The following is a 288,358-nucleotide window of genomic DNA, read 5'->3' as shown; positions in this document are numbered from 1 at the left end:
ACTAAATTCCCAGTGTTTGGAACATCCTAAGCTTAGCCCAGAGGATATAAAGGTGATCCTGAAAGTCCTGCAAAGAGCTCATAGCCTCACAGGGAAACAGACAGGGTGACAGTCAAGTCTGAAGCCAGTCCTGGAACCCCACCAACAAGTGGGGTGCTTTAGAATAGGGGAGGGTTGAGAACATAGGGATGAGTTCCAGAAAAGCTGCCCTGTCACGGAGTTTGGAAGGGTGTGACGAGGTGGGGAAGGGCATGACTGGTTGAGGGAATGAGGGGAATCAATAAGGGCCAGTAGCACAGGGCTGCTTAGGGTATGGGGAGCGGAGCTTCGAGCTGTGGGCTGGAGGCAAGGAGAATGGGCATGGGGCAGGGGGAAAGGTAGGTTGTGGGCTTGGCAGATGGCACAGGGGTCCAGGACCCCAGCTAGCCTGAAGCGCTTTGAAGCAGGGTGTGCCAAGTAATCTTTTTATTCTCCTACTACTCCTAGGGCTTTCACACCACAGAGCACCCCAAGGAATCTGGAGGGAGAGGCTCTGTGGGACCTTCTAAAGATTAGCAAGCAAGCCACCCTAGCGACACCCTCTGTTATGACTCATGTCTCCCAGACCCTCTCCCTTCCACCATCAAGGGTGGAGGTGGCCTGTTTTTGCCAGGGAGCTGGGTCCATCCATAATGTAATAGCACAAGTCAAAAGGAAAATAGGATCTTAGGGTTTCATTCTCAGCAAACTTTCTTGAAATGTTACAAAGCAAAGTACAGTCTGCCAGCCCAAATGCTTTTGGAGGGTGCGGGGAAATGATTCACTGTCTTTAAAGTCTTTGGGACAAGGCTGACACCATGTAGGTGTTAAAATAAACATTAACTTGTTGATTTGAAAACTCTAGTATTCAGGAGGCAGAGGCAGAAGGATCACAAGTTCAAGGCCAGCCTGGGTCACTTAGCTGAACCACTTATCGAGAGAGAGACTGTCACAAAATAGAAAATAAAGAGGGCTGGAGATTAGCTCAGTGTTAGAGAACTGGGTTCAATCCCAGTACTACCAAAACACACACGCACACACACACACAAAAAAAAAAAAAAGAAAGAAAGAAAGAAAAAAAAAAGAAATGGCCTCTAGGTTGCAGGACTGGAAATTGTCAGCAGTTGAGGATGAATGACCTTTTTCTCGTATGTAGAGACACGTATGTTTGAAAGAGAAGCAAAAGCTCTCCAAACACCCGGAATCCCATCAGGCCTGATACTGTTACTACCACCCTCTGAAGCAAGGTTTTGAAAATAAACACTTGAAAGTGTGCCCAAATTGTTGTAATCTTATTAATCTAACAAAGAGTCTCAGTGACTGCCTCAGCCAGGGGGAATCAGTGTTTGCCATGTAATTTGCAGCAAGCTGATAAACACACCCTCACCCCACTGGAAGAGAACTCCCATGCTCCCTGCGAGAAAGCAGTTGGCAGAAAGCAGAGATAGAGGATTAAGACCAAAAAGACGCTGTATATTTGGGTAAATATTTCCTCTTCTCTCCTACTCCCTGGTCCTTGCCATCTCCAAGTTCAGAGGTGTGTGTGTGGTCTCTCCCCTCTTGCCCTCCTGAGGCATCTGTTCCATGTCTCTGGCCACCCTGGGCTGTCCTGGGAGATCTCCTGAGGACTTTCTGCCTTGGCGTCTTGTTGGGTGGCTCTGAGGATATTCTGGATTCTGTGGCGGATTTTAGGCCTATCTTCTTAGCTGAGACCCTCTCACCAGTCTGGGGGATTCCAGAGGGATGAGCCCTCTCCTCCCTGGTCTCTAGGGGGGCAAGGCATTTGACAAGCTCACTGAGAGTGGCTCTGGGTGGAGCTCTTCAATACACACACGGGCAGCTTCTGGATCATACAGACAGCAGCTGGCAGGAGCCAGGGAGGTCAGGCATCCCAGGTTATGCCAAATGGCCACAGGACAGACTGGCCGCCCACTACCCTGTCCCACCACCCCTTCACCACAAAGCCTGCGGCTCTGCAAATCATATCCAAAAGTGAATCTGGCTCTTGTGTCTCTCTCCCCCAAGATTTAAATCCTAGGCTGCCTTCAGGCCCACTTACTGTCTCCTTTGGGCTGGGTAAGCTCTGCTTTCCACCAGGCTCAGTTCAAGCAGAAGGGATTCAGATGCTGTGTAGGTAGAAGATGAAAAATGCCCTCTAGACTTGTGATAACAATAGCTGGCACTGAGAGCTGTGCCAAGTGCTTCAATGGATTGATTCCTTGCATTATTTTTTGTTTGTTTATTTTGTTTTGGTACCAAGGCTCAAACCTAGAGATGTTTTACCACTGAGCCACATCTCCAGCCCTTTTTATTTTTTATTTTGAGACAGGGTCTCACTACATTGCTAAGGCTCGCCTCAAACTTGTGATCTTCCTGCCTCAACCTCTTGAGTCAATGGGATGATAGGTGTGTGCCACCACAACCAGCCCTAGAATTCTTATGACAAATTTGAGGCACACATAAACCAAGTGACATGCACAGGGTCACACAGCTATGAGTAAATTAAGCTTCCTGTAGGGATTTGAACAGAGGCCAGTCTGCTGCCTATGGGAGCTCTGGATGCTACATGGAAACCTTGCCTGGGTGGAGCCTCTCATTTCCAGCTCACTCTGCCATGTTCCCACCTCTAACCTCTAACTTTCTTGCATGCCTATTTGGGTTTGATTCCCAGACCACTGAGTCCCTCGCCCACCTCACCAATCCCAGCTTTTTACTGCTCCTACCCCTACTCGGCCTTCTCACCTGCCCAGTCTGTGCAGGCCTCCTCCCTCATTTAACCCTGGTTCTCAAGATCATCCAACACATGGTGGAAATGCACAGAATACAAGTGCTATGACTAATTTACACAATAATTCCCCCACCATAGGTTAAAACTGTCCTTGTCAGGGTCCATTCCAGGGTTTGAATCACTAAGTAAAATAAAAGCATTCTTATTTTTTTTTAGAGAGAGAGAGAGAATTTTAATATATATTTTTTTTTTTTTTAGTTTTTGGCGGACACAACATCTTTGTTTGTATGTGGTGCTGAGAATCAAACCCGGGCCGCATGCATGCCAGGCAAGCCGCTACCACTTGAGCCACATCCCCAGCCCTCATGCTTATTTTTTTACAAATCTGAAGTTTCTAATTTTTTTTTAATATTTATTTTTTAGTTTTTGGCGGACACAACATCTTTGTTTGTATGTGGTGCTGAGGATCGAACCCGGGGCGCACGCATACCAGGCGAGCGCGCTACCGCTTGAGCCACATCCCCAGCCCTGAAGTTTCTAATATTAAAAAATGGTCTTATCAGTGACTATAGCATGCACTGCAATAGAATTTGGTTTTAAATAATTTTTTATTGTTATTTAGAAAGATAGGTGTGCTTGGACACTGACACATGGTTGGCACTTGATCAGTATTTGCTGTGTCAAGGTATGAAAATCACAGGCCTGTCCTTCTGTCTGGTGCCGCATTTATTCAAAGATTCACATTCTTTCTGTGAGCATGTTATAAACAAAGCCTCAATTTCGGGTTCTTTTTTAGGTCCTTGCATTATTTATTTCCTCCTTTTACCTCCTTTTAGATTACTGACTATCTCCATTTGCACTTTTGGGTACAGAATTAGTTTTCGTGACAATCCCCGCCAACACACACAGCATAAGAGAATTCTCCATGTTCCATCCCACAATGGAAATCTGAGATTCTGACTCTACCGAGTGGGAGCTGCATATCAGTTTGTCTTCCTTCTCTGCATAGCCCATAACTCCACAGAGATTTCTTTGCAAGACATAATAATTACCCATAATTGCAGTGGGCACAACAATGAGAGAAAGTCTGAACATTAAACCTATCCTTTAAAAAAAACAAACAAACAAAACAATAGAATGCCATGCACCAGGTCCTCTGTGGTCTGGAGCTATGATGGAAGTTACCTGGAAAATGCCTTAAAACCAACTCTGAGTAAGTTTTACAATGGCAATGAGCCAATAGTTTGAAAATAAATCTGTTTTGAACAAAATTCAATATAAGATTTAAGACTCCAGGAGGAGCTGGGTGTAATGGTGCATGCCTGTAATCCGAGCTACTCCAGAGGCTGACGCAGGAGGATCATAAGTTCAAGGCCAGCCTGGGCAACTTAGGGAGACTCTATCTCAAAATTAAAATAGAATAAAATAAAATAAAAAGGGTTGGAGGTGTAGCTCAGTGGTAGAGCACAGTTGCCTGCAGAGCCCCTGGGTTCATCAAAACAAAACAAAACACTTCTAAGAGTGATGCAAAAAGGAAGAGAAAGTCTCAAGACACCTTTTCCTAAATCAGAATGACTGCATGGGTCCCCACCAGCTTGGTCCTTTCCTGAAGGCGTCCAGCCAGAGTGCGTCCAGCCACCCGCAAACATCTCATCAGTCTGTTGCCACAAAAATGAATGGGTATTTCGTCCAGACCCTGGTCCTCCTGCCCCCCAGCAAAAGCACCTGCCAGGCTGCATTAGAGAGGAGTGACGCCAACACAGATGGCAGCACACAAGCCCCAGTGCCGGGGTGGTGGGAGGAGAGGAGGCAGCCCCCGCGGCCGGCACCCGCCACCTCTCCTCCCAGACATGGGTGCTCCCTCCAGCCAATCTGTTCATCCACTGTCAGTAGCAGAGGTGACATGTGTGTGCAGTCAGGCGGCAGAGACGCTGCCAGAACACGGGCACCTGTCCTGTCCAGGCGTGTTTCTGCCTGATGAGGCGGGGCGGTGTTCTATCAGCATCAGGAAGACTGGCCCTGTGCTGCTTGTTTGGGGGACTCACTTCTTCCAAGGGTCTACACCCCATTAAAGCAGTTTTCTGAAGCCATCTCTGCCATCTCTAGGGACTTACAACATGAGAAGCATGTTGAGGGTAGCTAGGTGACCTGACCCTGAGACCACCTAGCACCTGGTACAGCAGGGCTGAATTACACATTGGTGCATCCATTGAAATCCTTGCTGGCCCAGTATCAGGGGTGAGTCAATGCCTCCTTGGGCCTCCTGAGAGTCTGCTGAGGTCCCTGGGTTCCCCGGTTCAGCACCAGAGATCCAGGAACTAACAGTCGTGAGTTCCTATTCCAGCCCAGGCACTTGGGCAATTTCCCTAATCCCTCCTAGCCTCCATCTACCCCAGTTGAGGTGGGCAACAGGACTCACCTGTAAAGGAAAGTGTGCTGTGCAGAGTGGAACCTGTGTAGCACCTGGAATGGCTCCTGGCACACTCTGGGTGTTCTGTTTATTGGACTCTGTTCATTGTCAAGGTCTTTTAAAAGTCCACCCATGTGGTATTGAAAAGACTGCTGAGATCAGAAACAGAGACAAGCCATCAAGAAGAGAGGACTTCCCCTAGTTCTCCTGTCTCCAAGCTCTCTGCAGGGTTTGAACCCCCAGCCAGGCTCTGCTCCCTCCTTCTGTTGCTTAGCTCACCCTGTGAGGGAACTCACGCCTACCCTCAGGACGGTATCTCTCCTCTGCCTCTGCTCCCTTCATATTAGCATTAATGATGTCAAAGAACCAGAAGGAACTGTAACAATCATCTGGCTAGACCCAGAGAAATTGAGGGCCACACAGAGCCATGAACTCTTGGCCCAGTACTCTTTCTACTGCCCTGGGGCCCGTGTGGCTGTGAGAGTGGCTGCCTCCAGGAAGAACTGTGTTCAGAGGCTCTTGCTCAGGAAGGGAGATGGACAGCCTCAGGTTGGGACACTCTCGCCAGCCCACAGATTCACAGCCTAGGACTTTAGAAAAGCTGCCCAATGCCTACCCAGCTGCTGAGCACAGCTGTGTCCTCAGCACTACTGGGCTACTCAGAATGATCATCTCTCTGTTTCCCCCAACCTCCAGTCAACCCCCACTGCTCTCCCAAAGCCTCTGCCCACTCCCCTCAGTTCCCAAGACTACAGAGGTCACATGACCTCCCCCCCATGCCTCTCCCAGCTGCACCCACTCCATCTTTATCCTTTTCACCCAGGCACACTGGGAGGGCCCTGGGGGACCCAGCCCCAGGAGCTTCTGCCCCTGTTTGTGTCCTCTGTCTTCCCCCGGCTCCTGCTCTCCCTAAGAAATCTCAGCCCCTGCTCGGCCCACCTCTGTATTCCTAGGCTAAGCTGCTGGCCCAGCAGCCACCGTCCTGTACCAGCATGAAAACAAGGTCTTCCTTCATTCTTCTTCTCCCTCCCCCCCTCCCTCCCTACAGGCTGCCCGTTCTCTATGAACAGGCTGCCCTTTCTATTCCCACCATCACATCACCCTGGTTCAGGCCACTGTCACCTTTAGTGTGGGTTCATATGTCAGCCTCCAAGGGCATCCCGCCCCTGTCACTTCCTGTCCAAGTCCTTCCTCCATTCTGAATTGGTTACCTCACCCACCCATGACCCTCAGGACTCCCCTCGCCTCCACAGTGGATTTTACTCCTGAATTTAGCAATACACCCAGAGCTCCCCTTGCTTTCCTGGGCCTTCTCCTGCTTCCCTGTCCCAAAACACTCAGGTCCCCCTGCCTGGAAGCTCTGTCTCCCCTTACTGTCCCCCTCTTCAGCTGGCAGTCTTCTCTATCCCTTCTGATTAGTTTTTGTACCTCCACTGCCCAGAGAGACTACCTCCAACTTCTAGGGTTAAGGTTATAGCCCCCCATGGTTCCCCTGTCAAGCCTGGACCATAAAGTGCTATTGTCTGTTGACACATCTGTCTCTTAGTTAGCTAGAGTGCTCCTCTAAGGCAGGGGCCCCGTGCATGATGGAGGGAACACAGCAGGAATGGTGTACCCACTGCCTACACTTCTGGCCTGACCTGTAGAACTTTTCCAGCTCTTGTGGAAGGATTATCTCTCCAACTCCATCGTCTACTCCTTCTCCAACTCGGAGGGCAGGAGCCTGGGTTGCAGGGTCAGACAGTTCCAGGTTCACATCCTGACTTGACCACTTACTGGTCATGGGCCTTTGGGGAAGGCGCTTAACCTCTCTGAGCCATGGGTACAAGGGGGACAATCATGCCTACCTCATATAAGGCTCTGGTAGAAATGAAATGAGGTGATACGGGTGGACCTGGTAGACGACCTGTACAGAGTGGAAACTTGAGTGGGAGCTGTTATCTCAGGGGGCTTCTTAGTAACATGTATTGCTGCAGTCTGGCTAGGCACAAAATCACGAGCCACTCAAGCAGGAACAAACTCTATTTCCAAAACTACCTGGAACGCCACGCACACGGCCTTCTCCTGGGACACACCACACCAACAGGAAATCCCTCCTCCGGAAATCCCTCCTACCGCACTTCCCCAACCAATGGGAACTCTCCGGGAGTCCCCGGAGAGCTCCAAAGTAGTAGGCCAGGGCGGACAGCAGGGGTCTAATATCCAATTGAATGGAGATCTTAACATAATCATTATCATCTCAATGGCTTGCTGGCATCACCTTCCAACCAAAAATGCCATGCGTCATTCCTACTCGGCTATGGCTCTTAGCAATGTATAGGATAGGACTGAGTCCAATAAGAATCAGGATTACATTAGCTACAAACCAGGGATCATGGACTGAGCACTGGGGGAAACCAGAAAGATCCAAGTTCAACCCTGCTCTCATTAGCCTAAAAAAAGACAAGGATTTGGTTAAAATGGTAGCTAAGTTCATTCCCAGCTCACTGATCCTCTGATTCTAAGATTCTTTGACTTTACAATTGCATGAATTATCATATGTAGCCTGGGGCTCTTCCGAGATTAATAAGAAATGCATCAAAAACCTAATTCTATCGAAGGGCAAGAGACCTGTGTTAGAAGGCACAAGTCTTTACCTGAAAAGATTTCCATCACACGACAAGGTGACCTTCCTTCTGAAGGGTTGAGGCAAAAGTGCTTACCACAGCTATTTCCTGAACCCCAACAATGCTCGGCATTCCAGCAGGCACCATGGCTGTCTGACAAGAGCTTATGTCTGCAAAATGTAGCCTTCTAGATGAAATTTGCGGGAAAATGGAGGCTTTAGACATTACAGAGTTTTCAAATATTATTACCGCTCTATAAATATCCCACGCCCACAGTGTATAAGGTGCCACATGGGAAATATTGGATTCGGCTGGAGATTTTCTTAAAAGACATATAACAGTACCATATGCCAGTCATCTTGGATAATATTTATATACATACTGCAGAAACAAAGATTAACTGTGTCAATATGTATAGAAAAATCCCATAAAAGAGAGTCTGTGGGATGCATATCAAGAGCATTTGCCTAATTTCTTCACTGAAGATCTCTTTCACCCATGAGCTATAGAAAGGTTAGAAGAGTGAGGAATTAATACAGCAATAATCAGGGGAAAATTATCAGAGATCCCAGGAGTCCCCTGCTGGGGAAGTTCAGATCCTCTGTGCTGAACAGAGCAGTGAAAGCAACAAACCCTTCTATTTATTTTAAACTAATGGGATTTAAACATAGCTCATTCGTTTTCAGTCGTCCTTACAAGCAAAACAAAGGGGTCGTTACTTGGAGGGGAAAAAATAAAGTTTCATGGCAGACATGCAAGAAGAAAAGCGATTGCACGAATATGATCCCAAGTGCAAGTTTATACACAAGTACTGTGCAAATAACGTCAGAGGGCTTAGGCAAATGGGGGCTGTGAATTAAACTGGGGCCCCGTTCCTGTGTTAAATCCCTAACTCCCAACCAGAGGGTGTTGGGAGAGGGGATCTTGGGGAAGGGACTGGGGTCAAAAGAGATCATGAGAGTGTGCACCTCCTGGTGGGATTTGTCCCCCTGTAAGAGGTGACACCAGAGAGCTTGCTCTCTCTGCCAGTGAGAACACAGCAAGCAAGCAGCCATTTGCAACCTGGAAGAGGACCCTCACCAGAACCCCATCATGCAGGCACCCTGATCTGGAACTTCCAGCCTTCTGAATAATGCCCACTGTGTAAGCCACCCAGTTTTTGTCATAACAGCCTGACCTGACTAATATAACAGAGCTCCTACACTGAGCTTTCATCTTAGTGACAAGATCAGAATTGGGGAGTACATTAAGCAGAGACACATTTCAAGTGGCTGATTCTTGGTAGAGTTGATCATTAAGGATGGAAAGGACATGTGAATCTCCGTCAGGGATCCTGCACTAAAAAGATGAAATTGTCCAATTATCTGGAGAACAGAATAGTACTAACCAGACTACTGCCAGCAAAACTGAAAATCAGTAGCACTATGGCAAAGTCCAGGTGGGTGGCAGGTGGAGAGAGAACAACTTAGTTTATTGTGAACTGCATTTCTCTTTACGGAGCAGTTTTATTTTTAATTGCTAAGTGTCTAGTTGAACAGTTATTACTGAAATTTATTTTTTGTAATAAAAGCTCTTTGTTAAATCACAGTTTTATTAACAGGGATGTGAACTTGATTTTTGCTATAATAAATAAGGTACTGAAGCACTTTTTAAATTTGAAGGGGGAAAAAAAAAACCTCCCACTCACTCATTGTATATGAACTCATGAGCTAATTAAAATGCACAATAAGTTTAAAAAAAAAAAAAAAAAAAGAACTCCTGAGGTCCTTGTGTTGAACATGCCGAAGGTTTGCACGGCTTCAGGAGCCTGGTGCTCTGAATTTAGTTTGATCTCCAAAGAGCCGTATGACTGGGGCAGATATCTTGCTCTCTCTGGCCTTTAGTTTTCCCATCTTTTAAAAACAAAACAAGCCAGGCCTGGTGGCGCAAGTCTGTAATACCAGTGGCTGAGGCAGGAGGATCGTGAGTTCAAAGCCAGCCTCAGCAAAAGCAAGGTGCTAAGCAACTCTAAATAAAATACAAAATAGGGCTGGGGATGTGGCTCAGTGGTTGAATGTCCCCCAAATTCAATCCCCAGTACCCAAAAAAACAAAACAAAACAAAAAACACCAAAACAACAACAAAACACACACAAGAAAGGTGAATTTCTCAGCTCTGACAGGAATTTAGCTCCACTCAATAACAGGTAGCTCTGAAAGATGAACTCCTGGACCTGGCAGACAATGAAGCCTCCGGGACAGAGCCACTGTGCGCAACACGGCAGGTGGACCTCAATCATTCTGCATGAAAGCAACCAGACTAGACAAGAGAACATGTACAACTCTACCAAGTGCACACTAATCTGTGGTGACAGAAAGCTGTGGTTGCCTGGAGGACAGGGTGCCAGAGGGGGCCACAAGGAAGCCATCACAGAGGGGCACAAGGAAGCTTTGGGGGATGACAGACAGGTTCACTCTCGATGGTGATAATGAATTCTCACATGTCAAAACACCAAATTAGATGCAAAAAAAGACCAAAAATTTTCCACAGTAAGAAATCTATTAACGTAGTAAAGTGAATTAAGATTTGGTAGAAGGGGTCAGGGTAAACAGTAGGACACCACGTGGCTGATGGTGAGACACAGTGATGACGCCTGCCATTTCATTCCCACTCAGCTTTACTTAGTGACCAACGATTATGAAGCCCAGAGTTCTTCCAAGTCCTGGCCTGCTTCCATCCGCCCTTCCCAATGGTGGAACTGGGCAGCCTGTGTTCCAGTTTTGGGCCCATCTTCTGGAAGATGAGGAGAGTAACCCAGATGCAGGGCTGTTGTAGGGTGAGAGGACACATCCATGAGGTGCTCATGAGAGCAGAGCCTCATAGATGGTGACATGGAGAAAAGAATTATCCCCTGCACCTGCTAGACCTTGTGTGTACTGCCTTCCCAGCAGCTGGGGGTCCTGAGAAGAAAAACAAAGATCCTGCAGGTAGGTCATTCTTAAGTCTTGCACACAGGAAAAAATGAGGCATCCACCAGGCCCAGGCATGGCCCCATCTCAGCCCCCAACACATCCATTTAAGGAGGTCTCTTACTCAGGAGTCCAGCTAAGACCATCCTCACCAGCTTTCCAGAAATTGTTTCAGGATCCCCAGGAGAGACAGGCCTTACTCAAAAACAAGTTTTAACCATCTGAAAAGTTCATTGAATCTATATTTTGAAAGCCAGGGAGTAACAATAAACACAGTATAATATAAATGCATTTGAAAGGAAACTCAGATATACATTTAAAAAGAAAGGAAGTCACAGTGCAGACCCAGGACAAAGGGGAGCTTGCCTTCGAGGGAGCAAAACATTCAGGAGGTTTTGTTAGCTGAGTTTTTAACGGAGAGTACAAAGTTCCTTTGATCTTGGAGGGGCTGCTTCCATCCTCCATGAGGCCTACCATTCCAGGGAGGCACAGACACAGGGAGGCCAGCTTGGGTGGGGAGGTGCCCTTGCAGCTACAGCTGCAAGGTGGACGGTGGATGGTGGATGGTGGATGGTGGGTGGTGGATGGTGGGCGGCCTGCAGCTCACATGGTAGCCCAGGTGGAAGGAGCTGCATGAGGAGGCCCTATCTCATTCCAGCAAGTGTCACATAGGTGCCTACCCTGTGTCAGGCACTGCTTGAAACCCTTTCCACCATTCTTCTGTATCTTGAATAATCCTGATAACCCTGTGAGGGCAGGTGCTATTATTCTCTCTCTTTTACAGAAGAGAAAACTGAGTCTTGGTCAAGGTCACACATGCAGGGTTGGGAGGAGGGCAGGGAGCTGAGACACAGACTAGAAGAATCATTACAAGGAACTTTTTTGTTAATAAAGCACTAATTTTAAGATGTGCCTTCAAGTGCATTGGTTCCCTAATCCCTAGAAAGATACAGGCATAAGGACACTCCATCAGTGTATGACAAATGATGATGACACATGAGGAGACAGTGCCATGACCCCTGACATCGGGGCAACCCCATACTTTACAGATGAGAAAACTGAGTCTGAAGGCTTAACAACTGAACAACCTGGCCGGGGCCCCTCTGTTAGTCCAGAGCTGGGATTTGAACTCAGGTTTCCAGGATAGTAGCTTTGCCCATAACACTTTTTTTTTTTTTTGTACTGGGGATTGAACCCAGGGAGTGCTAAGCCACATCCCCAGCATTTTATTATATTTTATTTTGAGAAAGGTTCTCACTAAGTTGCTTAGGGCCTTGATAAATTGCTGAGGCTGGCCCCCAAATTGCAGTCCTCCTACCTCAGCCTCCTAAGTTGCTGGGATTCTAGGTGTACATCACCACACCAGGCTTGCCCTCAATTCCTCAAGAACTATTAAGAGTACCTTTCACTCAGGCCTGGGAACCAAAGCCAGTGATATAGTTTGGATATGGGTTTTAATGTTCCGAGGTGAAATGATTGGCATTCTCGTAGCTATAACATAATCAGTGGATTAATCCTTTTGATGGATTAATAATTTGAAAGGACTACTGGGCATGCCCTTGGGGATTCTATCTGGCTCTGAGCACACGTTCTCCCCCCCCCCCCCCGCCACCATGAGCTGCCATGAGCTGACAGCTTTCTTCCACCAAGTCCTTCTGCCCTGATATTCCACCTCTCCTCTAGCCCAGAGCAATGGATTTGAACTGAACTTCTGAAATCATGAGCCCAAAATAAACTTTTCCTCCTTTAAGTTGTTTTTGTCAGGTATTTTGGTCACTGTCACACAAAACTGACAAACACCACCCGAGAGGCAGAGGCTCTTGTTGAGGGCGCAGCAAAGGCGAGATCCTTTCCGCTGCCTCCTGTCAGACACCCTAGGTGTCAGGCTCAGCAGACACCCGCTTTCTCTGCCCTGCTCAGCAGGGGCGGCATGACTCAGGAGAGTGAAAGCCCTTGACACCTGCCCATTGAGAAAAAAGCATCCAGGAGGGGGCTGTTAAAGGAATGTGCTATTCAAAAGATTTTGGGTGGGGAAGGCTCCTGATCAGATCTGGAAATGCAGCCAGAGTGATGGGGGTGGGAGTCAGGGGCGGGGGCAATCATCTGCACCATCCTGCCAGGAAACAGAAATAAGGATCCAGTCAGAGAAGCCCTCAGGAGAGGACTGTCCCAAGTGTCCCCCTGGGAAGGGCTCCTGCCACTCTTCTCTCTCAGAACCACATTATGCACCAGTTCTTTAGGACCTTTGTTCTCAAAAAGGAAGGACTGGCATCTACACTAGGGCAGGGATAAACTGGCATGTCCTTACCGTGAGCACTGCCCAGCAATGAAAAGCCACACTCGCAATACCCCATATCTCAAATCATTCATTATAGGGAGGAAGGTAGATGGTCTGATTCCATTTCTATGATATTCCAAAGAATTAAAAACTATAGCAGTAGAGAGACCAGTGGCCAGGGCCAGGGAAAGGGGACGAGATCGACTGCCCAGGATCCTAGTGGAACATTGACATTTTGTCAAGACTTCTCAGACTGTGTTAAATTGACAAGTTTTATTGTCTGTGGATTTTATCTCAATACAGCCGACTGAAAATCACTGGGGAACAAAGAAGGGTGACTTTGCTGTGGTGAGATCCCAGTCCCTGCCTTGATGGTTCCATGGGAAGGGCCCCTTTAAGGTCTTCTGGGGAGGCCCAGTGCCCACTGGTGCTCACACTTCTGTGTGAATGAATAAATCCAGAGACAGCTTCACTAGGTCACAGCTCCCACAGATGACATGATGGCAGGCTGGACAGCAGACACTCTCCTGGCTGAGTGCCAGAGGACTGCCTGCCTCCTGCACCCCAGCCCCACTGAGCCATCCTGAGCGTCAAGCCCTGGCCAGGCGCTGGGCACAGGGTCCTTCCCTGGGGGGCTCACATGGGGGTGGGGGTGGCAGAGCCAGCTGCAGACAGTCCCAAGGCAGAAGGCAAAGGGCATCCCGGACTGCAGACTTCCTGTGAGAGGTGACATTCTGGCTACCCTGGGACAGGGTTAAGGAGAAGTAGACCAGGGTCAGGGTGACACCATAGACCAGGGCAGACACAAGGCAGACTGGCATTGGGGCAGGGACACAAGCAATTCGCTCTTCCTGGAGAATAATGACGGTTAGCACCTCTTGGATCTTGAAAGCTCATGAGTCTCTTAGACTTTGGGCTTTCCTGAGGCAATGGAGGGGTGGGGGGGATCCCTGGGGAGCAATGTCATTTGTGTAACACATGCGCATGTATACATACACATACACATACCTCTTCCTGCAGTTGCCAAGCTGAGCAAGGAGAAGAGCTTGCTACAACACCTGTCCCCTTCCCAGCTGGTGCCACAGTGCACCTTCTCTGTGTGCCACAGGACAGTTAGCCCACAGGAATCCAAGGCTTTGCACATGCTAAGCACATGAGCAACCACTGGGCTACACCCCAGCCCCTCGAGGTAGACACCTACTACAGGGCACTGACCTTGTAAAAGGATGAACAGCCATGAAAACCCACTCAGAAACTCTGTGAAGTTGGAAAATGGCTCAATCCCATGTCACAGGACAGCAGTGTCTTGAAAGTGTGAAGAGATGTGTCTAGAGAGCCATTTTGTAGTGAGCCAAGGTAGTGGGCCAAGGCTGGAGCCGGCACATTCTCTCCATGCTGCAGAAGAGAGGGAAGAGAAGACATCATTTACACGTTTCTGTGGACAGAGGCCTAACCTCTCCCCTGGGCTGCCACTTGCCCATATCCAGGAGTACTGCCTGGTGGGTCAGGAAGTCCCAAGGTTTGAAGAGTAGAAAAGCCTGTAGCCTTCTGAAGCCTCCACCCATAGCTCAGACTTGAACTCTGGGGACGCCATTTGTGGCTATGGCCAGCAGGGGGTGCTCCAGGACAGATGACTTCTTTGGACTCTTGTCACTGTCATTCCCCCCAAAACTGTGTCCTTCATACACTCAAAGGAATGTCCCTGCTTTTCTTCCCAAAGCCCAGCTAAATGTCTTCCATGATGGTGTTCAGAGAAGCCCTTCTGCGCCTGGCACCTGTGACCAGGCCTGGTGCTTTGGAAAGTTCCTTGAAAAGCCCCAGCAGGAGAAACTTTTCCCCAGAGAACTGGCCAATCCATTTTTCAGGAAATGAGACAGACAATCTTGGGTGGGGACTGGGGAGATGCTGATTTGAAGGTGTTCCTAGAGAGCCCCAGTGAGCATTCACCAGGGTGGTGCCCGTTCAACCAACCCCACCCGTCCCCCAGCCCCTCACTCTCAGGGGATTTCATGGCAGAAGAGGTATGAGAACCTTGGGAAGCTTCTCCCACGATACCCACACTGAGGCCTTGGCCTCCCTAGAGCTAAGGTAGGGCTGGCTCTGATCCAAGGCCAAGAGCATGCGTCAGGTCCATCCTGAAATGAGTTCAAGGTTAGCTCAGAACTGCCCTGGGTGGGCAGAGGGCACAAGGGACCTGGAGGGAGGTCTCTGTAAGCAGTCCGCTTTGCTCAGGAGGGCTCACTACAGATACTTGTCACAGAAGCAGAGTTCAGGGCTGTAATTAGGTACTTCACACAACAAAATTAATCCCACGCCTACTTAAAGACGCGTGTGATGGCGATTCTGTGGCATGATAACTGGGCAGAAATCGAAAGCGTGGTGTAAATGATGTTAATGCTGCTTTGGCTCAGCAGGTCTCCTTCTCTACTAGTCCAGTGCCTCCGGGTCTCAGGCAGGCTGGGCTGTTTCTCCTGATACCAGTTTTGTGGTCATCCTGCCCACCCTGACAAGGGCATGGATTTCTTGGGGAACCATCTTTCCCTGAATCGCAGTACCCATGGTTTTGGTGGTACCCAGCCTCGGAGATGAGCACATGACACAAACGTGCCCTCTGGCATACTGCACACACCTGTGCCCTGGTGGTGACTGAGGAATGGGCATGCAAACCAGTCCCAGTCAATGGAACTCAACTCCTGGATTCTGATTAGATCTGACCAATGTAGGAAAACTGAACCAACATGTAGAGATAGTGTGCCTAAGAGTTGTGAAGACAGGAAAATAAATAAATAAAGCAGAGAGACTAGGTCCTTTCAATATTGCTTGATCTCCTGTTTCCGGCCATGTCTGAAGTAAGCCTCTGAACCTTTTAGTTATGTGAGCCAATCAATCATTTTTTAAATTAATTTTTAAATTTGTTTTAATTAGATATACATGACAGTAGAATGCATTTATGTTCTCAATTTTTTTCTTAAGCCAACTTTGAGTTAGGTTGATGTCACCTGCAACTAAAAATATCCCATCTTCTATATATTAGGGAAGTTTAAGTCCAAAGGAAGAGAGGTGGGGAGTAAGAGGGAACCAGTCAGACATGAGAGCCTGAACCTAGGAGAGAGAAAAGTGGACACACCTGAGAAGAATTTAGCAGGTACCATCAGTGTGATTCCCTGAGTGATTGGATTTGTTGAGAGAGGGAGAAAGGGAGAAAGGGGAGTGGGTATGGGGCAGAGGCTCTGAGGATTGTGGGCGTGCAAAGACACCAGCTTCCACTCTATGAGTGTGTGGTTTTTTTTTTGTTTTTTTTTTTTAAAGAGAGAGTAGGGGAGAGAGAGAGAGAGAATTTTTTAATATTTATTTATTTTTTTTTAGTTCTCGGGAGATACAACATCTTTGTTTGTATGTGGTGCTGAGGATCGAACCCGGGCTGCACGCATGCCAGGCGAGCGCGCTACCGCTTGAGCCACATCCCCAGCCCATGAGTGTGTGGTTTGTGTGCCCAAAGGCATTGTGGGTTACTGTACACTTGAAGATCAGAGAGCCACAGGGCTGAGCAAGCAGCATGGTGGTCATCAAGGAGGACGAAATCCTGGGAACAGAGGAGAAAAGGACTTAGAGATAATTCCAGAGTGTGCTTGGCTGGATTCATTGCTAGTCTCCTTTTCTTTTAAGATAAAAAATATATGTATATATATTTCCTCATTTTTATTGGTGCATTAGAATCGTACATATTGATGGGATTTGTTACATATTCATACATGCACACAATGTGACAATATAATTTGGCCAGTACGATTCCCAGCACTGCCCACTCCCTCCCTCCTTCTTCCCCTTGGTCCCTTTCCTCTACTGATCCTCTATAATGGGGCTGCCACCAGCCAGTGAGTCTGATAAGGGCAGGGCTGTGTCTGGTTCATTCCCTAGTGTATCTCAGCACCAGCCGATGCCCGGGGAGGGAAAGCTCAGAAACTGTTGGGCACATGAGTGAGATGAAAAGGAGAAAGAAGGGCTGGTGGGCTGCACATGTGAATTTGGCCCTGCTTTCTTTTTAAAAAATAAAACATCAGATTGGGACAATAGGAGACCAGGTTGGTTGGCCACTCAGAGTGGGCCCTTTCGTCTGGCACCTCTGTGAGGCCTGTCTCCTCCAGTCTCAGGGCCAGAGTCCTCCCCTTCTCCTCCTTATGTCGTCTCAAGTCACAGCCAGGAAGGAGCTGGCAGGGAAACGGGCTACTCCATTTCATTTTCCTCTTCAAGAGCCTGGTCCTCTCCTAATGTAGGCGCCCCGGGTCTCAGCCCGGCCCCCCTCTTCTCCCCCTCCCTCCCAATAGCAGTGTCTTTACTTTGGAGGCTTTTAGAAGCTTCCCTCCATGGACCTCTATGCTGCCTGCTCAGCCTGAGGCTCTCTGACCTCAACCTAGCTGAGGCCCACTGGACAGGGACAGGGTGCCCAGGGCCACCAAAGTGCACACTTATGAAATGCCAGCTGATGTCTCTCCATATACCCACTCCCTGTGCTCCCTGCCTTGGCAAGCACTGTGATCCCCAACCCCTGGTGGGGCTACTCATCTCTTTGCCCGCCCCTTGCCTCTCAGGGCCAATTACTCCTCAAGTCCCTTGATAGTACTTACTAAGTTCCTCACAGATCTGCTGCCTCACTCTTCCTCAGTACCTGTCCCTGTCTAGGTCCTTCTGAATGGAAAGCGAGGAAGTGGGAGACAAGTGAGTGAGAAATGAAAGACAGAGACCAGGCAGAGATACATATGCAAGTTTATTTGTCAGAGCTGACAAATAAAGGCCATCTCTCCATAGATGGAGAGAGACAAAACAGGCTTGGGGTTCAGGACTTTTATGGGGGCAGGCTTAGGAATTAGAGCCAGGTGGCTCCCAATGTGGGTGGTGAAGGGTGGGGTGGGTCTGAGGGAGTGATGAGCCTTTCTCAGAAACGCCCTTGGGCGGGAAAGTCAAACTTTTTCATAACATGGCGGCTGTCACTTAAGATGGCCACCCAGATGCTAAGCAAGGACCTTACACTGACTGCCTCTTGTTCTTTTATTATCCTTCTTTGGCCCCTGCTAAGGTCAAAATGCTGGTGGTGTCTCCCTCAAATTCACATGTTGGAGCCTCATTCCTGATGTGAGTCTCAAAAGGTGCCACATCTAGGGAGTAATTAAGTCATTCTACCCTCACTGAGGGGCGAATGTCCTTATGAGAGGTTTGAAGGAGCTCCCTGGGCCCTCCTGCCACATGAAGACTCAGCAAGAAACTGTGTCCATGAGGAACAGGCCCATAACACATCCGCTGTGCCTGGATCTTGGATGTCCTGGCCTCCAGAATTATGAGGGACCTGTGGTGTGGTTTAGAAATGATCCAGTCTCAGGTACGTTCTTCATAACAGCCAGAATGGCCTCTGGAACTCCTGAACTCACCTGCAGAAACCAGCCTCCTCTCTCACCTCATCCCCGGACCACAGCACGTGTGGCTGCTATTCGGCAAAGTCATCAGAGTCCTGCCTGGGCCCCAGACACTGTCCCTGTCCAAACAGGGTAAAGTGAGCTCCTAAATGTGGCAGGTGGGTGTCTGAGGTGCCAGGATGGGAGCCGCAGATGAAGAGAATCCAACAGCCTCCTTCAAACCCTGGGAGCAGGTGACCCACACAGGAAGCACCCCATGGAGAGGACATAATGGAGCACAAATTGGAGCTATCTCTGTGGGTAAGTGGTGGAGTCTGCTCATGGTGTTGGATTTTCTTGTCCCTAACGAGCAATGTTCTTGAGCAGCTTCCTGTGTGTTCATTTGTCTTCCTGTACCTTCTTTGGGGGAGAAGAAGGTATGTGTTCACACCTTTTGCTTAATGTTTAAAATTGAATTTATCATCTTATGGAGCTGTGAGAATGCTTTATATACTCTAGATACAAGTCCTTTGTCGGATAGGTTTTGTGTTTGTTTAAGGCTTTCTTGAGATGCAATTCAAATACCTTAAATTTCACCCTTTTAAAATCTATGTAATTCAGTGACTTTTATTATAGTCACCAATCAGTATATGCTTTGCAAAGATTTCCTTTCAGTCTGTGGCTGCTTTTCATTTTTCTAACAGATTCTTTTGAAGAACAAACCTTTATGATTTTGATAAAGTCCAATTTGTTGATTTTTCTTTTATAATTTGTAGTTTTTGTGTTCTACCGTAAGAAATCTTTGCCAAACCTAAAATCATTAAGGTTTTTGCCCATCGTTTCGTCTAAAAGTTTTAGTTTTAGCTCTTTCTTTTAGAATATGATCCTTTTCAAGTTAATTTTTGTCTATGGTGTGGGGTAAAGGTCAAGGTTCATTTTTTTGGTCAGATAATTGTCCAGTACCATTTATAGAAAAGAGTATCCTTTCACTTTTATCAAAAGTCGACCTCTTGTCTAGCACATGCAAGGCCCTAAGTTCAGACCTCAGCCCTAAAAAGAAAAAAAAAATCCATTGACCTCGTAATGCCTGGTCTCTTACTGGACTCTCTAGTCTGCTTCATTTATTTATTTGTCTATTTTTATGCCAATGCCACATTACCTCGTTTTCTTTGACCTTACAATAAGTCTTAAAACAAGGTAGTCTATGTCCTAAACTTTGTTCATTTTCAAAATTGTTTTGGCTATTTCAGATCTTTCACATTTACTTCCACACACATACAAAAAGCCTGTTGTGTGTGATTAGGGTTACATTGAATCCATATATTAAATTGAGAATATTTCTCCTATTATTTAGGTCTTAATTTCTCTTAGTAATATTTTATAATTTTCAAGGTTTGGGTCTTGAATATCTTTTGGAAAAACTTATCTTTAAGTATTTAATATTTTATATTATTATATATATTATGAATTTCTAATTATTTCTAGTATGTAGATATATAATTTCTGTATTTCTAGTACATAGAAATATAATTGATTCTTATACATTGATTTGGATCCGTGTTAAACTCCCTCATTATAACTAGCTGTTGTTTGATAGGATCTGTAAGATTTTCCTACATAAATAATCATGTCATCTGTCAATAAAGAAGTTTTACTTCTTCCTTTCTGATCTGTAAGCCTTAAATTTCTTTTTCTTGCTTTATTACACTGGCCAGAGTCTTCAGCATACTGTTGAATAGAAGTGATAAAGAGGACCTCCTTGCCTTGTTCTTGATCATAGAAGGAAAGCACTTAATCTTCCACCATCAAGTATAATATAAACTGAAAGATTTTTATAGATGCCTTTTATCAGGCTGAGAAAATTCTCTTCTATTCTTAGTTTGCTGGGATCAATTTTTATCATGCATAGAAACTAGATTTCATGTTAATAAAAAAAGTAGTAAGATGATGTATGCTTTTCTTTTTTTTCTAAGTCTATAAATATGGTTAATTTCATTGATGGGATTTTAAATATAAAACCAACCTTATATTCCTGGGATAGGCTCCCCTAGGTCTAAAGAATGCATTATCCTTTATACATTTTATAATTGTTAGATTCTTACTAAGAATTTGCAGCAATATTTTGTCTTTTTTTTTTTTTCCTGGAGATGAACCCAGGTCTCACACAGGCTTCGGAAGTGCTCTTTCACTGACCCACATCCCCAGCCCTGCAGCCATATTTTGAAAGAGCATTTTTTCACCTTCATCAAAACACAAAAGATTCTCTAACTTGTGTGTGCTCCATCCATCACCCCACTGCTCCTTTTGGGCAGCTCTTTCCCCATCAGTTCCCTGCATGTCACCACACTTTCTCCCAGGCCACTCCCTCTTCTTGGGCACTTTGCCTTCCTAATTCTAGCACCTGGGCTCCCTGGACTTCCTCTCTCTCTTGGGCTTCCCTCCCGGCCCTGCAACTGGAGGATCTCTCCAGGTCGGCCTCTGGGCAATCAAAGACCCTCTCCTGTGTGTCTCTCTTGGTCACCGTCTTGTGCTGCCTGTTATGCAAAACCTGGAATCCATCACTTGCCTATTTTTTTAAGAGAGAGAGAGAGAGAGAGAGAGAGAATTTTAATATTTATTTTTTAGTTTTTGGCGGACACAACATCTTTGTTTGTATGTGGTGCTGAGGATTGAACCCTGGCCACACGCATGCCAGGCGAGCGAGTTACCGCTTGAGCCACATCCCCAGCCCAAACACTTACCTATTTTTTCCGGAGTTTAAGGTGTTTCAGGTAGGAGGGTTCATCTGGTCCCTGCCATTACTCCATCTTGAATAGAAATGCAGTTCTAGTCTTTTCTGTGTGAGAAATCTTGCCCTAAATTTTTAGGCAGTTGGGATTATTTGGCCATATAATTTCTTTTCCTATTTTTCCCCTCAGCATTTCAACATAAGCATTTCCATGTGACTTAAAACTTTCCACAGATGTCACTTTGAGGGATGGGACACATCCGGTCAAGTCTGGGCCAAGTTTCGCAGCTCCTACCCTGGAGTCTGGCTGATCCCCAGCCAGAGTGGCCCTTGGGCGTCAGGGGCTCTGCCTCCCTCCTCACACTTCCCTGACCACCCTGATGCCCTTCCTTACAGGAGACTTTCTGTACCATAAACTTCAATGAGGTGGTGATTAAGGACTGCAGAAGAAGCATTTTCAATTTAAACCATTTTTTTTTTTTTTCCTGAATGGAGCAGGTGTCTGGAAGTCACAGTTACAGGAATGAAAGGGTAGCGTTATTCAAAATTTTCCTATAATTAAACTCATCCACTTTCTGAATGAGACTCTGTGCCCAAAATAACAATAACAATAACTGTAGCTCCCACTGGGGGAGCCCTCACAGAGAAAAGAGATGGGGCTGGATTTGAGCAGTCTGTGTACCAGGCTGCTTTGGCCCCTAGAGCTGGGCTGTGGTTTGCTCTGCACAATGGTGAACCCTAAGAAGGCCTTGGTCCTGAGCCCAGACTATACCAAGGCCTGTTGTTAGCTGTGCTCCTGCTCTGATAGAGGTTCCTGGTGTCTGTGGAGATCTGGGGGAGGAAGTAAAGGGACCATGCTAGGAAGGAATTGATAAAGTAAACTGAGCAATATAATACTAATTTGCACCATTATTAAGGTTTGGTATTAAATGTTTAATTCTCTCAAAAGCCTTGTGAAGACAGATTGGGAAATTATGGCCCAGAGAAATGGATTAAACTGCTGAAGGTCACAGAGCAAATTGGTAGTGTTGCTGGGATTCTAACCTGGACAGTCTGACTACCCAGAACCATTTCTCTTAACCACTAGGATTTGTTTAGCTAGTTGATGCCTATCTATCCTTTCCCATGCAAGAAGCCCAGGGGAGATGTATGAATGGAATAGCCAGAGAAATGCCAGTCCCCAAGGAAAACTTTATAGTCTTGGAACTGACCATTGAGTGGCCTGGGCACACTTGCAGCCAAGGCCCACACAGAGGCCACACTCCTATCCTGAAGGGACTCAAGTGAGCCCATTGTCCAGCACAGGTCTTGCCTGCTCCCATGCCCACATTATGCCCCCAAGTCCCAGAGCCCTCTTTCTGTCCTGTCCTATGAAAAAAACAGACAATTATTTCATGAGATCAGTCATTGTCCTGCCAACCAACACTGCCAATGTGGTACATTACAGTATTCTTTTTTTGGGGGGGATTGAAAACTAGCAATTGAAACCAGGGGCATTTAACCACTGAGCCACATCCCCAGCCCTTTTTATTTTTTATTTTGACAAGGTCTTGCTGAGTTGCTTAAGACCTTGCTAAGTTGCTGAGGCTGGCTTTGAACTTGTGATCCTCCTGCCTCAGCCTCCAGAGCCGTTGGGATTACAGGCTTGAGCCACCATTCCAGGCTACATTACAATATTCGGTTATAGAATTCTCTAGATATTATTCTTCCCATTCTCCAATAAAGACACAGAGACTGGACGGTAGGAAGTAATGTTTCCAGAGAAAAGAGATGGGGCTGGATTTGAGCTGAGGTCTGCTAAGAATTCCGCTGTGCTGTGTGAAATATGACCCCGTGTGGTGAGATCTCCTTACCTTACAAGTGCCCTCCTGTCTCTAGACTCATTTGTGAATCTGCAAGTACTTACGGAGCAGGGAAGCAGAGGGCGAGCTGTCCCTCCCTGGGGCCATGTGGAGGATCAGAAAGAGGACGGATATTGCATTCCTAATTCACAGCAGCCCTGACGGTGCAAATTGATTCTCAGGCTTCCTCTAAACCATTCTGTGGATTAATCACGGCATGCCTGGGTCGGGTCCTTGGCAAAGAGCAACAAAAAATAGGCCTGACTGACGTACTCAGAAAAGGGGCTGCTGGAGAGGATGTCATTTGAGTGAAGGGTATCAGTCTGCTTAAGGTATCTCTGCTTGGCACCCAGCACCCCAGCCTAGAGTCCTCTCAAAGACTTGCCTCCGCCCATGGGACTCTGCAGTTGTTACCGTAAAAAATATCGGCAGCTAAGCTTCACCGAGCCACCTATGGTCTAGTTCAATGATTTCCTGTATTGACTTACTTTATAGATGGGGAAATGAAGCAGAGAAAGACAAGTTGGCCAAGATTCACAGCCAGTAAATGCAGGGGCCAAGGTTCCCCAGGGCTGGCTACTTTCAGAGTCCCCTTCCCAACCACCACTATTGACTTTCCTGCCATCATCTCTGATGGTTTTTTGTCTGCCTGGCCCTGCATCTCAGCTCACTTGAGATGCCCCTACAGATGGGGGATTTAGACATGGGGCAAACCTCTAATGTCAAATGTCCCTGCTGGACTGAATTGACTCCCCTTGAGGGCTATTAGCCATGTCCAGACCTCAAAAACCTTAAGTTCCCAGGTGGGAATCAAAGATACACAGACCTTGGGTAAATAGGGTCCTTCCTAGATTTTCAGGCAACCTGTGGATTGGGTAACCTATGGGATGGGATGGATTCCCCAGATGCCTGTGGACCACAGTCTGGGAAGACCATCCCAAGATGGCAGCCTTCAACCCCAGAGTTGGAGTCTTTTACCCATTTCCTGAGAGACAGCCTCACCACCTCCCCACCCCCGGAGGCACATTCCAAGGAGAACAGAAATGCTATCTTTGTTTGGCATTTTTCAATGTCAGCAGTAGAGAAGCAAAAATCAGCCCAAAGGGCTGTTTAATTGCAATATAAAAAAATACGCTTTTTCAAGGGAAAAAAAAGGAGAGTTCTCTACCCTTTCAGTTTCCCGTGTGATACTGTATCTGCTGATTCTGTCTCATTCAAATCCAAACAAGCACATTCATCATTCCAAAAAGTGCCATTCAAGCGGCTGCTCTCCACAGGGCCAGACTTTGCCTCAAATGTTCCCAAGCCCAATTAAGCTTGGTGCAGCCTGAGGAACCCAGAGGCACCTGGGCTGAGAGAAGATGCTCCCAAGGCTCCCTGGAGGATGCTGTCCGGCTCCTTTGGCGCCCTCTACCGTCAGGGCAGAAGGAAAATGAGCAGAAGCCCTGGACCAAGTCAGAAGCCCAGTCAATGCCAGCTCTGGCCCAGGCCTGTCCCTTCCCTTCTCTGGGGCTTAGTTCCCCATCTGTAAAACCAGTTCCAGTTACAGCAGGAAAGCTGAGTAGATGAGTAGCACCCCTTCTTCCTTCCCATGACCATGACAGCATCCCCAATTACTCCAGGTTTTCTTTACTGGGCCCAGACATTATATCAGAGTCCTCAACTCAGTACTGCAGGCCACTAGAACTGGGTGTGAAGTGTGTTGCCACCATGGACTACAAGAGTCTCCTGGGTCTCTTCCAGGTCACACACTTGGACTTGGAGAGTATTAGTCACATTCAACAGACTCTTACTATGTGCTTTCTGTGGACCAGACAGCATTTTGAGTGTTCTGCCTCCCTGCATACCCTGCAACCTCGTGAGTATTACTAATGTCCCCATTTTATAAATGAGGCACAGACAGGGTAAGTAACTTGACCAAGGTCACATAGCTGGTAAGTAGAAGAGTTGGGATTCAGACTCGGACTGTCTAGTTCCAGATTTTGAGCTCTTAACCCCTCACTGGGATACATATAAGTTGGTCAACACAAAAACCAGCCTCTGGATAGAGAGAGCAGCCATACCTGGGTTACCTTTATGTCCCCATCACTATGCACTCATGTGTTGAATAAGCAAACGAATGAATGCATGAAGAGAAAACTAGAAAAACACTGGAGTACTCACCATACCAATGATGTTAATAATGACTGCGATTTATTAAGTGCTTACTGGGTACCGTCCATGATGCTTCCCATTTGAGAGGAACTCAATAACTATTTGTTAAAAAATGAACATAGAGGGGCTGGGGCTGGGTTCGATTCTCAGCACCACATAAAAATAAATTTAAAAAAGATATTGTGTCCAACTACATCTAAAAATATATATATTTTTAAATGAACATAGACATTTGCCCTCAGTGTCCCCTGCCTGTGCCCCACCTCCACTCCTGCTCCTGGCCCTCACCAAGAGCCAGGGAAGCAAACAGTTCGGTACACTCAGTTGAGGCCCATAGAAAATCTGTTTTATATACACATTCGGAAACACTCAGTCCCACAAAGCAATATTTACCCTTCCTGATCGTGAAGTATCATTCCTATCCTATCCTATCAGAAGAAAATGCTGGTAGTGACGCACTGCGTAGATTTCAGGCCCATTAGTGGGTCATGTCATTAGAAAACATCACATCACTGAAGGTTATGCATAAATAACATCCTAATGGTGTGCTCACCACCAGCTGTGCAGCTAGCAGCCCTCTGGACCCATGCAAGATCCCTCTCAGGCAGGGCGTTATTACTAACTCTGTTTTTCGGATGATGCAACTGAGTCACTTAACAATACATCCCTGGTGTATCAGTTGACTATCGCTGCAGAACAAGCAACCCGACAACCACATGGTGCAAAGCAGCCAACACCTATTTCTCAGGAATGTGGGTTGGTGGGAGGAAGGACTCTGCACCGTACATGTCTCTTGGTCATCCTGGGACAAAGGGCCAAGCATTTGCGTCCTTTTCCTGGCCATGGCGGTGGCACAAAGAACATGCAAATCATGTGTCCTTCCTCTGCATTCTTCACATCTGCCAACGCCCAAGTCAGAGGGATTCAGTGTGGCCCTTTCAGTTAAGGCTTTGGGCTTCAGTGGGAGGGAAACAGCACAGGGTTGTGCACACAGCACGACAGGATCATTCAACTCCTCTTGAGATGTGGAGTCAAACACACTTGTTTACATATTCTATGGGGAGACTTATAATTCTTCGTTTTTGTGATTCCAATTCTTTAAGAAAAAAAGAAGGAAGTTAGGGAGAGAGGCAGGGAGGGAGGAGGGGGAGGGAAGAGGGAGGACGGAGAGGAGAGGGAGCTCAGAAGGCAGACGTGGGCAAATGGCCTCACATCTCTGAGCTGAAATTTTTTCACCTGTAAAAGGATGTTACAGATGAATACATTTTAACACACTGTTGAGTGACAAAATTAGGTTACAGCACAGCATTCAGAGAGTGTGTCATTTTGTGGCTCTGCGTTTGTATTTGGTGTATGTGCTTGTGCGTAGAACTTAGGTGCGGGGGGGGGGGGGGGGGGGGGGGATGTCGTGAAGAGGCTCATCTAGATCTTACCAGTGCTTACCTCACTGTGGCGGATTTGGAGTGATTTCATTTCTCTGTGCTTGTGTTGTCCTGAGTCACTGTTGTTACCAGGAGGGTACATTATGCACGTCATCATAGAAAACAGCAAGGGCAGTCATATCTTGCTAACCCAAATCAAAACCACGAGTGCCTACTCCCTGTCCCCAGTGTCCTCTGATGGAGGCAACCTCACCCACTGGCTGGCCCCCTCCTGAAGCCCAGGCAGCCTATCTCCCAGACAGGGTGCAGGCCCAAGCACACTCCCTCCACATCCTAGTTTTGTGTCCTTGTCCCTCCTGCTCACCACCCCAAATGCTCTGGACATCTTATCTTTCACATTCCTCTTCCCTCCCCATTCCCATGACCTTTAACAATGTAGAGTTAATCTTCACTAACACCTTGTGAAGTTGAAGTGCATTCATTCATTCGTTTGCCCACACATCCACTATCTACCCATCCATTCATGAAATATTCACTGGAGCCCACTCTGCTCCAAGGTCTGTACTGGCTGCCAGGGACTCAGAGCGAAGTCTGATGCCAGCCCTCAAAATATCCCCAGCCTAAACAGTGGCCCAGACAGAATGCTACAGGAATACAGAGGGAGCCTTTGAGAATCCTGGTCTAACCATCAAGTTCACGAGCAGGGAAATGTTGATTATTACCTTATTGTACAAATGGGGCATAACAGAAGACACAATGTCAGAGCTGAAGGACTCCACAGGAATCCCTTAGCAGTAACAAATACATAGTTCATGTAGCATCACTCCCCCTACCACGTAACCTTGGGAGATGTTGCTAATCAGACAGGTATCTTTCCCCATGAATTTTTTTTTTTTTTTGGTACCAGCGATTGAACTCAGGGGCACTTTACCAGTGAGTCACTAAAAATATTTTATTTAGAGAGGGTCTCACTGAATTGCTTAGGGTCTCACTAAATCGCTGAGGCTGGCTTTGAACTCTCAATTCTCCTGTCTCAGCCTCCAGAGTCCCCATGAACTTTTGAATCAATCAATACAGTTATCCCTTGGCCTCCAAGAGACATTGAATTCCAAGACCCCCACACAGATACCAAAACCATAGGTGCTCAAATTCCTTATATAAAACAATGTAGTATTTGCATATAACCCATGCACATCTTCCTTATATACCTTAAATCATCTCTGGATTAATTATAATGACTAATACAATAGAATTGCTATACTGTGCTGTTTAGGGAATAATGATGTTTTAATCAGCTTTGTGTTGTTGTGACCAAAAGAACTGACAAAAATAATTTAGAGAAGAAAATGTTTATTTTGGCTCATAGTTTCAGCCCATGGTTGGCTGACTTCATAGCTTTAGGCCTAAAGTGATCATGGCAGAGGGATATGGTGAAGGAAAGCAGCTCAGGACATGACAGCCAGAGAGGAAAGAGAGGGAGAGAGAGAGAGAGAGAGAGAGATTTCCTCTTATCAGGGACAAAATATAAACCTCACGGGCATGCCCCCAGTGACCTACTTCCTCTAGTCACTCCCTACCTGTCTGCAGTTACTGCCCATTTAATCTATATCAGTGGATTAACCCACCGATTAGGGTAAACCTTCCTTAACCTAATCATTTCATCTCTGAATATTTTTTGCATTGTCTCACATATGAGTTTTGGGGGGATACTTCATACCTAAACCCTAACCTTCTTCCCCTGGCCCCCAAAAGCTCATGCCCATCTCACCATGCAAAATACTTTTAGTCCATTTCCAAGGGTCCCTGTAGTCTTAATTCCAGCATTTCCCAAAAGTCCAAGTTCAAAGTCTCCTCTAAGACTCCAGGCAAACTTTCACCATGAGCTCCTGTTAAGATCAAAAGCAAGTTACATACATCCAATATACAAAGGCTTACAGTAAACCTTCCCATTCCTCAAGGGAGACATAACGGCATCGAAAGAAGGGAAGGAATTGAAATCCAGGTAGGCAAACAAGTCCTGTAACTCCATGTCCAGTATGTGGGGCACATGCCTCATGGTGTTCTCTCCAAAGGGCTTACGTTGCTCCACCAATATGGCCTTGCTGGTTGCAGCCCACATGGCCTCTCTCCTGGCCTGTCTATTCAATTCCTGCAGCTTTCCTCAGTAGATGCTCCACATTGAGGGCATCTCTTAATCTCAGGGTCCTCCACTGCAGCTTCAGCTTCTTTCTCCCATAGTCACAATCACCCCTTCACGGGCAGCCTGCAGGGACTCTGACCCTGCTGCTCTTCGCTTGGCCTTCCAGGCCTTCCTTTGAAACATCACTGGAGGCCTCCATGGGCCCCTAACTCCAGCATCCTGCATTTCTGCAGAACCAGCCGCACATGGCTGACTCCATGGTCTGCCACTGTCTTGAGAAGTTGCCAAGCCTCCTGGAACCACAGCTGCTGTAGCTCTGAGTGCCCGGGCAGCTGAGCATGGTAAACCAACTTCCTAGGGCTCCTATACAAGCAGGGTGTCCCAGTGACCCCTTCTCAAAGGAACTTTGACTTTTACACCCTGAAGCCTATGATGGGTGTGGTCTCCCCAATTCCTAAGATGCCCACAAGCCATCTTTCCTATTATCTCTGAGAAAAGTATTTAGCATTTCTTTAGTGGCCCTAATATCTTTAACTACCTTAAACTTCCTTAGCTCCAGTTTTAATTGTCATTTTCTGGCCAAACTGCAGGTTTTTAAAATCTTCCTACTCCTGATTATCATAGTAAACTTGGCTAAAAGCTGCCAGCAATATCCATTCCACCACCTGAATTCTGCACTGCCTTGACATTTTCTCTGCCAGATTGATAATCTATCATCTTTAAATTCAGCCTCACACAAAGTCTCATGACATGGGCAAAATGTAGACAACTTCTTTGCCAGAATATAACATGAATGTCCTTAGTAAAATTTCCAATTGAGTCCTCCTCCTCTGAAACCTCGTGAACCCAGTCCTTGCTGTCCACGGTCCTAGCAGCATTCTGGCCTTCTGAACTCCCATCAGAATCACCCTTTAGACTCAACTCACAACGTTCTAAAGCTTTTCCACTTTGCAACTATAATCTTCAAATTTTCTTCCCCCTGCAAACTATCTCTGAACCATATGGTCAGGTTTGGACATAGCAATAGCCCCATTCCCAGTACCCATTTCTGACGCTTTGTGTCAGTATGACCAAAAGACCTGAAAAGAACAATTCAGAGGAGGAAAAGTTTATTTTGGCTCACAGTTTCAGAGGTTCAGTCTGTGGTTGGCTGACTTCGTAGCTCTGGGATCAAGGATGCAGAACAGCATAAGCAGCTGAGAAGGGGGGAAGATGGGGGGAGAGAGAGAGATTTCCACTCACGACAGATAAAATATAAACCTAAAGGCAGACCTCCAGTGACCTACTTCCTCCAGCCACACCCTACCTGGCTACAGTTACTACCCAGTTAATTCATATCAGTGGATTAATCCACTGATTAGGTTACATCTCTCATAATCGAATTATTTCACCTCTGAACATTCTTGTATTGTCTCACACGTGAGCTTTGTGTGAACACCTCATGCTACCACCAAAAACTTGGTCCTTGTTCCCAATGCTGATCCAATAACGAGGACACAGTTTTGAGAAAAAAGGAAAAAGAAGTTTTATCACTTTGTTAGCAAAGGAGAAACACAGGGGACTCCTGTCTCAGAGGCTGTGATTCTGCCCATCAGGGGGAGCAGGGGTTTTTCAAAGAGGTGATTCAAAGGCAACATTCCATGTGTTCTCTGTTGGAGTTATTATTCACTTGTTAATTTGGGAGATAGTCATGTCTTAGATCTTCCAGGTGCCACCCCCAATGTCTGGATTACTTGATTCAGTGGTGGGTGTGAGCTCAAGGACTGCTAACTCTGCCTAGGATGGGGAAGAAAGGTAATCCTGAAGAAAGGTAATAGGAGGGGGAGCAAGAGGAAGAGAAAGAAACATGTCCCTTTTTAAAATGCAGTGGCAGAGCAGCAGGGGCTATATTCAAGCCATAAAGTGGACCACTGTTACACTCATATCTAAAGCACAACAAATGGCAAGAAAAAAGTGTGTATGTGTTCAGTACAGGCAATATTCTCCATGTCCAGTCGATTGGACCTGCAGCTGCAGAACCTTTGGATACCGAGGGCTATTCCAGGCAGCCACCCTGGGCCACTGCAGCTGGTGTGTGTATCCTCAAATCCAGTCCCTGGTGGGGGAATGGAGATGCAGGAAGGCTCAGAGGCATGGTAAAGATGAATTCATCTTTCCACTCCTTGCTGTTAGAAGCAGAGGGAACAGACCCCCAGAGGGCTCATTTCAGTCTACTGTACATGGCTCCAACCTGCCTCCCTGAACATGGACAGGCCAGCTCTAGCTAGTGGGAAGGTGTCATGAGCAGTTATTATAGACTCAGTCTGAGGCGCAGTTAGATTCAATCAAATATATTTTATTAATGCTCATCACACTTCAGACACACATCCTGATTCTAAATCCTAACTGAGTCTACACCCAAGGGTCCCAGATGCTTACCTGTGACGTTTCTTAAGGCCAGGTTGCTGAAACTCTATCTGGGCCAGAGAAGTCTGGTGCAGGGGGGACAACAGCACGGAGGTCTTGGTCTCTCTGTCTGGGTCCTATTAGTCCCATCAACCCCCCAGAAGTCTGGGTTTTTAAGTTCTAGTTCAGTTGTGCTTGCAACTGATAACTGGGCGAGGTCTGGGGTATATGCCCCAGGTGTAGACTCTGATCACTAACTTAAGTCTAAGTTCTGCAGTTCACATTGCACCCCAGGCACATGGCTTATCGTCATTCACCATTCAATCAATACACATTCACTAATTAATATAGTCAACATTCAATAATCCTATATTTCTGGTACTCATATAAGAGGAGGAGGGGGATGACCCTCAGCTGAAGAAATCCAGGAGATATTGTGGCAGGTGGCTTTTTGGCAGGCTTCATAAATTGCCAAGAGGATTAGGAAGGATAAATAAGCCGGAAGACACCAGAGCCACACACCGTAAAGGCCCAGCTTGGACATATTTCATTTCTGATCACACCAGAACAGAGCAAGAATTATGGGCAAAGTGCATAAACCTAGGCAGCCACGCCTGATAATTTACACTGCTCACTGTCATTTTTAATGCCCCGTGTCTGCCTCTCTTCAACCTGGGAAACACTAAATCCAGCAGCTTGAAAAAACCACTTCAAACTACAATATGCCAGCAGTCTTTCTCAAGACCTGATTGTTCCTGTGGGAGCATTCACACACAGGGAGCCCTGGGCACTGTCCCTACTGAGGGGTCACAGGGCCTGTCTGTGACACATCAAACACACAAACACGTGCGTCCACTTCCATGTCCTTTCTCTCTAGAGGCCAGTCATATTTTCGGCACAGGCTTTGGAGTTACACAGACTTGGATTCAAGTTCTAACCCCACACTTATGAATGGTAGGAATTGGATGAGCATGTAATCTGTCTCGGCCTTGGCACCCTCATTTGTAAATGGACTAATGAGACCCACTTCCTGGGGCAGTCGTGGGTGTGCATGCTGGGAGTGTGGGTATGACCCACAGGGCAGCTTCTGGGCCCGTTAGTACTTCAACACGGAAGTTATTAACTTGGCTAATGTGCAGGCATAGGATGTTGACCAGCCCCCAGGGCCCAGGTGAGCCACCCTCAGGCCAAGGCTCACACAGTCCCAGCTGGACACAGAGGATGGACTCCATATGTATTGGATGGATGGGTGGATGCTTGGGTAGATGGGTAGGTGGAAGGATGTTTGAATGCATTCTACTTCTGGAACAGAGAACAGCAAAGCAGGGACTTGGGCAGGCTCAAGTTTGACTTTCTTGATGTCAACCTCAAAGGTCGCATTTTTGCTTCCTCAGTAACCCACCCCTCATTCACATGAGAGAATTTCCCAAAACCCCTCCCAAACCTGTCTAGATCCTCAGTAGGCCTACTTAGGCCTCCCCTGCCCTCTGCCTTGTTTGGCCACATCCAGTCTGAAGTCCTTACCTTAGCACCCAAGGTGACTATGCCAGGCCAAGTCACATATCCTCTGAGCTGGGCCCAGCAGGGTGCTCTGGAGTGGGCAGAGGTGCTCTTGCTTTGGCCTTTGTAGCCGAGGTGCCTGGGAAGGTGCCCTGGGGCAGGGGAGGGGGTTTGGCCCCTTTGAAGTCTCAGAGCTGTTGAGGGTCTTGGGTTCTCATCTTAGCCACGCTGGTGGGCACCATTGCTTCTAAGCAAGTTGCCCTGCTGGCAGTTGGCAGAGTGACATCTCAGTCAGATGCCCAAGGCATTTGGGGCAGGGCCTTCTTGCTATCTCCTAAAGCCAGCCACTTGACACACAGTAAATTGCTTTTCATGAATTCAGGCAGGAGGCAGTTCAGGGGAAGCCACTGCCTCAGGACGAGTGACATGTGTAAGGTGCAATCTTCATTCTGCGCAGCAAATGTTGGAAAGAGGAGCAGCCACAGTGGTAGCTCAAGGAACCATGGTACCATGGCACCCAGCCAGGCCAGGTCCCCTGAGTGAAGCCAAGTGAGTGCCCCTGGGGTGAGACATCACCAGAGATGTGGGTGGAGGTGGGCAGTGGCCCTAAAGGACCAAATGTCAGCTGGGCTATTAGTTCTGATACTTGGTTTCTTTTTTTCTAAAATGAGTGCAATGGCCTCCCCCACTTTACCACAGTATCCCAAGGATTAAACAAACAAAAGTAATAACAATTAAAACAATGCTTCCCTTGCTACCATATTCTACAGCTAACAAAGCACCTTTCTGTGACAGGAGTACAATGTAACATAACTCTCCCCTGTGAGCTGCCAACTGGAACCCCCACCCTGAGGGGCAGGGCTCTTATTGCTTCCCCATCTCTGAGCTTCCCAGAAGTACAGGGCTGTGTGAGATCCAGAGCAGAAAGCTGGTTGAGGGTAGGGTCAGAGAGGCAGTGAGGGGCTGGGTGTGCCCTAGAGGAAAGTGACTCTCCCAGCCTGGAGAGGAAGGCAGAGAAGGGAAATATCACACTCAGACCCTGGCTGGACACGTTGGAGTGTCCTGTAATGCTCCTAACACCAGTGCTAGGTGGACTAGCACATAAACCCTCATTGTGCAGAGGGTGAGACTGAGGTGCACAGAGGGCAAGAAGTCTATCCCAGCCCCAAGGCTAGGAGATGCAAAACTAGTATCCAGGGTCAGGTAGGTGGATGGGGAAGCAGATAGACAAGACCTGGTCTTGGGTATGTGTATGGACAGGTAAGGGCAGTGGATCAGTGTTAAATGGTGAGTGGATGAAGTTTGGAAGGTGCAGGTTAAATTAATGGCAAAACAAAAGATTGAACCAGACTTTACCCTTGAAGCCCACAGCTCCTCCCTGAACCCAGGGCTCCTCCCTGCCTGGCCCTCATCTGGGCTCCACTGGGCCCCCTAGCAAGGCAGGAGAAACTGTTGCCTGGACTCAGAGTCCCCAGAAAGCCTGAGTTGAGCGAGGGGTGGAAGGTGGACGCACAGCAGCAGAGGAGGATGACTTCCTACACCTCTATCACCCTGACCCATCATGAAAGGGCTCCTCCTCCTCCTGCCCCACACTGTTCTCCCTGACCCTGGAGATGTGAGGGAGCAGGCCGAGGGGCCGTCTAACAGGAAGGCTGTGAAGGAAGTCCTGCCTGCGTGGAATCTGCATTGGAGGGCTCCAGGCCCTCAGAGCGGGCATAGCCTTCCCCTCACTGGAGAAGAGAGGGAGGATGTCCCCTGGGTGTCCTGGAGAAGCCCAGCACAGCACATTTCCCCAGCTCTGCTGCCGGCAGCATCTCATCATCAAAGCTCAACCTCCTCCATTATTCACCAGGCCCAGGAGGCTCCCACCCCACGCACCAGGCCACTCCTCCCCTGGCTCCTCTCACCCCCAGAGCCTTGAACATCAAATGCTTCTCTCTCCATGTGCCTGTTTTATTTTTAAATATATTCATTTCCTTCCTCATCTCCCAGTCCATCTGCAGGAATAGCTGTTTCTTCCAGTGGCTCAGGCCAGCCACCTTGAGGTCATATCCACCCATCAGCTCTTCAGGCCCTCCTAAAGATAGCTCCTAGTGTCACCCCACCTCTCCCAACCTGGCCTGAGCCTCCACCGTCTCTGCCTATGGTCCCTGCAGTGTCCTCTCGGCTCAGCAGCTGGAGTTTGTCCAAACCCAAGTGATTACACTCCCCAGGCTCAGAACCCTGCCTGGCTCCCAGCTCACTGGGGCAAAAAGGAAAGCCCTGAGGCTCCATCTGACCTGGCCCTGGACCCTCTCTGAGGCCCACTCCTCCTCGATAACTCCACTTCCACCACTGGCCTCCTGGTTGTGCCCGGAACACCCAGGATGTGCTCCCACCTCAGGCTGACCCTGGGAACCCTGCGTGGCTACCAACGTGGCTCACCCATCGTCTTCCTTAACATTGCACCTACCCCCACGAGTCAGTACCTTCTAACATTTATGGCTTATTTGCTGTTTATTGTTCATCGTGCCCTGCTGAAGCTCAACAGAAGCGGATATTTCTGTCTTATCCACCTCTGAATCTCAAAGCCTGGAACAGCTTGGCACATTGTGCTCTGAATAAATATTTGTCAAATGCATAAAATAAAGGTTGTTAGAAGTGTCTTCACAGTAGACGTAATCTACCATGTTGTAAAAAAAAATAGGGAAAACAGAAAAGACAGAAGAAAATTAAAATTCCTCATAGTCTTATCACCTAAATGCAGCTTATCATCATCAGTTTTCAGGTGGTGTCTTCCAGTCTCTAGTGTTACATTTTACCTAACAAAATACTGTGGTTTGCTTGTCTGCTACACCATCCCAGACTTTTCAAAGAGCATCTTGTTCTTTTTCACAAGCCCTGTGGTAGGTATTGAGCCAGTTTTTCAGATGAGAAAACAGAGGTCCTGAGAGATGAAGAGATTTGCCCAAGTCTAAACAATTATCTCTATGATCATTTAAGAATTGGATATAACATTTTTTTTATTCAGCATTTTTCATTTAATCATATCATGTTAATGTCCACACATCATTAAAACTTTTTGTAAACATAATTTTTAATGACTGCATAATATTATTATTTTGTTTTTTTATTTTTGCTTCCTGGGATTGAGCCCAGAGGTACTCTACCACTGAGCTACATCCTCAGTCCTTTTTAAATTTTTTGTTTGTTTGTTTTGAGACCAGGCATAAGTTACTGAGGCTGGCCTTGAACTTGCAATCCTCTTGCTTCAGTCTCTTGAGTGGCCGCAATGACTGCATAATATTCTGCCAAGGGGATATGTTTTATTTTCCTAACCAATCCCTTATTGTTTAGAATTTTAGATATTTCTAACTTTTTATTATAAATAATAAATGAATATTCTTAAACACAAGCTTTTCCCATATTTCTCATTGTTTCTTTCCTCCATATGTCTAGAAAAGAAAACCCCAGGGATGAAGTTGTATGATCTTTAAAACAGTCTCTGGGTGCCTGTTACCAGGTGTGATGGACCAGTTTGGAGTGCATGTGCATTGGGCTGGGGAGGGGGGTTATGGGGCCTCTCAGATGTTTTCCTCTGGCATCTTTGTCCTACTCGTGGGCTAGAGCAGCTCCCGTTTCTCAGGCGGTGAGGCTCTCGTTCATTATTGAAGCTGCAGCCCTCAGCAAGGCTACAGCAAAGGTCTTTGGCCCATCACATTAATATTGCAGGCAAGCTCCTGAGGACCTAAATATTTGATCAGAGTGTGTGCCGAGCTGCTGGTGAGCTGTGTTCAAAGAAAATTAGGCCCTCCTCCCCTTCTGGTGTAACCTGGGCAGCATGCTTGAGGCCTGACCACCATCAGATGAGGTAGTCCATAGTCTGTGGAAAGCTAATCACTGTAGGGAACAGGTTAAAACAATAATGACACGTATTACAGCAGCCCCAAGCTTCATTCTTGATATTCCACCCCTGACAGCCTGCAAACAAATCCTGCCAGCCAAGTGAGAGGGGAGGGGGATCCACAACACCAGCCCAAACCTGACTCACAGTAGGCCCCCAAGTGGATGACTTGTCCTCAGAAACTGGGGGTGTTCATTCAATCCATTCAATTCAGCCACTCTGCATTTATTAAGCACCTAATGAGCACCAGCCCCATGCTATGCACTTTGCAGTCATTATTTCAATTGCCCTTAAACAGTGCCCAACATGTATTGTTTTAAAAGGCTTGGCTGTTACAATCATAATAAATGCTATTGTCTATTTATTATTATTCTTATCTCAATTCTGTGAGGGAGGTCTGATCAGTTTTTCCATTTTATAGGTAGAGAAAAAGAGGCTTACACTCATCTCAAGAGTCAAGAGGCTAGTGGTGCACTCCTGTAATCCTAGCAGCTCAGGAGGCTAAGACAAGAGGATAGTGAGTTCAAAACCAGCCTCAACGAGAACGAGATGCTAAGCAACTCAGTGAGACCCTGTCTCTAAATAAAATACAAAATAGGACTGGGGATGTGGCTCAGTGGTCAAGTGCCCCTGAGTTTAATACCTGGTACTTCCCCCACCAAAAAAGGGAGTCAAGAGGTTGACCACAGACCTTGATCATTTCAGGCCCAGAACTGGACATCAATGCCATGGCTCTGGCCCAGGCTCTGGGGCTGCCTGGGACTTTGTGCTCATCTATATGGGCTCCACCTGCCCCAAGTCCCAGCACCAATATCTTGCCTGGCTTCAGAAGAAGAAAGAGGATCAAAGTACAGAGGTCAGTAGATCTGTCTTACCTCCCCAGACAGGCTTAACCCTGCCTAAGGAGAGGAGACCCTGGTTCTCAAGTGGATTTCCAGCTTTTCACCCATGCTGGGGCTCCAAGTCTTGAGGGACAAGGGCCTGGAAGGGGAACAGGAACCCCCGTGGGGGTGACCTTGCCTCAACAAGAATGAGATGCTAAGCGGTGATGGAGGAGGCCCAAGACAGTCAGCAGGCCCTCAGGGACATTCCTATAGAGCTGGGACCCCAAAATGAGATCATCTGGAGTAGACTGTTCTAAGCCTTGGTGAAGAGGGAGGATCACCCTGTGCAGGGCCCGGGCCGGGCTTATCTGCTGGCTGAAGGGCCACCTGCGGCTCACTTGGGCAGCACTGCTTGCTGGCAGAAGAGTGCGATCCCCTCCCTCTCCCAGCCCTCTCTGTGACACTGCATGCTGTCTCAAGTCTCAAGAATCCTAATTATTACCATTTCTAGAAGGAGTGTGCTCTGTAATCAAGGAGGTGTGCAAAGATTTAGTCATGATGGTGTTCATCACAGTGGGGATAACAATGCTCTATCCTGCACTCAGTCACTCCTGCACGAACTCACTCCCTCCCTCCTTCCCTCCCTCCTTCATTTATCCACTCCTTCACTCCTCAGACCTGTCCAGAGGGGCGAGTGACATGCACCTGTGGTCCCAGCTACCTGGGAGGCCAAGACCGGAACATGAGACCTGAGCAACAGCAAGACCCCATGGAGAGAGAGAGAGAGAGAGAGAGAGAGAGAGAGACAGAGAGACAGAGAGAGAGAATATGTGCAGGATATCACTGCTCTGTCTCAAACCTCCAAATGACTCCCCATCACACTTCTTAGAGTAGAAATCAGACTCAGAGTACCCTTACTGCCCATTTCTTTGGGGACTTCGTTTCTTGATGGCATCTGTGCCTCCTCTGACACCCCGTCCCCACCTCTTCTCATTGTTTCAGCCTCACCTCTCTGGCAGGCCGCAGCAAAAGTGGCCTCCCAATCCTGGTCTCTACTCCATCACTCTGGCTGAGGCTCTTAATCTATTATCTTACTAAATTACTGTTTGTGGTCCAGTGGAGACTTCCAGGCCACACGAGGACGGGGACTTGTCTTGAGCATGGCTGTGCCTGGCGGTTGTACTCATACCTGGCGTTGTGGAAGGCAAGGCGGGGACAGGTGGGGGAGCAGGGGGACCCAGGAGGCTCTCTGAGCTGGGTTGGGGGCACAGCCAAGAGCAGAAGTAGGGGAAGACCCACTGGGTCCAGGGCCTGAGGGGTCTCTATCATTTTCCTCCTGGAGAGGGACAGGACAGGTTCTGTTCTGCCCACTTTACAGAGGAGTCCCAGTGCCTCTCCTCCCCAGTAGCCAGGTAAGGCCACCTGCCTTGCTTGTAATTCTGGCCATGACTTCCTTCCCTTACGCTTCCTACCATGCCAAGAGTGTGTTTGAGATAACATCCAAATACATTATTTTTTAAAAAAATTTTTTAGTTGTTGATGGACCTTTATTTTTATTTATTTATTTTTATGTGGTGCTGAGGATTGAACCCATTGCCTCACACATGCTAGGCAAGCGCTCTACCACTGTACTACAACCCCAGCTCCCGATAAATGGTTGAAGTGACTTTCTGTGAGGCTGGGATGAAATCCCAGGCCGATAGCCATTGTGGGGGTTGGGAGGAGGTCAGGGCTCCTACCCCTCTGGGACCCTCTCCTCCCAGATGCTGCCTGCAACCTTGGCGTCTGCAGGGGCTGGGGGCGGAGCCGTGTGTCATTGCCCTGGGTGGTGGAGGTGCCAAGTGTGGGATGCTTCTCACCTTCAGCTTAAAGAACTCACGAAGGAGGTCAGGCTGCAGTCACGGACTGGAGGGAACGGGAGAGAACCCTCACCCCTGCAGTCCCCCAAATGTAAGCAGTGCCTGGCCCCAAAGGATTGGAATGGGGAGCCCCTGAAGGCAGAGGGAGGACGCGGGGCACCCTGTGAGCAGTGGAGGACCCCAAGAGGGATGTAGCTATTGCCTGAGGACATACTAAGGGCAGAAATAGGGCCTGCTGGGTCCTGGTGTGGCCCACTGTGACCAGACATGCCTGTGCAGCCAGCAGATCCCTGTTCTCTGTGGAAGAATGGCTTGGCCCTCTCAGCAGTGAGGTGCAGCTGGGCTGGTGACTTCAGAGTGGGAGGGGTTGACTACACACCCAGGGTGAATTGTGCCTTCCTGTTTTTCCCAAGAATCAACTTGACCTGTCTAAGACGGGGACAGAAAGAGCCTGTGTCTTAGGCTTAGAGCCAGGGGAGGCCATGCCAGCGGCAGCTGCCCTACTGCCAGTGCCCCACACTAGCGTGACACTTATCTCTGAGGCTACGTGGGACCTCCAGCTAGGAACCCTGTGACCAGGTCTGCCTGAGGCCCATGATTTCAGAGCCCATGTAACCCCTACCCCCAGTGAAGGCTACTGTTGGTCTCCCTGGGGGAAATTCCTTCCTCCTCCCTCCCTAGGCCTTCTTCAAAGGTCCCCAAGAAATGTCTGAAACCCAAAACAGAGAAAAGTGTCTTCAGATGACCTCTGCTTTGGGCTCTGCCGCAGACCTCCCCTAAGCCAAGAGAACAGAATCCTGATTGAAAGAGGGACCATGGGGGAGCGATGCCACCAGAAAAACAAATTTGTGTCTCAAATGATCTCCCCGCCCCTCTAGCTGTCAGGAGCAGCTGCCAAAACATTCTTCCTGTGCACTAAGGTGAGTGACAGGGCAGCCCGCTGGCTGTGAGGAGCAGGGCAGGGCCTATGGGCCTCGGGCAGGAGTAATGGAGAAGGAGGGCAATTTCCAGCTGAGGAATGGGCACCTGAGTCTTCGGTCTCTGGGCTATGTTCACAGTGTCCTTGTGTTATGGCTTGGATATGAGGTGTCCCCCAAAAACTCATGTGTGAGACAATGCAAAAAGGATTAGAGGACAAATGATTGGGTTGTGAGAGCCTTAACCCAATCAGTGAATTAATTCCCCCATGAGATGAACTGAAGGCAGGTAGGATGTGGCTGGAGGAGATGGGCATTGGGATGTGGCTTTGGGTTATACATTTGTATCTGGCAAGTGGAGACCCCTCTCTTCCTGCTTTCTGATCACCATGTGAGCTGCTTCCCTCCACCACACTCTTCCACAATGGTGTTCTGCCTCACCTAGAGCCCCCAAGAACGCAGCCAGCCTTCTATGGATGAGAACTCTGAAACTGTGAGCCCCCAAATAAACATTTCATCCTCTGCAGTTGTTCTGGTCAAGTCTTTGGGTCACAGCAGTGAAAAAGCTAATTAAAACATCTTGAAACATGTATATTTGGGAGATAGTATGTGGCAAAGAACTCAAGCCAAGCAGGTTGAAGATGTGGCTGTTGTGTGCCAGCTGTGTGACCTAGAACAAGTGTCCTGACCTCCTGAGCTTCCATCTCTTTATCTATGATTTTAATGGAAAATACCCACCAATGGTGCAGCCTTGCTCATGGCCCTAGAGCTGTGGGCCTGAGTTCCTGTGAGTCCCTGCAGTACTCAGCACATAGAAGGTGCTAATGAACCTCAGAGGTCATCAAGGTAGAGAGCTGGTCTGGGTGATGTGCTCCTGGCCCAGGAAACGCAGTCACCAGGAGTTCATCCAGCCTCAGGACACAAGTGGTACTTGTGACCTTAGGAAGCCATGGACACTTCGCAGGCCTCAGTTTCCCTACTGTCAGTGAGGCTCATAGTCCCGGCCTGCCCCTACACAGGAGGCAGATGAGTTGGTGACAGCTAACCTTTGAGTAGTGCTTCCTGGAGGCTCTGCTGCCCCAAGAGCCACAGGCATGTGACCTCACTCTGTCCACTCAACAGCCTGCATGCAGAACAGCTCCTATTGCTCCCGTAGCTGATGAGGGCAGAGATAACTGAGGCCGGCTTCAGAGTCAGAGCTCCGAGCCATCCCACGGTGCAGGCGGGCAGGGGGTGGACTTGCTTCCCAAGGCCCTAGGTGTCAGAGCTGGCCTTGCCACCTTCTAAGACCTAGACCCACTGAGGATGTGGCTAGTGGTAGAGAGCTTGCCCAGCAAGCATGACAACCTAAGACCTAGACGTTGGCAGTCATGGTCAAGGCCACAGACCTTGGTGCCCTAGTTTCCTGGACTGGAGGTCCATACTCTGTCTCAAAGAGTGGAACTGGAGGGGCTGAACACCAGGTCTGACGCTGTGGATGGCACCTGGAGGAAGGAGGAGGGACCACTGGGGTGGATTTGGGACAGGGGGCAGACATCATAGGGAGCAGCAACCTCTCCCTCCAGTCGAGCTATATCTGCATCTCCAGTTCCACCTGCTGCTCCTGCCAGAACCCTGTTATGGCCCCAGAGGATGAAGAGCTGCTGTTTCCCTGGCCTGGGGTGGGGGGCTTGGGTGTCCTGGTGGTGGGAGACAGGTCACGGGACCACTCCCCTGCAGATAGTGAGGGATGACATATACAATTGAAATCCAAGCGACAGATAGCAAGGAAAGTTCAAGGCCTGGTGAGGCCCTGAAGGTAGATACAAAGTCACACCAAGCTAAGGCTGAGAGGCAGCACTCATGTGAACCACCTTTTCTGTGCCTAGCAACGTTTTGGGCTGTTAGTTCCATTTTACAGAGAAGGAAACCAAGATTCAGAAAAGAAGAAGTGGCCAACCCCCAGGTCCCATTGCTGGCTGAGTTCAAGTGACTAATTTGCAGTTCTCCTCCCTCCTGGAAGTTAGTCAACTGAGGAAATAGATTCTGACCAGGTCCAAGGCAACTCTGCCTGGTTGATTTAAGTCTCTAAGGGAAGGAGAATGCCAATCAAAAGGGTCTCACAGAGAAGGGAGGGTCTGATTAAGACACCTGGCCCACTGTACATTTCTTTTAAAAGACAAGGTGTTCCAGGAGCAGTGGCATGCACCTGTAGCCTCAGGAGGCTGAGGCATGATGTCACAGATCCCGGAAGTGGGAGGCCAGCTGGGCAACATAGTGAGATCCCATCTCAAATGAACAAATGAATGAAGAACATGATGAGGGAAGACATTCCAGGCATGAGAACAGCAGGGCATGGGACAGGGCCAGTTCGGGTGGTCTTGGAGAATCATTAGAGGTCCCTGGAGGCTGGAACCCTGGTCTGGAGAGGTGTGGGAAGCAAAGGAGGCCAGGCAGCCCTTTAGATAGTACAAAGTCTCTCCTAGGTTTGGAGTCTGGAAACTTGGGAAATGGCTGGGAAGATGAGTGGGGCCCAGTCAGAAAGCACAGGGAGGGGGCATCTCTTGGGCTCTGACCCCACAGTTGTCAGGGATTCAGATTCTGGCATTGGCACACCTGGTTTTAAGACCAGGCTCCTAGGCAGGCTCAGTGGTGCACACCTATAATCCCAGTGGCTCATGAGGCAGGAAGATTGTGAGTTCAAAGCCAGCCTCAGCAACTTAGTGAGGCCCTGAGCAACTTAGCGAGAACCTGTCTCTAAATTTAAAAAAAGGCTGGGGATGTGGCTCCATGTCAAGCACCCCTGGGTCTAATCCTTGGAACCAAACACAAAATAGTGAGACAGGAGACACCTGGAGAAGAAGGTGATATGAAGACAGAAGCTGGGAGTAATGTGGCCACAAGTCAGAGAAGCCGACAACCACCCAAAACTGAAAGAATAAGGGAAGGGAACCCCCTCCGAGCCTGTGGAGGCACCTGCTGGCACCTTGATTTCAGAATTCTGGCCTCCAGCACTGTGAGAGAATGTATTCTGTTGTTTTGAACGGTTTGTGGTGATTTACTGCAGCAGTCACAGGGGGGTAACATAGGCCCTGTTTCCAGTTTCCATATGGTGACCTTGGGAAGCAAAGGAGGCACTTCCTGAAGCCCCAGTGACCAACCCAAAGCAGCTAGGGCCAGGGTCAGAGGATGAGGGGGCTATCTAGAAGGAGGCCACTTTATTGGATTTTGACTTTGGGTAAGAAGTGTTCATCATTAGTGTGGGGAGAAGTCAAGCCAATGAGAGGAACTTAATTTTCAACACCCTGGAGAACTGAAAATCATGGTACTTTCTAGAAATTTTGACCTATAGATGGTGGGAGTGGTCTGCTCTAGAGGGAAACACAACTCAACAGGGTGCAGGGACAAGATCACTGCTGGATGCCCATGTGAGGCTTGCTCTAGATATGAGGGGTTTTTTTGTGTGTGTGTTTTTTTTTTTTTTTACTTTATATTTTAACATAGTTTTAAATTTCCAGAAAATTTGAACAGGTAGTACAGATGTTCCTTGACATATGATAGGGTTATACACCCTCAAACCATATTAAGTTAAATCATGGTAAGTTAAAAACACATTTACTGCTGGGCACAGTGGCGCATACCTGTAATCCCAACAGCTTGGAAGGCTGAGACCGGAGGATCACTAGTTCAAAGTCAGCCTCAGCAACTTAGCAAGGCCCTAAGCCACTTAGTGAGACTCTGTCTCTAAATAAAATATATAAAGGACTGGGGATTCATCTCAGTGGTTAAGACTTCTGGGTTAAATCCCTGGCACCAAAAAAAAAAGCATTTACTACATTTAAACCACTAAGCTCCTTAGCTTAGCTTATGGCCCAGCCCACCTTAAACCTGCTCAGAACACTAACATGAGCCTGCAGTTGGACAAGATGATCAAACGTAAAGCCTATTTGATAATATAGAATATCTTATGTAACTTATTGAGTATTGTTCTGAAGGTGAAAAAGAACGGTCATATGGGTACAGGAGATGCAGATGAGCATTTTGTAGACTCTATGGGACGAAAACACAGACCACAGTATCAAAAAAAAAAAAAAAAGAAAGAAAGAAAGAAAAGAAAAGAAAACACTAGCAACACAGCCCACCAGGGAGAACCAGTTGTTTCCCTTCATGATCACATGGCGACTGGAAGCTGTCACTCCCGGCAGCTGCCCACTGTCACCAGAGACAATGGTACCAAGTATCTCCAGCCTGGGAGAAGATCAAAAATCAAAATTACAAGTATGGTTTCTGCAATGCGTGTCACCACCACATTGTTGTAAAGTCAAAAAATTATAAGTCGAACCATTGTAAGTCAAGGACCATCTGCATAGAGTTCTCACATTCCCCATTTCCTCTGATTAACATCAGAGGAAACATCATTGGTATGGGGACATTTGTTACAATTAACAAACCAACAGGGATATATTATTATTATTATGGGGGGGGGGCAACTGGGGATTGAACTCAGGGGCACTCAACCACTTAGCCACATCCCCAGCCTTATTTTGTATTTTATTTAGAGATAGGGTCTCACTTTGTTGCTCAGGGCCTCGCTAAATTGCTGAGGCTGGCTTTAAACTCACGGTCCTCCTGTCTCAGCCTCCCGATGATACATTATTATTAACTATGGTCTATATTCATTCAGATTTTACTACTTATTACCCACTGTCCTTTTTCTGTTTCAGAATTCCACCCAGGACACCACATGGCACTCATTCATCTCATCTCCTTAGGCTACTCTTGGCTGTGACAACTTCTTGGGCTTTCTGTATTTTTGATGACCATGACAGTTTTGAGGGAAACTGGTCAGGTGTGATAGAATGTTCCCCAGATGGGATTTGTCTGATGCTTTTCTCACGATTAGGCTGGGGTTATGAGTTTTAGGAGGAAGACCAGATGAAAATCGTAATTTTTCTGATATGGGTAGGTCCTTCCAGCTTTGGGTGGTTTCCAGCTTATTTTTATGACTAAGGTAGGTACTGTCAACGTGACTTGTCAATATTGTTGTTGACCTTGATCGCTGGCTGAAGAGGGTCTCTTCTCTGTGATAGTGAAGTGGCTCCTTTTCCCTTCCTCTCCTGTCCTCTTTGGGAGAAACTCACAGGTACACTCTGCCCCTTAGGAAGGGAGGGATGTGCCACCCCCTGGGGAGGGGAGGGGCTTAACCAGGAAACTTCCATGGTCAGTTTTTCTTCTTAAAATCCAGTGCTGACAAAGATGAGGGAAACCAACACCCTTATATTCTGTTAGTAGATGGTAAATGATGAGAACAGTGCTTGTGGGAGATAGTTTGATATATTCATCCAGTGTTAAATGTTCTTGCCCTTTGACCCAAGATGGTCCTGTAGAAATGCCCACTTGGGCACAGTGATACCTGTAACAGTGGTCCACCTTATGCTTCAAATATTGCCCTTGCTGCTCTGCCGCTGGGACTTTTTAAAAGGATAGGTTTCTTTCTCTTCTCTCTCCCTGATCCTTCCTAATCTCTCCTCCTCCCTGATCTCTCCCCCTTCCTAATCTCAGGAGAAACAGATGGCCTTTCTTCCCCATCCTAGGTGGAGTTATCTTGCCTTGAGTATGCACCTACTATAGGAAGGAAGTAATTCACATTGGGGATGGCACCAGAAGATCTCAGAAATGGCTCTCTCCCAAATTAACAAGTAAATTACAACTCTGGACAGAAAATGTGGAATGCACCTTTGAACCGCCTCTTTATAAAAGCCCCCTGTTCCTGCTGCTGGGCAGAATCACAGCCTCTGGGACAGGAATCCCCTGCGTTTCTCCTTTGCTAGCAAAGCAATAAAACTTCTGTTTCCTTTTTCTTAAAACCGTGTCCTTGTTATTGGATTGGTATTGGGAACAAAGATGGAGCTTTTGGTAAAAAATTTGGCACCCCAGGTAGGACCCAAAAGCAGCCCCCGCTCCGGCTTTCTTAGGCAGGCCTGGGTCTCCAAGCAACCCCACTTCCACCCCAGGTGGCTGGAGAACTTGTTGAGAGCCAGCTGCAGGAGAATTAGGAGACAGGTGAGTTTGCCTTGGGTGGAACCAGAAGCTATTCCTGTGAGTAGAGGGAGGGACTAAGGGACTATCCCAGCAGCTGACAAAGCTCCTTTTGCTTCAGGGAACTTCTACTTTCTCTTCTTGAATGGTACAGGTTTTTTTCCATTTTGAAAAAAAGAAAACTGAACTCAGTCAAGTCCAGACACCCTTGGCAATCTGGTGAAGTTCTCCATGTGCAGGCCAAGACCCTTGGTTCCACATGTCTGTTTCCTCTTTGTGGGAACATCTGGTCCCTTTTAGTGGGGACATCTGCGGTACCACTGGTGGAGAAGACATGGTTAAAGGGGACTCGAGAATGTAGGGATATTTTCTCCCTTCTGATCTGTTCTGTTCTATGTTCTTATCTGTTTGTTAGCCTTGGGTTTGGGAATCACCTCTGGTTGTCTGTGTTTTGGTTTGTATCTATTACTGGCCATTTTAAGACACGGGCAATACTGCAACAATCCTATAGGGAGTCTCTTGGGAAAGATCTTAGCTGGTTTGTTTAAAAGGTTCTCATCTGTCAGCCATCGTTTTGGGAATCCTCTCTGATTGTCTGTCTCTGTTTGTTTTTTGTACATTCTTGCAGTTGGAGTTAGTCTATTAGAGGTAAAGTAAGTTGAAGAAAGGTCCACCTGTTTAAGATAATGTGTTTCTGTAACAATCCAGCTTTTGAATAGCTTTCTGAATTAGTATACACTCTCGAATTTGGAGTTGGTCTGTCAGAGATAAAGTAAGTGGAAGAAGTTTATTCCTGCAGGCCTGTCTGTTTTAAATGTTCCCATCTGTCAGCCATCGTTTCAGTGATCCTCTCTTGTCTGTCTCTGTATTTTTCGTATCTGTTAGTTTGTATTTGTATTTAGGACATGGGCCATGCTGCATTGATCTTACCAGTAGTCTCTTGAGAAGAAAGATCTTGGTTGAATGGGCCACCTATAGGTATGAGCCTGTCTAAGAAAAAGGTATTTTACTGTACAATAAGTTTGCCTTTGAATGTTTTTTTGAATTATTACACAATCTTGCAGTTGAAGTTGGTCTGCCAGAAGTCAAGTTTATGGAAGAGATTCTGCATGTGCAGGCATTTATGATATGGATGATAAGGACTCTGAACAGTCAGAAACCAGGTTAAAGGTGCAAAACGGCACTGCCTCTGGTGTGCAAGGATTATAAGAAACTAGAAGAAAGGGTTAAAAAAAAAGATTTAAATCTTTTAAATTCAGGGCTGGCACCCCCAGCACTGTTTCTCAGCCTGGCCTCAGGCAGCTGCAGATCGTCTCACTGTGGGTCAAGGACACCAGCCCACAGCTGGAAAAAGAATCACAGGAAACTTCCTGAACTGTAGGAAAATGAGCAAAGAGAACCTGGCCTCTGCCCTAGCCCCTTATGTCCATGGGGGGCAGGGTGAGGCTGCTGGCCAAAAGGACAAGGCAGTAGGTTCCAGCACTGTCAGTTTATAAGCTGGGGACAGGAATAGTCTCCCTTTTTAAAATCTGACAGGATACCCCATTTGGCCAGGGGATATCCATCACTGGGGCAAAGCAATTCTTATTATAACAGTATCTCATCAAACTAAGTGCCTGGGGAGACTGGCAAGGTAAACAATTGCACCCAGAAAAGGAAAAGGCAGAAATTAAGGCGCATCTGTGTTTTGTTGGCAGCCTCTGCAAAGGGATCTTCAAGGAAGCCTGAAGGAAAAGAGGGAAGGGCCTCCTCCGCTGCATGTCAATATGCCTAGTACCAGAAAAAGGCCCAGAGGAGCCTCGGGTACAACTGACAGTGCGGACTCACTTAAAGTTGATGGCATTGGGATAACGATAAGGGGGACAGGCCAGGCTCAAAAATATCCTGTGCTCCAACTCCTTTGACTGCCACCTTGCAGAAAAAAAGATTAAGGCACAATTTTTGTATATGCCAGAGTGTTCAACCCTCTCCTGGGATGAAATTTGTGTAAATTAAATGCACAGATAACATTCAAAAGAATTGTTTCAGAATATGAATTTAAGAAAGAGTCTGAAACTACAAAAAATATAGATAAGAAAGTTTTAAGTATGAAAATACATTTTAGTATGGAAAATCAAAAGGTGAAAGAAGTGTTTCTGGATGAGAAAGTATTTTGTCTTGTAAAGTAATATTCTCGTGTTAAAGTCCAAGGTGAAAGAGAGGAAAGACCTAGGGATGTAAACAAAGAGTAGAATGTCCATGTAAGCTGTAAAAGTTTTGTGGAAGGTAAACCTCAAAAAGTTTGTATTTGTGATTAAACTGGCTATAAACAGCACCATCGTTTAGAGTTATTTGGATTTTAATGTACTGATATAAAGCAAAGTCTGAAAAATTGATCTGCTCTTATCTGTCAAGATAATTTTCTTATATTTGTTAGATTTTACTATATAGGGAAACTAAGTCTTAAAGGAATTAGGGTTTGTACCTGTTTTAATTGATTACTTCATAACTGGTTAAATAAACAACTGTTATTTTAGGTTATAACAATAGAGTTGACATCCTAAATATTTGTGACTACATGTATGTTTATATATATATCTGTCTAAGCCTTGTCTGAGTGTTATATAAAAATTTCTAAAATGAACATTTATGTAAGTTTACTGCAAAGATTACCAATAAGTGCTTTCTTTTATACATTGTATCTGACATAGAAGGGCCACAATGTCATTTGAAGACCTGTCTTACATCTGAGTGCTTTGACTAAGTCTATTTTTGATCACTAACACTATTTTCGAAATGTATAATAGATTTAAGTCTATCCTTTGATTTTTGAAGACCTCTAATTACTGTTATCATACAATATGGATTCTAAATTTTACTTTAAAAGTGAAGCTTAGTTAAATGTAAAGCTTAGGAGCACACTTTACCAAGTTGGTGTTCGCCAAACTAAAATTGTCTGAAGCAATAGTCTTCTTCAGATTTATATAGAAATAACAAATGTGGTTGGTATTTATTTTGCCATTTAACGTTTTATAAGTTATATATGAAATTTTGTGTTACTTTTACATGGGGATGGAAATTTAAATGTATTTTTGGAAGGCAATAAGGAGAGCCTGATTTGTTCAAAGGTTGACAATGGGGAACATAAAAACATTCTGCCACCTTTTCCAATAAAGGGAAGTTCTCTTAACCTCTGTTTGATTATGTTTCAGATGTAGTGTTGTATTATATTAACTGATATTCAGATAGACTCAGGAAATAATACATGAGAACTTTGTAGAATTTTTTTCGGGGGGAGATACTGGGGATTGAACTCGGGGGCACTCGGCCACTGAGCCACATCCCCAGCCCTATTTCGTATTTTATTTACAGAGAGGGTCTCACTGTGCTGCTAAGCACCTCGCCATTGCTGAGACTGGCTTTGAACTCAGGATTCTCCTGTTTCAGCCTCTTGAACTGCTGGAATTACAGGCGTGCACCACCATACTGGCTTGTAGAATGATATTTTAAAAGGTAAGGATCAGATCCAGAAATAAAACACTTTTTAAGATTTGTCATGAGGCCAGCACCAACTGAGTTAAGGCTCTGCCTCTCATCCTTCTTCATGTTAGAATGGCCTTGAAGTAGGCTAGAATTAAGCTTATTAAGTTTTTATTCAAAAGATAGATTTTTTTGTTGTTGTAAAGATTACTGTGATCCCAAAGTAAACAGTAATATGAAACTTAAGTAAAGGCTTGGATAAATTGGAAAAGGAATTTAGGTTTGTAAAAGAGTTTTAAATAAGTAAAACTTGTATGTAATTGAGTTGATAAATATATGGGTCTTTGTAGAGGCTAAATAGACACCAAAGATACATTAGCATTCATTTTGTATTTTCCTTGTAAAACTTTATAACTGTTGCCTATTAGTGTTTTGCAGAACAACTGAATTAATTTGAGACAATAAGCCATCACCTATGAGACAAATAGGATATAATGCTGACTTGCAGGGCTAATACTGACCCCAATTTAAAAAAAAAGGGGTAATTGTAAAACTATAGATATTGAAGTTACAACTTGTTACTCCCACTTTAAAACTAGTGAAACTGTTCTTCTGGATGTTTAAAAACAAAATCTTGGAGAGTAAAGCCAAGAAAGGTCCAAAGAAAAAGCAGCCAACATTTTAGCCCTTGCCCTCAAAGATCAGCCAGGACCCAGAGAATGATGGGACTCCTCTCTGGGCCCTGAAACTCTGGTGAGTCACCCAGTACGCTGATCAGGGAGATCGAGAAAACCCTAAAGAACAGGAAGCCATATTCTTCAAAAAGGAGGGTCATTGGAGAGGGAAATATCCCTGATGCTTCCAAAAGAAGCCACAAATGGTCAGCCAGACCCTGACCCATCTTGGCAGATGTTACTACTGGTAGAGGAAATCTAAAGAAGCCAAGAGACTTCACACACGACCCCAAGGCTGATCTCTGAGGGAGCTCAGCTTACTCGTAACAGTAGATAGGAACAAGGTCAGTTTTGAACAACTTGGTCTTATACACCTGGCAGGAAAATATAACCAAAGCACAGTCCTATGTGGACATTTACAAAGAAAAAATGATGACTGTTAAGTGTAAATTAAGATGTACACTTGTGTCAGCCCCACTAAAAGTAAGGAAAGCTGGAGTCTATAAAGGAAGGGTTCTTGTGTTGAAGTGCCTAATCATGATGGTCACAAAGGACTCTACAGTCACAAGTTTGTCCTGAGTTAATTTGGACCTGATCTCATAGACTACAAATCTTCCTATCCTACTACATTGATAAACTTGATCTGTTTTTCACTGATAAGATTATGAGTTACTATTCTCATTGTTTTCAGAGACTGGCTGAAATACTAATTGCTTTTGTGCTAATTATTCACAAAAAAGTAATGCTTTGTTGTCTTGTTTATTGTTGTTTTAACATGATCCCTGCCCTATGTATGCCTTGTCCAGTCACCTGCCATATGCCACTGTGGACCTCTGGACTTCCCTGATGCTGAATACCCTTAACTGTCCATGCCCTACCTGATAGAGAACACAGACTTTGGGTTACTTCCTCCAATTTTTCCCTCTTTCATCAGGAAGCAGCTTGGAGATGTCATTGCCTGCGTCCCCATAGAAATTGAATATAGAGATCCAGGAGCCATCTTGGGACTATAGCAAGGCAGAACCAAAGGAAACTGGAAATCAAGATCTGTGAGTTTGCAGCTAGGTCTGTGTGGACCTGTCTGAGCCTAGCAAACCTGTGGAAAGTCAGAAACCAGATGCATTTCAGGGGAAACACATGTTAGAGATGCATGAGGGAGCAGGCTCTGCCTAGCTCCATGACCTCAGAGGCTCATGGGGATTGACGGGACTGGTTATAGCAGATCAGAGTTGGAAGGTTGGAAGAGGGTGTGAGGGCATTTTGCCCTCAGCTCACCTAGCCAGTCAGTTCAGCACCCATCAGGTTCTCTGAGCCTGCCTCAGCTCACACTTACCAAGTCCCAGCGCCAGCCTGGTCCCAGAGCCCCCTCCTTCCTAGTCCAGCATCCACGGTTGGTTTCCAAGCCCCGCCAGGTGTGGCATCAGTCCTGCACCAAACAGGGCCCTCTGGCTCCCTGGTCCCCAGTCTCCCAATCCCTCCCCAGCCCCCTACCCTGCTCATCACTCCCAGCTTTGTGGCAGGCCCACAGGTCCTAGCACCTGCACACAGGTTCTGCTGCCTGAACTTGATCAGCCTGACGCAGAACAGCTGGGCCCCCAGCACAGCCAGGCCCCAACTTGCACCACAGGCCACTAGCCACCAGACCCACCCAGTCTAGCGAGCAGCTTCCTGGCTGCCTGCAGATCCTGGCAGCTGCCTGCAGGTTCTGTTGCCTGTCTTTGATCTGCCCCACTCAGAACAGCTGACAACCCCACCTAACTGCCCAGAAGGGAAGTTGAGAAACTTCTGAACTCCAACAGAAACAATCATTCAGGTTTTTTTAAGTATGTATTTTTAGCTGTAGGTGGACACAATACGTTTATTTTATTTTTATGTGCTGCTGAGGATTGAACCCAATGCCTCATGCATGCTAGGTGAGTGCTCTACCACTGAGCCATACAACCCCTGCCCCGCAATCATTCAGTTTTTATTGAGATCTTTTTTCTTTTTCTGGTCTTTTTCTTTTTTTTCCCTCACATTTCTACCATTTTTGACACAAACTATTTTTCATGCATCAGTTTATTGAGGACTGGGATGTCTGAATAGTATGTTTCAGTATTGTTTTGCATTCATTTATTTATACCTTTTTCTTCTTATTTTTAAATTTTTTAAAAAAAATTTATCTTATATGTATATTTTTTCTTCTCACTTCTCTGTTTCCCTTGATTCTCTTTTTCTCTTTTCCTCTGCTAACAATATTTTTTATTTCCTCTTTCATGCTTCCTGTAATTTTTCACTTCTATCTTCTCTCCCCCTTCCTCATAAACATCACATCTTATACCACTCTTGTTCTCTTTGTCCACCATCTGAAATTGTAAACCTTTTGCAAACTTGCTGTTTTTCCTGTAGATAATAACTGAATATATCATTTCTGTTTATTGTGACAAAACTGTACACGTCATAGTAGGGACTAATTTGATTTAAGGCTGTATATTTTTTGCATTGGTTGCTATTATTTGTCTCCCCCTTAAAGGCAAGCTACTAGAAACCTTCAGGGACACTATAAGTCTACAGGGTAGAAACTATACCACCTCAGGTCCACACTGTTAGATAGGTAGACACAAAAACAGCATGAAAAAATAAGGGAATAAGTTGCCCCAAACAAACCAAGACACATCAATAGTAGAATCCAGTGACACCACAGTGGAAGAAATGTTAGAGAATGAGTTTAGAATATACACAGTTAAAACTGACCCATGAGGTAAAAGACAATGTAAGGAGTGAAATCAGAGATAAAATTCAGGAGGTAAAATATTTCTTCAATAAGGAGAAAAAGATTTTGAAAAGAAGTCAAGCAGAAATCCTTGAAATGAAGGAAACAATAAGCCAAATTAAAAATTCAATGGAAAGCATCACCAAAAGACTAGACCACTTGGAAGATAGAGTTTCAGGAAATGAAGACAAAATATATAATCTTGATAATAAAGCTGACCATGCAGAGGATATGTTACAAAATCATGAACACAATTTCCAAGAAGTATAGGATAACATGGACAGAAAAAATTTAAGATTTAATGGTATATTGAAGGTACAAAGATACAAACCAAAGGAATGCACAATCTTTCCAATGAAATAATATCAGAAATTTTCCCAAACCTAAAGAAATGAAATGGAAAATCAAATACAAGAGGATTATAAGACCCCAAATATACAAAATTACAACTGACCCACACCAAGTCACCTTATGATGAAAACACCTAACATACAGAATAAATATAGAATTTTAAAGGTTGCCAGAGAAAAACGACAGGTAAAATTTAGACAGAAATTAATCTGGGTTGCAGCTGATCTCAACCCAGACCTTCAAAGCTAAGAGATCTTGGAATAATGGCTCTGAAAGAAAGTGGATGCCAGCCAAGAATAATATACCCAGAAAAATTAAGGTTCAGATTTGAAGATAAAATAAGAACCTTCCATGACAAACATAAGTCAAAATAATTCACAACTAGAAAACCTGTACTACAGAAAATTCTCAACAAAATATTCCATGAGGATGAAATGAAAATAAAAGTGAAAAACAGTAAAGGGAGGAACTACACTAAAGAACTAGCCAATCAAAGGAGAAACTAATTAAAATTAAAAACCAGAAATAAACCAAAATGCCTGGGAATACAAATCATATCTCAATAATAACCTTGAATGTTAATGGCCTAAACTCTAAAATCAAAAGACATAGACTGTCAGATTAGATTAAAAAACAAGACCCAACAATATGCTGTTTCCAAGAACTCATATCATAGGCAAAAACATCCACAGACTGAAGATAAAAGGATGGGAAAAAACATATCACTCACATGGATTGTGTAAACAAGAAGGGTTTCTATCCTCATATCAGATAAAGTAGACTTCAAACCAAATTTAAGCAGAAGGGACAAAGAAAGACATTTCATACTGCTTAAGGAAATTATACAACAACAAGACATAACAATCATAAATATTTATGCCCCAAACAATAGTGTATATATGTACATCAAACAAGCCCTTCTCATTTTCAAGAATGAAATAGACCACAATACAATAATACTGAGTGATTTTAACACACTTCTCTCACTACAAAAACTAAACAAAGAAACTATAGAACTAAATAATACAATCAGTAATTTTGACTTAATAGGTATATATAAAATATTTCATCCATCAATGAGCAAATACACTTTCTTCTCAGCAGCACAGCGATCCTTCTCTAAAATAGACCATATCTTATGCCACAAAGCAACTCTCAGCAAACATATATATATATATATATATATATATATATATATATATATATATATATATATATATATTTAGAGAGAGAGAGAGAGAACCCTATATTCTATCAGATCATAATGGAATGAAATTAGAAATCAATAATAAAATAAAAAATAGTCATCTATTTTAACATCTAGAGATTAATAATATGCTATTGAATAATAATTAATAACACACTATTGAATGAATAGCAGAAGAAATCGGGATAAAACAACAACAACAACAAAAAAAAACCTTAGAGGTAAATAAGAATAGCAACACAACATGTCAAAAGCTCTGGGACACTATGAAGGCAGTGCTAAGAGGAAAGTTCATTTCATTGAGCTCTTTCATTAAAAGAATAGAAACTCAAAAAATAAATGACCTAACATTACATCTCAAAGTCCTAGAAAAAGAAGAACAAATCAATACCAAAAGTAGTAGAAGACAGGAAATAATTAAAATCAGAGCTGAAAGCAATGAAATTGAAACAAAAGAAATAATTCAAAGAATTGACAAAACAAAAAGTTGGTTCTTTGAAGAAATAAATAAAATTGACAAACCCTTAGCCTCGCTAATGAAGAGAAAGAGAGAGAAAACTCAAATTACTAAAACTCATGATGAAAAAGGAAATATCATGAGAGACACTACTGAAATACAGAAGATAATCAGAAAATTTATGCTCTAATAAACAGAAAATCTTGAAGACATCAACAAATTTCTAGACACATATGACCTACTCAAACTCAATTAGGAGGACATACACAATTTTAAAAAATCAATTTCAAACAAGGAAATAGAAGACACCATCAAAAGCCTACCAATAATTTAAAAAAAGCCCAGGACCAGTTAAAGTCTCAGCTGAGTTCTACCAGACCTTCAAAGAAGAATTAACACCAATACTCTTCAACTTATTCCATGAAATAGAAAAAGAGGGAACTTTTTCAAACTCTTTTTATGAAGCTAGTATCACCCTGATACCAAAACCAGATAAAAACACATCAAGGAAAGAAAACTTCAGATCAATATCCCTGATGAACATAGATGCAAAAATTCTCAATAAAATTCTGGTAAATTGCATCCAAAAACATATTAAAAAGATAGTGCACCATGATCAAGTGGGGTTCTTCACAGGAATGGAAGTTTGGTTCAACATACAGAAATCAATAAATGTAATTAATCACATCAATAGACTTAAAGACAAGAATCATATGATCACGTCCAGAGATGCAGAAAAAGCATTTGACAACATACAGTGCCTCTTCATACTCAAAACACTAGATAAACTAGGGATAATAGGAATATTCCTCAACATTATAAAAGCTATATATGCTAAACCCAAGGCCAACATCATTCTAAATGGAGAAAAATTGAAAGCATTACTACTAAAAACTGGAACAAAATAGGGATGCTCTATTTCACCACTTCTATTCAACATAGTCCTTGAGACTCTAGCTAAAGTAATCAGACAGATGAAAGAAATTAAAGGGATACACAGAGGAAAAGAAGAACTAAACTATCACTATTTGCTGATGACATAATTCTATATTTAGAAGATCCAAAAAATTCCCTAAAAAACTTCTAGAACTAATAAATAAATTCAGCACAGTAACAGGATATAAATTTAACACCCAGAAATCAAATGCATTCCTATATATCAGTGACAAATTCACTGAAAGAGAAATTAGGAAAACACCCAATTCACAATAGCCTCAAAAATATATATACTTTGGAATCAATCTAACAAAAGAGGTGAAAGACCTCTACAATAAAAACTATCAAACACTAATGAAAGAAATTAAAGAAGACCTTAGAAGATGAAAAGATCTCCCATACTCTTGGATAGGCAAAAATTAACATTGTCAAATTGACCATACTACCAAAAGCATCATACAGATTTAATGCAATTCCTATTAAAATTCCAATGACATTCTTCACAGAAATAGAAAAAGCAATCATAAAATTTATTTGGAAAAATAAGAGACACAGGATAGACAAAGCAATCCTTAGCAAGAAAAGTGAAACAGTAGGCGTCACAATACCAGAACTTAAATTATACTACAGAGCCACAGTAACAAAACCAGCATGGTATTGGCATCAAAACAGACATGAAAACCAATGGTACAGAATAGAAGACACAGACACAAACCCACATAAATATAGTTATTCTAGACAAAGGCTTTAAAAACATACATTGGAGAAAAAATAGCCTCTTAAACAAATGGTGCTGGGAAACTGGAAATCTATATGTAGTAAAATGAAATTAAATCTCTATCTCTCACCACGCACAAAACTCAACTGAAAGTGAATCAAAGACTTAGGCACTAGGGACTGAGGCTATAGCTCAGTGCAGAGCACTTGCCTAGAATGTTTGAGGCACTGGGCTCAATCCTTTGCATCACATAAAAATAAACAAATAAAGGCATTCTGTCCATATATAACTACCAAAAAAAAAAAAAAAAAAAAGATTTGGGCAATAGAACAGAGACCCTGTGCCTAATAGAAGGGAAAGTAGGTCCAAATCTTCATCATGTTGGCTTAGAAACTGGCTTCCTCCTAAAGCACAAGAAGTAAAACCAATAATAAATAAATGGAATGGAATTAAACTAAAGAGCAAAAGAAATGATTAGCATGAAGAGAGAGACTACAGAATGGAAGAAAATCTTTATCACATGCACCTCAGATACAGCATTAATCTCCAGGATATATAAAAAAACTCCCAAAATTTCATCCCAATTGGTTTAGCCTCTCTGGAAAGCAGTATGGTGATTCCTCTGAAAACTTGAAATGAAACTACCATTTGACCCAGTTACCCACTCCTTGGTTTATATACAAAGGACTTAAAATCAGCATACTACAGTGACGCAGCCACATCAATGTTTATAGCAGCTCAATTTACAATAGCTAAACTATGGTACCAACCTAGGTGCCCTTCAATAGATGAATGGGTAAAGAAAATGTGGTATATATACACAATAGAATATTACTAAGCCTTAAAGAAGAATGAAATTATGGCATTTACAGGTAAATGGATGGAACTAAAGAATAGCATGCTAAGTCAAATAAGCCAATCCCAAAGAACCAAAGGCCAAATGATATGCTGATGCTAATTCACAATAAAGGGGAGGGTCTAGGGAAGAATAGAGCTACTTTAGATTAGATGAAAGGGAGTGAAGGGAGGGGAGGGGAGAGGAATGATAGTAGAATGAATCAGACATTATTACCTTATGTGCATATATGATTACATGACTGGTGTGATTCTATATCATGTACATCCAGAAGAATGAGAAGTTATAGTCCATTTATGTATGATATGTCAAAATGCATTGTACTGTCATGTATAACTCATTAGAACAAATAAACAATAATTAAAAATTAATTAAAGAAATGGAATGTAGAAATTGACAGTGGGGAAATGTAACAGTGGTCCACTTTATGCTTTGAATATAGCTCTTGCTGCTCTGCTATTGTAACTTATTTTTTTTTAAAGGAACATCTTCTTTCTCTTCTTGTCTCCTTGCTCCTCCCTGATCTCTCCCCCTTCCTAATCTTGGGGAAAACAGGATGGCCTTTCTTCCCCATCCTAGGCAGGGATATTTTCCCTTGAGTACACACCCACCATAGGAACGAAGTAATTCACACTTTGGGGATGTCACCAGAAGATCTCAGAAATGACTCTCCCTCAAATTAACAAGTAAATTAACTCTGGATAGAAAATATGGAATGTAGCCTTTGAACCACCTCTTTAAAAGCCCCCTTTTCCTGCTGCTGGGCAGAATCACAACCTCTGGGACAGGAGTCTCCTGTGATTCTCCTTTCTAGCAAAGCAATACAACTTATTATTATCATTATTTTTATTGTTTTACTTTGTTGTACATGACAGCAGAATGCATTTCAATTCATCATACACAAATGGAGTGCAACATTTCAATTCTCTGGTTGTACACAGTGTAGAAAACTTAATTTTCTTCTTTTCAAAAGCATATCCTCACCATTGGATTGGCATTGGGGAACAAGGACCAAGCTTTTGGTAACAATACCCAGGCAAAAAAAAAAAAAGCCAGTGGTTGTGCTGCTGATAGCTACCGAAAGTGTAAACCAGCCTGATGCCCACGATGAGAGAATTGGTAGATTCATACCATCAAATACTAAGCAGCTGTCCCAAAGAAAGTGGGAAATCTACATGCAAAGTTCTCCAAGATACAAACACAAAAAGTCCTTGTGGTCTTATATGTATGATCGGAATTCATTTGTGTGAATAAAACACTGTACATTCACATCGGAATGCATGAGTAGAACAGGTGTAGAAGTACCCACCTGAAGCCGTTAACCGCTGTGGGTCTGGGGAAGGGGATGCTGGGTGGGGGGGCAGAGAAGACAGGAGTTTCTACTTTTCACTTTATATTTCTCTGTACTGTTTGACATTTTGCACAATAAGCAAGTCTTGCTTTGGGGATCAAACACTTTTAATATTAAAACTATATCTTTGAGGGCTGAAGCTATAAGTCAGCGGTAGAATGCTTGCCTGGCACGTGTCATGTGCTGGGTTCAATCATTAGCACCACATAAAAATAAGCAAATAAAATACAGGCATGCTGTCCATCTACAACGACACAATTTTTTAAAAAAAATATCTTTGAAAACTTGCATTTGAAGGAAACCACTGGGGCTATTGTGAAGCATGAGTTGGGGGTGGGGTGGGGACCCAGATGGAGTGAGTAGAACAGGTAGGCACTACCAGATTCTAGATGACAAGTGGGGTAGACAAGGAGAAGAGGGTGAGCTGGGAAGTTACTCGGGAGATTGAGAGGAATGGGTGATTTTGTTGGGATCAGGGGGTTCATGCAAGCCCTAGAAGAAAGCTGTTGTCGGTGTGGACACTGGAGAAGAAGGTGACAAGGAGACTGCTTACGAAGGTCTGCAGGAGAGATGGTGCGCGCTCAGGCTAGCCACTGGTGGGAGCTGTCATCACCCCCAGGCCTAGAGGCAGAGAGGACAAGGTCACTGGAACCAGACAGCATAGCTGCCACTCATCTGCCAAACCCAACTGGAAGCCAGAGGACAAGCCCATGCAGGGAGCTTCCTAGATGACAGCTGGGGTGAAAAGGGTGGGAGGTCTAGGTTGAGGTCCAGACTCCTGGCCTGGGTGACTGATAGATGGAGGGTCCTTTGGTGATGCAGGACAGGGGAGAAGCAGGTTTGAGAGAGGGTGAGGACTTCCATTTGGGGTGCGTGTTTCATTCAGGTAGGGTGAGCTACCTGCTTAATACACAGACAGAAAATCTGTTGGGGGTGGTGGTATTGAGATGGGATTAGAGCTTAGGTCCCAAATGGTGTAGCTTCTTATGGCAGACACCTGGCTCACCTGGTCACCCACCCTCCACTCCTACCCACCCAGGCACACAGCTCCCTCCCTGCCTGTGTGGAGGGGACCCTAGATGACTTCTAGAAGGGTACCAAGGGGATTGGGTGAGAACTCCCGAGGTCTTCAAGATTGCTAGGGTGGTTGATGTGGGACTTATGAAATCTGCAACATGGTTGGGCCCACGGGGGGCAACGTAGGGACCCAGGGCTTCTGGGGCAGGTTAAGCTGAGGGAAGGGTATTTTCCCCAGACTCATTCAGACCAGCCTTGGGCCACGCATACCACTGTGCCCAGGTAGGGAGATATTCGAAGAGTTGGGTTTTCTGTGGAGGGGTGGGCTGTGGGAGGGGCAGGCCAAGGGGCACTTTCCACGGGCTTGTGGGGACCTGGAGTCCCTCCAAGACAGAGACCCACTCCTCAGAAGATGAAGCCCCTGCATGTTTGCAGGGGGAGCAAGGAATCTGCTGGCACTCTCAGCACATTCCATGGGATTCTACCATCAGATTAGCTCTGGGGAGAGCCTGGCTAGGAGGGGATGATGGGGGTGGGAGAGAAAGCAGGCCAGGAAAAGGCCCTATGCTGAACCGCCTGGCTTTTGCCTTCCCCACCCTGTTCTGAGTCTTTGAATCTCCCCGTCTAAGCACCCCCAATCAGTAAGGGGACACAGCCCCCAAGGAGGAAAGGGACTTGTTGGGGCTGGGGATGTGGCTCAAGGGGTAACATGTTCACCTAGCATGCGTGAGGCACTGGGTTCGATTCTCAGCACCACATTAAAAACAAAATAAAGATATTGTATCCAAAAAGAAAAAAGAAAGGGACTTGTCTAGGGTCGTGCCATCAGGGATAGATCTTACTCCCTAAGCCCACCTTACCCCAGGCAACACTGGTGCATAATTTGCAGGAGCCAGTGCAAAACAAAAGTGTAGAGCCCCTCATTCAAAACTAGGGATTACCAAAGGGTGACCAGGAGCAGAAAGCCCTTCTGAACACGGGACCCGTGGAACTGCACAGCCTGAACAGCCCTGTGGGGCTGGCCCAAAGCCCAGCCCTCAATGCTGATTAGGGTGGTTATTCCCCTTTCCCTCCAGGTTGCCACCCTGTTCATCCCCTGGATCCCAGCCCCAGCCCTGCACCTTCCCTGGCTCCAGGTTGGGTCAGGGGCTCCTCTCAGCCTGCAGCCCCTGGTGTCTCTTGGTGGCATTGGAGGGGGCGTGATCTCTAGCAGCTTGTGGGCTTCCTGAGAGACACCCCCAGAGCCCAGTGCAGACCTCTGGGCATTTGTAAGTGACGGAGCACATTTCTCCTGGCTCCCTGGAGCATAGTTCTGGGTGGGAGGGTGATCTCACAGACTACCCCCTTCCCTCCAGGCTCACCCAGGCCTGCTAAGGACCTGAAGTCAGGCCTCCATCCCTGTCTGGTTCCCCAGAGCAGAGTGGGATGGTCCACACACTGATCCCTCTCTGGGAAAAGAACTGAAGGCCAGGGAAGATTAAGGGGATTTCACAGAGAGCAGCTGTAGAGCTCTGTGACCACGGTGGGAATTAAGAGATTACTGTTCAGGGCTGGTCTTTGGTCTCAGGTCTCAGCTCCAGCTTTGAGCCCATATCTCTGCTGATAATTGTCAGTGTGAGTTCAAGCAGTACAACAGCCTCCAGGCAGGCAGTCGCTAACAGACTATTGCTATTATTCCCATTGTTCAGATGAGAAACTGAGGCTCAGAAGTCAAAATGCCTGGAAGTGGCTGAGGTGCAACTTAAACCCAGTACTGACCCCAATTGCTACCCTGCACGCTGCCGAGTCAGGCTCTGTCCCACTCTCAGGGTCCCCACTGTCTAGTAACTGAGACACTAAGTGAACTCAGGAGGGAAAGGTCACTGTGCTGAGGGCAGTCAGAGGAGAGTTTCTAGAAGAGGTGAAGAGAAGCTCACAAGCTGCCTGAGAGTTAAAAGCCATTTCCTTCAGGAGAGGGCCAGGGCCAGGGGAGCTGTTGCAGGTGAGCAGACAGCCTGGGGGAAGGGTGGGGAAGGGCTGGACATGGTGGATCTGGGGTCTTCACACAAGGCCTGATGGAACTGAGGTCCTTGCAGGGAACCCTGAGTGGACAGCAGCCAGGTAAAGCGTTTGGCCTTGCTCCTCTGGGTCAGGGGAGCTCAGGAAAGGGCAGGCTGTAGATTCTGGGAAAACTGAGCCAGCAGGGGACTCTACCTGCTGCTGGAAAAAAAGCAGGGACCAGCAGCTGAAAGGCCGTGGAGTCTTGGGTCTCCGGGAACTGCCAAAAGTGAGAATAAAAAAACCTGCTTCTGCCGAGTTTGGCCTATACATTAACTCCTAGACCTTGGTCCCAGGATCTGCAGACATGTCCTTCCCAGCTGCATTGGTGACAGCAATTCCAGAAGTCTAAGCGGTGATAATGTCCACTTGGGTGCCTCATTCTGCCCAGGCATCAAGACAGAGAGTTATAAGAGAAGACAATGATGATCAAGCCCCCAGAAGTGCCTATTTGACAGATGGATACACTGAGGCTAGCTGTGGGAAAGGACTTAACCCCAGGCTAATGAAAGGATTTGCAGGCTGAGAACATGGATCTAGTAAGGGTCTTAATTTTTTCAGAGAGAGAATCAAACATCAGTGAGCACACTCAGGCCAGGGACCTGCCAGGTGTTTATTATTATTCATTTTGACTACGTAACGTGGCCTCCAAGCTCAGAGGGGCCTTAGTTGGCATGCATCTGTAATGTGTGCCAGAGACTTCTTTGCTGAGCCTCAATTTCCTCATCTGTGCAAAAGAATCCCAAGGAGGAAAGTAGAGGCCTGGGGACCTCACCACACTTGTTCATGTGGGTTCCAATGACACTAACTCCTAGCACCAGGTTAGAATCTCCCTGTCCCTGAAGAAGAGGGAGGGGACAGGGTGCCTACTTAAGGAAGGTCAAGAACAGCCTTTTCTTCCCAAAATACATACACGAATGTTCCTTAAATGTGCCTCCAAGCCCTGATGTCTGCCTGTGGCTCTGCAGTAGAATCTGTTTTACCACAAGCATGGTGGCCTCATGTGAAGACTGGCCAGTTCAACCATCCCTGCTTCCCTCTGTCACACACTCACTGGGCCCCAGAAATGGATAGATAAGTCCCTGGGTGTGGGGGAGGGGCAGGGAAGACCAAGCAAAGGAACAGATGGTGACTGCAGTGGTCATCTTCCTTATCCACAGGGATACCTTCCAAGATCCTCCGGGGGAACCTGAAACCCCAGATAGTACTGAAACTTACCTAGGCTATGTTTCTCCTACATCTACATAGTTTCATTTATAAATTAAACACAGTAAGAAATTACAATAGTAATAAAATAGAACAGTTATAAGAATGTACTATAATACAAGTTATACAAATATAGTTTCTCTCTCTCTCTCTCTCAAAATACCTTATTGTTCTGTACTTTAATTTCAGACCTTGGTTGACCAGGGGCAGCTGAAACTGGGAGAAGGACGCACTGCTATCCACAGATGGATTAAAGCCAGGACAGAAGGAGCCCAGGGCTTGTGGCAGCCCAGAAGAGAGAGTCTTCGCAGATTGAGATCAGAAATGACTTCCTAGAGGAGGTGACACTTTAGAAGAAGAAGAGCAGGAAGAACATGAGCAAAAGTGGAGAGACAGGACCAACCTGTCACATCTGGGGACCTACAGGGAGTTTGGTGGAAGCTGGAGGCTGATGGGGGAAGGGGCCATGGGGGTGCAGAGGTGGGATGACGGAGTACCTCGCCAGCATTTTGAATAGTAAGTGACTGAGAGTTATTGTTCTTAAAAAGTTTTATTTTAGAAAATTTCAAATATTTATATATAAAGTAAGTAGAATATAAATGAAGCCCCATGTACTCTTCTCCCGGCTTCAACAATTATCTGCCAAGGACCAACTTATTTTCACCTTTACCTCCTACTTCTGCCATCCTTCCCCCACCACTGGGATATTTAAAAACAAACCTCAGGTAACAAATCAGTTAATACAGTAAAGTTTCATTATAAAACTTCAAATGAAAAAATATAAAAAATAATAATAAATAAAACTTCAAATGATTTTTTTTCCCAAAAAAGCATTGAAGACCATAATCGCATGGGTTTGGGGCTGAATCATGCCTTCCCACCCCCACTACTCATTAGTTGAAGGCCGGACCCCCGGTACCTCAGATTGCTACTGCAACTGGAGGCGGGGTCTTCAAAGAGGCAATTATATTAAGATGAGGTCATTAGGGTGGGCTCTAATCCAGTACGATAGGTGTCCTTATAAGAGGAGACTAGAACCCAGGCCCACACAGAGGCAGAGGGAGGCCATCTGCAAGCCCAGGTCCTGCCGGCACCGGATCCCAGTTCTCTGGCTTCCAGAATTGTGAGACAATAGCTCTCTGGCGGTTAGGCTTTTTCACAGTTAGGGGCTTTCACAGCAGCCCTAGAAAACTAACAATGACAGTATTTTGGTAACACCTAAAATATTCATCAGAATTCCTTAATATTGTCAGATTTCCAGCCCAAAATTGTTTATTTTGGGTTTTTTTTTTTTGTTGTTGTTGTTGTTTTTTGCTTTGAATAATGACCTAAAGAAGGTCCAAACATGACATCAGATGGCCAGATCTCAAAAACCTAATCTAAAGGTTCCTCCCCTCCCAGCCCCAACGCACCTGTTTGGAGAAGCTGCACCATTGTCTGCCTGTCCACCTTCTGGATTGCCTTCACGGTTGCGTGCCTTCCACCGTGCTGACCATGTTCCTCCACCCTCTGTGCTTCCTATGATCTGGTGGGTAGCTCTAGAGGCTTGGTGGTATTCATGCAGCTTTCCTTGCAAAAACAACTGGTAGGTGATTGTGTGGACATCCCCCCAACCCCGAGAGGCATAAAATGTCTGCTTGTCCTCATTTTGTTTTCTGCTTTTTTTTTAATTACAAAATTTTAACTGGTACATAAAAACATGAAAATTGGACATACCAATAGGGTACCATGAGTCACAGCGCAGTTGTGCCAGGGAAGTGGGATAGGTTGGTTAAGAGGCCAAAGAAAATACCAGCGCACAGGGCATAAAGCTTTATTGAAAAATGCTTACAGGGAAGGTCCAGTGGTGACAGGCTGAACAGCTAGCACCTCTGTCCCCCACTGACCTTCTCCAAGCAGTGCCTTCTCTCCCTCAGAGTGTTTATCCAGTGGCCAGCCGGATGACTGACATGGAACCTTTCCACAGTGCCCTCAGTTCCACACCAGCCACAACTGAGAGAAGAGTTGTATGCCTTGGGCTGCAGAAGCAGTGACGCCATCAGCATTAGTTTGCTTGTATGTAGCGTCCCAAGGAGCAACGGGATGCAAATGCATAAAGCCACTTTCTAGGATTAACACTATCTTGTCCTAATTCCCAAAATACATGAGAAGAAGCCAGTGTCCTTCAGATAATAAGTATCTGAATATTTCCAGCCAAAGCTTGCTCTCATTGTTTCCTGAACTTGGCTAGGTTTGGGGGAAACAGAGAGGGGCATTTAGGGACATGGTGTTTTACAATCTGTTGTTTCTTAAAGATGACACACTGGGAAATGTTTTGACGTATGTATACATCATGCAATCAAGTTGAATATGTCTATCTCTTCAAACATTTATAATTTCTTCATGGTGAAAACTTTCAAAATCCTTTCTTGTAGCTTTTAGGACAATGTGCAGTGTGTTATCATTATCTACAAACATGCTGCTGTGTTACAGCACACCAGAACTCTTTCCTCCTAATTGTAACTTAGTACACATTGACCAACCTTGCCTACTCCCCCACCCCCAGCTTCTGGTAACCCCCGTTCTACTCTCAACTTCTATGAGATCAACTCTTTTAGATTCCACCTATGAGTGAGATCACGTGATACTTGTCTTTCTGTGTCTGACTTATTTCACGTAATGATCTCCATTTCCACCCAAGTTGCTTCAAATGACAGAATTTCATTCCATTTTATGGATGAATAGGATTCTATGTTGTATATGTACCACATTTTAAAATCCATTTATCAGTCGATGGACACTGAGATGGTTTCCACAATTGTCCTCATTTGTGATTAGCAGTCATTGAAGAACATTGATAAGAGCCATTCATTGTTTCATTAGGGCGTGCAAAACTATGACATTTGATTCAATTATTATTTTATAATATGTTACCTGGAATATTTCTATGCAGGTAAATGTCTCTTTCCAACTATTAGTTTACCTTGAGGTACAGTCATTGCAGGCATGAAGCTGGCGTGTGACAGTGTCAAATATGCCTTTTCTGAGCTGAATGAGGTGGCACATGATCATGATCTCTGTCACGAGCCGTCCATGGGCTGTGTGTGTGAACTATTGCGCATAGTAGCCAAATGAGGGGATAGGCCTGGCATTGCGGGCTCCCTGTCAGGAGTGATGGCTTGATGCAGGTGCATCTCCCCCTCTAGCTCTGCCTGAGATCCCACACAACACCTGAGATGGGTGTGACTTGCCATGATGTCAATCAATCTGTTCACCACAAAACATCATGAAGCAAGACTCCACCCTTGCAACCATATCTGATGTCCTCACTATAAAATAAAGGAAACACAGGCTCACACTCCCTCCTTCCTAGTGCTTTTTCCAACATGGAATCTGACCTTGAAGGTGGCAGAACCCTCGATTTGAAAAACTTATGTCTGTGTTGCATGATTTTTCACCACTTTCTTAGTTTAATGTTGTAGCCAGCACTTTTAAACTCAGTTTGTCTCGTCTGTGCAGATGGTTGGATGAGAGATCTCAGCTAATCAGGGGGCTGAGACAGGAGGATTGCAAGTATGAGGTTAGCCTGGGTAACTTAATGCAACTCTGTCTCAAAATTTTAAAAAAAAAAATAAATAAAAAGGCTGGGAGTGTAGCTCAATGATAGTGCCCCTGAGTTCAATCCCCAGTATGGGGTGGGGGGAGTGCTTTTTCGGAAAGAAAAACTAAAAGCACTAAGTACTATAGAAAAACCAAAGGACATAGTTAAAAAGATTCCCTCAAGCCATTATACTCTAAATATTCAGGTGTATCCTTCTAAGCCTTTGGGAACATATCTCCAATGCTGTTTAACTGCTCCAGAGCCTAGAGGAAGGAGTGCTCTTTTCATAAAGGCAGCTTAACTTTGACAGCAAAACACAAGAAAGCACAGAAAAATAAAATGATAAATCAACCTTTCATAAATATTTGGGGTTCAACTATCCCCAGTAAAGTAATACTCTTAGGAATAAAGTTTAGAATTCAGAAGCACATTAAGAAAATAGCATACTGCTGTAACTAATTATTGGAATTTATACCAGAAATGCAAGATTGTTCTATTTTAGGAAATCTCATATGTTAATATCAATAATGAAATAGTATGCCTTCATTAATAGATCAATAGAGGGAAAATTATGTTATTTTTCTGTATATATACTGAAAATACATTTGATCAATATTCTTTCCTAATTTTTAAAAACTTCCCACTAAAATAAAAATACGTGAATTCTTCCTTAATAGGCTATTACAGTTATTAATTTGAGTAGAGTCTATTTTATATAATTAGATGACCAACATTTGGGTACAAATATTTATATTTGTTTTATCTTTCATTGTACCTTCTTGTTGAATTGTTCCCTTTACCAGTATGAAGTGATCTTCTTTGTCTCTTCTGATTAAATTTGACTTAAAGTCTACTTTTTTGGATATAACAGTAGTTACTCCTGCTTCTTTCAGGCTCCACTTGCATGGTGGAGCATATTAATTTCCATCCTTCACTTTTAGCCTGTGACTCTAGCCTTTGCCTATAAGGTAAACCTCTTGCAAACAACATCTATTTGGGCCTTGTTTTCAGATAGATCATAATACAATAATTGTTGGTGATTTCAACACATCTCTCTCATCAACAGGTAGGTCATCCATATATAAACTCAGTAAGGACTCTTTGGACCTAAAAAAAATTATAAATCAAAAGGACTTAATAGACATCTATAGAATAGTCCATCCAACAACAGCAGAGTATACTTTCTCCTCAGTTGTTCATAGAATCCTCTCCAAAGAGATTATATTTCAGGCCACAAAACAACTCTTAGCAAATTTAAAAAATCAATATAATTCCTTGTATCTTATCTGATCAAGGAAATGAAATGAGAAGTCAACACACACAAAAAAAAGCCCTACAGAAACGATATAAAGCCCTACAGAAACTATATAAACACATGGAGATAAAGCTATACACTTCTGAACAACGATTAGATGATAGAAGAACTGGTGAAAGGAGTGAGAAAATTCTTAGAATTAAATGAGGATAGTGTCCACATATACTCTGGACGCTTTGAAGGCAGTTTTAAGAGGACAATTTATTGCTACAAGTGCCTACATAAGAAAATCAGAAAAATCCCAAATAAACAACCTAAAGATGCATCTCAAGTCTCTTGAAAAAAAAGAACAAATCAATTCCAAAGCCAGTAGAAGGAAGGAAACAATTAGGATCACAGCCAAAGTCAATGAAATAGAGATTTAAAAAAAAAAAAAAAGCATCAATGAAACAAAGAATTGGTTCTTTAAAAAGGTAAACAAGATTGACAAACCCTTAACCAAACTAATCAAAAGAAAAAAGAAAAGACCCAAATTAATATAATTAAAGTTGAAAAAGGAGAAATCACCACAGACATGACAGAAATTCAGAGGATCATAAGGGACTATTTTGAACACTTATACTCCAATAAACTGGAAAACGTAATAGAAATGGATACATTTCTAGACATATATGACCCGCCAAAGTTGAATCAAGAGGACAGATAACCCAAACAGATCAATAACTAGCAATGTGATAGAATCAGTAATAAAAAACAAACAGAAAACCTTCCAACAGAGAAAAGCCCAGGACCAGATGGATTCTCAGCTGAATTCTACCAGACCTTTAAAGAAGAGATAATGCCAATGCTTCTCAATTTCATGAAATATAAAGGGACAGAATACTTCCCAAATTTATTCTATGAAGCCAATATCACCCTGATACCAAAATAAGATAAGGACACATCCAGGAAAGAAAACTATGGGTTAATATCCCTGATGAACTTAGATGCAAAAATAATAAAATATTTAATATTTAATAAAATATTAGTAAATCATATTATTCAGCAACATATTAAGAAGCTTACATGTCATGATCAAATTAGTTTTATCCCAGAGTTTCAAGGATAGGTTAGCAGATGCAAATCAATGAATGTAATTCAACACATAAATAGAGTTAAGAACAAAAATCACAGTCATATTAATAAACACAGAGAAAGTCTTCAACAAAATCCAGCACCAGTTCATGATATAAAACAATGAAAAAATTGGGATAGAAGGAACTTACCTCAATATCATAAAGGCTATATACAACAAACCAAAAGCCAACATCAGAGTAAATGGGGGAAAACTGAAAACATCTCCTTTACAATCTGGAACAAGGATGTCTATTCTCACCACTTATATTCATTATAGTACTAGAAATTCTAGCCAGAGCAGTTAGATAAGAGAAGAAAATAAAAGAGATGAAAACAGGAAAGGGAGGAGTCAAATTATCACTGTTTGCAGATAATATAATCCTATACTTAGAAGATCTGAAAAGGGCCACCAGAAGACTGCTAGATCTAATACACAAATTTAGAAAAGTAAGCAGTTTACAAAATCAACATACCAAACCAATATCTTTTGGCCAGGTGTGGTGGTATATGACTGTAATCCAAGAAGCTTGGGAGGCTGAGGCAGGAGGATTGCAAATTCAAAGCCAGCATCAGCAACTTAGTGAGACCCTATCTCAAAATAAAAAATAAAAAGGACTAGGGATGTGACTCAGTGGTAAAGCACCCCTGGATTTAATCCCTAGTAACAACAACAAAAAAAAAATCAATAGCTTTCCTATATACCAAATACACCAATAATGAATCTGCTCATGAAGAAATCAGGAAAGCAATTTCATTCCCAATAGCCTGAAAAAAATAGCTATAGGAATAAATCTAACCAAGCAGGTGAAAGATCTCTATAATGAAAACTATAGAACATTGAAGAGAAAACAAAAGAAATTGGAAAATTCTCCCACATTCATGGATGGGCAGAATTAATATCGTTAAAATGGCCATACCACCAAAATCAATATACAGATTCAATGCAATCCCCATCAAAATATCAATGACCATCTTCACAGAACTGGAAAAACAGTCCTAAAATTCATTTGGAAGAATAAAAGATCCGCTGTGTATAACTATAATGTACCAATAAAAAAATAAAGAAAAAAAAAAGATCCAGAATAGCCAAAGCAATACTAAGCCAAAAAAGCAATGCTGGAGGCATCACAATACCTGATTTCAAATTATACTGCAGAGCTATAGTGACAAAAACTACATGGTAGTTCAAACAATAAACACATAGACCAATCAATAGTACAGAATAGAAGACACAGAAAAAAACCCACACAGATTCAGTCATCTGATCCTTGACAAAGGTGCCAAAAACATCCATTGGAAAAAAGATAGCCCTTTTAAACAAATGGTGCTGGGAAAACTGGTTATCCATTTACAAAAGAAACTAGACCTTTATCTCTCACCCTGTACAAAAGTCAACTCAAAATGGTTCAAAGACATAGGTAGGAATTAGACCAGAAACTATGCAACTCCTAGAAGAAAACAGGGTCAGCACTCCAACATATAAGCAAGGGCAATGACTTCTCAATAAGACCCTTAAAGCACAGGAAATAATGCCAAGAATTAATAAATGGATGGCATCAAATTAGAAAGCTTCTGCACAGCAAAGGAAACAAGACCATGAAAGGAGAACCTATAGAATGGGAGAAAATCTTTGCTAGTTACTCTTCTGACAAAGGATTAATATCCAGAATATAAAAGGAACTCAAGAAACTTAAAACCAAAACCCCAAATAACCCAATTAATAAATGAGCTGATGAACTAAACAGACACTTCTCACAAGAAAAAAATACAAATGACCAACAAAATATATGAAAAAAATGTTCACATGATTAGCAATTAGGGTAATGCAAATCACAACTATACCGAGATTTCATCTCACGCCAGTCAGAATGGCAGTCAGCAAGAACACAAACAATAAGAAGAGCTGGAGAGCATGGGGAGAAAAAGGAACGCTTTCACACTGTTGGTGGGGTTGTGAATTAGGACAACCATTATGGAAATCAGATGGAGGTTCCTCAAAAGATTAGGAATGAAACCAGCATGTGATTCATTTCAAAGTAGAATGAAAACCTATTCTACTTCCAGGTTTTCATCCTAAAGAATTAATATCAGCATATTATAGGAATACATGCAAGGCCATGTTTATGGCATCAGAATTCACAATAACCAAACCATGTCACCAGTCTCGATGTCCATTAATGGATGAATTGATAAAGAACATGTGGTATATATACACAATAAGTTTTACTCAGTCATAAAGAATAATGAAATTATGTCATTTTTAGGAAAGTGGATAGGACTTCAGAACATTAGGTTAAGTGGAATAAACTAAACTCAGAAAATCTAGGGTTATATATATATTTTTTTCACATGTGGAAGCTAGAGCGGGTCTCGTAAAAATTGAAGAGGTATCAGTAGAATAGAAGAAAGATACAAGGGAGAGGAGGGGAGGAAAAGGGTAAATACTGGAGAATTATATTGTCCAAATTATATTGTTATATTGTGTGCATGTATAATATGTAACAATGAATTTGACCATTATGCACAACTATAGTGCACCCATAAAATATGGAAAACATGACTCTGAGAAGAAAAGAAGGAGATGTCTCAGAAATACAAGGTTATCATAATATTCAGAAAGCAATCAATGCATTTTATTATACTTATAAAATAAAGGAGATAATGCACATGATTGTTTCCATAGATTCAGAAAAATCCACTTGACAAAACTCAAAATTTGTTTATGATAAAAACTGTCAGGAAATTAAAAATAGAAGGCAACATTCTCAATTTGATTAAAGGTATTTACAAACAATCTACAGCTAACATCACACTTTATTCTGATTTCAATAACAAGGCCATGATGTCTACTCTCACCATTTTTAATTCACATTGAACTGGAATTTTTAGTGCAATAAGGAAAAAAGAAGAAGGAAGGAAGGAAAAAAAGTGAAAAGAAAAGAAATAAACAGCATAAATATAGGAAAAGACTAAGTTAGTGATACACTGTTTAAATAAGAACACCCTATGGCTGAGCACTGTGGTGTACACCTGTAATCCCAGTGCTCCAGAGGCTGAGGCAGGATGATCACAAGTTCAATGCCAGACTCAGCAACTTAGAAAGGCTGTAAGCAACCTAGTGAGACCCATCTCAAAAAAAAAAAATGGCTGGGGTTGTGGCTCAGTGGTTAAGCACCCTTGGGTTCAATCCTGGTACCAAAAACAAACAAGCAAAAAAAAAAAACACACACACACACACACACACACACACCCTGTAGAATCTGGAAAGTATTCCTAGAACTAAAAAGTAAATTTAGCATGGTTGTAAGACATGAAGTGAGTTTATAAAAATCAATTTTATTTGTATCTAAAAACTACAGAGTATGGCTAAGATAAACTAAAGATCTAAATAAATGAAGTGATACACCCTGAAAGACTGGTCACAGCAGAGATGTCCATTCTCCCAGGGTGACCAGCGCTTCAGGGCAACCCCATCAGAATCACAGCAGACTTTTCTGAGGAAGCAGATGGTCGGGTCCTTGAATTACATGAGAATTTGAGTCTACAGTAGCCAAAACAATCTTGCAAACAGAGAACAAAGTTTGAGGAACAGACACTACCTGACTTCAGAACTTATTATAAAGCTACAGTAGTTAAGACAATTGGTATCTAAGTATAGACAAATGGATCAAAGGAACAGAACACAATATTCAGAAACAGACTCCACATCCATGGCCAATTGAGTTTCAACCAAGGCACCAAAACAATTCACTGGGGAAGTAATTTATTTTTTTAAACAAATGATAGATAAACAGCTGGATATTTATATAGGGAAAAATTAAATTTATCCCTTATATCACTCCAAAAAGAAACATTAGTGTGGTGCAAATTGCAGACCTAAATGAAAATGCCATAATCAAAAACTTCTACAAATATAACATAAGAGAATATGTTTGAGAATTTGAGATAAAAAGAGATTTCTTGGAGGACAGGATATAATCAAGAAAAAAAGAAAAAAGCTTGATAACTCAGACTTGGAAATTAAAAGCTTCTGCTATCAAAAGATATTACTGAGGTGGCAGAGCAAGGTGGCAGTTAAGATCCTGTGGTGATCGTCTCCCTGCACACTCCAATTTGAACAGCGATTCACACACCAAACTACCTTCACAAGTGCTACGGAAGGAGACGTGAGATTTGATCTGAGAAATTGAAGACACTTTAGTGTTCATTGCATTCAGCACCTACTCGGTGCAGAAAAGGCCAGTGTGACAGTTTTGACAGTTGTTGATCTAGCTTCAGCTTCGACTCTCAAATTCTCTTTAGCATTTTATGAATTCCTGCTCCCTGAAGATGTAGACAGCCTTGGGATGGAACTTAGATCAGAGAGAAAAGTTGTGCCGTTCTCTTCTTGTTTCACTTGTATTATGTGGATGAATACTTGTTTGAATTACCTGAAAACAGAATCCAGCATCAGAAGAACCAAGTTTTATTTGCATGATTACACACATCGGGACTGTCACGCAGGCTGAGTGAATAACATGAATGACAGGAATATGATTTTTCCAAACAATTGTGCACAAAGGACTGTAATAGATTATTTCCAACTTTTAATTTTTTTGAATAAAACTCTTTAATATCTTAAAACTTCCTGACCATAGATTGGGAGATACATCTTGTCATTAAAGATGCTATTTCTCCTTTTTTTTTTCTCATTTCCAACTCTTCCAAAAAACCTACATGAGCAAATAAATATAAAGTACACAGCAACAATTCCCCATACATAACAATACTGTTATCCATTACTTTTGTTGTTACTATACAAATAAAATGGTGATTTTGTTTTGGGGTACTGGGAATTGAATGGAGGGTGGGGGTGCTTTAGCATTGAGCTACACCTCCAGTCCCTTTTATTTTTTATTTTGAGCCAGAGTTTCACTAAGTTGCTGAGGGGCTTGTGAGTTGCTAGGATTACAGGTGTGAGCCACTGTGCCAGGCAAATGATTATGATTTAAAAATAAGACATCATTGAGAAAATGAATAGTTAGGCTATAGATTGGTTAAAAAATAACCTGCAAAACATATATATGAAACAAAGGATTAGAATCTAGAATAGGTAGAATTTCTATGACTCAATAATAAAAAAAAGATAAATAATCTAATTTTTAAAGTAGGTCCCTGCTATGAACAGATACTTCACAAAAGAAGTTCTGCAAATGACTAATAGGCAAATTAAGAAGTACTCAACACCGTTAGTCATCTTTTTAAATACAACACAAATTAAACCACAGTAAGATATAACCACACACCTGCCAGAATAGTTACAAGTGAAAAGATTGACAATACCAAATATTAATAAGGGCGATCACAATTGAATTTCTCACATGTTGATGGTGGGAATATAAAAAATTGTTCAACCATTTTTGAAAAAAATCTGATAGGTTTTTTGTTTTTTGTACTCAAGATTGTACCCAGGGTGCTTAAACCACTGAGCTACATCCTCAATCCATTTTATATTTTTATTTTTAGGCAGGATCTTGCTAAGTTACAAAGGCCGGCCTCGAACTTGCCATCCTCATGCCTCAGCCTCCTGAGTCACTGAGATTTTAGGCATGTGTCCCTACACCGAGATCTGATAGCTTTATTTTTTATTTTTAGTTGTGGATGGACACAATACCTTTATTTTGTTTATTTAGTTTTTTAATGCGGTACTGAGGATTGAACCCAGTGCCTCACATATGTTAAGCAAGCGCTCTACCGTGCGCCATAACCCCAGCCCCTCTGATCACTTTTTATAAAACTAACACACACCTACCCTCTGACCTAGCAATTTCACCCAAGAGAAATGGAAAAAATATATATTTTTTTAGATAGATTTTTACAAGAATGTTTGTAACTACTTTATTCATAGCTATCCACGCCTGGAAACCATCCAAATGTCTATTGATAGGAAATCAGCTAGACAAATTGTGGAATGGTGCATATAATGGAATACTACAGCAATAAAAGGAACATAGTGTTGATATGCATAATGACCTAGACGGAATTTTAGAACAACAAAAACAAATCTATGATGAAAAAAGCAGAGTTGTTGCCTCTGGGCTGGTGGGAGGGGAGACTGGCTGGGAATGGGCAGGAAGGAATCTTCTGGGATGATGGAAATGTTGTCTCTGGAGCGGTTACATGTGTACACAATTGCCAAAACTTATTGAATTAGACACTGAAAAATCTATGCATTTTGTTATACATAAATTATACCACAATAAAAACAAAAAGAATAGCTAGGAAGATGATAAAAGAATGAGTTCATAATTAGACACACACACACAGATGAAAATTTAGCTTCATTTCAAATGAGTCGATTAAAATGGGTTATTTAATAATGGTGTTGAGGTAACTGGGAAAAAGTAGGTTGGAACCACATACCACTTCTTATATCAACATTAACTTTGGGTGGATCAAAGATCTAAAGGTGATCAATGAAATCCTGAGAGCACTTAAGAAGCATGGGTAATTATTTTGTTGTTTTTAGTGTGGAAAGGAAAGGCCTTTCTCAAAATGATTCAAAACCAAAAGCCATATAGGAAGAGATGAATGGGACCACACTAAAATCAACTCCATCTGATTGAGAAAAAAAAAATACCATAACTAAAATTAAAAGAAAAATTTAAAAACGATTATGTAAAGAGAAACCACATTTTTAAAAGATTAATAACCTAAGAGAAAAAATGGGCCCAGGATATGGACAGATGGTTCACAGAAAATATATGCAAATGGCTTCTAAACATATGAAAAGACATCCATGCTCAATTATAGTAAGAGAAAGGCCAATAAAAATCTACATCGAGTTACCATTTTCCCCTATGAGAGAGCATAGATCAAAATTTTTTTATAATATCCTGTGTTGGTGGATGCTGGGCAATACACTTTCCTGCCTCGTTGATGGGAATATAAATTGATCGGCTCTTGTGAAGACAATCTGGTGATATCTATCAAATATAAAACTGCATTCACCCTGTGACCCAGGCATTCAGCTTCTAGGAATTAATTCAACAGATACACTTCCACATGTCCAGAAAGACAAACGACAGAGACATCTAGTGCAGCCTTGCTTGCAGAGGCAAATAATAGCCATCAAGAGGAGGCTGGCTCAATAAATGGCCATGCCTAGACATAATGGGATTGCTCGAGATTGCCTGAAGTACCCCGTGGTGCAGTGTGTTCCTCAGCACTCAGCCTCTCGGGCCGGGAGCCTGGATCCTAGCATCCGCTCTGCTACTTATTGACTGTTTGATGACACCAATTATAACCTAACCTCGCTAGGCCTCAATTTTCTTTTCTCTAAAATGGGATTGGTAATAATAACAACAATAATAATAATGTCACCTACCTCAAAACTGGAGCTTAAATGAGTAACTACACTTAAGGCATTTAGAGCAGGGCCTGGCATATGGTAAGTACTATTACACATAGGCTAGAATTATTGCTCATCTGAAACAATCTCCAAAGTATATTAAATACAAAAAAATCAAGATACAGTTCCAGTTGTATAAAATTGGGTTGTGGTATTGGAATGTTACATGGTACCCCATAAATATATACAATTACTACGTGTCAATTAAAAGTAAAAAATGTATTTTTAAAAAACTGGGTTTGGGGGCTGGGGTTGTGGCTTGGAGGTAGAGCGTTCTCCTAATGTGCGTGAGGCACTGGGTTTGATCCTCAGCACCACATAAAATAAAATAAAGATCTTGTGTCCACCTATAACTAAAATATAAATATTTTAAAAACTGGGGTTTGTGGAACAGTTATACATATTTGTGCTTGCATAAGCATAAAATAGCTGTAGAAGGATACATTAGAAACTGCAAATTGCATCTGAAGAATGAGTGATCAGGTGTGTGAGACAGTTCTTATTGAGTAACTTTTATGCTTATAGGTATTTTTTCCTACAAAGCATAGGTACTGTCTTTTCAAAAAATGCATATTTTGAAAAAAAAAAAAAGTCCCCTGGGGTGACAGAATTGTTCTATGTGGCATCCCAAATTTATCCATATGTTAGAATTCATAGAACATAAAGAGAAAAAAAGTAAATTTTACTGCATGATAATTTTTTTTTCATTTAAAAAAGAAAGTCTTTTTGGTCCCAATGCAGAATGTAGAGCAAGCCTGGAGGTCAGATAACTGGTGTGGAGGTAACTGCATTTTGCAGGAATGGAAAGCCCTAGAGCCAGAGAAGCAACTGCAGTGGGAACAGGAAAGGGAGGAGAGAGCTCAGCACTGCCTGGAGGAAAATGCCTGGTGCTTTGTGTCTTGAGTCACACAGGGGCTCCATGCCCACTCTGGCCAGGCACCGTCCTAATACTCTTTCCTCATAATAATCCCAAAGGATGGCAATTATTGTCACCCCATATTTCCAAATGAGATTAAAATGACTTGTTAAAGATCATTTTGTTCTCAGACTTTGGAGTAAGCCTGTCTGATTCTAAAACCTGTGCCCTTTTTTGGCATGGAAGGGTCCTTTCCTCCTAATAAATTAGGTCGAGAGGAATAAAGGAAGGCCTCATAGAGGAAGTGATGTCATTTGAACTGGAGCCTTAAGGAATTTATCCAGGGCTTCTGTCCTGAAAAATTCCAAGTGGTGCCATTCACTATGTGGTGTCTGAGACTGGCTCTCCTTACAGTTGTGAAGTGTACAACTTGCAGCAACTGGGCAGCAACTCTGAGTTTTCACACAGAGATGAGGAAGGTGTATCAGTTAGATATTGCTGTGTAACAAAACACCTTCCAAACACAGTAGTTTAAAACAATAAACATCTATAGGCCAGCGGAGTAGTTCTGATTTTAGAGCTGGGCTTATTCTTGCCTCTTAGTCTGCTGGTAAATGAACCACAGGGTGATCAAGCATCCTGGTTTACCTGGGACTATCCCCGTTATAGCACTGAAAGACCCATGTTCAGTGAACACCTCCATGCTGGAGGAAATTCAGGTCTAGGTCAGCCTGGGCTGAGTTGCTGAACCTCTGTCCATGGAGAGAGGTCTAGCAGCCTATCACAGGTCATCCTCATAACAGCAGCCACAGCACCCCAGGAGCAAACAGCAGCAAGGTCATGTCTGCTGCCACGTTCCACTGGTCACAACAAATCATAAAGCCAGCCCAGATGGAGTGGTTGCAAAGTAGCCTCCCTCTCTTGATGAGAGGAACTGTGAAGCCACATTGTAAGAAAAATTATACAGGCAGGGGAAAGAACCAGGGCAATTTTTTTTTTTTTAATCTTTGGTATTGGAAATTGAACCCAGGGTACTTAACCACTGAGCTACATCCCCAGCCCATAAGTTGTTTAGGAACTCACTAAGTTGTGAGGCTGGCCTCAAACTTGCTATCCTCCTGCCTCAGCCTCCTGAGTCACTGGGATTACAGGCATGAGCCATCACACCTGATTAGAGTCAATTTTGTAATCAATCAGGCACAAAAGGGAAGTTCTGACTCAGGTGCACCAATAAACCCAGGGGAATAAGAGCTGCCCCACTAGCCTGTAAATGCTTATTGTCCTAAATGAATGTCTATGCTGGGGAGGTAGTTTATTACACAGCACAATCTAATTGCTGCACCTTCCCTGTCTTATGTGAAGTATTTGGGAGTGACATGAAGTTCAATGTGGCTGGAGCATGGTGGGGTTGTAAGAAGATGGGGAGAAAGAGAAGAATGGCTGAGACCAGGCGTTTTCTCATCTTCTGGACTGGCAGGATGGGGAGAGCAGAGAGGAACCATTAATCCTTTATACAGGTGAGGAGACAGAGTGGGCGTGACCCAATAAAGCTAGATGGGAGCTGAAATCCTAGAACTCCCCAAGGCCTGGCTATGTTGCGGGGCTTTGTTATTTATTCCTTGAATTTGAATGATGTTTTTTTTTTTTTCCCTCTGAAAATCCCCTGGTGCTCCCATTGTATCATTAGGTAGCAAATGGATTTGCAGGTGTTCAATTAGGCTGGAAAATTATAGACAACTAGAAGCCTTGACCAGGATTCTCTCACCTCCTGGGGGGCCTTCAGGGCTGAAAATCAGGCCGGTTTCCAGAGAAAGGGCCTCTGTGCCAACACCCTGGGCAACCAGGCCCAGGTCAACCCCACTGAGTGACAGCTCACTTGTGGGGCTTTGGACTAGTGGCTCCCCTCCCTGGACCTTGGCTACTATTCTGTACCTTGAAAGGGCAGCTGCGATTTGAGACGGCAAGGAGCCACCTATAATCCCAAGCAGGAGGCCAGGTGGGGGCAATCTGGTGATAGGACCACAAGTGCTGGGGGCATTACTGCCCCCAAAGTGGCTGAGGAGAGAGGCGGTGGAAGGTGACAGCCCAAGATGGCCATGAGGAGTCGGAAGGGCCTCTGTCCTCTATCGGAAAGGACAGAGGGTACTGTTTGATACTAAAGCCTATTGTGTACCCAGGGCTCACAAAGCCTGCTGGAGTCTCTTCACTGCTCTGCCCACTCAGGAGAGAACACTGGCTGCCCCAGGGGGCAGATGAGGAAACCGAGGCTCAGGAGAGAAAGTGGCATACTGCACGGTAGGTATTACACAGGGAGAGGCGGGGAGGGGTGTGTGTGTGTGTGTGTGTGTGTGTGTCTCACAGGGGGAGGGGGGTGTATGCACAAGCGCATGTGGACACCTGCTCTTCCAGGTTCCTCCCACAAATATGCTGAGCTTCTGCAGAGAACCACCCGCAGAAGTTGCTGTTGCCCCTGCAACACCCTGTCCTTCTCTGTGCTCCAAGGACTGCATCACATGAACTCCTTGGCTGCTGGCTTCTGGATGGTGCTGCAGTTGGGGCAGCAGCAGGACTCAGAGAGAGGGGAGGCTGGGGGTTTGTCCCTGGCTCCAGCCTGGCTTCCTGGGGTCCAGCACCTCCGCCTGCCGGTGAAGCTTCCGCCTGCTGCTAGTCTGGCAGTTTGTTCCACTATCCCTCTATTTGTCATTGAACCCCACAAGGCTGTTCCCACCCTCAAAGGGGTAAGTCTCTGGACACAGTGGTGCACGCTTGTAATCCCAGTGGCGAGGGAGGCTGAGACAGGAGGATTGCAAGTTCAAAGCCAGCCTCAGCAAAAAGCAAGGCGCTAAGCGACTCAGTGAGATCCTGTCTCTAATAAAATACAAAAAAATAGGACTGGGGATGTGGCTCAGTAGTTGAGTGCCCGAGTTCAACCCCTGGTACCCGCCATAAAAGTGGGGATATGTCACCCCTAATTCCTCCTGCTCCTTTCCTGCCTCCCAGGGTATCCTGTGAACACGCTCCACCACGGTCCCCAAAAAGCAGTTTCCCCCCATTCATGCCTGCCATTGAGCACAGTCAGTATATATTTAATACTTTCCCCTTAATCAACTTGCTTTTTCTTTTCTTTCTCTTTTTCTATTCACACTTAAAAAAAAATGAGCCTAGGTTTCTTTTTTTTTTTAAATAAACTTTCTGTCTTAGAATAGTTTTAGATTTCAGAAACATGGCAAAGATATTTCAGAGATCTGCTTGCTTCTTAGACCTTGTTTTTTAAAGAAAGTGTTTTGTTATTTCTGAAAATGGAAAATCAGCATGACTTACCTCAAATGGACTTTAATCTTAAAAATGAACAGTGAAAACAAAACGATATTATTAAATTTTAAAAATTGAAATAAAAAAATGAACAGCTCAATACAAGTAGTAATAAATCTGATTGATTAACTAAAATGCAGTCTTTGTAGAGTTGCCTGGTGTGTGTGTGTGTGTTTGTGTAGGCAAAGAGGCAGGAGGCAAGCCCCTTCACAGTGCAAAGCCTTCCGTGGCTGCCATGTGGTTTTCTGCCATGGCCCACATCTATGACCCTGCTGCGAGTTCTCCAAGGATGGGCCAATCACAGCACAGTCTGAATTGTGGAGCACCTGCCTTGTATGGGGCACCATTCTGATGACTTCCTCGGGTCTCTCCCAACAACCTGCCAGGGTAGTGGAGACTGTCATCATCTCCAGTTTTTAGATGAAGAAATTGAAACAGGTTAGGGACGTGGTTCAAGGCTCAGCCAGGAGCCATATAAAAACTATCAGGCTCCAAAACGTGCACCTTTAACCACTGTGCTCTGCTACCAAGAGCAGAAAAAAGAAGTAGCCATTTTTAATTGGAGATCCAGTGGTAGAAAAAAAGAAAAGACAGTCATGGGGGGAGATCAATTGATTCAAGGGGGCATCTCCTCAGTTTTTATTTTCCCCAACCAACTTCATACCCTGAAATGTCTTAATTATGTAGAAAAATTGAAAGCATATAAAAATGAACACCCTACAGATAGCCTCCTCCAAGGTTCAACAATGGCCGACCTTCTGTATGTGTGTATATTCTATTTGAATTGAAATAAACAAAGCCTTTTCCCCACGTGTCCTTGACAATAGTACCAGGTTTGGTGTGCATGTTATTTTTTTTGCAATAAATTCATTTAAAAATGAATGCATTACTGTGAAAATAAGAAGATGTTTGTCTGCAACCCTCATCAAACCTCCCTGTTCACCCCTGGTGACGTGAGTGACACACACTAGGAAAATCAAGCCTCGAAGCAGGAGGGGGCTCCATGGAGAGCTGTAGATCTTTTCAACAGGCTTCCAGCTGCCCACGCGCTGTTCCCTCTGGTGATAGGGTTTCAGGGGTCAAGGTGGGGAGAGCAGGGGTTCCGTGTCCCAGGTGGAGGTGACCAATGTACTGACATGGGGCTTTGCACTGGCTGTCCCCTGTGCCTGGAAACTCTTCTTGGGCTCCCTCCCTCCACTCGGGCCTCTGTTCCCCTCTCAGAAAGCCTTGCTGACCATCCAGCATCAGTAACCCCACTCTACTTCATTTTTCTTCAAAGTACTTCAATCCACAACACTGTGTCTATGCTGGTCCAGAACCTCCATGATGACAGGGACACTCTCTTTACTCAGCACTACACCCCTGCCTGGCCCAGAGCCCAACACTAGCATGAGCTAAATGGGTGATTGTGGAACAAGCAGATGAATGAATGAATCAGTGGCCTAGGGTTCGGATTCAGACCCTACATGTGGGGCTGTCACCTGGGCTGTTCTAGCCTCTGATGGCCTGCCCACTGCAATGAAGAACTCAGTCTCTGCTCTGGAGAGGTGGTTGCATTTGGCTGTATTTCCCCAGAATTTTTCCACAAATGTGATTTTTTGTGTGTGTCCCTCTGAAACTAGATTCATGTTTATTTCACACAGTAATGTGACTTCCTGAGGAACTGTTGTTGGATATGGAATGCCCGACAAAGGCTCATATGACGAAGGCTTGGTTCTCGGTGCAGCAGGGCTTCTGGGAAGTGATTGGATCATGAGGGCTCTGACCTCATTAGTGGATTCCATGGATAGCTGAATGGACTACTTACTGGGAGGTGGAAACTGTAGGCAGGTGGGGCATGGGTAGAGGTGTGCCCTGGGGAACTTTATCTTTTTCTCTGTGACTGTCTCTCTGTCTCTCTCCCCTTCCCTGCTGCCAGGAGCTGAGAGCTTTCTTCCAAAGCACCCTTCCACCATGATGTTCTGCCTCATGTTGGACCCACAGCAATGGAATCAGAGACCTTGAAGCTTTGAAAACTTTGAAACCATGAGCCAAAATAAATCTTTCCTCCTTTAAGTTGTTATTGTCAGGAGTTTTGGTCACAGGAATGAGAATCTGACAATCACAGGAACTGAGAGGGAGTTTGTGCCCATCATGGAGTGCCTGCCAGGGACTCAATGAGGACAAGGACAACCACTCTCCCCCAGCCCCCAATATGCATATTTCTAAGTGAGAATCTACTTTCACATCAGGCTTTAGGAACTAGGGGGACCACATTCCTGACCCTTTTCACACTGCTGGGGAGTAGGGAACATCTTCTCTTGGTTAAGAGGCTGTGGACAAAATCCAGAGCTGGGTGAAATGCGGGAAATGGCCCCAGCTGAGACCCAGTAGTTCTGGGTTTTCCACAGACTCAACCTTGGACCTCTCCTTCCATACTTGGAAAATGGGAACTGTGCACTTGCTCTGAACCCAGGGACAAGGAACTACTCTAGGTCAAATTCCCAAGCTCCAGTGACCTCCTGCAAATAGCAGCTGAACCACCTTGTCCCCAGAAGCTGCAGGCACAAATCAGCAGTGAGATGCACCTCAGGGCCCAGTTCACCTAAGCACAGGCAGTGTACTATTATGGTGGAGCCAGGCAAGGGGCCCTGGGGCAGAATTCTGAGTTGTCAGTATGACGCATGGGATAAATTAAGTTCAGAAATAAAGTCAGAGTGCGAGGTGACAAGTTGGCCCCAAACCACACTCCCTGGCGAGAGATAACAGGGGAGCGCCAGGGGAAGCCTAGGCCAGCATCCTCCAGGTCCTCCCACCCTCCCCATAGGTCAGGCCCCCAGGCCTTTGTTTGGCCATACTCCTGCCTGGTGTGTTCTCTCTGAATGGCTCCAGACACAGTGACCCGCCACCTGCCTCACCCAGCAGGGCCTGATTCAAGTGAAGGGGGCCTTGTTGGAGGCAAGGGGCTCCTGGTGGTGAGGTGCTTGGGCCAGCAGTCTGTGTTCAAGGCTCAGTCTTAGGGTGAGGCTGTCTCCTGCAAAACCCCAGCTAGTGTCCGATGGGTCAGGACTGGATGACCTTCCAGCCTCCATGAGGAATCTGTTATTGAGACACTTACACCCTGTGTAGTAACTATCCTTTACCCATCCTTCATGGAGATAATGGACACCTCCTTCAGGAAGTCCAGATGGAGTGGCCCAGATTCAGCCCCTTGACACCCAGGTGCACAGGCTTCCCAGTTGCCCTGCTTAGAATTCCAGCCTCCTCCTTGATTTGTTTTGAGCATGTCCTCAACACTATCGGACATACTTTAATTTACTGATTAGTTGATTTTATGTCTCCCCCACTGAAATGCAAGCCCTAAGGTGGAAGGTCTTTGTCATCTTGTTTACTTTTGGGTCTCTGCATGTGGAGCAGGGCCTGGCACTCCGGGCCTCAAATGTTAAACAGGGGATGAACTGAAGGAAGGATACACGGCATGTGCAAAGACTCAGGGGTGGAAGGTTGTGGTGCAGAAGGTTGTGGTGCACAAGGAAGGGTGCAGAAAGTTGGAGTCACAGTGTGAGGTCCTCAGGAGGTGGGTCAAGGGAGGATAGCAAAGCACAAACTAAGGGTTCAGGAATGCCAGACCAAGGCTTAGAGGATGACAGGTGGCCACTGCAGGGTGTTAAACTGGAAGCGACAAGCTCATATATGAGTTTAGGACAATCCAGCTAGCTGAGTAGAGGAAGACTACAGGGGCAGAGAAACTAGCAAGGCAGCTGTGCAATGAGTCAGGTAAGGAAGAGTGGGCACCTGGGCAATGCAGGGGAAGGGGTGTCCATGGTAAAATCAGGAGAGTAAGCAGGAGGCTGGTTGGCAGTGAGTGGCCTTAGGAGTGGGGCAGGGATGAGCAGCCTCTCAGATGGGGTTCTTCCTGACCAGCCCCTAGGCCAGCCATTTGCATGGGAAGCTTCATCCCAAATGGCCACCCCAGGAGTTGGGGAGCAGGGGACCCAGCCCAGCTCTGCCTGTCAGGACTCCGTCAACACTTGCTATTAATGGCAGGAGCCAGCATTTGCCCATCCAGCACTGGCCATGCAAGTGTGGAAGAGGCAAGTGAACCCTGCGGGGAAATTCACCTAAGGCCAAGGCTGGGCTTGGGGTGTTCAGTCCCCCAGGAGAAGGCGACTGGCACTGGTCAACACCTATGGGCCGGGTGTGCAATGGATGTTTATATGTATTCAGTCCTCACAGTGAGGTGGGCATTTTTACTCCCACGGTGCTGCCTTCCATAAGGAGGCCAAGCCAAAGACATGTGCAGGCTGGGCCAGGCATCAGCCATCAGGAGTCATGTTTCTGCCCAACACAGAATAGAAGTTTGTGATTGTCACACAGCTTAGCAAAGGAACAGACTGGCTGAGGGGCATGCAAGTGGCCTCCCAGGACAGGCATTAGAGGCAACTGAATGCTTGTTGGCACCTGTGGAGGGAGTAGAGTCTACTTTGTCAGTCTAGGCAGAGCCATGGGCTGCCACTTCCCTCTCTATTGCTGGGACATCAACCTTATCACATGATGGGAAAGCTGAGGGCCAGAGACCAAATGGAAGTGGCCCCAGTCCTATTCATACCACTGGAGGTTTGAACTAGGTTGTTGTCCCACGGTGTCTATAGGCTCTGATCCAAGCCTGCCCTAGTCATGGAGATCACCTGACTCTTAGACACACACACATGGTGGTCAGAGATTCCCAGGGGAAAGGAAGGAGGAATTCCTGTAATTCCCTGTGGTGGTCCCCAGCTTGCTCTTGGGAACTCTGCAAAACACCAGCACAGGTGTGCAGACAAGAAGCATAGGTGGCATTGGCATCTCATTTCTCAGCATGGCTTGAGCAGGTGGAGAATGGAGCTGCCTGTCCTAAATTCCATCCTCTTTCCTTGGGCTTCCACCAATAAAGCAGTGTCCTTGGGGGTCTCCATGTGGCTTCCCAGGAGGTCGACCTCACTGTATAATTAATGACCTACATCTATCAATTCTTCATGTTCCAGACCTGGTGAGGGGGCACTGACTCAGGACTCCCGGCTCTGAATCCCAGCTCTGCCCCTGACCTTGAGCCTCATTCCCAGAGGGTTCAAACATTCCATGGGCAGGATGCAGCCATCACAGGAGTTTGTTTGTTTTAGTCAAGTTGGTTGCAAACATCTAAGAGATAAAAGATCAGGACATTTCAAAAAAAAAAAAAAATCTACATTTCCAGCTTTTCTCAAAAAATCAGAAGATCCGGTCTCACTGGGCCCCCAGTCCTGTCAGGCAACAATCCTCTGGCATGAGATACATTCTCCAGTCCCTCCAGGCCAGAAAACTTCTGGAGGCCAGTAAGTTTCCTACCCCACTCCAGCTGGGGGCCCCGTCCTCTTGTCTCAGGGTCACTGGTCATTGGATGGGTGCTATGTTGATGGTTGGAGGGACAGATGCACAAAATGATAACAATAATGCTTGCTCTCTGCCCCCAACTTTCTCAGAGGAGCATGAAGGGTCCTGGTGTTATGTAAACTTTGAGGTTCTAGAAATAATAATAGCAACGAACACTTACATAGTACTTACCATCTTACCATCTAAGATGCCTGACCCTGTTCAAAACAATTTCTTCCTTTACCTCATTCATCCTCACCATCTAAAGTGTCTAGAAAAGAGCCCAGCATATAGCAGGCACTCAGTAAATGTTAGCCATCCACACACTTGCCAAGCACTCTCACCAGCAATTAGCTCATGTGTGAATAGATGAGGCTACTAGGGCTGGAAAACCTTGAGAGAACCACCACCCAAGGTTATAGGAGATCAGCAGGGAACAGATGTCACACTCAGGGCAGCCCCAGGGAGCAGTTCTAAAGAGGGGTTGGACTCCTGAGAGAGCCTCTGGGAGAGCAGAGAGTGGGGCCATGGGAATGAGGAACGTGTTATGGTTTGGATGTCAGGTAGCCTCCTAAAGCTCACGTGTGAGACAGGGCAAGAAGGCTCAGAGGTGAAATGACTGGGTGGTGAGAGCCTTCACCCAATCAGTGAACTAATCCCCTGATGGGATTAACTGGGTGGTAACAGAAGGCAGGTAGGGTTTGACTGCGGAGGTAAATCATTGGGCCTGTGCCTTTCTGATCACGTCCTGAGCCACTTCCCTCCACCGAGCACTTCCGCCATGATGTTCTGCCCCACCTCAGGCCTCGAGAAATGGAGCTGGCCATCTATGAACTGAGACCTCTGAAACTGTGAGCCCCCATATAAATTTTCGCTCCTTAAAATTGTTATTGTCAAGTTCTTTGGTCACAGCAGGGAACAAGCTGACTAAAATAGAACTAATTCTGGTTCTGGCCGGGGCATGGCACTTCCCCCACCCTTCCAGCCCTGCCACCTGTCATCACCATGACCCAGCTACCTGAACCCAGCAGGCCCTCTCCATTTAGCTCCCCTACTCACAGGTGCAGAAATCAGGGCTCAAGAAAGGTGGCATCAGCATCTTTGGCAGGGGGAGGTGCCTGGGCAGACCCAGCACATTCTGGTGTCAGAACTGCCCCTTCCCAGCTCTGAGACCCTGGCCACGCCTCTTAACCACCAATCCTCCACTTCCTCACCTTGGTGGCTCAGCAGTAGTGTTTCCCCAGCACCAGGCCCGGGATGCTGGACGTTGCCTAGATTGTCCCATTTACTCTTCCCCAAAACCCCATTTCATGGATGGGGAGATGGGAGCTCAAGGAATTCAGTAAGCAATTTTCCTGAGGTCACATGGCTGTGGGCCAATAGAGTCAGGCTTCAGACCCAGCTCTGTGTGAGTCCAAAGCTTGTGTTCTTGAAATGAAGAAAATAATGTGGACTTCATACAATCCTTGTGAGAATATAATGAGATAATAAGTCGACAAATAGTAGCAAATGCTTCCGAGGAGTCTCTCACTACTGTGCCAGGTGCAGCTGGAAGCATTTTAAATGTATCAGCTCACCTAATCCACACGTCACTATTGACAGACACTGATGCTGTTATAATCCCCTATTATTGATCAGGAAACTGAGGCACGGAGAGGTTAGGTGACTTGCCTGAGGTCACAAACTAGTGCATAGTACAGGCAGCTAGCTACAGCTTCCTTGCTTAGGAACACAGAGCCCCTGAATTCCCACAGCTTTCCTCACATCTCTAGCACTGTGTTGGCAACAGAGTCCCCACTGAGGTCGCAGGGCACAGGGATTCCTGTTCCAGGCAGCTCCCTGCCCATCCCTCCAGCTCCACCCCAGAATCTTGCTGGGTCTAGTGGGTGTTAAAGACAGTTAGAGCCTCTCTGCCCTGTCACTTCCCAAAGCCTAGGCCTGGGACCCCCAGCAGGTCCCATGGGAGACACAACACTTCTCTAGTCCTATGTCCCACCCCTCCAGGCCCTAATAAGCAAGGAGACATCTATGACAGTCTTCAGTGTGCCTTTTCCAACCTCTGGGCCTTTTCTCCAGCTGTTCCCTCTGCCCGAAGTCTCTTCCTTCTCCAGAAAGACCTCCAGCTCTCTGTAGGTGGAGTTTGTCTGCCTTTCTCAGTCCCCACAACCCCTGAGGCCTTTGTCATTATGATCGTATGTGTCTGTCTCAATCCCTGAGCTGTATGATGAACAATATTATACAAACACACAATCCCCTCCAAATACACAGCAACACACTTAGGAACACACTACCACACAGAAATATGCCACAACTCTTTGCTCATAGGCTATGCCCAGACACCCAGAGGCCCAGTACACAAAAGCACAGGCATGCACAGGTGACCTCCTGACCAGGACACCCATGTACGTGTTTCCATTGAAACACACAACAGGCTAAGATCTGTGAGTCCCCCCACCCCACAGCATACTTCCAAGCACTCACAGACATAGCTACCAACACAAGTCACATGCAGAAATTGCCCTTTACACACCTAATATACACAGGAGTATGCAATCATGCACAGGCATGCGATACCACCCCTCAGTGGGATCACTCGCAGAGAGTTGGAGTCGGTCCCCAGGCAGGCTGGGCAGGCTCTGGCCTGCGGCTGAGAAGGGCATCTCCTGGGAGACAGGCTGGGAGGCCCTGGGAGCAGGGCCTGGGAAACCAGGCCACCACCTCCTGCCAGAGCTTACGCTGGAAGGGGAAGATAAATGATGCGTCTTAGTAGGGGAGGGTGGTCCTCAAAAAGGAGGGGGGCTCCTGGGCTGATTCCCGGTTCCCTTTCTTGCTTGCCACTTATGCTTTCAGACTACCTCCGCCCAGCAAGCCCCTACCCCCAGGCCACTGCTCCAGCCACCCTCGTCAATCTTGCCCCTTATATAATGACCAGATTTTGCCAGCATTTGCAGAGCACAGGGCCAGACCCAGGGAGAATTTGGCCCCAGGAACCCCACAGATCTCATGTTAGCTGGCTCTGATGATCTGCTTCACCATTTCATGGGATTTTCTTGGTGCCTCTGACAGGAAGCAGTCTGCCCATTTTAAAGATGTGAAGAAGGAGGTTTGGTAGGTAAAGGAAATTGCCTGAAGTCATCTGGCCTCCCAAGATGGCAGCTGTCCCTGAGCCTGCCCCCAGGCTGGTGCAGATTTCCCCTCAGTCCTATCTACCACCTGGGGAAGCAAAAGGAGTGATCAGACCCCAGGTGGGTGGGGTCTTTCTTTGGGGCCTACGGAGGTAGCAGGATAGCTGGTGCTGGGGACAGCTGGCCTTCCTAGCTCTGGGAAACCATCTCTCTACATGCCAGGAGAGGGCTTCCAGGTCTGAAAGCCATAGACACCTGTGGGACACAGTGTCTGCTTTTACTGGTAGCCCCAGTTCCACTTCTGGGTGCTAACAGGCTGTGGTTGGGTTACCAGGTAGAGGCAGCACCCATGACAAGTTCCTGTGAGACCCCAAGTTCCACAATCCCTGGCACGAAGGAACTGGGAATTTTGGACTCTCCTGGGCCCTGTAGGAGAACACATTGGTGCTGGGATCAGCACCGAGGGCTTATGAGATTACAACAGGAAACCTCCAGGCCAGCCCCACTACCTTTAAGAACTAGGTGAGACAGCTTCAGAGGCCAGGGGCAGGTTTAGGGAAGCATGAAACTACTCCTGCCCTGATCCCTGCAGGCCCACTGTCCCTGGACCCTGAGAACTCTTCTGGGACTCTGGATACAGTGACCATCTCTGGCCTCTGCCTCCCCAGCTCCTGGGCTTGAGTGGAGACTCTCAAACCATGGTCCCCATGTTGGAAGGGGGCTTGGTGATCTTCAGCCAGCTGTGGGGTGCTAGGAGTCCCCTCTAGCCTGCACTGGGTTCACTTATGTGACATGGGCTCACCAGTCTGATTTCTTCTTCCCCATCCCTTAGGAAGACAGCATTTCCCAGCCTAACTTGCCAAGGTGACAAAGGTCATATGCTATGATTTGGATGTGGTTTGTTCTCACCAAACTCAGATTGAACCTTGGTTGCTAATTAGCAGTGTTGGGAGATGAGTGTATAAGAAGGATTAATGTTTTTCTTGCAAGATTGGATTAGTTCTTACAGGAATGGATTACCTCTCACAAGAGCTGGCTGTTCTAAACTGGGTCAGTGTTTTTGTCCCCTCCTTCTCTTCCATGTTGCCCTCTGGCTACTCTGGCATGTGTCCCACTATGGGGATACTATCTACCATATTATTACACACTGCAGCAGATTCAGTCACTGGATCTTGAACTTCCCAACCTCCATAACTGTGAGCTAAATAAACCTCTTTTCTGTCTACATTACCCAGTCTCAAGTATTCTGTTAGAGTAACAGAAAATGAACCAACATACAATGTAACTGGGTTCTTAGAGAAGGTGTATGGGCAGAAGTGATGTTTACTATTCTCAGGCCCAGCCTTACAACCCCTAGAGTGACAATCCTTGCTCTTTTCTTTGCCTCTCACAATGACAAAGTGTTGAAGATAGTGGTACTGTGAGATTGAAGGAACTTGAATTCCTGAGTAGACTTGAGGACACGTATTCAGGAGATCCACTGACCCACACTGTACTGTGAGTGAACAAGAAATAAACATTTATTATTACCCTATTGAGATTTCAAAGTTGATTTTTTGTCTCAGCATAACTTAGCTTGACTAATAAACTCCTCTTCAAATTTTATATTTGTAGATTTCACCTAAGATTTTAGCTCTGTGACTAAAATCCCCTACCCCAGATATCTTCTCTCAGGGTCTCACAGCTCCCATGTCCTTGGGGATTATATTTTCAGGCAGTTTTGGGCAGTGGAAGAAAGGACCTTTGAGCCGGTCATGTATCATGGCTTGACTGCAGGCGAGCTTCACATTTTCCTCCCTCCCTCCCTCCCTCCCTCTTTCCCTCCTTCCCTCCTCCCTCGTTTCCTTCTCTCTCTCTCTCTCTCTCTCTCTCTCTCTCTCTCTCTCTCTTTCTCTCTCTCTCTCTCCCCATACTGGGGATTTAACCTAGGGCCACTTTACCGCTGAGGCTGAGACACATCCCCAGCCTTTTCTATTTGGAGACAAGTTCTTCTCACTAAGTTGCTTAGAGCTTTGCTAAGTTGCTGAGGCTGGCTTACTTGTGGTATACTTCTGCAGCACCCATGACAAGTTCCAAGTTGCTGGGATTACAGGGGAGCACCACTGAGCCTGGCTGGCTTCACACTTTTCTGAGCCTCTGTCTCAGCCATAGAGTACCTGATGCTTCATCTGCAGGGAACCTAGCGTACAGATGAGGACCTGTAAACTGTAAAGGTGAGGATGGTGCATTGACCTTCTGTCATTATGTAGACACCTTCTGCCTCAGGCAAGGGCAGGGAGAGACTTTAAAGCTTTTTTTCTACGTGAAGTTTCTGGAAGTCATCTGGAATCTTGAAGTTTCATTCATTGCTTCATCAGACAAATATTTAGAGAGTCAGTACTCTTTGCTGTGAGGCCACGAGGCTAGGTTCTGACATCAAACCCTCCTGTCCTTTCTCTTCTTCCTGCTCTCTCAGGATTAGTCTCCTTTGTTTTGGAGAAGAGAGGGTGGTGTCAACCCGCACAGCCACCATGGCTCACTTTTGTGGAGAGTATACTATGTACCTGGCCCTTTGTGGTTTGGTTAAGCCTCATTACCCTCAGCAGGAACAGAGAGCTTTGAGCTGCCTGCCCAGTTACACAGTAGAACTCGTGGCAAAGCTGGAATCTGGGACTGATGAAGTCCTGCCCCAGCACCTGCTCACAGGACTGCAGAGCCACCCTGCCATGCCCATCTGTGCCAGGTGTGTGCGCGGAGGTGTGCAGGGGCAGGCCAACCAGAGGGGGCCATTGGGGAGAGGGTTTCCAGGATAGAGCAGAATAGTAAAATTGCTCCGTTACTTTGTCTCTTCTGTTGCTATGTCTCAATTTCCCTCTTAGCTCATTTGATGTGACTGACCCATAGTTTTTGCTTTGCTTTTAATTCATCCAGTAGCTTCTCACTGTCCTCAGGATTCTGCCCAAGACTCTAGGCTTAGCATGCAAGGCCCCCAGGGTGGTCTTCCAGCCCACTTCTGCCCTATGTGCTGGGCCCTGTGCTGCTTAGTCTGAACCATGTGTGAACAGCATCCCCCCAGCCCAGCCTGCTCTCTCACCCTGAGGCGCCCTAGTCTTGTCCTCTCTTCTTGGTGTGCTCTTCCCATTCTCCTGTCTGAGTTTCAAAACTCAGCTCTGGAAGCCTGTCCTGGACTCCCAGATTGGGCTAGATTCTCTCCTCTGCGTTGTCACAGCCCTGATCCACTGGGATGTCACAGTTCCATCTCTTCCTAACATTTGATTGCTCCTGAAGGGCAGGGCCTGGGCTGAGTCCCCAATAACACCCAGTGCAGGGCCAGTCACTGAGGGACATCAGTGACCCTGGATGGACCTGGATCATGAGTGAGGTTTCATGGACTCTTGGGAGATGAACCCACATCAAGTAGCAGGTTGAAGCATGGTACTGGTACCAAAACAGGCGGGTGGACCAATGGTACAGAATAGAGGACACAGAAACCAATCCACAAAACTACAACTACCTTATATTTGATAAAGGGGCTAAAAGCATGCAATGGAGGAAGGATAGCATCTTCAACAAATGGTGCTGGGAAAACTGGAAATCCATATGCAACAAAATGAAACTGAATCCCTTTCTCTCGCCATGCACAAAAGTTAATTCAAAATGGATCAAGGAGCTTGATATCAAATCAGAGACACGCCGTCTGATAGAAGAAAAAGCTGGCTACGATCTACATACTGTGGGGTCGGGCTCCAAATTCCTCAATAGGACACCCATAGCACAAAAGTTAATAACTAGAATCAACAAATGGGACTTACTCAAACTAAAAAGTTTTTTCTCAGCAAAAGAAACAATAAGAGAGGTAAATAGGGAGCCTACACCCTGGGAACAAATCTTTACTCCTCACACTTCAGATAGAGCCCTAATATCCAGAGTATACAAAGAACTCAAAAAATTAGACAATAAGAGAACAAACAACCCAATCAACAAATGGGCCAAGGACCTGAACAGACACTTCTCAGAGGAGGACATACAATCAATCAACAAGTACATGAAAAAATGCTCACCATCTCTAGCAGTCAGAGAAATGCAAATCAAAACCACCCTAAGATACCATCTCACTCCAGTAAGATTGGCAGGCATTATGAAGTCAAACAACAACAAGTGCTGGCGAGGATGTGGGGAAAAGTGTACACTTGTACATTGCTGGTGGGACTGCAAATTGGTGCAGCCAATTTGGAAAGCAGTTTGGAGATTTCTTGGAAAGCTGGGAATGGAGCCACCATTTGACCCAGCTATTCCCCTTCTCGGTCTATTCCCTAAAGACCTAAAAAGAGCATGCTACAGGGACACTGCTACATCGATGTTCATAGCAGCACAATTCACAATAGCTAGACTGTGGAACCAACCTAGATGCCCTTCAATGGATGAATGGATAAAAAAAATGTGGCATTTATACACAATGGAGTATTACTCTGCATTAAAAAATGACAAAATCATAGAATTTACAGGGAAATGGATGGCATTAGAGCAGATTATGCTAAGTGAAGCTAGCCAATCCCTAAAAAACAAATGCCAAATGTCTTCTTTGATATAAGGAGAGTAACTAAGAACAGAGTAGGGTCGAAGAGCATGAGAAGAAGATTAACATTAAACAGGGATGAGAGGTGGGAGGGAAAGGGAGAGAGAAGGGAAAATGCATGGAAATGGAAGGAGACCCTCAGAGTTATACAAAAGTACATACAAGAGGAAGTGAGGGGAAGGGGAAAAATAATACAAGGGGGACAAACGAATGTCAGTAGAGGGGGCAGAGAGAGAAGAGGGGAGGGGAGGGGAGGGGAGGGGGGATAGTAGAGGATAGGAAAGGCAGCAGAATACAACAGACACTAGTATGGCAATATGTAAATCAATGGATGTGTAACTGATGTGATTCTGCAATCTGTATATGGGGTAAAAATGGGAGCTCATAACCCACTTGAATCAAATTGTGAAATATGATATATCAAGAACTATGTAATGTTTTGAACAGCCAACAATAAAAAATTTAAAAAAAAAAAAGTAGCAGGTTGAAGAGAGGATGGGACGGGACCAAGGGTGGAGAAAGGTGTGAAGACCAGGGCACAGGGAGGTCAGAGTAGCCAGAGGGGTCTAGGGACTGGGCTCCTCAGGGCTTGGTTCATCTGAGGCTTCAAGGAGAGTTACCCACACTGGTTCTGAAGGTTGCTAGAACTGGATCACAAATATCCCATGAGACGACGGCTGGGTTGTGGCCCCAGTATTAAAAATTTTTATAAGTAATATATATGTATATGTACACACACACACACACACACAATAGATACATACAAAAGAGATGATGTATGTAGCATTTTGTAAGGAAAGAGTAAACCAGTCACACTCTTTATTATCCACTTCAGGACCTTTCTCAGAAAGAAAAGAGTTGTGATAGATAATTACGTTAAGACGACAGATATAAGCCAATATTGTCCTGGGAACACCAGCTGTATGGCCACCTTGGATAAAAAGCATAGATAATGAGCGTCTTTGAAGCCAACTTAAACTTGAGAGCACAGCCGATACTGTGGGCTTCCTGCCTGTCCCATCCAGCCTTCCCTACAGAAGTAACCACTTTCTTGAATTTCCTCTTTTAAAGCCAATTTCTATCACAACCTAGGGAAATCTAAACAGCCTAGTTTGTTTGCTTGTTGTCAAGGCTTGTAAATGTTGGACTATGCTGTGTCTCCTGCAGCAAGCTTTTCTCACCCAGTGTTGTGTTTCTAGATTCTTCTACATAGTTGGCTGAGGCTCTGTTGGATTCATTTCCACTGCTATAAAGGATTTCATTATATGGAGATGCCACAAGTCACCCATTTTCCTGATTAAGGCCTAAAGGAATTTCCAGGTTTTTGCCGTCATAAATAGTGCCAACAGGAGCCTCCTTGTTCATGTCTCCCAGAACTTGTGCATGAGAGTTTTTCTACTGTTTACACTAAGTAATGAAATTACTAAATATTCCCCTTTGAGAAGCCCAAAGCTGGTGCGACAGTCCACACTGCAACAGAAGCAGGTCAACTCACACCTCACCAATACTTGTCACCATCAGATTCCTTGTCTGTGGAAGATCTGTGGTCTTAATTTGCATTTTCCTGATTTCTTTTTCTTCTCTCTCTCTCTCTCTCTCTTTTTTTTTTCTTTCTGTTTTGGTACCAGGGATTGAACTCAGGGGCACTAAATCACTGAGCCACATCCCCAGCCCTTTTTTTTGTATTTTTTTATTTAGAGACAGGGTCTCACTGAACTGCTTAGCTCCTGGCTGTTGCTGAGGCTGGCTTTGAACTCACGATCCTCCTGCCTCAGCCTCCCTAGCTGCTGGCATTACAGGCACTTGCCACAGTGTCTGGCTTATTTTCCTACTGATTTCTATAACATTGAGCTTCTTTTTTTTTTTTTCAAGTTTATTTTCCATTCCTATTTTCTCAGCTGTGAAATGCTCGTTCATGTCTTTTGCTCTTTTTTAATTGAGTTGTTTGTCTTAATGATTTGTAAGAGTTCTTTATATATTAGGGGTAGTCATGCTTTGTTCATTATTTACGCTGTAATGTATTCTCCCAGTTTGTAGCTAGTGTTTTCAATAATCACACAAAAATTAACTTGGAGTCTGATTACAGGCTCATGCCTGTAATCCCAGAGACTCCGGAGGCTCATGAGTTCAAAGCCAGCCTCAGCAATTTAGTGAGCCCCTGAGCAACAAAGTGAGACCCTATCTTCAAATAAAATACAGAAAGGGCTGGGGATGTTGCTCAGTGGTTAAGCACCCCTGGGTTCAATCCTTGGTACAAAAAGAAAAATTAACTTGGAGGAAGCAGAGACTACACAGGGCAACAAACGCTCCAGCAGAAACCCCACCAACAAAACACTACCCTCTAAGAAATTAGAGGAAATATTGCATCCACGAGAAAAGAACAAGATAACACAATAAAGGAAGTCAGAGAACAAAGAGCGCCTGGAAATATGAACGAAAATTTTTAAAACACTGTGGAGAATTGAAGACATTTTCTAGAATGGAGGGCAAAAAGGGATGAAAAGTAAGTTAAAAAAAATAGGAAATGCAGAGGACCAGTGAGGAGGCCAAAATGTGAATAATTAAAAAGTCCTAAAAGAAAAAATAAAATAAAATCATTATAGAGGTAGGTTTGGAAATTTTTCTCTAAACTGAATATGATGAGTTCTAGAATGAGAAGACCCATGATGAGTCTAGCACAGTGACCAGAGACAGCCTCACTTCAAGACCCACAAAGTCACAGAAACTTAAAAGCCTCCAGAGAAAGAAAAAAATTCCTTTAAAAAAAAAATGAGGAAACAGCTGAGCGTGGTGGCACATGCCTGTTAATCCCAACAATTTAGGAGGCTGAGGCAAGAGGACTGCAAATTTGAGGACAGATTTAGCAATTTAATGAGGCCCTGAGCAACTCAGCAAGTTGAGACTTTGTCTCAAAACAAACCAACAAACAAAAGAGGACTGAGGGTATGACTCAGTGGGTAAATGCCCCTGAGTTTAATCCTCAGCACAAAAATAAATAAATAATCATAATAAATTTTTTTAAAAAAGATTAGGAAACAGAATGCCATTGGACTTTTCAGTAGGAACTAGAAGACAATGGAGCAAGCCTTCAAAATCCAGAAATAAAATTATTTCCAACTTAGAATTCTACAGCTAATCAAAGTATCAATTTTTAAAAGCAAGGCATTTTTAGACATGCACGGTGTTAAAAATGTACCTCAAATACTTCCTGTATTACTCCACTTTCTGATGCTAATAACACAAAATTACAGATTGGATGAATTTTAATGAAAAGAGGTTTATTTTGGCTCACAGTTCTGGTCCAAGGTGGTGGAGGGTAGGCACATCTGGTGATGGTCTTTCTTGCTGACCAAGTCCCAAGGCAGTGCAGGGCATCACAAGGATAGGGAAGAGAATAGGGAGTGGCATGTGTCTGTGTGTTTGTGGACATGTATATATATATGTCTGTGGACATGTGTTGTTGTTGTTGTGTGTGTGTGTGTGTGTGTGTGTGTGTGTGTGTGTTTGGTCTCTCTTATAAAGCCCCTAGGATTTAATCATGGGGACTTTACCCTGATGATCTTATCTAATCCTAATCACTCCCCAAAGAACCTGCCTCTAAATACCATAGTCGGATTAAGTTTCTCCCCTCTTAATATCTTACAACAGGGATTAAACTCCAACGTGAGTTTTGAAGGGAACAAACCATAGCATCTCCTTTTGGAAAGTTGTGGCTAGGCAAGCAGCTGGGTGCCTTGGCACACGCCTGCAATCCCAGCGATTTGGGAGGGTGATGCAAGAGGATCACAAGTCTGAGGTCAGCCTCATCAACTTAGAGAGACCCTAAACAACTTGGCAAGACCCTGTCTCAAAATGAAAAATAAAAAGGGTTGGGGATGTGGTTCAGTGGTTAAGTGCCCCTGGGTTCAATCCCCTGTCCAAAAACAAAACAAAAACATTTGTAGCTAGGTGTCCCCCCAAATAATGTGGAATCTAGAAAGAAGAGGACATGGAAACGGGGAAGCAAGGAATCCCGCACAGCAGAAAATTGCAGAGCAGATTCCAGATGCTGGTGAAGGGAGATCCCACAAGGAGAGCAGAGCAGCTGGCCTTGCCACCTGCCAGCCCAGGATGGCCAGTCCGAACTCCAAGGGGACTTCTTAGACAAGGGTGAGTTGATAGAATACTTAATGTGGATGATTGTATTAAGAGGAGATTTACATAAACAAGGGAAAGTTTGGGAAGGAATAAAGGACGGATATGTAGAAAAGCAAGAAATAAAACAAAAATGATCAATTATTAATTCCAGAGAAAGCACAAAATTATGTAGGACAAATATTAATCATGGCATACTGTGAAGAGCAGTTATTTTGTTATGATCACATAAAAATCTTTGCAGGATATGACAGGAAACATGCAGGCAACAAAAGAAAAAATAGACATGTTAAAATAAAAAATTTTTAAAAATTCTGTATTATTGAAGGACATGATCAACAAATGAAAAAAGCTACCCACAGAATGGGAAAAATGTCTGCAACCACATATCTAATAAGAGGTTAATATTGAGAAATATAAGAATTCCTACAACTCAACAACAACAAAAAACTAAATATGATTTTAAAATGGGCAAAGGACTTTAATAGACATTTCTGCAAAAAAAGGTAAATAAATGTCTAATAAGCACATGAGAAGATGCTCACCATCACTAATCATTTAATAAATGCAAATTAAAACCACCATAAAAAAACTTACTTAAAAAAAAAGAAAAAAAACCTACAACAACCTCATACCCATTAGGATAGCTATTACTAAAAACAAACAAAACCCAGAAAACAATCAGTGTTGGCTAGGATGTGGAGAAACTGAAACCCTTGTGTCCCATTGATGGGATTATAAAATGATACAGCTGCTATGGAGAAAATTTAAGGTAGAATTATAACGTGATCCAGCAATTCCACTTCTCAGTATATTCAAAAGAATTGAAAGCAGGGACTTGAAGAGATATTGGTTCACTCATGGTCATAGCAGCTTTATTCACAGCAGATAAAATGTGGAACCAACCCAGGTGTTTATTGATGGATGGATGAATGGAGAGATGAAATGTGAAATATACATACACATAATGGAATATTATTTATTCTTAAAAAGGAAGGAAATTCTAACACATACTATAACATGGATGAACCTTGACGTCATTATGCTAAGTGAAATAACCGGACCTGAAAGGACAAATACTGTACAATCCTCCTTCCTTGAGGTCCCTAGAGTAGGTGAATTCATAAAGACAGAAAGTAGATTGGTGGTTTCCTGGGGCTGGGGGTAGAGCATGGGGAGCTACTGTTGGATGGACCTGGAGTTTCAATGTGGGGCTGGTTGTACAACAGTGCAAATGAGCTTAATGCCACAGGAATTGTAAAACTGATTAAGATGGTAAATTTTGTCATTTGTATTTTATTACAAAAATAATTTAAAATTAAAAAAATATTTTCAAAGGAAAAAAACTTTTCAAATCACATAATCATCTTACTAGGAGGATGGGCAGGAGTTGACTCTGTATTTGATTGTGCATGGGTTGGGGACCACTGGGGTGTGTGTGAGGGAGCTAAGCTCTCATTTGTATGATGGGAAATCAAAAGATAGTCCCTAGCCAGGAGTGGTGGCACATGCCTGTAATCCCAGCGGCTCAGGAGGCTGAGACAGGAGGATCACCGGTTCAAAGTCAGCCTTAGCAAGTTTATGAGGCTCTAAGCAATTCAGTGAGACCGTGTCTCAAAATAAAAAATAAAAAGGGCAGAAGATGTGGCTCAGTGGTTAAACACCCCTGGGTTCAATCCCCAGTACACACACACACACAAAAGTCCTAAAACTGAAGATCAAAAAACAGAAAGAAGTGTGTTATTTAACGATATGGAGGTATGTACCAAAAGATTCAGCTTAAAGGACAGCAGTTGCCTCTGGGGAGAGTGGAGGTGGCACACAAATAACTTAAGATTTTCATAACAAGCCTTTCAGAACAACATGATTCTCTAAACTATGAGCAAGTAAAACTTTTTACGGGGAAAAAAAACAACTAAGTCAAACCAAAAGCAAACAGAAAATTGCTGATCCTCCCCTGAAAGGCCCTGGGCTTCAGGCCAAATTGCCAATGACCTTGAGGAATACCTGCTATTGTGGGCAGAGAGGTCAAGGCCCCTATGTTCCATCCTTTTCCCCAGAACAAATGGTGGCACTCAGAGCTGGTGGCCCTTAGAGAAGGGAGACACATCTGCACAGGCAGAGGCCCATTGTTGACTGGTGTAGCTGCACATTCATTTTAATGTATTAGAAATGCAATTACTATGTCGAACCTGTGATTTCATGGGGATTATTGATTACGATGAAGCCAAGTTTATTAGTGAAAGGATTTAAGGAAAACATAGTCACCCTTAGATATTCATGGGTTCCACATTGTCAGATTCAACACACAAATGGATAGAAAAATATTAGGAAAAAATATGTCTGTACTGAACATGTACAAACTATTTCCTTTTCATTATTCCCTAAACAATACAGTCTAACAGCTATTTATATAGTATTACTATATTAGGTATTCTAAGCAACCTGGAGATGATTGAAAGCATTTAGGAAGATGTGTGTACATTATAAGCAAACACTATGTCATTTTATATAAGGGACTTGAGCATCCACAGATTTTGGTGTCTCTGGGCATAGGGTCCTGGGACCAACCCCCGACAGATGCTGAGGACAACAGTATTAGGAGTCGGTAAAGGAGATAAGAGGAAACTGAGAGTGTTGTTCAAGTGGGATGGAAATGACTAAAGACACAAGAAATACTAACCTAGTACAATCCCTCAGATCAGGGATGAAAATCCCATGCCTGAGGAGGAAGAGGGACCCACCTTGTGTCCTACAGTAAGACCATACAGGAGGCAAGAAATGGAAGCTGGGTTTGTTCTGCTCTTCTAGGAAGCTCTGAGATACCATCATCCTCTCAGTATCTTCCTCTCCACAATGAAGGGTTCAGCAGCTTATAGCAATCTTGTGGCTGATGGGTTGTAGAAGTCCTTCTGGAGAGCATGCTGACTATGTCACAGAAACAATAGCTATGCCAATTACAGGAGCAAATGCTTACAATCTGTGTGCTATGTCCTGAAACTCTTCTAAGAACTTAACACACTTTAGCCTTTTCATCCTTACACATCCTTACAGCCAGCCTGCAAGACAGTACACAAAAGAGTTTTTCTTCCTGGGACTCACAAGCCTGTGGCCCATTCCCACTCAGGTAGGGCTGACTTGTTTGCCCAAGAGGACATTATAGAAATGATGGAGTGTGACTTCTTCCTTTCTCTGGATCAATTGCCCTGAGGGAGCCAGTTGCCATGTCCGGAGGACACTAAAGCAGAGTGAGCCTTATGGTAAAAAACTGAGTCCTCCTGCCAACAGCCAGCATGAACTTCTCTCCAGCCCCAGGTAAGCCTGCAGCCTGGCCAACATCTTGACTGCAGCCTCACGAGGAACTCAGAGTGAGGACCACCCATCTAAGCCGCTCCCAAATTCTGACCCCCAAATACTGTGAGAGAGGATTTGTTTATTATGGTTTTAAATTGTTATGTTTCAGGGTCATTTGTTATGTAGCAATAGGTAACATACACAATTAGGTAACATTCCCATTCCCATTTTATTGATGAGGAAATTAAGGCACAGAGAGTCTTAAGGTAGCAAGTGATTTAAACTGCAGTGGTTTGGATCTATACAAAGTTCATGTCTGAATTAGAATCTCCCATTTATAGGAGATAAATGCTCTCTCCTCTATCTCTGCCTACTTAGAGACACAGGAGAGAGCAGAGACAGTGACACAAATACAGAGAGACTGTGACAAGGAGAAATGGGCAACTGGCTCACAGCATAGTGTGACGGACTGGAGCCACGCATCTGTAAAGCGAAGGAAGGGGACAGCGGGGAGCTCCGTGCCCTTGCAGTTTAGCTGTGGTTGGCTTCAGGCCTCTGGTCTCCAATCCTAGCTGAGGTACCCCCAGCCTTGGGAGTCTGGGAGTATCTGGTGGTAAGAGTCTGATACCCCTGAACAGATCCCACCGTGAGGCTTTTGTATCCCTCTGCAGTCACTAATTGTCCCAGTCTATATCTGCCCCACACCAGAATCCTCAGTGGCAGGGATGGAGTTTTGTCCTCCATATCCCTCCCCTGGCACAGTGCCAGCCAAAGTAAGCCAGGCAGGGTGCAAGCAGAAGGCCCTTTGGCCCTGACCCAGAGAGAATTCATCTGGTCACACCTTCCTTTAACAAGTCATCAGCAGTGACACAGCAAGGACCAAGACAACCTGGTTTCTGACTTGGGACTCTCTTCATTGAGTGGACGATCCAACAATGTAGCCCAGAGAGATTGGGACACACTGTGCTTGGGAGCCCAGGGGAGCAGGGCGGATCTTTGTGGAGAGGCTAGAAGGCTTCCCACAGGAGGAGGAGGCATGTGAGCAGAGGCCAGAAGATGAACAGAGGTCACTGTTCCTCAGTGCTAATTCTAGGCAGAGGGTCCAGCCTGGGAAGGGTCTGAGAGGAAAGAGTAAGTTCTTAGAGGGAAGAGTGAAGAATAAGCGTGCAGAGTGGGCTTCAGGGCCTCTAGTGGCCCTGGAGACCAGACATGGAGGCAGCAGGGGACAGGGTGTCATGCTGACAGCAGGTAGAAGGTCACCTATGTGTCTATGGGAAACACACTGCACTGGGGATTGGGTTTAGGAGTTTTCTTTGGAAATACAGGGGTAGGCATGTCCCACATGCTTGAGTCATCCCATGACTCAAGAGAGAGGACAGATGAGGACAAGAAGTCACCTGGGTAGCAGAAACTACACCCAAATCTCAGTGTTTATTTGGCATCTTATGCATTCCAAGGGCTGGGTTTTCTCTGTTTGCCCCTCAAAGGAATTAACAAACTCTGGTGCCTGAAAAATTCCCAGTTCCACCATCTGGGTTTGAATACTGACCGTGCCATTTATTGTCTGTGTGACCTCTCCATTTAGTTTACCCATTTGTGAAATGGAGATGCTGTAGGGATTAAACGAGCAAAAGATGAAGCAGTTAGAATGGTGTCTGACCCCCAGAAGTATACAATAAACATTAGCAATTATTACTGTTTGGTGTGGTCTTCTTTTAACATTTTCAGATATTTAAACATAATTTATCATGTGCTTTTCTTGTACCAGGTCTTGTGTTTATTCTCTGAAAACATTGTCATCCAAGGGGACAGAAACCTCCAATAAAAGCAGAAATCAATGTGTCCCATGCTAGGGACCCAGAGATGCAGAAGAGCTAGCTGGTCCCCATCCTCAGGCTGATAAGGTGACAGGTGCATAAACAGATGGTGGCAATACAGGGTGATCCAGGCTTTGACAAACAGACAGTCCAGGGGTTGTAGGAACTCAGGAAAGTGGACCAAACTGGATAGGGGGCCTAGAGAAGTTGAGAGAACTTCTGTTGAGGGAGATGTGGAGAGACAAAGAGTAGCCCATTCTGGTAACTTGACACATGGGTAGACAGTATTAGCAAAGATCCCCTTGGGGAGGTGGGGCAATGCCTGGATTTAATTTGCATTCTTTATATGTTGGGAAGCCATCAAGGGTTTCTGAACAGGGAATTATGTTTGAATAATAGTAATCATAACTAATATTTATTATGTACCTCCTGTATCCTGTATGTTGTACACACATAATCTCATCTAATATAACCCTCATGGCAGCCCTAAGTGGTTAAGTACTGTCACTGCTCCCATTTTTCAGATGCAGAAAATTAGCTACAGAGGTTGAATTGCCCAAGTTCACATAGATAAGGAGGAATCCAGCCACAGTTTGACCCAATACACCCAATAGCTGTGCTTTTTTATTTTTATTTTTATTTTTTCCCCTTCCTTACCCCCAGTCCTCTTTTTTTTTCTCTCTCTCTGGTGCTGGAATTAATCTCAGGATCTTGTACATACTAGGCAAATGCTCTAACACTAAGCCACACTCCCAGACCATGGCGAATGCTCTTAATCTTTCTACCTATTGCCTCTGAACTTCACCCCATACAAAAATCTTAAAGCTGGAATGAATCTCAGAGACTCCCCATCTCACCGACGAGAAATTGAGACTCAGATGGGAATGACTTTTCTATGAACACAGAGTAGAGGAGGAGAGGCAGAGTTAGATTAGTCTGGGTAGCGGATGGGGCTTCTGTCCTGGGCTTCACAGCCTAGGCATTTTTGCTTAGCACAAAATCCAAACTCCTTGCTCTGGCCTGCAAAGCCCTCCTGCCATCAGGGCTTTGTGGACTCCCTGAAGCTTTTCTGATGCACACACCCCTCCCTTTCGCCAGGCCCCAGTCCATCTAGAGGCTTCTACATTGCTATTCCTTCTGCCAGGAATACCTTTCTCTCTGATCTTCATGTCGTCAGTTTCTTTACCATTCATTGAAATGTCACCTCCTCTAAAAGTTACGCTCTACTCTTATATCACCCTGGCTTTTTTTCCCCATAGCAATTAGAGTAATCTAAAATAATCTTTTTTTGCTTCCTTGCTTTTGGGTTTTTCTCACCCAAGGGAAAAACGGAAGGAGGGCAGAGAGGGGCCTTATATATTTTTACATTGCATCTTTGAACCCTGAACAGAATCTGATACCTAGTAGGTGCTCTACAAGTTTTTGTTGGGAGTGCTTAAGTCCACATTTCATTGTCTGTTCATGGTCTGCTCCCGATCAGCCAGGGACCTCCCTGGGGCTGGCACCATGTCGGATTCACCTTGGCATCCCCAGGCCTAGCACATGGCCAGAATATGCTTAAATGATTGAGGGATAGAAGGGACAATGGTAGGAGCACCCTCAGGTCTCCTAAGGCCTAAGCCCTTTCCTGGTAGGGTGGCTACAGCCATTGCCACTGGGCAACCCTTTGGGCTCAGGAAGCTGCTGAGATAGGGTGATTTCAGGTCTATGGCTTAGAGCCCCCACCCTTCTGCTGGGAAAGAAGGACAAGAAGGAAGAGGGAGTGGACCTTACAATGGGCCTTGGCACCTGCAAGCTGATCCCATTTAGCGGTCAATGCCCTCAAATGTCATTTTCTAAAGAAGATTGTGTGGTTGGGACAGGCTTATCAGCAGGCGGCTAAAACCTAGTTCGGGTTCTGTTCTCCACATCCCATACCCTGGAGTCGCTGAGGTGGAGCTACAATGCCTCAAGAGAAGGCATCCTCTCCTTTGCACAGAGGCCAGTGAGGTGGACAGAGGTCCTATATGTGCGGCCCCTAGCGGCAGAGATGACGGTGTCCCTATAGTGGTCTCCTTTATCAAACCAAGATTTACCTGAGCGCCCCCCGCCCCCCAATTGTCTGCCTGTTTGCTTGGGCGGGTGAAGAATACTGAATGTGGATGAATGAACAGTCGATGAGCCAGGCCCAAGCCGCCTGCTTCACATCCCTGCCTGTGATCGCATAAGCATGACGCAGACGGACATAGGCACAGGGAGCAGCTATGTATCTGGAGCTGATGACAGGTGTAGAGGTCATGGCTCATACCCTAGGCTTCTCCCTCATCGGCAATACCTTGATGTCCCAGCTCCTAGTCCCCCAATCTCACCCCCACGCGCACACTGCACAGGCTTGCGCGTTCTGGAACATCATTTTCTCTCCCATCCTGGCTCTCCTGGGCATCCTTCTGCCTCAGATCCACCACCTCCTCCTGGAAGCCCATGTTGCTTCCCTGGGACCTGCTACTTTCAGGAGCAGGGGCCTCGCCTGGCTCATCCCTGCGTCTGCAGACCCCAGCACTCGATGGGCCCACAGCGAGGTCGTGGGGAGTCTGTTAAGGCAGGAGTGGACCAAGGACAAGGAGGGAGAAGAGAGAGGAGGCGGCAGCGGGAGGAGCGTGGGGCGGAGGCGGCAGAGGGAGGGAGCGCGCGCGCCGGCGGCGGCCGCCCAGGGCCGGGGCCGCGCGCCCAGCCTGAGCCCGCCCCGCTGCCGAGCGTCACCGAACCTGCTTGAAATGCAGCCGAGGAGCCGGGGCGGGCGGCAGCGGCGGCGGCGGCGGCGGGGGCAGCGGCAGCCCCGGCGCCGCGGCAAGGACTCGGCGGTCTGAAGCGCGGCGGCGGCAGCGGCAGCGGCATGGGGGGCGCGGGGCGCAGCGGCCGGAGCCCCGGGCCCACCATGGACCGCTTGGAGCGGGCCGCGCTCCGGCCGCTGGCGCTGCTGCTGCTGCTGCTGCTGCAGCTTCAGCATCTCGCGGCCGCGGCGGATCAGCTGCACCGCGGCCAAGGTGCGTGCGGCGGGTCCCAGTCGGTGCTCTGCGCCGCCCCAGCAGCCAACAAAGCGCGGCCCTACGGCCTGGGGGGACCCAGTTATCCCTGAATTTGCACTCGAACCCGCCTGCTTTCTGGGCACCGGCTCTGGGTTGAAAGCTCTGCTTTCCAGGCACCGGCTCTTAGGGGATGGGCGCAGCGGGGGCCTGACCGGCCATGAACTTTACTGGGGCTGCTCATTCATGGTTTCGGGTGAGCTGTGCCATTCTCGCGCTTGGGGTTTATTTAACGTGCGCGCTCAACCGCGGCGGTGAGCGGAACCGAGCTGCTTCCCTGCCTGACAATGCGTTTACCGGGACCCCTGCGCGCGGTAGAGTGTGGCTGTTTGCAAGGGGAATGAGCCGATTAGCCCAGTGCGTGTGTCGAGCGTGAGCTGTGTCTCCTTGTGGGCTGTGTCTGCGTGAATCTTGACTATGGGCCGTGTGTGCGGCTGAATGTGTCTGAATGGAGGGTGTACCCAAGTCGTGTGACGCCGACTGTTAAGTATGTGCCTGGTCTCACCGTACCACCAAGCGGTCGGCCATCCGGGGAACTCATAGCATCCAGCCCTCCATCTGTATCCAGGGTGCCCTAAGCCTCTGGGGTCTCCAGCATCACCCCCTTTCCTTCTCCCGGGCTCAAGCCGCTAACCCAAGTCTCCGTTCCTCCTACCCCCTAGGGCCGATTAAGGAGTGCCAAGAGGACCAGTTCCGGTGTCGGAACGAGCGCTGCATCCCCTCGGTATGGAGATGCGACGAGGACGACGACTGCTCGGACAACAGCGACGAGGATGACTGCCGTGAGTGACCAGCCGGGGCGCTCAGACCCAGACTGGGAGGAAGCGGTGGGGGGCGCCATGCTCAGTGTGCACGTGGCTCCAGGCGCCGCGGGGCCACCTGCTTCAGCCACGCAGCCTCCCTCCGGGAGGGGTGGCCCTAAGCGACCCGGCGGGAGCTGGGCGGTTGGCGTGTCTTGGCCCGGCCTGGGGCGGAGCCCAAGTCGGTTTGCCCCAAGCCCGCCACGCCTGGGCCGGAACTGTGGGCGGGGACGCGGCAGCCCCTGCGTGCTTCTACGTTCCAGCTTTCGGGCCTTCTGGGTCTCCCACCTGAGCTCCACCCTGCACGCGAGTGTTTCAGAGTTATAAGTGGCCCTGGCCGCCCCGCTTTCCTTTTCCTGCTCATTTTTTTTTTGTGAATGAATGGGCTCCCCGGGGCCCCTGATTGGTTGGGCAAGGACCACCCCATAGGCCTCCGTGGCCCGAGTCACCAATCCTGGAGCCGGCGGGTGTGTAATATTCCGGTGCCCTGGGCTCAGGAACCCTGCCCTGGCCCCGCCCCCGACCGCACACCCGCGCGCATCCTCTGGGTAGTGGTGCCGGCTGGAAGTTAGCGCCCGCTGCTTTTCTGTCGAGTCACCGTGAAGACCTTTGAGAGCCATGCTTAGTACCCGACCGCGCTCTCCTGCCAGCCGGGTCTGGGTGTGAGTCATGGGCACCAGGAAGGAGGCGACTAGAAGGAAGGGTTTGTTTCCTGGAAGGGGCCTGAGGCCCCGACTGTCTTTACTGAGCGTGGTGTTAGCACACTCTGTGTGCGACTGATTTTGAAGTTCCTTGTCTAGGGGCGCAGGGTTTCGGTTATCAGTGGGACCGGAAGCTAGTTAGCAGGTTAGTTGCCTTGGTAGAAGGAATACAGTTCCAGGAACAGAAAAACTGGACTTTTTATTATTACTGAGGCCTCGGCGAGCCAGGCGTTGGGTACTCTGGAGAACATGCCAGTCCGGGAACACAGGGTTTGAGGGAAGAGGCAGCAGGTGGGCAGACCCTCAGCTCTGCACAGTGCGCAAGACAGAGAGGGAGACACTTGGACAGGTAAACTATCTGTTGGGTCTTTGAGATTTTTGACTGTTTGCTTGTCAAACGTGACTGTTCACTCTCAGACCTAACCCGGAGTGGGCTTTGTGACTTGTGCACATCATTTCTGTCTGCCTCAGTTTCCCCACCTGACCACTTGGGCTAATAATTCCTGCCCTGGCAACCTCATGGGACTGTTTTGAGGACTAATTCCAGAAATGTCATTGGAAATAACAAGACTCACACGTGCTGGTCTCTGTTGGTCTCTATGCTGAGCATGGAGGTTAAGTGCTTATAGGGGTTAAGTTACTTGTTCACAGCTACTGAATTGCTAAGTAGGATCCTGAATTGAAACATCTGCCTCCAGACTACTTAGCCTAATGGTGACTTGACAGTCCCTGGTGCTATTGAAGTTGTGAAAATGGCCCTGGTCAGGTAAAATATTAGAGTGAATCTCTGGCCTGGGAGTTGTTCTTCAGGTGCCCCTGGAGGGGGAGTGCTGTGGAGAGTCGGAAATAGAAACTGCACTTCTGCACTGGTTTTACTGTACCTTTTTGGCTCCTTAGAATGACAGTCTTGTGAAGATGGGTGTGAAGAGCAGAAGTTTCTCCTGTCTTGCTTCATAGATAAGAATACTGACTCAGAGAGGTTGAATGGTTTGCCCAAGGCCACGCAGTTCAGAATGACAGAACTTGATCAGAATCTCTGTCAACTTCCTAGCTCAGGGGGTCTGTCTGCTACAGAGGGAAGTATGGTATGGAAGAATCTAGGAGCTAGAAAGCTGTACTTTAAATGTTGGGCCTGTCGCTTTTCAGCTCTGTGTGAGGCTTTGGGTAAGATGGAAAGGAGAAGTAGCTTATGGCTGGGTGACCCCAGGTGGGACTAGGAGTGCTCTGGTGACCAGTCTGGGCTCCTCCTTTGGCTCTGAGATGGTTGGGGTAGAGTCACAGTCAGGGGTAGAGGGAGTGGTGGCTTTGTTCATAGCACTAAGGATCAGTTTCACACTGCTTGACTTTCCTGAGTTTGTTTCCTCGTCTGCCAAACAGTGTAGCTGTTCCTCCATGCTGAGGTTTATACAAGGAAGTCTTCTCACAGGGCTGGCAAGAGAAGGAAATGGAAAAGTGTTCCTACCTCTGAGATCTTTAGAAACCCTTTCTGCCCCGTCTGAGGCACCTGCCCAGGCTGAATCAAACTGTTCTCCTTGTTGGCGCCTCCTGAAGCATCTCCTCCTTACACCTGGCCCCCTCCCTTGGCACTGACCTGCAAGGGGGGCCCAGCCACCCTGCCTCTGTACCTCTCTGGACTGCAGAATGGGGGTTGGAATTTGTAAATAATGTTCAAATGAGGCAAAATGACCTCAAGCTCCTAAAGGAGCCAAAGTGCAGCCCCTGAATACCAAGAGGCTGATGGAGGCTGGCAGGAGGGAAATTTTGTATTAAGGAGGCCAAGAAAGGCTTCCTGGAGGAGATAGCTTGAAAGATGGTGGCTAAGACCTTCTCTCAGGGCTTACATGTTTTAAAATAGGTGGCACAGAGCCCATGTTAGAGAGGACACTGAGGTGCAGAGAGGTGATGTGACCCCCCCTACATCCCCCAGTCATCTAGCTCCTCAGGGTTGGAGCTTGAACTCACAGTGAGGCCTTCCAAGTCTGATCCTGATCCACAAGGAGTGGGCTTGGCCCTTTGGAGACAGATAGAGCTGGTGGGATGGGGAAGGGAAGAGCTCATGGGGATTTAGTTTCCAACTCAGAGGACCTTCAAAGTGAAGAAAGAGGCCGGAAACTGCAGGGCCAGTCCCAAGGAAACCCAGGGGAAGTTAGATGGGATTCCTGGCTGTGGATGTGGGTCACGTAGGCCAACTGACCCCTGGGTCTCAGCATCCTGTTGCTCCTGGTATCTGGGGGTAGAAGTGGGGATTCTGGTCCCTAGCCAGGCCTTTACTCCACAACAAGTCTGGAAGAGTCTCCAGGGCCACTCAACCCATTCACACTTACCAAGCTCTTGCTGTGTGCTAGGCATGGTCAGGCATCTCACCCATATCCCCTTGAGCTCCTCTGTTCTGTGAAAGGGGCAGCCCTACGAAGTACCTGAATTATTCAGTTTATAAAGGCACAAAAGGGGTTAAATAACTGGTCCAATGGATATAATTTTTAAGTGAAATTTCTGAGATGTGAACACAGCACGTAACTATGGAACCTGTGCTTCCATGAGTACTAGCTGGTGACCTCTGGTGACCTAGCTTTGGTTTCTAATCCCGGGATGACAGCTTAAGGCTCCTTCCCCTCAACTCCCAGCTCTGGGAAGAATCAGTGCTTCTTTGTGGATAGATTGGTGGACAGGTGGATCGATTTCATGCTCATATACTTCTACCTTGTTCAGGTGTCTTTCAGCTCTCTTGCTCCCCCAACTCTTGCTACCCATCCCATATTTAATACAGAGTGGCTGCAGCCAGGTCTCCCATAGTGGAGGGCCCATTAGGTGGGCAGACCAGGTTGCAGGAGTCCCATGGCCCGCTGGGCATCAGCCTTGTGAGTAGGTATAGCCCAGCCACAGCTCCTGGCTGGTGCTGGTGCCCAGCTCTGGCCTTCAGGTGCTACCTAGACACCAGGCCCAACTTCATCTCCTTTTTGGGATGCTGCTGCTTTTTTCTGAACCCCATCTGTCTAGATAACTCTATCATTCAGAGTCCTCCTGGAGCTCCCAAGTACCCCAAGAATGAAGTCGGTTTGGGCGTCTCTGTATTTGGCTCCCTGCCCAGCCCTGTGCCCACTCACCTTTCTGCCTCTTCCTATAGCCTGGCCACCAGACTGTAGCTCTGTCGCTCTCGTCTTCCTTCGGCTTCTCACCTCTAGGATTTTGCATGTGCTGTGGTGGGTTTTTGTTCTTGTCTGTTTCTTTAACAGGGGGTTGAACCCAGTGATGCTTTACCAGTGAGCCAAATTCCCAGCCCCCCCCCCCACACTTTTTTAATTTATGTTTTTATTTTAAGATAGGGTCTCATTAAGTTACTTAGGGCCTTACTCAATTGCTGCTGAGCCACTGCCTCTATTTTATTTATTTTGAGACAGGATCTTACTGAGTTGCTGAGGATGGCCTCAAACTTATGATCCTCCTGCCTCTGCTTTGCCAGATTTTTCTGAAGGCTCCTGCAGTGGGTTGCCTACCCAGTCTGGAAGAGTCTCCAGGGCCACTCAACCTCAAGATGACCTGGAGATGACAGAAAGCAGCCTGGCAGGGACTAGGAAAGAAATGAGTCCAACAGGCCTGGTTAGTCTCAGTGAATGAGTAGCCTCAGGCTCTGGGGAAGGCAGGTCCTATTTGGCCTCCTGCGCCTTTCCTCCTGGCTGTGCCTGCCACCCCTGTGGCTCTGCCAGCAGGCCACAGGCTTCCCTTGCTTCTAGGCCTAGGCTTGCGCCCCTGGGGCTGTTTGCCCAAGGCTCTCCCTGGGCCTTCCCAGGAGCCCTCTCAGGCCAGAGTCACCTCAGTGAGCTTCTCAGTTTCTTAGGCCTGCTGGGACTCCTGGTTGCACTTGACCCAGGGCTGACTGGCTTCTTCCCTAGTTGTCCACAGGCAGTTGGACTTGACAGCTTTCTCTCCTTGGGGAAATGCTGGTAGCAGGTGAAACCAGAGAAGGACCCCTGGGAGAGAAGTGTGAGCGTGCAGAGGTCTGAGAGAGCACATGCCCCCTTGAGGGATATAACAGGTGGATGTTCTCCTGGCACCAGGGTGAATAATTGTACCCCCAGGCCCATGCTGTTCCCGGAAGGCAATTTGGGACCTGGGGAAGGATGCCCAATTGTGTCCAGGGGGCTCTAGAGCCAGGCCCTGGGGGGTCTTAGCTCTAAACAGCCCTGGTAAAACCTGCCCTAAAAACACCCGCATGTCCAGGCCATCCAGTCTCTGAAGTCATGGCCCAGGTACTACCTCTCCCAGGATACCTTTCCAGCTCCTGATCTCCTGCAGCATGTCCTTGTTCTTCTCTTGGGCTCAGATCCTTCTTCACTCTGCCAGCCTTATGTCGAACAATAGAGACTCCAGAAAAAGCATTCCCACGAAGGGATTCCTAGTGACAGATACACTGTCTGCTTGCTCCGCCTGGGACCATGCTGGGCAGTTTGCTTCCTTTAACTTTGGTACTCAAGGGACATTTTCTTATTATTTCTACTTTAAATACGATGTGTGGAGGCTCAGAGAGAAGGGACTTGGCCGATGGTGCTGGATTTGACTTGTCTGTCTGGACTAGAGCCTGGACCCTTCCTCAAACTTTCCTCTCTGAACTCTGTCCACCTGGGAGGGGTCAGGTGGCCTGGTGCTTGGAGGGCATGAAGAAGCAGGGGAGTAGCCTTGGTACTCAGCAGCAACTCCTTGGACTCCTGGTTTCTGGCCTGGGGATTGGCACTCGGGAGGGACCCTCTTCCCTGGAGATCTCTGCAGAGCCCCAATATAAGGCCCCCATTTCCCAGCCTCTCCACAATTTCCAAAGACTTCTATTAGCCATTCTACATTCAGAAAGGGAAACTGAGGACCTGATGATGTGTTGCTGATGAGGGTGACCCCTAGGAGCCTCAGCCCACCATCAGTGGTCCCAGTGTTCCTCCTGCGTCCAAGCTTCTCAGGGCTTACCCTGCAGACTGTCCAGTCCCAGGCAGCAGAAGGTGAAACTGAGACCCCCATGGCCAGAATTCAGCTCCAGGTGTCAACAGGGACCCGTTCTCAGAACTAGGGTACCCTCGCTTCCTGAATAGGAGTGGAGGCAGAACAGCATGTGCTCCTGCCTCTTGCTGCTGCTGTACCCACCTGCCACTCCCACCCTCTCTGTTCCCTGCAGGGAACAAGGTGTTCTCAGACTAAGAGGCTGACACAGGCCTCTTCAGGCTCCAACATGGGAAACCTCAGGCGCACTGCTGCCCCTGGCTGGACCCTAGGGCCTGCCCACCCCCAGATGGCTGGGAAGTCATGTAAAATAATTGTCTTCATAAGAGTTCATGAGTGTGCTGACTGCTGGGGGCTTTCTCATTCAAGATCTACAGCCAGGCCTTGATGTGACATGACTGAACTTCAGAAAGAAAAGAGCTGAGAACTAAAGTCACTTGCTCCAGGTGGCCTGACTGGTCAGGGGCAGGACTAGGCCACGCCTGTCTTGACTGCAGAGTCTGACACAAGTGAGAGGAAGAGACATGTATACACAGATCCCAGTCACCACAGCAGCCTTGTGGCTCCTTCCCAGGCTCAGCAGGAGATCCTGTTGCCAACCCTCCAGTGGGTGTTCGACTTCTTCCCGACTGGCCCAGCCCCTACAGTGCCCTTGAGCATCAGTTGGGCCCTGGTGGTGGCTGTTTTAATGACCAGTCCTGCGACCCTGGCTCTTTTCACATGCTGCCATGTGTTAGTGACCCTGAGCTGGAGTGGCTCAGGAGGTCCTACAGGCCTTTGGGGAAGCCTGCTCAGTCCTGACCGTGAGTTTCTCACCCACTGTGCCTGGTCAGACCCCGTGTCTCTGTTGGGACCCAGCCCAGGTGCTCACAAGCTAGGAGATCTAGGCTAGGCCACCTTTGGGAAACTGTCAAGCCCCTTGAATGTCCTCTGATGACTGGGAATTGCCCAGTAAGTCCTGGGCCTGTGGGGTACCCACATGAAGATCAAGGCCTCCCCAGGGGACTTCCAGTCTAGGAGACATGGGAGTGATCATGTGGCCACTGTTCTGCCCTGGTCACTGGCCTTGAGGTACCACAGAGACCTCACTCTCACCACTCGGAGACTTTCAGTTTCCAGCCCTTGATCTTCCAGATGCAGTGTGGCCTTTTCCCGTTGTGCCTCAGTGGAATGTGCTTGGGAGGTGGGTGGTGCAGGGTTCAATTATTACCCCCATTTTCTTGATGAGGAAGTAGAGGCTTGGGGAGGTCACAAGACTTGCCCAGTTATTGATAATGCTGAGGCTGAAACTCAATTGATTCTGTTTATTTTTTTTTTCCCATGGAAGTAATTTTTTCTGATTATGAGAAAATAATTTCACACCTGTAACAAAAAGCAAATATTAAGGAAAATTAAAAAAGAGGAAGGTGGCAGCAATCATCCTTGGTGCTACCACCATGGGAGCACTGTGTCCTTCCAGACACTGCTATCTTGTGTGTGAGCTAGCTGGTGTATGTAAACCTATTTTTTTTTTTTTTTTTTTAACAAAAATAAGGTCGTGTTATACCAGTTGTTGTCTCATGTCATGCATGGCTTTCCATGTCAATAATAGTGGATCCGTGCCATTGTTTTAAAGGGCTAGATCATTTTCCACTGTGAGAGTTGCCCCTCATTTGATGACATGTTCTTCTTTTGATAGACGTGTTAGTTGTTTCCATAACCGCCTGCCCCCCCCCCCCCCCCCCCCCCCCCCCCGTTCTACACAGTGCAGGGTGGACATCCTTGTGCTACATCTTTGTGCATTTGTCTGATTCTTTCCTTAAGATAAATTCTTAGGGAAGAATGTGTGTGCATTTTTATCATTTCCACCATGTTCTCTAGAGAGACATCCCCTTCATGCCCCCATGGTCCTCCCTTCCAGTGGAGCAGCCAGCATGAAGGACTTTCCCTTTCCCTGAGCACAGGGCCACTTTGTCCCAGCCCCAGGGGACAGACAAAGTAGCCATATCTAGGACACCCAAAGCAAAGCCAGGAGAAAGGGAACTATGTTCAGGCTCCAAGGACTTGTCACCCCATTGAACAAAACAGAAGAGAACAAAACTGTACCATCGTTCTTGTCCACATATTGGTGGACTCCGTCTCCTCCACAGCATTGCAGTGATTCTTCTGTTTCTGTCCCGACTTGCTGTGTGACCTTGGATGAGGGGCTTCCCTGCCTGAATTTAATTTCCCCTTCACTCATTGGTCCTTGCTCCACTGAACTACCTCCTGCACTCGGACCGGACTCCTGCCTGGAGTTGGCTAGTCCTTCCTGGGTTGGGGGAGGTTGTGCCTCAGTGTCCCTTATTGCCTGGGGAGGGCTGGGAGGAGCATAGCTGGCATGGTGGGTAGACAGGGCAGCTGGGCTTTTTAGGATTCGCTTCTAGAACTCAACTCCGAGGCCCAGGTTCCTTGCACCGCTTTCCCTTCTCGTGCTCATGATGGGTTGGATGAAGGAGAAAAGCAGAGGAAGGTCCGGCAGCCCCAAGGGCCATTCTGAAACAGGGATAATGAGTTCACATGGTGGAGGTGCAGGCGGAGGGGGCCCAGAGCCCGGCCCTGGAAATGAGCATCCCCATTCCGTTTCCTGAACCTGTGATTCCTGCACAGGGAGCAGCTGAGCAGAAGGACCATCAGCAGCTTTCCTCCACCTCCTCCAAGGACACAATAACAGGGCAGCTGCTGAAATAGCAGCAGGAGAGATGTAGGTCAGCTGGCCAGTGGGGAGGGCTTGGCTGCCTAGAGAGCAGCAGCGTTTCGGGTAGGGAGGGGCTCCAGGAATCATCCCACTCCTGCCTGCGGTGCCCCCCCCCCCCCCAGTTGTTAGCCCGAGGGCCTGGTATGGTTAGTTCTCCAGCAGGGGCCTCAGTTCCCCAGTGGGCCCAGGATGACATCAGAGGAGTGGCAGCTGATGAGAGGCAGGGAGGCCCCATCAGGCCCAGGTTAAGCTGCCTGACTGAATAACTGGAGGCAAGGGTGGGCTTTCCTGATGGCCTCAGTCCAGGGACATTCAAGCCAGCATTCCTCCCTTGCCTCCTCCCCCGCTTCCTGGACCCCGAGCTGCCATCTGCTGCCCCTGCACCCTCAGAGCCCCTTCCTCGCCACGGGCATTGGCACAGGTTTATGTGCTTGGGTGCGTGCTTGAGGGAAGGGGGTGTGCAGGAGGAAAGTGACCATTCTGGACACACGAGGCCATGGGGTTGGGTGACGCTCTTCCTCCCACACCCACCAAGGTGGCTCAAACCAAGCCAAAGCCCCCCACCAGGCTGTTGTGAAGGGAATTATTTGTATCTGGAGAGTCGCCAGCAATCTCTGTTCCCAGCCTGCCCCCCTGCCACGGCCGCCTCTCTTCCTCAGGCCACAGCCTGCAGCATGCTGTCTGGCCCCCACTCCGAGGGCTGAGCTCCTTATAAACAGCTATACCATGGGCTGCAGGTCCCTGACCTTGCCAGGTGGCCATTCGACAGGTGCTAGTCGCTCTAGGAGTCTCTACTCATTGGGAGTGGGGCATCTCCACGCCCCCCTCGGCCCTAATTCTCAGTCTTTTGTTTTCCCAAGTATCAGGGCATTTGTTCACGGTAGCTGGAGTCTGCCATGACCAGGCCTCAGGTATGGAGGCTCCAAGGAGCTGCCCCTGTTCCCTGAGGCCCAGGGATAGAAATAGGGGCAGAGGCTGTGAAACCCAACCGTACAGGGCCCCTAGGGCCCCTGCCATAGGGGACATGGCTTCAACTACATACACATAGCCAGAACCAACTGTTTATTAGCAAGCCTACATCTATTTTTCTTTTCTTTTTTTTTTTCCTGGCTGTTTATTTTTGCTGAACTCTGAATGGTCCAATTTTTTAGTACCTATGATCCAGCCAAGGCAGACTTTATATTGGCTGCCTATGTGACAGTTTTTTGTCTCCTTCCCTTTCCCCCTTCCCCTGCCTGTCACTACTGCCTGCTTCTCCAGGGTAGGTGCCAGGAGATGCAGGGGCCAGTGTGACCTCCCCAGGGTCGCCCAGACTGGGTTCCAGCTGTAGCCCATTCGCTTCCTGAACAGGAGGTCCAGGGCAAGTCCCTTGAGCCGGAGCCCCAGATTCCTGCTCTGTTCAAGGTGGGGAATAAGTAATTCCTGGCCTGCAGTAAGTACCAGAAACCTCATTAGCCCATAGTGTGTGTGTCCACCCAGTCAGCCCTTGTCTTTTGGTCAATCCTATGTCATGAATTGGTCCAAACCAGGGTAGTTTAGTCCGCCAGCCTGTGTGGTTGGAGCCCCTTGTTCTCTTTGCTAGCCCTCTCTGTTGTGTTCTTCTCAGGCTTTTGGCTAACCGCACTCCCCCACTGCTGATTTTGTGCTTTGGTCCCCCTTCCAGAAACAGGCCCAAGCCCTTATTGCTGCTAATATACAGAGCCACATTGCAATTGCCCCCCAGTTCTCAACCCCATCCCTAGGAACTGGGATTTTTCACCTAGGTCCTGACTTGCTGTGTGACCTGGATAAGACCCTTCCCTTCTCTGGGGCTCAGTGTCCCCATCTGTACTGGGAGAGAGGATTATATCAGTAGTTTGAGCCACTTTGGGCAGCATTAGAAATTCAGTCTCAGCTTCTTTGAGACCTGACTCCAAACCTCTGCTTGGTGTGTGGCCAGTTGGGAGATGTAGATGTGAAAACCCCCAAGGGTCCCCCCTTCCTCTGTGAGAGGTCAAGCCCATACCTCACCGCTTCCTAGCTGTGAGACTCTGGACAAATTACTTTCCCTCTCTGAGCATCTGCCTCATCTGTAAAAGGAGCAATCACCTCGAGATGATTGTAGTATTGATACTAGAAGTTCTAAGAATAGTGCTGGATGGCAGTGCTTGACTTGCCACCTGCTAGCCTTCTATTGACCTCCTCTAAACCTACATCTGTCCTTCAGGGACCCTATTCTGTGCCTGGCTGCTGCACTACTGGGGGTGGGGGTGGAAGGAGGCTGGGAGCCCCCAGAAAGTTTCCTTCATCCCCCCCCCCTTCTCTCCTGTGGCCCCAGACAAGAACTTACTGGCCCAGTTTAATTAGGGAGAGTCCTTCCAGGGACCTCATTAGGAAATGAGCCCAGAGCCTTGGGGACCTCTGGGAGGGGTGGGGTACATTGTGTCTGGCCCTGCTTGCTAGATATTACCTTCACAGGAAGGTAAGGGCCTTCAGCCCCTTGAGAATAGGACACAGACCTGTGACACGGAGCTGGGGGTGTGACTCAGTGACAGAATACCTGCTTAGCATGTGTAAGGCCCTGAGTTCAGTTCCCAGCATAGCCTCCACCCCCCACCCCCAGCATAAGATGAAAAGTAAAAGAAAACTAACAGACCTGTGACGTGGAGCACGGGCAGCCAGGTTGAAGGGACTGATTTGCCTCCATCCTCTGTCCCTGGCTCCGCTCCAGCCTCACCCCTCAGTGGGTGGGGAAGACAGAGAGGAAGCTTCTGGTTCTGGTCCCCTGCCTCTGGTGCCCCTGTCCCTGGCCTGGCACAAAGCAGGCTGCAGGGGACATGTGCTCAGTGAACAAGTGAGTGAACCCTGGCTCATGGGCTGGCGCAGCATCCTGCTTGGCAAAAGCATCCTCTGGACCCCTCCCAACGCACGAATCTGTCCGCAGCCCCAGCGCAATGCATGGAGCATCTGCCAGCAGGAGCTCACGGTGATCCTGCCCCCTCTATGCCCGGACAGCTCTTCCTGTTAGGGATCAGTTCTGTCAATCCCGACCCACCTCCAAAAGTTCCCTTGCTTTCTTGCACCTCGGCTCTATTGCTAGGGACTCTGCTTACAGGGACCGCCCCCCAGTCTCATCCCAAGCCTGCCCAGGATCACTCCTCTTCTGTATTCCTGCCACAGCCTGTGGCAGCTAAGGTGTGCTGTGGACTTTGGCAGGGCCCATTCTTATTGGGGCCACTGCTTCTCTTTGCACCCCCAACCCGTGTGGAGCTCTGGAGGTGCGCATTCTGAAGTACCATGCATGTTGGCTGCCTTCTGTAAGCAGCACTAGGCCCCAGGACTTTGAGAAGTAGAGAATAAGGGCAGATGTGCTGTGCCTGGAGGTAAGGTGACATCCTTAGAAATTGCTTGGCCTCCTGGGTGCAGGAGTGCTCAGATCTTCAGTGACCTGTGGCACAGCACACAGGCAGCGTGAAGCTATGACTGGCAGTTTCAGCCCCCTTAGACCTGTCTGAGCACAGTCATTGCCTGGTTTTGGTCAGAAACCTGGGAGTTGCCACAACCCTCTCTTTCTCTTTCCCTCATCTGCCATGGTCCTTAGGTTCTCTTCCCTGCCTACCTGCCAGTCCAGGCCCCTTCCCCATACCCACTGTCTCTTGCTTCCTGGGCCCTGCTGCAGTGCCTCCCTGACCCCTGTCTCCTGCCTCTAGTCCATCCACTCTGCAGCAAGTGCTCCTGAACAGGCAGAGTTGTCTTCCTGTGGCCAGCATTGTGCAGGGTTAAGGCTTCTCAATTACCACATTCAGAGCCCTTCACGGCCTAACATACACCTTTCACCTCTTCAGCCCCAGGTCTCATCACCTAATGCCCCCCACCCCATCCCCAAGACCCTGCTCCTGTGTGAGAGTCTTGTGCTCTCCCCTGTGCGGTCCCTTGGCCTGGAAGGCCCCACCCTGCTTGTCTGACCCCATTTTACCTCTAGAGCCACCATTTCTAGGAGCCTTCCTTTCCCTCCGCTCTGCATGTCAGAGTCTCCTCTGGATTCCTCCATCCTGTTTCCCTTCATCTCTGTCCCTGTCACTCTACACTGTGATGGCCTGATTAAAAGGCTGTGGTTCAGGATGCAGACCACAAGCCTCAGGGGCTCAGGGGCAGGGGGATGGCTGTGGAGGAGAGTAGAGGGTGGGAGGAGTGGAGGGTGTCCATGGGCTTCGTGCTCGGCATCCCTTTCAGGGTTTCAGCTCCCTGGTGGCCTGTGCCTGGCGCTGTGCTTTTTTGAGTCCCCAGGAAGCACCACACGCAGGCTGGAGCCTTAGGGTTCTCGCTCCAGCACTACCAGAGGGCTGGTTCTGTGCCTTGTGTCCTGTCAGCAGCTGAGCAAAAGCTCCGGATGGAATAGCAGCAGGCTCTGTCCTGGGAGCACTGACCCCTAACTCAATTGTGACCTCTGAGCCTCTGCTTCTTCCACTGTGAAGGAGACGGAGGACCCAAGACCCTTCCCTGTGTCCTTGGGCATATCTACTCTATGGGTGGGGTCACACCTGGCCCTGCAGGGCCCCAGAACTACAGCTGGATCTGAACCTCCTGTCCGCTAGGCCTCTGGAGCCCTGGGCCATGCGTCACAGGGTGCAGGTGAGCAGGGATTTTCTCTCTTTCCATGAAAATGCCCATCCCTGTGTTTGTTCTGGTTGGTATTGCCATTATCATCTCATCCTGGAGCTGTCCTGGTTTTAGAACTAAAACTCCCATATCTCAGGAAGCCCTAGGACACTGGGCCAGTGCCCCTGTGCCCCGTGAGCTCTGGCCAGTGCTCCTCCCTGATCTGTAGCAGGCTTCCCCATCACATGTGGATTCCCTCACCAGCAGCCAGGTCACTTTAAAAAAGTTGGTTTCTTTCCTACATTTTGGAAGAATTCTAGAGAGAACTAGAACATCTTGGGTGGATGTGGAGGGCAGGAGCCCGGCCACGGTTACAGAGTCTGTCTCTAACACAGCCATGGGACTGCCCCCTCGGAGCCTTGGTTTCCTCATCCCTGCCTGCTCACCTCCTGGAAATATGGGGAGAGTCATAACCCTGACAGGCCTCCTGCATTCCTGCTGCCACCAAAGCTCTGCAGGGCACTTTCCTATCTGCCTTGGTCCTGTTCTTGCCTTACTACTCACAAGAGGAGGGCAGCCCTGAGATCCTCATTCCCTTGTGAAATGGGAAGAAGCTGGAGACACTGGACATTTGCCTTGTATGAGGCTCGTGGTGGACAGAGCCCTTTCATGTGTGGTAGTGCTTGGGAGATGAGCCCAACAGGAATTACTGCACCCATTATACAGATGGGGACACTGGCTCGGACTCCTTGACAGCAAGAGAGAAGGGAAGATAATGGGTGGACCTGCTGCTGTCATGGTGGTTGTACATGGGGGTCACTGGTCCTCTTCCCCTCTGCCTGCCCACTCTAGATGTCTTCATCAGTAGGAAACATGGAGACAGATGGATGCAGAGGGAGAGACACAGGAGGGGGAGGAGAGAGACTGGGGTGGGGTGGGGGTGGGGTGGAACACTGAGGAGGAGGGGCTGGGGTAGGGGAGGGAGGGTCCCAGCAGTGTCGCTACTTCCTCTTGTGGTTCTCACAGTCTGTCTGCACCAATTCCTGACAGATGGAGGGAAGGGGAGAGCCGGTGCCAAGAGGCTGTCACCGCAGGCGGGCAGAGCTGGGGGAGGGTGCTTTGTGGCCAGGGTTTGCATGGGGAGGGGGAAGCAGCTGGTGGTCTGGCTGCTGGGCCTCCTTGGAGTCTGCTCCCCGGGAACTGATGAGAGTGTGTGCGTGTGGATGCTGTGGAGCAGGAAAGTGGGCAAGGGGTGAGCTGCCACCTGCCTGGGACTGGCTGTCCTTGCCCCTGTCAGGCAGAGAAGCCACCCTTTATTCTGACCTCCACACCCTGCTGCCCGGAGTGCCTTCCCACCATGGACACCACTTGCCCACCCTTCACTGGGTGTCGGCAGGGAGTTTGGGGCTGATGCCGAGATGTGGTCAAGGTGGACCAGAGTAGGGAGAGTATGGGGACGGGGAGGCCCCCTGGGATCACAGAGGACATCAGGGGCTCAGAGAAGGATCAGCTCAGCTTCTTGCTGAGCTGGCTGGGTATTGCCCATGCCCCCTTTCGTGGCAAAGGGCCCCTTGCATTTCCCCTGGACTCACACATTTGCCTTCTCTCTCTCTCTCTCTCTCTCTCTCTGTGTGTGTCAGGGCCCAGCCCAGAGAAGGGGCCCAGTGGATGCATGTTGAATGAATGGATGGATATCTTCATACCTCCTGAGATACACCTCACTCCTTTATGAGGCAGTGCTAAGATTTCTGGAAAGTTCTTTCTGTCTGTCCTCAGAGTCCTTGTTTGTCCCAGACCTGCCACAGGTTTCATTGACTTGTCCCGTTGCCTCAGAGCAGCCCTGTGGCTCCAGACACTCCTGGGCCTGCCCGGCTCCTCATGGCCCCTGCAGGGCTGGGTCTCCACCGTGCTAATCTCTGGGTGTCAGTAATCATGGCTGTGCTGTACTGAGCCCTCCCTCTCCCAGGCAGGGTCCCGCTGGTCCTCACATCAGTCCCTTTCAGGTAGGTGCTATACTTATCCTCCACTTGTCAGAAAACTGAGGTAGAAGGTAACAAGCGACTTCTCCCTGGGGTCACATGACTGATCAATGTCTGAGTCAGGAGGGTGGGGATGGAGTGGGCCCAGAAGGCCCCCTGGATCAGGGATTGTGGCAGGCATTTGGGGGGACTTGGGGCTTATTAGGATTCACTGGCTTAATAAGGCGCCCCCCTCCCCAAGGGCTTTTCTGGAGATGGACTCATCTGCTGCCTGTCTCCTCCCTCCCCAGCTGTTGCCAGGCAGGTCCTTGACACCGAGCCTCCCAGTGAGACTGGGAGCCCAGGGTCTCTGCTATCCCTGGAGGCCATGGTGTGGGTATGCTCTAGGGTGGAGCCCAAGCCTCTTAAACTAACAGGACAGGTCACTGGCCTGTACAGTGACCTGAGAATGTTCAGGACGATGGCTAAGAGTCTGACTGGGGTAGGTTGGTGGTGGTTGCTGAAGTTGGTTCTGGTCAGAGACACGTTCCCATTAATATTAATGGCGATCATTAATGATAAACTGCAGTGTGGCTGCCCGTGGTATCAAGCCTGAGAGGGGGGGTGCGCTTCCCACTGCATTTTTATCTTCTCCAGAGCCTGACAGTGGCTGGGCACTCGGGAGGCAGCTCTCATCCCCTGGGCCTCTCCCGTGGGATGGCTGCTCCCTGCCCAAGGGCACACTTCTCCCCTTCCTTTGTCATCCACAGGTTCTTTCCACAAACATTGATGCCACCCCAGGGTGGCCCCACAGCCTGACTTTTCCCCTCACTTTGGCTTTTTGGATCTTTCCGGGAGCTCTTGCCCAGGAGTTTAGTGGGTAGCTGTAGTCCCTTCACCCCTGCCCACAGTGTATTGAGGCCACCCAAGGTGTGACCTACCCATTCAAGGCCGAACAGCAGGTGAGTTGAGCAAGTCACTTCCCCTCTTGATGCCTTGGTTTCCTCAGCTGCACAGCAGCCCCCCGCCTCCCCTCAGAGCATGTGGCTGGGGGTACTGACCAAGGTGATGAGATCAGCAAACTCAATGTCACTCACTCTGGAGCCTTCTGGGGTTTGGAATGAAGATCTCTGAGCACCTTTCCATGTGTGACCTCATGATCTTTCAACATCTTATGAGGGGGTTTTCTCCTGTCTCTGCTGATGGGGGTGATGAGGCACAGAGAAGTGTGGGGACTCACCCAGGGTCACTTGGCACGTAGGAGGTGGCAACAGGATTCAGACTGTGGTCTCTTGCTGTCTGGAGCCCATGTGTCAGCCACTGCACTGGGCAAGAGACAAAGGACTTGGTGTGAGAGCCCCTTTGGAACTGGTATGCAGGGGCACCTGGCTTCCTGGACTGATCTCCTGAGTGCCTCCAGATCCCAAATTCCTCCTAATCCTGGGAAAGACACAGCTCCCCAGGTGGCCTTCCCTGGGCCATGTGAACAGGGAAACACAGGCCTGGGCCTGGGCGCGAGGATTGGGGGATTTTCCGACTCCAGTTGAGATCTGTCACAACATTAATGTTAATTAAGCCTTGTTAATTCAGCTCTCTGCTAATGCAGAGCCCCTGACAGCAAATTACTCATAAGTGAGGCGGTAAATATATTGCTGTATTTTCCCAAATAGCAGCAATAACCATGCTGGGTAAGGCAGGGGAAAGGCCTGGAGGGCAGGACCTGGGCAAGGAGGATCACTGGGCCTCGGGAGCTGGCAGCTTGCTGGGGGCAAGTAGGCAGGGAGGCGGAGGGAGGGAGCCAGGCGGGCCCTGCACTCCGCACCGCCCTCAGCTCTATGCCTCATCCCCATCTCACAGCAGCCTGCTGGCTCTGTGCTTTGTGCACCCACCATCCCCTTCAGTTTCCTCCCACGGCTTGGGAAGCTCACTCTGCACGCAGTAGGGCTCAGTGAAGGAGGGTTGGGCTTGGTCATGCAACCCTGAGCCTACTTCAGTGTCGGCAAACACCTCCACCCTGCATCTCTTCCCCTCCTGGGTCATGGGACACCCTTGGAACCAGGGTCATTCCCACATTGTCGGTGGGTGGCTCTTGCCCTCTCACTTGCTAGCTAGGTATCTACCCACCAAGAGGGAGGTGGGGCCTCTTTTGTGCACATCCTGACTCCCTCTCCCTTGTTCCTGCTGCCCTCCTTGGCTTCAGACTGGGCCAGGCGTGGGACATTTGGAATAAACCCAGATTTGGTGTATCTAGAATTTTTTTTTAATTAATTAGAGCATTAAATGGTAGCCCTGTGGGAGAATCCCACCATCTGGCTGTCACAGGAGAGGCAGGAAAAAAAAAATCTATGCATATTTGTCTGCAGTATGTGAGCATCATACGAAGCCACCTGTGCATGTGTGGGTATGTGGCCTGTGTGCTTCACATGTGCACAACATGATATGTATGTCTGAACATGTTCATCTGAGTGTGCAACTAGGTGTTGTGTGCCACTGTGCACATGTGCCCATCTGTATGTGTGTGCCTGAGGGTCTGCACGACTGTCTGAGCACACTTCTGTGTGTGACCTATGCCCAGTCCTGGCTTTTGGGTGCTGTGAATCTGATTGGTTTGGGTGCAAATAGGGCCTCTTGTGCTGGGTGCACATGTGTAATTCCAGCATCTTGAGCGGCTGAGGCAGGAGGATCACAAGTTCAAAGCCAGCCTCAGCAACTTATAGAAAAACCTAAGCAACTTAGTGAGACCCTTTCTCAAAATTTTAAAAATAAATAAATAAAAAGGGATGGGGATATGGCTCAGTAGTTGAGTGCCCTGGATTCCATCCCTGGTACCAAAAAAAAAAAAAAAAAAAAAAGAGTGGACGGGGGATCTCTTGAGCCTTCATGTCTGAGATGGTGGTCGCAGATGGGCTGGGTAGCAGGTGGGACAGGGGTGGGTTTGGCAAGTGTACAGCTGGCCTCTTGGGGTGAGTGCAGGGCAGGAATCTTTGTCCCTTGTTTGACAGATGGGGAAACCCAGGCCTGTTCAAGCGCAGAGCCAGAGTGTGGAGTGCCAGGACTGAAGCCCAGTGTGGTGCCCTGGCCAGCACTTTGTGCCTTTGGCATCTTTTGTGCTGTTAGATTTTCATGGAGGCTCAGAGAGGCTCCTGAAAGGATACCACTCCTATTTCTCAGGCTGTCCTGGGGCAAGTTCAGAATCCCCATTGCAGATCCTATGTTCTTACCATTTCTTGGAGGAAGCCGCTGGGCTGCTAGGGAACACTGGGCATGATGGTCTTCTTTCTTTGTGACTGGGCCCATCCTGTCCTTCTCTGAACATCACAGGGGGTTGTGAGGACTAAATGAGGAGGCATATGCAAAGAGCTTTGTAAACCTTGGGGTGAGATGAGGGCAAGGCTCAGAGGCAGCCATTATATTATGATTGGGGCCAGGACCAAGGCCCAAGTCCACGTGTCCCCAAGGTCTCCTGAGGAGCAGGCCAGGATGTGAGGCCTAGGACAGAGGCTGGTGCGTCCTGCAGCCTTACAGACTGGAACTATTCCATCCCCCAGAACCATCTGCCTGGTTGCTAGCTCTGTCCTCCAGCTTCAGCTCCCTACATGTGGCTCATGGTGATGAAGTAGAGCAGGCACAGGCTCTCAATAGGTAATGACACTGAGTCCCAGGGAGCATGAGATGGCAAGCAGCTCATAGGTAGAACTGGGGCCAGAACCGAGGACCCTGCTCTCCTTGGTACCATACCCCTGTCTTTGAAGAGGGAGAAAGGGGATACCAAAGGTGGCTTGTCCATTTGCAGGGAAGGACACGTGGTGCCATCCAATTGGAGAGACCTTAAAGTTTCAGGTCATGAATGACGGATTTTAAAGCAATGGTTTAATGACTATTGTTTTTACCAAGTACACAGAATACTGGGTGTTAAGTCTGGTTTGTATCTTTGGTTGTAAATCCTGTATAGATTGAAAAGACCCAGTCCTCATTCATTCATTCATCGTTCATTCATCCATCTCATACTCTGAAGTATCCCCTGGTGCCTGCCTGTGCAGATCTTGTCCTGCTTCCCATGAGCTGCTGGTTTGATAGGGATAGATGAGTCTGTGGGCTGGAAGAGGTCTTCTTGGGTTCCCAATAGATTATATGAAGGGGTCCTTCACTTCTACTCCCAGAGAATGAGGAAGGTGTGTTCGTTGAATACCCTGGCCTTCCAGCAAACCAGGCCTCACATGGGCTCAGCACAGGCAGACTTGAACTTCACCCAGAAACAGGTGGCTGGGCACCTTTCTGCTCCCCTCCCTTCCCCACATCACTCTCCCTAGGTTTGGTCCCTACACATGGGTTGGGGAGAGGCCTCCTAGAGGACCTGTTCTCACTAGTGTGGGACAGGAGTAGAGGCAGCAGGGAAAGTAGGTGGCTGGACTTCCATTGCTGCCTGTGTATCCAGGCAGGCCAGTGGCACCATGCCCTGCTTGGGGTTATGATCATTGGGTGATTAGCTGGGGAACTGCTCCTGAAACCAGTTGCCCTGGGAGCCTGGCTGGCTGCCTGGTGATAATTCAACTCACCTCAGCCTCCTCTCTCTTCTAGTTTATACACAGAGAAAATAAGTCACAGAAGAGCCAGGTGGTGCAGGACAGCAGCGACTAGGCCCCCTTTGAAAACTAGCAAAGACTGCTTAAGGGCCCACTGTACACATAGCCTGGGGTGGGGGTGCTACCACAGCAGCTGAGGAACACAGGGGCAACTTTCATCATGAAAGTTGTGTGAGTACTGATCTCACAACCAACTACCCATCAGAGTTTTGGATGAGGAAAGAGAACACAGGCTTAGAGAAGCTGAGTAACCTGCCTGAGGTCACACAGCTAGTAAGGGACAACACCAAGATTTGAGCTCTGAGTGCCTTAACCTGCTGCTGACAGGAGGAAGGCCACAGCAAGCAGCAGACTAGAATCTCCCAGATCTCCAAAGGAAATGTTCACTAGAAGATAAGACCCAGAGCTGGCGCGGTAGTGCACACCTGTAATCCCAATGGCTCCGGAGGAGGAGGCAGGAGGATTATGAGTTCAAAGCCAGCCTCAGCAAAAGCAAGGCACTAAGCAATTCAGTGAGACCCTGTCTCTAAATAAAATACAAAATAGAGCTGGGGATGTGGCTCAGTGGTTGAGTGCCCCTGAGTTAAATCCTTAGTACCAACCCCCCCCCCCACGAAAAAAAAGAAGACAAGAGCCAGGTGAGTGGTGACATCCTGGGGTGGTGGGCAGTGTTCATATGGCAGGCTGTTTCAGAACTGGCTTCCTCACCATCCAAGCTATAGTGGGACTTATCTTACTCTGAGAGCCATGCTGACTGGGGACCCCAAGCTACTGGGCATCCTGTATAAGGGGCTCTGAGAAATGGTAGGAGTGGCTGAGGTGTGGGCCAGGAGTGAGTTTGTGGGAGTGAGTTTGTGGGAGTGAGTTTGCCTGGCATCTGGCCCCACTCCTCACCTCTGCTCACCTCCCACACCATGTCTGCCTCCTCTTGCCCAGCTCTGGTTGGAGGCACTGTGCTGTGGCCCATGGCCATTAACTGCCCATGCTCCTTCTTTCTCCGGGCTGGCCTCAGATGGGTGGTGGTCTCAACCAGATCCCTGAGCCTACCCTCCCAGAACCAATACCCTGAGGCAGGGCATGTCCTCAAGGTCTTTTCTAACTGCAGGACTCACCAGCACCTAGCAGGGTGCCTGGCCTTCAGGAGGCTCCTGCTTGATTCTTTGTCTTCCAGCAGCGAGACCTGAGACTTTCTAGCTAGGACGGGAGCTGGCAGGAGCTTAGCCCTCCCAGGTCCTCTCCCAAAACATGGGACTAAAGGTGAACCCTAGAGAAAGCTGAGCAAGAGGAGGCTTGCAGCCTCTGCCCCGAGCTCTCCCTGCAGCGGCCTGGGACCCTTCACCTTGAACCCTTGCCAAGTGGACCAGCGGCTGCGCGTGGGCCTGCCTTTCCTCCCACTCTGCACGGCTGTCTCCCAGGAAACCGGGAATTTCCCTCATTCCCATCATTAGGGTGCCAGGGCAAACAAACAGCCTAATCCAGATGAGCCTTGGGCCACAGCCGCTCTCTTTTGGGGTTTTCTCTTTATTTCTAGCAATTTTGAGAAGCCCGAGGTAATTGGTATTCCACGCAGGTTAATGGAACTGCTGCCTCCTCCGTATTATGCCTTAATTTCCTTTATCGCATCGCAAGTTGGAATTAATCGCCCCTCTCCTTCCTTTTTCCCACCGAAACCTATTACCAGCCTGTCTGCTGGTTAAAGTCATTTCGTGGCAGTTCTTGGCTTCTTTCCACTTCCCTGGGAATCTTTCTGACCAGAGCCAAAGAACAAGGAGGGGTGAAAAATCCATTTGTACAAAGTGGGGATCTCCTGTTGAGAACTTATTTCCCTCCCTGTTCAGGAGGAGGGAACGTGTCCAGCCTCCAGCCGGCACAGCTGAGTGAGGCCCCTGTTGCTGAGAGTATTCAAGAGGGCCGAATGGCCATATGTCAGCGGTGGGAACAGGATTCCTGCACTGGTGGGTGGGGGGAGGGGCAGGCCATCGCTGTTTCTGGCACCTGGATTAGATCTTGTGACTTCGAGCTTCTAGGATTCTGTTCTATTGTGAGTCTGAGATTCTCTGCCATATCAAAATTGGAAAGATTCTGTTAACTCTCTGGGCCTAAACCTTTGGCTGAATAGGTCTGATGACTTTGGGATTGTGTTTTAAAGATTCTAAGATCCTCCCCGAGGCGGAGATTCTATTATGTGGTTCTAGGACTATTTTGTGATTCTGTGAGTCTCTTAGGCTGAAGTTCTCTTCCATGACTGGGTTTTGGGAAGGAGTGTAGTTGCTTTGCTGAGGTGGCCTTGGGAGTGTGGCCTCAGACTGCATTTTCCTCATTAATGAAATCTGAGGGTTGGATCAGGTGGCCTCCAACACCTAAGTTCCAGGTGTGTTCTGTCTCCAGTCCCCTCTGGCTCCTCCTGAGCCTCCCTATAGTGTCCCATGTGGACCAGCCCCTCCCAGCACTGTTCAGGAGGAGAGAACCAGGGACCTGAGCCAAGCTCCTTGCTCATCTGCTATCAGCTGTCCCCAGAGTCCCAGTGGGAGAGCCTCCAGAAGAGTTGGTGATAGGAAACCAACAATAAACAGCATCACCCTCCAGGACCCCCCTGCCTCTGTGGGGCCATAGGATTCTCCAGATGATTTTGCCATCTACTGTCTCCTTCACATCTCACCACCCAAGATGGCTAGTCCTGTTTCATTAGTGAGGAAAATGAGGCTCCAGTAGGTTAACTCACCTATGATAAAGATTGCTCCCAGGACCTCAGCCCTGAGTCCTTTGCTTTTAACATGGCTACAGGCTGCCCTCAGGCTGGACATAATGGTGCAGGGGCCTCAGTGGGAGCTTCTGCCTGGGGACAGTATTGTGGAGGAATCTGCTGCTGGGTGGAGGTTGGGACCACACGCTCTCACTGGAACCAATAGTGGGGGAGGTTAAAGGGCTTTGGAGAATGGACCCCATTTCCTTCCAAATGCACTAAGAAGCCAGAAACAGCCATCTCCATCTGCTTTAAGAATCTACCTTTTCCTTCTGGATCAAACACACTTTCTCAGAATGGGCTTCCCACCCCCATTGATGCCAGCCAAAATCACTGCTTCCTTTGGGGGTCTACCTAAGGCTCTTCTGGGCAGTGACCCCCCACCTTGGCCCTCGCTTGGCAGAGTGAAGGTTTGGAGATTACATCCTCCTCTTACAGCTGAGCATTGAGGGACAGAGGAGAAGTGAGTGTGCTTGGCCACACAGTGACTTCACCACCTTCTGTGCTCATCAAGACCATCTTATCTTGCTCTAGGTTGTGGCTTTTATATCAGGTCCTTGTTTCCTCAGCTTTCAATTAACCCTATGAAGGAAGATTCACCTCTCATTTTTTTCTTTAAGCTCAGCTGTATCCCAGTATCATGGTCTCCTTGGCTCCTAAACTCCCCCACGGTCCCCACTGCTGAGCTGATGTGCCTCTTGTGCCCTTGCCTTCACTCTCTCCATTAAGCACTTACCCTGAGCCCCATTCTCTGCTGTCCTCCTCTTCCAGCCACAAGCCTGCCTCCCCTGTGGGGGCAGGCTAACCGCCATGACCCTCTCTCTCTGCCCCACACCTGGAGTGCCCCCTGTTGGTCCCTTTCTGCTCTCACCTGTGAGGCAGGCCTTCAAATGGTGCATGAGGAAAACCTGCCTCTTTCCTCCTCTTTAGAGGAGGAGACTGAGGCACAGGAGGTTAGGGGCTTGTCCAAGGTCATCCCAGAAGTCAAGAACAGCCTGGTGTGGTGCCCAAGATTTCCCCAACCCTGGCCTGGCTTTGTGGAAATCCCCAAAGAAGCCCCCCAAAGGGCTTTCTCACAGCCAAGGGTCCGACTAGATATTTTCTGACTGGCCAGGGTCTGCCTGTATCTGAGCCCAGCTCCAGCCATGTCACTGGCTTGCTGAGCTACTGGGATGACTTGCGGAGCCTGCTCTGGGCTGGTGGAGGGCTCCGGGGTCTCTCTGAACCATCCGCAGGGAGATGAGAGCTGTCCAGCAAGCCTGCAGATCTTCACCCCAGCACTGACAGCCAGGGTGGCGCAGCCCACAGGGCTTCCCAAAGGCACTACCTGGGGCTGGACTGCCAAAAATGTGGTGGTAAAACAAGCACCGTGTGGGAGAGTCCAGCTTGCTTAATATTCCACCCCTGGTGCTCCGTGCCCCCAAGGGCCACAGTGGGGTCCACTCATTTCTGCTTTGCTGGGGGTGGGGGGAATTGATATCATCAAGCTGATGCTTGAGCTGGCCTTGAGGGTTATGGAGAGAGAAGGGCCCTCTGCCTGGTGGAGCTGCATGAGTCAAGGTGCCAGTGGGAAGGCCTATGGCTGTCCGTCATCCTTGAGTGGTTATGAGAGGCAGGTGGCCAGGGATCAAGGCAGTTGAAGAGATCCTGTGTCCCCTGCAAAGGCCCTTGAACACATTATAGGGGATATAGGGAGGCAGCAGGACAAGAAAAGATGGCTCTCTGATTATGGAGATGCCTTTGGGAGGACAGTAGCTGCTGATCATGGATTTATAACCCCTCACTTGGAGCCACAGGATTGGATGGTGAGGGTCTGGGGACCAGCTCCTGTTGTCTACCATAGTTTGCCTTGTCCTGGGCCTGGGGGAACTTGGAGCTGAACTTGTCCAATCTATCTTGCCATGGAGGAAGACAGCAAGGCACAGAGAAGGCAGGGGACTTAGACAAAAGCCACAGAGCACAGCCAGAACCTGCCTCCCACCCCCAACCCATCTGTGTCATGAGGTCGCAGATCCAGAATGCCCCACGCTAACCCCATTCTGTTGAATATCTTTTTTTTTTTGGCAGGTAGAGGTATTGGGGATTGAACTCAGGGGCACTCAACCACTGAGCCACATCCCCAGCCCTATTTTGTATTGTATTTAGAGACGGGGTCTCACTGAGTTGCTAAGTGCCTTGCTAAATTGCTGATGCTGGCTTTGAACTCGAGATCCTCCTGCCTCCTCCTCCCGAGCCATTAGGATTACAGGTGTTCACTACCACGCCCGGCCTCAGTTGAATATTCTTACACTGTGTCCCAATTAACCAGCAGTCTCCCTGGCATAGGCCTTGATAATATCATAGCCACCTCTAAGCTGCAGGCCTCCTACTGGGCACACAGGTGAGCAGAAGCTCCCTGGATGGCTGCTGTGGAACTGGGAGTGGCAGAGAGCTCCCACCGGTCTCCTAGGCACGACTTGCCCCACACTTACTGGCAAAAAGCCCAGGCCCAGCACGGAGGTGCGCCGTGGAGAGGCGCAGGCCCGGCACCAGGAGATGGATTTCCCAATAACAGGGTGTCGCTGCCCATTTGTCATCAAGATGGGCCGGTAGGGCTCCTCTCCTCTCTGAAACACTTCTCCTAGCAGCCTAATTGCTGAAAGCATTTGCATTTTCCTTGCAGCCTCTCAGCATGAGCAGCTGCTGCCTAATGCACGGAGAGGGTGCTGCACTGACAATACTGATCACAGCAGGGGCCTGAGTGCCCTGACCTCTGGGTGGGGAGGAGGGACCAACTGCTCTTCCCCAGATAGGTGGGGTCATTACTCTGTCATTCCCTCCATTGAAGGCAATGTCTGCACCCTGTAAGGTCTGGGGTTCTCAGGGCCCTTTAGCCTGGCTTCCTTGGCCCTGGCCGCAGTTAGTGGGGACTGAAAGACCTGCCTAGTGTCATGCAGCATATTGGGGCTGGAATGAGATCTGGAGCCTTTGCAGCCGCGTTAGAGAAGAAGAGCACCTCCTTCCACTGGGGGGGCTGGTGGCAAGAACACAGCCCTGAGTGTGAGGAGCCCGTGTGAGCCCTGAGGCCTGCCCAAGAGAGGCAGACCATGGACCTGTCAGCTCCAGTGGCCTGACTGGAGTGGAGTGGGAAGGTCTTCTGGTCAGAGGAGGCCGAGTTCCCTCTGAGGAGGGGAACGCAGACCCGGAGCCAAGCAGAATCCTAGGTTGGAGGCCCCAAAGGGCTTCCCAGCCTTGCCTCCTGCCCTCTGGAGGCTTCTGCTTACAGGATATCATGAATTTTCTTCTGGCTGTTTCCCTGGGACCTATAGTCCAGTCCTAGGGATTTCAAAATCACTAACCAAAATCCAGAGTGGGACTGGCCCAAGCCCAGGAGATGGGCCTGAGTCGGGCCATTTTTCCGGTGTGTCGCCTGCTCCAAACAGCAACTTGCATCATGTTTGGTTCCTTGGCAGGCGCCAGCCAGAGACTCCTGCTGGTCCCATCCTGCCCTCGCCTCCCTCTGGCCCCCTCCTATCATTGGTTCAATACCTCCTGCCTGTATCCACAAATCACTGGGACAGGAAGACCCCTTTGTCGTCGGTCTCTCAGAGGCGCTCATCTTCCCTGTGGCGACAGGGAGTCCCACATGCCCAAGCTAGGGCTTGGGCCTCCCTTGGTGACAGCCGGGTGGGGTCAGGCAGTGTCCAGGAGCAGTTCGGATGTGCTGGGGTCTGAAGGAGGTATTGGCTGGGAAAGCTCCAGGTGACCTTTTTGGAGGGACCATCTGTGTCATGAGGTCACAGATCCAGAATGCCAGCTGGAGGGGGCCTCATCTCACTGTGAGGCCCTGAGTGGGAAGAGGCCATGGGTATTCGTGGAGAGCCCACTTGCCATAAGACCCAGTGAAGGGTCAGGCTATGAAGTCTTATTCTATTCAAGTTTCTCCCCCTTTCTGGGCCTCCCTCCTTAGAGGGGGAGAGAGCATCCCCTCCAAGAGCCCCAGTTGAGGTGGTAGGGAAATCCCATTTTTTGGATGGGATGTGGTGATTCAACCAGATCACAGAATGACACTGTGTCCTCTGTCACAACCACAGGACACTGAATGATCCTGACACTCCCCAGTTATCCCTCAGCCCAGCCCAAATCTTGCTGAGCATGTCTGAGGGACAGATGACAAACGGCACTTCCTGCCTCAAAATGAGTCCCTGTGACCCTCAGCCTGCTCAAACTCAGCACCTCATTTTGGGTGGTTTTGTCTGTCTGATGATGCGGCGTGGCTAGAGTGCCTAACTTCTTAGTGCAATGGGGTCTGGACATTTTTTTTTTAATTTATATTTTTTAGTTGTCAATGGACCTTTATTTTATTTATTTATATGGGGTGCCAAGAATCGAACCCAGTGCCTTACTCATGCCAGGCAAGCACTCTACCACTGAGCCACAGCCCCAGCTTCGGGTCTGGACATTTTGAGGGAAACTTTTTCCAATTTAAAAGCAAAGATGCCTTCACCCAAAAGTGATCCTTCCTGTGTCACCCCTTTCACCCTTTCAAGCTTTCCCCGAAACCCTCACTTGTCAAGCACCTCCTCTGCACCTGCCGCTTCCTCCTTCTCATTCTCAGGTGGAATGGGAGGGTGGCAGAGAAAGGGCACTCCGATGTCACTTGCCTGAGCCAACACAGCAGAAAGATGAGCCCCACCCACCACATTCATGGGTGTCAGGACACTAGGAACAGTTGCCTCCCAGCACCGCCTAGAGCCCTGAGCCAGAGATTGACAGCGTGTGGAGCTTGAACTCAGAACAGTCCCTGGCAGGGATGGAATCTTAGCCATCCACGGCCTATTGACATGTCTGACTCTGGGAGTGTTTGTCATGGAATCTTGTCTCAGGAGCTTGGGATGTGCAAATTTTTGTTGTGGTGGTCTTAGAAATGTGGGCCCTTAGAAAATTAGAATCCAAAACCCATGAAAGCATCTTAAATGTTATAATAGACCCATGGGCTCTTTGGAGACGTCACATGCCTGGGGAGGGGTTAGGAATTGAACTGCTGAATCCCAAAGCAGCCACTGATGGGCTCTGAGCCCCAGGGCTTGACAGAGGCCCCAGCAGGGCATTGAGTGATGGGGCAACAGCTGATGGGGTCCCCTGTCTCTGGCCCTGCTTCCAACAGTGCAGCTCTATTTTTATCTATTTATACATTAGAATTTCACTTGGGAAAAGGGTTCCTCTGCTTAAAAATGAAACACAAAGTTTGCCAGGCCTTGCACTGTGCCCCAGCTCCGTGCCAAGACCCATCCTGTCCTAAGAGGGTGACTCTGGCAGTGGGTGGACACAGGCAGCCGAGGTCTCCTGGGTGGAGGTGCAGGTTGCTCAGGCCACAGTCTCCTCCCCGTCTCACTCCTGCTGTGTTGCTGCTGCAGCCAGAGAACACTCCGGAGTCTGTCGTCCTGTTGACTGTGGTGACAGTTTAATAGTAGCTTCCTGGGCTGTCATTTAAATCTGCCTGCCAGGTTAGTAGTCCAAGGGCGGGCTGGCACGCCCCCTGCCCCCACCCCGGATCTCCCTTCTGCTGCAGTGGTCGTCTTGGCAACGCCAGGGCCCGGCGAGCTCTGCAGAAGGGTAGCTGTGAGGAGCAGCCCTTTCATCTCCCCGACCCCACCCAGTACAAGTGGCCCAGCTGCCTTAGGGCTGACTATAGAGGGAGCCAAGCCACCTAGTGCTGGCCCTAGCCTGGGAGAGGAAGTGGGAACAGCTGAGTCCCCTGTGTGTACCAGGGTCCAAGGTGGAGGCTTTAGGTCTTTGCTCTCAGTCTCTCACCTGCCCCAGGAGGGGAAGAACCCCAGTCCAGGCGGCTCAGCAACAGTGTTGCGCTGGAGCCCACCTTTTCTTATAGGTCTCTGCTCTGCGTCTTTCTGTAGCCCAGGAAACCAGAGAGCAGACTGCATCCTTGATCTTTCTCTCATCTCCCTGATCCAGGTGGCTTGGTCTCTATCCCCTCTCTCTGTCCTGATCCCTCCTCTCAAAAAGGCCCTGCTCAGAGGACTGGGGTCTTCCCAGAGAGGTTCCCTCAGCTCCATTCTGGGCTGAGTGCTCTGTGAACAACTTCTGTTGTTCCTGGTCTGGTGCTGGCCCAGAGACATGACAGCTGGGTGCCAGACTGCCGGGTGACTGTAGCCAGTCCTTCTAAGCCTGTCTTCTTATCTGTAGGATGAGGGGCTTGTACCACCCTGTGTTTTCCCAGGTAAGGCTCATTGGGCCACTTTGACTTGGGAAATAATAGGCATGGCATCCAAAAAAGGAGTTTCTTAAACAAGTTTGGAAGAGCTGGGGCAAACAGTGAACCAGATATCTGCTATGGGCCATCTCAGGGCCTTTGGTAAGCCGTGGGCATTGTGAATCTCCAAGGGGAAAAATGATGTCATTCCATATGTCTGGGTGGATAGCTCCCTGGCCTGCTCCCTGCCTTCTGTCCTTCCTCTGCTAGGGGCCAAATATCCATGTTGCCATTCTCACTGAATTCCAAAGCAAGCTCTGGCAGCTCAGCCTTGGGTTTCGCTGGCTGCGAAATAGCAGCCATGGGCTTGGCAAGAGGCTGGGGAGGTCTTGGGAGCTCAAGGAAAGCCAGGCCCTGTGCTGAGCCTCTGCCCCGTGGGCCGAGTTGGCCCTGGCCTGGTGGAGCTCCCAGGCCCCTTGCCACTAGCCTCCCGCACAGGAGGACTGGCTCCTGCACCCCCAGGCGCTGTTATCCCTCTTTCTGAAACACCCTTCATCCCTTGCCCCACTCCCACAGCTTAGCTGACTCTTCCTTGAATGCAGTGCCCTCCTCAGTTGGCCATTCCCCAGCTTCCTGGCCTACACAGCGGGATTGGAAGTTAATACCTGGGTTCAAGTGCACCTTCAGGCATGAGCTGTGGCCTTGAGAAGGCACCTCTCTTTGGGCTTTTAAAATGGAAGGGGCTCTGACATGGTGGAACGCTGGATTGCGGAAAGCACGTGGAGCAGCTCTGGGCAGCCCTGATGAGTCTTTGTTTTGAAGCCCTGTCTGCACTGGGCTGCGGGGAGTGAGGGTGGGAGCAGTGTAAGGGTGTATACTGTCTCAGGGAAGGAGGCTTCAGGGGCGGGGAAGCTTTGAGGTGCTGAGTGATCATAATAATTTCACAAGATCACAGCCCCTGGGTTTGCTGAGACGAGCTTAAGAATCAGTCAGCACCATGCCTCCATTTCCCGATGAGGAGGCAGGCCCAGACAGGCCAACTGATGGACCCCGCATTGCATGCAGCTGCTGGGGCCAGGGCGCTGACTTCACAATCCTCACTTTTTCTGCTTTTTAAAGCCCTAGTGCCATCCTTATCCCCAAACCCTTTGCGTTTTGTAAAGCAAGGACAGTATCCCTGAATGCAGATGAAGCAAATGAGGCTCAGAGAAGTTGTGTAACTTGAATAACATCACACCACCCAGAAATGGCAAAGCAGAGTCCAATTGGCCCTGGACCATCTGATGCTTTCCTTGGCCTGTGTTCCTTATAAATTGCAGCTCCCAATTTCTTTTGTCCTGGATTTCCCACTCTGCTCTGCCCTGGGGTCACCCCCTCCTTACTGCCCTCTGGAATCTCAAGTCTTTTGTGGCAGCCCATCTGTTACCATGGCACCAGATTATGATGTCGCAGACCCTGGATGACTATGTATCACTCCTGGGCTGTGGAGTATAGGGACTCACAGAGGTGGGCATTGTCCAAGGGGCAGACTGGCATAGAGGGACATAAATCCCTGGAAACGGAGCCACGGCCTCCAGCCCAGCTGGGGAATCGTCTTGGGAATCAGAGCCAAGGCCAGGAGAGTGGGGTCTGGCATGGCTTACTCTGACAGCCCCAGGACAATAGCTCAGCCCCTTCCCTTGATGAGGACTCCGGGACCTGTTACACTGAATGATCCGATGCTGGGATGTTCACTGAGCTCCCCAAGAGAAAACTTTTGCCTTGTGGCAGTGCTGCATGGGAAGCCACTGTGCCACTGTTTCAGAGAGAGAAGGGACTTACTTGTCCAGTGTCACCCAGTGAGGCTGCAGCCATGCCAGGATTCAATCTTAGCTCTGAAGCTAAGTCCCTCTGTGGTACACTTCCAGTGGGGCCCTCCCAAGGTAGTTCAGTTGAGTTTCAAACCTGAAAGTGACCCTGCTGCCTCAGTCTCCTCAGGGCAGTGCATTAGCAGAGAACAGGTCATCACAGGCTAGGTTAATTCTTCTGAACACTTCTGGCCACATTGCAGGGGACCGCTTCATGCAGGTGCCTCTGTGCTAAGTGCCTGACCTGCCTCACTGCCTTGTCCGATGGTCCCTGGGATCTGAAAGGCCTTTCACTGTGTTTCCTCTCTGGGGTCCTCTTTCTTAGCTGGGGAACACTGGGATGGTGGAGGGCCTTAGAGGGAGGAGCTCAAGCTTTGGTAGCAGTCACACAGAACTGAAATCCCACTCTGCCAGCTGCCATCCTTACCTCCCTGAGCCTCAAGTGCCTCTTCTGTAAATGGGAGTAACAGGAGCTACCAGAGAGTCACTGGATTTTGGATGAAAGGAGCCAGGGTGGAAAATGACCACACTGGTCTAGACAATGAACAGATAAGTTCTGCAAAACACCACTATGGAACTGCGAGCCCTGCAGCCCCGTTTCCTGGGCCTGGATGACGTCTCAATTGCCCTCTGGACTGTGATGGTGCTTGGCTGCTCGGCTTCCTTGCACAGTGCCTGCTGGGTCTAGGACATGCAGGCAGGCCAAGCTCACCCCTGAGCTTCAAGAATGCCAGAAAAGCGCCCTAGGGCATTTGGCTGTCCTGCACCAAGGGACATAGCCCTGACAACACTGTCTACTGGGTGCTGCCTGGTCATCCATCCTTGCCAGACTTACCCTCTTGCTCTGTGCTCCCAGCCACTAGCTTGTTTCCTCTGTGTTCCCAGGGCAGAGGCTCAGTGATGCTGACTGAAGCCTCCATAGGGCCTTCCCATCTACCCTTGGGCTTTTCTTCCACCTCTACGGCCGAGTGTGTATTTGGGGAGTATGTTGGGAAAGAGCAGACATATGACTGCAAATTCAAATTGTGGCCCTGCTCCCTCTCAGATGTGACCTCGGTCATGTAACTTAACATCTCTGGGCCCAAGTTTCTTCATATGTTGAGTGAGGATATAACGAGTCTTTGTCCTTGGGCTTCATGAGAAAAACCCCTAGCATCAACACTGCCACCCAGGAAGCATCTGGGGAATGTTAAAAAAAGAAAAACTCAGAATATTTGCTTCTTTGTTTGGATGCTGAACTCCTATGGGGGAGAATTCCCCAGGTGCCACAGCTTATACAGGTGTTCACTTTACAATGATTGCAGAGTATGATTTATCAAGAAGTGGTATTGACAATGACCTTTTGTGCAGAGCTCAGAGAGGGCTGCTTGGGGGCCGAGGGCTGAGAGACAGGGGAGCTGGCTCTTGTCCCTGCCTTGCTGGGTTTTCCTGGGCCGGCTTCTTTCCTCTCTGCGACTTAGGTTCTTCCCCATCTGTAGGTGGACTCTGATTCCTTGGGTTTCTTCTAGCCTTCATGTAGAGGCATCTGGCTAAGGAAAGTGTGAAGAAAGCTCAGAATGCAGATGTACTGCAAGGATTTCATGAAAAAAAGAAATGGAGTGGATTCAAGCTACCTAGTCTCTCTCCCCAGATCCCTGCAGGGCAGCAAGCAGACCATGGAAGGAGTTCAATAAAGCTGGCCGATGGGAAGGAACTTCCTGGGGAGAAGTGGAGTCCTGGCCCTTGATATGTGGGAGCAGAGGCCAGACATTTAGTTCACTTTCCCCCTGAAATCTACCAAGTTGGGTCCTGTGCGGAGCCTGACATCACCATGTTGGAGGACAGAGAGGACAGCTAATCATGTAGGGCTATGGAGTCACTGATGATCTAGAGCATAGGTCATTATGCCATAGGCCACAGCCTGCTGCCTTTTTTTATAAATAAACTTTTATTTACACACAGCTGTGCTCACTCTTAACTATTGTCTATGGTGACTTCTGCCCCACAATGGCAGAATTTAGTGGTATGACAGAGACCATGTGGCCCTTGCAGCTTAAATATCTACTCTTTGGCCCTTTACAGAGAAAGTTTGCCAACTTGTACTCTAGAGTGACATTTAGAGGACTGTGGGAGCTCAGGGGAGGTCCTCAGAGATTAGAAGTGATCAGGGATGTCTTTTTGGAGGAGGTGATATCTAAGTACAGAGTGGAAGAAAGCAGTTTGGAGAAACGGTTTTCAGACAAAGGACAACTTGAGCAAGGTGTGATGTTATAAATAGTATGGAGTATGCAGGAGCCCTCTAGAATCCAGGGGGGGACTGGATTGGGAAGAATGGGGAGGGGAGGAGGAGAGCAGGGGGTCAAGGGACCTCAGCCCCTGGGGAGGGGCATAATCCAGTTGGCCCCTGCATATCAGCCCCAAGGTCAGTCAAGGGAGGACTGGGCTCCCCAAGGCCTGAGATGAGCCCTGCTGTGCTGAGATATCCTCTTTGTGCTGAAAAGAGACCATCCCTGCCATTTCTGGGCCTCGTCATCTGGAACTACCTTCTCCACTGAAAGGTTATATCTCATCAAATCCCCTGCCCCTTTCCCAATGAAGAAACTGAGAGCCAGAAAGGGACAGAGATTTACATGAGGGCTCACAGCAGAACAGCACAGCAAAAACTGGAGTCCAGGCCTCCTGGCTCCCTGTCCTGTGCTCCTTCTCTCCCACTTTGCTGCTCTGTAGCAAGTCCTGGACCCTCAGGCCAAGCCTGGGCAGGGTATAAATTGAATACACGTTTGATGTAGAGGAGCCCCAAGAATTGAGAGGTCCAGGCTGGGGTCCTCAAGGCCTCACCCCTGCACACCTGCTGGTTGTGGGGGATAGGCAGCCCCAGCTCACCCACAGGAGGCCTGAAGGGTCAATTGCCCTCAACCTGCCCTGGCCTGTCAGATATAGTCAGCATTCAGGAAGAAGCTGGGACCCCAGCTCAGCAATAATAATGAGGGTACCGTAGGACACAGCCCTCCCTCTCATTTCCACTCCCTGACACCAAACTGTAGTGCCTCTCAGGACAGGGCACATAGGGCAGCAGAGAGTCTTGTGCTGGGGTTGGTACCCACATTCTTGCCTCACCAGCTGTGAGAGCTCAGCTTGCTATATTCCCTGGGTGGACACAGAACACCCATTGCTTACACTTTTAATTAAGACTCCAACCATGAAAACAGCAGTAGCCGCTGCTCACGAGCATCTGCTGGCGGTGGGTTCTTTGCGCATGTTCCACTTGGGCTGTAACTTCTCACTGCTCACAGCCTTTGTTTCCCTCTCCCATTACATATATAAGAAGATTACATACAGGCTTAAAGCTAAGTAACCGACCCAAGGTCACGCACATGGAAGGAGGCCCAGCTGGGTTCCAAAACCCAGTGCAGGACAGCGGTCTCCTCTGTAGGACCTCTGCAAGGGCCTCGGGGATAGGGACTGATTTGAGTGTCTTGCCCAGTAGGTGCTTGGTCACCACTATGAGCACAAAATACCTCATTAATCTTGCCACAAAGGAAGCGTCTATTTTTAGGATTCATGAGCTCCCTATTTGTGGAAGGGGCCTTGACTTCCAGGCTGGTTGGGGTGGAGAGGCAGGTAAAGTGGCTGAGAACGGGCTGAAGGGGCAGCTGCAGGATGGGAATCAGAGAGGGCTCCTTGGAGTAGACTTTGAGGGAAGAGAGGGGTGTGACAAGGATGTGATGGCCCCTGGCACCCTTGCTAGACTTGAGCTCCTGGACCTGTCTTCACATGACCCTCAGTAGATGGGTGCAGGGTGAGTCAGCCTTTCTCCCTCTCGTCTCCTCTTGAGTGAGTTGCTCCGTGGTCTGGTGGTACTGTGGGAGGTCACATGGGCCAGCTTTTAGACAGAGTATATTGCTGTCTTAGAAAAGACCAGACTGTTCTAAGACCAGACTGTCTTAGAAAAGCCTTCTGTGCTCACCGGACCCCTCATGCTCTTCTCCTTGCCCCACAGCTAAGAAGACCTGTGCAGACAGTGACTTCACCTGTGACAACGGCCACTGCATCCCTGAGCGGTGGAAGTGTGATGGAGAGGAGGAGTGTCCTGATGGCTCTGACGAGTCCGAGGCCACTTGCCGTGAGTCCTGTCCCTTGGACTGATGGGGTGGGGGTTGCCCTGGAGCTGTTTCCTCATCAGCTCTTTTGTGGCGGCAGGTTGTGAGGCTCAATTGAGGTGAGCAGCTGAACACTGCCATACCCCGGGGTCGGGGGCCTAGCAGTCAAGCGTTTCTAGTTGCTAGTTACTTGTTTCTGGGCTTTCTTCAAACCAGTTGCACATCGGACCCTGTTTCTATAGCACCAGGCACTGGAATCAGCCCATTGAGTCCTTTTGCCCAGAAGTAGCCATAGTGCCTCCTGCAGGCCGCCCCTGTTGGTGTCCTTGAGGACCCAAATCGCAATTCCAGTAGTGCGAATGGCCGCTGGCACTTGTTAGGCATTTACAGTGTGCCAGACTGTAAATGTGTGTATTTGTGTGTATTAACTCCTTTTATCCTCATAGCAGCCTCAGGAGGCAAGTGCTGTCACTTTCAGAATTTTGTAAAGGAGGACACTGAAGTTCAGAGAGGTTGAGTGACTTGCTTGTGGCTACCCAGCCAGGACTTTAAGGTCCTAGCCTTTTCCTCTGCCTTGGGTGGGCTGGGCCCTGGAGCCCAGTTGTCCCTAGCCAGCTGGCTGGTGACAGATGCAGCCAGGGGTGATATGGAGGGCCAAAGCCCTAGGCCCGCCTCCCACACTCAGGGCTTTGTCTTTCTGTGATTTCTTTTCCAGGCCCTAATCCTCTAAGCAAACTTACACCAGGCAGGTCATTCCGTGACATTTGTTAAATTAAAAAGGAGATGAGACAGGGGTGGGGAAGGACCCAGTGGTCCAGAGGCAGAGTGTCAGCTGTGTAAGCCTGAGACAAAAGATTGGGACAGGGTGAGCCCGTGGTGGATGGTGGGGCTTTTGGGGACCGGGGAACCCTTCTTCAGGGTAATAGTTGCCCTAGAGGCAGAGGCAGGGACAATGGAGGCCACAGCCCCATCTAAGGCTGTGGCTGGAGATAACTGGGTTTCCTTGTCTCCTAGCAACAGAGCTACCAGTCTGTGAGAGAAAGAGAAAGGGAGAGAGAGGAGAGCAAGAGCGACCCCTCCGCAGACAAGGGGGTCATTTCCTTGTACAACTGCCCCTGCCCTCCTCAGTCATACCACAGGCCCTATCCTTTTGTTACCCCTCCAGATAGCCCAAATCAATGCTGTCCTGGGGCGCCAGGGCAGGAGGGAAGCCCAGTGCTTTGTTCTGAGCTGCAGAAGGAACAAAGCCAGCCACGCCCACTTGCTACTTGCATCTCTTAGAAACCTTGGGAGGGAGGTGGGGCCCACTTAGAAGGAAACTGAGGCTGGAATAGTTGATCCACTTGGTTGTGGCTGCCTGGCCTCCAAGGGCAGAGTCATGTGCACCTGGAGTGAATCTGGGGAGGAGGGCTGTGGCCACAGGGGGCCTTTCTACTCTTGCAGTTAGCTAGCTCTGCCATCCGCCCACTTTCCAGTTACCCTGGACACTGGGGGCAGAAAGGAGGGGAACAGGGGCCTCGTTGTGGTTATTAGTTGGGGGCTATCTTAATGCCCCAGGGCTGTGCTCTTCCTTCTCTCCACAACTCAGTCTCTATTGCTATTCACCTTATTTCCTGGCCCTCCTTGGGCCTTTTCACCCTGCTGTCTTGGGCTGCTCACCCCCTCCTCAGCCTCCTGCTTGTCCTGTCTTGCCCCCTCCCACCCCTGCTTCCCATCCCAGCACTTGCTGCTTTCCCATCCCTAGGCTGTGCCGGACCCTCCTGCTCCATCCCTCTAGCCTCCCAGGTCCCCCTTTATTTGACAGTTGAGCAACTGGAGGCCCAGAGAAATTGACTGACTTACCACAAAGATACACAGCTTATTCATGGCAGGTCCCCCTTCTGGGACAAAAGACAGGCTCTTGAAGCCCTCTGAGGTTAGACAGGACACCTGTGGGAGCAACAGGGAAGGCAGCATGTAGGAGTGGAGAGGCCCAACTCTCCTTTGGAATATCCCAATAATTCCCTGTGAAGTTCTACCTATTTCTCATTCCTGTCTGGGCCCTGACCTCTAACATTCCAGAATTTCATGATATCAAGATTCCTGAACTCTTAGTATTTTGAGATCCTCTTTCTCCCTTGCCTGTGCTCAACTGGGGCACAAGGACCAGGATCCCTGCTTCCTGTTAACATTGATCACAGGCAGGCAAGGCCCATGGCTGGGGAGGGCTTCCTGGAAGAGGTCTGCCAGAGTGAGATCTCAAGGGTCAGGCAGAACTTGGGGCAGCAGGGCCTGATAGTAGGTTTGCTCACAGCTTCCCAGCTGAATGAGATCCCGGCAGCCAACCCGCTGTCCATTTAATTGGCGTTGTCATAGCAATCTCCATAGCTTACCAGGTTTCTGGGGCTGTGCCAGCTCCCAGGATAGAGTCCCACTCCTCACCCCTAGCAGAAAGATAATAGACAATAAAGTATAGTGATTTGGTATCTGATATAGGTGGGTCTGGTCCATTAGCCTGTGAGACCTCATACCAATTGCCCAGTTTTCCAGAGCCTCAGTTTCTTTCATCTGTCAAATGGTACAATAGTACCTGCCATATAGGGATTGTGAGGATCTCATGAAAAAGTGCAAGTGTCAGTACCAGAGTAAATGATGGTGTTATTTTTATTATTATGTTGGCTTCTAAGACCTCTGCCACAACACAACATTTTATAATAGTAAGATATTAGAATATTATAGTATTAGAACAGTATAAGTGAGGGGGGCTATGTTGAGAGGAAAAGGGATGTGGGGGCAGCTCCCAGTTCTTACATTTCCCCCTACTATGTTGTCTGCCCCTAATTGGGCAAGGTATCTCCCAGCTCCATTCTTTCTGGTTCTGAATTCTGTACTTAAAAAAATATAGCCAGAGTCATAACAGAAAAGCCCAGAACATTTGCCTAATGAAAGTAGCTTTTCAACTCTAATTATAGCTCACTTGATTGGGAACCACTCTGACCCACCTTCAGGCATCTGTTGGGAAGGGGTGTGGGCAGGGGGAAGAGAGGTTGATTCAAGGGGAATGAGTTACACTCTGGGTGCTCCTTACCGAATATGGAATATGGAACTTGGGAGGGGGATCTCGCTGATTAACCAAGCTCACCTTCTTATTTTAGATCAGGAAATGGAGGGCCAGGGATTTCCTGAGATCACCCAGCAAGTTAGGAACTGACCCAGCTAGAAGCATTTTGCCAGACCCCACGTGAAGGAGCCTGGTGTAACTCCCAGCTTGGGCACAAAGCAATGGTCCCATGCTGTGCTTCCTTGGGGAGAGCTAGTAGCTCCCATCACCTGAGTGTCCAGTCTCCTTGGAGCTGGCAGTCCCCATTTGGAGGTTGTCTGCTTCTAAAACTTAAGTGAGTTGATATGTAGACTTGCTCAGTCAATGAGTAGCTACCAAGTACTTTCCTTTTTTTTTTAATTTCCTTTTTTTCCATTCAGCTGGGAAGCTGTGAGCAAACCTACATGTCCTTTTTTGTTAATTTGTGAATTGGAGAAAGTACCCACAGATTTGGATTTCTGAGGCAAGATTCTCCAGAAATTAATAAATGCCTTCAGCCACTCCTGGGTGCGGTTTCAAGCCCCCTTGCCAACTTTGGAGGGTTCCTCTTGTCTGAGAGATGGAGGGGTTTTAACTTCTGCATCTTATAACCTGGGGTACTTGGACAGCAGACCAAAGGTGTCCTTTGGGGGCATGCAGAAGGAGAGGCTGCAGTTAGGTGGAGGCTGTGCCATGGTGCACCATGTGGACCCATGTGCATGTCCCAGGGTAGAAGCAGGTGCCCTACCAGTCTTTTGCATGTACAGTTCATTTAAGGGCAACAGTTTCTACAGCTTTAGATTTGTTCCAAGATCTCAAATACAGTGATTTCCATGTTTCCTCATTTAAAACATCCACCAACCCCCCCAGAGATTATTCAACCCCAGGATGCAGAGAAGTTAACTGACCTGCCCTAGGACCTTAGTAAATGAAACCTGGACCCAAGTCTATCTGACTCAAACCCTGCTTTTTCTCTTATATCACACTGTCAGGGGGCCTTGGGGTTCAAGAATCCTGACAGTGGACATCAGATAGCCATCATGCACAACCTGCCTAAGCAAAGGCTCAGTGAGCCTCCTTCCTCCAGTGACTCCTCTCCAGCTCAGATGTGTGGGAGAGACCTGTGGGGCCTACTTTTTCCATGTGTAATAGTTAAATACAAAAATTACGCAGTGTATTTGGACCTGGTTTGGAAGTCAAGCTCTGCCCCTCACTATAAGACTTTGAGCAGACAACATACCCTCTCTGGGCTTTGCTCTCTTCAGCTGTAAAATGGAGGAAATAATAGGATCTGCCTCCAAAGGAGATCTGCATGTTGCTCTACCAAGGGCTCTGCAGCAGAGAGGCCTGACCTGGGGCCTAGAGAGCCAGATCAAGTCCAACTTTGGGAGGAACAATGTCACAAGAGAGATGATGAGATTCCAGGAGAGACGGGCATTTTGAATATCTGGAATCATTCCTTTCTCAAGACATTGGGACCAGGGGTGCTCATCAATGTGACCTCCAAGGGCTCTCTTGTCCTGGCATTCCAAGACTCTTTGACTCTTCAGGATGAGGTGCTGCTATCAGGCACTGATGAATCCTTGAGAGCCTGTAATTAGAACTGTCTATTTAGGGACACAGCAAATGTCTTATTAATTATAAAGAAAGGAAGCAGACGGATTGTTTAATCATTGTCCTTGTTGAAAGGTTATGCTATTAACTGTATAAATATTCATTCAAAGTTCAGTCAGCTGCCTCTGCACTGGGGTCTAAAGAACCAGGCCTCTAGAGGTGGTGCATATGGTCAAGGGCCATTTTTAGTCACTTAGGCTTTGGGGAAGAGAGTTTGAGGCTGGTTTTAGAGTATCTAGGGCTTTCTGGAAAGGGCAGGGCTCTAGTCAGAGGAACCCAGACTGTCTCTCACCTGTTGTGCATCTTTGGGCCAGTTACTTTGTCTCCTTGAGCCTCAGTTTCCTCATCAGTACAATGGGGTGCTTATCTACTCCACTCTAGGAACACTGATGACACGATGATCTCTGTACTCACAGCCTGCAGGGCTTGCTTACCTGTCAGGGAAGGGTGATGGTTCTGGCTGCTATAGCCCCAAATCCCTTAAACTGACTAATTTGCAAGAGAAATCTGTTGCTTTTAGTTCTGGAGACTGAGAGTCTAAGGATCAAGGCGTTGGAAGATTTAGTGTCTGGTGAGGGCCCATTCCTCATAGATGGTACATGCTCACTGTGTCCTTATGGCATAGTGGGCAAGGGAACTCCCTCAGGCCTCTTTCATAAGGCTACTAATCCCATTCATACCCTCATGGCTTAATCACCTCATGAAGGCTCCACTTCTTAACACTATCACGTTGGGGATTAAATTCCATTGTGAATTTGGAGTAGGGGGATTCTAGCTTTCACACTGTGGTAAGATAAAATGGGAAAATACTTGGCACAAGCAGCCTGATACACCAAGGGTGCTTAGTAAATGTGGCCCTCCCAACCCCCTTTGAGGTTGTTTCCTGGATCTGGCTTGGGAACAAGTGGTGCCTTGCCCTCGTCCCATTGCTCTTTCGGGGGTGCTTACAAATGTCTGAAACACCTATTTCACCTTTTATGGTATCACTTGTATTTGAATGAGGTAAAATATCCTGTATCTTTTAGAAATGCCCAATGTTAATTCAAGGGTTCTAACAGAGAGGGGCCTGGAATCCTGAGCTCTGCCCTCTAAGTCTAGATTCAGTCAGAACTGGGGCCTGGGAACCTGCACTTCTAATAGCTCCCTCACAGCCTACCCCTTGGTCAGAGGACTCTCCGGGAGACACTGGATATCAGCTCCTTCATGTCCTGGTGGAGCCCAGAAGTGCTTGCTTGAAGTCCCACAGTGTGTTAGTGGAAGAGGTGCCCTGGAAGGACCATCTCTAAAATTCCCAGTCCCCCTTTACTATCAGATATGACTGCCCCAAGGTGACATTTTAAAAGGTCATTGAGTGTCAGTGCTTTTCAGAGCTCTATCTGGCAGCTATAAAGGGAAATTTCTGTCCAATGAATCCTGTATTCTCAATGGATTGCCTTATAATTCATAAAATGTATTCCTAGGGATAACTTTGAAGTTCATACTGGAGGGGTCAAAACTACTCTTCTCCCATGGCATAATACTGTCGGTGGACCTTGACTCAGACACCTGCCCCACACCTGTCTCCCCAACTTTTCTGTGTCCTTTCTCCATTCCTTGTGGCCCCTCATCCCAGGTATAGAAGCAAGAGGAGAGGAAATTAGTCTGGGAGCAGAGATCAGCATGAGATCAGCCACTGCTTCTAGGGGTACCACAGACTGTTCCCAATCTCAGACATAACTGACTCATGCACTTTTTACCAGCAGCATGACTAGAACTCAGTGCAGACCACCTTGTCTGGTACCCAGCAATAATCAATAGATAAATGAATGAGACTCATGAGTATTCATCTCTTATCTATGGGTTGTAATAGTAGCACTAGGCTAAGTGTTCTTTGAAATACTTTACAGACATTAATTTGGTCATCATAACAATCTTTTTTTAAAAATTTTTTTAGTTGTAGATGGAAACAATATGTTTATTTATTTTTATGTGGTACTGAGGATTGAACCCAGTGCCTCATGCATGCCAGGCAAGTGCTCTACCACTGAGTACAAATCCAGCCCCATCATGATAGGACACAGCAGTATCCCATTTATTGGCCCAGAGATAAGGATTTTTGCTCAAGTTCACATAGCCAGTGAATGTTTGATCTAGAATTTGTACCCAGGCTCCAGGGCTCATGTCCTCAGTCTCCATGTTGGAGGCTGGGACATAAATCTTCACCTTCCTTGGTTATTATTAAGATTAAATAGAGTCAGGTGTGGTGGTACACGCCTGTAATCCCAGCGGCTTGGGAATCTGAGGCAGGAGGATCACAAGTTCAAAGCTAGCCTCAGCAAAAGCTAAGTGCTAAGCAACTCAGTGAGACAGTGTTTCTAAATAAAGTACAAAATCAGGCTGGGGATGTGGCTCAGTGGCCGAGTGCCCCTAAGTTCAATCCCTGGAACCCCCCTAAAAAAAGATTAAATAGAAGCCTCTAGCACTGTGCCTGGCACATCCTATATACCACTGAGATTGGGCCTCCTGCACACCCTGGAAGGCAGTAGGGAGCCAACCATGGGAGTCTGAAATGGCATCTGCCTTGGCTGTCAAGTGCATCAGGAGCAGCTCAGGATAAGAGCTGCCCCCAGCCTTGAATAGGGTTCTCATTCTTTCTTCCAAATTGAGAATCAACCCTGGGGCTTCAGGCCCCTGATTGAGTCAGCCTCTGATTGCGGCTGCAGTAATTATAGCTGTGTAGTCCCACTGGGCCCTGCCATTCGGTAGCTGCTCTCAGCGGTGGGCTCAGCACCATTACTAGGAGAGGGGGCTTAGAGAGGGGTGGGCTGGAGCTACAGGGGCTTTGATGAGCCCTCACTTATACAGCTTCGGATTATGGCGTCACTGATCTGGAAGGCAAACCCTGCTCTAGTTGGGCCTGTATCTCCCAAGGGCACCCAGCTGGGAAACCTCGGGGAGGAGTGCAGAGTGGAGGAGTGCAGAGTGAGGCTGCTGCATGTCGCTAGAGCTGGAAAGAAAGATCTGGAGGGGTGAGAAGGGTAATCAGGCAAGACAGGCAGGAGTCACTGGATCAAGGAGGGACTTGAGTGTCAGGGATCAGGGACCATGAGAAGAGTGTCAGGCAGGGGAATGGTGGGGTCAGATTTGGATTTGGAAAGTCCTAGAGGCAGACAGGGACTTCGGATGAAGAAACTTGAGATGTGGGGCAGGAAGATCCTGAGGGACACCCACAGCCTTGTGCCAGGTGGCTGGAACTGGGTGGTAGGACTGGTTGGCACTATGCCCTGTGTCCCCCTTGGCTAAACCATGCATGGATATCTGTCTCCACAGCCAGGCAAGTGTGTCCTGCAGAGAAACTGAGCTGTGGACCTACCAGCCACAAGTGTGTGCCTGCCTCCTGGCGCTGTGACGGGGAGAAGGATTGCGAGGGTGGAGCAGATGAAGCTGGCTGTGCTACCTGTGAGTTTGGGGTCAGAAACCCAGGGTCTACCAAGCATGGTCAGGCAGCCTTGGGGAGTAGTGGCTGCTTCTATTTCCCCTGGGGCCTGGCAAGTGGAAAGGAAAGGATAATGATCAGGACACTAGTAACAGCTGGGCACTTAGGAGACATTTTCTTCTTTTCATCCTAACAACCACCTACTCAACCATGAGTAGCCATTATCATCCCCATTTTATGGGTGAGGAAACTGAGGCTCAGACAAGGAAGGAAAAGTGCCCAAGTCTGAGTGATAGAACTGAGATTGAAATTCAGGTCTGAACAGCAAAGCTTTTTACCACACCTGACATCTGCTCATCCATTCCACAAGTTTTCCAATTTCTAAGAAAAGGCAAAGGATCCAGGGAGTGGGCTGTATGGGGAAATGGTAGTGGCCTGAGCCAGGGCATGGGCATTGTCTGGGGGAGGAGGGCAGATTCCTGAGGTGTGAAGGACGACTGTTGTAGAAATCTCAGATTCGAGCACACATGTCACAGGGTAGGGAAGACATTCCCAACAGCCTCAGCAGGGACAGATGGAAGTGGTCATTGGACAGTTCCACATCACTGAACTTCAAATACAGGATTATCTCCTTCCCAGGGAGCAGGCCAATAAGGCCTGGGCCAGGGGGAACTATGACTAGGCCTTACTTGTTTCAATTTGATGGGTACCTACTGTGTGCCAGGCCTGGAGCCAAACTCTGGAAGGGACATTGAGGTGAATCCTACATAGGGCTCCCTCTGGAAGCACAAGGTTATGGGGGGCGGGGAGACTGACTACTAATCTGGGAGGCTAGGCAGAGACATGGGTGCTCACACAGAAGGTCCTAAGCCTGCCACTTGCCCACTGCTGCCTCTCACCCCTGTGCTCTCCAACAGCCTCTCTGTGTGCACCCTGGCCTTTCCTCCGGCCCAGGGGCAAAGCCATCTCCTCCCAAGACTTCTGAGTCACAGATTCTAGGTCTGGTGCTTTGATGGATCTGAAGCAGAGAGCATCTGGATGTGGGGGAGATCCTGTCTGGGACCAGCAGTTTCAATGCCCCAGTGATAGTACTGGCTTGTTTCTTCAGCTGTAATAATTTGTAAGGACTCACTGGTCCATGAGAATCCTCTTCTCTCCTTACCTCTCATCCCTATAATCAGATGATTCCTCCAATATAAAGTCTACCACTATGGCAGAGGGTAGGAGTATCTAACTAGGTATGTTGGGACAGAAATATTTCCCATTAATTATAAGAGCAAGCGTGTTAGGTCTTACTGGGCTTCTCTGCTATAGTTCACTACTGTCTGGGCAGAGGAAAAATGTGTCCTTCCTTCTCCCATCTCTCAGAGGCTATTCCATTTGCATGCTGGGAGGGAGTGTGGGTCTAGGTAGCATGGATTTTAAAGTTACTGTTAGCTTTAGAACCTTGGTGGGAACTCATTATTAGTAAGCACTCCCTGCTGGGCATGCTGGCACATACCTGTAATCCCAGTGACTCATGAGGCTAAGGCAGGAGGATCGCAAAGCCAACTTCAGCAACATAGTGAGGCCCTAAGCAACTTACTGAGACACTATCTCAAAATAAAAATAATTAAAAGGGCTGGGGATGTGGCTCAGTGGCTAAGTGTCCCTGAGTTAGATCCCCAGTACCAACAACAACGTAATGGCTGGGGATGTAGCTTAGTGGTAGAGTTCAATCTCCAGTCCCCGCCCCCCACCACCACTACAAAAAAGAAGCACTTCCTATCAGGACTCTCAGAAGGCTATGAATTCTCTCTGGACATGTACAAACTGACTCTGGACAGGTAGGAGGGGAGCTAATCTAGGCATCAGCATCCTCTTGAGAGCATGTGGCATCCATACCATGTGCTTCCCACCAATGCCCCAACATCTCAAAAGCCCAGAAGGAGAAAAAATGCAATTGTCAGAAACTTGGTAGAGCTGTCAGAAACACATGACATGAGCTGCCTACATTGTGAAACCAAAGACCTCACTTTATGCTCCATAACAATGAAAATTGACATTGTTCCACCAGAAAATATAAACAGGCTATGGGCGACCCCTCGTGGATAGATCTGGTGCTGCAACCACCCTGTTACCTGTGATCACAGCCACTTGCACCCATGACTCACCTGGGTCCCCAAGCTAGTTCTTGGCCAGTGTCTGAAGAAATGAAGGAAGGAAGGAGGCAAGGAAGTTGTGACCCTGAAAACAGCTTACACTCCAAGAGGAAAGAAGACAAGAAAAGCTAGAGAAGGAGTTAAAGAAGGAAGGAAGGGGTGGCGCATGCCTGTAATCCCAGCAGTTCGGAAGGCTCAGACAGGAGGATTGCTAAGCTACTCAGTGAGACCCTGTCTCTAAATAAAATACAAAAAAGGGCTGGGTATGTGGCTCAGTGGTCGAGTGCCCCTGAGTTCAATCCCTGGTACCAAAAAAAGGAAGAAAATGCCCCAAACCTCAGTTCTGGTTCTCTTGTCACCAGGGACTGTGTGACTCTGGGCAAGTTGTTCCCCTCTCTGAATCATAGTTTTCCTATCTGTAAACTAGCGAGTGGGCTGACTGGTCTCTAAGGTCCTCCCTGCTTCTGAGCTCAGAGCAGCCCATCAGAGAGGGGAAGCCCAGAGCCACAGTCAGGGCCATGACCTATGCCCTCAATTACTCTTCACACCCAGGCCAGTCTCATAGCCATCCATTCCACATCTACCTGCTGCTGGGAGCTCCATGCCAGACCCTCAGGACAAAACAGGGTCACCTCCAGGCTGTTTGTTTGTTGTCTTGGAGCAGATGGAGAAGGATGTGAAACCCAGGCATCTGGGCTGGCTGTGACAGGCACATAGGATAGAGGCAGTGGGAGATGTCCCAAGTAGAGAAACAAGAAATGTGTTATGGAGGAGGTGGAACTTGGGCTCTTGAAGGAAAAGAACTGATGACAGAAAAAGAGGCACTGGTGGGCAAGAGGTGGACTTCCAGCAGGTGGAACCACTTGAGCAAGGCCTAGAGGTAGGACCCTCCCTTGTGCATGGCATCACCAAACCATTTAAGGTGTCTGGAGCTGGACACGTTCAGGAGTGAGGTGCTGGGATCAGAGCAGGGAATGCCAGGGCAGGGCCTGTGATGGAATGTGCAGGTTATGCCGCCCACAGCTGTGGACAACCTCACATCCTGTTGCAGTGTGACTCTATAGATCATTGCCTCTCTGTCTAGACAGGCAATGCTCTGCAGCTTTAGAGCCTTCCTGCTCCCACCATCCTGCTAGCAGCACGGCAGGAATCTTCACTCTCATTTATGCAGGGAAGCTCATAAGGCTCAGAAAGGGCAAGTGTGTTGCCCAGGGTCACCACTGGAAGCTCCACTTTGCTGTGCCTGGCTTCACGTCCCCCAGTCAGGCCTTCAGCAGGACTCATTCCCTCCTGTAGGTGAAAGAGCCTCCATAGCAGGGCCGGGTGGGCGGGCATGCGGGCTGGCGGCCGACCGCCTCTCTGTCCTGCGCAGTGTGCGCCCCACACGAGTTCCAGTGCAGCAACCGCTCGTGCCTGGCTGCGGTGTTCGTGTGCGACGGCGATGACGACTGTGGTGATGGTAGCGATGAGCGCGGCTGCGCGGACCCTGCCTGTGGGCCCCGTGAGTTCCGTTGTGGCGGTGTCGGTGGCGCCTGCATCCCTGAGCGTTGGGTCTGCGACCGCCAGTTCGACTGTGAGGACCACTCAGATGAGGCAGCCGAGCTCTGTGGTCGAGCAGGCCTGGGGACCACGTCCGCGCCGGCAGCCTGCTCCCCAACCTCCCAGTTTGCCTGCCGCAGCGGCGAGTGCATACACCTGGGCTGGCGCTGTGACGGGGACCACGACTGCAAGGACAAGTCAGACGAGGCCGACTGCCGTAAGCCCCCTCCACATCATCCAGCCCTGCCGAGGGCCTGCAGATCCGGCTGCCAGTAGGCCAGATGCAGGCTTTCTTTCCTTGCTTTACCCTGAATACATTGCCTTGCTTTACTAGGGACTTAGGTTGGGAAAATAAAGTGACTTGCTTGAGGTCACATGGCTACTAAGCAATGGGGCTCAGGTCTGACCCCAGAAGCCAAGCATCTTCAATGGCACCTGTATCTGCTCCAATCTCCCCTTCTCCTTCATTCCTCCCGCGCACTGCCCTGTCCCCATCCAGGCAGTCACATACTAGTGCCTCTAAACAGTGACCTTGTGCACTCAGGAACTCCTCACCAGCCTTTTCTACAATCTGACTATCCCAGCTGGGCTGGGTCCTTCCACTGGGCCAGCCCCGGTCCCTGCTGTCCTCATCTTACACTGTCATGCCCTCTTCCACGTACTCCTCAGCCCTTCTCTGCACCCTGAGTTCTTAGAGGATGGGGAGATTCTTTTGCAAGTCTATGGGGTCCCCATCCCCAGCACAGCACCTGGGTCAGGCAGGGCTTGCTAAATGGACAAAGTCATTAAGTCATGAGCACTAAGACTCAATGGAAGGCCAAATGTCTGTTCTGGAGGAGTGCCCCTAGGTGATCACTGACAGGCGACCTGAATTTTACTTGTGGTTCTGCCAGCCAGAGTGCTGTTACCCTGAGCAAAGCCTTCCCCCTCTCTGAGCTTCAGTATCCCCATCTGTACACTGGAGATGCCTTGGCCAGGTGTCCTTTGAGGACTCCTAAGCTTAGCCACTGGTTTTGTTCTTGCCAGGGGTAGATACGGTGTGGGGTTTGGGGGGAGAGTTGACCTAGAACCACACTGACCCCGAACATCTCCTCTTTCCCTCTTCCAGCAGTGCTGGGGACCTGCCGTGGGGACGAGTTCCAGTGTGGGGATGGGACTTGTGTCCTTGCAATCAAACGCTGCAACCAGGAACAAGACTGTCCAGATGGGAGTGATGAAGCTGGCTGCTTACAGGGTGCGTTCACACAGGCAATGGGGCAGCATCCTCCCTGAGAAGAAGCCCTGAGCTCTCCCAGATCTGGAAAAAGCAGAGTTGGAAAAGATCCCCCCCTTGGTCCCTGGCATGTATTTCTCCCCAGAGCATCATTGCCCCTAAATTATATGATTCCCCTCCTATGAAGTCCTAATGGCACCAGAACTGGATTTTTTTAAAAGAACTTTGCAAAAAGCAACCTAAGGAGAGATGAAAGGGCTCTTAAGGAAGTCCCCCTGTCCCCCAACCCCCTGCAACTAAGCTTCCAAGTGACTTTCCTCACTAGTATATTGAACAGACACTGAATCCTGCTCCTCAGGGAGCCCCCTTGATTTTGAGAGGACTCTTCTGGTTGTCACCTGCCCCTCTAAGGAGCAGAGACCTTAACTCACTAGTCATCCAGGGGAATGCATAACAGATTGGGCAGTTAAGTAGCCTTTCCTATTCGGAGTCCATGGAGCAAAGGTCCCCCCTCAGGAGATGGTCAGTCCAGCCTCTGATGTCTCTATAGAGCTATTATGTATAGAGCTGCCAGATCAGACACAGACCCCCATGGCTCTCCCCAGCTAGCCAAAGCATGTATCTGTGATCGTTCCTGTCTGTGAGCCATGCTTCCACAGGCCCCGAATTTGGCTCTTTGTCCTGAGCTACCCTCTAGACTGGTGGGGGCTGGGGCTGGAACTCTGCTTATCTTCTGTGGTTCCTGGCCCAATCCAGCCCTGGTCTACCTGCTCAAGGTCTCACAGACACTGTCCACTCTCTTGTCTGGCCCAACAGAGTCAACCTGTGAGGGTCCCTACAAATTTCAGTGTAAGAGTGGCGAGTGCGTGGACAGCGGGAAAGTGTGTGATGCTCAGAGGGACTGCCGGGACTGGTCGGATGAGCTTCTGAAAGAGTGTGGTATGGTACCTGTCTACATCCAACGGCTGGACTAACCCTCCTGCCATGCCCCATCCTGGTGTCCGACTTCAAGGCCCTCACATGCTCCTGTGCTCTGACCCTCTCTCTGGACATGTGTGCTGTCCTGTCGTCTTATATGAGGTTCTTTGCCCTTGGAGCCTCTTGTTCTACATCTCTACAAAGTTCTAAAGGCCTTTCCTTTCCAGCCCAGATGCCCCCAAAGTATGTTGTTTCTCACAAACTTCACCTCTTCTCCTTATTCTTTTCGTGTTCAGACTCTTGAGTGTGTGCTCTGCAACTTTCTTCCTCGGTGTTCCTGCCCTGCTGATCTAGCTAAGGCCCTGGACTCCAGGCTTCTGGCCCCTGAAGGGGATTCTATAGGGGAGACATGGAGAATAGCAGCCAGGCAGTCAATTGAGGCACATTCTAGGGCCACTGCTCAGGCCAGGCCAGGCAGCAGAGACCAGATTTGTGGGCTGGATTAGAGCTAGAACTGGAATGAGGTGGCTGTCCTGATGGCTGGAGCTACAGGATGGGAGCCACAGGATGGGTTCCAGTCTAGAGAGAACAGAAGCTCTGCATTGAAGGTGGGCTAGCATCCCAGAGGACATGCCAGGAAGCCAGTGTGGTCCCAGAGAGGTGCAGGCATCATTTCTCTGCTAATCCCAGGTCAAGGCCCTAAGGAGACTTGGACAGAAAAGTCTCTGAGAGGACAGTCTAGGTCAGCCCCTCCCTGTCCTTCCTCCTGGCAGACTGTTTCCAGTACCTCCTCTCTTGGGCACTGAGAGGAACTTCATTCTCTGGAGCTCCCCAGGAACAGGGTCTTTACTCTCCTTTTGAAGATTAAAAAAAACAAGACAATGTAAAACAAAAACAATGCAAAAGGAAGAGTAGCTGAGTGACTTCATCTGTGGGAGATATTATCACCCTCCCACCCACCGCCCACAGGCCTTGCCAAGAAAAGGCCCCGAAGAAGGAGCCTGTGGAAAGGGGAACAGGGAAGCAGGAGCAACTGAGCCTATCTCCCCCCCACACCCAGATCTTCAGTAGCCAGGGACTACTAACCTGCTAAATTCTTCTCATCTTTTGCATGGCACGCCAAAGAGAAGTATGTATGTATGTATCTGTATCTGTGCGTGTTCTTCCTGTCTCTGCTGGCTGGTGAGAGGCCAGTGTCTGTATCCATGTCTTATCTCAGTAAGGCAGGAAAATTACATTCACACATCTCTGTGTGTGTACTGATTTCTGTGTGAATGTGTTGATGGAGTCTGTGTGTCTGTGTGTGCCACTGTACATAAGCTGGTGTGTGTGTGCATGCAGGTGTGTGCATGCAGATGTGTGCATGCAAGTGTGTGCACGTGCTGGGGAAAGTGACATCACTGCTTCCTCCCATGGAAGCTTCAAATGCTACTCAGGCCTCTGGACCATTCTACCCCCTTCCTTCCTCTCCCACTCCCCAGTAGAATCACCTCCAGGCTAGCAGAATTAGGGAGGAACAGGCCTTCTAAGGAAGGGTTGACAGTGACACTTGGATCCAGACTGCTATCCATTTTCTTCCCCCAACCCAGATCAGTCCTGGAGAACTCTGTTTCTTTCATTAGAAGCCAGAGTCACTGTGAGCTTTCCCCTTTCAGAGCCAGCCTACATGCCTCTCCATCAAATGCTCAGTAAATAGAATCATAGAGATGCCTCTACCTGTGAAAGGAGAGGAAGGAAGCGAGAGGATGCATGAATGAGGTAGCAGGTGAATGAAAGAAATGAATGGATGGTGCTCAGGGAATAATATGGTACCAGAAAGGTCAGGAAAGATTTGGGGTGATAGAATGAGTCCTGAAGGTGACCCCACCCCTGCCCCAACTACTCCAAAGCTACCATGGCTCAGTCCATCCTCAGGAGTCTGAGGCTTCCCAGGGCTGAACCTGGCTGAGCCACCCCTGGATCCATGAGTCATGGGGTTGCTATGGTCTTGTTCTTTCAGTTGCACCAACATTCCAGGGAAACAGGAGGAGGCCCAGGGGTAAAGGGGACATTCCTTAAGCATGGCTCAGGCTGGAGGTGGGGGACCCCACAGCTGTGCATGGCCTGGGGTGGGCAGCTCAGACCAGCTGTATGCATGGCCATGGCTGGCTCAGCTCAGCTCTGCTTGACTTGGCTGAAGTGGCAGTGCATGAGCCTGGTGGGCAAAGGGGGTGGTGTGGCACCTTTCCTTGGCTTATAGAATTAACCTTCTGTGATTCTAAAGCTCAGAAGATGCTGTGAGAACTTGGTGAGCCTTGGTCCTGGACTCCCTGACCTCCCCTAGGACCTTCCAGAAGTTGGTGAGGGAGTGGAGGATGGGGAAAGCAGACCCAGATGACCTCCTGGCATCCCTTCATCCCTTGAAGCAGTTGGTAATATTGGGACCAGGCCTTTGACTAGGTGGAGGAACAGGGACAGGTGCTGAGAGTGGAGGAGTTGGAAAAAAGTCCATTGTATTGGTTCATATAGGAGAGAACTGACTCAGCCACAGGTCCGTGTAGGAAAAGACCTGACCTAGGAGTCTTAGATAGCCTCAAGCCTGGTAAGGGGCAAGGATGTTGTTCAGACTCCTGATTCTGTCCCCTACCCAGAGAGGGACGTGAACAGATGGAGTATGTCCAGAGAAAGGCAACTAAATGGCAGGGAGCCAGAAATAAGCACTTTAAGGAAGTTCTGAGGGAGCCCCTGCACCCTGGCCAAGCCCATATAGCAGAACTAGGAGTGGGGGCCAAGCTGGAGGAGGCATATCCTATGAGGAAGAACTTCATAAGGAGCATTGCTATTCCCCAGGAGGGAAGTGGGCTCCCTAAGCTGGAGATGTGTGAGCGGGGGCATTTCAGAAGGCACTCTTGGTATCCCAAAGTTGGATGTTACACATGCAGGCCCCTTCATCTTGGAGGTGGTGAGGAAAGAGGGATCATAGGAAACACGACTGTGAAAGTAAAGACCTCAGACCACCAGAGAAAGCCTACTGCCTTCAGCCTGGAGGTGGACAGACCCCTGGCCTGGAAGGCCAAGGACCTGCTCTCTCTGAATCTGTTCTCTCCGAATCTGTTCTCTCCTGGTTAATGAGGGCTGAGGCTCAGCGAGGTTTCCAGCTGTCTTGGCTCTGTGGGAGTTCTGCTGCACTGAGGCTCTGCCCCCCACCCCTGCCTTGCTCCCATCCCTTCTGGGCTCTTGGACTCTCAGGAGCCTGCATCCCTCCCTAGGGCTGAACGAGTGTCTGCAAAACAATGGAGGCTGTTCCCACATCTGCACTGACCTCAAGATTGGCTTTGAGTGTACCTGTCCAGCGGGCTTCCGGCTTCTGGACCAGAAGACCTGTGGCGGTGAGATCTCCTCCTATCTGCCCAAGGAGAGGCAGATCCTCCTACCAGTTCTGACCTCTGCTCCTCCCCACAGACATTGACGAGTGTGAGGACCCAGATGCCTGCAGCCAGATCTGTGTGAATTACAAGGGATACTTTAAGTGCGAGTGTCACCCTGGCTATGAGATGGACACATTGACCAAGAACTGCAAGGCTGTGGGTATGGACACCCCAAGGCTATCCACTGTTCTATGGGGCTACATGAAACAGCAAGCCTTCACATATGTGAGAGTGGTTATAGTCACATGCACCCACATATAGAAGGCAGGTTGCACATACTGTGCTCAAAGTGTAGAAATAGATCCACATACACAGTATACTATACAGTAACCCATATGGACACTACAAATAGCTCCCAATATGGCCCCCAGAGACTATACTTGCACAACACAATATATAGGCACCCTGGGACCACATGCAGAGCATGAGCAGCCCACACAAAAACCGTGACGTGTAGTCCACACAAAAACCTTGACATGTGTAGTCCTACACATTGATCATTTAGCCAACTGAATTAATTCACCTTATTCAATTCTTTATATTGAACTGGGGATTCAACAGTACACAAATCCTCATCTCCCCTTGTATACTTACATTCTAATGGGTAAGACAGACAAGAAATCAGGATACAGTATAGTCTAGCAGATGGTGATAGGGGCTAAAGAGAAGTGTAAAATAGGAAATGGGGATGGGGAAGTCTAGAGGGTAGTGGGTTTTAGTTTTAAACAGAATGATCAGGGCAGCCCTCATTAAGAAGGTGACATTTGAATAAAGACCTAAGGGAAGTGAAGGAGTGAGCTACCTCTTACCTGCAAAAATACATTTCAGGCTGAAGGAATCAAAAATGCAAAAGCCCTAAGGCAGGAACATGCCTGACATGTTGAAGGAAGAGTGAGGAAGGCGGGGTAGTTCAATTGAGGAAACTAGAAAGAGATAAGTCAGTGAGGTGACTCAGGGCAGATCCCCAAAAGCCTTCTGGACTATTATTAGGGGCTGACTGCATTTCCTGACAGAATGGTCTTGAGTAGAGGAAGAATGCAGTGTGCCATTCAGACTGTCTGGCTGCAGTGTGGAGAATAGACTGCAGAGGGCAAGCAAAGAAATGGAAACCGCTGGAGAGGTTATCTCAGTAAAGAGAGAGGGGTGATGTGGCTTGGGACAGGGTGGTTGCAGGGGGAATATTGAGAAGTGAACAGACTGTGGTTATATTTTGAAGGCCAGCCAACAGGATTTGCTTATAAATTGAATGTGGAAAATGAGAGAAAAAGGAGTGAAAGATGACTCCAAAGTTTTGGGCCAGGCAACTAAAAAAATAGGATTGCTATTTTTGGACTTGGGAAAGATGGTGAGAGAATCAGTTTTGGAGGAATGTTAGCCTGTTTTGGACTTGATGAGTATAAGAAACCATTTAAATGTCCAAGTAGGGCTATGAGTAGACAGTTGGAAGAATTAGTCTGGAGTTCATACATTTAAATACATCATATAACATAGAGATTAAAACAACACAACAGCCACGATGCTTAATATGTAGCCCATAAATCCAAAAAATATACACCTACACTATACACTATGTAACACCCGCATCATGTGTACCACATAGTCTGTTTTTAACCTCCACATAGGACATGTGATACATTATCTATAGTAGGGACAATAAACAACTATTCATGTATATATAAAATTCAATGTATATACATAGGGATATCTAAAGTACATTTACATAGAAATGCGAGTCATAAACACACCGTCTCTCTTACTGTCATAATTCTTCATTAAAAACAACTTGAGATGCCCTTTAACCCAGCTGCTAATTTCAGAGAGGTCAAGTTGGGGAGGAAAATCAGTTTGTCAGTGGCAGAGCTGGTCTTAGAGCCTAGCTTTCCTCCTTGCCCCTTCCTGTACTTAAAGCCCTATTTTATGGGCTCTTTATTTGTATCATAGCCTCCCTCTTTCCCTGACCCTCTTTGTAAAAGTCTTCATCACTATACACAGGTCATACACCCAGCCCCAGACCTTACATGCTTTGTGCTGGTCCCACCCTGCCCCCAGGGAACACATTAGCCTGGCTCAGATGCACAGTTTCAGTGACCAGGTGGCTGGCAAAAGTGTCAACTGGAAAACATGAGAAGGAGAAGACACAGGCAGCTCCAGGGACAGGTATTTCTTGGAGCTGCCGCTCAGACAGGGTTGGTGCTCAAGAGTAGCCGGGTACATATGAAAACTGCCTGGGAGAGTCTGTCCATTTGGAGTAGCCAGAATGTCTAGTTCAGTGATGATCTTCCTAAAATCTAACCCTAACTCTAAAAATGGGTTTTGTGTATACATGGGCAGTTGTGTATTATGTCCGCTGCATGTATATAATGTGTATTAGATATCACACATGTCCCACTCTGCCACTGATAAAGCAAACTTCACCCAGCTCACAGGACCCTTTGTCGTGTGGCTTGTCAGTCTCTGCAGCTTCATCTCTTGTCATGTCCCCAGACACACTTTGTATAAACTAAAGACTCACAACATGAAAAACTCACAGCAGCCTCCCCAAGGATCTGATTTCTGTCCTCCATTCTGAGCCGTACTTCTAAGGCACTTCCTTAATTAGATGGCCCCTTCTTGAACTATGGCAATGGGGTCTCAGGCAAAGAGGGGTGAAAGTTGCTGGGAAGAAATGCATTTTAGGTGGACAGGAGGATGTGAGCACAGGTCCAAGGCAGCACAGCCCTGCCCTGGCTAGGTTATGACAGTCAGTCTGTAGCTGGAATCAAGGAGTGTTGGGGGATGGTTGATGAGTCTGGATACTTCAGAAGGCCTCGGTGCAGGCCGAAGGAGGAAATGGGGAATTGTAAAAGATTTTGGGGGGGGGGGGGTTATATTTAATGAAAAGAAAAAACTCCTCTTATATGTGATACTTTGCATCTTGTGCTTTTTATACTCACTTCATCTCTAAACTTGTGGAGTAGGGATTATCACCCCTATTTTACAAGAAAATGAGCCATTACCCAGCAAACTAGTGACAGAGACTTATTCTCCAGATTCCCTTCCTGTCTCTTACATTGAGCCTCTCTCACTTCCCTGCATGGCAGCTGGCAAGAGCCCGTCCCTAATCTTTACCAACCGGCATGAGGTGCGGAAGATAGACCTGGTGAAGCGGGACTACTCTCGACTCATCCCCATGCTCAAGAATGTTGTGGCACTAGATGTGGAAGTTGCAACCAATCGCATCTACTGGTGTGACCTCTCCTACCGCAAGATCTATAGGTGAGTGGCATGTCTCATGCACCCTCCAGGCTTGGAGGGGAGAGGGTAAAGAACAGCTGACAGAGGAGGAGGGGAAGGGTAGCCTCTGCCTCTAGAGTTTCTCAGGAGAGTTGCGTTTGGGAATAGAAACAGGATCACAGTGACTATGGCAGCACCAGAATTTCATTCACCCCCTGGGGCGCTTAGGTTGGGAGCGCTGGTGGGAGAGCAGTCTTGAGCCCATGAGCCTGGACTTTGTCTGACCTCTAGTGAGAAGTTCAAGGCAGGAGCTATTTAACTAGGGCAAAAAGAAATCCTTGGCTCTGTTGAAGACTTTCACAGCAGCTCACATACCTGTGTGTCAGACTCCAGAGACTCAAATATGACTCAGACCTGGTTCCTGCCTGGAGAATCCCATATACATTGACATCCATTATGGCGATCAAGCAGGGAAAGTACAGAGGAAACCTCTACCCAGTCTGGGAACTGAGAAATCTTCCTGGATGGCAGTACCCCCAGCACTCTGACTGTGACCACAGCAGTGGACAGTACTCAGGAGGCCCTTGCATACTCAAAGTGGTTTATTCTAGGTTTCAGATGCTCTAGTTTTCTCCCTGTATGTGTCCAAGCCTCCTTAGGAAGTCATGTCTTTTTTGTTCTGAGATCCACTTGGCAAGACTGTTGATGACTAGACACTAGGTTGACCCTGAATCACTGTTGCAAGAATGATGGGATAGATGAGTAGATGGATGGGTGGAAGCAAGTATCCCAAGTGCTCTTCTCTGACTACTAGATTCCTACCTCCCCCCAGCACACAGACATGCTTGTGTTCACATCCATACATGTAGAAATAAAGCTATAGCAGGGCATGAGCAACATTTGCGACTGGAAGAGGAGGATTTGATGAAGAGACTGGATGTGGGGCTAAAGGAGAAAGAGTCAAAATTAAATTGGGGAGTCTCAGGTGTCTGGCTTGGGGGTTTTGATGCTGCTCTTTAAGCTGAGAATAATTGGAGGAGGATCTGGGGTTGGGTTTAGACAGTCTGTTTGACTAAAGGATTGGAAATGAGGATGAACAGGTTTGGACATGTTGAATTCAGGGTGTCCATAGGACATCCAAGAACAGCCAGAATTGTTGGGGATTGGACAGACAGGATTATGGATGGCAGTAGACACTGTGGAACCAGAGAGAGGGCATGGTCATTGTACCTAGCCACAAGCTTCAGTCCCCCACTAAATTGAGCTCACCAGACTAGAGACTGTGCTGATTCATGCCTTTATAACTATTCTGGTGGCTCAGGGAACATTTTGAATGTAAATTAGCCAAATTCTTCTAAAATCACTGTCATGATCCTAAGGGAAGAAAAAGGGTGCACAGGCAGCTCCAGATGGGCCCATGAGTGGAATATCTGCTCATACCAGCTCTGGTTTCTCCTAAGTGCCTACATGGACAAGGCCAGTGACCCAGCAGAGCAGGAGGTCCTCATTGATGAGCAGCTACACTCTCCAGAAGGCCTGGCAGTGGACTGGGTCCACAAGCACATCTATTGGACAGACTCAGGCAATAAGACCATCTCAGTGGCCACAATTGATGGTGGCCGCAGATGCACTCTCTTCAGCCGTGACCTCAGTGAACCCCGGGCCATTGCTGTCGACCCTTTGCGAGGGTGAGTGTCCCCACTTAAACTTCCCATTCCACGACTGTAGGTGCTCAGTCCTCACATATCTGTCACAAGAGCTGCCTAGAAGATTCTGGGTGGCTCAGACACAGGCCATGGGGAAGAAAGTCCATGCATAGCCTTTATCCTATTAATCCCAGACCAGGGGTTCTTTGGACATTGTTTGCCAGGGTTCTCCCCCAACTCCCCACTCCACTGCATTATAGAATTAGCATGTCTCAGAGCACAGCAGGGTTCTGGAGATGGCCTGGTAGAAGCTCCTGGGCAGAGGCCTTTCCTCAGCCTGCTGCTGATGGACATCTGACAGCTGCTCACACACTTCTGGGGGCAGGAGATCATTACTTCCCATAGGACCTATTTTATTGTGGGTCAGTTCTGCCCACTGGAAAGTCAGTTTTTTCCTCATAATCCCAAATCTGTCTCTGTATAACTTCCTCCATTGGCCTCAGTAAATGAAACATGTCTGCAGGACAGCTAGCAAGATTTGAGGACCAAGTCACTAGGTCTGCTCTGTTCTTGGCTACCCACCTCCATTCCCACCTCAGCTGCCTAGTCTCTGAACTCCTCATCAACTAGGCTGCCTTGCTCTGCCCATATCTGTTTTACAAGTTAGGAACTGAACAGAATAGGACCTTTTAAATAGAAGTATCATGTGAAGCCTTGCTAGCTTCTTCCTGTGCTGTTTCTTTAGTTGTTAAACAAATGACAAAATACTCTTCTTCAAGTCAGACCACATGAGCATGTTTGTGAGGCCTTGGGAAGTAATAGCTGCCATTTACTGAGCATGAGTCAGGTGCTCCCAGCACGGTACTCTGGGAAGACACTCTGCGGCCTCATTAACCCTCACCTCAGTCCTGTTCACTGCATGTTCTCATGAGACCTGGTGCAGCACCTGCTACATCCTGTCCCTAAACTTGCCCTATTCCATTATGGCTCTGTCAGGGTCCTAGCAGGAAATGCACTGCATACTCAAAGTAAGATATTGGAATAGAGTTTAATAATGGATCTATTTACAAAGGAGTGAGGTCTAATGCACTATCTTGGAATTACAATGGTCAGCTGCTACCAATCCTAGTCGGCCTGAGGATTCAGAAGCAGGGAGGGCTACCCAATTGAGAAGGTCATCCACTTTCTCCTTTCTGAACCAAGAAAGAGAAAGTTTGCAGAACCCTTCCCACACTGACACGCTAAGGCTCTGATTAGAGCTTCGAGAAATGGGAAAGATGGGCTCATAGACTATTCAGCTGAGACTGTGTAGAATCAGGGAGTCTAAGCTTCTCAAGGTTCTTAGATGAAGGCTAAAGTGTCTGCTAATTCTATATTTGATGATTCCAAAGGATTTCAGAGGTATTCCTAGTTCCTACAATGTATAATCCTTAACTAGTCCGTGGGTCATTGAGTCTTAATGAATCAGCCCACCCCAATCATATCCCTAACAAGAAGCCAATTTGAGTTCTTTTATATTTCAGGTTCATGTATTGGTCTGACTGGGGGTTCCAGGCCAAGATTGAGAAGTCTGGGCTCAATGGTGTGGACCGGCAAACACTGGTATCAGACAATATTGAATGGCCCAACGGAATCACCCTAGGTGAGCCCTATTTTAGTGCTTGATCCTGATGACTGTCTGGAACTCCATGGCTCTTGTTTCTAGGTCCTCCTCATGGTGCCAGTGGCTTCATTCCCTGATGGTTGTTGCCCTAGGCTGGGTGCAGTCTGAGGCCTGGGAATGTAGGCAGTGGGGAGGTACAAATGTCTTAACCCTGATCCCTCCTCCCCTTCTTCCTCCCCAAGATCTACTGAACCAGCGATTGTACTGGGTGGACTCCAAGCTGCACCAGCTGTCCAGCATTGACTTCAGCGGAAGCAACAGAAAAATGCTGATTTTCTCTCCTGACTTCCTAAGCCACCCCTTTGGGATAGCTGTGTTTGAGGTGAGCCCTGTGAAGGGAGGCATGACCCTGCCAAGAAGCTGAAGCCTAGAGAAGGCTGTTCAAATAGGATGCCTCCCTGAGACTTGTCCAAATGGAAACAAAGGAACAGGGAAGCCAGCTGACATGTTTGTACACAGATTGATAGCTGCCTGAATACAAGGGCCTGGTAGTCTTTCCTGTGCTCTCTTCCTAGAAGCCTCTCTCAGAGCACTTCTTATAGGTGACTGCTAGATATGGATGCTTCCAACTTCAGCATCCAGCACCCAAAAAAGGGAGGAAGGGAAGATGGAATGAATATGTTTCCTTAGAGTCATTTTCTGTAGGACATGGCCTGAGAGATGCCATGCAATTCAGCATACTTCTGTTGACCTTTACCAGAACTTGGGGTCATAAAAATAAATCAGACACTATCCCAGTCCTCAAGAAGCTCCCCAGAAGGTGAGGAGTCAGGGCCCTTCGCTGCCCTGACCCCAACAATCTTTCCTCCTGGGGAACAAGGAAGACAGAATCTTACACATCAGTCTCTTCCCTGAGACTAACTCTGCTAACAAAAAATGAGGAGACAGTAGTCTATGGTGGGCTTTGATAATATTTTCTTGGAGCTGCTTCACTCAGCATTGCTCTGGAATTGTGGGCAAAGCTCCACCTCTAAGTTCAGCCCCTGCTTCAAAAGGCAGGTGTGTTTGGACACATATGACACATATATGTGTGCTCGAGCATATTTGTGTTATGTGTAAAGTATGTGTATGTGCATGTGTATGTATAGTACATCAGAGTAAAAATATCCATTCCTGTATGCACTGGTGCTTGTATCATATTATTGATGTAAATATGTCCACCAGTATTTAGACAAGTTTATTTAGGTACAAGTATGCCTTTATGTGTATAGGGGAACATTTAGGTGTGAGTCTGGATCTGTGGATAAGGATGCATGATTATACCACAGTAACTGTGGATTGCCTGCAGATGCACATGTAGGCTTGAATGGACTAACCACATGGACTTATGTGTATTAGATTTGTATCAGAGGCTGTAAGCCCAGCAGCAGATAGTCCTCAGTAGCTCATGTATCCTCTGCAGTCTTGGTCCCTGACTCCAGTGATAGTAATAACTATAGAGATCTAACCTTGGGTTTCTACTGGCCCAGGAATCAGGCCCAGCTTAGCATTAGTGAGTTAGTTTGTGGCCTTCAGGTCAAAGAACAGAATCACCAAGTAATCCTCAAAGAGAGAAGGGAACCAGGAGAGCTGACATCATAGATCATAAGCTAATTCTCAGTCCTCTGAGAATCTGTGGCTAGGATAGCTCAGGGGAAATATCAGGGCAATTCTTATGACTATAATTTGGGTCCAAGCCCTCAGACTGAGTTCATAAGCTTAGACTATAGGCCTCCTACCCTCCATATCTGTGCCTTTACAGGACAAGGTATTCTGGACAGACCTGGAGAACGAAGCCATTTTCAGTGCAAATCGGCTCAATGGCCTAGAAATCTCCATCCTGGCTGAGAACCTCAACAATCCACATGATATTGTCATCTTCCATGAACTGAAGCAGCCAAGAGGTGAGCCTTCCCTCGTCTCTGGTCCTTGGCCCCCTGGTCCTCTCCTGCCATGAAACAGACCATGTTCACATTTATATCACGGTTCAGCATAACAACTGTCTCTTGTTGATAGAGTGCTTTATCATCACATATTTTGTCTTATTTTGCCTCAAGCTTTTTGCGAAATAAGGCTGGGTATAAATAAATATATAAATTTCTTATATTTTCTGATCCTACAAAGGTTACATATTGTTATTCTCCTTTAACAGCTGAGGAAACTGAGGTTTAGAGAGATAAATTAATGTTAGCAGGTAGTAGAACTAAAATCTAAATTCAGGTCTGATTCCAGAGTTTCTTCTGCTATGACACATTACTTCTTATTTGCTATTTTACCCATTTTGCAGTAGTATAAACTTATGTGTCATAGGTCTGTACAGTAAGTCAGCTGTTGGCTGGATATAGAATCCAGGATCATTCCTCTAGGTTGTCTTGTTCCCTATTACTAGGATATACTAATTCTAACTGTAACTGAAATGTTGGCTCTCAGGGTGAAGATGGGGAAGCAAAGGAGGGTAAGGAGATAGGATTGGTGCCTGATTCTAGATCTAGAAATTTAAGAGATGTGGCATATGTCATGGGGTATGGGGGTGGGGTCATGAGTTTTTGGAATGTAACATAACACCCATCTCTCAGAATTGTAAGAATCAAATGAGAATAGAAATAAAGCACGAGGTATAGAATTGGAAGGTGCTCAATAAAATTGTAGGGGGTGCTAGGGATGTAGCTCAGTTGGTAGAGTGCTTACCTAGCATGTGCAAGACCTTGGATGGGGGCAAATAAGTAGGGAAAGCTTTTTGAGTAAGCCAAGCGGGAGGAGCCTCATCAACGGGAGGTGGGAAGACAGCATGTCCTATTTGTGCCCTAATTCTCTCTCTCTCTGCCATTAGCTGCAGATGCCTGTGAGCTGAGTGCCCAGCCTAATGGAGGCTGTGAGTACCTGTGCCTTCCTGCTCCTCAAATCTCCAGCCATTCTCCCAAGTACACATGTGCCTGTCCTGACACGATGTGGCTGGGCCCAGACATGAAGAGGTGTTATCGAGGTAAGCAGAGCTTCCAGGAGGGGTGGCCTCTGGCAGAAATCTCCCCCTTGACTTCTGGGACATAGTATGCTCCTAGTTTTCCTCCATCTTTTTTGGCTACTTGTTGCCTTTGCACACTCCTTTTTTTCCACCTTCCTTGAATGTGCATGTTCCCAGAGGCCTGTCAAGGTTTCCTCTTCTCCCAAGAAAAAAATGCACATATACATTAATAATAATAATAATAATAATAATAATATAAAACTCAGTTGTTAGAGTATGTATATGTGTATGTGTGTGTGTGTTTTGTGTGTGTGTGTGTGTGTGTGTGTGTGTGTGTGGTGGTGGTGGTATTGGTATTGAGCCCAAGGCCTCACACATGCTAAGCAAGAACTCTACCACTGAGCTACATTCTTAGACATTTTATTTTTATTTTGAGATAGGGTCTCACTAAGTTGATGAGGCTGGCCTTGAACTTATGATCCTCCTGCCACAGCCTTCCAAGTAGTTGGAATTACAGGCATGTGCCATCATACCTGGCCACAAAATATTTTAAATTCAATTTGTAGGTGGTTTCTGGAACTCCCCGAAAACCTCAAGTTAAGAACCCTTTATCTCCATGGCTTTAGTTACTATTTATATACTAAATGGATGGTTATGTGTTTGCCTATTTCTTACCTAGAACTACATTAGAAGCCCTTTTGTGATGTGACTAGGACTAATCATCATATAATACTTGAACAACATAAATTATGTTTATTTCCCAATTTTGGTGTAAAGCCAAGACCTTTTATATGAGCACAGGTTTCCTGTACCATATATGATTTCCAGGTTCCATTGTTTAAAGTGGATTAAGAATTTAAACCTAATGATATTATAATACCACAGTAAAATGCTTCTAGATTTATGATTTCCCTTCCCTCTAGTCTTTTACAGTGGTCTTTCCCACACTTAATTCTATAGCATGGTTTAATGACTCATCTTTTGAATCAAGAGAAGATCGTGGCCTATTCAGAGGGATGAGGCAGGGTCTCACCAGAGTGGCATTTGAACTAAGCCCTGAGAATAAGTTTCTATGTGTAATTCATCAAGACAATAACTTAGGCACTAAAGCAACAAAATGCTCTGTCCAAGTGACCTCCATGGTCTTTTCCCTCCAGCACCTCAATCTACCTCAACTACGACGTTAGCCTCTACTACGACGAGGACAGTAGCTGCCACCACAAGAGCACCTGGGACCACCATCCACAGCCCCACCTACCAGAACCACAGCACAGACACACCAAGCCTGGCAGCTCCCGTCCCAAGCTCAGTTAGTGTCCCCAGGGCTCCCAGCATCAGCCCATCTACCCCAAGCCCTGCAACCAGCAACCACTCCCAGCATTGTAAGGAAATGAGCTCTGTATTCTTTCATGACATGGGAGGGTCCTGTGGAAGCAGGATGGGAATGTGTGGGAAGAGAGATCAGACCAGAGTTGAATGCTGCATATCTCTGAGGAAGAAGCAGAGGGAAAGAGAATGCCAACTGTGATTTAGGAGTCGTAGATGCCCCTAACTTATAGGGGATCTGTAGGGAAGCTATATCCTATCTCTCAGCCTCATTTTCTTTCCCTACAAAGAGAAAATAATAACAACGCACTTCCTGCCTGCTTCCCAAGTTTGCCAAAAGAGACAAAGGAGGCAGTATAAATGGAAGCACATAAATAGCCTCTGCTACCTGGATGTATATTTGCGCTTTATGAGTTATTGACGTGTAGGAAGGGTGTCCCTCAGGGTTGGAAAGCTCTGATCTCAGTTCCCAGCATCCTCAGTGAGCTGCCCAAATGTTAACATCCTTAGCTATGGTCTACTCATTCCTGTTCCCATACCCTGGGCTGAAAATAATTAAGTTCGCCACTTATTAAATCACTGGGAACAGTAATTGTCACTGCTAGAACTATTTTATCTCATTAATGAGCAAATACCTTTTTAATTAAGTTACCTGCCAGGGGGAGTTCATTTAAAAGGATAAACTGTTTTAACATTTTTTTCTATTCATGGATGGCCCAGAAACCAAGCAGCCTGGTGACACCTTTCTGATTAGGCCCGTTTTGCCAGCAGAAGCTGAATTTTTAGAGTTGAGAACTCACCTGAAGTTTGGAGAGGCAAGTGGAACACATCAATTCCAGTTCCTCTCATCTAGGGACAGAGCCTCTGACCTCCCCATGGGCCTTGTCAAGCAATAGGTTTAATTTCACTCTCAGTGTTTGCTGTGGCCCCAGAGTGAGAGGATGGCAGCACTTCCACAGTTAGTTTTGTAAGCAATGCAAGCCCTCTTCTCCCTTCAATAGTGAGATTGACTTGAGGTGAATCAGAAAAACAGATACACTGAAAGGATGGGCCATTGCCAGGGAACAGTCATCTCCTCACTCGGAGCAAATGTGGATAACAGCTCCTCTTCATGCCTCATATTAAGAGGATCCAAAGGAAAAACGCTTTTAAGCTACAAAGTACTGTAAATATACTATAATGAAGATATTTGTGAGAGTGAGAAGGGATGACACAGCATACTTTTTAGAAAATACAGGACATTTTCCAAGTATTTTCCAGTTTAGAATGTGTATTTGCCTGTATTTTTAGATGTAGGTCTCACAACAATCCATACCCCATGCATTGCCCTCTTTGAACCAGGCAAGGCTATATCAGGGACTGTGCTAATATTTTATATGAATTATCTCATTTAATCAATACAATTTCCCTAAGAGGAAAATAATAATGTTATCTCCATTTTTAAAGATAAAGAAATATACCATGATAGTGTTTATTTTCATTTATAGATAGATAGATAGATAGATAGATAGATAGACACAGACATATAATCTATATCTGTATTTATATTTATATAAACTTGCTCAAGGTCACACAAGTAATGAGTAGTAAAATGGGACATGAGCCCCAAATTCTGACGCAGGAGCCTGGGCTCTTGATTCCATTACATTATTATGCCCCATTAATTACTTAAGAAAAATACACTATTACTACAGATGGACAGACAGACCATCAGTACCATAGACAATGCAATAAACAGTGGCTGAAAAATGCAATTGATCCAGTCATTCAGCAACATAAAAATCTAAGTGCTCACCCTGCCTTGCATACTCCCCAGCTTGTGATGCTATCTGAAGGGTGTGGGGCTTGAGTCACCAGTTCTGAGTTCAAGTCCCAGCTCAGTCACTTATCTGTTAAGATATAATTTCTCCCTCTGTGAAATGGAGATACACCTCTGTCCTGTTTGCCTCACAGGAGTTGGATAGCATTTAGGAATACTGTACTATTAATCATTAGCCAATCATCATTTAAAGTGAGGATGAGAAGCAGTTGGGTAGTTCTTACTACTTGAGGCCAGTAAAGGCTTGGACTCACTCTAATGGAGCATTATTCTGCCAATGTTTGTATTTTGCAGATGGGAATGAAGGCAGCAAGATGGGCTCAACAGTTACTGCTGCTGTCATTGGGATTATTGCGCCCATAGGTGAGTGTGGCCCCTTGTCACTGGAGAGAAAAGAGAGACCCTGCCCAGCTCTTGGGAAAAGGCACTAGAGGGAGGATAACATGTTACACTGACTTGCCTTGTTGACTCATTCTGCCCCAGCAGCTTTCCTGTCACCTCCTGAGCCTGATTTTATTCCTTAGCCTGGCACATAAGGCTCTTTAGGACCTGGCCCTAAGTGATGATCCAGTTTGCATGTCTCACCCCCTCTCATTCATACTCTGCACTCCCACCACATGAAACCCAACTGAATGCTCCCTGAGGACAGGGCTGGTGTCTCTCTTGCTTACTACTCTCCCTAGCTCCTAGCAAAGTCTGGCACATGATAGAAAATTAAATATATGTTGAACAAATGAGTAGGGATATTTGCCATCCCTTGAATAGGTCATACTGTTTTGCTTTCTTTCTGGTTTTCAACAAACATTTATGAAGGAGCTACTATATGCCAAATTGTGATTAAGGGGAGGAAAGGTGACTAAAGATGAATAAGATTTGGTCCTGTCCTACACAAGTTAAGTCTTATTGAAAAGACACATAACATAGATAAGTTCATTATGACATGGTAAGTCCTAAGACTAAGCTATGCACTGAGTTTAGTGAAAGTGTTGAGGAAGTACTTAACTTAGCCTGGGAGAGAGAGGAAGAAAGAGGGCAGGAAAAGTTTCCTAGTGAAATGATACATGATGATGGGGCTGGGATTGTGATTCAGTGGCAGAGCACTTGCCTCACCTGTGTGGGGCATTGGGTTCCATCCTCGGCATCACATATACATGAGATACATTTATAGCCGAGTCAGACAAGTGAAGAAAAATCAAGAGCAATGAAAGCATGAAGACAGCATGAGCAAAGCCAGGAATGGGAAATGGTTTGGGATAGGAATGGAGAGGCTGAACTAGATGGAATTCAATACAGTCAGAGTATGGGTTATGACCTCACACAGAACCATGGAGTTAAATCATTCCCCTACCCCGATGTTCATACATGTGTCTCATGCCAGCTTCCTCTCTTCACAGTATCTTTGAACTGTGATTGTCCATTCATAGTTTTTTTCTCCTTTACATGCCCATGAATACCTTCAGGATAGGGACATTGTTCTTTGATCCTGAGAATCCTCAATATGGTAGTGAGTTAATTAATGAATGTGTTAAAAAACTTCTCCCCTTTGTGAATGCTATATCAAGAATGCAGAGAAGAAAAAAATAAAGACTAAGAACTTTCAATCTTTAATCAGTTAACATAATCATATAAGGTAGATATTAATACATAACAGAGGCATGACAGATTAGATAGAGGCATGATATAATAATGACTTGATATAATAGCAGCATGATAATTCTGTGGAGGAACAGTGGAAGAAAAGATAACTCCAGAGAAGAGAGCATTTGAATTGACCTTGAAAGGGCTAACCAGAATAAGATGATGATAGAGACTATTATTCCAGCCTTATTTTGAGTGGAGTGAGTGAAAAACAAATCAACCCCATTCCCATCAGCCTATGTTCTATAGAGAAAGACATGCGTGCTGTTTCATTGATATAACCCACCCTAATATAATCAATAAATTTTAAATTTCTGCTAATCCAAGAGGCGAAAGATAAGTATTATTTTCCTGAGAGAATATCTTTTCATAAGCTTTTTGGCCATTATTTACATTTCATCCTTAAATTTCCTATTCACAGTCTTATTTTTCTATTCATTTTTTTGTATTTGTAGAAATATTTATACAGCTGGAATCCCAGCAGCTCCAGAGCTGAGGCAGGAGGATCGCGAGTTCAAAGCCAGCCTCAGCAAAAGCAAGGCACCAAGCAACTCAATGAGACCCTGTCTCTAAATAAAATACAAAATAGGGCTGGGGATGTGACTCAGTGGTTGAATGCCCCTGAGTTCAATCCCCAGTACAAAAAAAAGAAAGAAATATTTATACAGGATGAATATTAAAACCTTTTTAATTATGTGATGAATATTTTCTCCCAATCTGCTACTTAATTTTTATATATGTTTATGGTATTTTTTGCCATGCATAAATTAAAATTTATAAGTATCGGATGTGTTAATCTTTTATGATTTCTGAGCTTTGTGTTTTGCTTAGGAAGGCCTCCCTTACTCTGAATTTTATTAAAATATCTCCCAATATTTTCTTCTTATACTTTAAGCTGTTTTTAGTATTTAGATTTTCCATTTGGAATTTAGAGTATGTGGTATAAGGGAGAGATTTAACTATTTTTTTTTTCCTACAAATCTACCTAGTTTCTCCAAAACCATTATTGGTCTATCCTTTCCTTTTGACTTGAATTGCCATCTTTCTCACATACCTATATTTTGGGGCTGTTTATTCTACTTTACAAATTGTATTTCTATTCCTATATACTCATAGCATTCTGTGATATGTTATGCTCACAGCATTTTCTTGGATATTTTTGTTCAGTTTCTCTTCTAGATGAACTTTAATCATGTCGATTCTATAAAAATTATGATGGATTTTTATTGAAATCATTTTGGATATATAAATTTAAGTGGGAAGAATTTATATTTTACAATATTGAAGTTTCTTATCCAGGAATATCACATCTTTATTTATTTCAGTCTTTTTTTAATGCCCTTTAGAATAATTTAAAAATAATATAAGACTTGCACATTTCTTATTATGTTATTCCAGGATTTTATAGATTTTGTTGGGCTATTATGTATGTGTTCTTTTTTCATTACATTTTCTAATTGGTTATTGCTGACTAAAAAGGAAGCTATTGATTTTTTGTGTTGGTTCCTTTTTTTTTCTTCTTCTTTTTTTGGTACCAGGGATTGAACCCAGCGTGCTTAACCACTGAGCAATATCCCTAGTGTTTTATTTTTATTTTGAGACAGGGTCTCCCTAAGTTGCTTAGGTCCTCGCTAAGTTGTTGAGGCTGACTTTGAACTTGTGATCCTCCTGCCTCAGTTTCCTAAAGTACTGGGATAATAGGCATGCGCTACCAGGCCTACCTTTATATTGATTCTTGACAAACTAAAATTATTTCTAATAGTTTTTCACTTGCCTCTCTAGGACTTTCTAAACATACAGATATTTGTTAAGTAACAGCAGTCTGGTTTCTTCCTTTCTCGTATTTATTCCCTTCAATTTCCAATTTATTATCTGGTTTACTGTACAGCTACATCTCTCAAGGACATTAAATAGTGGCAGTGATAATGACTATCCTTACTTTGTCCCTATTTTTAGTGGGTATCAATGATTACCATCTTATTTAAACAGAAACCCATCAATAACAGCATGATATAAAAGCATCAGATATCCTAAATAATGATCATCCAGCCTCCACTAGACTACTTGCAGAGATTACCTACTGCCTTATGAAGCTGCTTGCCATTTTTAACCAGCTCTGTTAAAGAGTGCTGCCTTCTGTTGAGAGCCACAGCCGAAGGGGCCCCAGCAAACTTCCAGCTGCCAGCTGATGATTGGCTCACAGCGGCCCCAGCAAACTTCCAGCTGCCAGCTGATGATTGGCTCACAGCGGCGCCAGCAATCTTCTAGCTGCCAGCTGATTGGCTCCTCTGCGGTGATGCTCATTTGGCTGTTTCCCCGCCCTTTCAGAACATGGAGCTGCTCATTGGGGGACTTTTTTTGGCTTTGCCCACTGGTCGCAGCCAATCGGCCTCAAGAGCAGGAGGAGAGGGGGGTTGAGAGTCTTGTGGGAAGCGGGTGGTGGCAGTTGGGCTCTGAGGGAATTCCTGAAGAGCTCGTGTGGTGTGGCATGTGTGTTCCAAAAATAAAGTTTGTTTCTGCTTGATAAGTGGCTCGTGAATTGTGCCCAGCCAGACTGTGGCATTTGGTTGCCCGTATGGGGAACGACTGAGGGTAAGTGATAAGGTAAACTGCTCACCCCTGAGGGCAGGGCGAGAGGATGGGTAGCCATTTTAAGATTCTTCTTTTGTTTTGTTTCGCTTTTGTTTTAAGTTGCCTGTCCCTGGAGATGTGTAAGACGGAAGAAAAACGGCTCACATCTGAGGAAAAACTATTTGCATCTGAGGAACAGATAGGGAGAAAGGACGGATGGACATTTCAGGAGGATAGAAAGGCTATTATAATGACTTTTTGTTGTTCCACTTTTGTTTCATTCTGTTTCCGTTTTGTTTGGCGTCATCTTGTTGGGTTGTATTATAGTAGAAATATGGGATCAGAAATTAGTAAAAACAAACCGAAAGAGTGTTAAGTAAATTGTTAGAGGAAGGAGGCATCTCAGTAAAATCAAAAACAGTCAGGGCATACGTTAATACAATACAAAAATGTAGCCCATGGCTTTTTAAGGAGGAGTTGTTAAATATATCACAATGGAACCATCATGGTGAAGATTTAAAAAGAATAGAAAAGAAAAGCCCAGGGACTCTGCCAGTTGGCACGTTGCCATTGTGGACATTCGTATCTTGTTTGCTTAGTCCAAAGCCTTCAGTTCAGACAATGGTAGAGGAAGGAGAAGACATATTGATTCAAGTAAAAGAGAAGGTCTCTTGAGCTAGTCAGACAGAGGAAAAGATTCAAGTAAAAGAGAAGGTCTCTCGAGCTAGTCAGACAGAGGAAAAAATTCAAGTAAAAGAGAAGGTCTCTTGGGCTGGGGTTGTGGCTCAGTGGTAGAGTGCTTGCCTCACATGTGTGAGGCACTGGGTTCAATTCTCAGCACCACATATAAATAAATGAATAAAATAAAGGTCCATCAAACTAAAAAATATTTAAAAAAAAAAAACAGAAGGTCTCTCGAGCTAGTCAGACAAAGGAGGAAAGTTTAGAGCAGAAAAAGCCATCAGGGGAAAAGTTACAATAGGAGACTGCTACTAACACCTTTCTATCACCAGAGGGCATAAGTGTCCAACCAACAGCGCCACTTCCATATGCTGGGAGGCCCCCAACCCCCGTAGTTGATAGATGGGATCCTGAGTCAGGACCTCAAATATTAACATGCCCTGTATTTGAGCAGGCAGGAGGGCAGCGAATTCACCATGCTTTAGATTTCAAAACAGTGAAGCAGCTAAAAGAGGCTGTAACAACCTATGGTCCTCAAGCACCCTTCACTGTAAGCATGGTCGAATCCATTACCAACTTGAACATGACGCCAGCAGATTGGGCTAGTATGTGTAAAGCTGTGCTAAATGGAGGACAATACCTGTTATGGAAGGTTGCCAATGAGGAATTTTGCAAGGAGACGGCTAGGCGAAATGCAGCAGCTGGTTATCCTCAGAGAAATTTAGATATGTTGTTAGGAAAGGGACCTTATGAGGATCAGCAGCAACAAATTGCATATGATCCTGGCGTATACGCACAAATTGCTGCAGAGGCGGTTAGGGCATGGAAGACTTTACAAGGACATGGAGGTTTACAAGGTCAATTATCTAAGGTAATACAAGGAGCTAATGAATCTTACGCTGAATTTGTAGATAGGCTTATTCAAACAGCTACCAGAGTTTTGGGGAATACAGAACAAGTAATGCCATTAATAAAACAACTGGCTTATGAGCAAGTGAATCGTTGGTGCAGAGAAGTCATTAGACCATGGAAACATGAAGATTTAAACACATATATTAAATTATGTAGAGACATTAATGAACAAAGGCAAGACTTGGCAGCTGCAGTACAACAGGTTTTAGATGCCAGGCCAAAAACATGCTACAATTGTGAACAAACAGGAAATTTTAAAAGGAATTGCCCCATAGGAGGAGGGTTTAACAAAACTAGGTATCAAAGGAGTAGAATACCGGGTATTTGCCCACGATTCCGTAGAGAGAGACATTGGACTAATGAATGCCGTTCTCAAACCACCATAGAGGGTACTCCGTTATCAAAAAACGAACAAGGACCAGGTGTCTATCCATGATATCGTGGAGAAAGGCATCGGGCTCCATTGCCAAAAAATGGACAGGGAGGCCCAATGCTCCAGGGCCCAAGACCACAAATATACAGGGCACTGGAGGAACCCAGCAACCCCATCAGGGTAGTGCCCAGGACACATTGTCCATTAGATCCCTCACTAGACAAACCAGAGGAAGTGTAGGATTGGACATCTGCGCCTCCGCCAGAACAATACTAACTCCAGAGATGGGAGTTCAAATCATTCCCACAGGGGTAAAAGGACCTCTTCCCAAAGGAACAGTAGGCTTATTATTGGGACGCAGTTCTTCTACTCTAAAAGGACTTATGATAAGTCCTGGGGTAATTGATCCCAATTATGAAGGTGAAATAAAAATTATAGCCAGTTCTCCAAAGGGTATATCAGTAATTTCACCAGGAGATAGAATAGCACAGTTACTAATAATACCCAGCCTACATGATAAATTTTCCAGTCGTACTGTAGAAAGAGATTCCAGGGGATTAGGCTCCAGAGGTGTAGATTGGGCTATGCTTTCTTTAAATTTAGATTCTCGCCCCATGCTAAAATTAAATATTCAAGGACATGAATTTAATGGGCTACTGGATACAGGTGCAGACCTTCGCATCATCTCTCGTCAAGAATGGCCAAAACATTGGCCATTACAACAAGCCACTCAAACGCTTCGAGGCCTAGGAGTGGTGACTAATCCCCTTACGGGCCACCAAATGCCGCAGTCTGGCTGGACACAATTCACAAGCCACTTATCAAGCAGAAATGAACTTTATTTTTATAACACACACGCCACACCACACGAGCTCTTCAGGAATTCCCTCAGAGCCCAACTGCCACCACCGGCTTCCCACAAGCCTCTCAACTCCCCCACTCCTCCTGCTCTTGAGGCTGATTGGCTGGGTTGCGTGGGCGGAGCCAAAAAGTCCCTCAATGAGCAGCTCAGTGGTCTGAAAGGGTGGGGAAACAGCCCAATGAGCATCACCGCAGAGGAGCCAATCAGCTGGCAGCTAGAAGTTTGCTGGGGCCGCTGTGAGCCAATCATCAGCTGGCAGCTGGAAGTTTGCTGGGGCCCCTTCGGCTGTGGCTCTCAACAGCCTTCTTTACTCATTAATAAATTCATTTATTCTAACTGAAAAGCCTGTGTTGCCCTCTGTATCCCCTTCTAGTCTTGCCCCTCTTTGGTGGGGCCATAGCTTCATCCCACTCTCCACTCTCTAATTTATAAAAAGGGTGATTTTCTTAAGAGATTCCAGGAAGCAGCAGCAATAGGGCAAAGGGGGAAAAATTGACTCCTTTGTTTAGCACATGTCAACTGAGCACCTCTTCAGTGCTGGGCACTGCGCATGGAGAGATAAGTAAGACAGTCTCTGCCCACCAAGGTTCAGTTGAGCTGGGAGGACAGTTCCAGTAAAGTAAGATACTGTGGTCTGGGAGCATACATGAAGGAACAATGGACTCTGTCTACAGCAAATGGAAAAGATTTATCATTTGAGGTGGATTTTGAAGGATGAGTAGCTAATGGAGGAAAGAAGAGACGAGAGAAAGGCTTCCAAACAGCAGAAACAGTGCCCAAAAGGCAAGGGGCAGTGAAGTTGAAGAGGTGGCAGGATCTGCACTGAGGTCTGGGCCATGAGCCGGAGCCTCCTGGATGTCCAGTATAATGTGTCCCTTCCTCTAGCGGTAATAGCTCTGTTATGCATGAGTGGCTACCTGATCTGGAGAAACTGGAAGCGGAAGAACACCAAGAGCATGAATTTTGACAACCCAGTGTACAGGAAAACAACAGAAGAAGAAGATGAAGACGAGCTCCATATAGGGAGGACTGCTCAGATTGGCCATGTCTATCCTGCAGTAAGTATTCCTTGCTGGGCAAGTTTCTTCCTTCCATCCTCCCTTCCTTCCTTTTCCCCACACCTTCCTTCCTTTCTCCTTCCTTAACATTTATCAAGAACCCACCATGTACCAAGCACTGGGGAATACAGATATCCTGAGGTAGGTTGTTAGGGTAGCAGGGTAGCAGGACCACCTTGTACCTAGAGTCTCTTCCTGGTAGTAAAGAAGCCAGAGGCCTTTCTTTCTGCTGAGGAGTTTTCAGCATGTTTGGGATAGAAGGGCAACTGTGGCCATTTAATGTGAATGTATTCGTTTCAACAACACTGTATGCCAGTTATATGCCAAGCACCACATTAGACATTGAGTGTTCAAAAGTAATTAAGAAATGCAGTTGCTCCTAAGGAGCTGCTGGGAGAGTTAGAGATGCTAATATACATTCGTACAACTGTGTGCTGCGTGCCATGGTGGAAGCTTAGGAGTTCTTTATTCTAGGAAGCTTTCCTTGGCTTGCTTTGTTCTCCCATGGTCACATGGGTCTCTCTCCATCCCAGCACCTGTCACACTACAGTCCATTTGTCTTTTACTTAGTGGTCCCCTCTAGAGTGTGAGATCCTTGAGGGCAGGATCTGACATGATTAATTTGTTTTCCTGGTGCCTAGCATAGCATAGCTGGCTTCCAACAAGTATTTATTGAACAAATGCTATGGAAACATCAATGAGGGAGCTCTTTATTCTGTCTGGGGAATTGGGAAAGGAATGCCTCAGAGAAGGTAACAGATGAACTGTATCTTTGAAAGATGAATAGCAATTTTCCAGGTAGAGAAGGAGGGAAATGGCATTCTAGAGAGAGCATGTGCAAAGGCTTAAAGGCACAAGAGAGCATGACTTGTTGGGGAAGTAAAAACCACAAAGTGGTTGGAGCAGGTATCATTGTTGTACAGCAGAGTCAGGGGGCTGAGTGTGACCTCAGAGGTCATCCAGTACATCCCCCTGTCAGGCAATCAGCAGCTTTGATCGCCCATTGTGGGCAGAGCCCTGTCTTGGGGAGACCAGAGAACTGGAAGACCCAGCCCCTGCCCTCAAGGAGCTTTTTGTCTTGCCGGGGGAACCAAGGTCACAGCTGCACCAACTCCCGAAGAACCCTCTTTCCGAGCTGCCTGTCGTCAAGTGCAAGGTAGGGCAGTGCCACTCTGAGCCTGAGGGACTGGTGAGTGAGGGCCTGAACCTAGGCAGGTGCAGCCAATCTAGAAGGCTTTCTGGTCTTGGAAGGCTGCAAACTGTAAGCTGGGTGGGGCAAAAAGGAAACCTGGGTTAGTGGCAGACCAAGGAAATGGCATGTGCAGAACATGACTGAGTACAGAGCAAACAGAACTTTTTCTGAAGCAAACTGTTCATAAAGGGGAGACATGAGAAAGGAAATTGAACAAATGAGAAGGGTGAGCAGATGGCCTTGAGGATCCTTAACCTCGGCCAGTCCGAGCAAACAGTTGCTTAACAATTTTTAAAGATCAAAGGAGCACAGTGCCAGAAGCATTGAGCTTTCGGTAAAAAGATGTCTCCCAGTTCCACCATTCTGTAGCCGCATGATCTTAGTCACTTCTCTCTACTTACTTTTATTTGTAAAACAAGAATAACCCTCCTGAACTTAGAAAGTTTAAACAAGATAGCACTTTGTAAATTACAAAGCACTTTGCATGTGGCATTATTTCCAGAAAAGGAAATGACTTAGGAGGAGTTACTCCTGAGAAGTCTAATGCCCAAGTCTGCCAGTTACAGAGAAACAGAGTTAACAGAATGAGGAAATTGGATTTAGTGAGCACCTACTATGTGTCAGACACTGTTTTCAGTGTTTCACATACATTTTCTTTTTTAATCTTTAAAATTATGTTATAGAGTTGAGTTATACAAAAGTACATACAAGAGGAAGTGAGGGGAAGGGGAAAAATAATACAAGGGGGACAAACGAATGTCAGTAGAGGGGGCTGAGAGAGAAGAGGGGAGGGGAGGGGAGGGGAGGGGGGATAGTAGAGGATAGGAAAGGCAGCAGAATACAACAGACACTAGTATGGCAATATGTAAATCAATGGATGTGTAACTGATGTGATTCTGCAATCTGTATATGGGGTAAAAATGGGAGCTCATAACCCACTTGAATCAAATTGTGAAATATGATATATCAAGAACTATGTAATGTTTTGAACAACCAACAATAAAAATTATAAAAAAAAAATTATGTTATAGAGTTGATATTATTAGCCCCATTTTGCAGATGAGAAAACTGGAGACTCATAGAAATTGAATAAATTGTCTAAGATCATAGCCAGGAAGTGGCAGAACCAGGATTCAAACTCCAGTCTTTATTTACATAAAGGCCCATGCTCTTTCAATTTTATCATGGGGTAAATAACTTTAAAGCTCTTACAATCAAAAAAGAAAAAAGCTCTGTAAATCAGTATTCTCAACCTGTCTTCTCCCTGTCCCTTTCTCAGGTAGTTCTGCCATCACTATGAGGACCTATCTTGGCCTTAGAGATCTGCCTTGACTAGAGTGGGAGGGTGGCAGGACTAGAATAAGATGGTCTCAAAGGTCTGTTAGTGGAGCATGGCATTCACAGAAAACCACAAATAAGCCAAAGATGACTTGAAAGGCAGTGGAATTGCTTTTTATCACATGTAGAATGTTCAGAGATGGAAGATACTTACACTGGTTAGGCTGATCTAGAATTCTCCAGATCCCATGTGGATGAAGTCCTATATTAAACACTATGCATGAATTATTTCATTTGGTTCCACATCAGCCCTATAAGGTAGGTCCTTTTATTTCCATTTGACAGATAAAGTCCCAGAAAAGTCAAGTGGCCAGCTTAAACTCACATAGCTGTGAGAAAATGAAACTAGGGTCTGTCCAAAGGAGGAAATGGAAGAATAACAAACATGATTATATCAGGACCAGTTGTGGAAAGCTAGATGTGTATCCTAGAGACAAAAAACAGAATAAAGGGAAGGAATTCACACATTATCTATAAATTTCAAAGAAAAAACTGGAGACTCATAGAAAGTGAATAACTTGTCCAAGATCATAGCCAGGAAGTGGCAGAACCAGAATTCTACCAGGATTGTCCTGTGTAGAACTCAGTTTTTGAGTCTAAGGCATAGAATCAGGGAATCACATAAGATATAAAGACACAACTTTCACATCAGTATAGGAAAGAATTTAAATCCACTGTCCACAAGGGGTTACTGGCTGAAGGGTTAGTGGGCTCACTATCTAGTGGTTAGCATTTGTGGCAGAGGGGAGTCTATATCCTGTGACTGGAAAGCAGGGATAAGGAAGACAGGGACTGAATTTAATGACTTGCACTTCCTTCCAATTCTGTTTAATCAGTTGGGAGGGTGCAGCATGTTACAAACTAATTGTGATTAGCATTTTGGAGACAAGTCACTAAAAGTCAAGGATTTAATGTTTTACAGATCTGATCCACTTAAGTTGACCCAACCTTGAATCGTGGAAGAGAAGAAAGTTTAGATCTCTGCCACCCTGCTTTACAGAGACAGAATAGAATGATGAAAATAGCGACAGCTCTGGACTTACTCAGACCTGGTATCAAACTTAGTTCAGCCACTTGCTACGTGATCCAGATCAAACAGTACATAAGTTCATGGAGTCTGTTTTCTCAACTGCAAAATATGATAAATCTTGTCTCAGCATAGTTTGAAGATTATGTGAGCTAATACCCATAAAGTAATAATATGAGTGGTACTTTGTAGATAATAAATAGTAGCTCTTATGGATCTAATGATGATTTCTTTGGTCTATCTCCCCAGCGAGTGGCATTAAGCCTTGAAGATGATGGACTGCCCTGAGGATGGGACCACCCCTTCGTGCCTCATGGAGCTCGGTCCCATGCACTACTCTCTCTGGATGGTGTATGATTGGATGAATGGGTTTCTACATATGGTCTGTGTGAGTGAGCGTGTGGATGTGTAACTTTTTTTTTAATTTATGTTGCAGAAAAGGTAACCACAAAGTTATGATGAACTGCAAACATCCAAAGGATGTGAGAGTTTTTATATGTATAATGTTTTATACACTTTTTAACTCGTTGCACTACCCATGAGGAATTCATGGAATGGCTACTGCTGAGTGACTAACCTGCTGTACATAACCAAACAGGGGCCGATGGTACAGTACCTTACTCATCATTTAAATACTATATTTACAGAGGATGTTTGATTTGGGGGGATTTTTTGGGTTTGGGGGTTTTGTTTTTTTGTAAATACAATGATAATGCTTTGTGGCTATCCATCAACATAAGTAAAAAAGAACAAACACTTCAACTCCCTCCCCCATTTAGATTATTTATTAACATATTTCAAAAATGACATTAGTTCCATAAAACATTTAGAGAAGTGAAAGTATTTATTTTTGGTATGACTGGCCCACCACACAGACTCTGTGTGTGTGTTTATGTATGTGTGAGAGAGAAATCTGCAGAGAAGAGACACACCTCTAGTTACTGTTCAAATCATAAAAATAGATTTATTTTAAAATAGTCCACAAGAGGGGTATCTGTAGTTTTCAGAGAAACCTTTGGAAATTTGGCTCAGAAAACAGATACCAAGGTTTGTACAAATATGTGGTGTGAAGAGACAGATCTTTTTACCTCTGGCTATTCCTGAGACCCCAATAAACCAGGAAAAGCCTTTCAGCTCATCTGGGGCTTCTTGTCTGTGGCTAAGGTCAGTGTACAGATATTATACATAGTGCCAGAAGTATTCATGAGTTCAAGAAAGAACATGCCTAAACCTCAGCAAGTCCTTGTTAAGTTCAGCTCTTCGAGTAATGTCTTCAGTTTCCTTCAGGACACTGGGGTTGAATTCAGTAAGCTTCCTCTGAAGCACCCTGAAGGCTGCCATCCTAACTTATTTAGCTAAGTGGAGACATTTTCAGAACAGCCCATGTTTACTATAGAGACTCACTCAGGCACTGAACTCTGAGACATGCTGTGGGTGAAGATAACGGTGGTGGAATAGGTTTTGTTACATCTCTGTTTGTTCTTTCCCCTCACTTTCTACCATTTTCTTTAGGTGGGGAAAACAGTTTAAAGAAATTAATAGGTTTCTTACCATCATTTGAGCATAGAGATGAAACTAAATCTTGGCTTAAATCAGAAAAACTTGAAGTGGTTAAACCTGAAGTCATATTTGAGGGGAAGTGGCATACAAAATAGTACAACATATTGGCTATATATGTTCACACAGGGATTTGGTTTACTGGTTTGTAAATAAAAGGAAATACTCTGGTTATATGTATAGATCTTTTTTTCATTATGGACACCTCCTTCCTGCTCGCTTTTCCTGGGCCTTGGGGCAGGTGGAGAGAAGTACTGTTTTTTATCTGTGGGATCTACCATCAGAAACAATCCTACAGTCACAGAAGGAATTCAGTCTCATCCAAAGTATGGTCTTTCCTTCACTCTGCTGTTCCGCCACTTCACTCCCTCTCCACAACCAGGGACACATACAACATGGAAGTGTTTGGCTTACGTGGGAGCAGAGGACATGTATCTAACCTTAACATACCTGGAACCTGACACTCTGAAGCAAATGTCTCCCCACTCCCACCCTCCAGACGCCCCCAACTCAGTGAAGCTTGGATGTCTCATGAACTTGATGCCCTTTAAAATCTCCAGGCAGACAATCTACAGTTCTATAATTCTGTTCCTAGGACTTTGCTCTACTAATGGTCTCCTAATCTTGTTTAAATTCTTAAACAACTGTTCCAGAGCTTGGACATTGTTTTACAACTTCCTCATGATGTACTTGTGTTGATGGTCCTGAGAAATTCAGCTATGAGAATAACCTACAAGAAATAAATGGAGAGTCCTGTGTTGGATCATGACATCTGAGGAGTCAAATCCACTCTCCTCCTATTTTTGGAGGCTTTTTGGGCCTTATTTTGAGGTGCAGTTACAATTCTGTTGCCTTTTGTTCCTGTGTATATTTATCTACAGCCAATAACAGATCACAGACTCATTGGATGATAGAGCTGAAGAAAACTTGTAGGTAATGCCAAAAGGGCAAAAATTTCATCAAGACAATATTTCCTTTATTTAAAGAAGCCAGCCTAGTCCTTTTCCTCCCTTTCCTTCTCCAGGAGACATCCTGAAGCTATCTAAACACCGTATCAAACATGCTTTCTATCTGTAGCTATCTTTCTAGTGGATTTACCAAGGCACTGGCAGAAATGGTCTTCTAGAAACAGGGAAAACAAAAACTTTATTTAATATTTATTCTTGATAGCATGATTATATATAAAACAGACTAAAATAACCTCAACTGGCAAAAAGAGAATAAGATGGGATTTAAATATATGGCAATAAGTACTACTGATCTCTTCAGTTATCTCTATGTGACTGCAGCATATTCATCCCCTAAAATCATTCACTAGTTGCCAACTGTATGCCAGGAACTGCAGATGTAAAGGTCAATCAAATATTTTCTGTCCTTGTGAAGCTCACAGCAGCAGCAGAGGGAGACATGTAGAAACAAAAAGGGAAGAGATTTCAATTTAGAGTACCATTAGGGACAAGGAGAGAGGGGTCATTCTACCTGAGGAGATGAAGAATGATGCATTCATAGGAGAAGTGACCTTAAGCTAAGTCTCAAAATTAAGAAGGAGCGTCCAGACTGCTTCTGGCAGAAGAAACTGCAAAGACACAGAGGCATGAATCAGCATGGAGACTTTAAGGAACTGCACGTAGTTCATTGTAACTGGAATAAAAGACTCACCATGACTTAGCAAGAAATGAGGCTGGATGGAGTCAGGTTCAACATAAGCACTTTATAAAATACTTATATTTAATTTCTGATTTAATTAAACATTTCTTGGTCATTATTGTGAACAAGGCACTAAGTACACCATGGAAAATGTAAGATGCATTGCCAGCACTTTGCAGACGTGACATTATTCAGCCTCAAGTTTCCAGTGGCCAAAGGGAAATGTTGACTGCATTTCATAAACTTGAATTAGAGGTTTCTTAATATGGTTGATGAAAACTAATATAAAGGCTATGTGATTTTCATGGAAGCATGCCATGTTGTCAAGAGCCTCTTAGATTTTTCTCAACTGTGAGAAAACTAGAAGTTTTAAAGATGTGGAGTCTGGAAAGGAGATCCTAGTCACTGTACAGTCAGGCACTAGCGGGAATGGGGAGGGCCATTCGCATCCCACAGAAATACAATCCACACCAAAACTGGCCATGCGCTCGTCACAGAATATAAATGAGTTAGCAGTTAAAACATTTCAGAGAAAATTTCCTTTCCCATAAATGCATGAAGATAATATCAGAGTCTTCTCACACTATATTTTTAGGATATTGGGAAATTACAGGATATGAAGAATTTAGAAGGTGGAGGAATTATAGCTTCAAAATTTTCAATTAATATAAAAAAATCAGGAAGCTCTTCATTCAGGCTATGCACCATGTGCACAGTCAAGAATTGGCAGAAACCCTCTGCATTTGCAAACACTTTGTGCTATAAAAATAATTTTTAAAAAGCCACCTGTATAAATATATATATATATATATATATTTAAAGACACAGTTTTGATACTTTTTTACAAAAATTACAAAAAAACAAATACCTGTACAAACCATGTGCTTTTAAAATAGCATTTTGTTCTATACTAATTGTCAATTTGAGGTAAAGTACTGGTTTGCAAACTCCATCATCTTGTATCTGAGTGGATTTTCCTTGTTTGTCTCCTTCCAATCCCCAAATTACTGTATTTGATGTAACAGTCGGGCATGTTAGAATGTTTGGTCACACCAACTGTTTCTGCTCTTTTTGTCTTACCATTTCCAGTTCTGTTAGCTTCTGTACTCCATGCCCTCTACAATCTGGTTTCTCTTCCAGAGACAGAGGGAGTGAAGGTGTGTGCTGCATCTCCCTAGCTGTACTGACATCATCTTGGTGAACTGAAAACCAAATGTAGACATTTGTAAAATCAATACAATGTTTCTAGAGAGAGATTAAATTCATTTTTTAAAATTGTCCATTGTGATGCTTTAATTGGGGCGGGTGGGGAAATGAACTATCAGTAATTGAGTCCCTATTATGTCTCAGGTATTCTACATAAATCATCTCAATCTTGGCAACAACCCTATAAGATAAATACTATCAGGACTACCCATCCCTATTTTATAAATGAGGAAATGGGTGAAGTAATTGCCCAAAGTCACACAGTTATTTTTCGTAGACCCAAAGAGCATGCACACATGATTCTCTGCCTGGATTTTCTTTTTCTGCCTCTTTCTGACTAACTCCTATTTATCCCTGAGTACTCCACTTAGGTAGCCTCCTCCAGGAAGCTTCCCTGTTTTCTTATTCTGTAACTCAACTCTGTGCTTCTATAATAAGTTTTGCCTATTTGCATCCCAGTACTTCTGTCCTGACACTTAACTCCTATGTCATTGAGATTGCTTTCACCAAGTTGATCCAGGATCTCCTTCACTATAAATGTTGTAAATGCTTTCAGTTCTTAACTTCCTGGACCTGGAAGCCATATTTAACACAATTGACCACTCCTTATTGGCAAACTCTTAAACACCATACTCATGGTTTTTCCCAGACCTCTCTGGCCATATCTTAGTCTTCTTTACTTACCTCTTAAATTAAACCCACCCATTTTTCTATTTCTTTTGTCACTACCTGACTATGGGTCATCATTATCTTATATTACCACCCTCATAGAATACTTTAACGACTATTTATCCAAATTTCAACTTTCAGTTTTTCATTTTCCAATCTAACCTACAACATGGCAGCCAAAGTGATTTCTCTAAAAATACAATAGGTCATGTCACCACCATTACTTTCCACTTTCCTGATTAAAGCCCTTCAACTTCTTCCTTGGCATTAAAACCCAATATTCTTGGGTTAACCCAAACCCTTTAATAAGAGTAAGGGTCTCGCTGGGTGCAGTGGTACATGCCTGTAATCCTAGCGGCTCAGGAGGCTGAGACAGGAGGAACACGAGTTCAAAGCCAGCCTCAGCAAAGACAAAGTGCTAAGCAATTCAGTGAATAAATACAAAAATGGACTTGGGATGTGACTCAGTGGTCAAGCGCCTCTGTACTTCCTCTATTGATAACCCTTATTCCTACCTTATGCCTTCTTGTGTGCTCAACTGCATTCTCTGCAAGCTCTATAAAGATTTGTTCTTTCACATCATATCCTCAGCACATGACACGGTGTAGACAAATTATGCTGAATTCAGGCACTGCAGACATGCATGTCATGCTCTTTCAGCTATTCAATGTTATCTCATGTCCAAACACCTGGATTACTTTATAGGCTAACAGGGTCAAGTGTCCTTTAAATTTTTTAGTACTTTTGTTATTTGCCATGTCCATAGATGCCTAGATTTGCCCCTTAAGAGTTTTTATAATTTCATTGTAGGAAAATAACCATATGACAAATGGCCTAACTCTAACTATCACCTCAAGACTGTTACAATGGGGGCTGGGGTTGTGGCTCAGTGGCAGAGCACTTGCCTGGCATGTGTGAGGCACTGAGTTCCATCCTCAGCACCACAAATAAATAAATAAATAATAAAGGTATATCAATAATTTAAAAAATATTTTTTAAAAAAAGACTGATGATTCAAAGAACAAGCACATGTAAATGGGCTCAGCCTAGGAGCTGACATGTATTCAGTGCCAAATACCTAGTGGTTCCCCTCTCTTTTCATAAAATTCCCTTGTTACCACTCCTGTCCAGTGCTTTGTAATAAAAAATGCCTCATGATGGGCTGGGGATATAGCTCAGTTAGCAGAGTTCTTGTCTTGCATGCACAAGGCCCAGGGTTCAATCCCCAGCACCACAAACACACAAACACAAAAAGCCTCATGACTATAGCAATTTACAGTTGGCAAAATATTTTCTAACACATTCTTTCTTATCCTTATAATAGTGCTTCCAGGTACACAGTATTATTAGGTTCTTATTTTTTATACATTTATCATTTTGCTGTACTAGGGATCAAACCCAGAGCCTCCCACATGCTAGACCAAGCACTCTATCACTGAGCTACATTTCCAGTCCTATTATGCTCATTTTAAAGATAATGCAACTGAGTTTCAGAAAGTTGAACCTGTTCACCTATAGTTACAGTGACTCACTGTTAAGGAATTATTTTAACCTCAGTCTCCAGTGATTCCCTCAGCCTCTAAACCCACTCTACACTCTGCTACCAATGCTTCTTCAGGGAGAAAAGTGTAGTTTGGGAATAAGAATTTATTAAGAATTCACAGGATTTACAGAACACTATACAATTAGAGAGTCTCCAGGCCCAAATAACGATGTCATCTTAGCACCATCTCTAGAACCATTCTCTCTATAGCTGGAACTTGGATGGCTAAAGCATGCTTCTATAATTAGGATTTTCATCGCCCTTGGCCTACACAAACCTTAGCTGAGCTAGAAAACTTTCGGATGTCAACAACTCTCACCGGAAAAGATAGCCTTCTGGGCGCTGGTCACCTACCTTGACCTACCTAGGGAGCTCTACAAAAAAGCAACTTCCAGATTCTCCATCGGAGATATGAGTTTGGGGTGGGTCCAGGAGTTTATATTTTTTTAAAGGCGCCAATGGAACATGATTCCAACATGCAGCCTGGGCTGAGAATCCCTGAGAAATCAGGTATACCGTTTAACTTCCCCTTAAGGTACCTATTCTAGAGACCAGTGAAGCAGGGAGAGAGAGAAAAATAAAAGGGGGAAGAACAGGAATTAGTCTAGGCGAGTTAGTTCCAGGTAATCTGCACTGTGGATTCGGGGAAGGCGTCACTGAGAACGTTTTCTTAACAGAAGTTTGAAGACAATTTACACACACATCATAGTGCACGGCTTTCTCCTGGGAAGTCGGTCATTTTGCTCATTTTACTGTTGAGATAACCTAGATCCAGAGACAGTAAGGAATCTTCTCCGACTCATGAGTCGGTGTCCTTTAAAATGGCGGGACCCAGGATCGAAGTCCCGGGCTCCCAGTCTTTAAATGAGGTCGCCAGTCCCTGAAGAAGAAGCACGAAGACCGCCGGCAACTTCCACCTCATTTCCCAAAACACACAAAGAAGTTCTTCCACTTTCCCGCCCCGGGGTGGAAAAGAGGGACAAGCTTTTCCCCACCTCCGGGGAGGAGGGACCTAGACACCGCGAGCACGCCCTTTTCTTGACGTCACTTCCGCGCGCCACCGTAAACGTCATTACCTGCCGCCGACCGCGGCATTGTGGTTCGCTTCTGAAGTTCGGTCTTAGTTCCATTTTGCTAGGCATGGAGAGTGACTTTTATCTACGTTACTACGTGGGTCACAAAGGCAAGTTCGGCCACGAGTTCTTGGAGTTTGAATTCCGACCCGACGGTAAGAGCGGCTTCTCACGCGCCTGGAGTGGGGACTAGGCCTGGGGGCATCCCTGGGGTCCGGAATGGGCAGGGAACTAGAGGAAGGGACTGAGACCCGTGCAGACCCGGTCTGAAGGAACCCTCTTTCTCCGCTCTTAGGTTCTTTCTATCCGTGTGCAGCGGCTTCTGTTTAGTGCTAGTTGTGACCGGTTTGCTTACATTTGCTGTGTTACACTCTAGGAATACAGCAACGAGGATAGACAAACTAATTCTCTCTCTGAACTTCTGTTTCAACGCTGGGAGAGGGATCACAAAATGATCCCAGACAGTGACGATTGATCCTGAAAAGGCAAAATGTTGAAATAATTGCTGGTTGAGCTGCTTTAAGATAGGGTAGCCTTTAGAGCGCTCTCTGAAGAGTGGATATTGGAACTGAGCCCTGGGTGTCAAGAAGGAGCTAGCCTCGTGAAGCTCAGGAGGAAGAGCACTTTACAGAGGGAGTAGCAAATGTCAAGGGCAAGAACAAGCCAGGCATGTTTCAGATAGCCAGTGTGATGGTTGAGCAATAGTTGAGCTCTGAGGACAATAGTAGGAGATTATGTCGGATAGGTTGGGGCCACACTATGTGTTTATAGACCATGGTAAAGAGTTTAGATTTCTAAATACAGCAGGACACAGTCGGAAATTTTGAAGCAAAGGAAAAATGTTATCTATTCCTGAAAATTTATTCTAGCTATTGGGTGCAGAATGGGCAAGAGTGGAAATGGTCACTAATGAGGAAGTGTTGGTTGGGACTAGGGTACCAATAGAAATTAATAGAATTAATAGAAATGGAGAAGATTTAGGATAGCATTGGGTGCAGAACCAATTAGGCTTGACTGATAATATTTGGAAGGCACACTGGTGGAGGAAAGAGGAGTCAAAGATGATAGAAAATTTGAACTAAATGAGGGTACAAAGATGAATCTGACAAGCTTCAACTGTGAGGGAGATAGATTTGTAAACAAACAGTGACAGAATGGTGTATTAGGTGTTGTGGCATAAAGAAGCAAAGGAAACTTTGGAAGCAAAGAGGAGGCACCTAATCTAACTTGAGGGTCAGAGAAAACTTCCTGCATACTATGACTTGAGTTGGAAGGATGTGCAGAATTGTGTAGGAGTTGTGTTTTGGACGATTCACAGCAAAGAGGCTGAAAGCTAAAAAGTGCTTGAGATGTTTCAGGCAGAAACAACGTGTTTGACACCAGCTGTGATTAAAGATTATGTAGGAGAGAGGTTACAAAGAAAGGCAGGGGTTCAGCTTAGTTGCTATAATAAGGAGTTTGGTTTTGTCAGGAAGGCAGAAGGAAACCATTGATGGTATCAAAGTATTAGATTAACCTAGCCATGTAGATCTGTTCCTGCATCACATTATCCATTGTAAGTAACATGAAATGAAACTTGAAGTAGAGAAAAAGTGAAAAGGCTTTTTATTTGGCTCTTCTTACCTGTGTCTTCCATAGTGGGGGAAATCATGTTTTCTGTTTTTTTTTCTGTCTTCTCCATCCCTGCCATATTCCCCAAACTAGCCTGTTCACTCTTCATATGCACAGAGGGCCTTGTGTACCAAATGTGTTCAATGATAAAAGCACATTCTTTTCATCACAGAAATATCAGATTGTCACATGGTTGTATGATAATACATATAAACAGCATCCTACAGTTTTCAATGTGCCTTCACATGTCCTCTGGCAGGTAAGTTATCAACTACAATCCTTATTTTCAGCTGAGAATATTAATCTGCAGAACTGTGCTTTGTCTGAGTCACAAAACAGTCTGCTTTTATTCTTTTACATAGGTAGTTGCCTTTTGCTTGAACTGTAGTTCAGTGTTACCTGAATTTTTGGCTGGGAGGCTAGTAACCTGAAGTGACAAACTGAAAAGGCTAGTAATGTTGAAACTCCAAGGCGTACATAGTAAATCTGACAGCCCCTTTGAAAAACAGTTAGGATACATTTTAGGCAACAGGTAATAGTCTCGGTTGACTAATAATGCTTTATTCATATGTTTTTACTGTATATTGCATTTATTTTCTCCCTATTACAGGTAAATTGAGGTATGCCAACAACAGTAATTACAAAAATGATGTCATGATCAGAAAAGAGGTATGCCTTTCATTTTCATTTCAGTCTATCTTTCTGCCTTATATTGGTTTTGCTCTTTCTAGGAATAGTATTTAAAGTTAAGGACTGGGGAAGTAGATCTATATCTGTCAACAGCTTCTAGATTATTTCCTTTTTATTTTATTTATGTATTTCAGTTTTTATTTTATAATTATGAATCAATTACTGATAGCTACTTGAAGCCTGGTATGCCTTGGTTGGATCCCTCAATCTGCTGCTTACTAACCTGTGTGACCTTGGATAAGTTTCCTGGCTGAACTTGATAAGTCTCTGTTTCTTCATATTCAGAAACAGGGATAATAAAATCATTGTCCCTTTCCAAGTACTGTCATAGAATTAAATATGGTATTCTTAAAGCAGTTGGTATATTCCTCGGCACATAGCCCTCAATGAAGAGAGCTATTTAATTTGCATCTGAAAGTGAAAAGGGAGCATAGAAAGCAATTAGCATCATTGAATACATGATAGATGCCATGCCTGGCACCAGGTGTTAAGATCATACATATGATCTTATTAACCCTGATTATAAGCCCATGTGATGGGAGGTATTATATCCTCTTTATAACAAAATGAAGGCCCAGATGGGGCCTGTTCACAGTCATCCTTGCTAGTAAGAGGTTAACAACTGGAATTCAGATCTGTGCATATATTATGCTTTGGATATGAGATGCTTGTCATACTCCCCTGACCCCAAAGAAATATCACGTAGTAATGCAGGAATGTTTAGAGGTGAAATGGTTTGATTTTGAGAGCTATAACCACATTGGTATAAATTAATCCATTTGGTGGACTTATAATTTGAATTACTAAGCAGTAATTATAGGCAGGTGTGTTGTGACTGGAGGAGGTAAGTCACTGAGGGCATGCCTTGGAAGGGTTTATCTTCTCTGTGGCCTCTTCCCCGATGCCCTTCCCTCTGCTTCCCCACCTCCCTGGCGGGCATCTTTCCTCTGCCAAGCCCTTCCCCCATGAAGTTTTGCCTCAACTAGGGCCCAGAGCAATGGGATTAGCTGACCACGTACTGAACCTCTGAAACCATGAGCCCAGATTAAACTTTTTCTCCCCTAACTAGTTCTTATCAAGTATTTTGGTAATGGTGACGAAAAACTGACTAACACAGCATGCCTTAGTACTGTTCCATGGACTCTCATTCTGTTATGATTTGTCACATTGTTTTTTATACCAAAAAAAAATGAAAACTAGTGAATAAGATCTATGTTAACTCAACATGGAAAGACTTTGTCAAAGCTACTTTTTCCTTTTACCACTTTGTTACATTTGAAAATATCTTAACAGTCAATGTATTTTTAAAAATTTTTTTTTAGTTGTATATGGACTCAGTGCCTTTATTTGTTTTTATGTAGTGCTAGGATTGAACCCAGTGCCTCACACTTGCGAGGCAAGTGCTCAACCACTGAGCTACAACTCCAGCCCACAGTCAATGTATTGTAATAACTATTTAATGAGCAATTGATTTTACACTTTTCCATACTTGTCAGCATGGGCTAGCATACAAAGTGTTTTTAGTTTGTTTTGTTTTTTGGGGGGTACTGAGGATTGAACCCAGGGTACCTTACCACTGAGCTATATTCCCAACCTTTTTGCTTTTTATTTTGAGACAGGATCTCACTCAGTTTTCCAGGCTAATACACTACCATGCTCAACTGCACAGAAATAGGTCTTCAGGAGCTGTTGTTTTTATCTTCTCTGAGTCAGAGTACTCCATAAAAATACAACCTAAGTTCTGTTTTTTAACCTGCTTTCAGGCCTATGTACATAAAAGTGTGATGGAGGAATTGAAGAGAATAATTGATGACAGTGAAATTACCAAAGAAGATGATGCTTTGTGGCCTCCTCCTGACCGAGTAGGCCGGCAGGTGTGTATTTTATTGACTGTCCTTGTAATACAGAATTCTTACAAAAAAGATGACATTTACTGCTCTGCTTAATGTGTGCATGCATATGTGCATATTACTGAGCCTTGCATGAAACAGATAACTAGCATTTTGTCTAAGGAAACATTAATTCCAGAGAGAGGACCAGAGACAGCAAGTGGTGTTGCAGGCTACCCAGAGCCCAGCCCTGAATTGCTTCTTGTGATCTCCCCTCTTAGACCTTTGCTCTCTATCTCATATATTGAGTAACTTCTCTGGACAAAGCATTGTGGGGATATAGAGATAAATAAAAAATAGTTATTTCACAACCTAATGGAAGGAAATCATGCAAGTGACTATATGTATTTAAATTCATGACACATATGTGTGTGTGTGTATAAAATTCTAAAGATTGTTTTGGGAATTAAAAAAATAAGAGCCATTGTCTTATTTAACTGAATTAACCAAAAAGATATTTCTCCTTGACTGCAGCCATCATAATCCAGATTTCTAATTGATTTCCTTGATTTTCCTCATCTTGTACAGCCCACATTTCCATCCTAAAATCTTGTGATCTTTAAAAATGTAAATTTGTTTGTGTATTCCACTGATTTTTATGATGCTCTACAAGTGAACTATTATCCCTAGCCCCTGAGAATACTGTTATCCTACTTTTAGGAATTTTCCTAGGGAAATTTTCACATACCTGCAAGGAAATACATAGAAGAATTTTGTCACATTGTTTTTTATACCAAAAAAATTTTTAAAAACTAGTGAATAAGATCTGTGTTAACTCAACATGGAAAAATCTAAAAAGCAATATTGAATGGAAAAAGTAAAAAGATACATGTAGTATGACCACATAAAATAGATTTAAAACATACTACCAAATCTAAAATCACAAGTAGAAAGAATACACTCCAGCTTTAGGGGACAGAGGAGGAGAAAGAATGGGAGATGGCACTAGATATGGTGGTGCATGCCTGTAATCCCAGCAACTGGTGGAGGCTGAGGCAGGAACAGCATAAGCTCAAGGCCAGCCTCCACAACTTAGACCTAAAATAAATAATTTTTTTTTTTTTTTTTTCAAAAAATAAAAAGGACTGGGATGTAACTCAGTGTCAAGGCACCCTTGGGTTCAATCCCTAGTACCAAAAGAAGAAAAAGCATGGAAGATAGATTTTTTAATATTTATTTTTTTAAAAAGAAGGTGGGGGAAAAAAGGTCTCACTGGAAGAATATAAGTTCTTCAAAGACAGAGTTATGTGTTTGGTTTGGTTTTATTAATCTGTCCTAAGTACTAAGAACAATACGTGGCAAAGAGGAGGCAATCATATAGATAGTTTGAAGGTTTATGGTATTTGTGTCACTGTTTACAAATTGAAACCCAAGGTCATACAGCTAGTAAGTAGCAAAGCTGAGATCAAACCCAAGATCTAGGATAATTTTCCTTGTTCCATGTTGCCCAGAAAGGTTGGATACCATATCTATCCACGTCACTTCACAAAGTGGTATGTAAATTTAAATCTCACATGATTGTCCTTGAAGACACTACTCTCTCAAGGCAGATGAGTTTCTCAAGGGCTTATCTAGTATCATCTCTGTTTCCATCACAGTTTAATGCTTAAAATAAGGTACTTTTTCTATGTGGCCATCTATAGTAGAGTTTGAGTGATTTGGAAGTAGTGAGCCCCTTCCTTGTACTTGATGAACATTTCAGCCTCGCCCAACTTAGATTTTTTTAAATGTTTCTAGGAGCTTGAAATCGTCATTGGAGATGAACACATTTCTTTCACAACATCAAAAATTGGTTCCCTTATTGATGTTAATCAATCTAAGTAAGTATGTATGATCCTTTTATCCACTATGTCTATCTTGGAGTAGATTAATAAGAAACTTGAACCAAATTGGGACCATTATGGGAAGATCTGGTGCAATTGCAAGATAGAACCGGGCAGCTTTGTCCCCTTCATTAGAAAGGGACTCCACATTATAGTCATTTCACAGTATCCCCAGGGGATTGGTGCCAGGACCCACTGTAGACACCAAAACTGTGGTTGATTAAGTCTCATATAAAATGGTTTAACACATTCATATAGCTTATGTACATCTTCATGTATACTTTAAATCATCTCTAGGTTATTTATAATACTTAATACAGTGTTGGGGTTGTGGCTCAGTGGTAGAGCGCTTGTCTAGCATATGTGAGGCACTAAGTTCAAGCCTCAGCACCACATAAAAATAAATAAATAAATGAATAAAGGTCTATCAACAACTAAAAAAATATATTAAAAAAAATACCTAATACAGGATAAATGCTATGTAAATAGTTGTTATACTGTATTGTTTAAGAAATAATGAGAAAAAAAATCTGCTATTATAGGCCTAAATACATTTTGATCCATGTGTGGTTTGGACCCATGAATGATAAAGATCCTCTGCAGATTTGGGCCAGCTGTATTTTTAAAGGCTACTTCTGTTACTTTTCTTGTTTCAGTCATTGATACTAAAACTTTCTCAGTCTCTCTCTCTCTCTCTCACACAATCACACACATATACACAGAGAGAATAATGCATCAAAGCAGCCAGAATAGAAAATTAAGTATGCATGAAGAAGTTCTTGAAATAAACTGTACCATATCCGAGTCTGAGAAGCTTTCTCAGTCACTGTTGACCATTCAACCCAGCACCTCTTTAAGTGTTGATTAAATTTGAAATCTCTTAATATCTAAATTTAAAAATTCATGTTGTCAGTGGGGCAAATTACAATGTTGCAATACAAATCTATATGCTTTAAAGGGTCTAGAATCCAACAACCTGTTTGACTCCTGTGTTTTAAGGATTTGGAATTAGTTATGGATCACTGTTAGTAAATGTTGGGTTTAATTGTCTTCCTTCAGTATTTTTGTTCTTAGATATTGATGCCTAGTAATATTCAGCCTCTTGGTTCTGCTTAGTACCACTTTAAAAAGGGGAGAGGAGGTTGTTTCTAATTCTGAAAGCAATACATGTTCATTGTAGAAAGCACAGGAAATATATAAAAAATAGAAAAGAAGGGAAAAAATTTCCCATAATCTTAGCCATTGTTAATATCTTGAAATGTATCTTTTTAGTCTTTTGCTGTGTGTGTACATTAAAAAATACAGTTTTTGAAAAGCATAAAAATATTGAAATGTTATATTAATCATGATTTGGGGGTGGGAGAGGTACTGGGGATTGAACTCAGGGGTACTCGACCACTGAGCCACATCCCCAGCCCTATTTTGTATTTTATTTAGAGACAGGGTCTCACTGAGTTGCTTAGTGCCTCGCTTTTGCTGAGACTGGCTTTGAACTCACAGTCCTTCTTCCTCAGCTTCCTGAGCCACTGAAGTAAGGAAATATCAAGCCGGGTGTGGTGACACATGCCTGTAATCCTAGCAGCTCAGGAGAGTGAGGCAGGAGGATCATAAGTTCAAAGCCAGCCTCAGCAAAATTGAGTCACTAAACAATTCACTGGGACCCTGTCTCTAAACAAAATACAAAATAGGCTGGAGGTGTGCCTTAGTGGTTGAGTGCCCCTGGGTTCAATCCCTGGTACCCCTCTCCCCCAAAAAACAACATATTTAAATGCCCTCATAATATTTCATTTTAATATTTGTAATATTTCTTTATGGGTTTTAGGCTGTTCAAAGGTTTAATGCTTCACAAGAAGCATTTTGGTAGATAAATAATCAGGTTATTAATTGGGTTATGTTTTGGAGGGATTTTTTTGCCAGGTTTTCTCAGCATTTTAATTTTTTTCCCCTCTTACATTTTAGGGATCCAGAAGGCTTACGAGTATTTTATTATCTTGTCCAGGACCTGAAGTGCTTGGTCTTCAGTCTTATTGGATTACACTTCAAAATTAAACCAATTTAAATGAAATATTAGTATGGACCTGAGGGGGGTGGAAGTAGTTGTTTTTAATTACCACTATCAGGAGATTTTTGTGTATATCAAGGCAGTATTTTTTTTATAAACTGTAAATGATTGTCTTTAATAAATATGTGATAAAATCCAATTTTTTATTTTATTAAAAACCTGAACATATGAGCATTCCTCAGTTACTTTGTAAAACACCAACATTGTGTGGAAGTATTACCAAAATATCTACCAATTCTCTGGAAACTACCATTTACAGGAAACAAGTAAATGGAGAAAAAAAGTTTAAAAACAGAGTAAGAATCCAGTTAATAATATTCAGAGGAAAAGAAATTCTTGAACAAATGATCTGGCTTCTTAAATAAGTTGCAAGAGCTGGGCACCATGGCGCACGATTATAATCCCAGCGGTTTGAGAGGCTGAGGCAGGAGGATTGTGAGTTCAAAGCCAGCCTAAGCAATGGCAAGGTGCTAAGCAACTCAGTGAGACCCTGTTCAAAGATTTTAGGGATCCAGAAGGCTTACGATAAAATAATACAATAAGGTATTTAAATAAAATACAGAAAGGTCTGGGAATATGGCTCAGTGGTCGAGTGCCCCTGAGTTCAATTCCTGGTACCGAGAAAAATAATAAATTACAAGAAAAACAAGTCATGGAACAGAAAAGCATAAAGGAGATTTAAAAAGACACATTAATTGCTGGGTGTAGTTTAGTGGTAGAGTGCTTGCCTAATATCCCTAAGGACCTGGATTCATTACCTAGCACTACCAAAACAAAAAACCCCACAGTCCATGCAATGTATGGATTATTTGGATCATGACCCAAATTGACATTAATCAGGAAATTTGAACATTGGTATTTGAAGACAATAATGAAATAGTGTTAATTTTTTAGGTATGAAATTGTGGTTGGGGCTGGGTTCAGTGGCACACACCTGAAATCCCAGCAGCTTGGGAGACTGAAGCAGGAGAATCGTGGGTTCAAAGCCAGCCTCAGCAAAAGCAAGGCACTAAGCAACTCTGAGACCCAGTCTCAAAATAAAATACAAAATAGGGCTGCGGATGTGGCTCAGTGGTTGAGTGCCTGAGTTCAATCCCTGGTACCAAAATAAAAAATTGTGGTTAGAGTTTTTTTAAAATATCTTTTATAGACACATCTATATTTCAATGTAGGGGTAAATACCTTGTTTTTTTGAAAACATTTTTTTAAAATTTTTTATTCTAATTTGTTATATATGACAGCAGAATGCATTATAATTCATATTACACATATAGAGCACAATTTTTCATATCTCTGGTTGTATACAAAGTATATTCACACCATTCGTGTCTTCATACATGTATTTAAGGTAATCATATCCATCTCATTCCACCATCTTTTTCTACCCCCATTCGCCCTCCCTTCCCCTCTCACCCCTTTCCCCTATCTAGAGTTTATCTAATCCTCCCATCCTCCCCCTCCAAACCCCACTATGAATCAGCCTCCTTATATCAGAGAAAACATTCGGGATTTGTTTTTTTGGGATTGGCTTACTTCAATTTAGCATTATATTCCCCAACTCCATTTACCTGCAAATGCCATGATTTTATTCTCTTTTATTATTGAGTAATATTCCATTGTGAATATATACCACATTTTCTTTATTCATTCATCTACTGAAGGGCATCTAAGTTGGTTCCACAGTTTAGCTATTGTGAATTGTGCTGCAATAAACATTGATGTGGCTGTGTCCCTGTTTTTAAGTCCTTTGGGTGTAGACCAAGGAGTGGGATAGCTGGGTCAAAAGGTGGTTTTATTCCCAGTTTTCCAAGGAATCTCCATACTGTTTTCCATATTGGCTGCACCATTTCACAGTCCCACGTGTATGTATGTATGAGTGTGCCTTTTTCCCCTCATCCTCACCAACACTTACTGTTGTTTGTATTCTTAATAGCTGCCATTCTGACTGGAGTGAAATGAAATCTTAGAGTTAGTTTTGATTTGCATTTCTCTAATTGCTAGAGATGTTGAACATTTTTTCATATATTTGTTGATTGATTGTATATCACCTTCTGACAAATGTCTATTCACTTCCTTGGCCCATTCATTGATTGGGTTATTTATGGGTTTTTGTTGTTGTTGTTGTTGTTATTCGTTTGTTTGGTGTTTAGTTTTTTGAGTTCTTTATATACCCTAGAGTTTAGTGCTCTATCTGATGTGCAAGTGGTAAAGATTTGCACCTAAGCTGTAGGCCCTCTATTCACTTTACTGATTGTTTCTTTTGCTGAGAAGAAGCTTTTTAGTTTGAATCCATCCATTTATTCTTTATTTTAATTCTTGCGCTATAGGAATCATATTAAGGAAATAGAGGCCTAATCCGATATGATGGAGATTTGGGCCTAATTTTTCTTCTATTAGATGCAGGGTCTCTGGTTTAATTCCTAGACCTTAATCACTTTGAGTTTTACGCATGGTGAGGGATAGAGGTTTAATTTCATTTTGTTACATATGGATTTCCAGTTTTCCCAGCACGATTTGTTGAAGAGGCTATCTTTTCTCCAATGTACATTTTTGACGCCTTTGCCTAATCTAAGATAATTGTAATTATGTGGGTTAGTCTCTGTGTCCTCTATTCTTTTTTTTTAATTTTTTTTTAGTTGTAGATGAACACAATATATTTTATTTATTTTTATGTGGTGCTGAGGATAGAACTCAGTGCCTCACATGTGTAGGCAAGTGCTCTACCACTGAGCCACAGCCCCAGCTCCTCTGTGTCCTCTGTTCTGTACCATTGGCCAACCAGTCTATTTTGGTGCCAATACCATGCTGTTTTTGTTACTATTGCTCTGTAGTATGTAGTTTAAGTTCTGGTATAGTGATGCCACCTGCTTCACTCTTATTTGCTAAGGCTTGCTTTAGCTACTCTGGGTCTCTTATTTTTCCAGATTAATTTCATGACTGCTTTCTCTATTTCTATGAGGAATGTCATTGGGATTTTGATTGGAATCACATTAAATGTGTATAGTGCTTTTGGTAGTATGGACATTTTGACAATATTAATTCTGCCTATCCAAGAACAAGGGAGATATCTCCATCTTCTAAGGTCTTCTTTAATTTCTTTCTTTATTGTTTCGTAGTTTTTTTAGTAGAGATCTTCCACCTCTTTCATTAGGTTGATTCCCAAGAACTTTTATTTTTAAAGGCTATTGTAAATGGATTAGTTTTCCTAGTTTCCCTTTCAGAGGGTGATTTATGGGTGTTGATTTTGCATCCTGCTACTTTGCTGAATTCATTTACTAGTTCTAGAAGTTTTCTGGTGGAATTTTTTGGATCTTTTGGTATAGAAACATATTGTCAGCAAATAATGCTAATTTGAGTTCTTCTTTTCCTATCTGTATCCCTTTAATTTCTTTCATCTGTCTAATTGCTTTGGACAGTGTTTCAAGAACTATGTTAAATAGAAGTGGTGAAAGAAGGCATCCCTGTCTTGTTGCAGTTTTTAGAGGGAATGCTATCAATTTTTCTCCATTTAGAATGATGTTGGCCTGGGGCTTAGTATAGATAGCCTTTATGATGTTGAAATATGTTCTTGTTATCCCAGTATCTCTATGTTCATTAGATATTGGTCCGAAGTTTTCTTTCTTTGATATGTCTTTGCCTGGTTTTGGAATCAGGGTGATATTAGCCTCATAGAATGAGTTTGGAAGTGCTCCCTCTTTTTCTATTTCCTGAAATAAATTGAAGAGTATTGGTATTAGTTCCTCTTTAAAGGTCTTGTAGTAGAACTCAGCTGTGTATCCATCCAGTCCTGGGCTTTTCTTGGTTGGTAGGCCTCTGATGGTGTCTTCTATTTCATCACTTGAAATTAATCTGTTTAAATTATGTATATCATCCTGATTCAATTTTGGCAAACCATATGACTAGAAATTTGAGGATGCCTTTGATACTCTATTTTATTGGAGTACAAGTTTACAAAATAACTTCTAATTATCTTCTGTATTTCTGTAGTGTCTTGTGGTATTTCCTTTTTCACCACATATGTTAGTAAAATTTTGAGTTTTCTCTCTCCTCTTCATTAGCATGGCTAAGTGTTTGTCAATTTTATTTATTTTTTCAAAGAACCAACTTTTTTGTTTTGTCAATTTTCAGTTGTTTCTTTTGTTTCAATTTCATTGATTTCAGCTCTGATTTTAATTATTTCCTGTCTTCTACTGCTTTGGGTGTTGATTTGTTCTTCTTTTTCTAGGGCTTTGAGATGTAATGTTAAGTCATTTATTTGTTGACTTTTTCTTCTTTTAAGGAAGGAACTCCATGCAATGAACTTTCCTCTTAGAACTGCCTTTACAGTGTTCCACAGATTTCAATATATTGTATCTGTGTTCTCATCACCTCTAAAATTTTTTTTATCTCCTCCTTGATGTCCTCTGCAACCCATTGTTCATTTAGTAATATATTATTTAGTCTCCAGGTGTTAGAGTAGCTTTTATTTTTTATTTTATCATTGATTTCTAATTTCATTCCATTATGATCTGATGGAATGTAGGGTAGTATCTCTACTTTTGCTAAGAGTTGCTTTGTGGCATAATATATGGTCTATTTTAGAGAAGGATCCATGTGCTGCTGAGAAGAAAATGTATTCGTTCATTGAAGGATGAAATATTCTATATATATTAAGTCTAAGTTATTGATTGTATCATTGAGTTCTATAATTTCTTTTAGTTCAGCTTTTGTTTGAAAGATCTATCCAGTGGTGAAAGAGGTGCGTTAAAGTCACCCAGAATTATTATGTTGTGATCTATTGACTCTTGAACTTCAGAAGAGTTTGTTTGATGAACATAGATGCTCCATTGTTTGGGGCATATAAATTCATTATTGTTATGTCTTGTTGATGAATGTTTCCCTTAAGCAGTAAGAAATAGCCTTTATTATCCCTTCTGATTAACTTTGGCTTAAAGTCTACTTTATTTCATATGAGGATGAAAACTCCTGCTTGCTTCTGCAGTCCATGTGAGTGGTATGATTTTTCCCAGTCTTTCACCTTCAGTCTGTGGATGTCTTTTCCTATGAGTCTCTTGAAGGCAGCATATTGTGAGGTCTTTTTTTTTTTTTAAATCCAATCTGCCAGTCTATGTCTTTTGATTGGTGAGTTTAGGCCATTAACATTCAAGGTTATTATTGAGACATGATTTGTATTCCCAGCCATTTTTGTTTATTTTTGGCATTGACTTGGTTTCTCCTTTGATTAGTTTTTCCTTTAGTGTAGTTTCTCCATTTGCTGATTTTCATTGTTGTTTTTCAATTCCTCTTCATGGAATATTTTGCCGAAGAAGTTTTATAGTGCAGGCTTTCGAGTTGTAAATTCTTTTAACTTTTGTTTAACATGAAGATTTTTATTTCATCATCAAATCTAAAGCTTAATTTTGCTTGATATAAGGTTCTTGGTTGGCATCCATTTTCTTTCAGAACTTGATATATGTTGTTCCAGGATCTTCTAGCTTTCAGGATCTGGGTTGAAAAATCTGCACATAATCTAATTGGTTTCCCCCATATGTAATCTGATTCCTTTCTCTCATGGCGTTTAATATTCTCTCCTTATTCTGTATGTTTTGGCATTTTCATTATATATTCCTTGGTGTGGATCTGTTGTGATTTTATAAATTTGGCATCCTGTAAGCCTCTTGAATTTGGTTTTCCAATTCATTCTTCAAGTTTGGAAAATTTTCTGATATTATTTCATTGAATGGATGGCTCATTCCTTTGGTTTGGAACTCTATGCCTTCCTCTATCCCTATATCTCTTTAATTTGGTCTTTTCATGCTATCCAATATTTCTTGAATGTTCTGCTCATGGTTTCTTACCATTTTCACTATGTGGTCTACTTCTTTTCAAGATTATTTTTTGTCTTCATTGTCTTCATTCATCTGTCATTCAGGTCTTGTCTTCCAAGTGCTCTGATCTGTTGGTAACGTTTCCAGTTGAACTTTTAATTTGGTTTATTGTTTCTTTTATTTCAAGGATTTCTGTTTGGTTTTTTTAAGAACCTCTATCTCCCTATTGAAGTTATGTTTTGCTTCCTGTATTTGTTTATGTAGCTCTTTGTCAAAATGATCTTTTGCTGCCTGTATTTGGTCTCTTATATCATCCTTTAATTCACAGAACATTTTAATTATGTACACCCTGAGCTCCTTCTCTGTCATTTCTTCTGCTGTGCTTGCCATGGATTCTAATAATGTGGTATCTTGATTTGTTTGGGGTACTTTCTTCCATTGTCTTTTCATATTGCTTGTGTGTCTTCCCTTCTAGCACTGTGGATCTGAGGAGTTACCATTTTTACCCTATAGGCTTATAGTGCCCCTGTAGGGTTCCAGTACCTCTCCTTTGAGGTGTAGGACAATATTAACAGATCCCAGTATAAACAATATATACACCCTACAAACAAATATTTGCTATTAAGACATTTACAGTTTGGTCACAATATTCAGAAATGGTGAATTCAATTATTATCTACAGTATACTCAGGTTTGTATAAGAGTTTATAGTTTCTGATGGTGGACAAAAACCGGGGGTGAGGAGTAGGAAGATATGCTGAAGAGGTAGGAGGTGAGGATACAGAGTTGTTATGTCTTAGGAAGTGTGAAAGAGAAATCTAAAGAGGAAGATTAGTAGCAGGAGAAGTGAGAGGAAGTAATTTGGGGTAGACAAGTGGGAAGACAATAGAGTACATAAAACAAACAGATGTATTAAGAAAAATAAAAATACTATTTTAAAAAGTAAATATTTGTGGAAAAAGAAAAAAAAAAGAATATACAACACAACTGTAATACACTATTCAGATGTGCCAGTCCTCAAAATCCTGTACTTGGTTTCACATATGTTGGGGATGTGAGGGTGGGAGAATAGAGAGGGAGAAGGAAAAAAAAATCTTGAAGGAAGAAACAGGGATTGTTTTGGTTGGAGATCAGTATCTTTCCTGCTTCCCTTCTCATCCAATAGGTGGGGTCATCTGTTGTTAGCTTGTATCTAGGCCCTCAGGATCGTGAAGGTAATCAGGGTAGGAGGGTTGGTACTGGTTGGAGTGCACCTGGAAGTAGGGTATGGGACCTGCCAATCCCCGAAGGGAAACCACACCATGATCTTATGCTGCAGTCTGGCTGGGCACAAATGGGCACAAATCACTAGCCACTGAAGCAGGAACAAACTTTATTTTTAAACTGCAGGAAAACACTTCACACAGCTCCCGGGGAATCGTCCCGAACACCACGAGGCTTGTCCAGGAACCCCCAGCCGGAAATATCTCTCCCGGAAATCCCTCCTCCTGCACTTCCCCAACCAATGGGAACTCTCGGGGAATCCCCGGAAATCCCCATGAGAACTCCAAAATAGTGCGAGAACTCAAAAGTTTCGGCAGAGGCGGATAGTAATGCCTCGCCTGTCAATCAATACTGTTGGCAAAATGCCAGGGGCCATACAGACTCAGCCGTGGCTCTCAGCATCTCCCCCTTTTTGTTTAATTAAACAACAAGCAATGTGGCTTAGGGACCGTGCCTGTTAGGCAGTCCAATTCAACATATGGTCCTTACCCGTCATCGGATGAACTGACCTCTAGGCGTCAGCCTCCTGTCTTAGGTTGGTACCACTGCAATTGGATCATACCCGTCACTGACTACCGGTCCAGCATACAGCCATACTTGTGGATAGGCCTTTGCACCAGTGGGGGGGGGGTGAAGTTCTTCGCCTCACCTCTGTTGGCCCCCAAATTTCAGACCATCACTAGTAGAAGGGAGGAGGATGCAAAATGCCATGACACTAAGCCAATTGAGGGCTTCTTTGAAAAATTGTACCACCGGTGACACCATCAGCAAAAATACTCCAGCACTACCACAAGTCGCTGCACCAACAGATAGTTCACAATGCATACAAGTGATACATAGTCCAGGCAAGGTCTGCAAGCAATTCAAAGCAGAGGAATCTGTCAATATGTCCATTTCCTCCCAAAGTAAATCGACTCCTTAATTGAGCATTACTTGTGGAGTTATTATTCATTGATGCATCAGTTTTTACAGTTTGTTGTGATAACTATCGAAGAAGCTGTAGTTTGGTTTTATCTTTGTCTTCACCGGCACTGGGATGAAGATAGGAATTCTGGCAATGATGCTAAGAAAAAAATTATGTAACATTCCAACAGGCACTAAGAAAACAATTTTTTGAACAATTTACATTATCCTGAACAGAATTATTAAATATAATGAGAAGGAAAGGTGAAAGTAAACAAACAGATCTGTTAACCTCCTTATTTGTTCACATATTAAAACAATTTTCAACAGCTGTTTACCCAATCTAAATTAAACCATTAAAATCACGTGAATAAAAAAATTTGGATCCATTTATTCATGAGCGCTCCTCATATATGATATATGGACATACGCACATACAGACATACAACACAAAACAGAAGTGTGCACACATAACATACAACACTTAAGACAATAGTAAAGGCCTTGAAGCTTTACCTAGGTGAAATCTCCATTGCAATGCTTAAAAACTCCACAGTCAAAAAATAAAACTGATCAGAAAAACATTAACCTAGGTCTGTATGAGCTCAAAAATAAAATAGAACTTTATGATGTGGGAAAAGGCAAATAATAAAATAAATATTGAAAAAAGCATCCTGGTTAATCACTGTCGTAGATGTAAGAATAGCCAAACTGGAGTTCTGGATATCAGCTATTATGGATTTGAGTCAAATCATCTTCCTTTTGGCCTGTAGAAATTGTTTTAGTTAATCTCTCTGGAATCCAAATCGGCTGCTGTTCTCCCTGTGGAAAAACACAAACAGAACCCCGACTCCAGACAATCACTGGGTCAGGACCTTTCCATTGTCCTGTTAGAATATCCTTCCAAAGTACCTTAGGCTTATGTACATTTTTTGGACACATATGCCTTTCCGCAGCACTAAGCCCTGAGGAATCCAAATTTAAAAAGTTTAGAGTAAAAAGGGTTATTTTAAGTTTATCTTTGGGTGACATATACCCCTTTCCAATTCCCTCTTTTTGCTTTAGTAAGTACATTTTAATAGTTTGATGAGCTCTTTCAACTATGCCTTGTCCTTGTGGATTGTATGGAATTCCTGTTATATGAGTAATGCCAAATGATGAGCAAAATTGTTTAAAAGAGGTAGAAGTATAACCAGGACCATTATCTGTTTTTAACTGTTTTGGAACGCCCACAGTGGCAAAATTTTGTAAGCAATGAGCTATAACATCTTTAGTTTTTTCTCCGGAATGAAGGGAGCCCATCAAAAATCCGGAAGAAGTATCAACTGTAACATGCAAATATTTTAATTTTCCAAATTGTGGCAAGTGTGTGACGTCCATCTGCCAAATATGGTTAGGTATCAGTCCTCTAGGATTGACTCCAAGATTAACTTGTGGTAAAAAGGTCACACAATTTTGACATTGTTTTATTATTTGTCTAGCTTGTTCCTTAGTTATTTTAAAGTGCTTTTGTAAAGTATTAGCATTGACATGGAACCTTTTATGAAAATGTGTAGCTTCTTCTAGTGTAGAGAAAATATGTATGTCATGTGTAGTTTTATCTGCTAAATCGTTGCCCAAACTAAGGGCTCCAGGCAATCCTGTATGTGCTCTGATATGTCCTATAAAGAATGGATCTTTTCTGTCCCAGATTAGACTTTGTATAGCAGAAAACAAAGAGAAAACAGTAGAGGAAGGGGAAATCCTGCCAGCATCTTCAAGGGATACTATAGCATTAACTACATACTGACTATCAGAGAATAAATTAAATACAGAATCTTTAAACATCACAAAAGCTTGTAAAACTGCATTAAGCTCTACCTTTTGAGCTGATTGTTTGGGTACTAAAAATGTAAAAGTTTGATCAGGGGTAACTACTGCTGCTGTACCATTATTTGACCCATCAGTGAATACATTTGGAGCATTCATGATAGGGGTTTTTCTTGTCATTTTTGGAAAAACTACAGGATGCGAAGACCAAAAAGACAACAAAGGATTAGATGGTAAGTGATTATCAAATGAAACATTAGATTTACACATGATTATTGCCCAAGTATTTAACTCATTAGCTAACTCATCAATTTGATCCATAGTATATGGAGTAATAATTTTATTGGGAGAAATTCCAAACACTCCCTTTGCTGCTTTTATTCCTTTGAGTATTAATTGTCCTACAGCCTCAGGATACCTAGTAAGAATAGTGTTAGGAGAATAAGATAAATGTATCCACAACAATGGACCTTCTTGCCAAAATACTCCTGTAGGAATATTTTTTGTTGGTATTACAATAAATAATAAAGGCAAACTTATATCAATTCTATCCAAATGCATATTTTCCATATATGTTTCAATAATTTTTAATGCCTTTCTTGCTTCAGGCGTTAACATGCGGGGTGAATTTGGATCTGATGGACCTTTTAGGATATCAAATAAAGGTCCCAACTCTCCTGTTGGTATGCCTAGATAAGGCCTTATCCAATTTATGTCTCCTAATAACTTTTGAAAGTCGTTAAGTGATTTGAGTTGATCTACTCGTATTTGAATTTTTGGTGGACGGACCATGGTTGAGGATAATGGAACTCCTAAATAATTAATTGGAAAATTTAATTGTACTTTATCTATTGCTATCTCTAGATTATAATTTTTTAATAAATTTGTAAGTGTGGCATAACATTCTAGCAATGTGTTTTTAGCTTTGTGTGCTAACAATACATCATCCATATAGTGAAATATTTGTAGTTTAGGATTTTGATTTCTAAGTGGCTGGATTGCTTTGTTAACATAAATTTGACACATAGTTGGGCTGTTAGCCATCCCTTGAGGGAGTACTTTCCATTCATATCTCTGATCAGGACCTTCATGATTCAGTGCAGGGATAGTAAATGCAAAATGTGGACTATCCTCAGGATGAATTGGAATTGAAAAAAAAACAATCTTTAATATCTATAGCTAAAACGTACCAGGTTTTTGGCAAAGCAGACAATTGAGGAATCCCCCATTGAGCAGGTCCCATAATAACCATCTCATTATTAATGGCTCTTAAATCTTGCAATAATCTCCATTTACCAGATTTCTTTTTAATGACAAAAATGGGAGTATTGTAAGGAGATACGGAAGGTTGTATATGTCCCTCCGCTAATTGTTGTTTGACCAGGTCATGGGCTGCTTGTATCTTTTCTTTAGTCAGGGGCCACTGAGGAACCCATACTGGTCTATCTGATTTCCAAGTAATTTTTATTGCCTCAGTGACCCCTTCTGAAAACCCAGTCCATGTCTATTTATTCCCTGATCTATTTGAATTGGTGCTGCTATGCCTTGTTCTCCTAATCTTTTTTCTTTCCTGAAACCTTGTCTAGCCCTAATAGTGGGCGCATTTGGATTGATGTTATTTGTTAATGTCAAACCTAATTGATCTAGGACATCTCGTCCCCATAAATTTATAGGAAGATGATCCAATACATATGGCTGTATAGTTCCTTCGCATCCTTCAGGATCCTTCCAATCTAATACCATTGCACTTCTATGGGGATTAGTTGCCACTCCTAGGCCTCGAAGCGTTTGAGTGGCTTGTTGTAATGGCCAATGTTTTGGCCATTCTTGACGAGATATGATGCTAAGGTCTGCACCTGTATCCAGTAGTCCATTAAATTCATGTCCTTGAATATTTAGTTTTAGCATGGGGCGAGAATCTAAATTTAAAGACAGCATAGCCCAATCTACACCTGTGGAGCCTAATCCCCTGGAACCTCTTTCTATAGTACTACTGGAAAATTTATCATGTAGGCTGGGTATTATTAATAACTGTGCTATTCTATCTCCTGGTGAAATTACTGATATACCCTTTGGAGAACTGGCTATAATTTTTATTTCACCTTCATAATCGGGATCAATTACCCCGGGACTTATCATAAGTCCTTTTAGCGTAGAAGAACTGCGTCCTAACAATAAGCCTACTGTTCCTTGGGGAAGAGGTCCTTTTACTCCCGTGGGAATGATTTGAACTCCCATCTCTGGAGTTAGTACTGCTCTGGCGGAGGCGCAGATGTCCAACCCTGCGCTCCCTCTGGTTCATCTGATGAGAGATCTGATGGATAATGTGTCCTGGGCACTACCCTGATGGTGTTGCTGGGTTCCTCCATGGTGTTTCTGGGTTCCTCCAGTGCCCCGTACATTTATGGTCGTGGGCCCCAGAGCATTGGGCCCCCCTGTCCGTTTTTTGGCAATGGAGCTCGATGCCTTTCTCCACGATATCGTGGGTAAACACTTGGTCCTTGTCTGTTTTTTGATAACGGAATACCCTCTATGGTGGTTTGAGAACGGCATTCATTAGCCCAATGTTTCCCTCTACGGCATCGTGGGCAAATACCCGGTATTCTATTCGTTTGATATCTAGCTTTGTTAAACCCTCCTCCTATGGGGCAACTCCTTTTAAAATGTCCTGTTTGATCACAATTATAGCATGTTTTTGGCCTGGCATCTAAAGCCTGTTGTACTGCTGCTAAGACTTGCCCTTGTTCATTAATGTCTCTACATAATTTAATATATATGTTTAAATCTTCATGTCTCCATGGTCTAATGACCTCTCTGCAACAACGATTTGCTTGGTCATAAGCCAGTTGTTTTATAAATGGCATTGCCTGTTCTGTATCCCCAAAAATTCTAGAAGCTGCTTGAATAAGCCTATCTACAAATTCAGCGTAAGGTTCATTAGTTCCTTGTATTACCTTAGATAATTGACCTTGTAAACCTCCATGCCCCTGTAAAGTTTTCCATGCCCTAACCGCATCTACAGCAATTTGTGCGTATACGCCAGGATCATATTCAATTTGTTGCCGTTGACCCTCATAAGGTCCTTTTCCTAACAACATATCTAGATTTCTTTGAGGGTAACCGGCTGCTGCATTTCGCCTAGCTGTCTCCCTGCAAAATTCCTCATTGGCAACCTTCCATAACAAATATTGTCCTCCATTTAGCACAGATTTACACATACTAGCCCAATCTGCTGGCGTCATGTCCAAGTTGGTAATGGATTCGACCATGCTTACAGTGAACGGTGCTTGAGGACCATAGGTTGTTATAGCCTCCTTTAACTGCTTCACTGTTTTGAAATCTAAAGCACGGTGAATTCGCTGCCCTCCTGCCTGCTCAAGTACAGGGCATGCTAATCTTTGAGGTCCTGTATCAGGATCCCATCTATCAACTACGGGGTTTGAGGGCCACTCAGCTATCTCCATAGGGGGTGCTGTTGGTTGAATTACACCCTCTGGTGATAGAACGGTGTTAGTAGCAGCCTCCTGTTGTAGCTTTTTCCCTAATAGCTGTTTCTCCTCTAAGCTTTCTTCCTTTAAATTTTCTTCCTCTGTCTGACTAGCTTGAGAGACCTTCTCTTTTGCTTGATCTATTTTTGCTTTCTCCATGGTCTGAACCTCTAACAATTTACTTAACACTCTTTCAGTTTGTTTTTTACTAATTTCTAATCTGTTATAAAGATAACGCAACCCCAAGCGGTGCAGCTATGGCGGCCGGCGGCAGTGATCCGCGGGCTGGTGACGTGGAAGAGGACGCCTCACAGCTTATCTTTCCCAAAGAGTTTGAAACAGCAGAGACTCTTCTAAATTCAGAAGTTCATATGCTTCTGGAGCATCGAAAGCAACAAAATGAGAGTGCAGAGGATGAGCAGGAACTCTCAGGAGTCTTCATGAAAACTTTAAACTACACTTCCCGTTTCAGTCATTTCAAAAATAGAGAGACCATTGCAAGTGTCCGTAAGCTTGCTGCTCCAGAAAAAGCTACATAAGTTTGAGTTGGCTTGTTTGGCCAACCTTTGCCCAGAGACTGCTGAGGAGTCCAAGGCTCTGATTCCAAGCCTGGAGGGGCGATTTGAAGATGAGGAACTACAGCAGATTCTTGATGATATCCAGACAAAGCGCAGTTTCCAGTATTAATCTCCAAACTTCACTCAGCTTCTTGGGGGACTCATGTCCCCAGCATACCACCACCCTCTCAGGGGCTGGGGCCTTGCAGAAGCTATTGCAAAAGACATTTGGAATTCTTGAAGAAGACAGTCCATCTTGGTGTGGGTTTAGGTTGCTGTTTCCAATGTGACTGTTAGACCATAATGACCGTATAATTTTAGAGCAGCCTTGCAGTGACTGCCTAAACATGCTGCTGAGAAGGGTGAGGTGGGGTATTATATAAGCCATGCTGTTGACTATCTCAAACTGTGGATTTTGGACCCCACATTTATTTTTTATTCATAACATTTCATATTTTAATTTCAAAGTGTTTGTAGTTTTTGACTAAAGTAGAACATAGAAAACTTTTATAGGGAAAGAATAGTCTTACCTAGGTGCAAAAGAAAGATTTAAGCCAGACCAATGTCAACGTTTCAAATTATTAAAGAAAGGGTGAGAGAAGCTGGGTGTGGTGGTGCACACCAGAAGGATCGCGAGTTCAAAGCCAGCCTCAGCAATGGTGAGGCGCTAAGGAACTCAGTGAGACCATGTCTCTAAATAAAATACAAAATAGGGCTGGGGATGTGGCTTAGTGGTTGAGGGCTCCTGAGCTCAATCCCTGGTACAACCCCCCCATCCCCCCGCAAAAAAAAAATTAAAAAGAGGGAGTGCTAATAAAAAAAAAAAAAAAAAGATAACGCAACCCAATAAGATAACACAAAACAAAACCGAAACAGAATGAAACAAAAACGGAACAAAAAATCGTTGTATCAATTTTCCTATTTTCTTGATATGTGCATTTGTGGTCTATTTCTATCTCTTCCTCAGGGGCGAACAACTTCAAACCTTGAGCCAACCATTTTTCCCAATCTGCCTGAGAAAATTCTAGGGATAGGCAGCTTGAAACAAACACAAAACAAATCAAAACAAGAACACATTGTTTTTTAAAATGGTCACCCATTCTCTCGCCTTCCCTTAGGGGCAAGCAATTTCACTTACCCCGAAGCTTCAGACGTTCCCCGCACGGGCCACCAAATGCCGCAGTCTGGCTGGGCACAAATCACTAGCCACTGAAGCAGGAACAAACTTTATTTTTAAACTGCAGGAAAACACTTCACACAGCTCCCGGGGAATCGTCCCGAACGCCATGAGGCTTGTCCAGGAACCCCCAGCCGGAAATATCTCTCCCGGAAATCCCTCCTCCTGCACTTCCCCAACCAATGGGAACTCTCGGGGAATCCCCGGAAATCCCCACGAGAACTCCAAAATAGTGCGAGAACTCAAAAGTTTCGGCAGAGGCGGATAGTAATGCCTCGCCTGTCAATCAATACTGTTGGCAAAATGCCAGGGGCCATACAGACTCAGCCGTGGCTCTCAGCAATCTTATTTTTTCATCTTGCCCGAAGACCTCCCAGTTCCTGGTATCTGTGTTAGTCTCTAAACTATCACACTACACTCACCCTCTCCCTTACTACTTCCTAAATGAGGGACATTTCTCTCTTCTCTCCAGGGCTCTCAAGTGTGGTGCTTTGGGTGCACTGTGCACCTGCCCCACTGAGAGCTGTTTTGTGTTGGTCACTCATTGTGCCAGGTTAGCAGCTGCTGGGGAGAGGCGGGGAGTTAGAAACTGGATACTTGGCCAGCAGGAGTTCCAAACTGGGAGTTGCTCCACTAAAGATGGTGATGAAGGTGACCCAAGATGGAGGCACCTGCTTTCAGCGATGGGCTGTCGGGTCTGGTGGGGGAACTGGGTGATGGCGTTGGATGATGAGTTCAGAGACGAGCTCTGTGGCGTGCAGTGTGTGGCTGTCAACTGACTTCAGAGCCTGTGTGAAGTTCTCGGGTGCAGACAGGCTACTGCGTGTAGGGGACTATCTGCTGCTGCAGAGTCCCAAGATGGAGGTGACCCGAGGAGCCCCACATTGGTAGATGGGGGTCCACATGGGAGTGGTGGCCAGAGTTCCTATGTGTGGGAAGCTGCTGGATGTCCTGCGTGGGAGCTGCGTCTGGGATTTCTGCTCAGGTGGGTGGCCGGAAGTTCTGCACGGGTGCTGTTGCCAGTGGTCCTGCTCGCGAACCCGGTAGTCCTGCGTGGGCCAGTAGTTGGGAGACCTGCTCTGATGCCGAGGCCTGGAGCCCTGGTCAGGCACAGTGACCATGATTCCTGCACGGGAGCAGGCATATGGCTCGCAGAGAAGCAGTATTCTCATTTTGAGTCCCAGGTCACGGAGTGACACAGAATGCTGTCTCCCTCTGCCCACCATCTTGGATCCCCATGTTTAACACATTGTAAGGGATAAAATGCCTGGCCTCAGAAAAATTTCCCAATTTAAAATCCATTGTAAAATTAAAAACCAGCAGCCATTAAGAACTGAGACCAGGTGGTACAGATAGTGTGGGAATTTTTGTTCAGGTAGGTAAATGTGCTTAGAACTTTTTTCTCCCCTGCTAAACTGCATGGCTTTTTTAGGTAAAACTGCTGGCAGGAAGTAGGCCTTGATAAGCCTCATCTGACTCATGGGAAGTGATTAACCTAACTAAATTCATACCCCTGAAATGTCTAGATTGGGAGAGGGGCCTGTTACAGAGCTGGGGTCTTCTAGGAAACTGAGGCAGCGCAAATACCCCCTTTTCAAGCCTTTATTTTGCTGATCAAGTCAGAAAGATTTCAGACATGTCCCTCAGAATAACAAGGATGAATTTATTGAAGGGAAAGGAGACACTCAAAGGAGAGAGTTGGTCCTCTCAGAAAGGAGGAGACAATATGCCTCCTTTGCATTCCAGTTTTATTTAGGGTCTCAGGGAATTTTCCAGAGAGCTCCACCCAGGTTTACCTCTTGACCTTTGAATTGACAGCAGGGTGACATCAGACTTTCAAGTACCTAGTGCCATGACAATGCTGGATTCCCTTGGCCCATGCTGAGCAACTGTAACCAGATTCTTAATCATTTTTACAGGTTTTGTGGTTTGGAGGAATTATCCTTATCTTCCAGAATCTGGTCTGTGAAAAGGGTCACAAATGTCTCTCCCTTCAAAGTAACTGGTTCCTCTTAAGGAATGCAACACATCCTGTCCACTTAGGCCAGGCAGGGCTGCAGGTAAATTGCTTTGGGGCAAAGAAAGCATGTGGGGGAGTCAGCACAGTGGGCCCATTTTATAGAATTATTCTTGTATTCTCATTTTCCCATTATAGGTAAGAGTGACAAGGGTCTGGTAATGAGAAAATTAGCTAATAACTGTCATGAAGTCAAGCAGTCAATATGGGTAAAAATAATGAGGGTTGAGAGGGTGATGAATGTTTTTCAAGGAAAGAACAAAGAGTTGCTTAAGTTATTAAAAAAACAACAACAACTTGTGTTTGTGCTCTTAGGTGTGTATATACAGGAAAGAGGAAATACAATGAATAATGAAAGAAGTTCTTGCTATATAAAAAAGGCAAGTCACCTCCCCAACCCGCCATGGGCATTTCAGCTGGAAGGAACCTTCCTCCTCTTGGGAGAAATCTGTCCTCTATCACTTTCTTAAATAAATAAATCTTTCTATGCTTCTTTGCCTTGTCTATCCGTCTACTCGTGGTGTTCATTCTTCAACTCTGTGGAACATGAACTTGGTCCTGATCACCAATAAAACCGATTTCACCACCATCCTCATCTCTCTGCCCCTAACAGTCCCAAGGAACCTAATTCAAGACAGTGCTTTTTTTTTTTTTTAAACTAGGTGGCATCATCTATCCTGGGATGAAGAGGCTAGGTTACAACACATGCAATTCTAATGTTAGGAGTCAAATTGGTAGGAAAATAGGGTTTATTCCAAAACAGCTTTGAAAGATAGAAGAAACATTGTTTCAAAAGTTACTGGCAAAGGACAGATAGTATAGATAATGAATGATCAGAACATGGGGGCTAATTCAAAGAAAAAGAAATGAAACACTAACACCTCCAGAACACCCCCTGCCCCAAGGTTATGGACAGGTCTGGGGAATCACTCTTCCCAACACAGGGAGTTGCTAAGGAGTACCCCTGGGCAGCTCTTTTCCTGCCTTTTGGTCCTATAGTCAAGACAGGTAGGCAAGGGGGGTGAGAGGAAAAGAAACCTGAGATCTCTAAAGAGGCAAGACACGCCCCTTCCCACAGGCACCAGCTCTGAGTCCCTGATTCCTCTCCAGAGGAGCCTACAAACTGTCTCTGGCTGCTCTCAAATAAAATTTGCTTTCAATGCTTGCTTCGGTGTTTCTCTAGTGTTTAAATCTTCAACAACGGGGAATGAGGACCCAATCCCGATATCCAAGACCAGTATCACTTCCACCTTCAAAATCTCCAAGCTGAGCAGAGCTTTATTTATTTTCCACCAAGCAACATACTCAGTCCCAGTCCTCCCATCCCCACCCCAGACTGAGTCTTGCTAAATTGCTGAGGCTGCCCCTGAACTTGGGTCTTTTTGTCTCAGCCTCCTTAGTCGCTAGAATTACAGGTGTGCACCACCATGCCTGGCTTATTTATTTTTATTTATTTTTGAGGTACTGGGGATCAAACCCAGGCCTTGCACATGCTAGGCAAGCAATCTACCACTGAGTCACATCCCCATCTTTTTTTTTTTTTTTTAAGCAGAGCCTTTCAAGGAAGATGAGCTAAGTGAGGCAGGAAATGCAGCTAAGTGAGACAAAAGGCAGGCCTGAGGAGGGAGGTAGTCTCTACTCAGCTTTCTTGGCCCGTCAGGATGGAGGGCCAGTCTCGGCATGTGGTGATGGTTCTTAATGGGGTGGGAAGGCAGCAAATTCACTGTTTCATTTCCACCACACTTTGCCTCCTTCAAAGACTATAGAACAAGTTAACTACATCCCTGGGATCCACCAAATGAGGGTCCCTAACTCCAAAATACCTCCTTCTGTAAAGGGAACTTGGGGGCTATAAGGTAATCTGGTGGTATAGTAGACATCTGGAAAAGTCACTCCAATTTTTAAATGACACTGAGGACCTCCAAAGTTAAAAAGTTTCAAATGGGCTGAATCTTCTGATGTAGACGCCCACAGCTCCTGTATGGTACCAACCAGTGAGGATACCATAGGATATGACAGGTGGGGGCCCACAGAAATGCCAGCAGAAAGTGGGTATCCAGTCTTAGGGATCTCAGAGAGAAAGAAGGGGCATGAATACAAGAAAACCCAGAGAGGAGCCTACAGACCAAGTCTCATGGACAAATAAAGGGGCAGTTTGGAGAAGGCATAATTTCCAAATCTGTGAGGCTGCCCCTGATGCCAGCGAATGGGAACTTTTGACTCAATTTCATTAGAAGAAATCAAGTCAGAAGAGCAAGGCCTTTAATTGGGAATTCAAAAGGGAGACAAAACCAGGAGAGTGTGGGCCTGGCTCCCAGACACAGCAGAGGTCTAGTTTTATTCTTGTGAAAGGACTACTTGCAGGTGTGGACGAGTTTAGGAATGTTAAATGGCTTTAGGTGCATTTCGAAGTTATTTTTCTTTTCCTGTGAGGGCACTTTAGGGAGGTGAGTTTTAACATTACATTTGTCCTATCATGTTACATCCTGTGTAAACATCTTTACCCTGTGATAAAGATGAGTTATTATACTTGTTAAAAGAACACATAGATGGGAAATGTTAAAACACAAATCATGCAAACAAGTTAAAGACCATGGGACTTTGCCATTTTGAAGTCTCAATAGTTTTTATCCTTTAGACTGTTTACCATTGGAGACTTACTGGCTTTAATAATGCACCTACACTTTGAAAACCATAAAATTGAGAGTATGGCACATATCAAGCTTTTAGTATATGGCAAACTTTGAATTGAGGTGGAAAAGTAGAAAAAGCACATATCATCTTTTAAATGACTGTTAGGTTATGAGTTAAGACCCCAGTTAAGACATGTCCTTTGTCCCCAAGATGGTCCGAACTTCTCACCCCTGAGCAGGAGGAGCCAAAGTGATCTGAGAAGCCCAGGGAAGAGAAAATAATGAAGACGCAGGAGAGAAGTGAGGGGCGGTAACTGTCCACTTAGTGCTGGTACAAAATTGGATTTCAATAAATATCTGCGGCATGGCCCATTCCGTGGGGGCACCTTTCAGAGCGTCTGAGCAACAGATATCTCACACTCAATGACCTCCACCGTCTCCAGTTCCCCTAACAGGAAAAGCCCCGAGGGGCAGGTAAGGTGACAGCAGAATAAGTGCCCCGCCTGCCCTGCTGCCCACCACGCGCCACCTAACTGCCCGCACTGAGAGTGCGCAAGTGCCTCCTCCTCTTTTACGACCTGCCAGAAAGTAGCCGTCGCAGCCGGCGCCGCGCTGAGCCGGGCCACCATGGGGGTGAGGGAAGGCTCCCCGCCGCTGGGTGCCGGGGTACCGGGGTGGGAGTGGTGGCGGGGCGGGGCGGTGGCGAGGCCTTGGAAAGCAATATCTCGCGCCAGACGGGAATGAAGGGAATAGGCTCGCGCTAAGCGGACAGGAGGTAATGCGCGAGCCGGGTGGGCCGGCGCGGATTGCGCAAGCGCGGCCAACACTGTCGGTCTGGTCCTCCCTCCCCTTAGAAAATCGCTCTGCAGCTCAAAGCGACGCTGGAGAACGTCACGAACCTCCGTCCCGTGGGCGAGGACTTCCGGTGGTACCTGAAGGTGCGTGGAGGGCGGGCCCTGAGACGTGAGAAGGGAGGAGCTTCGGGAGGCGGTGGGTTTAGGGGGGTACCCGAGAGCCGCGGGCCGGACATCGCCAGGAGTCGTCCCCGCCTGATCTTGATTTGGAACTGGAGCGTTCTCTCCAGCAGCTTGAGAATTATTTAACTAGACATAGTAAATGTTCGCGTTTTTCAGGCCAGAATTTTTGGTTTGGTCATTTTTCGACGGTCTTACAACTCTTTTTTATAGTTTTTTTTTTGGAGGGGGACCAGGGGTTAAACTCAGGGGCACTGAACCACATCCCCAGCCCAATTTTGTATTTTATTAAAGACAGGGTTTCACTGAGTTGGTAGCGATCTCCTGTCTCCGCCTCCCAAGCTGCTGGGATTACAGGCCTGCCCCACTGCACTCGGCTATAAATTTTTCCTTTGTTAAATATGTTGTCTCTAAACCGACACTAAAGGAAATGCTAGTGAATGAATCTGTTGATTATTTATTAAGATGATAATTTTGGGGCTGGGGATGTGGCTCAAGCGGTAGCGCGCTCCCCTGGCATGGGTGCGGCCCGCGTTGGATCCTCAGCACCACATACAAAGATGTTGTGTCTGCCAAAAACTAAAATGTAAATAAAAAAAATATTTAAAAAAAAAAGGCTGAGAATATAGCTTAGTCAGTAGAGTGCTTAAAAAGATGATAATTTTGCCTTATGTTTTATTTGTTGATCTGGCCTTATTTATTGTGAAATAGTTAAAATTTGTGCATGAACCACCCTTACTGGTAAACCTGGTACCCCCAGTGGCATGGTACGCAGAGGTCCTCTTCTTATCTGAAGAGTTTGAGGCCCTTCCTTGTCGCAGACTTCAGAACCCCTGCCCTGTTCTCTTAATCTGAATCCTGGCATCCTTCCAAAACTGCCTAAAGCCCTGTCCTTCCGGAAACCACTTTTGACCACTTTTATTTCCAAATATTGTGAAGCCTGAGTTCTAGGCTTTTATTTGGAGAATCAGTATTCTTTGGCTTCAAGAAGCACAGAAGGAGACATAAAGAGTAACAGCACAATGATGAATAAATACTGAAACCAGGCACTGACAGGGCCTCTGGGAACACATGGGAACACCTAACCACAGAGTTGCTGGGGCCTGTTAAGGCCGTTTCTGGACTGAAAGGAGCCTTGAATCTCCAGCAATCCTGGGCACTTCCTAGGTGAGAATGGGTACACCAACATGAGAAACAACTTGTTCTTTGCCTAGAGATAAGTCTGGTTATGTCCTTGATTGGGCTGGTTTTAAGGACTGAAGTGAGAGTTCCACCAAGAAGGTAGGTTATGAGCCTGCCTACTCACACTGTCCTTACCTCAGTGTCTGCCCAACTTAGCCAGTTGCTTTACTAATATGCTTTTCTTCTTCCAAGATGAAATGTGGCAACTGTGGAGAGATTTCAGAGAAATGGCAGTACCTCCGGCTGATGGTAACGTTCCCCACCACTACCCACCTCCCCCAACATACACATACATCTGAGCAGGGATTCAGAGAAACTGGCCCTCATTTCTCTAATCCTTTGGACACTGCTGTTTGTGGTTTGGAGGGTAGGCATCAGTGTAATCAGTACTGGAAACAATAATCATCTTTGGGATGTGAAACAGAATTCACAATCAAGGGAGAACCCTTTCCTCAGTGTCAAGCCTTCCCAAGATTCTTTTTTTTTTTAATTGGTGCTGAGGCCTGAACCCCAAGATTTGCACATACTAAACATATGCTGTACCACTGAGAGCTATATTCCCCAGTCCCCAGGAGTCATTTGCCTTTCTTGGTCTTGTTCTCTTCAACTGGATAATAAGTGGTGGGACAGGATATCCCCAGGACCCTTGCATTTAATTGATATGTGACTAGAGGTTCTGCTTCTCCCCAGGATAGTGTGGAACTGAAGGGAGGCCGTCACAGTGTCTCCATGGTCCAGAAGTGCAAGCTGTGTGCACGGGAAAACTCAATAGGTAGGTCAGATTGGCCCACAGCTTCCTGATAGCTGACTGAAAACAGGCTCATGTAACTGTGGACAACTCAGTCCTCAGATGCTAAAGCCTCTGCATCTGTCTCTTTCCCAGGGCCACATTTGGGCACCTAGGGGGGCCACAGTATGGATTCAAGTCAACTTTGTCTTTTTTTTTTTTTTTTTATGTTTCAGATATTTTGAGTAGCACCATCCAATCTTACAATGTAAGTTTGCTGCTATAGTGGGAGATGTGGTGGGTTTAAATCTAAACTGGGGGCTAGGAGGGGCTGCGTTATAGACTTATTGCTATAGCAAAACAACCTTCCGTAGGGCTTTTACTCGTGTACTTTTTTCTTTCTGTAATTTCACTCAGGTGCTCATTCACTCAGTCCCTCATTCATTCACCATATACTGGGTGTTTGCTAGGGGAAAGAGTCAAAACAGGCCATTGCAGTGCCTTTGTAAAAGTGCTGTGCTGTTGGAGCTCCAGGGTCTTCTAACCCAAGCTAGCTGCTCAGTTTCCATGGTTGAGAGTATATGCCTTGTCTGCATCTTAGAGGACTAGCAAGCCTTCTCTGAAACTATGAGTGGGGCAGTCCTTTGGTGCAACCCATGCTGGAGAGTGCCAATATTATTACCAGATGGTTATGCCTTACTACATAACAAGTTAGCCCAAAAGTAAGAGAGTTGGGGTACGCCTTGGGTCTGTTTTTAAAAGGTAGTTATTTGTATTCATCCTTTTCTTATTTGGTATTTATTTAAAATATTTGAATTATGACCAATTTTCACATTGTCCCAAACATAAAGAGAGCAATTAAATGAGGACTTACTCCCAAGTAAATCATAACGTGCAGAAGATACAGACCAGCAAACAACAAAACAAGGCTCAATGGAGAATTGCCTCACCAATGCTACACATATGGTTGGAGTGCAGAAATGGTTTTACAGTAAATGACAGGATGAGAGTGAATATGTGGCATGGCACTTAGCTCTGAGCCCTCTGGGTCAAATAGGCATGAATTTCCTGGCTTCCCATCCTTAAACAGGTATGCCCATCCCATTTCAAAGATTTTAAGGCAGACATCTGCCCTTGCAGTGTTATGGATGGTTAGCAAAAGGTTATGGCTAAGAGTACTGGGACCATTTGCATGATCTGGAGACTTGGAAGCTTAATGTTCTTGTTCATATTTGTAATATTGATAATTTTATCTACCACTTTTTTTTAAAATACTTGTTTTTAATTGTCAACAGGCCTTTATTTAATTTATTTATTTTTATGTAGTACTGAGAATTGACCCAGTGCCTCACACATGCCAGGCAGGCACTCTGCCACTGAGCCACAACCCCAGCCCATATCTACCACTTTTTGAGCATAGTGTTAGGTCCTATGCTAGGCACTTTATACATATTTAAAATTCTCATTACCTGTAAAGGTTTCCTCAGCTCCATTTGATAGTTTATGAATATTATGCCCAGAGGGGAAGAGATGCAGCGCTCAGCCTCACATCCAGACAGGCTAACCACAGACTCCATATTCTTTGCTGCCTCCATGTCCACAGAAGTTTCCATGGGGAGCAGTGCTCAAGGCAGGGTTCTTTAAGAAGGAAATGAGTTGTTCCAGGTCCCATTCTAGGCTCATAGGGCAGTAAGGGCCCACATGGCAGGAAGGGCAGGGGCCATGGGGTCATCTTTAGGGCCAAGATGAGCTACCTCCTCAACACACTTCTTTCTAGGCTGAAGACAATGAGAAGTTCAAGACGATAGTAGAGTTTGAGTGCCGGGGCCTTGAACCAGTTGATTTCCAGCCCCAGGTACGTGTGTATCTTTGGGAAGGGGATGTAAGAAGTGACAGCAGAACTTAGCTTCCTACAGAGGCTGTGGACTAGAAAGTCTGTACTAAGACTCTAATTGTCACTTATTAAGTCTTCTATATGCTGGGCACCAGGCCCATCACTTTTACATGTTACTTAATATAGTCATCACAGTAACCCTATGAAATGATTTATCCTATTTTTCAGAGTAGGAAAGATCCTAAGAGATTTTGCAGCTTGCCCAGGGTCACACAGTTAGTAAGCACTGGAGCTGTTATTTGAACCCAGGTCCATCTGACTCCAGAGCCAGTGTTCATCACTGTTTATTTATACAGCATTTTTACCTCACAACAAATCTGTGACATAAGGCAGAAGAAATAATATTGTCATTCCCATTCATAAATAAGAAAACTAACATCCAGAAAGAGGGGTGACATGCCCTGGGCTGCTCAGCAAATCGGGGTAGTAGAAGAGTTTCACCCCACTTCTCTTGCCTTCTGGTCCAGGGCTTTTTTTTTTTTTTTTTGTGGTGGTGGTGCTGAAGATCGAACCCGAGCCTTATTAATGTAAGGCAAACACTCTACCAACTGAGCTATGTCCCCCAGCCCAAGGCTGTAATTTGCAAAAAACAGACTTAATCCTAAAGGAACTGCCAGGTCTTAGAAACAGCAGCTATTCAAGAATAGTTCCATCTCTGTTCTCCATCCAAAAGTTTTTGCTAGAAAAGCCAGCTCCCTGGCCAGTCTTCACAGGCTTGTTCAGTGCCTTTTTTTCTTCCAGACTAATTTTAACTGTTGCTTTCCTGTCCCCTGCAGGATGGGTTTGCTGCTGAGGGTGTGGAGTCTGGGACAATCTTCAGTGACATTAATCTGCAAGAGAAGGTATGTGGCCTTGAGACCTAGCATGGTGCTATGTGGCACCTGATGAGAATTTTCCTTTTTGTGAACAAGGCTTATCAATGGAAAGTTGGTTCTGCATTTTGTGCTTTTTGTTGGTTGTAGGAGACCAACCTTGCACGTGACTGAGTCACTCCCCGGCTGAGTGATTGAGGCTCTGACTGCCCTGCCCTTCTTGGGTTCAAGGGACAGTGTCTTTGTGCATGGGCGTGTGCCTTCCTACAACCCCATGGGTGGAGCTATGCTCGCCTGTTCCTTTGTGATATTATCTCTTTGCCCTGTTTGGGATAGAATGTTCCATGGAAACACCCCTTTGTGTGACCCCTTCTCTTACTCAGCCCCCTGAAACCTGACCCCTTGCCTCATTTGAATAGCTTCTCCTCAATAAAATGGGTCAGCACGTGTGGGCACGCTTGCATTTTCTCTCTCTCTCTCTCTCTCTCTCTCTCTGCGGACCCTTAAGGTCAGAGGAGCCATCACAGCAACCCCAAAGAAAAATGTATTTCTGTCTCTTGTGTGGTTATTTTGCGCAGCCCAGTTAGCCCAGTTCCCCTGGAGTAACCCCTGAGTGTTTTAGTCGCATGCAACGTTGATTTTGCTGTTGAAATAGTCCCAAGTGTACTGCTATCACGCTGTCTAGTTTCTACATGCAAGAAAGCTGAGATGTGCTTCGTGGAGAAATTGGATCAAGTTTGTCAAGGCATGGGTTACAGTGTTGTTGGCTCTGAACTTCATGTTAATGAATCAACAATAAATTTTTAAAAACATGTCTTTAAATAGAAATAAACACAGGTAAAACAAAGTTATTGATCAGTTGATGAAAATGTGACCAGATGTTCACAGGACCTTAACCCTGTATTTCCACTGGAAACAGTAGTTTAGTATTCATTAATTTAGTGTTTGTAGTGACTTTATAGAGCCTAACAAGTAATCCTCTGCATTGCTGGACATAGTATGCTGCAGATAAAATTGTGCTCAGGCCTTAAAGGAAGGAAGGACAAGATCTTCATTCACACTGGATATGGTGGCATGTATTTCATGTATTTGACCCTCCACAGAGGCTGAGGCAGGAGGCTCACATGAGCCCAGGAGTTTCAAGGCCAGCATGGGCAACTTAGTGAGACCCTGACCCAAATCAAGAGAAACTACAACAACAACAACAACAAAAAAAAAAACCACTTCATTCCATGTGCATAGCACCTTTAACAACAATAGCTGGCATTTACTAGCTCCTCTTTGTGCCAGCCATTGTGCTAAGTACTTTAACATATATTTCCTGATACGATTCTTTGAAAATTCAATCTGAAGTCTATTGGCATCTCTCTCTCTCTTTTTTTAAGAGAAGAGGACTGAGATGCAGAGAAGTTAAGTGACTTACCCATAATCACAAAGCTGGAGGAGCTATAGTTTAGTCCTGAGCTATCTATCTCTGTTCAGGGTCACACATGTTCATGAATATCTCTGAGTCTGAGCCTGAGTGGGTCCTCATAAGTCCCCATTCTCCACTCTCCACACTGACTAACTCTGTTCTCTTATTTTATAGGATTGGACTGACTATGATGAGAAGGCTCAGGAGTCTGTGGGAATCTATGAGGTCACTCACCAGTTTGTGAAGTGCTGAACTCCCTTCCTACACACTTGGTCTTAAGAATAAGAGGAAACAAAGTGCCCAAAGCAGCAGCACTCATAGAGACTGACTCCTTCATCCCTCATCTCCTAGTTGCTGTAGAGAGCCCTCATAACCTGCATGCTGGGGTTTGTCATGGTTCCCAAGCCACATCAATAAAACCCCTGTTTGTATCACATCAGTGTGTGAGGATAGAGTCAGGGAGCAGCCACTATTCCCTCCACAAAGAAGAATTCACACTGAAGGTCTCTGACTGCTTTCTGGCAACTTTCTACAGTTTAAATCCCTGTACTTCCTCCAAATTGCCAAATATGCAGGAATACATAGTTTCCAGGGACTCTCCAGCTCTTAGAAAGTGGGCACATCAATCCAGAGGATCAAAGGTCTCAAGGCCAGTGGCACAGAGGGCAGGGAAACCTATGGAATGGTGCCACAGGCTTAGCAGTTCTGTGTCAAAGCCCTGCATTGACCAGCTTGGCTCTCGGATAAACCCGGGCATCTCTGTTAGCTGGAGTCACTTGGCATTCCAGCCCAGCCCACTTCTGGCAAAAGAATTCCTGAATGATGGTCATCAGGTCTCAGCTCACTTGCTGTGATGGGGCACTCCCAGCCCATCAGAAGAGGTGTGAAAGTTCTTCCTTGTTCTAAGTCAGCCTCTGCTCCCTGAAACAATTCCTGCTGGTCTCTGTACTCTTGCACCATATTTATGTGTCTGCCCCCAGGAAATCCTTTGGAATTGTAAAGACAGGAGTCAGAACCTGCTGTGCCTCTTGGGCCTGGTTCCTGGGCCAAATGTCCACACAGTTGACAGGATTGATAAGTGCACTGGTAGGCCATGCCGATGCTTATTCTTCCCTTCCAAACCCACCATTGGGAATACCTGTTGCTGGAGACCTATTTTTTCCGTGTTCTTCTGGAGCTTAGAATTCTTTGGAAAAACAAATTAGTGTCTCTTTCTCACTTCCTGAGAGTAGGAAAGGGTCTACTAACACCCAGGCTGGTTGTAAGGCTCTAGAAAGAGGATTCTCTTGTTTTCAGGGAAAGTTAGCCATGTCTAGGGGTAGTGAGGAGGGGCCTAGCTTGTTACTTTTCAACATTGGTTCCCTATGTTCCCTGTTCCCTGGGCTCTTCTGTACCTGACAGCAAGACTTCAGGCCTCCCTCTGCCAGCCCCCTCCCACTGGGTCCAGTCTACTGTCTCATCTGGAAGCAAGGACACATTGGGCTGGGGAACCAACCTTTCTTGTTTTTAGTCTTTTTTAGTCTCTTACATACCCTTCAGTATGTAAGTTCAAAAGCCAAACACTAAAAGAACCTCAAGGTTTTATTTATATTTTAAATTACTCGACCATCTTTCAGGAGGTAGGGAGACCCAAATACTCTTAACAGATTAAAGGAAAGATGAAATAGATTGTCAATAGGTGCAGAAAAGATGTTTAATACCCATTTAACAACAAAAAAGCTCTTGGGCTGGGGCTGTAGCTTAGTGTCAGAGTACTTTCCTGGCATGCATGAGGCACTGGTTTCAATCCTCAGAACCACATAAAAATAAACAAAAGCACTTCATCCATCTACAACTACAAAAAAGTTTTTTTAAAAAAAAGCTCTTAGCAAACTAGGAATAAAAGAGAGCTACTCTCACCTCACAAAGGGTATTAACAAAAAACCTAGAGCAAGTGCCATGTTTTATAAATGATGAAATGTTTGAAGTATTACACTTCGTCAGGGTGAGATGAGGATGCCCTCAATCACTACATCTGTTTATTGTGCTGGAAATCCCACAATAAGATAATTTGAAAAGTAAAGACTGAGCACGGTGGCACACACTTGTAATCCCAGCAACCTGGGAGGCTCAAGCAGGAGGATCACAAGTTCCAGCCATCCTTGGCAATTTAGTGAGGCTCTAAGCAACTAATCAAGACCCTGTCTCAAAAAACAAACAAACAAAAAAGCAGGCTGAGGATATGGCTCAATGATTAGTACCCCTGGGTTCAATTCCCAGTACTAAAAAAAAAAGTAAAGAGAAAGGAAAGAGTCAACTCAGTATTTCATTAATTATGATTTTCCACTTAGTAACTCCAGAAAAAAAAATTACCATGTTGGATTTAAGGTCAAGGTGAGAAATCTTATTTCAATATGCTACTAACAAGCATGATATAATTCAAGAAAAGATACTTCTCCAAGGGCCAGGGTTGTGGCTCAGTGGTAGAGCGCTTGCCTAGCATTCATGAGGCACTGGATTCTATCCCTGGCACCACATACAAAAAATAAATAAATAAAGGCATTGTGTCCATCTACAACTCAAAAGCTCACTGGTAGAGCACTTGCCTATGGGCATGTCTGTGAGGCCCTGGGTTTAATCCTCAGTACTGCATATAAAATAATATAAATAAAAGCTATATTGACAATGAAAAATAGTTTTTAAAAAGTACATGATAAAGATGCTCATTTTCAATAAATGTTTATAAATTCTAATTGAAATCTCAGATTTTGGGTGGGGTTGTATGTAGCTCAATGGTACAGGGCTTGCCTAGCATATGTGAGGCACTGGGTTCAATCTTCAGTACCACATTAAAAAAATGAATAAATAAAAGAAAATCTCAAATTTTTACTAGAACTTAAATTGATTCGGAATCTGTATGACAGGCGGGAGACCTCCCCTAGCAAGTATCACAATATATTTATAAAGCAATGGCAATTTAAACCGTTTATGGTATTGGCACTAATACACAAACAGACAGTGGAACAGCAGATTAACAGACCTACTGACATATGAAGATTAAGGAATACTGTTGCAGTTCGTGAGGTTAATTATTAACTCATCAATAAATGGTACTGAGGCAGCTGTTAGAGATTTTGTACAATAAAATAAGGTTGAAACCCTACCTCAATCTGTATTCAAAGAGGTATTCCAAGGATTAATGATCTTGTGTGTTTTGGTACTGCAATATGTAAGAGTAGAATCTCTGAAGGTTCAGCATCTGGCTCCTTGTAAACCCTGTGAATAACCTGGGTCCTGTGGTGCTCAGCCTGCTGAAGATGCCAGAAGCATATATTGGGCAGAACATCTGACTCAGTACCTGCAGTCATACTGCGGAGGAGTATGCCTTCCTGCTCACCAAGCACACGGTCAAGATTGGGCGCCATGCCAAGGTAGACTCCTCCCTTCTGGAGCGGGTGAGGTCCCAGCTCCTGCCAGGCAATTCCACAGCCTAGGCAGGCTCCTTTTGACTCCAAAGGGCCTTTTGGTGTCTAGGAAGTGGTAGTTAGGGCTCCTCGCCCTCTGAGTGATGCAAATCTAAATCCATTGTTGTGGTTAACGTATATTGTGCTGTTCCTGGGAGCTAAGTGTGTCCGGAATGAAATTTCTACCTTATGTGTTTTGACCAAGGATAGAATTTTTCATAAAGAAGGAACAGTAAAAACCTAGGCAAGGCAGGCTGAAGACATGGGACCCACTGGGCTTCTCTGTAGGACATGTGTTAAAGGGAAGCAAATGAGGAGGATAGAAAGGCTGTATCTGTAACTCACTGAGAAGCCATTACGAATGCAGTAAGATTAACACAAATTACTTCCTTTTCAAAAAATTTGATAAAAATGCCCTTCTGTTCAAGTTCCAGTAGCATTCTAACAAGTAATGGGAGAGGAAAAAAATCTATACTCATTTCACTTAAAGGAAATGTTCTCTACTGTAAAATGCAGACTTATGTTTGCTACCTGAGGCCACAATTCTCACTCACACTTCAACTGATTAAAATAAACACATGCCCATTATAAATCCTCATTTGGTCCCCCAAACTAGTCAAATAGCAGTCCTTAAATCCGTGGTTAGATCCTTTATTGAAGCAGGCCTGCCAGAATCAAGCAGAGCAGTTCACTCCTTAGAAAAATAAAGAGTACTTTTGCCCAAGAGAAAGGGGCAAGTTTATAGAGGATGAAACAGTGTTTCCCATAGCACCTGAGGAGCCGGGAATCAATGGGAACTTACTGCTTCCTGAACTTACTATTGGGAAGTTCTTTGTGGGAAGTAGGGATTAAAAAAAAAAAAATGGGGATATAGCTCAATTGGTAGAATGCTTGCCTTGCATGCACAAGTCCCTGGATTCAATTCCCAGCACCACAAAACAAAACCAAAAAAAACAAAACAAAAAAAACCCCAAAAAACACTACTAATAATAAGAGGAAGCATCTTTAAGCAATAATTACACAATTACATTTTATTTCTGTTTAAACAATAAATAGACCTGAGTTAGTTCTTTAAACCCAATATCTTGATCAGAGGGTCTTGAAACTGTTATTTCCCATTCAGAAATAACACATTTAGCTTTAAAAAAATGATCTTTGAGTTCAAGCTTGTAGCACTGGCTGCTTGGGCCCGTGACTAGTTTCATTAGGCACAGGATAGCACTTATTGGCTACACGGCCCTCCATTTTCATGAGGAAGTAATGGAGGACTTTCCATCTACCTCGAAGCTAAGCTTTGATGGATTTGCCTTCTAAGGCATCAAATATATCTTCTAAGGATTTCTCAACACAGTGAAGAAACTCCCGGGCATTGCGTCCTGGGTAGGAGGAGACATTGCAGCCTATCCAGTCATCATGAACAGCATAACCAATGCCAAAGCCATCCGGGACAACAGGGGCAAAGCCACCAAGGTTCACTGCTGGGCTGCTCAGCGTGCTGGTGGACAGGATGTTGTGGTTTATCCGTTCATATGCAGGGTCCAGGTAGAGCTCGGGCAGGACAATTCCTTTGGCTGCCACTAGGTGCCGCAAAGCAAACAAGTGTCTGTCAAAGCCCTGGCCTGTCAGAGACAAAATGGAAAAACAGGAGTCTCAGAATCTCAGAACTAGAAAGGATCTTAGGCAAACCTCCCAGCCATGACAGGAATCCCCCTTAAGAGCAGTCTGTAAAAGAAGGGTCTCTCTACCTCTATATGTATATCTCCAGCTCACTAAACGTTGCAGAAGCCCATTCCAGAATATTTAAAAAAAAATTTTTTTTAACCAGGAATTGAACCCAGAAGTGTTTAACCACTGAGCCACATCTCCAGGCATTTAATTTTTTTTTTATTATTTGGGTAACAAATCTCTAAGTTGCTTAGGGCCTCACTAAGTTGCTGAGGCTGGCCTTGACTTACAATCCTCCTGCCTCAGCCTCCCAAGTCAATGGAATTATAGGTGTGCGCCACTGCACCTACCTTAAATTATTTTAAAACAGATTTTCAGCTGTCAATAATTGAGCTAAAAATGAGCCTAGAATGAAAGCATGGTTTTAAAAATTGTGAATCAATTTAGTCAGTCAAGACACTACGTGAAGAAAGCCACAGACTCAAAAACTTAAGATATGGGGCTAGAGGTGTACGCAGCTCAGTGGTAAAGTATGTGTTAGCATACACAAGGCCCTGGGTTCAATTCCCAGCAACCGCCCCTCCTCCATCACACACATAAACCAAAAATAAGACAAAACTCAAAGTCCAATTCACATGTAAAAGACAAGATTAAGTCACTAGAAAAAAAAAAAAAAAAAAGGATTTTTTGCCAGGGTTCTAATTTCAGCCTTACAACATATTTTCTATGTAACACTAGGCCAGTGGCCTCAGTTTCCTGCCTATAAAATGGAGAAGGAAAAAAACTAGGTCTTGGAGGACCCTTTCAGTTCTAGGACTTTGAAGCTATGTGAAAAGATTGGATATCCTCCACATCCTTTCCAGGTTTTCAATTTTATCACAAAGAGATGGAAAGATGACACTTCAATTTGGAAAGCACTTCTGAGATGATCTATTTCCAAGGAGCCAACACGCTACATCTGAGGTAAAGTGATGGGGAGCTGTGGGCTTAGAAATTCTCAATTGTTGAAAGGAAGTCTGATAACTAACAAGCAATAGAAAAAGGAGAATCATGACTCACAACTGAAGATGACTTTTAAATGAGAAGAAAGTTAGATGCATTTCCCCATCCCTACTTAGGACATGAGAACATTCTGATCCCTAGTGGCTGGGCTAGCTCTTCAGACTACTAGGATAGGGGGGAAAAAATCATCATTTTGGGAGTAAGCAGGTGAATTAAATCTAGGGACAAGGTAGACATCAGATGTGGGGGGATGTTACTGAGTCTAACCCAGGCACAGAGGGCATGCTCCCCACCCCTGCCTCACCCATTGCTGCTTCTTTGGTCAGCTGGCCATGGTACTTGGAGCACTCGGCCATCAGCTGCTGAAGCTCGCCAGCACTGTGCTTAGAGGGCTCCCTGACGAAGGCCTCAGAGCACCTCTTTGTGAAGATGGAGGCTGGGCGGATGGTCTCAGTGCGGCCATGTTTGAATGCTGCAGTGCTGCAGGACTCGTAGGTGGCCACTGTCTGCCCATACTGCCGCAGGAAGGCCATCTGGAAGGCCAGCTGTGCCACTGCGTCAGGGCTCAACTTCTGCTTCTTCAAGAATTCTTTGCCTCCTCTCTGAAACTGCATACAGTCAATGGTGAGGGTTTTCGTGGTAGCATCAAACTTTTCCTTTGCAGCAGTGATTCCAGCCTTTAAGGCATCATTCAATTTGAAGCTGAGTTTTTGCACAGTGATGGAAGAGTCTGTATTGGCTGGCTGGCTCTGGGGAGTGATGGCAGGAGCGTTAGTGCTATCTTTAAACACTTCATTGAAAAACCTGAGTACTGCAACCCCGTCACCCCAAGCATGCTCAAAGTGGACAGCGGCAGTGCCATCCTTGGCCACAATGAGATTAAAGGATTTATCAAACCAGCGATTTGTACCATCACCATGTAGCATGGTGTGGGACAAATGGACAAGGTCCTTAATGGGGAAGTCATCTAAGCAGAGGCAGAAGGCAGCGGAGTCCACTTTCCTCAGGGTCTCCTCATTGCCCCCATGTATCAGCTTCTGCCTGAGCTCTGCCCAGACATCTCGGTTCTCACTGGTCAGATATGTCAGAGGAAACTCAGGCACAGGGCTATTGTCTTCGAGAATGTACTTCAGATGCGCCTGGATTTCTGAGGGGCTTACGATGTGCCCATCTTGATCCAGGACATCAAAGACATAGAAATGTCCTTTTCTTAGGACCAGGAGGTGTCGGGCCTTGTCATCAGTAAAGAGTTCATCCCGCCTGGGTTTGGGTAAACGAGTTGAATTGAAAAGCCGAAAATACTGAGACATATCCAAGGGATATGCATTGACCAAGTAGGCTCCATACCAAGACAGAGAGGAAGGCACAAAGCGTATGAGTCTCTTAAAGGTATTCGTGTCACTTTTGGCAGGGTTCAAGTGGAATACTTCTGGCTCCAAAAGGCCAGCCCGGAGTGTCTTCAGAAACCGGATGGCAGAAACAGTCATGTTGGTCGCCCGGGTGAGCTGGTCATTATACTCAGATTTTGGATCAGGATTGAATGCCATAAATGGATTAAAGTTCAGAACAACTGAGTCTCGAGCAGTTAAATACATATCAAACCAGGGACCTAAAAAGTAAAATAAAAGGGATTATACAATGTGTGGTCTTTTGCATCTGGGTTGTCATTTTTTTAATTTATAGATGACAGTGGAATGCATTACAATTCTTATTACACATATAGAGCACAATTTTTCATATCTCTGGTTGTATACAAAGTATAGTCACACCAATTCATGTCTTCATACATGTACTTTGGATAATAATGATCATCACATTCCACCATCATTAATAACCCCATGCCCCCTCCCTTCCCCTGGGCTGTAATTTTTGATAATGTTTTTGAGGTCCATCCATGTTGGAGAGTATATTAGTTCTTCATTTCATTTTTACTGTTGTTTAATTTTGTTGTTATTGTTGAACTATGTTCCATTTTATGGGTATACTACATTTTGTTTAATGGCTATTTAGGTTGTTACCATTTCTTAGCTATTATGAAATATACTGCCTTGAACTTTCATATATGAGTTTTTGGTTGGACATGTTACTAATTCTCTTGAGCATATAGTTAGGAGTGGAACTGGCAGGTCATCTACGTTTCTTTTAAGCCTTTTGAGGAACAGCCAGGGCATTTTCTAAAGTAGCTGCAGCCTGCCCACCAGTTGCACATGAGGATTCCAATTTCCCCCATATCCTCATCAACACTTGTTACTATATGTCTTTTTAACTGGGGCCATTCTGGTGGGTATGAAGTAGCATATCATTATGGATCTGATATGTATTCCCCTAATGTTTATTAATTGCTTTTTCTTCTTTATTCTGTTTCTTTTTCTTTTTTTTTTGGGGGGGGGGCGGTTCCTAAAGGGAAAACATGCAGTGAGATTCCATGCTAGAACAGAACAGCTAATTCCTACCCCATATCCTTAGGTTTCTCTTGATTTATCTACTTTCAGGGATAATATTCATCTTTGACTATCTCCTTAACGGACAGGGCACAAAGGGCAGCCTTCACTGTTCTTCTATGTACAGTATATATATATGAATTCTCTTTTAGGAAGTACTCAAGGGGCGGGGATGTGGCTCAAGCAGTAGCGCACTCGCCTGGCATGCGCGCAGCTCTGGGTTCGATCCTCAGCACCACATACAAATAAAGATGTTGTGTTCGCCAAAAACTAAAAAATAAATATTTAAAAATTCTCTCATTCTCTCTCTCTCTCTCTCTTAAAAAAAAGGAAGTACTCAAAAAACCAATTAGAAATAACCATAAGTGCATGTGGATCACACTAACTTGCCCTCTGCATTCCTGTGGATGTTTTGCCTACAAAACTTCCAGCGCAATATTTTATCAGAAAAATGTGTCTTCAAGGGAATTCCTGCTGAGGTTAGTACACATGGATAAAATCAACAAAAAAGGACTCTCTACGACTTTAGAGGAAATAATTTTCACAGGTAGCACTGGGAAAGGACCAATAGATCCAATTTAACCATGACTTCTTCATTGGCCCATTCATTCCATTCCATTCTTTGACAGTCAGTACCAGGTCCTGGTCCAGGGGATTTAGAGAAGAATAGGATATATTCTTTAATTCTGAAAAATTCTAGTGAAGTAGACAAACAAAATTAAAATGTGATGCAATACCCTAAAATGATGAGAGAAAAGAAGTACTAGTGGATAAGACGTATTTTATTAAAGAAAATATAAATTCATGCCTCTAACTCCCACTCCAACCTTGAGTAAAAGAATTTAAAATACAAAATAGGGTTGGGGATGTGGTTCAGAGGCTGAGTGCCCCTGAGTTCAATCCCTGGTACTTTCTCCCAAACATACACACACACACACACACACACACACACACACACACCCCAAAATAAGGCCAAGAGAATGAGAAAAGAGCAAATATTCAAAACTTGAAAGTATTTAGGTAACGGGTAATAACCAAAAACAGATTCAAGAAAGCCAATCTTAAACTGGCATGACAGACAGATAAAAAAAATAATCTGTTTTACACAGCAGAACTTCCAGACAGCTCAGTAACGGGCTGTTTAGATCTCTGGTTTAATTAGATCACTACTCTTAACCCAGTGTTTCCTCCTTACTTTGATAGAAGGCTTTTTGTATTCTCTGGTTAAAGTGAAACTAGAAGACCTAAATCACAGTTGAGCTCTCAAACTTGCTTCCCTTGCCCTATTTCTACCACACTAGCAACCTCCTGGCAGTTTACTGGAAAAACCTTCCCTGAGGAATCTGTCTCAAAGACACTACCATTAGGAGAACCTCAAAGAAACAGTTTAGCCAGATCACATCACAGTGACACCTGTAACCAACAAGCCTCACCCTCATCCACAAGCTTTCAATAACTTTTTAGTATGTCATTCATATCTAAGGCAGCACAGAAGGATTAAGAAGCATCAGCAGAAAGAAAAGAGGCAAAACAAACAGGAAAAAAGGCAATTTGAGGGAGACTGACTATGAAGGAAGAAGAAAAATGTTTTAAACATTCCAGAGATAAAATTGTTTAAAAAGAAAAGAACATCCTAAGAGAAAGAAAGAAGAGCCCTTGGAAATGAAAAACAGGAAAGGAGAAATTTAGAAACTCAAAGACTGGAAGACAGAATTTAGCACATCTTCCAGACAGCAGAACAAGAATAAGAGATAAAAAAATATGAGAGAAAAGATAAGAAAATTAGAGGACCAGGCTCAGAAATTCTGCAACTGAATAAGAGAACCAGAAAGAGAAAATAGAAAAAAGAAGAGAGAAAAATCAAAGAAATAAAACGAGAATATGCTAGAGCTGGGATAAACATGAGTTTGAAGGGTCAAAGAACTCACTGAGTGACCCAGCAAAAGGGTATAAATACACCCGTACCAAAACACATTATCTGAATTTCAGAACACCCAGGAAAAGAGAAATTTCTAAAAGCTTCCAGAAACAGAGGAAGCAAAGGATCAAGACTCAAAATAACAAAATAACTTAGCAACACTGAAAGTAAAAGGCAATGGAGCACTTGCTTGCTCTCTGATTTCTGGATACCATGAGGTGAGCAGCTTTCCTGACCACACCTTTCTGTCATGATGTTTCTGCTTCCACAAAAGCTTTTTAAAAGGAATAGAACCAGCTGATTGTGGATGGAAACCATAGCCAAAATAAACCTTTCTTCCTATAAAAAATAAATAAAATAAAAGATAATGGAGTATGGACTTTAAAATCTGTGGAAAAATTATTTTCAAGCTAGTCAAATAAATTATCACTGAAGTATGAGAACTTTCAAAACTTTTGCTCTCTGTGTTCTGCTTCCAGAGAGCAAAGGGAATCTTGTGTTCTAAGAAAATAAAGGAGACACTAAGAAAGGAAAATGTGAAATCCAAGAAACAGAGTCCCAGCATGAGAAAGAATAAGAGAAACTCAGCTGAAATAAAAAGTTCCCAAAAAAAGATCCCAGGCCAAGAGTTCACAGATGCCAGGTGGGGGTACACACCTGCAATCCTAGTGACTCAGGAGGTTCAGGCAGGAGAATTACAAGTTCAGAGCCAACCTCAGCAACTTAGCAAGGCCTTAAGCAATTTTGTGAGTTCCTGTCTAAAAATAAAAAATAAAAAGGGCTGGGGATGTGGCTCAGTGGTAAAGCATCCTGGATTCAATCCCCAGTACCAAAAAAAAAAGCGTGGGGGGGGTGGCGTGAGGAATGGTTTCACAGACCCAGTCCAAAGTGAGTCAGAAGTTCTAGAAGAGACTTTGTCAAGAAGAAAAAAATTAGGAGATGGGGTTGTGGCTCAGTGGTAGAGCGCACTTGTGGTAAAGCATGCTTGAGGGACTGGGTTTGATCCTCAACATCATATAAATGTAAAATAAAGATATTGTGTCCACTTAAAACTAATTCACACACACACACACACACACACATACATAGATGTGTACATATTTATATATATATTATTTTTTAAAAGAACAAAATTAATAGACTATGTAATGTTCTCTCATGTACTCAGAGGAGATTCAGACAATTTAGGAGGAGTATGGGCATAAATTATTAATCAAAAGAAAAGATGAGCCAGAAGGGGTGGCACACACCTGTAATCTCAGCAGCTTGGGAGGCTAAAACAGGAGGATCACAAGTTTCAAAGCCAGCCTCAGCAAAGGTGAGGTGCTAAGCAACTCAGTGAGACCCTGACTCTAAATAAAATACAAAATAGGGCTGGGGACGTGGCTTAGTGGGCAAGTGCCCCTGAGTTCAATCCCTGGTATCAAAAAAAAAAAAAAAAAAAAAAGGTCTCATCTATTCTTTTTTTTCTTTTTCTTTTTTGGTACCAGGGATTGAACTCAGGGGCACCCAATCACTGAGCCACATCCCCAGCCCTATTTGTATTTTATTTAGAGACAGGGTCTCACTGAGTTGCCTAGTGCCTCACCATTACTGAGGCTATCTTTCAACTTGGCATCATCCCATCTCAGCCTTCCGAGCCACTGGGATTACAGGCATGTGCCACAGCGCCCAGCAGGATCATTATTAACTTTAGAGAAGCCAGGTATGGTGGTGTATATCTGTAATCCCAGCGACTCAAGAGGTTGAGGAAGCAGGATCACAAGCTCAAAGTTAGCCTTAGCAACTCAGTGAGGCCCTAAGCAACTCAGAGACAAACTGTCTCAAAATAAAAAATAACAAGGGCTGAGGATGTGATTCAGTGTTTAAGCACTCCTGAGTTTAATCCTCAGTGCCAAAAAAAATTTTTAAAAACTTCAGAGAAAAAAATAAGTTTCTATAGGAAAGGAAAAACAATCCCAATGTACTACATGACTCAGCTAATAATAGCATTTGTATGATCATAACAGTACAAACAAGAAATACTGAATTAACCAAAATTATAAATAATTATACTGGGAAAATGTGGGTCTGAGAAATATCTACACTTATATATGTGGGAGGGGATGTAAACATTTGCTAAATTCTAATCTTTGTAGTTAGATGTCAACAGATAATGCCTAAAATTTAAAAAAAATTAAAATTAAGATGCAGTAATATAAGTATATCATTTAGGGACCTGTGGGTACATATCAAGGGAATTAAACAGGAAATGAAAGAAGGTGTGAAGTGTGAAAATAAGGGAAGGTCAGGCAATTGCTACTTCTCCTAATAAGCCTTATGGAAATACTTGATTCTTTAAACTATGTGCATGTATAACCTGATACAAAGAAAAAGTAAGTTAAAGAAGTGCTGAAGGAAGAGAGGTGGAAGTAACCAATTTTGAATGAGAGGGGAAAGGACTGAGAAGATTTATAGAAAAACTACCCTATCCAGGGCTGGGGTTGTGGCTCAGCGGTAGAGCACTCACCTAGCGTGTGGGGGGCCCTGGGTTCAATCCTTAGCATCACATAAAAAGAAATAAAGGTATTGTGTCCAACTACAACTAAAAAATAAATATTAAAAAGAAAAACAAAACAAAACAAAAATGCTACCCTACCCAGATCTCAAAGGAGGAATTTGCCAGGAAAAAAAAAAAAGAAAATGGAGCCAGGCACAGTGATTTGTAATTCCAGAAGCTGAGGCAGAACAGAAAGTCTGCAATGCATATTCAAGGACAGCCTAGGCAATTTAATGCAACTCTCTCTAAAATAAATTTCTTAAAAAATGGCTGTGTGGGCTGGGATTGTGGCTCAGTGGTAGCGTGCTTGCATGAGGCACTGGGTTTGATTCTCAGCACCACATACAAATATATAAAATAAAGGTCCACCAACAATTAAAAAATATTTAAAAAATAAAATAAAATAAAAATAAAAAGGGCTGTGAATGTGGCTCAGAGGCAGAATGCTCCTGGGTTCAGTGCCCAGTACCAAAAAGAAAAGAAAAAAGAAGCAGAAGGGGAAGAATATGGATAAAAGGCATTGAAGGTGAAAGACTCACAGGTTCAGGGGACCACAGAGTTCTTACTTGTTGAAGCATGGAGTGTATCAGGAGGAGTCATGAAAGGGCAATTAGGTCAGCCTATGGGGGACCTAGAACCATAGGAAGAAACCGCAGGACCTGATCCTGCATCCTTTTCAGATAGTCCTTGATTGGACTCCACCAATAGAGAAGGCAGCCACTGCTAGAGAGGAGGCCCCCAGTCAGCACCTAGGGAGGCGCTCCCGCAGCCTTAACATCTGCTTCAGGAAGTTGAGGGGGCCATAACTTCAATGCTGGTCTCACTAAATATATTTATGAGACCAAAATGGCAGAGAGGATTCCTTATTTTTCATTATAGATGGCACTGGGAAAAGTCCTGCCCACAGGCCAGCCCACCTACCAGAAATGTAGCTTGTGTGTTTATTCTGTTTGTCCCGAGCCACCAGCTGCTTGTGTAGTTCTTTTCCAATTCCATTCTCAAAACTCTTACAAAATTGTTCTGTCTTCCTGAAATGATCAAAAAAGACAGAATTAAACCATGGCAGGAAATACCTAATACCTTTAGGTTCATGGTCAAGAAGAATTCAGAGGGATCTGTGGATCCCCCAACAGCATATCCCTACAAACTGGGAAGGAGGTAAGAAGGTACCTCTGAAATCAGCAGAAAAGCAATCAATCTAAAACAGAAAAATCTAGGATATCAGGAAGCTTAATCAATATTTCACAGGACACTCTAATCTCTAGGAAGCAGTTTGGCAGGAAGAAAAGGATATAAGCTTTTGAGTAAAAAATAGCTGAGTTTAATTTCTGGTTCTGTCACTTTTAAATTGTGTGACTTTGGACAAGTTATACATTCTCTCTTGAGTCTCAGTTTCTTGATGTGTAAAAGAGACCACCCTACAAAGTTAAAAAATATATAGTCTAAAACATAATACTCACTTTGTAACTGGTAGCTGTTAATTCATTACTATATTAAAAGAAACTTCTAGTGACTAACAAGAATTTTTTTTTTAATTTCAAAGTTTGGTTATTTTAATGCAATTTCACTGTTTGAGGTAATGTGGGTAAATTAAGTGGTTCATCCATCTGAAGAGAACACTAACAGTTCCTGAACAAGGAATATTTAAAAGCAGGGACCTAGATTATAAATAGTTTCTGTTTCTCTGTCACTGCCCAATGAAGGATTCTGATTCAAATAGCAATGCCAGTTATGGATACAAAAAATTCTCATTATGAAAAAAGTACCAAAGTACCAAACCACACAAGGCTAACAGAGCTTAATGCAATCCACTTTTTGGCAATATCTGATATTATTTTTGAATTCTTTGCTGTATTAGTTTCCTAAGACTGCCATAATGATCACAAACTGGGTGGGGCTTAAAACAACAGAAATTTATTCTCTCACAGTTCTGAAGGCTATAGTTCAAAATCCAGGCATCAACAGGACTGTATCTCTCTGAAGACTCTAGGAAAATCTATTCCATTCTTAGCTTCTGATGATAACAGCAATCTTGACTCTCCTTGGGTTGTTGATACAACACTCTAATCTCTGTCTTCATCCTCACATCGCTGTTTATATCTCTTTTACTCTTTTATAAGAACATGAATTGTATTGGATTAAGGACCTACCCTGCTAGGCACAATGGCACATGCCTGTAATCCCAGTGATTTGGGAGGCTGAGATAGGAGGATAGCAAGTTCAAGGCCAGCCTTAGCAACTTCGTATCTCAAAATAAAAAATAAGGTCTGGGGATATAGCTCAGTGGATAAAGCCCTCTAGGTTCAATCCCTCAGACCAAAAAAAAAAAAAAAAAAAAAACCTATTCTACTCCTCTACTCCAGTAAGATGTAGGACCGCATCTTAACTAATTACATCTATAACAACCCTATTTCCATATAAGATCACATTCTGAGATTCTGAAAAGGGCATGGATTTGGAAGTCATACTATCCAGCGCCATAAACATGCTCAACAAGCAAACTTCTGGTGGGCCATATGGTTCTCAATGGACCTCTCTACCAAGAATACACGCCCTCTGCAAATGACCAGTACCAGCTGGCCTCCCAGGTACACCTGCCAAGATAAAGTACAAGTATGGTACTCTGGCTGGGCACAGTGGCCTAGAATCCCAGCGGGAGGCTGAGGCAGAAGGATCACAAGTTCAAAGCCAGCCTCAGCAACAGGGAGGCATTAAATAATTCAGTGAGACCCTGTCTCTAAATAAAATACAAATTAGGGCAGGGGATGTGGCTCAGTGGTTGAGTGCTCCCGAGTTCAATCCCCAGTAACCCCTCCCCTGAAAAAGTAAGGCATTCTGGCTCATAAACCATCTGTTGAGTCAGGTTGGAAGGACTCTCACCTCAGAGACTGCTCAGTCTTTTGGGAATGAAAATCTTTTCCTGAACTTGCAAAAGTATAAACTAGGTTCCAGGTTCTGGAGATCCAATCAAGTCACAGACATTCCCTGAAGCTTGGTCCACCATTACTTGCCAGGCTCTCTGGAACCACCCAACCATAGTCATTCAGAGTAGTCAGCATTTACCTGAACTGGCCATCATTCAAGAGAGGTTTCTGTGCATTGAGGTATCTCCTAATGGTGTCTTCAAGTTTGGGAATAGGCAGCCTGGAGAGAAAGCAAAGTCAGCATAAGGCAGAAAATATGTTAAAGAGATTAATTAGCTTCACAAGGCAAATGAGAAAATTGATCATTAATGTATCAATGGTAACTCCACATTTTAGTAAAAAAATTTTTTTTCATACTGGGGATTGAACTCAGTGGTGTTTCATATGAGCCACACCCCTCCCCCCAATTCCTTTATTTTTTGAGTCAGGATCTTGCTAAATTGCCCAGACTGACCTCAAACTTGCAATCCTCCTGTCCAGGTTCCCAAGTAGCTGAGACTATAGGTGTGCACCACCGTACCCAGCTTTATTTTTTGAGACAGGATCTTGTTAAATTGCCCAGGCAGGCCTCTAACTTGAGATCCTCCTGTCTCAGCCTCCCCATAAAGCTGTTAATTTATCTAATCTATCTGTCTACCTATCTATTTTGGTACCAGTGATTGACCCCAGGGGCACTTAACCATTGAGCCACATCCCCAGCCCTTTTTAAAAAAAATTATATTTTAAGACAGGGTTTTGCTAAGTTGCTAGGGCCTCACTAAGTTGCTGAGGCTGGCCTCGAACTTGAGATCCTCCTCCCAAGTCTCCTCCTCCCAGCCTCCCAAGTCTCTGGGATTACAGGCAAGTGCCACTGCACCCTGCTGTTATAATTTTTTTTAAAAAGTTACTTTTCATCTCTGGTAATTTTTTTCTCAGTAAAAGGAAGAAACTGAAAGAAATGGCTCTAGGGCCCTCTCTAACTCTGTGACTACAACTTCAGGAGTCATATTGATTCCTGCCCTTGCAAGGAAATTTAGAGAGCTGACTCTGGCTGCATCCCTCACAGTTGTGTGACTGTGGGCATACAACTGTCTTGTACCCACGTGTCCTCATCTATAAAATGGGGGTAATATGCATTTGTACCACTTTAGGGTTCTATACTGGTTAAATGCCGCAATGCTTATCAATGATTTAGAAGAGTGCCTAGCACATAGTAAAGACTCAATAAACTAGTCAGTCCTCAAGTCCTGTAGCTCCAAACTCTGCCCCTAGTCTTTTCACTTCTCTAGGAAATCAGCTCATCACCACCTCTCCTCAGTGCCTAGCATAGAATTTTCTCATTTCTGCTTTTGGGCCACCTGACATCCATTCTCCCAGGTTTCTAGTAATAGTACCCTGTTTTTGTGGAAGAACTAACCTTTCCTACTCAGTACCAGTGGTGCTGGTGGAACCGACTACCTCAAACTCCCAGGGGTGGGCTTACAGATTACTAGTATAGGACTGATGAGACCAGTAAGAACCAATCAGACAGGATTTTTTTTTTTTTTTGGAACTCCCAGGAAGGGCAATCTCTATTAGCTTGTGTCACTAAAAGATCAGGATGTAAGCTACATCTTATGTGCTGGCTACCACTCTGTCACCAGGGGAAGAAAACCTGTTTGAGAACGGAGTTCTATAAATGAAGAGTTCATCAGGAAGCCGAAACAGGGTCTAAATGACATCATATGATCCTCTTGATCCATTGGCTATTTTTCAGGACTGTGAATTCATTTGCTAAAGCCCAGTTTGACTTGAAATTTCTATAACTTGCTACCACAAAGGTCTGCACCATAACAATTTCTTTTTCAGTAAGTGTTCAGAAGCCATTCTTCCAGTTAACATTCATTCTCTTGAAAAACTGAGATGTGAGAACAAGTCCAGTCTCTATGCACTACCCTACTTCCTTCACATTCTTCAGAGAACACCACAAGTGATTGAACATGTGCACCACAGTTCCTGGAGTTCCCTGTGATGTAATTCAACAGGCCTTGAAAGAGGTAGAGCCCAGGTGTTAAGGGAGGTACATGACAGTTCCATCTTAACTACCTGGGTTTTCCTTATCCACCCACTCCCATTGAAAAGTCATTTGCTGTAATAAAGATGGAAGTAAGTGCTACACTGATTTATCTCCTGTTTAAGTTCCTCTTGGTCACTTACTCATTCCCCAATACTCCTCTGAGAAGAAGGCACTTTGGGATTTCTCCTGCAAGAACACAGCTAAAAAGCCTTCTCTGCATCTACAGGATCTAGTTACACTTGGGATAGTGTTCACAGAGTTGCTAGGGAATAAAATTTATTCTAGAAGACAAGAAGATAGGTCTGAAAGACATGCCTGTGGGGCCTGAAACATCACTGTTTTCCCTGTTATTCTCCACATCCTGGAATCTCAGACTCTTCTGCCTCCCGCAGGAATTCTAGAGAACCTGCCTATTATGTCTCCACACCAGTCATCACCAAAAGTGATTAGAAAGAAAAACAACAGATGATTGACATTTATTGTGCATCAATTATAGACCTAACATAGTGCCTAATAATGGGCTCTTCTCCCCCCACACACCCTACACCAACTCCAATAACTTAAGGCCTACATAGTGATTCTTTTCTTGGGCTGAGCCTATCATAAACCTTTCAAAATTTCTGGTCACATCACAGATTGCAGTTATCTGTTCCTTGTCATGTTCCTCTCTGTCCTTTACTCATTACTGCTCACTTGGTGAATTTCAGATTCCAGCTCAAGTGCCACTTTCTCTGTGAAACTTCCCTCACTCACCCAGGCTCCAAGTCACTTGCACCTCTACGCTCACTCAACACAATGGCTTTCTTTCGGTGATTATTTACACCAGTTACAGTACTTGTGAATGACACCATGTACTTATTATGTGCCAGATTCAGCTTTTTTTTTTTTTTTAAGAGCCCCAGCTCTTTAAAAAATTTTTTTCTTTTTTTAATTTTGAGACAGGGCTCATTAAGTTGCTGAGGCTGGTCTCAAGTTTTCCATCCTCCTGTCTCAGCCTTCCAAATTGCTGAGATTACAGGCATGTGCCATAAGATCCAGCCAAGTGCTTTCTATCACAGGGTTTGGTTCTAACTACTCAGAAAGGAAGGTAATATTAACATTCCCATTTTTAGGTAATACAGCTTGCTCCTGGCCATGCAAACAGTAAAAAGTAGAGCTGGGGTTAAAAGTCAGGTGTGAGTGGCACACACCTGTAATCTCAGAAACTCGGGAGGCTGAGACAGGAATATTTAGTGAGACCCTGTCTCACAATAAAAAGTAGGGCAGGCTAGGGATGTGACTTGTTCAATCCCTGGAACCATAAAGTGATAGATAGATAAATAAGTAAATAAGTAAATAAATAAATAAATAAATAAATCAGGTCTGACTCCTATCTCATTATTTTAAGGTCAGCAAGATGTCATTTCCCTCTTATCCACATTATAACATTGTTTACCTGTCATTGTTTTATCTCCTCCACTGAACCACAAGTGCCTCCCCATCCCTGATGGGCCTCTAATCCACATCAATAAATATTTGATAAATATTCATTGATGTGGATTAGAGGCCAGTCAGATCCATCCTTGGTTTCCTTAGGACTTACAGTTTCATAGTCCCAAGTTATATAAATACACCTCTTAAAAAAATATACACCCTGGGCTGGGGATATAGCTCAGTTGGTAGAGTGCCTGCCTCCCATGCACAAGGCCCTGGGTTCAATGCCCAGCACCACACACACACACACACACACACACACACACACACACTCTATATATATCCCTGAACTATACAGCTAAAAGTGGTTAAAATAGTAAATTTTATGTTAAGCATATTTTACCACACTCATAAAAACAAACAAACAAACAACAGGCAAATCACAGTGGGAGGGATCCTGGTAGAAAGAGCATCCAAGTCTACCAAGTTAAAAGGCAAAGGTAATAAGAAAACTGACAGATAAGGAGGAGGGAGTGACTAATTATGATACTTCCCTATCTCTTGTATCTTATCTCAGTATTATGGTACAACAGAGAACTGTGTGTTGCCACTCACAGGGGACTGTCACTAAGTTAACTGAATTGCCCAAAATTATAGCTACAGTTGCAGATATAGAATCTGAAACTAAGTTCTACCAGACTTCAAAGTAAGGGCTCTTTACCAAGTCTGACATCAAGATAAATGTCAAAGAAGATACATTTTACTTCACTCTCTGAAACTAAACCTAAATTGTCATCTCTACTCCAGAATTTAGAAGGAATTTTATCCCCCAGCTAACTCCACTTTATAGATGAGGTCATGAAAACTGATTGCTTAATGGGCGGTGAGCATTATGGTTTGTTCTTGCAGATTCCTACAGATTTTTGTGCTGTGGATGGCTTTGGAATAAATGATCTTAAATATTCTTTCTAGCTTTCCAAGTCTGAAATACAGAAACTCCTTTTGATCTTAAACCTGGGTGGGGCGTGGGCCTGCCTGAAAGTCAATGACCATGACTCTGGATTTGGCAATTGAAGACAGGTTTGTCAGTCCTGACCTTTCCCCCACATACAAGCACAGCTCAGACACACATGCTGACAAGAAGGAGGCAGGTCCCAGGCTTATCCCTCAGGCACACAGACTCTGTTTTCTTTCTCTCTCCTACTAGTTCAGATAATCTCATTTTAGTCTGTCTTAGAGGTCTGCACACTGTTATTTCAGAATTGCCTTTGGATGATCTTCCTGAGAGGGGAGTGTGGGCACTGATGTTGGGTTAAACATAACTCTTGGATATAAAGAAAAACAGCAACCTTGTGGCTGGGGGCACTGCCTGTGATATAATGCTGCTGGGGAGCGAGTACTGGCCCCTAGCTTGGAGGATTCCTGATGACAGTTTAGTGAGAAAGAGAGAAGGATTTCTGAAACAAATTGAAACTTGGCTCCAGGAACTAAATGGTGAGTGAGTAGAGATGACAATTTAGGTTCAGTTTCAGAGAGTGAAGGAAATTTCTAATTTCTTTCTGGAGAAGGAGAGCTGGCAATTTAGATGAAGGCTGGGAGTTCAAAGACTGGAAAAACTGGAAGCTGGGAAGTGCTAGGTAAGGGTTGGGGAGAGAAAGACTTAGGGCTATTCTTATAGAGTGTTTCATGTTTCAGAAGGTGGGGATGGTAGCCTATGATGAAGAGCACTGAAAATTTGGGAGAGTCCTGGATCTAATTTGAAAGAGATGAAGTCCTCAAGGGGCACTGAGGACAGTTTCAAGAATTCTATGAAGGTGGGCTGAAGTTGCAGGGAGAAATGTCTGTGAGGGAGGATATTTTAGAGAGAGGAACTTGAAGGGAGGGATGCTGAGGAGGGTCTGGTGGCTTGTGAAACGTTTCCAGGTTAAGACTGGACTTAGAAGTTAGGATGTGCATGGTGGGGGTATGGTTGAAGGTAAGAGTGAACATGCGGCAGTGCTTGTGAAGACTAATGGGGTGCTAAAAGAGGAGGGTGGAAGAATGAGGAGTGGCACTGAAAGTTCTGAGTAATGGGTGAAGAAGGGGGAGCACTGGGAGAACTTGAGGAAGGGTAACCACAGTACTATTAATATCAGAAACTGGCAACCTAAATATTCCAGGCAGGAATGCTCAGCATTCATTAGATACCCCTAGTTTGGAAGGATTCTGATGGTTTTGGAGATATTCAGGCAGGACATATTTCAAGGAAAAATATGAGGGCCTCAATCCTGAGGCACTCCATCCATCCATCCATCCATCCGGTTGGAAGTTAGGTTAATGGAGAGGGAATTCGAGAAAGGCTCAAGATGGAGAATCGGAGAATTGTGCATGGAAGGATTTTGGAGAACTTGAAGGTTCTGGGGTTCCTGGGCTGGAGAAACTGGAAGCTGGGAAGTCACAGGAGTTCGAGAATGGGGAATATGGCTGCCTCCAAGGTCGGGGTTTGGGGGTGTAAGCCAGTTCAGTTTCAGAAGTCCTGAGTGAATGGAGTCGCGCTGGGGTCAGCCCTGGGCTGGCAGGGTCGGGGAGATCGGGCTCACCTGGGCAGACTGTCCTGGTAGTGCATGGTGGGCACGATGCTGTGCTGCAGGTACTGGCCAGGCCTACTGTCAGCACTGAGGGACCGACAGGGGGCTCCAGGGCCAATGGCAGGGCCCCGGGGCCAGGCGCGCAGCAGTAGGCGGGGCACCATCGTCCCGGGCGGCGAGAACGCAGAAGTGAAGGAATTCTAGTCCAAGAAAAAGGCCGCTACCCTCAAGGCCGGAGACGCAGCGTCAGGGACTCCGCGTCCAGTTCGTCCCCGCCCGGGGCCCACTTCCCGTCTACGGCCCCGCCCACAGAGCCCGCCCACAGAAGGCCCCGCCCACGGCCGAGTCCCGCCCGCCCGGCTGATGCCTGGAGACAGCTGGTCTCCCCATCCGGGAGGCGGAGGCGTTGGACCTAGCCGAAGTCCTCCCCTTCTCCTTTTATGGAGCAAGCTAGAAATAAGAGCTGGAGAAAAAGAACCGCCGAAATTCATTTTTGCAATTCGATAAGCCTACATTGATCAACGCTTGGTCCCTGGACGACTGTGGCATTTGATCAGGATCTCCATTTAACTATGTCTTCAGTTAAATGGAGATCCTGATCAACGCACCTGCCACGATTGTAGCTTTTTTTTTTTTTTTTTTTAACAACTTCATTTATTTTGCCAAGACAATTTGGTATGTAAGGTGTCTGGTGCTTATAGGTAAATGGAAAACGGTAGCGAATGTTACTGTTGTCACTAGTAATCCGTGGCGTTAGCCCGCTGAGGATCTTTGACAGGCAGTGATTCTTAACACTGTTCAGCTGCCCTGCCAGCTCAGCTGAGCAGGTATTGGGGGTGGAGGGAATGTACAGGAGCCCGAAACCGTGAAATCTTGGGACCTGGCCACCTCATCAGTGCAGAGGTGAAGACCCTCCTCAGTGAACAGTCTCAGCTTGAACAGTTCCAAAGAAAGGAAGCCCGTTGTTAAGAGGAAACTCTTGACCTTTAGCTCTAGGGACTCTTCCTGGTTCAGTCCACCGCAGGAGGCTGCTTGTCACCACACATTGTCCTCAATGCTTCTTCCAACTCTGACTTGAAGATTCCTCAACTTGAATATAGATCCACCATCCCTCATCCATTACAAAACAACCGCAAAACAACAACAACAACAAAAAACCCACCCACCCCTTCCTTGATCTCAGCTGTAGCTAAAAGATTAGGTAGGCTCTGCTCCCATTTTACAGAAGAAGAAAGGTATCAAAAGACATAGAATTATGCTGTCTGGCCTGAGGCACAACAGAATTCCATTCTGGGAACACGACCTTCCTTTAGCTCCAGCTCTCAATCAGGACCCTGTGGGTTTGAGGCAGCCAAGTACATTCTGTTCCTTTCATATTGGCCAGGCAGAGTCAGGGGCTGGAGTGCATCCAAAAGAGCACTGGATTGGGAGTTAAGAGACCTGAGGTTTGGTCTCAGCCCTGTCCTTATCTATTTAGGTGACCACCAGTTGAACAGGAAGATCACAAACCAGTTCTAACATTCATTCAATAGTGATTACAAATGCTGAAGAACTAAGCAAGAAACTGGAATATACTGATTATCTAGATAATCCTTCTCCCTTGAGGAGAGAACAGATCCGACTGGCTCAAGTCCAAAACACCAGTGCCATTTGCGTGTTGAGTATAGTGTCAGAAAGAGCATGTAAAATCCTTTCTGAAAAAAAAGATCAATTACCCCCTCCCGAAACCCTAACAGTTTTCAGAGCCTTGAAACTTAAGGCAGATATCTGGATCTGGGTAGAGCTTGGGGGATCAGAGGAAGAAATATTGGACTAGTAGAAGAGCACTGGTCAGTTCTAAAGACAGAGGACCAATCTAATGGTTAAAAGGGGCTCAAAAGTCTTCTGTGGTATGTGGCCAATAGGAACAAATCTATCCACCAGGCTAGTGTCCACGGCCTTCTGAATCTTGGCTCCCACCTGTTTCTCCGTCTCCCATCATGTCACCTGAAGCACTCCGTGCTGTAGTGACACTGAACTACTCATCATCCCATCCCCACCTCTTGTCCTTACTCCATGCCATTTCTTTAAAAGAGCTGTCTCACTGCCTAGAATATTCTTTTCATGCATCTCTACCTAGTAAACTTTTTTTTTTTTTTTTTTGAGACAGGGTCTCTCACTAAGTTACTGAGGCTAAGGCTGGCCTTGAACTTGCAACCCTCCTGTCTCAGCCTCCAGAGCTGCTGGGATTACAGGTGTGCATCACCAAGCCTGACTCTGCCTAGTACATGCTTCCTCGTCCCGCAAATCCCATTTCAAAATGTACCACCTCTATGAAGTCTTCCTCAGTTCTCAGCATTCTTCCCCAAGAGAACAAATTCCTCTGATTCCACAGCACTTTTCACACTCCTTTACTGTTTTGTATGTACAGCTGTATTGTGAGTTAATGATGAGCTATTTAATTGTTTATACACTTCTCACCATGAATTTTGAGGTCCTCTAAGGCAGGGACTTTGTTTTCATTTATGTACCCAAGTATTTGGCCTGGGTCCTGGTGTGGGTAAGTGCTTCCCTAGAGATGGCCCTGGGGACTGTACCACATTAAGGATAACATGAGCTGGGAGTTTAGAAAGACCATATCTTGCTGTGCAAGGGTCAAGAAAGTTAATCTGCTTAGAGAAACGTCCTGAAGAATAAATTGTTTGTATTGTAGTAATCCCCAGGGTTTAGCTCTGTTTTTAATCAACTATGTAAAAGCAGAACACAGTGGCCAGGTTAAAGTAATATTCATATTTTTTTAAAAAAAAAGTTCTTAAAAACAATGAACTTTAACTGGATAGCAGGAGAGTTCACATTCAACAAAAAAAAAAAAGATCCAGTTGGTTAAGTATGAACAAAGAAATGGCAACCCTTTGCTGGGTGCAGTGGCTCACGTCTGTAATCCCAGCGGCTCAGGAGACTAAGGCAGGAGAAACTCGAGTTCTAAGCTGGCCTCAGCAAAAGTGAGGCACTAAGCAATTCAGTGAAAATAAAATACAAAATAGGGCTGGGGATGTGGCTCAGTGGTCGAGTGCTCCTGAGTTCAATCCCTGGTTTAAAAGAAAAGAAAAGAAAAAAAGATATGGCAACCCTCAAATATTTAAAGAAATGACAGGAACTGCTAGTACCTAGAGTTAACATGGCTTGAGTCTGAAGTTCTCAGGTTTTACTGGATTTTACCTTGACCAAATATCGCTTAAAATAAAAAATTCATAGTCCAGACTTTGAAAAGCACTGCCTGATTTAATGGGATTTATTATAATGAATTATAAACCCTTAAAAAGTAATTGTAAGAAAGTATGTAAAACCAAAGTGTACAATTACTTTCTGTGCCCCAAAAAGAAACTTTTAAAATTTACCTGTGGATACACTAGATATTTGATTAAACCAATCAATGAGGAATTAGTGATGTGTGAAAAAATTGTTCCTTTTAACTTTACAACTAATCTAACATTGGTTGGAACTATTGGAGACAACCAAAGACAAGGACATAAGGAGCTTATTACATGACATGAGGTTCTGTGGGTAATGGAAAATGCAATAGACATTTGGGCTAGGGCTATGGCTCATTGGTAGAGTGCCTGCCTGGCATAATCAAGGATCTGAGTTCAATATCCAGAACAGGGAGAAAAAAGAAAAAAATAAATGCTATATATCCAGCATAGTGTATACTCTCTCTCCACACACCCTACGTAGGGGCCCACAGAACCAAATTTATGCATCTCAGACATGGACAATGGTCATCTGAGCTGGCAGAGTTCTGTGTCCCTGTTTACAAGGGTGCAATGGAGAATGGGAATAGGGGAGGAGGTGAAGGCTTGGGTAGGTAGGAGAAAGGGAAGATGCTATTTAGCCTCTTTGAATATTGGAAAAGGATGGAAAAGCTTGCCCTGACGGAGCCCAAAGATGCCTTTTTATCCACTCCTGGAAAGGATCCTTTGGAGAAGAGATCAGTCAAGTTGTGAGCCCAGCTGTGGGATGAGAAGTTGGGCTGAAGTGGCTGCACTATTTTCCTCATCCCCACCCCTTCTTAGGTGCCCTGGCCCATTTGTCCAGGGCCTAATTGATAATAGTCTTTTTGTTTAAAACACCAAGATCCTTTCCCAATCATTCTATTATATCCCTTAGTCAATTGTTGGATGTTCTTCCTGGAGTAACATGTGACTTTAAAGTCAAGGCTGGGCTGGGCAGCACACTTGGGTGAGGATGTTGGGATTCATCTGGAAGTAGATTGGGTTGAAGAAGACATCAAGTAATCAGATCCCTTTGGAGGCAGCTCAGGTCTGTTCAGCGAACGTCTGGGTAACCCCTGACCTGTGGGTGAAAGGAACAGAAGAGAGATTGGATCTCAGAGGACATCCCTCAGGAACCAGCCTAGATTTCCTTCTTAGAACAGCTTCTGGTTTCTCTCCTTCAGGATCTTTTTCTCTAGCCAGGCTCTCTCTCTTCTCTCACCCTGAAATTCTCCAAATTTGTTCTGGCTTCTGTAGTCTGGACATGTATTTTTCATAAGCTAGAACATGCTCACTATCCCCTCCTCTCTTGTACAACATTTTCCTTCCTTTCAAAACCCCATTCTACCCACCAACCTTTGCGGCTCTCTCATAATGGCTCTTTCCTGTCAACACAGAGCACTTCCCATCGTTCCCCTTCATCTGCCATTTGGCACCTTGAGACATTGTCACTCACGTTCCTGATGGCATCATGACTGAAGTCTTTATCAGAAGTTCACTTTTTTGGTGTATATCTTGTTATCCTAACTTCATGTTGGCAGATGGGGCTGTTCTTACTTTCACACTGAAGTACCCCTAGTGAGTGAGGGAAGTGTTCCTTTGGGAGGTTCAAGGCACAGCTCACATGGGATTTCTATGCAGCCACCAATTTTAATCTCTGAAATTAGTGAAGATTTTTCATTCTGGGTCATAGCATATCTATGTTTTAATAAAAAAAATACTTTTCTGCAGGTTGTATAGGCTTGAATAAGTTATTCCACCTCTTTAGGCCTCAGTTTCCTTATGTGATAAGGGAGATAATAATCTCTATTTCACAGGATGTATGCTGTATTAAAATACTTTAAAGCCGGGCATGGTGGTGCATGCCTATAATTTCAGCAGCTCGGGAGGCTGAGGCAGGAGGATCAAAGCCAGCCTCAGCAATTTAGAGAGGCCTTAAGAAACTTAACAAGACCCTATCTCTAAACAAAAAATAAAAGGGGCTGAGGATATGGCTCAGTGGTTAAATGTCCCTGGGTTCAATCCGTGGTACCAAAAAAATACTCTTAATACAGGTTCTCACACATGAAACATTAGTAACTATAACTTCTCTTCTACTCAACTAATCTGCTAGCAAAATCTTCCCCATATTTATGGGGGAAATGTGAAGCTGTCTGATGACAGACCTTGGTTGACAGACGCAGTCCATCCTGAACATTCTGCTCCTTTGCTATATCCAGCCAAGGTGGTCATGTGAACTGTGGTGGAAGCAGAAGTCTTCAGGGTGTGGACTCTAGAAAAGCTTTTGTCTTCTTGATAAAGAGTGAAAGATTTGGCTAGCAAGGCCCTATTTTTACCTCTTTGCCTCTTCCTGCTTTTTCCTATCTGGAAGATACCTGTAGACACATTGCCACCTTGGGCCATCATATCAACACATCAAGGGTGGCAACATGAAAAGACAGGAGTCTAGAATATTGGAGACTTTGTAGAGGACTTGCTGCAGCCCTCAAATACCTTCTCCTGGATTTCTTGCCCCTGAGGCAAATAGGTTAATAAAGTATCACCTCTGTTCATATTGTATCATATGTTTAAGCCAGTGGACTTGGGTTGTTCCATTAATAGCAGTTGACACACTTAATTGATGCACTATCTCTTGGAGTAAGTAGCATTAAATGACTACATTTACATAGAAATGGTCCATGAAACCTCAGACGAAGAAACTGTGGCCATCGAGACCCATTGGTAAACCATTATTCGTCATGGGAGTCATAATAAATTAGGCAGACAACTTTGAATTCAAGATAATCAGAGAGCCTAGTCAGATGACAGGCAAAAATTAGCTCGACACTATCTCATTCCTCTGTGAAGCATTAATGGAATTGTTGGTCAACTCTACAGGGCATAGCTTGAGAAAATGACAGGACTGAGATGGGGTGGCTCTTTAAGAATAGGTGAGGCTGGAGCAAATTTGAAGTCTTCCAAGAGAGAGTCCATAGGAAGGCAGAGATTAAATTAATTGATGGAGAGTGTCTTGGAGGAAATGGGGGAGGGTTGGAAAAGGGGACATGTCTTTGAAACAGAGATGAAAGAAAGTAGAGGTGGTTCAAGATAAGGTCACCACCACCCCTCTGCCATTGGCTTCAATATCTGTCCTTCTGCTGTTGCTCTATACTCAGCCAGCTCCAAGACCATGTCGGGGAAAGCAGGGAACCAGATATGGGTCCTTCTCAAAATTGTCTAAGAATCCTAATGTTGGGGACTCCAGCTCCTCAAAATTTTCATACCTGGGGATGTGGAGCTAATAGTAGCAAGGAGTCCCTTTAAGGTCAAATCAGTCCACTCTACACACCAACCAGGAGGAGGGACCCCAACCTTCCCAGTGTTCATACAGGTATTCCATCTTCTGCACCTTACAGGTGGGATCGGGATGTAGCAGGAGTACCTTGGGAAGTCAGATAGACATTTCTCCATGGATGTGTCACATGACCTTAAATAAGTCAGTTTACCTCTGAGCCTTAGTTTCCCTTATTTATAAAATCAGACTAATCCTTCTACTCCGTCTCACAATTGTTGCATGAAAGAAATTTGCAAATTGGTATATGAAGATGTGAGGGTTTTGTTGATTTTGTTGTTTTGTTTTTGGTGGTCTTAGCTTTGTTTGTTTTATGAGATGGAGGTCTTGTTATGTTGCCCAGGCTGGCCTTGAACTCGAGATCTTCCTGCCTTAGCCTCCCAAGTAGCTGAGATTACAGCCTGGCAAGATGTGAGTTTTTAAATTATTGCAGGAACCAAGTCCTCTGATTCCTTTAAAATCCACCTCTTCCCTATCTTTCCTATTCCTTAACTGAATTTATTTAATTAATTCTTTTTTTTAAAACCACATTCCCTCTTTCCAGTCTAGGTTCCCTCTAGCCCATTCTCCATCACATTGGTATAATATTTCTAGAACACAAACATGACAATAATAAGAATAGTAACGTAATAGTGTTAATGATGAGAGCCAAGATTTATTGTGTTTGCTATTTGCCAACATTCAGTCTTCTTAAAATCCTAGCACTGAGAACGAGGGGTCAAACTCCTTAGCTTAGCTCCCCTTTATGGACTTGTTTCTAATTTCTTCCCTAGCCTAGTTTACTCTGCCCTCCCTGGCTGAACTAAAGTCATTCCCAACATATAGAATGCTATGCAATTTTTTTTTACTTCCTGTTGCTCCTACTTGGTCCTACCCCACTGTCCCCTCACACAGGTGAGCCTTCCTGCTCTTGACCGAGCAAGCTGACTGATCCCACTCCTCCTTCCTGGGATCCCACACAAAGCCCTCTCTGCCCAGCCTTTATCATATGCTCTCTCTCCACTGGTTCTTTTGTTTTTCCTCCTCAGCAAGGTCAATGCCTGGCAGACAGTAGAAGCTCAACAAATAACTGATGAATGAATCGGAATTATCTGGAGATCAGAATTAAAGAGAATTCTAAGCCGTAGGCCAGAGCGTCTCAGCCTTGGCTGAGTACTAGAATCATCTTGTTTGCTTATTATAAGTATAAATGCCCAAGCTCCATTACTGGAAATGCTGATTCCATACTTTATAAATCTCATACTTTATATAAATGTGCATACTTTATAAATCTCACTAGAACATTCTAATGCACAGTTAAGATCACTGTTAAATACATTTTTGCTATTCAAAATGTAATTAGTGAATTGGAATTAATTAGATTCCAATCCACTAACTTGAAGCTTGGAGCACAATCTGGGGAGGATGTCTAGGTCCCTTGAACACACACCCTGGGTGCACAGGCAGACTTTCACTGCTGCTTTCACAAGTCTACCCTCTTCACTACTCTACTAGCTTCTCCCACCACCTCATCCACATACCTCAGCTTTCCATGGGCAAGCAGGATGGGGGGAATTCTGGGGTGGAGCTACTGTCTGAGAAAATATACTTCAGATGGACCTGGATTTTGGAGGCTTCACAATAGTTACATTTGTCCATAAAGCATTCAAAATGCTAAAAAAAAAAAAAAAGTCTCTTCTGGGATGTTCTGATATATTAGATCCTTTCATCAGTGTAAAGTTTTGCCTTTCTGGAGCTTGGGTGACTCACTTGTATTAAAAAGCAAAAAAATGGGGAGTCTGTGGAGTAGATTCTGAATGTGGAGGCAGCTGTACACACCAAAGTTTTGTGACCATTGAATAAAACTTCTTAAAAAATTCAGATTCCGTTATATGGGAACAGCTTTGTAAGACATCAGGTTATGGACAACTACATCTAAAAGACTTCAGTAAACTTGAAAGAGCTGTTTGTGGCCCTGGTGAGCTGGTGGTTACATTCAGCTCCAGAATCCTGATGGAATGCCAACCACGTCTTTGTATTAAATATGGTTGAGTTATGGCATCTCAGACAAGAATCCATCCACATCTCCAGAAAGAAAGCAGAGATGTAAAGGGATAGAACAGAGGGAACCTGCTCAAGAGTGTGGCAAAGAAGGACAAAATTGCTGTCTTATTAAAACAATTGAATTTCTGCCTTCCAGTAGCTGGTGCTTCATTCAGTTCCGTGAATATTTCCAAGCACTTACTGTGCCAGTCTTACAGAAATAAATATGAAATACAACAGCCTGCAAATAGCAGGTAGACTCATAAACAAATAATCACACCACAGTGGGAGGCATGCAGCAAGCACAGCATGCCCAAGATGCCACCAAAGTATACAGAAGGGATGCTGCTCCCCACCATCCTCTCAGTTACGGAGACCAGGAACCTGGGAGGCAGCCTTGACTTCTCCTTCACTCCACAGAACTCAACGGTCTCCAGGTCCTTTTCACTGAAAATGCCTTTGGATTACTCTCCTCTCCACCCTGCTTCCAAGGGCCTGGTGTAGGCCCTTAACATTGATTGCTTTGGTATCATTTGTCAATTCTGTCTGGACCTCATATCTCACCTTGGTTGTGGTCTCATTTTTCATCTTTCCCCTAAACAATTGCCTCTACTTTATGTCCGCAATACTTTGTACCCACTCTTTATTTGTCGTTGTTGCTGTTGGTTTGGTAGTGGGGATTGAACTCAGGGTCAACCACTGAGCCACATCCCCAGCCCTTTGTTGTATTTTATTTAGAGACAGAATCTCACTGAGCTGCTTGGTGCCTCACTTTTGCTGAGGCTGGCTTTGAACTCGCAATCCTCCTGCCTCGGCCTCCCAAGCTGCTGGGATTATAGGCATGTGCCACAGTACCTGGCTGTACCCACTCTATATTAAGTCTGCTCCCACTCACCTTTCACCCCCTACTTTTCTTTCTTTCCTTCCTTCCTTCCTTCCTTCCTTCCTTATACCAGGGATTGAACCCAGGGGCACTTAACCATTGCCACATCCCCACCCCATTTTATCTTGAGATAGTTTCTTGTTAAGTTGCTTAGGCCCTTGCTAAATTGCTAAGGTTAGCTTTAAACTCACAATCCTCCTGTCTTAGCCTCCCGAGCTGCTGGGATTACAGGCATGCCTGGCTCCCAAATGGTTATTTCTTATCCTCAAATTACTTGACCTATCCAAGTTTGGTATTCCTGACCACACCTTTCTCCTTACAGTACCTTCTTCCCTTGAACTCCAGGATGCCACACCTTCTATTTTTCTGTCTTCCTTGCTGGCCACTCCATCTCAGTCATCTTTGATGGTTCCTTTTTACCTCCTTGGACTCAGTGTGCTCTCTTCTGACCTAACCTCAAGCAGACTTGATCTTCCCACAACCTTTCTCTTTCCAGTAAAGAGAAACTCCATTTTTTTCAGTTACTCAGACAAAAAAAGTTACTCTTCCTGAATTCCTTTATTTCTCTCCACACCATATACTATCAATTTGGGAATTTTATTTATTTACCTTGAAAATAAGCTCAGAATCAGGTCACTTTTTATTACTTCTACCAGCATAACCTGATTCAAGTCATCACTATATTTTGTTTAAATTATTGCATTAATAAAGGTGGTAAGGGGCTGGGGATGTGACTCAAGTGGTAGTGCGAGGCACTGGATTCGATCCTCAGCACCACATAAAAATAAATAAAGAAATTGTGTCCACCTAAAACAAAAAAAATAAATATTAAAAAAATAAAGGTGGTAAGCAGGCACATAATGCTTACTATGTGCCAGGCACTTTCTATGTGCTTTATATATACTTATTTATTTACTCTTCACAACAGCTCCATGAGGGAGGTATTACTATTACCCCAATTTACAAAGTCAGAAATGAAGCCCAGAGAGGTTGAGTGACTTGCCCAATATCTCTCTGGAGTGAGTAATGGAGCTGGTCTCTCTCCCACTCATAGCTCCTTACAGTCTGTTCCCACATAGCACCAGAGTGACCCTAATGAGATCAGAGTGTGTTTCTTCTTCACTTAAATTCACAACAGTCAACAGCTCTCCATCTCACTCAAAGTAAAATTAAAACCTTATAATGACCTCCAATCTTCTACACTGGGGTCAATAAACTACAATTCGTAGGCAGTTCTGGCCCATTGCCCCCCTTTTTTTGGTAAATAAAGTTTTATTGGAACACAATCATGCTCATCTTATGCATGTAATTGTTGACTGCTTTCCTGTTATAGTGTCTAGTTTCAAGAAAGTTGAGTAGTTTCAACAAAGATCCCGATAGCTCACAAAGCCTGGAATATTTACTCCCTGGCCCTTTACAGAAAAAGTTCAACAACCCATGTCCTATACAATTTGGCCCCTGTAATTTCTCTGACAACACACACACACACACACACACTCATTCTCACAGACACACACACACATACACACACACTCACACACATCCATACCTTACCTGACTTGATTCTGCTCCAGTCACATTGGTCTCCTTGCTTGTCCTAGATCCCACCAGGTATGAGGTGACCTCAGCCTCTGACCTTGTTGCAGTCTCTGCCCGGAATGCCGTAGGACTTGGGATATTTCCCTCTCTTGCTCCCTTAGGCCTCTCCCTCAACTCCTCACTGAGGCCTTCCCTGATCACCTTATCAAACATGGCAACCCCATCCGCATTTTTCTGTCCTCTTTCCCTGCCTCATTTTTTCCCACTGCTCTGAACACTGAGATATTATATAGTTTATTATTTCTGGGTATTTTTGCCTGTCTCCCTGCAATAGTGCGCAGACTCTCTGAAAGCAGCAGTCTTTGTTTTGTTGTCCTATATGTTCCTAAAACAGTGCCTGGCACAGAGTAGGGATTCAGTAAATATTTGTGGAATTAATGAATATGATACTTCCACAGTAGTCTTCTAACTATTCCCCAGTCTCTTGTGATTTCTTCTCTCTTCTGGTTCACTATTCACACTGCTACTAAACACAGGAGTTCTGTCCCTCAGTGACTTCCACTCCTATAGCACAAGGGCCCATTCCCATGGGCACACGTGGCCCTTCCTGACCTGGTCTTGACCCTCCCCTAAAGCCCCATCTCTGCTTCTACGCCCCTTTCAGGGTCTAGTCTCTGAATCTTTGATGTCCCTTTAGGACTCTGGCATGTCATGTTCTGCTCCATATTCCTGGACCTTCTCCCCTTGTCTCTGCTGTCCCCTGTGTGTGTTCCTTTAAGAACCTCCCCCCAAACCCAGATCACATGGTACCTCCTTTGGGAAGTCTCCACAGATCCTCCTTTCAGGGTCCTGTTAAACTCCCATGCCCAGAGCTCACCTAGATCATGGCTCTTACCACATGGCATGGAGAAGTCACATTTAGCCCACATTTAAAATACGGGAATATGATATCGTGTGATAGAAAATATTAATGAAGTCTGATTCCATTTCTACACATTTAAAATAATGCAACTCACTGAATGTGATGACACATGCCTATGATCCCAGTGACGTGGGAGGCTGAGGCAAGAGGATCACAAGCGTGAGGCCAGCATGCAAGACTGTCAACCAAAAAAACAAAACACCAAAACCCAGGACTGGGGCTGGGGATGTGACTCAAGTGGTAATGCGCTCACCTGGCATGCGCGGGGAACTGGATTCGATCCTCAGCACCACATAAAAATAAAATAAAGATGTTGTGTCCACCAAAAACTAAAAAATAAATATTAAAAAAACAAAGAAAAACAAAACAAAAAAAACATAACCCAGGACTGAGGATGTTCTCTGTAGTAAAGTGGCCTGGGTTTAATTCTTCCAGAACTCCCCCAGAAAAATACACTTGCAAAACAACAACAACAACAACCAATAATAATGCAACTTTCCCCAATTTAAATGAAAGTTAATCGAGGCTAGTGTGATTTCAAAGCTGTGTAGCCAATCACAAATGTTGGTTACAGTCTAGCCACACGGTGGCGCCACTTTAGCTGGTTAAACAGAAATCCAGGACAGGAACTGCCAGCCTTGTCTCATCAGGCTCTTTACACACACCAAAATTTCTGTGAGTGATTGTGGCAGCTTAATTCAGGTTCTGTGCCTTAAAATATCTTTAGATATCTTATAATAATGTCATTCATTCAGAGCGAGGTGGTGCATGCTTGTAATTCCAGCAAGAGGATTGCAAGTTTGAGGCCAGCCTGAACATATTAGTGAAAACCTGTTTCTCATATTAAAAATGACTGGGGATGTAGCTCAGTGGTAGAGTTCTTGCCTAGCATGTACAAGGCCCTGGCTTCCTGGGTTTCATCCCCAGTACTGCAAAAACAATTAAGTGAAACAACAACAACAACAAATGTCACTGGGGGCTGGGGATGTGGCTCGGTGGTAGAGTGCTTGCCTGGAAAGCATGAGGCCCTGGGTTCAATTCCCAGCACCAAAAAAAAAAAAAAAAAAAAAAAAAAGTCATGGGTTACAATGGAAGGGAAGCTGAATGTGGTGAAGCAGAAAGCAAAAATGTGCTACAGAGATTATAGGTGGGTGTTTTCCTAGAGTGCCTTCCATGCAAAATATCCCTAGAGAACAGGAGCATTGAGAGATGGTGCTGTGACTCCTGCCCTGTGTGTGTGAGGACTTGTGTTTCTTGCTTTTTCAGCCCCTTGCTCGGAAATTCCTAACACCCAGAATCTGGCTTAGCTGCTGTTTTATTTAGCAATTAGGTGCATGGGCTGTGGGTGAGACTTTATGGGTTCGAATCCTGGTTCTGCCATTTGCCAACAGTGATCTTGAGCAAGTCATCACCTCTCTGCATCTTACTTCCTTTTCTATAAAATGGGCACATTCAGCTCATAGGGGTGCTGTGTAAGAACCAACTGGAGAGACAATCTATTAGCACAGGGAGCCACACAGCAGGCTCTCATTAGAGATTCATTAGGTGAATGAAAAACCCAGAGGCGTGAAGGGGCATGGACTATGTGAGTGGCAGGCAAGAGTTCTGCGCACCTGGCAGGTGGGGCGAAAGCTGGGAGTGGGAGGAGGGAAGCTGGGGGTTAGGGGCAGTCAGACCATCAAGGGTCTTGGGTGACTGGCTGGGAATTTCTGTGATGGTTCAGACTAAGGTGGCAGCAGTGAGAGGGGAAGTACACGGAGTAGAGAGGATGTCACTAGATGGCTCCGTGGCAGCAGGGGCTGGTGGAAGCAATCAGGGCTGACATTCCATTGTGTGTTGAACTGCCTTCCCACTCTTGAATAATTTACCATGTCTGCCAAGAGGCGACAAACACGCAATCAAACCAGGCCCCAGACAGTCTGCTGCGGTTGATTGGCTCCGGTCGTGACTCCCTGGCAGGGAAGGTACTTGTATTAGTCAGGGTTCTCCAGAGCCACAGGACCAACGGTGGGTGGGAGGAGGGGGATGTGTGCGTGTGCATGTGCGTGTGTGTGTGTGTATGGAGACAGAGAGAGATGCGTATTGTAAGGAATTGACTTATGTGATTCTGGAGATGCAAGTTCAAAATCTGTCGGGGGAGGCCAGCAGGCTGGAGACCCAGGGAAGTATTGCTGTTTAAGTGCCAGTCTACTGGCAGAGCTCCCTCTTGCTCAGGGGTGCCTGTCTCTGTTCCATTAAGGCCTTCCACTATCTAGAGGAGGCCACCACGTCATAGAAAGCAAGCTACTACCTAGAGTCAGCCCATTTCAATGTTAAGCTAACCCACAAAACACTTTCACAGAAACATCAAGAATAATATTTAACCAAGTATCTGGATGCTGTGGCCCAGCCAAGTTAATGCATAAAATTAACTCTCATAGCACTCTAAGACTTCAGCCACTTCCTGATGGACAGCCCACCAGCAGTGTATCTGCTGGGTCTGTCCCTCCCCTCCCCTCCTCTTCTCTTCTCCTCTCTCTCTCTCTGTCTCTCTCTCAACTAAGGTCACCTTGGGGGAAAATTTAGGGGCCCATCTCTAGCCCTGTTTTGCCCACACAGCCTCCCAGCATCTATTGTTACTCCCACATCCCTGTAACCGGCCACATTTGTAAGGCAGCAGCTCATTAAAATCTCCTGAGAGTTAAGCACGGAACAAGTTTTCTGTACTCCTGGGTTCCCCCAAGTTTAAGGAAGAACACTAATGTGTTTCTTCCTGGCCAGATGTGGAGAGGCAGGGGCAGGGAGCAGAGGCTATGCTCAAGTCGTGTAATTTGTGGAGAGCTGATAAAGGGACCATTTACAAAGGTGAGGGCAGGGTGTGGGAGACCCACGGCTAACGCAGCATCCCTGAGCTACTTAGTAACACAGGCGTCGCTATTGCCTGATGGGGCTGGCGTATTTACTCCTGTGGAGAGGCCACCTTGACTAGACACACAACCTTGATCAGAATACTCCCAACCTGTGGTGACCCTGCAGGAAGGGAGCAGGGGAGAAAATGAGCCCACCCCACTCTCCTCCTGCCTTCTTTGTCCTGTCTGAAGCCAACTAGAAACAGGACAAAGGGGCCCACAGGTATATTCATAGGCCAGTTTTCTGGGGCACAGAGCAAGAGGAAGAAGGGAAAGGAGGGAATCTGGAACGGACTCTGGTGCTCTCTGGCTGGGTGGGCTAGAGATCCCTTCCTTTTCCAGACCCTACCTCCTAGCCTCCAGCTCAGAGCTCAGGGTGGTGACAGGAGATGGAAAACTCCTTCTGCCTTTTCATTCTCTCTTTAAAAAACAGCTTTTGTCTCTGCTGGGGATATAGCTCAGCTGGTAGAGTGCCTGCCTTGCATGCACAAGACCCTGCGTTTGATCCCCAGCACTCCCCCCACCCACAAAACCCCCACAACAACAGCAACAAAAAAACAGCTTCTGTCTCACACTGTAGATCTAGACTCTAGACCATGGCAGTTTGTGCTTAAACTGAGGGTTTACCATCTTTTTTGAATGGACCCATTTCTGGCAACTATTTGCTGGGGCAAACAGAGGACCCCAGGGCAGCCATGTAAAGTGTGTGTATGTGTGTGTGTGTGTGTGTGTGTGTGTGTGTGTAGGGGGAAAGAAGGAGAATAAAGAACATTCTGGTAAATGTCTAAGACAATCCTTCACAATAGTTCATGTTTACTATGTGCCAAACACTGCCCTGCTTGGTTCATCCTCTCCCATCTCCATAGTGATGTTTCCCCCTATTTTGCAGATGAGGAAACTGTGACTTCAAGAGCCCATGGGGGGCTGGGATTGTAGCTCAGTGGTTGAGCGCTTGCCTTGCATGTGTAAGGCACTGGGTTCGATCCTTAGCACCACATAATAAATAAATAAATAAAAGATATTGTGTTCATCTATAACTAAAAAAATATTTTAAAAAAAGAGTCCATGGGACTTGCCACATGAACTCCACAGGAGATAATGAGAACAGTTTACCTTCAATCTTATGAGCAACAAATAATAAGAGAACAAGCTCCTGCTGGGCATGTAGTTCACCAGCCGCCCCCAGGCTGAGCGTAGCCCCCATAGCCAGGACCATCCAGCTTCAGCAAAGTTGATGTGACTGGGCATTTATGAGGGCATTCAGGCCACCCAATTTGGTGGGTGGGGAGACTTGAGCAGATATGCAGTGAGGTCAGTGTTGGGGCGGGGAGAGGCAGTGTGGGCACACAGAGCAGACAGGGATTTACACTCTGGGGTATCTGTGAATTCCTGTTGAGTTTTAAAAGACTAGATCACTAGATGGACTGAGAGAAGAGGACCTTCCAAGCAATGGGAATGGCATGTGCAGAGACTAAGAGAAAGGCCAGGTGGGCTGGAGAAGGGGAATCCACCGTGGGTGGAGTGACGGGGAGAGGCAGGGAGGACAGTCTTTGGCCTTTGTGGTAAAGTGAATTCCCTTGGCAGAATTCTTGCTGAAGCACTCATTCAAATTTTACTCAAAACATAGAACACGCAGTGATCAACCAAAGGCCCTGCATGGGAAGTGGTAAGTAAATTTCATTTGTTCAGCTTGTCCAAACACAGCTATAAAAAGAGCTAAATAGAACTTGGAAAGGATGTTTTGAATTAAAAAAAAAAACCTTTTGCAATGCTCAGGAAGATCAACGTCTCCATGCTTTGGAAGCAACGCACACTTTGGGTAGTTGGAGGACCTGGAGGACTCTGGTGGTCTAGCAGCACGTGGGCAGAGCAGCTTCTCAGGGGTCGTCTGCTAAGTCTCCTTTCTGTGGCCCGCTGCCTTCCTCATCAGCCACCTCAGACCTTTCTTCCCTTAACCACCCAACTGTGCACTTATCCACCTTCTCCTCCTCCTCCTCCTCCTCCTCCTCCTCCTCCTCCTCCTGATACTAGGGATTGAACACAGGGGCACTCAACCACTAAGTCACACCCCCAGCCCTTTTTTGTGTTTTATTTAGAGACAGGGTCTTGCTAAGTTGCTGAAGCTGCTTTGAACTCACAATCCTCCTGCCTTATGCACAATCTTAACAACCGAGAGATCAAGAAACTCCACAGGAGATGAGAACAATTTACCTTCAATCTTATGAGCAACAAATAATAAGAGAACAAGCTCCTGCTGGACATGTAGTTCACCAGCCGCCCCCAGGCTGAGCGTAGCCCCCATAGCCAGCACCATCCAGCTTCAGCACAGTTGATGTGACTAGCCTTGCTCTTGGGCACCCACAACTTTCACAACAGTATTTTGAAATTTTAACATCATCTGGCTCTCTAAGAAGCATTAAGGATTGTTCAGTGAGTGGCATCTATGAGGGCATTCAGACCACCCAATTTGGTCAGCCAGGAAGTTCAATTAACCAGAAAACTCCATTTTCTTTAAAAAAAAAAATCAGAATAACTAAGAGTTCATTATAATCTCCCTAAAAACAATTCTTCTGGATTCATCCCCATGGACTTGCTCTAAAAGCTTGGATCTGCAACATCACACTTTACCTAAACCTTAGAGGGCTCTTCATTCACTTGATGATGATTTATTCAGCATCTACTATATGCCAGGTGCTGCATTGGTTTCCATGGCTCAACTTCACAGGCTATGAGCACAACCAAGAGGTAGTGAGTCTACATGCATTCAGAGCAGAATGGGAGAGAGCATCTGCACTGTAGCAATAGGCCTGAATGAGAATAGACAGGCTGTTGATTCAGAATTTGTTTGAGCAAGAGTCAGCCACCAACTCTTGGGGGGACTCAAAGGCAGGTAAAGGAGCAGGAAAACTTTATAGTAGAAATGAAAGGAGGTTTAGGATTCTAAGTGAATGGAGGCTATTAGAGTTGGGGAGCTGGAGGTGGGCTGCCTAGAAGTAGTCATCTTTACACAATCGGTTGAGGAATATATTTATTTCTCTCTGGTTGGTCTTGAGTTTTAAGTGGAAGCCATAAAAAAGGAAAGTGGATAGAAATTGACCAAGACCTGGCTGTTCCAGACCATTATTGCAGAGGCTGTGGCTCCCCAGGCTGGGAGCTGCAGAGACTGAAGGTCAGAGTTCCACTGTCACGGGGTCCAGCCAGGGTCTGTTTACATATTCCATCTCTTCATACTTACACATCCCTGATTTATCAAATAGGACACAAGCTTGGGGCAAAACTGGATCAGGAAGTAAAGAGGGACGTTCAGCACCATGATGGGAAGATAGCAGTCGTTTAATAAGTCCATGGTCTGATTGGTGAGGCTGGGAAACAGGTCTAGGAGCCCAGACTTCTATTATAGCTCCTTCTCAATTCCTTTCAATTCATTCCATTCATTCAACACATATTTCTATGTCTTAGTGTTGTGTTTCCCTCAACCACCACCATCTGTTGTGCTGTTTTTATCTGAATTCTGATTTCACTTTTCTGAATTCTCTTAAGTGAGTGTGTTCTGGGTCAAATGGTGTCCCCCACCCCCAAGAAAAAGTTCCGTCCACATCCTAATCCCTGAAACCCGTGAATGTTGCCCTATTTGGTAGGAGTCACTGCAGATGCGATTCAGGAAGGATTTATGCCGATGTCATTAAATGAAGGTCATCCTGGATTCTCTGGGTGGGCCCTAAATCCAACAACAACAGGTGTTCTTACAAAAGCCAGGCAGAGGGAGACCAGAGAGGCAAAAGAGAAGGCAACATGAGGACAGAGGAGGGGACTGAGTGGTACTGCCATAAGGCTAGCACTGCTGGCGGCCACCAGGCACTGGGAGGGGAGACTGGAATGCACCATCTTCCAGAGCCTCAGGAGGGAGCGTGGCCTCCAGACACATTGATTTTAAACTCTGGCCTTCAGAACTGTGAGGGAACCCATGTATGTTGTTTTAATTCACCAAATCTGTGGTTATTTATGACAGTAGCCATAGAAAATGGATACAGTCACCCTAGAAAGCAATTATTTTTGGTAAGGCCAAATAATTATATAATTTTGAATACTATATTTCTAGAAGCTCTATTAAAACCACCTAAAAATTATTAAAAGAAATAAACCAACTAAAAAAAAATACCCATGATCCCCACTGTTAGCATAACTGCAACCATCTTCCTCCCCAACCCCCGCCCTTTATGAATACTGTTCTTATTCCCAAGAAATAGAAAGTAGCCCGAGGTAAATCCTGGGGATGAGCTAGTTTCCCTATTCTCTCCTTGAGAAGATAAAAGGACATGCCAGTTTCCCTGTTTCTGCTTTGAGAGATAGGAAAACTGTTTGTCTCTGTTCCCAAGAAATAAACTTGCCTTCCACAAGCTCGGGGATGCTTACCATGTTAGTCAAGACTAAACCCACCCTTAGCACGCAGCCATGATGCTAGCCTATAAAAGGTAACACTCAAGGGGGAGTTGCTGCTGCTCTCCCTCCTTGCTGCTGCTGTCCCTCTCTTTGTGCAGAGTAGCCTTGTCAGGCTCCTGACAATAAACCCATTTCATATCCCAGGTGTGTGTTTGATCAGTCCTGTGCCACTTTTCTTTCACCCACCAGGCATGTTGTTTATTTCTATTAAAAAAAATTATATTCATTGTACTTAAGAAGATAGTAAAACTAGACTTTGGATTTCTTGTTTTCATTTAATTTATATGGGAGACATTGTCCCTTGTAGCTACACTGTCTCACCATTGTATTCAGATTGTATTTTTTGGGGGGTGGAACTGCAAGCATTAATTAATCATTCCCCTATTGTTAGATTCTAGGCTGTTTCCAGATGTTTTGTGTTAAAGATAATTCTGCAAAGAAGAACAATAGTTATAGCAATCACCATCCATGGTGCACCTATTATATCGCAGGCTCAAAACTTCACTTTATGCGATTTTATTTAAGCCTGTCAATCATTAACTCTCTGAAGCAAAAGAATATTTGGAGTGGGAGTGTCAGAGATGAAGAAACTGGGTATCTGAGAGGTAAACCAACATGCCCAAGGCATAAAGCTGGGAAGCAGGGAGCCTTGGATTGTAACTAGATGTGACTGACTCTAAAACCCACACTTTGTCACAGGACCACATTGCCTTCCCAAAGTCTGCAAATAAAAGTTTTAGTTTGCATCTATCCTCAGTCTCAGAGTGAGATGACAGAGTCAGGGTTCAAGTACTTACTGTGTCCTAAACAAATATGGTCACACCACCTGGGCTGGTTATTTTCCACTAAGACATCCCTACCTCTGCATCCTCTCTCCATCCTGCCCTGCCTTGCTCTGGGACCCAAGAGGCTGAACCCAGTGGACTTCATCACTAGGTACCCTTGTCTTCTGGCTTCTGGTTTGGTGGGAGGAGAGAACAGTTGGGGATTTACTGCTTGGCTTGCTTGCCTGATCAGCCTCGACTTCCCCTCTGACTCTCCTGGCTGCTTCTCTGGCTCCAGCAGTAGACCCTCCCCCCCCTTCACCTTGCAAGGGAACAGCCCCCTTTGAGGTCACTGTTTCCTTCCTGCAGAATAGTCATACTAATTCACAAGTTTGCAAAGAACTGAAGGATCCCATCAAGGCCTGAGACCTGGAAGTGCAAGAAAGAGTTGCCAGGCAGGTATGGGATCCCTCTGGAAGTAGATCTTTCTGGAGTTTCCTAGTCAGTCCTCCAGGTGTGATTTCTATGTGAGGAGCAGACTTGTTCTCCTTGTAATCCCTCTTGCCCCAGGCAGAGGCTGCACCTAGATAGGACAGCTCTCTCCCAGGAATTTGAACTTGGGACCTGTATATCACTATACCTCTATGATGGTGCTTGAGCTGAGAGATCAGGAACCTCTGGGTCTGGGATCTGGGGTCCACCATGACATGTTGGAGGAAAATAGTCTGGCTTATGCAAGGGAGGGAAGGTATACTTATAATGTATACAATAGGAGGGAGGGAGGGAGAGAGAGAGAGAGAGAGAGAGAGAGAGAGAGAGAGAGAAGAAGAAGAAGAAGAAGAAGAAGAAGAGGAGGAGGAGGAGGAGGAGGAGGAGGAGGAGGAGGAGGAGGAGGAGGAGGAGAGAAGATAAAAGAAAACCAATTTCTACCCTCAGGGATTAGCCAAGTAAATTGTGGAACAGGTATGTCATGCACTATTAAGGCCTTAGGGGAAATTAGTTATTCATTTGAAAAGATGTCCATAAGTTAAAAAGCAATATATGCACAATAGCTAGCTACAGGTGGAAGCAACTCATGTGCCCATGGACAGATAATGGGTAAGATGTGATGTATACATATGATGGCATATTAAGCCAGAACAAGGGAGGAGACTCTGACAACGTGGATGAAATTTGAGGACATTTTTCCAAGTGAAATAGACTAGAAGCAAAGAACAAATATTGTTATGACTCCACTCAGAGGAGGTTCCTAGAGTGGTGAGATTCATTGAGACAAAACAGAGTGGTGGTCGCCAAGGGCTGGGGGTGGAGAGTGGGAAGCCAGTGCTTCATGGGTCCCGAGTTTCAGCTGGAGAAGATGAAAAAATTCTGGAGATGGATGGGGGTGATGGTGGCATAATAATATAAATGTTCCTAATGCCACAAAATTGTCTGCCTAAAATTGGTTACAATGGTAAATTTTATAACAAGAAGAAAAAGTAATATGTAGGCTTTTACAAAAAAAAAAAAAGAAAGAAAGAAAGGTAGGGAGGAAGAAAGGAAGGAAGGAACAAAGGAATAAAAAAGAAAGAAAAGAAAAAAAAATATTTAGACCTAGAAAAATGGGAGTACATCCAGGTGTGGTGGTACATGCTTATAATTCCAGCAGCTGAGGAGGCTGAGTTAAGAGGATCGAGAGTTCAAAGCCAGCCTCAACAACAGCTAGGCACTAAGCAACTCAGTGAGACTCTGTCTCTAAATAAAATACAAAATCGGGCTGGGGATGTGGCTCTGTGATTGAGTGCCTTCCAGAAAGGAAGGAAGGAAGGGAGGGAGGGAGGGAGGAAGGAAGGAAGGAAGAAAGAAAGAAAAATGGGAGTACAAACCAAAAGAGATTTCTTGGTATTGGATTGCAGAGACTTTCTATTTAGTTTTTTCTTAGTTTTTTGACAACGAACATATTATTTGCAGTATCTTCTTTTTTAGATAAAAGAGGAAAGAGACAGGGCAAGTCTGGCAAAAAAATGGCTGGGCCTGTGCACTGGTAGGAGGAAGGGTGCAATGCCACTTGCAAGTGTCAGACACTGATTACCGCTGGTGGGAATCACAACCAGCCTATAGAGCCCAGGCCCGTTCTTCCACCCTTTATGCATGTGGACACACAGGCAGGCAGCACACCATGGAGAACCATAGAAGACAGGAAGAGTTCCCAGACTGCTCTTGAATCTCACTCACCAGTGCCTTGCACTGTTTCCATCATTTGGTTCATACGGTACCTTGTCTCTCCCTTCTGCACCTGGTCACCTTCATCAGTTAAGGCCCAGCTCAGCTGACACCTCCTCCAGGAAGCTGTTTGGAGGCAGGAATTCCAGCTCCGCATCTCTGTAGCCCTGGGGTCCAACCAGGTGCCCAAGTGGCAGAGGGGCTCAGGAGGTTGAGCTGAACGGAACAATCTCCATGCTGAGGTGCAGCTGGCTTCTTACTTGAGGTCATCCAGGGCCAGCAGCTAGATGTACAACTCAATTTCCAGCTGCATTCTGAAAATGATGGCAATAAATTTTTTTTTTTCCTAAAACAAAAAGGGGCAGAATCATGAATCCAGGTGGCTTTTGTTTCAATTTGGGTTTTGGCCTTGTTTCTTTAATCATGAATGGTAAGAGCAGAGAGATCCTGATGATGGAGCCCATGCTCTTGCTGGTAAATTAAGTAGTGAGGTGGCAGGAGGCACACAGCCTGGTGTTGGAGGGTCATCCCAAAGAGAGTGACCTCACCTCTCAGCAAATCAAATTCCTCATTAAAATGTATTCCTTCTGCTCCCTCAAACTCAGTCCGATGTAAAACAATATGCTATGTCACACTGAAGCAGTGGCCTCATGTCTCGACCTAAAATAGTGGTACGAAGTTTAGTCCTGTATAGCAAAAGCATAACCCAGGAACACAGCCCTTTGGTATCTTTATCAAGCATTTTGCACTGTATGTAATTGGATAGGTTCTATTTTATACCAATACCAACGCAGTGGGTGCATATACAACCAGCATCACCACAGCCATGTGAGTCACATGTGCTACAACAGTATGACATCACATCTTCATTGGGTGATAGGAATTTTTCAGTTCCTTTATAATCATAGGACCACTGTCAGATATTCATTCCTTTGTTGACTGTATGCTGTTAATGTACACTAAGAATTTCCCTCTCTCAAGACACACACACACACACACACACACACGTATGTGTGCATATACATATATATGTGTGTTTATATTCATATATGTGTATATACACACACACATATATACATACTTACTTTAACATGAAACTATGAAAAAGCTAGGTGTGGTGGCAAACGCCTATAATCTGAGGCTGAGGCAAGAGGATTGCAAGTTGCGGGCCAGCCTCAGCAATGTTGTGAGGCCCTAAGCAACTTAGGAAGACCCTGTTTCAAAATAAAATACTAAAAAGGGCTGGGATGCAGCTCAGTGGGAAAGGGTCCCTGGGTTCAATCCCCAGTACCCTCCAAATACATATATATATGGAACAGGTATGTCATGCACTATTAAGGCCTTAGGGGAAATTAGTTATTCATTTGAAAAGATGTCCATAAGTTAAAAAGGTAACTTATATATACATATGTATATATAAGTTATATAAATATGTATATATATATATATATATATATGAAAAATAAAAAGATATATATAAAATAATTTACTTGAAATATTCTGCTTTAGTATTTTTCTCTGCCACATAATGCTATTGTATTAACAAAACATTGATGGAAATAGTTAATAGTAGCACTTAGTAATTAATAATAGAATTATGAAACATTCTTATATAAATATGTAGAATTTTATTTGTCAGATAGTAGGATTAGCCTGGCACTGTGGCCCATGCCTGTAATCCCAGTGACTCAGGAGGCTGAGGGAGGAGGATCACTAGTTTGATGACAGCCTCAGCAACTTAGCAAGCCCCTAAGCAGCACAGTAAGACCCTATCTGGATTTCTTTTTTTTTTTTTTTAATTTAAAAAAATAGCCAAGCACAGTGGTCCATGCCTGTAACTCCAGCAGCTCAGGAGATTGAGGCAAGAGGATTGCAAATTCAAAGCCAATCTCAGCAACTTAGCGAGGCCCGAAGCAACTTAGTGAGATCCTGTCTCTAAATAAAATATAAAAAGGGCTAGGGATGTGGCTCAATGGTTAAGTGCCCCTGGACTCAATCCCTGCTACAAAAAAAAAAAAAAAAAAAAAGGAGAAACATGTTAAACTTCATCATTGCTGGATCCCAGTGAGCCTGTTCTAGAAAAATGGAAATATTTTATCAGGGAATTCTTCCAAACTGCAGTTTGCTTTGGGTTTTCATCATAAAATTTCTGAGACTCCAAATCTTCCTGCCTATAAACCCAGTTTCATTATTGAAATATAAATAATAATAAAATAATAATCTTTCTAAACTGGCTTGATTTGATTTTTAGTCTATATTGTAAATATTTAGATCATTGATAATTTCTAAGGGAAAAGTAATTTTCTTGGCAAGTGACTTGTGTCTGCACATATCCTGTATTTGAATTTTGTCAGTCAATATTTCTTACTGAACATGAGCTGTTTAAAAGCAGGAACCCTCTCATGTGCCTGCATAGTAGGTCCTCATCTTTATGCTAATTAATTAATCAAATTAACTTATTTACAGACTCTGGGGGTTCTGACAGCTGGCAATAGGCCTCTTTTGCTATATTCTTTCAATATTCCTTGGGCTTATGCTACATGTCAGGCACCATTCTCAGTGTGGAAGATACGACAGGGAACAAATTTACAAAAATACAAAATCTAACTGGAAGCTGGGGTCCACAGATTTGCCTATTTTGGAAAAGAGAGAGGTCTTCTCAGCACCCTCTGCCCTCTGCATTCCTCTGTTGATGTCCCTGCTGTATAGCAATTACTTTGTTTATACTCTGTCTCCCTGTGAAGCTGTTCCCCACATGTTTGCATCCTTGGAACTTGGCACAGGCTGGGATCCTGTAAACATTAAGTGAATTTCAAACAGAGATGCAGTTCCTGGCTTGAATTCATCCCACAAACTACTGAGTCTGTCTTAAGAGCCAGGAAGACCCTGTGAAACCTCAGGTGGGCCTTACCTTCAAGATGTTTGCATTTACCCCTACAGGATTTAAGAATGATGGTGGCAGTAGCTTCACCTTACAAGGACCAGGCACCATGGAGGGCCTCACAGTACCCTGGGTCGTCAGGGCCATTTTACAGGTGAAACAGTGAACACTCTAATGGGTTATGTGACTTTCTCAAGGCCACAGATCTATCAAAGGGCTGAGCAGGGACTGTCCCTGACTTTTATAACACTTGCATAACTAGCAGATTGAAAGGTATCATGCTTACTCATAGTCTATTACCAAATCAGAGCAAAAGTCTTGAATCTGGATTATGGAAATCACAGAAGACACCTATTTTACGATGAAATAGGTTAACATGAAGAAGCTGGGAAATAGCTTATTTTTTTAGTTGACAAGTAAAACTGTACGTATTTATCACGCACACATGATGTTTTGAAGTATACATATGTTACGAATAGTTCTACACAGCACAAACTAGGTGCTATGGAAGCCCAAAGGACACTGGGATACAGATCAAAAGATTTTCAAACTATACCATGGTGTTTAGAGAAAAATTTGAACCGGGACCAAGGCCCTGGTGGATTTTTTAAAATATGACTATTGAGGTGGTGGCAAGCGCTGGGTAAACCTGTCATTCAGAATACAAATGATGCAGTCTTCCATGTGAAAATGAGGATCACCTGGCCAAGGGCTGAGAGGGTAATTAATTCCTGGACAAAGCTGATAAACTGCCTCACAGAACAGCTGCTTCTCCACCTTGGCCTTGACTAGCTCCGTTCAGTGTTTACCTGATTTAAATCTGGAAATGGCTGGGCAGGGGGATATGGAACAGTCAGAAGTACAAAAGAAATGCTCTTTCTTCTTTCTGTGCTGACACTGGACTCAATGCTAGGACACTTTAAGAGAGAGACAGCAGGCCCTGACGTCCAGAAAGTAGCCTGACGCCCCCAGCAGGGTTGTCAGAACACCAGTGTCACACAAGGCCACTCCATACCTGAGGAGTGAGACAGAAAAACCAGATGTTCAGTGAGCTTGTGTAAATACTAAAAAAAAAGCAAGGTCACTGGGCATTAGAATCCTGGCTAATGGGGTGACGGTGGCAGCTTATCAGCAACAGGTCTAGCCTGTTCTAGTCTTCCTGTTTTCTAGATGAAATTTGTTAAGAATGTCTAATCATAGAATTTTCCTTGACAATATCCAATCCAGAAAAAAAGTCCTGCTTCCTAAAATCCCTACCCAAACATCTAATATGAACTTAAATCCTGTAAATTCTTTTCTAACGACCTCTTACTGAGAAGCCTCATGGTCCCCAGAGAGATGCATTCTCCTTTCCCGAAACTGATTCAACTACAAACATAAAAATAAATTTTAAGAAGAAAGAAAAGAAAGGGGCAGGAAAGAAGGAAAGAGATTGGGACAAGTGTAGATTAGGATTCAGAAGGCTTGAGCTGAGAGCGTTCCAGCTGTTTAACCTTGAGGAAGTTGCTTAACCTCTCTGTACCTCAATTTCTTCATCTATAAACTAGGGATAATGAAAATATCTAATAAAATTGTTGTGATGATTAAATTAATGAAAACCTGCAAAGTATTTAAAATAGACCTGGCACATATGAATACCCAACAAATATGAGTTATTTATTACTGTTGCTGTGATTTTTCACCCTGAGTAACCCTAAGTATGTCACGAAACATTTCAGAGTTCGTTTCTTCCCCTATAAATTGGGGACAATATTAACACCTCTGTCACGGGTAAGTACCAAATGGCCTGAAATAGATGAAAGCATTTTACAAACCAGGGCTCTAACCTAGGGACGCAAAGCCCTTAACTGCTGTCTATGCTGGGGGTCTGGAGGCCCAGGGGCCAGGGGTAAGGAGGCCGAAGGTGGCAGGGAGCCGTGGGGACGCACAGCTGACTCACCCCCGGCACTTGTGGTCACGCAGATGTTTCTAATGAAGCCACAAATCCAGGTTTTTATGTAAGATCCACAATTTTTAAATGTTGGCAACTAAGTCAGGTTTTTGTAAGTCACTTTGAAGGCCAATCAAAACAAGGGTGCGGGCCGCCAATTCGTGACCCATTATAAACTTTTACAACTATTACTTAATAAATCAAGGGGGGGGGGGAGGGCCATGGAAACAGCTGATGAAATAACTAAACTGAAAATCCAAGAAGTAACGAACATGCACTGGGGACTACATATTGTGCCCAGCATCATGTGAGTCTTCCAGGAGCCCCAAGAGACAGTTATTACACCCAATCTACAGGTGAGGAAATCAAGGTGGGAGACAGAAGGCCACAGAGCTGGTGGTCGGCCAGTGGGATGGCAGCTGGGACCGTGAGTCCCATTCTGATGGTGAGGCGAGATGACAGCACAGACTCTCCTGAGCCCCCGACCCCACCGCCTCACTGCAGAGCTAAGCAGGGGGCCCAGTCTGCGGGCTCACTGCCTGCCTTGCCCCAAGGTGGGGAAAGCCTTCATGAAGACCGTTAAGGCTTGATGCCACTATGGACTTTTGAGTTCCAACATCAGACACCTGGATTGCTCCTCACTTAACAGGGGCCTTGGCCACTTAGCTTTTCAGTTAGGCTTCCAGATCTTTAGGCAAACTAAAGAGAAAAGAGAGAGGGCAGGGTGCTGGGGCCTCCAGATCAGAAAGGACCTCAGAACTAGGCCCCAAAGCAATCTACAAAAAACAACAATCAGGCTGGGTTTTCCTGGCATGTGCGGGAGCCCTGTTTTCCATCCTCAGCACCATGTGCATGTGCATGCGCGCGCACACACACACAAATGTAGCAAGGTCTTAATTCTAATACAGTTTATGTGCATAATCCAAACCCTAAGTCTCTAGTTGCTGTGGTTTTTAGGTCAGCACCTCCCATCACCCTCAACCCAATGCTGGGCCTCACCTCCAAACAATTAAAACCTAGGGACCTAGTGGGGACATTGTTTCAAAAACTTCCCAGATGACTGAGAATCACTAATCCAGTGAATACTTACAGAATTCATTCATCCACTTAATTTATTCAATAGTTATTTCTTGAGTACTTACTATGTGCCAGTCACAATATCAGTATTAGGAACACAGTGGAGAGGGGGCAGGAAGCACACAAAACAAAGTAATTTTAGGCACAATAATAATTGTGATAAAGAAAAATAGACCTGGTAGGAAGGTTGAGAGTGGTTGAAGAACAGGTTATTTTATTGAATATTTGTCTTTTTAAAAATAATGTTTGTTTTTAAAATTAATATTTATTTTTTAGTGGGTAACAATTTCACAAGCACCTATAACCCTGTCCATCTTATTCCCTAACCAGCAGCATCAACACCACTGGGAACTTGTTAGAAATGCACATTTGAGCCAGGCATGGTGGCCCACTCCTGTAATCCCAGTGATTTGGGAAGCTGAGGCAGGAGGATCTCGAGTTCAAAGCCAGCCTCAGCAATTTAGCAAGGCCCTAAGCAACTTAGTGAGAACCTGTTCAAAGTAAATAAAAAAGAATGAGAATGTAGCTCAGTGGTTAAACCCCCCTGGTCAACCCTCCCTCACCCCACTCCCTCCCGTACAAAAAAAAAAAAAAAAAAAAAAAAAATCCATGTTTGAGGATCTAGCACAGACCTCCTGGATCTGCAGCTGTAGGCAGGAGCTGGCAATGTGTTTCAACAAGCCCTGCAGGTGATGACAACCCACGCTGAATCTGGAGAACCACTGCTCTCATCTAATGCATAAACATTTCTCTTGGTTTCTTATGCATCCTTCCTGCCTCTCTTGTAAATAATGGTAACATAAATATTTATTCTTGGGTTTTCCTTTCTTATGCAATTACTAGTTTACACCTTAGTTTTATTACTATATGTGAGAGACCTTTCCATGGAAGTATTAAGATCACTATTTTCCTTGCCTGTCCCACAGAATAGATAACCAGTTCCCACTTAACGATTGCAGGTTATTTCCATCTTTTGCTATCACCCTGTGGGTGAGAGCAAAACTAACCTTGTGTTTGTGTTATTTCAAGCTTGTGCAAGTCAAAGGATGAATTCCTACAAGCAGGTGTGGGATCAAAGGGTCAATGACTTCGCAAATTTCATAGATGTCAAATAGCTGCTCACAGAGTTTTGCTTTTCCATCAGCAATGGGTGAGAATGTTTTGCATCACCCCAAATTCACCAACAGAATGTGTTTGGATTTTGCCAATCTGTTAGGTAAAAACTGTAGCCAAGGATAATTTTAATCTAAATTTACCTTATTTTGAATGAAGTGAATTGTAAACTGCCCTTTTGTGTCTTTTCTCTCTCTCTCTTTTTCCATTAGATTGACTGTCTCTTCTTCCTCTGTTTCTAGAAGCTTTTTATAGATTAAGAGGATTAATCCTTCGTGCTATGAGCTGCCTTTTATGCTTCTCAACATATCTTTTGTCTTATGATTTTGCTTGTGGATGTTCTTTTTGGCTTTTCATTTGATTTTAAATTATTGATATTATTGGTTCTGGTTTGTTTCTACCTAAAACTTAGTTCTTGAAACACTTGAATTCAATAATTCATCCAAAATCTATTACAGGGCTCACTTGGCCTATCAGAAGCAAAAGATGGAGCCTTTCCCTTCAAGAGGAAGGCACCCTGTTTCCTTTCCCCTCCTCTGCTCTCTGGATGGCATCAGTACACCAGGGTAACGGGTCACCTGAGGACCAGTCACAGGGAGTGAAAAGATCCAGGCAACTGGAGCCAAGCCCAGAAGGCTGGGCAAGCAGAGACTCCCCACACAGGCTTTGTGGCCTTTGATTGTGACTCCTTCCCTGTGGAGCCAGAGGGAGCGTGCAACCACCACGCTGTGTGAACAGAGAACAGCTGAGGGCCGGGTGCCTTCTCACCTTTACAAGTTAGATTCTGACTCTGGGCCTTGGCCTAGGCCAGGTCCCACAACAGGGGACTGGCAGCCACTGTGCTGGGGCTCTGACCTGCTCAGGAGGCATCCAGATGGGCCTGCTCTCTTCAAGGTCCACCATACCTTTCAACCTCATCTCTGCTCTCTAATCTGAGCTCCCCACTTGGCATGAGGGAGGCATTCAGCTTCCTTGTCAGGGATCCTCTATGTGCTGGGCCAAATGTTACCATCAACCACACTTTCTTCTTTAATCCAACTCAAGCATCAAATTCCGAAATTAAACAAGGCAATGGAATTTTTTAAAAGTTTTGTCTACAATATGTATACACAAATGATTATGCACTATTCACCTTGTGTCAGATACAAAGAGTTTTTTTGAGCTATGTATATATTTTTTTATTTTGCTTGTGGATGTTCTTTTTGGCTTTTCATTTGATTTTTAATTTTTGATATTATTGGTTTTTGTTTTGTTACAATTCTTCTTCTTCTTCTTTTTCTTCTTCTTCTTCTTTTTGGTACTGGGGATTGAACTCAGGGTCACTTGTCCACTGAACCACGCCCCCAGCCCTATTTTGTATTTTATTTAGAGACAGAGTCTCACTGAGTTGCTTAGTGGCTTGCTTTTGCTGAGGCTGTCTTTGAACTTGCGATTCTCCTGCCTCAGCCTCCTGAGCTGCTGGGATTACAGGCATGCGCCACTGCACCTGGCCAATTTTTCTTCTTTAAAAAATTTTTATAGAAAATGTTATTCAACACACTATGCTTTCCAGTAAAAGGACAATATATGGAAAGAGTTGATGTACCTTGCAGCTACAGGAAAAACAAAGGAGAAAAACTAAATGTGATTTTATGATTCTGTTTACTTCACTCAAAACTAGACATACAGCTGGCATTGGCTCCAAAATAAATGAGGTGGAGGCTGAAATAAAGCTACACATTAAAATGAGTTTTGACATCAGTCATATCCACTTGCAGACCCACCCAATAAAAAGTGACTCCTTCCCAGTGGCAAATTGTATAGGTTCATTCATTAAATATGCGATTTCATTTTTCCATTTTTCTTTTTTATTTTACCCTTTCACAAAGTCAACAACTTACTAATCACTAGTGAGTGTACCCTCTTGCTAAAACCTACAATTTTTCAATACAAATGTATGTATCTATAGATAATTATATATATTGGACTTAATATTTTCCATGAATGGAATAGGAGTCCATGTATAGGATGGTATAAGTCTTTTTCTATCCCCCCAAAAGAATAAAGGATTCTGAGAACCAAGCATGAATTTACACGTGAAATTTTGGAATGTGGTCTATTTGTAGAATATTAAATGACTTGGCTTATCTCACATCTGCACTTCAATGCTAGGTTCTGAGGAGGCAAAAAATACAAGTCACACAAAGCTCACACTAAATACTTCTGAGAACACTTTATCAATCAATGAATCACAGAGAAGGTGGCCAGTCAAACATATCGTGTCTTAAAATGCCCACGTGCTGGTCTTGTGACCTGGGGCTCTCTCTCTCTCTGTGTCTCTCTGTTCTGGGACTTCTAGGTCCTCAGCTAGCTCCCTGGGAAGGGCCCCAGACAGGGACCTTGTCACTTTCAGATCATAGCCCCTCTACACTGTTGGAGCTGGGTGGTCCAAAGTTCATCACATCTGAACCAGCTCAATTCCTTTAGTTAGGAGCGCCCCATGATAACGAGACCCACCATGAACTCAAGATAGTCCTTGTCTGTTTGGAACTTCTAGAAGACAGAGGAGGAAAAGAAAAAATAAACTAATATTTTCATTTTCAATGTTTGATCTTTAAACCCATCCCAATGAAGGTAGAGTTACATTAATTCCCATTAGAAGAATGAGGAAACTGAGGTCCAGAAAGAAAAAGGTATTTGCTTATGGTCATGTAATTAGTAGGAATCCAGGTCTAGAATAGTAGCAATAGTAGTAACAGGAATAGCTAGAAATTACCAAAAGTTTGCTGTAGGTCAGAAACTGCTTGGTATTTTTCATGCAAGATGCTATTTGATGTTCATAGTCACCCTGTGAGTGTCCATGAATTGCTGATGAGGACATTGAACTTCTTAGAGGTCAAGTGACCCCAACAGCACTCCACTGGAAGGATGGTGGAGAGGATTCACAACCAGGTCTCTCTGTTCCCAATCCCACTGTGCCACCTGGTTGTCCCCTGAACCAAGAACCACAACTCAGAAGGGTGTGGGAGAAAAGATGTCCACACTTCCTCCCCTAACTCCACTGGCTTTCCTGGCTGCTCCAAATGGATCAGAAATGGTTTCCTACAGAAGTCAGGTTCTCTGGGTTCTCCTTCAAATGAAGAGCTGTAAGAGGTTAGTCCAGATCCTGGCTCTGCTACTTGCTAGCTGAGTCCCTTGGGAAAGCCTGTTTAAGTGTTCTCAGGACAATACCATCCTCTTGGAGTTATTGCATAGATTGGATGTAATCATGGATGTCACAGAGCTGGCCCAGAATAAGTACTGAATGAGGGTTTTTCTCTTGTGTGTTGGTAAGACCAAGGCCAACCTCCTCCACACTGGGGGAGGTTATTTCTCTCAGTACGTGCTTGTCTCCTCTCCAAGCCCAAGAGTTACTCAGCATCAACCAGGGAGGAGGAGGAGGCTGTTCTCAGGAGGTGAGGTGATGTCTGGGCTGGGAGAGGGTCTCACCCGCTTTATACAATTCCATTTATGTAAAATGTTAGAAAAGACAAGTCTATAGAGACAGAAGGCACTTAGTATTTTCCTGGGATTGTAAGTGGAAATGGAATTGATTAGAAATGGGCATGAGAAGTCTTTGGAAGATGATGGACATGTTCTCAAACTAGATTGTTGTGATGATCACACAATCCAATGAACTTACTAAATACTATTGAATCATACAGTTAAAATGAATGAACTGTATGACATGAAAATAAAGTGGCTCACTACAACTTTTTTTTAAAAATAAAAAGATAATTAGAAAACCCATGTTGTGAAGTTAAGAAACATACATGTTTACATATAATGTATACAAATAACAAAAAATATCATGGCCAGGTTTTGTTTATTCCAGTTATACAACATTATTAAATGTTTGACAGCTTTAATGTAATTCAACAAATGAAAAGAGAAAAATAATTTGATAAAATTCAACATTAAAAAAGGCAAAAATCACCAGGTATGGTGGCACACACCCGTAATCCCAGCTGCTCAGGAGGCTGAGGCCAGAGGATTGCAAATTCAAAGCCAGTCTCAGCATTTCAGTAAGGCCCTAAGCAACTTAGTGAGACTCGGTCTCAAAATGTAATATAAAAAGGGGCTGGGAATGTGGCTCAGTGGTTAAGTGCCCCCTGGGTTCAATGAAAGCAAAAATCTTTTTAATGAACTAAGACTAAAAGAGAATTTCCTTAATGTGACAAAAGGTATCTCCAAAAAAGAAGACTTGTAACAATAACAATACTAATAGTAAAATGCTGAAAACATTCCTCTTAAGATCAAAACCAAGACATAAATGCCACAAATCATGATTTTTCATTCATTTTTGTACTGAAAGTTTTAGCCAGGGCAGAAAAATCAATCCCTCAATAGTTAATGAATCTACGGTGAAAGAATTAAAGTGAAAGAAGCATAGTTATTGTTATTTGATCCTCTTGCCTCAGCCTCCAGAGTTGCTGGAATTATAGGTGTGTGCCACTACACCCAGCCCCATGTTGCTATTTCTAGTGCCTAACACTACCATATTTTGGAATATGACAGCCAGAGAAGGTTAAGAATGGAATGGGAACTTCTGGAGGTGGTATTCACAGAGAACCAACAAAAGGTATACAACATCCTGGGTCACACAGCAAAAGAGGTCAAACAATTGATGGGATACGGCAAGGGGAGGAGGGCACTAGGCAGTAGGCCCTCCATGGCCTTTTCCAGAACTTCCCTCTCACTATGCCTACTCACTCCCAGGTCTAGGGAAGGAATGGTGACCACACAACTCTCACCTGGGCAGTGCTAAGGAAAATCCTGCAGAGGACCGGCCACCAGGAAAGCCCACAACAAACAGGTTCCTCCATGTATGTGCATGCAGGCCTGTGTCTGGATGTTTCCCCTCACAAAGCCCAAGGGTTGGTCCTGCAAGAAGAATGTGCTAACTGCTGGCTAGTGGAACCCCTCAGTCAGAATCCAGCTAAAAAAGGATGGCAGCGATCGTGAAGAATCTCCAGTTGATGTCTGAACCTTCACAGGGAAAGAGGGCCCCCCTGAGCAGCCACCTAAATTTTCCTCCTGGGCTTCCTCAGATAACCCAGATCAGAGATCAGCACAACCACAGATTGTTCATTTAATGAAAGGATTCTCAGCTCTGGGTGGCAGGGGGTCAGCACAGCCCCTGAGGGTCATTGGAAGAATCTTTGAAGGAGTTTTTGCTTCAAAAAGCAACTCATCTGGGCTACTGGGGTATACCTATAGTCCCAGCCACTTGGGAGGCTAAGGCATGAGGACTGTCAGGTTTGAGACCAGCCTCAGCAACTTAGCAAGACCCCTGTCTTGAGGTAAAAAAATCAAAAGGAGTGGTGATATAGCTCAGTGGTAAAGCACAACTGGGTTTGATTCCCAGTCCCAAATAAACAAATACTCAATATCATAATTTTATTTCTTGAAAATAAGCAATAATCCTCTCTTCTTTTACTCCATGAACCACAGAATAAAGCCCAACTAAAGCTTAAGGGCTAAGAGAGCCTCAGCTATTTAGCAAGACCTTGTCTCAAAATAAAAAAATTAAAAGGTCAATCCCTAGTTCTGTAAAAATAAAATAAAATAAGGAAATAAAAGAAGAATACTGACATGGAACTGGGGGTTTGGCTTACTGCTAGAGCATTTACCTAGCCTGTGTAAGGTCCTGGATTTGATCCACAGCAACATATAACGCACTTGACTTGCGCGCGCGCATGCGCGCGCGCGCGCGCGCACACACACACACACACACACACATCGCCCCCCCCCCACACACACACAGAAAGAAAGAGAGAGAAATGGAAGGAAGAAGGGAGCGTGAAAGAACTTTCAGTAAATTGGCTAAAGCTTTCTTGATCAGGGTCTACATGTCTTGCAACCATTTATTACACAGTACATGCCAAGCTCTGTATTATTTTTCATGTAATATTCTATTGAAACTTCCCTAAACCCTTGAATTGGGTACCGGTAATGTCCTCATTTCAGAGATAAGGAAAATGAGAGAGTAGTGAGGCATAAAGGTCACACTGCTGGTTAATGGCAGGGCTGGGACTTCCATCCTGGTCTAAGACCAGAGCCCATGCTCTTGATCACCATGTACCCTGACCTGCAGCCTTGCCATAGATTGCGTCGTATAAGGAATCTCCTTTGAGCTGAGGAAGCTGAGGTAGCTGAGGTTCAGGGAGGTCAGATGACATCTTGAGATCCTTCTGTAGCATCAAAACAAGACCCTTAGTTTTTGTTTTGTTTTGTTTTGTTTTGTTTTGTACCAGGACTGAACCCAGAGGTGCTTTACCAATGAGCCACATCCCCAGCCCTTTTTAATTTTTATTTAGAGACAGGTCTCCATGAGTTGCTTAGGGCCTTGCTAAGTTGCAGGCCTGGCTTTGAACTTGCTATACCCCTGCCTCAGGCTTCTGAGCCTGGGATTACAGGTGTGGGCCACCATGCCTGGCAAGACCCTTAATTTTTATCTTGTCCTGATTGTTCCACCCTCTGCCCAGAGCCTCAGGTGCTCTGGCCTACTCTCAATTTTACATTTTCCAGAAACCAATGCTGAATATATCTCTAATGGAAATGAATCCATTAAAGAATATTGACTGTTCAATTCCTTAAATGATTCCTTAACATATGATCATAATTCCCCAGTATCTGTCTTTCCCTAGCCACTGGCCACTGTGACCCTGAAGACAGCTGTCCTGGGGCCCTCAGCCTACCTCTGCATTCAGTAACCACCTACCTCAGTACCTTAAGGAAAATGAGCACCTGGCAGCCAGAGAAGCAGATGCCTTGGCCCAGGCAGTACCAGATTCACCTGGTGATTGCCATGCTGGGTGGGAGGGAGAGGCTTATTCTACATCATAAAGGAGACAGGGCTGCAGGAATGGTTCTTTCAGCTGTGTTCCCAGGCTTGGCAGGACTGAGTAGGAAGGAGAAGACCTTCTGTTCCTGTTCTGGCAGCTAATCTCCAAGTCCTTCCCCTCTAGGGACCTCAGACAATGAGCCAAAATGGCTCAGGGTTCCCTGTGGGCTTTAGGCCTGGTTATTGAACCTTGGCTCCCTAATCTGGTTGGTGGCTGTGTCTCCCAAACAAGTGAGAAGCAGTGGGCTGAGAAAGGGTGAGGGATCACCTGGACCAAAGTCTGCTGGGGGCTCACTGTGGGTGGGACCTCAGGACCAGCCACCTGGAAGCGGAGAGGCAGATGTCAAGAAGACAGCAACAAGACACCTTCAGCATTGGGCCCCCAGTGATGGGGCAGGTTTACAGGGAACAAGATGTTGGGTGTTTTGCACGAGAAAGAGAGGATAGTGAAGGCTTAACTGAATAAGACCAGAGTGACTAGGACGATGCACTAGGCCTTCTGCTCTCTTCTTAGAGCACCCACTTTCCAAACTGCTGCTACACACATCTGCTTAGTGGAAGCAGCACTTTAAAACATTGAAACCCTGCCTCTGCTCTCCCGCCCTCAGTCTAAGCTGAGCCAATCAGAACCTTTTCCTGAAGATTTTGGAACTGGAGTGAAATAGCTGCTGAGGGCCACGTTCCTTGTTCCTTCCGTGTTGTCCCCAGCAGTAGTGGAAGTGAATCCATTAGAGAAAGAATAATGTAACTCAACTGTCACCATCAAAAGTAAGCTCTTTGAGAGCAGGGATTATTGTCCACTTCTACTTACAAATGCCTCTTGATTGGAACCATTAAACTCCCAAAAATTCCTTTTCCTTTTCTTTTTTCTTTATCTTTTTTTTTTTTTTTTTTTTTTTTTGGTGCTGGGATTGAATCCATTTCTGTCTTTCCTTACTCTCAGTAAGCCAATGATAGAAAGTACTGGTTACATCCTAATAAAACCATCATAAGTTGGAAATGCACATAATAACCCAATAAATCCATTGTCAATTCAAAAAATTATAAGCTGAACCCTGGTAAGTCCAAATGCTCTTTTATTTACAATGGGACTACACCCTGATAAGCCCATAGTGAGGTTAAAAAATGATATTACAGTGTCTCTCATGTCTGGAATGTGCCTGACACATAGTAATAATGATAACAGTAACATGGACATAGATGGTGCTTACTGTGATCAGACAAGTTGCCTAAGCTCAACACATGTAATTAATTTAGTCCCCACGACAACCTTCTATGGTAGAATGTTGTTATCCCATACTCCATGTGAGAAACTATAACTGAGGCTTGGGGTCACTTGCCTAAAGTCACTCCTGAAGGAGCCAGGATTCAAGCACAAGTCATTTGGTTGCAGAGTCACTAACCTCTACTGCAGCTTAGTATGCATGAGTTGAATGAAGAATGAATGAATGGATCAGGCATGCAGAAGGAAGAGCTGGTGGGAGGGAGAATTCTAACCATCCAGCACCTGGCTCAGAGGGTCTTTGCAGCTCAGTTACCACCCACTCTTGCCCTTGGGCTCTGTGAAACCCTCATGCACCCAGCCTCCTAAACAGGACTGCTTTCATGGCATGTGACCAGTGCAGTCACTCAGGGCCCCAGGCTTGGCTTAATGTTCACCATCTTTAAATTCTCAATAATTTTATCTTTGAGTTTGTGTCTTACAAGCAAAGTGTGGTGGCACCACGGAGCACGCCTGGGAGCAGAGGGGGTACATGCCACATACACATCCGCCATTGGTCCTTGCCATCTCATCCTCACACTGTGCCATACACCACAGCCCTAGGATTCTGGTCAACTGGTGTTTTAGTTAGCTTTTCCATCAATGTGACCAAAATCCCCCACAAGAACAACTTAGAGGAGGGAAATTTTATTTCGGACTCATGGTTTCAGAGGTCTCAGTCCTTGGATGGCTGACTCCATTGCTCTGGGCCCAAGATGAGGCAGCACATCTTGGGAGAAGGGCCCGGCAGAGGAAAGCTGCTCCCTTCATGATGGGATCAGGGAAAGGGGGAGGGGGAGAGGAAGCAGGGAAGGGGCCACAAGGAAGATGCACCCTTCCAGGGCATGTCCCTGGGACCTACCTCCTCTAGCCATACGCCATCTGCCTACAGTAACCACCAAGTCAGTGCATTCACACCAGTATGGACTGGTTAGGTTCCAGCTCTCACAATCCAGTCATTTTACGTCTGAACATTCCTGCATGAACACAGGAGATTTGGGGGATACCTCATATCTAAACCATTCTCACCCACGTCCCGTGTGGGCGGTGGAATTTGGTTTTCCTCTATGTGTAACAGGCTGGTTGCGAAATAAAGCCAAGAAAGAGAAAACGGCAAAGAAACCACAGGACACCCAATTTTAGGGGTCAAGTTCCACACTGGAAAGAGCAAGAGGGCCCGCACTTGCTTTATTATACAGGGGAAGCATCAAAGGTTTTCCATGGAATGTTCTTTGCCAAATAAGGTAGGAGGTGGGCTGTCCAGTTTCCAACAAGTAACCCCCAACAAGAGCATCTCCCTGGCCAAACAAAGACCTCTGTGGTCGTGGGCATGATGCAATCCATTAAGTGGGAGGAGCCACAAAACAGTTTGCAGTGCCAAACCTAAATCTCCCCGGCTCAAGGCTGAGTGAAGACGCTCAAATAAGCTCAAATAATTCATGGTGGCATTCCACAAACCATAACAATTGGGTTAAAACTGACATCGCATAATATAAAGATGAACAGCAAAATTCATGCTAATAATTCATACTAATAATTTAACATATTCCTTTTATTTACTTAAGGATGACATTAAATAGCAAATTAAAAAAACATGATAAGTTAAGAAGCTGTGGTAGCTTAATGCACTTTTTCCTGCTTTGTAAACAAAGACACCCTGGGCCGTGCCTGCACATGTCCATCTGGGCATGTAGTCAGCCCTGCTTATAAATTCCCTTTTTACCTGCTCCAGGGTGGTTTAATTTCCTGTGACTTGCTAACAAGAGTCCTAACAAATTTGGAAACTTAATTTGAACTCGCTGGGGGGTTCAACCTTACACTTTGCTCCAACTAACACACTCAAGCAGGAGGAAGTATGATACAATGTAAAAAATATGGGCTTTTATAGATACAGGAAAAGGTTCAGAGAGGTTCACTAATTTGGGAAAAGTCACACAATTTCCAAGAGGAGCTGTGATTTGAATTTAGCTCAGTGCCACTATAGAAGGTTCAGTAGAACTTTCTGTGACCATAGAAATGTTGTGTAACTGCACTATATAGTATGTTGACCACTACTAGTTACAGTATCTATTGAGCCCTTGAAATTTTGCCTAGTGCAACTGAGGAAGTGAATTTTAAACTTTCTAAACTTACTTAATTTGAGATAAATCTCATGGATCCAGAACCTGTGACCTGAATCCTGTAACCCTGACCCTTGATGGATCCAGTGAACACTTGTGGCGCTGACTCGTGTGGCTCCCTGGCACTGGTGCATGTGTGAAAGTGTTCGATACTCAGCCTGGCCCAGGGTGAGTGCTCAGCACACAGAAGCAGAGTGGTTCCTTGGGTGCTCGGGCCTGACTTCCATAAGTGACACATCTGGACAGGAGGGGCGGGGAGGGGAAGGAGGAAGGCAGCATGTGTGAAAGTCACTTACTCCATCCTCAAAGACCAATCTGGGAAAGGACCAGCCCTCTGCAGGGGTCAGATCAGCCCCAGGGTGAGTAAGGCTAACAAGAATCCACACCCTGCTGGATTAACTGCCCATAGAAAGCCTTCCCAGAAGGCCTCTCTGTGCTGGGGAGACATGTCATGGAGATTAAGGCGCCTCTGGGATGTCTCTGGAAAGCAGCCAATAAACCTGGAGCTCTCTACAAACCAGCTAGGAGGTCAGATGGCTCGACCCAAACACATTGTGACACACAGTGGCAGGGGTGAGGTCCCAGGACCTGCTGGTCACTCCAGCTCCCTGATCTCTTGCTGGTCCCAGAGGGCTCTGCTCTCCTACCTCCAGCCTGGGTCCCTCTCCTCTCACTAGACCTTGAGCAGCATCCTCCAACCCGCCGCAGACTCCCTGAGTCTCCCACTAAATGACCCCTCTCTGGGAAGCCTTCCTGCACCCTCCTCCCCAGACAGAGGTGCCCTCCTCTATGGGGGAATCGTCAGTCACTAATCATTAGCAGACCAGGCACCCTGCTCTCTCCCACAGACTCCGCACAGGGTGGCAGGCCTGGGAGCCCTGGCTTCTCGCTGGGCAGCTGCCCCTAATGCCTTGTGACTGGACCTCACTTTTTTATTTTTTGGGGGGAGGGTCTCACTTTGGACAGCACTGCTTATCTCCTGCCCACACATATACATGTCCGCAGCTCAGGTGTACTGCTGCTCATCAGTGTTGGCTGCTCTGAAGGACAGCCCCTTGCTCCCTGGGATGCCTCCAAACACCCAACTACCAACACACCCTCCAGCTTTGGGGATTCTCCACCGAGGGGTTTTCAAATGACATGGTGACACATATAGACTGGTTTTATTCTCATTAATTATTATTATTCTGATGTCAGAACCACTTAACGAGGATCTGGGGCTAATCCCTGGCTGGTGACTGTGGAAAGGCCTGAAGTGGAGTAAAGAGAGGGGTGTGGATCCAGGGTAGTCAGGGAAGGCTTCGAGGAAGGGCACATCTGACCTGTGACTTTCCTAACAGTGAAGTGTTGGGTGCAGAGCAGGCTGAACTGTGTTGTCTGCAGGGCAGGCTGAACAGATGTTGGCTGCAAGATAGCCCATGCACTCAACCCCCCCCACACACACACACACACAATCTGGTCCTTTATCACCTGTTTGCCTCAAGTCTGAACATTCAACCCTGCTCAAGGCTGAACACTTAACCCCGCCTTGGGCCAACAAGGCAGCTTGCAGACCCAGAGGCCCCATTAGATTTGGGCTATAAAAACTCCCTCCTGCCAGGCCCCCCTCTCTCTTGCTCTCTCTCTCTTGCTCTCACTCTCTTGCTCTCTTTGTCTTTCTTGTGTGCACTCTCTGTCTCTCTCTTGCTCTTGTTCTCTCCCTCTTCATCTCTCCTCTTCTCTTTTTTTCTCTCTCTCTCTCCTTCTTTCTTTTCTCTTTGTTGCACTGTTGCAATAAAGATCTTTTGGTTGCTCCAAGTGTTGTGGTCACTTTTCTTTCATGAAGGACATTCTAGGTAGAGGGAATAGCATGGGCAATGTGT

General features: G+C 45.2%; 4 protein-coding genes, 1 long non-coding RNA gene and 1 pseudogene across 9 annotated transcripts; 4 read left to right on the top strand and 2 right to left on the bottom strand.

Moving 5' to 3' along the window:
* The first annotated feature begins 105,742 nt into the window (after nucleotides 1-105,742).
* Lrp8 (LDL receptor related protein 8) lies at nucleotides 105,743-187,117 on the top strand. Of its 3 annotated transcripts, XM_071617847.1 has the most exons (20): nucleotides 105,743-105,851; nucleotides 106,553-106,672; nucleotides 140,969-141,091; nucleotides 149,050-149,178; nucleotides 152,669-153,052; nucleotides 153,944-154,069; nucleotides 154,865-154,987; nucleotides 158,215-158,334; nucleotides 158,408-158,533; nucleotides 161,454-161,628; nucleotides 163,047-163,274; nucleotides 164,756-164,874; nucleotides 165,078-165,217; nucleotides 166,637-166,778; nucleotides 167,705-167,857; nucleotides 168,994-169,218; nucleotides 171,276-171,344; nucleotides 178,904-179,076; nucleotides 180,056-180,232; nucleotides 182,883-187,117. In XM_071617847.1, exons 1-20 carry the CDS (start codon nucleotides 105,743-105,745, stop codon nucleotides 182,919-182,921), a joined length of 3,000 nt encoding a protein of 999 aa, XP_071473948.1. In that variant the 3' UTR covers nucleotides 182,922-187,117. The 3 variants fall into 3 exon arrangements, with proteins under 3 accessions (XP_071473948.1, XP_071473949.1, XP_071473950.1); XM_071617848.1 differs by lacking the exon at nucleotides 154,865-154,987 and having other exon boundaries at nucleotides 153,947-154,069; XM_071617849.1 differs by lacking the exons at nucleotides 154,865-154,987; nucleotides 180,056-180,232 and having other exon boundaries at nucleotides 153,947-154,069.
* A 3,212-nt stretch (nucleotides 187,118-190,329) lies between these two features.
* Nucleotides 190,330-215,846, top strand: Magoh (mago homolog, exon junction complex subunit). Of its 2 annotated transcripts, XM_071617846.1 has the most exons (6): nucleotides 190,330-190,483; nucleotides 192,550-192,608; nucleotides 194,393-194,503; nucleotides 196,256-196,338; nucleotides 215,327-215,467; nucleotides 215,740-215,846. In XM_071617846.1, exons 1-5 carry the CDS (start codon nucleotides 190,396-190,398, stop codon nucleotides 215,421-215,423), a joined length of 438 nt encoding a protein of 145 aa, XP_071473947.1. In that variant the 5' UTR covers nucleotides 190,330-190,395; the 3' UTR covers nucleotides 215,424-215,467; nucleotides 215,740-215,846. The 2 variants fall into 2 exon arrangements, with proteins under 2 accessions (XP_071473947.1, XP_027800788.1); XM_027944987.2 differs by lacking the exons at nucleotides 215,327-215,467; nucleotides 215,740-215,846 and adding an exon at nucleotides 198,301-198,542.
* Nucleotides 211,924-212,697, top strand: LOC139707453 (DNA-directed RNA polymerase II subunit RPB4-like; annotated as a pseudogene).
* A 2,775-nt stretch (nucleotides 215,847-218,621) lies between the features above and the next one.
* Czib (CXXC motif containing zinc binding protein) lies at nucleotides 218,622-225,496 on the top strand. 2 transcript variants are annotated; one of them, XM_027945029.2, is made up of 8 exons: nucleotides 218,622-218,690; nucleotides 218,912-218,995; nucleotides 220,406-220,462; nucleotides 220,904-220,985; nucleotides 221,177-221,208; nucleotides 222,718-222,795; nucleotides 223,611-223,676; nucleotides 225,235-225,496. In XM_027945029.2, exons 1-8 carry the CDS (start codon nucleotides 218,685-218,687, stop codon nucleotides 225,310-225,312), a joined length of 483 nt encoding a protein of 160 aa, XP_027800830.1. In that variant the 5' UTR covers nucleotides 218,622-218,684; the 3' UTR covers nucleotides 225,313-225,496. The 2 variants fall into 2 exon arrangements, with proteins under 2 accessions (XP_027800830.1, XP_071473946.1); XM_071617845.1 differs by lacking the exons at nucleotides 218,622-218,690; nucleotides 218,912-218,995 and adding an exon at nucleotides 220,267-220,312.
* Nucleotides 225,497-229,507: 4,011 nt separating this feature from the next.
* On the bottom strand, nucleotides 229,508-247,300 carry Cpt2 (carnitine palmitoyltransferase 2). The gene is made up of 5 exons (XM_027945028.2): nucleotides 247,020-247,300; nucleotides 241,132-241,212; nucleotides 238,990-239,096; nucleotides 231,475-232,779; nucleotides 229,508-230,122 (listed from the first exon to the last, which is right to left on the bottom strand). Exons 1-5 carry the CDS (start codon nucleotides 247,169-247,171, stop codon nucleotides 229,791-229,793), a joined length of 1,977 nt encoding a protein of 658 aa, XP_027800829.2. The 5' UTR covers nucleotides 247,172-247,300; the 3' UTR covers nucleotides 229,508-229,790.
* Nucleotides 247,301-249,451: 2,151 nt separating this feature from the next.
* LOC139707452 (uncharacterized) lies at nucleotides 249,452-274,132 on the bottom strand. Its single transcript, XR_011709021.1, has 3 exons — nucleotides 274,070-274,132; nucleotides 269,303-269,563; nucleotides 249,452-251,339 (listed from the first exon to the last, which is right to left on the bottom strand). It is a non-coding gene; the product is annotated as an uncharacterized lncRNA (long non-coding RNA).
* Nucleotides 274,133-288,358: the final 14,226 nt, after the last annotated feature.

This window comes from Marmota flaviventris, chromosome 10 (genome assembly GCF_047511675.1).
Source record: "Marmota flaviventris isolate mMarFla1 chromosome 10, mMarFla1.hap1, whole genome shotgun sequence".
Classification (NCBI taxonomy): domain Eukaryota; kingdom Metazoa; phylum Chordata; class Mammalia; order Rodentia; family Sciuridae; genus Marmota; species Marmota flaviventris.
Note: the sequence above shows the minus strand (reverse complement) of the source record. Positions and strands in the feature narration are given on the sequence as shown.

Excerpts from the sequence above, each read along its gene's own strand:
- Lrp8 (XM_071617847.1), top strand. The coding sequence starts at position 105,743 with ATGGACCGCTTGGAGCGGGCCGCGCTCCGGCCGCTGGCGCTGCTGCTG. Across the intron at positions 153,053-153,943 it reads GTCAGACGAGGCCGACTGCC|CAGTGCTGGGGACCTGCCGT; the intron begins GTAAGCCCCCTC and ends TCCCTCTTCCAG. Across the intron at positions 167,858-168,993 it reads CATGAAGAGGTGTTATCGAG|CACCTCAATCTACCTCAACT; the intron begins GTAAGCAGAGCT and ends TTTTCCCTCCAG.
- Magoh (XM_027944987.2), top strand. The coding sequence starts at position 190,396 with ATGGAGAGTGACTTTTATCTACGTTACTACGTGGGTCACAAAGGCAAG. Across the intron at positions 190,484-192,549 it reads GTTTGAATTCCGACCCGACG|GTAAATTGAGGTATGCCAAC; the intron begins GTAAGAGCGGCT and ends TCCCTATTACAG. Across the intron at positions 192,609-194,392 it reads ATGTCATGATCAGAAAAGAG|GCCTATGTACATAAAAGTGT; the intron begins GTATGCCTTTCA and ends ACCTGCTTTCAG.
- Czib (XM_027945029.2), top strand. Across the intron at positions 220,986-221,176 it reads TGCACGGGAAAACTCAATAG|ATATTTTGAGTAGCACCATC; the intron begins GTAGGTCAGATT and ends TTTATGTTTCAG. Across the intron at positions 223,677-225,234 it reads ACATTAATCTGCAAGAGAAG|GATTGGACTGACTATGATGA; the intron begins GTATGTGGCCTT and ends CTTATTTTATAG.
- Cpt2 (XM_027945028.2), bottom strand. The coding sequence starts at position 247,171 with ATGGTGCCCCGCCTACTGCTGCGCGCCTGGCCCCGGGGCCCTGCCATT. Across the intron at positions 241,213-247,019 it reads TACCAGGACAGTCTGCCCAG|GCTGCCTATTCCCAAACTTG; the intron begins GTGAGCCCGATC and ends CTTTCTCTCCAG. Across the intron at positions 239,097-241,131 it reads TTGAATGATGGCCAGTTCAG|GAAGACAGAACAATTTTGTA; the intron begins GTAAATGCTGAC and ends TGATCATTTCAG.